The 233,963-nt window shown below is 46.1% G+C and overlaps 11 protein-coding genes, 1 long non-coding RNA gene, 1 other non-coding gene and 6 pseudogenes across 36 annotated transcripts in view; 7 read left to right on the forward strand and 12 right to left on the reverse strand.

The window, feature by feature from the left end:
- LOC108635632 overlaps positions 1-1,548 on the reverse strand; it is a 10,327-nt pseudogene extending 8,779 nt beyond the window's left edge. Inside the window, exon 1 of the transcript XR_001917894.1 lies at positions 1,462-1,548. The product of XR_001917894.1 is annotated as an intelectin-1-like (transcript). The remainder of the gene's footprint in view (positions 1-1,461) is intronic.
- Positions 4,321-14,725, reverse strand: LOC108635604 (intelectin-2-like). The gene is made up of 8 exons (XM_018046386.1): positions 14,568-14,725; positions 14,277-14,340; positions 13,567-13,677; positions 12,377-12,624; positions 11,893-12,051; positions 11,373-11,493; positions 9,993-10,096; positions 4,321-4,582 (listed from the first exon to the last, which is right to left on the reverse strand). Exons 1-8 carry the CDS (start codon positions 14,577-14,579, stop codon positions 4,439-4,441), a joined length of 963 nt encoding a protein of 320 aa, XP_017901875.1. The 5' UTR covers positions 14,580-14,725; the 3' UTR covers positions 4,321-4,438.
- Positions 28,863-32,051, forward strand: LOC108635633 (annotated as a pseudogene).
- LOC102179092 (intelectin-2-like) lies at positions 34,748-45,205 on the reverse strand. Its single transcript, XM_018046385.1, has 8 exons — positions 45,039-45,205; positions 44,748-44,811; positions 44,026-44,136; positions 42,838-43,085; positions 42,355-42,513; positions 41,833-41,953; positions 40,447-40,550; positions 34,748-35,019 (listed from the first exon to the last, which is right to left on the reverse strand). Exons 1-8 carry the CDS (start codon positions 45,048-45,050, stop codon positions 34,867-34,869), a joined length of 972 nt encoding a protein of 323 aa, XP_017901874.1. The 5' UTR covers positions 45,051-45,205; the 3' UTR covers positions 34,748-34,866.
- Positions 61,419-62,434, reverse strand: LOC102177112 (annotated as a pseudogene).
- Positions 77,268-77,869, forward strand: LOC106503695 (annotated as a pseudogene).
- Positions 83,207-84,689, forward strand: LOC102176838 (annotated as a pseudogene). The gene has a single exon (XR_001917919.1). The product of XR_001917919.1 is annotated as a cerebral cavernous malformations protein 2 homolog pseudogene (transcript).
- On the reverse strand, positions 108,876-132,647 carry F11R (F11 receptor). The gene is made up of 10 exons (XM_005677199.3): positions 132,474-132,647; positions 113,513-113,581; positions 113,255-113,362; positions 112,893-113,039; positions 112,392-112,594; positions 111,944-112,046; positions 111,699-111,806; positions 111,467-111,479; positions 111,114-111,162; positions 108,876-110,973 (listed from the first exon to the last, which is right to left on the reverse strand). The coding sequence occupies exons 1-10, from the start codon at positions 132,532-132,534 to the stop codon at positions 110,938-110,940; spliced, it is 897 nt and encodes a 298-aa protein (XP_005677256.1). The 5' UTR covers positions 132,535-132,647; the 3' UTR covers positions 108,876-110,937.
- Positions 121,900-123,431, forward strand: LOC102175729 (annotated as a pseudogene).
- On the reverse strand, positions 154,787-156,262 carry TSTD1 (thiosulfate sulfurtransferase like domain containing 1). Of its 2 annotated transcripts, XM_018046395.1 has the most exons (4): positions 156,111-156,262; positions 155,789-155,911; positions 155,069-155,228; positions 154,787-154,981 (listed from the first exon to the last, which is right to left on the reverse strand). In XM_018046395.1, exons 1-4 carry the CDS (start codon positions 156,184-156,186, stop codon positions 154,930-154,932), a joined length of 411 nt encoding a protein of 136 aa, XP_017901884.1. In that variant the 5' UTR covers positions 156,187-156,262; the 3' UTR covers positions 154,787-154,929. The 2 variants fall into 2 exon arrangements, with proteins under 2 accessions (XP_017901884.1, XP_017901885.1); XM_018046396.1 differs by lacking the exon at positions 155,789-155,911 and having other exon boundaries at positions 156,111-156,210.
- On the reverse strand, positions 154,787-162,241 carry USF1 (upstream transcription factor 1). Of its 6 annotated transcripts, none has more exons than XM_018046393.1 (14): positions 162,110-162,241; positions 160,157-160,249; positions 159,733-159,782; positions 159,504-159,588; positions 159,042-159,143; positions 158,611-158,806; positions 158,275-158,362; positions 158,078-158,136; positions 157,839-157,933; positions 157,459-157,587; positions 156,111-157,250; positions 155,789-155,911; positions 155,069-155,228; positions 154,787-154,981 (listed from the first exon to the last, which is right to left on the reverse strand). In XM_018046393.1, the coding sequence occupies exons 5-11, from the start codon at positions 159,138-159,140 to the stop codon at positions 157,161-157,163; spliced, it is 756 nt and encodes a 251-aa protein (XP_017901882.1). In that variant the 5' UTR covers positions 159,141-159,143; positions 159,504-159,588; positions 159,733-159,782; positions 160,157-160,249; positions 162,110-162,241; the 3' UTR covers positions 154,787-154,981; positions 155,069-155,228; positions 155,789-155,911; positions 156,111-157,160. The 6 variants fall into 6 exon arrangements, with proteins under 6 accessions (XP_017901882.1, XP_017901883.1, XP_017901876.1 ...); XM_018046394.1 differs by having other exon boundaries at positions 158,794-158,806; positions 159,473-159,588; XM_018046387.1 differs by having other exon boundaries at positions 159,473-159,588.
- ARHGAP30 (Rho GTPase activating protein 30) lies at positions 163,856-178,331 on the reverse strand. Of its 2 annotated transcripts, none has more exons than XM_018046398.1 (12): positions 177,913-178,331; positions 173,297-173,399; positions 171,501-171,645; positions 170,264-170,346; positions 170,037-170,144; positions 169,146-169,273; positions 168,804-168,975; positions 168,621-168,724; positions 168,465-168,542; positions 167,800-168,189; positions 166,484-166,578; positions 163,856-166,220 (listed from the first exon to the last, which is right to left on the reverse strand). In XM_018046398.1, the coding sequence occupies exons 1-12, from the start codon at positions 178,007-178,009 to the stop codon at positions 164,613-164,615; spliced, it is 3,111 nt and encodes a 1,036-aa protein (XP_017901887.1). In that variant the 5' UTR covers positions 178,010-178,331; the 3' UTR covers positions 163,856-164,612. The 2 variants fall into 2 exon arrangements, with proteins under 2 accessions (XP_017901887.1, XP_017901886.1); XM_018046397.1 differs by having other exon boundaries at positions 166,313-166,578; positions 177,913-178,282.
- Positions 179,071-195,433, reverse strand: NECTIN4 (nectin cell adhesion molecule 4). Of its 9 annotated transcripts, none has more exons than XM_005677185.3 (9): positions 195,073-195,433; positions 186,161-186,520; positions 184,650-184,940; positions 183,478-183,598; positions 182,407-182,555; positions 182,023-182,179; positions 181,513-181,588; positions 181,140-181,214; positions 179,071-180,804 (listed from the first exon to the last, which is right to left on the reverse strand). In XM_005677185.3, the coding sequence occupies exons 1-9, from the start codon at positions 195,146-195,148 to the stop codon at positions 180,580-180,582; spliced, it is 1,530 nt and encodes a 509-aa protein (XP_005677242.1). In that variant the 5' UTR covers positions 195,149-195,433; the 3' UTR covers positions 179,071-180,579. The 9 variants fall into 9 exon arrangements, with proteins under 9 accessions (XP_005677242.1, XP_005677241.1, XP_005677237.1 ...); XM_005677184.3 differs by having other exon boundaries at positions 182,023-182,182; XM_005677180.3 differs by lacking the exon at positions 195,073-195,433 and adding an exon at positions 190,178-190,904 and having other exon boundaries at positions 182,023-182,182.
- Positions 197,387-199,363, forward strand: LOC102171288. Its single transcript, XR_309844.2, has 3 exons — positions 197,387-197,656; positions 198,597-198,671; positions 199,151-199,363. It is a non-coding gene; the product is annotated as an uncharacterized LOC102171288 (long non-coding RNA).
- Positions 205,221-207,694, forward strand: KLHDC9 (kelch domain containing 9). Of its 3 annotated transcripts, none has more exons than XM_018046401.1 (4): positions 205,221-206,174; positions 206,432-206,606; positions 206,698-206,896; positions 207,161-207,694. In XM_018046401.1, exons 1-4 carry the CDS (start codon positions 205,654-205,656, stop codon positions 207,325-207,327), a joined length of 1,062 nt encoding a protein of 353 aa, XP_017901890.1. In that variant the 5' UTR covers positions 205,221-205,653; the 3' UTR covers positions 207,328-207,694. The 3 variants fall into 3 exon arrangements, with proteins under 3 accessions (XP_017901890.1, XP_005677259.3, XP_017901891.1); XM_005677202.3 differs by having other exon boundaries at positions 206,447-206,606; XM_018046402.1 differs by having other exon boundaries at positions 206,447-206,607; positions 206,680-207,266.
- On the reverse strand, positions 207,638-219,510 carry PFDN2 (prefoldin subunit 2). The gene is made up of 4 exons (XM_005677179.3): positions 219,383-219,510; positions 208,770-208,858; positions 208,545-208,668; positions 207,638-207,939 (listed from the first exon to the last, which is right to left on the reverse strand). The coding sequence occupies exons 1-4, from the start codon at positions 219,455-219,457 to the stop codon at positions 207,763-207,765; spliced, it is 465 nt and encodes a 154-aa protein (XP_005677236.1). The 5' UTR covers positions 219,458-219,510; the 3' UTR covers positions 207,638-207,762.
- TRNAE-UUC lies at positions 215,730-215,801 on the reverse strand. The gene has a single exon. It is a non-coding gene; the product is annotated as a tRNA-Glu (tRNA).
- Positions 219,511-222,835, forward strand: NIT1 (nitrilase 1). 2 transcript variants are annotated; one of them, XM_005677175.2, is made up of 7 exons: positions 219,511-219,611; positions 220,171-220,269; positions 220,534-220,785; positions 220,897-221,000; positions 221,208-221,341; positions 221,771-221,896; positions 222,162-222,835. In XM_005677175.2, coding segments are annotated over exons 1-7 (984 nt in total). In that variant the 5' UTR covers positions 219,511-219,609; the 3' UTR covers positions 222,429-222,835. The 2 variants fall into 2 exon arrangements, with proteins under 2 accessions (XP_005677232.1, XP_005677233.1); XM_005677176.3 differs by lacking the exons at positions 219,511-219,611; positions 220,171-220,269 and adding an exon at positions 219,641-219,960.
- Positions 222,986-233,470, reverse strand: DEDD (death effector domain containing). Of its 4 annotated transcripts, XM_018046406.1 has the most exons (7): positions 233,338-233,469; positions 231,584-231,616; positions 226,417-226,536; positions 225,659-226,047; positions 225,351-225,458; positions 224,910-225,056; positions 222,986-224,170 (listed from the first exon to the last, which is right to left on the reverse strand). In XM_018046406.1, the coding sequence occupies exons 4-7, from the start codon at positions 225,981-225,983 to the stop codon at positions 223,794-223,796; spliced, it is 957 nt and encodes a 318-aa protein (XP_017901895.1). In that variant the 5' UTR covers positions 225,984-226,047; positions 226,417-226,536; positions 231,584-231,616; positions 233,338-233,469; the 3' UTR covers positions 222,986-223,793. The 4 variants fall into 4 exon arrangements, with proteins under 4 accessions (XP_017901895.1, XP_017901892.1, XP_017901893.1 ...); XM_018046403.1 differs by lacking the exon at positions 226,417-226,536 and having other exon boundaries at positions 233,338-233,470; XM_018046404.1 differs by lacking the exons at positions 226,417-226,536; positions 233,338-233,469 and adding an exon at positions 233,178-233,265.

Consider the following 233,963-nt stretch of genomic DNA (forward strand, 5'->3'; position numbering starts at 1 on the left):
TTAGCGCAAGAGCAACCACAAGGTTTTCACTTCACCCTCCAGCGAGGACAGCTGCTGCCCAGCCCATAACAGCCTATGGCCTCAGCTGTGGCTGAAGCTTCCCCTCAGTAGACCACGACTTCTCACAGTCTTGCCATTGAGACCTACACGCTGAGCTGTGTGTAAACAATGTGTATTCCTCTGTCGTGAGGTGACATTGGAAAATCTGTCAGAACATTTTCAAGGAGGACTGGTTTGGGGTTGTCTGGATGTGGAAACAAAATCACACACTGCCCACGACATTCTCAACATTTGGATCATCTAACACAGACACGGGCCACATGCCCAGCAGCTAGAGCCAGTATCCATCCTGCATGACCCATCACAGAGCGTGCAACACTGATGGCACTCTGAGAGCAGAATCCAAGTAAAATGAAGACCAGATTTGTCAAGGCCTGGATCTGAGTTTGGTACTACCTTCTCTCACTAACACAGTAAAGAAAAAGGGCAAAATCAAATCTTCTTACAAGACAGAGTCAATAAACCTTGGTTGTGATATTAACTTGGATTTTGCTGGACCTGCGATCCATGGTTCAGCTCTCCTTGACTGTGAGGGCTGTTTTGACTGTGAGGGCTGGCTTGCTGGGTTCCAGCCCATGACCTGGTACAGTGCCAAATGCAACCTGACAAGGAATAACTTTGCAATGCAGTGAAGGACTGGGGATTTCCAGCTGCATGCTACGGAGTGATTCGGGGACAGAATTTGGAGGATCAGTTTCACAAAAGGAATACGAAGATCTTGACAGTCAAGTGAATGTTGCTTGCATACTAGGTATCAGCTGCACTCATGTGGGCATTCCAGCTAAATATCAGTTGATCCCATTACTTCTGTTTCTGCAAAAGTCAACAATTCTGGTTCACATGAATGAGCTACATTTAGATGGTGTGTCTGGTGTGAAGCTGACGTGTCTTCTGGTAAACAGGAAGAGCATTACTGTTGGAGGCCATAAACTTGGAGTTTCTCTGGGTGGAAGGTTTATCTAAATGTAGAAACCTCTAGGAAGAGATATCAGAAGAGGGGTCTTGATACAATTTCCCTGTGACCAGTAGGCTTCGTTTCCCATCTCCTGATCCCCAGTCATCAAAACAAAGGATAATCTACAAAAGAACTGTATTTTTAAAGTGTGGACAATTTTAAGTAAAACGGCTATCTAGCTAAATAGAAATTACCTATCTAGTTATCAAGGCTGCAGTCCTCCAGTCACCTATGCATTATTTAGTCAGTGAAAAATTAATCAGATGATCTATGAAAGAAATGGAGATTTATTCAAGCTAAACTGAGGATGGTAACCCAGGAACAGCCTCTCAAAAAGCTCCAGAAACTGTTCTACCAGTTTTAGGTCCACGCCTGGTTGCACAGGTTTCTCTTTTCATTTATTTACTTATTCTGGCTGTGCTGGGCCTTGGTTGCTGCTCACAGGCCTTCTCTTGCTGCAGCGGCCAGTGGGGGCTGCCATCTAGTGGTGTGCACAGGCTCTCACTGTGGTGGCCGCTCGGGTTGTGGAGCATGGGCGCTGGAGCATGCGGGCTTCGGTAGTTCGCAGCTCTCAGGCTCAGAAGGCGCAGCTCCCAGGATCCAGAGCTTAGGCTCGGTAGTTGTGGCACATGGCTTAATTGGCCCATAGCAAGTGAAATCTTCCTGGAGAGCAGGATCAAACCCATGTCCTCTGCATTGGCAGGCAGATTCTTTACCACTGGCCCACCAAGGAAGTCCTATATAGGTTTATGAGACAGACGGCTGTACATTAAACGATGTAGAGAGTTTGCAAACTCCTGATCTCTAAGTGCAAAGTGATGGGGCATGGTGACCCCTTACGAGTTCAAGAAGGAATGTTGCCTATTAAGGAGTTGCCTTGGTGCTAGGAGAATGACTGAGCAAGTATTTCTTGCTCAGAGGTTTGGTGGATGCTTAAGGCAGATAAACAATGCACAGTAGAGAGACCCAGAGGCCAAGGGGTGGAGAAAGTTTTATGCTTAAATGTTCTTGAATTCTCTTAGAATATGAATTTCTATTTCATCAATTTAAATGCATAAAATTATTAAATACTTGGGGCAATAATGAAATAGATTTTTGTGAAATTTTAAACACATTTTCTTACATTTTCTTTTTGCCCTCAGCTACAAATGTTCCAGTACTTTGGCCACCTCACACGAAGAGTTGACTCATTGGAAAAAGACTCTGATGCTGAGAGGGATTGAGGGCAGGAGGAGAAGGGGATAACAGAGGATGAGATGGCTGGATGGCATCACTGACTCAATGGACGTGAGTCTGAGTGAACTTCGGGAGTTGTGATGGACAGAGAGGCCTGGCATGTTGCGATTCATGGGTCACAGAGTCGGACATGACTGAGCGACAGAACTGAAGAAATGTTCAGAAACTCAGAATATCAATACTCTACAAATAAAGCAAGTCCTGTGTCCAGGGTTCTCAAACACACTGCTGACATTTCAGATCACATCACTCTCCATTTGAGGGAGGGGTCCTGTGCAATGAATGCTGTTTCACAGCAGCCATGGCCTCTATCCAGTGGCACTCCAGCCCCACAACATCACCTCCCAGTCAAGAAAATGTCTCCAAATGTTCCAGGTGTTCGCTGGGGGTAGGGTCTCCAGGTAAATATTGTGGGAGACACATTTACACTAAAAACATTATTCATTATTTATCTCAAATTAAGTATAGGTGAGTCTCCTTATATTTTTATTTGCTAAAATCTGGCAGTCCTCCTGAGGCACAACAGCACCTTCATCTCCTCCATCTCCCACCCTATTTGAGAATCACTGCTCTAATCCACAAGGAGCAATGGAGAAAGAGTACAGTGATGGAGGTGAGGAAAGTTATGATCAGATTTGCGTTTTGAACAAAACAGAATAAAATACTGCACTCGGCTCATAGCCAGAACTGCTGTCATCGAATTCACATTGTACAGATGCTGCTACTGCTGCTGCTGCTAAGTCGCTTCAGTCGTATTCGACTCTATGTGACCCCATGGACAGCAGCCCACCAGGCTCCCCCCATCCCTAGGATTCTCATGCAGAGACCTGATTCAATGTGTGGCTCTGCTGTTGAGTAAGCAACTGAAGACGGGAGCCCAGATCCTGCCATTCACATCCTTGGGGAGTGTGATACTGATTTACCCTAAGTATCAATTTTGTTTTCATTGTGTTTCTGGCACTGAGTTCCTAAAACTCTTGGATTTCTTAAGTGATCAGAGCAAAATGGCAAAAAAACAAAACAAAAAAGAAAGGTTTCTTGTGTTATGTGAATGAAGGAACTTTTGGATCACACCTAAGGAGGTAGGCTGGTTGCCAGGTGACTAACCACACGATTAAAGGGTTAGAACTATCAGTACACAAACCTGACCCTCCTGGAGGGAAAAGGGCTGGAGATGGAAACAATTGACCTGGTAAATGATTAAATCAATCATGCCTATGTAATGAAGACTTTGTTAAAAAAGAAAAGAAACCCAAAGAAGTGTGTTCAGAGGGTTCTGGATTGGAGAACAGATAGGAGAATCGGGATTGGTGATGCACTGAGAGGGCATGGCATTACACTGTCGCCATACTGCACCCTGAGCATCTCTTACATAGGCAGCTCCCAATTTTTATCTTTTTATAATACACCAGTCACCAGTAGTTTCTGAGTTCTGTGAGCCACTCTAACAAATTAGTGGAACCAAAGAAGGGATTCAATGGACCCTCAAATATATAGCCGGTCCTTCCGGACTTGCAACTGGTGTCTGAAGTGGGGGATCCAGGGGGCAGATCCAAGGACTGAGCCATTCACACGTGGGATCTGAGGACTTCTCATAGCAGACTGGGTCAACACTGAGTGGAATTGTACGACCTCCACCTAGCTGTCAGTGCATTTCTTGGAGCTGAGACAACCCTCCCCAACACACACACATTGCAATTCATACTAGAATCATTTTAGGGACAATGTCTTAACTGTCAAAGATAGAGAAATAAAGGAAATGGGTACTCTCAACTATCCAAGTTTTTTCCTACAGAATCTAAATAATATTCATCTTTTCTTCATTGTGTTTCCTTTGAGAGCTTGATTTGACTGGCCAATAACCATATGGCAGGAAAAATGAATGAGAAAAACTTTGCCTTGCTCCTCAGTCTTGCTCAGGATTTGCCTAGAAAGACGGGCAAACTTGTGTTCTGGGACCTGAGGAGTTCCAACTCAGAAAGTCTAAATCAAAAGTCACCAGAATAAGAGGCATTATTTTAATACAACTTCCACGGGTCAGTCAGTTTGTAAAAAGAATTCAAAAAATCTTAAGAGTCACAAATGATGTAATTTATTCTCCTTTCCTTGTTGGAGAAAATGGAAGCATTTTTTCACCTCTGAGTGTCTGGGCTAGGAGCTGGGTTCCACGTCTCATACACTCAGGTCTCAGCGGTAGAACAGGAGCGCAGCTGCCTCAGTGATCTCCCGGCTGGAGCTGGAACCCCGGTGAGTGCCGTATCCATCCCAGTCAAAGGCCCCCACCCCTGTGAGGATTGCCTCTGGGAAGAATCCTCCTCCACCGATGCAGTGCGGGGGCAGAGAGAGAAGACACAGTGAGGGGTTGGCTGTGGACACACGGAGACGGAACTCCTGCCTTACCACTCCCCTGCCAGAAATCCTCCCTCCAGTGGACTCTGAAATCATGTTCTTTCCTGAATCCCTTTCTACCTTCCTTCATATTTATTCTCAGGCCTTTTAGCTCACCCTTTTTCCTCAACTGATTCTCCCAAATGCTATTCCCACGGTTCTGGCCACACACAGTCTCCTGATGATGGCTCATCCTTTCCCATGACTTCTGTTAGTATCAGCATAATCATACATTGTCAAGAGATTCCTAAATCTCGGAAGTCAGGTCCATATTGTCTGTGCTTGAAACCCCACAGCAACTGCAGCCGCATGTCTCCATCTACATATCGCTAGATCTGACAGTCCAGTTGAGCAAAAACAAAGCTAATTCTCTCTCTTATTGGCCTTGAACACCCCTGGCTCAGGTCCTCAGCATTTCACATCTGCAGCTTTACACCTGCCTCATTGCCTCCCTGCCCCTAATTTCCCTGCTCTTGGATCCGTGTCCCTCCCACCTGGGCTATACATCATATTAGAAACATCAAAGCTGGTCCAGGTCACTCCTCCATTCAAAATCCTCCTATGAGTCACATCTTCTACCACATGAAATCTACACCCTGGACAGAATGGAAAAAGGCCCTGCTTACCCTGCCTCCTTGGACTTTTCCAGCTTCAGCTCCTGCTTCTAACTAATGCACAAGATGCTCCAAAAGCAAACGGCCACTCAAGGGCCCTTCAACACCCCCACGGTCCTCTCAAACACCAGTGATTCTGAAAACACTAGTCACTCATGCTAGACAGCCATCTTTCTGCCCTTGTTACTTGCTGAACTCTACACACAGCTTTTGAGATTCAACGAAAATGTCACCAACTTGAAGAATCAGCTCTGTGCCATCATTAGAGGTAGAAGCTCCTACATTTTCTGCCCCCAGGCCCCTTGTTTATGTTGCTGTCACAGGTGATACCACATTGGCAATCCTGCACTTATATCCCCATCTCATTCAGTCTGATTGCCTTCAAATGACTGTCAACTTTGCATGTCTAATATCAAGCACTTTGTGGGTACCCTATCATGTATGTTTATGGAATCAGTGCTTGCAAGGGTACATGCAAATGAGCACGAATGAACACGAAAAGGCCCCATGGAAGCCAATGTCGGGGGTGACACATCCCACCCCACTCCCAGGGCCCACACCTGCATTATCCTCAGAATCATAACCTAAGGGCTCTTTCATGAGGACACAGTTGCCTCACGTTGACTGACAAATGGGCAAACATATTTGAGGGGGAAATGAAGACGTCCTTCAGGGTCACATTTCTTAGACTGACAGGCATGAAAGGAAGAAGGCCTAAGTGAATGTTCTCCCCCCATACTTCTGACATCCTCTTCTTCTTTCCCCTCCAGTCACAAAATACCCATCAAAGATAGTCTCCAGCCTATGCACCTATGGTGCTCTCTTCTCCAAGACTGGAAAAATAACAAAAACAAAAAGCTTCTAGAATTTATTAAGAATATTTGAGAATGTCTTTATGACCTCAACAAACAGAAATACTTCTTAAACACAACATAAAAATGCTAATCATCTATGAGAATATACTTAAATTGAACTTCAATACAGTAAATTATGTCCAGTGGTCAAAAGGTATAAACTTTCAGTTCTTTTTTCCTGTTCATGCCACGCATGTTATGGGTCTCACTTCCCCAATTAGGGATCCAGTTGGGCCCCCTACAGCACGAAATTGATCTTCAAAGCATCAGGAATATAAATATGAAGATGCAGGCAGCGAATCAGCTCCACGGTAGACTCTTGTCTCCAGGGTGGCGGATTGGTTCCAGGGTGGCCAGCGGCAGTGGTGAAGCCTAGTGCCCCCTGCTCTGGGAGTCCTCCAGCATCAGCTCCAGCCTTCTCCGGACCCACTTCCCAACCACTTCAGCAGGGCCTTTGCCTCTACCCCCAGCCATGTACTGACCGACATTTGATAGCCCGTGAACGTTTAAACGTTCTGTGTGGACTAGCAGTAGCACAGCCAGGACACTGAGCATGTCATCCAGCTATGCTGAGCGGCTAAAGCGCATGTCCCTGCTAATTAGGGCCTGAGAAACGTAGTCCACTGGAGAAGGGAATGGCAAACCACTTCAGGATTCTTGCCTTGAGAACACCATGAGCAGTTTGAAAAGGCAAAAAGACATAACACTGAAAGATGAACCCCCCGGTCGGTAGCTGACCAATATACTATTGAGAAAATGGAGAAATAGCTCCAGAAAGAACGAAGAGGCTGAGCCAAAGCGGAAATGACGCCCAGTTGTGGTTGTATCTGGTGGTGAAGGCAAAGCTCAATGCTGTAAAGAACAATACTGCATAGGAAGCTCAAATGTTAGGTCCGTGTGGTCAAACAGGAGATGACAAGAGTGAACATGGACATTTTAGGAATCAGTGAACTAACATGGACGGGAATAGGAGAATTTAATTTAGACGACCATTATATCTACTACTGTGGGTAAGAATCCCTTAGGAGAAATGGAGTAGACCTCAGAGTAAATGAAAGAGTCTGAAATGCAGTACTTAGGTGCAATCTCACAAATGACAGAATGATCTCATTTCGTTTCCAAGGCAAATCATTCAGCATCACGGCAATCCAAGTCTATCTCCCAACCAATAATGCCAAAGAAGCTGAAGTTGAATGATTCTATGAAGACCTACAAGACTTCCTAAAACTAAAACCAAAAAAAGATGTCTTTTTCATCATGGGGACTGGAATGCAAATGTAGGAAGTCAAGAGATATCTGCAATAATACGCAAGTTTGGCTTTGGAGTACAAAATGAAGCAGGGCAAAGGCTAACAGACTTTTCCCAAGGGAGCACACTCATCATAGAAAACACTCTCTTCCAACAACACAAGAGACAACTCTGCTCATGGACATCACCCCATGGTCAGTACCAAAATCAGATTGATTATATTCTTTGCAGCCAAAGGTGGAGAAGCTCTATATAGTCAGCAAAACAAGACCTGGAGCTGATCATGATCAGATCATGAGCTCCTTATTGCAAAATTCAGGCTCAAATTGAAGAAGTAGGGAAAACCACTAGGCCATTCAGGTTTGGCCTAAATCAAGTCCTTTATGATTATACAGCAGAAGTGACAAACAAATTCAAGGAATTGGATCTGATAGAGTGCCTGAAGAACTATGGATGGAGGTTCGTAACATTTACCAGATGTGGTGACCAAAACCATCCCAAAGAAAAAGAAAGGCAAACGCAACATGGTTGCTGAGGAGCCCTTACAAACAGCTGAGAAAAGAAGAGAAGCAAAAGGCAAAGGAGAAAAGGAAAGAAAGACCCATCTGAATGCAGAGTTCCAAAGAATAGCAAGGAGAGATAAGAAAGGCTTAAGGGCCTTAGGAAGCATCACCACAGGCAAAGTTGGAGGTGATGGAATTCCTGCTGACCTATTTCATATCCTAAAAGATGATGCTGTTAAAATGCTGCACTCATTATGCCAGCAAATTTGGAAAATTCAGCAGTGGCCACAGGACTGAAAAGGTGAGTTTTCATTCCAATCCCAAAGAAAGGCAGTGCCAAAGAATGGTCCAATTACCCTACAATTACATTCATTTCACATGCCAGCAAGATATGCTCCAAATCCTTCAAGTTAGGCTTCAGCAGTATGAGAACTGAGAACTTCCAGAGATGTACAAGCTGGGTTTAGAGAAGGCAGAGGAACCAGAGATCAAATTGCCAACATAAAGCTGGATCATAGAAAGCAAGGCAATTTCAAAAAAACAAAAATCTATGCTGCTTCATTGACTCTGCTAAAGCCTTTGACTGTGTGGATCTCAACAAACAGTGAAATATTCTTAATGAAATGGGAATATCAGACCACCTTACCTGCCTCCTGAGAATATCAGACCACCTTACCTGTCCTGCATGCAGGAAAAACAGCCACAGTTAGAACTGGACATGGAACGATGGACTGGTTCAAAATTGGGAAAGGAGTACATCAAGCCTGTATGTTGTCAGCCTGCTTATTTAAGTTATACCCAGGGTACATCATGCAAAATGCAAGCCTGGATAAAGCACAAGATGGAATCAATATGGCCGGAAGAAATGTCAACATCCTCAGATATACAGATGATACGACTTTAATGGCAGAAAGTGAAGAGGAACTAAAGAGCCTCTTGATGAAGGGGAGAGAGGAGAGTGAAAAAACTGGCTTAAAACTCAACATTCAGAAAATAAAGATCATGGCATCTGATCCTACCACTTGATGGCAAATAGGTGGGGAAAATGTAGAAACAGCATCAGATTTCATTTTCTTGGACTCCATAATCACTACAGACAGTGACTGCAGCCACAAAATTAAAAGACACTTGCTCCTTGGAAGAAAACCTATGACAAACCTAGACAGTGTGTTAAAAAGCAAAGGGTCACTTTGCCGACAAAGGTCCCTGTAGTCAAAGCTGTGGTTTTTCCAGTAGTCATTTATGGATGTGAGAGTTGAGCTATAAAGAAGGCTGCAAAGCAAAGTATTGATGCTTTTGAACTGTGATGCTGGAGAAGACTTTTGAGAGTCCCTTGGACAGTAAGGAGAGCAAAGCACTCAGTTCTAAAGGAAACCAACCCTAAATTTTCATTGAAAGGATTGGTGCTGAAGCTGAAGCGCCAATACTTTGTCCACCTAATGCAAAGACCTGACTCACTGGGAAAGACCCTATGCTGGTAAAGATTGAGGGCAAGAGGAGAAGGGGACGACAGAGGATGAGATGGCTGGATGGCATTACTGACTCAATGGACATGAACTTGAGCAAACTCTGAGAGAGAGTAAAGGACAAGGAAGCCTGGCATGCTGCAGTTCATGGGCTCACAAGGAGAGGGACATGACTTAGTAAATGAACAACAACAACAGCAGAATTCCAGAGTCCTCATCACTGGACCATCAGTGATGTTCCAAACCTTCACGTATAAAATAAGTCCTGGGGGTGTAATGTACAGCATAGTGCCACTAGTCTAATACTATATTATATACTGAAAAGTTACTAAGAAGGTAGATGGTAAACCTTCTCATCACAAGAAAAAAGAATTTGCAGCTGCGAGTAGTGCTGGGTGTCGGCTAGACTTGTCACAGTAATCATTTCATAATATATAAAAATATAGAATCACTATGCTATATACCAGAAGCTAATATAATGTTATAGATCCATTGAATCTCAATTAAAAAAATAATAGCTACAATTTAAAAAGTATGTCTTCAAAATACCAGAAAAGAGTAAAAATTCAAGCCCCGTAAAACACCCCAGACAGGTACACACACACACACACAAACATACACACACACACACTCGCCCGCACAAGCCAGGGATCATCCACAGACTCACGTGCTCAGTGTTGCAGCCAGTGACTCTCACCCCAGCACACAGGGCATTCGCTGCTCTCTCGTTATTAAACACCCTGAACTGGACAAATCCTGCAACAAATTCTCCTGGAAAAGAAGAGGCAGAGAAAAGGCCAAGGACTCAAAGGACGAAATGGAAATATCTTCCCTTTGACCAGCCCCCCAATTCCCTAAATCAACAGGTCAGGTCACAGCCAACCTGTGGGCATAGAGCCCAGCACTTTTTGACAGTGGCGGCTGCATCCTGGCCTTGAAAAGGGAAAGAAGAGACCCTCCCTCCATCTGGGGCAAGAAGACCAAGGCTTGGGCTCACAAAAGTCACTTGTCTGTCTAAGGCTCATAGGAGAAATGAGAGTCCCCTGACAGATCAGCAAGAAGACCTCCAGAGGTTCAGCAGGAATAAGCAATGATCAGAAGTGGCCATCGGTCTCTGCTGGCACACTTCTCATCCAATTACTGTGACTTTAAAGTAAAATGACTCTTATTTTCCCACCAAAGACAAGTTCTGTGGCTTGATCATGCTTAAAAAGTCTTCTTACAATAACAGCTATCCATCATAACAAAAACAAATTTTTCTCATTACTTTGCAAGTTTGTTCTCACCTGTGCACATTAATTAGCTTTTAACTTTGTAAGAATCTTACAGTGACTGACGAAACTCAAACCAGGGCTCTGTGACATCCTAGAGGGGTAGAATGGGGTGGGAGGTTCAAGAGGGAGGGGACTGATGTATACCTATGGTTGATTCATGTTGATGTATGGCAGAAACCAACACAATATGGTGTTGGTTTAAAATAAATAAACTAAGGGGAAATTAAAAATAAGTCAACTATGGGGAAATAAAGAATCAAACCGGGTTATTAGTTAAGAGGCCAGAGCTTATAGTTTTTTCATGATGGCTACATAACAAAAATCCATGTCACATTCCTAGAACAAAGCTTGGCATATTTTACTTGTTTAATAAATGCTGAAGATCATAAGGGTTACAGGAGATCAGCCCTGGGATTTCTCTGGAAGGAATGATGCTAAAGCTGAAACTCCAGTACTTTGGCCACTTCATGCGAAGAGTTGACTCATTGGAAAAGACTCTGATGCTGGGAGGGATTGGGGGCAGGAGGAGAAAGGGAAGACAGAGGATGAGATGGCTGGATGGCATCACTGACTCAATGGACATGAGTTTGAGTGAACTCCGGGAGACGGTGATGGACAGGGAGGCCTCGCGTGCTGCGATTCATGGGGTCGCAAAGAGTCGGACACAATTGAACGACTGAACTGAGCTGAGGGATCATTAACTTTTCACATTTACACTTTCCCGGAGACTGCAGAGAAGGGTTGACGTCTGGGCTTTGGAAGCAGATACTCACCCTGACAATATGGTGAGTAATAAGATGCAGTTTTCTCAGCATCACCAAAGTCATAGTCAACAGGAATGGCTGGGCCATTGTCAGTCAAGCACTTCCCTGCTCCGTATTTCACTGGGTATTTCTGCAGGGACCCAAAATACAGTTTGTGGAAGACAATAGAGATACTGCCATTCTGGGCAGTAGAGGCTTTAATACCCTCATGTGGCATTATTCAGGAATCAGTACGAATAATACTGGTGTATTTCCCCCCCTGCCACCCATAGTTAGGACACTAACCAGCCTCAAGACCCCTGTCCTTTTCACTCTCTACCCGCCCCCAATCCTCTCCCCTAGGCTTCTTCCCCTGTCTGGCTCACAGTTCCTCTGGAAGAGGCAGCACACTATTTCATAGTGACCCAGAGGTAGACAAGCAGAGGCCCTTAGTGATATGGACAGAGCAGACTTACTCCCCATCCCAAACACTTGACTCTCTGCTCAACAAAGGTAGGGTCCCCAACCCCCAGCCAGCAGCCCCATGTACCTGGTAGAGTCCAAACAGATTATGCCCCAGACTCTGGAAGAAGCCCGTGTTGGTGTGGTACCTCAGCAGGGAGCTGTTCCTCCAGTGCTGCAGAGGGGACTTGTTGGGCACGTGCCAGATGCCCAGGTCCCGAGCTTGAATGTCGTAGTAGCCAGGGTTCTGCAGAGGGACACACACTCAGCCTGACCAGCCCAGGAGGTGCTACCAGCCAAAGACACACACACACAGTCCTCAGCAGAGCTGAGAGCTCAGGTCTGCAGGAACAGGTGCCCATCAGTGCCCAGACCCCCACTTCCCTCCAGCAGACAATGAGACCCCACCACACAAACAGCCTTGGTGGGAGGAATTTGTCATTCAAGACATGGACTTCTGTCTGTCATCTCCTCCAGCCCCACTTCCAGCTCCCCGTCTCCCACCCTCCCTTCCACATGCTCTGCTCCAGCCACACACAGCTCCCACCCTTTCCCACCTGGGTGCTCAGTACCTTGTAGTCATCACTGGTGGCAGCCTCTGCAGACCCAAATGTGTTGTAATTGGCCCAGTTGCCGTCCCCCTCTGGGTAGTCAGCCCTGTTGCCCTGCTGACTGGACCAGCGATCGCCCACCGTGCATTTCCCATGCATATTGTTCTCATGGACGCTGGCAACCAGGGTCCAGCCACCACCCCCAGAGGTCATGTCACAGAAGGTCTGGTAGACGACACCATTCTCAGTGCGGAGTTGATACAGGCCATCTGCAGAGGGAACCAGCCAGAGACCCCTGTCTGAGAGCACAGGGTCCATCTCAGACTCACAACCACAAAGACTCTGGGAAGTCAGAAATGAATCCTGAAGGCTCCCACACACATCCGCTTGTTGAGGACAGTTCTCTGTGGACACTGACTGCCTTTGTTCCATGCTACCTTTTCAAAGACTTTGGTGAGCAAACATCCTAGGAGACAGAGATCTATCTCCCTCGGGACAGAGCCTTCTTCTGGCCAGAAGAAGACAGAAATCACACCTGACCACATCTCAAGTCTACATCAGGATGTGGCCTCTGCAACTCAGAGGTAAGGGCAGGCATGGTTGCTGCCCATTATATGAGATTCAGATTCCCTAACTGCAGAGTTCTTTCTCGTACTCAGCCCCAGAGAAAATAAACTCTCTTATCCGAAAAGGCTTACATTTGCTTGATGAGCCCAATTTAGGAGCTGCTTGGCAAACAAACTACATGGGCAGAAATCTCCTGGCCCTTTTCACATCACTGGGATGGGACGAGACCCAGAACAGCAGCACAGGAAAAGGCTGATGCCCTGGCTACTTCTGTCATTGTGAGTAATCAAGCTCTGTGTCTCTGCCTCTGGAGGCTCGTATTTTCTACCAGAATCTATGACACTAGGGCAGAACTAACTTCTCAGCTTACAAGCAGGGAAAAATCTTACACTCACTGGAGCTATAGTCATCAGGCTAAGACTCACCAGAAACACCACATTCTCCTTGTGTTCAGAAGATCATGTCTCCAACAACTAGGTTGGACCCAAAAGCCTCCACATTCTCAATAGAAATCTCCTGGGCTGGAAGCTGGAGTAAGGGCAGACAGGAGCGGTAGGCACACCCCTTCTTGATCTCCATGACCAAGATCTGTTTAGCTAAAAAGTGGTTAAAAGGAAAGGATGCTGACTTGGGTTATTACTCACCACCTGCTTTATGGCATCTTTCTTTGATTTCCTTGCAGCTTCTTGGAAGGAATGACAGGTAAGGAGCACGGATTTCCTCCTCCCAGCTCTTCTCAACGGAAAGCATCCCTGCTAGAGGATGTGAGGATAATTCTGTTTCATGCCACTCACACCAGTCTTCTTGGCCATTGGCTCCTAGCCCCTTCCCACTTCACAGGCTCATCACTAGGCAGTGAGGCCCCAGGGGTCAGGAGACTCGCTGACCACAATCTACTACATACTCAACACTTGCATTCTTCTCCACAACCAATTAAACTCAAAAGCTCTCATTATGCCTACGGTGATCAACGGAATTGGGAGGATGAAGACTAGGGAAGGACGTTCCCTGAAAACAGCCCTGACACCAAGCACCCTCTAGGAACCCCAAGGCCAAGGCCACAGGAGCAGGAGCTGCTAGAAGGAAGCACAGTCTTCACCACCATGGCTCCCCTGAGCCCCCTCAGCCACACAGAGACACCGATGGAGCCCCAGGACAGGCCTTAGCTTCAGACCACACATCCAGAGAGACAGCAATCAACACTCTGGCCACAGCTCAATTTGGCTGCAAAGTGTGGCTTCTCTGCACCTCCACGACTCCCCCTCTAGGCCAGGACTTCAGCATCCAGCCTGGTTCTACTCTCTGCTCCACTGCACATCTGAGTTGATGAAACTGCTGCTCCTGAGTGACTTACCTGCACTCGGCCCTCGGTTGGCCACAAAGAGGAACAGCAGGAGGTAAAACCTGACTCCTGTCCCCTGAGTAGAAAGGAGATGCACACGGTCATTGGCTGGTTCATCCTTTCGCTCCCTTCCATCCTTTCTCTTTGAACTCCCTGAGTAAGGAGAACTCAAATGGAAAGTAATGGGACTCTGGGCACTCTGGAACCTCCTGGAATAGACCCCACCCCATCCAACCCTCAAATCCTTAAGGGGCCACAGGCTCCTTTCTCTGAAACTCCCCATCCCTAAGACCAAGACCAGACCTCAGCTGGCATTGTGGCTCCCCACACACTGGGATCCTGTCTCGGGCTCAGCACAGAGAGCTAGCTCTCTGCTTCCTTCCTCACAGATGCCAGGAGCTGAGAGCACCCAACCAGGAGCAGTCTCAGAGCTACTACCTCTGCAGGGAGGTCTGAGGTAGGGAAAGTGCTGAGCCTATGGGCCCTGCCCATCCCAGCCTACTTTGGGCTGCAGGCCCCGCCCTCAAGCATTCTTCCTTTGAAGGTTCCTGAGCCTCAGGCCCAGGCAATGAGAAGGAATTGTGACTGGCTCGAGGGGCAGGCGACACTCACACGGTGCTCCCTTCCATAGCAGCCTCTCGGGATGGACGGGACCTCATGGTTCTCCCCTGCAGCCTGTCCTGCTCCCGCCTCAGTCAGATGCTCCCAGGCCTCACACACCTCCGTCCAGTCGCTTCCTTCCATTCTCTCCTGAGACTTCTCCATGAAGCCATCCCTGACACCCCCACCCCCTGGAGAAGCTGATGGATACTCTCCTGTCCTACTAAGGCCTTTTTCCAACCCCTAATTATGTGATGTCACACTGTCATCTCATTCTTTTATTTGTTTGGGGTTAGAAATAATTGAAAATTTACAGAATGTTGTAAAAATAAAAATAGGTCATAAACACAAACATAGCTTTTACCTAGATCCACCTATTGTTTGTTTTTCCCCCATTTACTTCATCATATATACGCTCTCTCTGTATTCATACACAAACTTGCACTACACATTTTTTCTAAGCAAAGGCTCTTTCCCATAGATAAGTCTGTATTTTATTAATAGAGATATTCTTGTATATCACCACAGTGCAATTACCATTCACTCTTTTCAGTGGAGCAGTGTAACTTGCTAGGGTCCACCAGCCTGGGAGTTCCACTCAGCTCAACTAGCATCCATCGTAAACTGAAATTTCTCTGGCGTTCATTCCCTCCCAGTATTAGGAGATTTCTTGTCCACATTTGAAGCCCACAATCCCCAGGGTATGTTCTACACCTACTTACAATGTTCTACAGCCCCATTCCACACCCATGCCAGCCCAGCTCCTTTCAGCACTGTCCACTGCCCATACTCCAGCTGGCCGCTGACCCTATGATACCTCATTTCCACCACCTCCACTGCTGCGGCTACTCTGGGAGATCAGTTGCTGGTGTTCAGGACATTACTTCCTCTCATTCCTGGGCCTTCAGCAGCATCTCTCTTTGCTGTCCAAGACACAAGAGCCATCGCGCTTGTTCAGTGCCGAGGAAGGCAAATGCCTTACACATACAAACCACTATCTAATCCAAGGCCTGGTATGTTATTAATAACTTACACTTAGCCATGCACTCTACTATATCACAACCATCTGAATTTGTTTTCAGAGAGGACAGAGTTGAAGAGAGAGATGGAGAGAAGACTGATCTGTCTCCCATATATCTCTGCTGTTTGCTGCAGCCATAAGGAAATGACCACTAATGGCAGAGGGTGAAGAGGAACTAAAAAGCCTCTTAATGAAAATGAAAGTGGAGAGTGAAAAAGTTGGCCTAAAGCTCAACATTCAGAAAATGAAGATCATGGCATCCGGTCCCATCACTTCATGGGAAATAGATGGAGAAACAATGGAAACAGTGGCTGACTATTTTTCGGGGCTCCAAAATCACTTCAGATGGTGACTGCAGCCATGAAATTAAAGGACGCTTACTCCTTGGAAGAAAAGTTATGACCAACCTAGATAGCATATTGAAAAGCAGAGACATTACTTTGCTGACTAAGGTCCGTCTAGTCAAGGCTAGGGTTTTTCCAGTGGTCATCTATGGATATGAGAGTTGGACTGTGAAGAAGGCTGAGTGCCGAAGAATTGATGCGTTTGAACTGTGGAGCTGGAGAAGACTCTTGAGAGTCCCTTGGACTGCAAGGAGGTCCAACCAGTCCATTCTGAAGGAGATCAGCCCCAGGATTTCTTTGAAAGGAATGATGCTAAAGCTGAAATTCCAGTACTTTTGCCACCTCATGCGAAGAGTTGAAAAAGACTCTGATGCTGGGAGGGATTGAGGGCAGGAGGAGAAGAGGATGACAGAGGATGAGATGGCTGGATGGCATCACTGACTCGATGGATGTGAGTCTGAGTGAACTGCGGGGGATGGTGAAGGACAGGGAGGCCTGGCGTGCTGTGATTCATGGGGTCGCAAAGAGTCGCACACGACTGAGTGACTGAACTGACCTGAACCACTTAATCAGGGAATTTCTCAGGTAGTCATTTGGGCTGTTCACTGTGATTAATTCTCTTCTTTCTGGAGGCACAAGAAAGACAATGCCACTTCTCTATGAAGTTAAGTGGGCCATGGGACTTGTTCTAGCCAAATAATGTGAGCAGAAAGGGTCAGTTTCAGGCTGAAGCCTTTACCAGGCAGGGACAAGTCCATATCATCCTTTTTCCAGTCTCAGGAAATAATGCAAATATGGGGCCCTGGCTTGGTGGTACATTTATGTCTGATGAGGAAACTAATCTTCAGGGTTGGAAGGATGGCATTCTGTGTTCTGTTTTAGGGGAAATGCTAAATGTGTTGCCTGTGGTGTCTCAAGAGGTGTGAGATGTACAGACTGCACTGTGGCGTTAAAGGCAGACCTCAGGGAAACAATGTCAGCACTGCGTGGCACCTGCCTTGGTTCTGTATTACAAAACAGAGGGTCTGGGAGAAAAAAATGGTCTGTTTTGCAAGGGGAAATGAAAGGAATAACAGATTCTGGGTCTTCAGCAGGCAAATAGTGTGGAAAATTTTCTTCATAAATCATCTTCAACAAGGGCACACACACATGAACACACATAATAGCTCCCAAAACATGTTCCCATATGCACCTCAGTAACAAGCAAGTATTTTTCTATTTCGTATCCCATGTACAGGGCTTCCCTGGTGGCTCAGACAGTAAAGAATCTGTCTGCTGTGTGCGAGACCTGGGATCGATCCCTGAGTTGGAAAGATCCCCTGGAGGAGGATATGGCAACCCACTCCAGTATCCTTGCTTGGAGAATCCCCTTGGACAGAGAAGTCTGTGACACCTACAGTTCACCGTGTCACAAAGAGTCAGACACGACTGAGTGACTAAGCACACCATATTCCATGTAGAATAAGCTGACTAGTTACACAGACCCAGCCTAGCAGCTGAGAAATGTTGCTGCTACATGATATCAAACTTCTAAAATTTGACTCGTAAAATTTGAGGGAATAAAGTAACATATTTGGATTGAGTCACCTTCCAGATGTTCATTCTTTGGCATCAACACATGGTATCATCCTCTGCTGAATACTGTCTCTAACATGAGACAGTTGCAAATATGTGGCCAAAGGCATATTCAGTGACCTCTACCAAAAGGATATGTAACTACTAAATGACACCTTAGAAAGTCCGAAAACCTCAGCCAAGGAAGGAAGGGTTGTGTCTGTAACTGACATTCTGAAATACAGTGTGCCTAATATCAAAATCCTAATATTTGGGGTAATAACATGTATACAGTAATAACATGTATTACTGTCTTTTTAAAAACTATGAAATCGGATTTTAGGTAACAGTATATATCTTGAGGATCACTTTGCATTAAATTTTCAAACTGAATGATTCTACACACCTTTAAAAAAATGTTACCATATCTATTCTCACTTAAAAGCCCATCCTGATTTTATCCCAGTAAGTACACTAGCATTTCAACCTTACAGAATATCACAGTGTCGGAGAGTGTTTTGCCTAGGTTCTCCTCTAGGAGTTTTATAGTTTCTGGTCTTATGTTTAGATCTTTAATCCATTTTCAGTTTATTTTGTGTATGGTGTTAGAAAGCGATCTAGTTTCATTATTTTACAAGTGGTTGATCAGTTTTCCTACCACCACTTGTTAAAGAGATTGTCTTTAATCCATTGTATATCTTGCCTCCTTTGTCGAAGATAAGGTGTCCATAGGTGTGTGGGTTTATCTCTGGGCTTTCTATTTTGTTCCATTGATCTATATTTCTGTCTTTGTGCCAGGACCATACAGTCTTGATGACAGTGGCTTAGTAGTAGAGCCTGAAGTCAGGCAGGTTGATTCCTCCAGTTCCATTCTTCTTTCTCAAGATTGCTTTGGCTATTCGAGGTTTTTTGTATTTCCATACAAATCGTGAAATTATTTGTTCTAGCTCTGTGAAAAATACTGCTGGTAGCTTGATAGGGATTGCATTGAATCTGTAGATTGCTTTGGGTAGTATACTCATTTTCACTATATTGATTCTTCCGATCCATTAACATGGTATATTTCTCCATCTATTAGTGTCCTCTTTGATTTCTTTCATCAGTGTTTTATAGTTTTCGATATATAGGTCTTTAGTTCTTTAGGTAGATATATTCCTAAATATTTTATTCTTTTCGTTGCAATGGTGAATGGAATTGTTTCCTTAATTTCTTTTTCTACTTTCTCATTATTCGTGTATAGGAATGCAAGGGATTTCTGTGTGTTGATTTTATATCCTGCAGCTTTACTATATTCATTGATTAGCTCTAGTAATTTTCTGGTGGAGTCTTGAAGGTTTTCTATGTAGAGGATCATGTCATCTGCAAACAGTGAGAGTTTTACTTCTTCTTTTCCAATTTGGATTCCTTTTATTTCTTTTTCTGCTCTGATTGCTATGGCCAAAACTTCCAGAACTATGTTGAATAGTAGCAGTGAAAGTGGGCACCCTTGTCTTGTTCCTGACTTTAGGGGAAATGCTTTCAATTTTTCACCATTGAGGATAATGTTTGCTGTGGGTTTGTCATATATAGCTTTTATTATCTTGAGGTATGTTCCTTCTATTCCTGCTCTCTGGAGAGTTTTTATCATAAATGGATATTGAATTTTGTCAAAGGCCTTCTCTGCATCTATTGAGATAATCATATGGCTTTTATTTTTCAATTTGTTAATGTGGTGAATTACATTGATTGATTTGCAGATATTGAAGAGTCCTTGCAACCCTGGGATAAAGCCCACTTGGTCATGGTGTATGATCTTTTTAATATGTTGTTGGATTCTGATAGCTAGAATTTTGTTAAGGGCTTTTGCATCTATGTTCATCAGTGATAATGGCCTGTAGTTTTCTTTTTTTGTGGCATCTTTGTCAGGTTTTGGTATTAGGGTGATGGTGGCCTCATAGAATGAGTTTGGAAGTTTACCTTCCTCTGCAATTTTCTGGAAGAGTTCCAGTAGGATAGGTGTTAGCTCTTCTCTAAATTTTTGGTAGAATTCAGCTGTGAAGCCATCTGGACCTGGGCTTTTGTTTGCTGGAAGATTTCTGATTACAGTTTCAATTTCCATGCTTGTGATGGGTGGGTTAAGATTTTCTATTTCTTCCTGGTTCAGTTTTGGAAAGTTGTACTTTTCTGAGAATTTGTCCATTTCTTCCACGTTGTCCATTTTATTGGCATATAATTGCTGATAGTAATCTCTTATGATCCTTTGTATTTCTGTGTTGTCTGTTGTCATCTCTCCATTTTCATTTCTAATTTTATTGATTTTATTTTTCTCCCTTTGTTTCCTGATGAGCCTGGCTAATGGTTTATCAATTTTATTTATCCTTTCAAAGAACCACTTTTTGGCTTTGTTGATTGTTGCTATGGTCTCTTTTGTCCATCAGCAGATGAATGGATAAGAAAGCTGTGGTACATACACACAATGGAGTATTACTCAGCCATTAAAAAGAATACATTTGAATCAGTTCTAATGAGATGGATGAAACTGGAGCCTATTATACAGAGTGAAGTAAGCCAGAAAGAAAAACACCAATACAGTATACTAACACATATATATATGGAATTTAGAAAGATGGTAATGATAACCCTGTATGCAAGACAGCAAAAGAGACACAGCTGTACAGAACGGACTTTTGGACTCTGTGGGAGAGGGCGAGGGTGGGACGATTTGGGAGAATGGCATTGAAACATATAAACTATCATGTAAGAAATGAATCATCAGTCTATGTTCGATACAGGATACAGGATGCTTGGGGCTGGTGCACAGGGATGATCCAGAGAGATGATATGGGGTGGGAGGTGGGAGGGGGTTCAGGATTGGGAACTCATGTACACCCGTAGCTGATTCATGTCAATGTATGGCAAAACCAATACAGTATTGTAAAGCAAAATAAAGTAAAAATAAAAATTTTAAAAATAACTAAAATAAAATCACATTTCACAGGACACATATACACGAAAAACTAAAAAAAAAAAAAAGAATATCACAGTGTACTGGGATATTGAGAGCATGTTTTGTAAAGAAGGCTGAGTCAAAGAATTGATGCTTTAGAATAGTGTTGCTAGAAAAGACTTTTGAGAGTCCCTAGGACAGCAAGAAGATCACCAGTCAATCCTGAAGGAATTCAACCCTGAATGTTCATTGGAAGGACTGATGCTGAAGGTGCAGGTCCAATACTTTGGCCACTTGATGGGAACAGTGGACTCATTGGAAAAGACCCTGATGCTGAGAAAGATTAAAGGCAGAAGAAGAAGAGGGCAGCAGAGGCTGAGATGGTTGGATAGCATCACCAACCCAATGGACATGAGTTTGACCAAATTCTGGAAGATAGTGAGGGACAGGGGAGCATGGCTTGCTGTTGTCCATGGGGTTGCAAAGAGTCAGACACAACTTAGTGACTGAACAACAGCAACGATGGGTACTGAAAGCTTGTTTTGTAGTCACAACATCCTGGTGGCAGACCCAGGTTTTAGACCTTCATGTAGTTTATCCTTGTCTTTTTCTTTTGTTATTAATCTGTATCTGTTGAGTAATTCGTTTCCTTGACATTCTCAAATAATAAAATATTAGCTTACAGATATGGGAAGCCATCAACCCTTTCCTGGGAATTGCTATAAACGAAAAATAAATATTTGATTGCAATGTTATCAATTATATAATAAAGGCTTGCCTCGAAATTATGAAAATATATTGGAGGAAGTGGTTGATTCTGTCATGGGGAAAGACATGTCATGTCATGTCTCAAAGAAATCATTGACTCCAGTGTATGAATGATATCAAATATTTAGACTATAATGGCAATTTAAACTGAATCAAATATTAACAAAATGTCATCTAAAGATTGTGGCAGGTAATAATACTTCAATTGCTTGACATACAACATACAAAATTCTTTTCCCAAGGACTAGATATATTGAAGCTAAAGAAGTATATTTATTCTGTGGTTACGGCCTTTCCATTTTGTTAGTGTTAAAATTCTTTCCACTTTGCTGTACACCTAAACTAACATAACACTGTAGATCAACTATACTCCAATATAATTTTTTAATGTCTTTCATGTAAAATGATATGGATTATAGATGGTCAATTTTTGCTTCTTAGTCTTTAGCTGACAAATTCGGTAACTTTATATTGTTTCTTATGAAGTAAATGAATTTTATGGAAGTGGTAAGTTTATGATTCTGTGCTGAGCCTAATCTAGCCCTGAGAAAACCAAAGTCTTCATCTCTAATGAGCAAGTATTTGGGCAGGAGCACAACTAAACTGTCCTCCTAAATGACACAGAAGCAACCCTAGAGAATTTAGAAAACAAGCAAAATTCTCAGCTTTGCAGGGAACACTTCATTCCAAGAAGCTCATGGAAGGAGAGAAAGATAAGGGAAAGCTCCTTCACTCCTTACAAGGAAAATTCAGGGGCTGTTACAGTTTTGCAAAAAGTCTCCCATCCCTTTCCCTTTGGGGTTACATGCTTATTGTACAACTCTCTCTTCTTTCAGTGATGCCCATCTTTGCTTTATGTATTTTGAAAGTCTGTTGTTCATTGCATAAATGTTTATAATTGCTGTATCTTCTTGCCATATTGAACCATTGTTAAAAAATAACATACTTTGCCTCTTACAAATTTTTAAGTCTAATTTATCTGATGATAGGATACCATCCCTGCTCTCTTATTAATTGTCATTTTCATTGTTGTTCAGTTGCTCGGTCCTGTCCAACTCTTCTTTAAGACTCCATGAACTGCAGCAAGCCAGGCTTCCCTGTCCTTCACCATTTCTCAGAAATTGCTCAAACTCGTGTCCATTGAGTTAGTGATGACATGCAAACATCTTGCCCTCTGTCATTTCCTTCTCCTCCTGCTTTCAGTCTTTCCCAGCATCGGGGTCTTTTCCAATGAGTCAGTTCTTCCCATCAGGTGACCAAAGTATAGGAACTTCAGCTTCAGCATCAGTCCTTTCAATGAATATTTAGGATTGACTTCCTTTAGGATTCACTGGTTTGACCCCCTTGCAGTCCAAGGGACTCCCAAGAGTCTTCTCCAACACTATAGTTCAAAAGCATCAATTCTTAAATGCTCAGCTTTCTTTATGGTCCAACTCTCACATCCACACATGACTACGGGAAAAACCATAGCTTTGACTAGATGGACCTTCGTCTGCAAAGTAATGTCTTTGCTTTTTAATATGCTGTCTAGGTTTGTCATAGCTTTCTTTCTAAGATGCAAGCGTCTTTTAATTTCATGGCTGCAGTCACCATCTGCAGTGATTTGGGAGCCCAAGAAAATAAAGTCTTTCACGGTTTCCTTTGTTTCCCCATCTATTTGTCAAGAAGTGATGGAATGGATGCCATGATCTTTGTTTTTAGAATGGTGAGTTTAAAGCCAGCTTTTTCACTCTCCTCTCTTTTACTTTCATCAAGAGGCTCTTTAGTTTCTCTTTGCTTTCTGCCATAAGAGTGATGTCATCTGCATATCTGAGGTTATTGATATTTCTTCCAGCAGTCTTGATACCAGCTTGCACCTCATCCAGCCTGGCATTTTGCATGATGTACCCTGTATATAAGTTAAATAAGCAGGGTAACAATATACAGCTGTGATGTACACCTTTCCCAACTTTGAACTAGTCTGTTGTTCCATGTCCGGTTCTAACAGTTGCATCTTAACATGCAAACAGATTTCTCAGGAGGTAGGTAAGGTGGTCTGGTATTCCCATCTCTTTAAGAATTTTCCACAGTTTGTTTCATCCACATATTAAAGGCTTTAGCATAGTCAATTAAGCAGAAGTACATGTTTGTCTGTAATTCTCTTGCTTTTTCTATGATCCAACAGACGTTAGCTATTTAATCTCTACTTCCTAAATTGAACTTAATTGATATTTATAGAGCCACAAGTTGAGCCTTGGTAAATTTAAGAAAATCGAAATCATCTCAAGCATCTTTTCTGATGACAGGACTACGAGATTAGAAATAAACCACAAGAAAAAAACGCTGAGAATTACAAAGTTGTGGTGGCTAAACAACATGCTACTAAACAACCACTGGATCACTGAAGGAATGAAAAGATGCCTAGAGACAAATTAAAACAAAAGCTGAATGGTCCAAAACTCACAGGATGCAGCAAAAGCCATTCAAAGAAGGAGGTTTATAGCAATACAATCTTACGTCAAGAGAAATTTGAAATTAACAACTTAACCTCACACCTAAAACAACTAGAGAAAGAAGAACAAACAAAACCTAAAATTAGCAGAAGGAAGGAATCATCATTGTAGAAATAAATGAAACAGAGACAAAGAAAACAATTGCAAAGATCAATGAAACTAAAAGCTGGTTCTCTGAAAAGATAAACAAGACTGATAAACATTTAGCCAGACTCATCAAGAAAAAAAAAGGGGGAGGACTCAGATCAGTAAAATCAGAAATGAAAACGGTTAAGTTACAACCGACTCAATAGAAATACCAAGAATAAGAGACTACTGTGAACAACTGTATGCCAATAAAATGGACAACCTGGAAGAAATGGGCAAGTTCTTAGAAGGGTACAGTCTCCCAAGACTGGGCCAGTAAGAAACAGAAAATATATGAACAGACCAAGCACTGAAATTGAAAACTTCCCAACAAACAAAAGTCTAGGACCTGACGGCTTCACGGGTGAATTGTATCAAACATTTAGGGAAGAGTTATCAAACCTTTATCCCTCTGAAACTGTTCCAAAAAGTTGCAGAGAAAGGAAAACTTCCCAATTCATTTCATGAGGACACCGTCACCCTTATACCAAAACCAGACAAAGATACCACACAAAAAAAGAAAATTACAGACTTATATCACTGAAGAAGACAGATGTAAAAATCCTCCACAAAAGACTAGCAATCTTATCCAACAATACATTAAAAAGATCATACACCACGATCAAGTGGGATCATCCCAGGGATGCAAGGAACTTGCAACAACCACAAATCAGTCAATGTGATACACCGTATCAATAATTTGAATAATACCACATGATCATCTCAATAGATGCAGAAAAGGCAGTCAACAAAACTCAGCACCCATTTATGATAAAACTCTCCAGAAAGTGGGCCTAGAGGGTACATAGCTCAACATAATAAAGGTCATGTATGACAACCATACAGCTGGCATCATCAGTTCAGTTCAGTTCAGTCTCTGAGTCATGCCCAACTCTTTGCAACCCCATGGACTGCAGCGCGCCGAGCCCCCGTGTCCATCACCAACTCCCAGAGTTCACTCAAATTCATGTCCATTGAGTCAGTGATGCCATCCAACCATCTCATTCTTTGTCATCCCCTTCTCCTTCGGCCCTCAAACTTTCCCAGCATCACGGTCTTTTCCGAGGAGTCAGTTTGCATCAGGTGGCCAAAGTATTGGAGCTTCAGCTTCAGCATCAGTCCTTCCAATGAATATTCAGGACTGATCTTCTTTAGGATGGACTGGTTGAATCTCCTTGCAGTCCAAGGGACTCTCAAGAGTCTTCTCCAACACCACAGTTCAAAAGCATCAATTCTTCAGTGCTCAGCTTTCTTTATAGTCCAACTCTCACATCCATACATGACTACTGGAAAAACCAGAGCCTTGACTAGATGGACCTTTGTTGGCAAAGTAATGTCTCTGCTTTTGAATATCCTATCTAGGTTGGTCATAACTTTCCTTCCAAGGAGCAAGTGTCTTCTACTTTCATGGCGGCAGTCAGCATCTGCAGTGATTTGGAGGCCCAAAAAAATACAGTCTGACACTGTTTCCACTGTTTCTGCATCTATTTCCCTTGAAGTGATGGGACCAGATGCCATGATCTTCGTTTTCTGAATGTTGAGCTTTAAGCCAACTTTTTCACTCTCCTCTTTCACTTTCATCAAGAGGCTCTTTGGTTCTTCTTCACTTTCTGCCATGAGTGATGTCATCTGCATATTTGAGGTGATTGATATTTCTCCCAGCAATCGTGATTCTAGCTTGTGCTTCATCCAGCTCAGCATTTCTCATGATGTATTCTGCATATAAGTTAAATAAACAGGGTGACAATATGCAGCCTTGACATACGCTTTTTCCTATTTGGACCCAGTCTGTTGTTCCATGTCCAGTTCTAACTGTTGATTCCTGGCCTGTATACAGATTTCTCAAGAGGCAGGTCAGGTGGTCTGGTATTCCCATCTCTTTCAGAATTTTCCACAGTTTATTATTCCACACAGTCAAAGGCTTTGGCATAGTCAATAAAGCAGAAATAGATATTTTTCTGGAACTCTCTTGTTTTTTCCATGATCCAGCGGATGTTGGCAAATTGATCTCTGGTTCCTCTGCCTTTTCTAAATCCATCTTGAACATCTGGAAGTTCACGGTTCATGTATTGTTAAAGCTTGGCTTGGAGAATTTTGAGCATTACTCTACTAGTGTGTGAGATGGGTGCAATTGGGCAGTAGTCTGAGCATTCCTTGACATTGCCTTTCATTGGGATTAGGATGAAAACTGACCTTTTCCAGTCCTGTAGCCACTGCTGAGTTTTCCAAATTTGCTGGCATATTGTCAGCAGTTCCACAGCATCATCTTTCAGGATCTGAAATAGCTCAACTGGAATGCCATCACCTCCACTAGCTTTGTTCATAGTGATGCTTCCTAAGGCCCACTTGACTTCACATTCCAGGATGTCTGGGTCTAGGTGAGTGATCACACCATCATGGTAATCTGGGTCATGAAGATATTTTCTGTATACTTCTTCTGTGTATTCTTGCCACCTCTTCTTAATATCTTCTGCTTCTGTTAGGTCCATACCATTTCTGTCCTTTATCGAGCCCATCTTTGCATGAAATGTTCCCTTGGTATCCCTAAATTTCTTGAATTAGAACTAGCATCATACTCAGTGGTAAAAAGCTGAAAGCATTCCCTCTGAGATCAGGAACAAGACAATCAGGACAAGGATGTCCATTCTCACCACCTTTATTCAGCACAGTTTTGGAGGTTAGCTATAGCAATCAGAGAAGAAAAAGAAGTAATGGAATCCAAATTGGAAAAGAAGAAGTTGAACTGTCAATTTTTGCAGAGGACATGATACTCTACATAGAAGATCCTAAAGATGCTATCAGAAAACTACTAGAGCTCATCAATGAATTTGGTAATCTTTGCAGGCTACAAAATTAATACACAGAAATCTATTGTATTTTTATACACTAACAGAGAAAGATCAAAAAGCGAAATTCAAGAAGCAATTCCATTTACCATTGCATCAAAAAGAATAAAATACCTAGGAATAAATCTAACAAAGGAGACAAAAACCTGTGCTCCGAAAACTATAAGATGCTGATGAAAAAAAAATCAAAGAAGACATAAACAAATGGAAAGATACACCATGATCATGGATTGGGAGAATCAATATTCGCAAAATGACTATACTACCCAAGGAAATCTACAGATTCAAAGCAACCCCTATCAAATTACCAATGGCAGTTTTCACAGAACTAGAACCAAAAAAAGGTCTCAAAATTTATATGGAAACACATTTGACCCCAAATAGCCAAAGCAATCTTGAAAAAAGAAAAATGGAACTGTAGGAATCAAGCTCCCTGATTTCAGGCTATACTACAAAGCTACAGTCATCAAAACAGTGTGGTACTGGCACAAAAATAGAAATATAGCTCAATGGAACAAGATAGAAAACCCAGAAATAAGCTCATGCACCTATAGTCTAGCTAATTAATCAGATTAAATTAATCTATGATAAAGCAGCCAAGGCTACACAATGTTGGAAAGACATGGAAAAAACATAAATGTCCATCCACAGAGGAATGGATAAAGAAGATATATGTGATAGATAGATAGACACAGATATAGATAGATAGAGATAGAGATAGGATGTCATACATATATATATGTATACACACACACAATGGAATATTACTACTCAGCCACTAAAAAGAATGAAATAATGCCATTTTCAGCAACATGGATGGACCTAGAGAGTGTCATATTGAGTGAAGTAAGTCAGACAGAGAAGGAGAAATATCATAACCCTTATATGTGGAATCTAGGCAACATTGCATAGGAACCTGGAATGTTAGGTCCATGAACCAAGGCAAATTGGAAGTGGTCAAACAGGAAATGGCAAGAGTGAACAATGACATTCTAGGAATCAGCGAACTAAAATGGACTGAAATGGGTAAATTTAACTCAGATGACCATTACATCTAAGAATTGATACTTTTGAACTGTGGTGTTGGAGAAGACTCTTGAGAGTCCCTTGGACTGCAAGGAGATCCAACCAGTCCATTCTGAAGGAGGTCAGTCCTGCGTGTTCTTTGGAAGGAATGATCCTAAGCTGAAACTCCAGTACGATGGCCAGCTCACGTGAAGAGTTGACTCATTGGAAAAGACTCTGCTGCTGGGAGGGATTGGGGGCAGGAGGAGAAGGGGACGACAGAGGATGAGATGGTTGGATGGCATCACTGACTCGATGGACATGAGTTTGAGGAACTCCGGGAATTGGTGATAGACAGGGAGGCCTTGCATGCTGCAATTCATGGGGTCGCAAAGAGTCGGACACGACAGAGCAACTGAATTGAACTGAAAAAGAAATTATACAAATGAACTTATTTGCAAAATAGGAAGAGACAGACTTAGAAAATGAAATCATGGTTGCTGTCGCCTACAGTAAATGCTGCACTTTCCTTCACCACAACCATGTGTCAGTAGACAGGTTTTTCTGCACACAAGGCGTAAGACTCAATCTCGGTTCAGCAACACCTTGACATGAGGAGAGAGAAATAAGGCAAGAAATAACAAAAATAAGTAGAGAAAGGAAAAATAAATGAGCAGTAAGGAAAATCAGGAATGAGATAATAAGGAATAAAGATTTAATAAAGAGGTGAAAAAAAGAAGATACTAGGGAGGGAAATGCAATTGACCCTGGAACAAAGCAGGTTTGAACTAGACTGGTCCACTTACACATAGATTTTTTTTTCCAATATTAAATAATATAGACTACACAATTTGTGACCCATTGAATCTGCAGATGTTGGCCACAAACACAGAGGAACCTCAGATATGGAGGTACTATGGGTACAGATGATCAACTATAATTTATATGTAGATTTTAGATTGTGAGGAGAGTTGGCCCACAACCCACACATACTTCAAGGGTCAACTGTACATGATGGCAACCCACTCAAGTATTCTTGCCTGAAGAATCCCATGGACGGAGGAGCTTGGTGGGCTAGAGTCCATGGGTCGCAAAGAGTCGGACACGACTAAGCAACTTCACTTTTCAACTACCATTCAAATCAGGTTTAGCCAAGAGCAACCACAAGGCTTTCACTTCACCCTCCAGCGAGGACAGCTGCCGCCCAGCCCATAACAAGCCCATGGCCTCAGCTGTGGCTGCAGCTCCCCCTCAGTAGACACCAGACGACTTCTCACAGTCTTGCCATTGAGACCTACATGCTGAGCTGTGTGTAAACTGCCAGGGTCCAGCCCCAGCGGATCCAGGGAATTCAAGGGTGGGACGGCGTTGGCGTCTTTGGAAAAATACATATTTAATTACAGATGTAGAGAGAGATTAGAAACAGATAGTGTAGTGGAGAAAAGGAGGCTGAATCCAGATGGGAATTCAGCCAGAGAAATGGGAGCAAGAAGGAAGCGACATGGGGGAATCAGTCTTTTGGGAAACTGATCCGATTTCTTTATTTTGGGATTTGCTTATATACCTTTTGTTACACATAGGGATGAATACAGAGTCACGAGGGGGTCAGCAGTCCTGGCCTTTATCAAAATCAGGTGCTTCACATAGAAAGATCTTCTGGATTTTATGATCCTTTCTTTCTGATAACCAAAAAATTATTTTTTCCAAAGGTGTTTTTCCTTAAACCAGGCACCACCCTCCAAATAAAGTTACATTCCTATAGGGTGAGGTTGTAGTGAGTTACAATCAAGAAAGGAATTTATTCAACCCAAGGTTAACATGATTAATCTTACAGGTTAATGCTTATTTCTCCTATATGCTTAACGGTTAATAATTACTTCTTCCTATATGCTAGTTATATTCATTATAAGGGTAGGGAACATGGAGATTTAGCAGCAAACATCAGCCCAACAAATGAAAATCCTTCCACCAATGCTCCCCTTAAGATCTGTTTAGTCTTAAGATAGTGATAAAGTTACATTTTTACATAACAAGGACACAGTGATTTATAACAAAGCACAGTGATCTATTACAAAAGAGAAAATCCATTAACTCAAAAAGTCTAGTATTGCTAACCTTAAAAACTACCATATTTCCTTTTCTATAGTCCAAATACATTGATTAGTATATTCCCAGGTGCCTAAGGATATGGAGGCCTGGTGGCAATCATTGCCTCAACAAGAAGAAAAAGCTAATTAAGACTCTCAAATACTCCAAAACTCTCTGTGCTATTTATGGTTGAGAGATAGTAAACAATCATGTGCATAGTGGTAGGAGTATGGATAATCCTGTCACACAAGCTAGTCTGTTAGCAGAGAGGTTTGACCCAAGACATCCTTGTCCCACCCAGAGCAGGGAATTAGCAGCAATTATTGACACAACAAATGAAAAACCCTTCGCCAATATAATTCCTAAACAACCCACTATACTAATAATTTCCAACTCCCCAAAAGAACTTGCCTTTAGTAAGTCTAAAACATCTCATGCCTCTCAGATTGGAGGCTGTAAACAATCACATGTGGCCGGACGAACCAATACAGGTGGGCTAGATAACCTTCAGAGGAGTCTGTAAGCTGAAACACTCTTGTCACGCCCAGGAATTTTTATGGCCTTGGAGCTGCGCGTTTACTCCTTCTCCGAGAGAAATGGTTATGGGCGAGAGCCCCCCGTGAAGTCAGAGGTGTACGTGAGAGCATAAAACAGATTCTGGTTTTGGGGTAGATGCTCGGGAACAGGGGGTCTCCTGAGGCTTGATCACGCCTATGCGTATGCCAAGCCTCCTTCCTCATGACCTTTGCCATGGGCAGAGTTCCTCACGCTCTGTCGTGAGGTTGGAAAATCTGTCAGAGACATTTTCAAGGGAGGACTGGTTTGGGGTTGTCTGGATGTGGAAACAAAATCACGCACTGCCACGACATTCTCAACATTTGGATCATCTAACACAGACACGGGCCACGTGCCCGGCAGCTAGAGCCAGTATCCATCCTGCATGACCCATCACAGAGCTGTGCAACACTGATGGCACTCTGAGAGCAGAATCCAAGTAAAATGAAGACAGATTTGTCAAGGGCTGGATCTGAGTTTGGTACTACCTTCTCTCACTAACACAGTAAAGAAAAAGGGCAAAATCAAGTCTTCTTACAAGACAGAGTCAATAAACCTTGGTTGTGATATTAACTTGGATTTTGCTGGACCTGCGATCCATGGTTCAGCTCTCTTTGACTGTGAGGGCTCTTTTGACTGTGAGGGCTGGCTTGCTGGGTTCCAGCCCATGACCTGGTACAGTGCCAAATGCAACCTGACAAGGAATAACTTTGCAGTGCAGTACAGGACTGGGGATTTCCAGCTACATGCTATGAAGTGATTCGGGGGACAGAATTTGGAGGATCAGTTTCACAAAAAGAATACGAAGATCTTGACAGTCAAGTGAATGTTGCTTGCATACTAGGTATCAGCTGCTCTCATGTGGGCATTCCAGCTAAATATCAGTTGGATCCCATTACTTCTGTTTCTGCAAAAGTCAACAATTCTGGTTCACATGAAATGAGCTACATTTAGATGGTGTGTCTGGTGTGAGGCTGATGTGTCTTCTGGTAAACAGGAAGAGCATTACTGTTGGAGGCCATAAACTTGGAGTTTCTCTGGGGTGGGAGGTTTATCTAAATGTAGAAACCTCTAGGAAGAGATATCAGAAGAGGGGTCTTGATACAATTCCCCTGTGACCAGTAGGCTTCGTTTTCCCTCTCCTGATCTGCAGACATCAAACAAAGGATAATCTACAAAAGAACTGTATTTTTAAAGTGTGGACAATTTTAAGTAAAACGGCTATCTAGCTAAATAGAAATTACCTATCTAGTTATCAAGGCTGCAGTCCTCCAGTCACCTATGCATTATTTAGTCAGTGAAGAAATTAATCAGATGATCTATGAAAGAAATGGAGATTTATTCAAGCTAAACTGAGGATGGTAACCCAGGAACAGCCTCTCAAAAAGCTCCAGAAACTGTTCTACCAGTTTTAGGTCCACGCCTGGTTGTACAGGTTTTCTCTTTTCATTTATTTACTTATTCTGGCTGTGCTGGGCCTTCGTTGCTGCTCACAGGCCTTCTCTTGCTGCAGCGGCCAGTGGGGGCTGCCCTCTAGTGGTGGCTCACAGGCTTCGCACTGTGGTGGCCGCTCGGGTCGTGGAGCATGGGCGCTGGAGCATGCGGGCTTCGGTAGTTGCGGCTCTCACGCTCAGAAGGCGCAGCTCCCAGGCTCCAGAGCTTGGGCTCTATAGTTGTGGCACATGGCTTAATTGGCCCATAGCAAGTGAAATCTTCCTGGAGCAGGGATCAAACCCATGTCCTCTGCATTGGCAGGCAGATTCTTTACCACTGGCCCACCAAGGAAGTCCTATATAGGTTTATGAGATAGACGGCTGTACATTAAACGATGTAGAGAGTTTGCAAACTCCTGATCTCTAAGTGCAAAGTGATGGGGCATGGTGACCCCTTACGAGTTCAAGAAGGAATGTTGCCTATTAAGGAGTTGCCTTGGTGCTAGGAGAATGACTGAGCAAGTATTTCTGCCAAGACAGAGGTTTGGTGGATGCATAAGGCAGATAAACAATGCACAGTAGAGGAGACCAAGGAGACCAAGGGGTGGAGAAAGTATTATGCTTAAATGTTCTTGACTTCTCTTAGAATATGAATTTCCATTTCATCAACTTCAATGCAGAAAATTATTAAATTCTTGGGGCCAATAATGAAATAAATTTGGGGGAACTTTTTAAATTAAACACATTTTCTTAAATTTTTCTTTTTGCCCTCAGCTACAAATGTTCAGAAACTCAGAATGTCAATATTCTACAAATAAAGCAAGTCCTGTGTCCAGGGTTTCTCAAACACACTACTGACATTTCAGATCACATCACTCTCCATTTGAGGGAGGGGTCCTGTGCAATGAATTCTGTTTCACAGCAGCCATGGCCTCTATCCAGCAGCACTCCAGCCCCACAACATCACCTCCCAGTCAAGAAAATGTCTCCAAATGTTCCCAGGTGTTCGCTGGCGGTAGGGTCTGCAGGTAAATATTACGGGAGACACATTTATACTAAAAACATTATTCATTATTTATCTCAAATTAAGTATAGGTGAGTCTTCTATATTTTTATTTGCTAATTCTGGCAATCCTCCTGAGAGACAACAGCACCTTCATCTCCTCCATTTCCCACCCTATTTGAGAATCACTGCTCTAATCCACAAGGAGCAATGGAGAAAGAGTACAGTGATGGGAGGTGAGGAAAGTTATGATCAGTTTTGCGTTTTGAACAAAACAGAATAAAATACTGCACTCGGCTCATGGCCAGAACTGCTGTCACCGAATTCGCATTGTGCAGATGCTGCTGCAGCTGCTGCTGCTGCTAAGTCACTTTAGTCGTGTCCAACTCTATGTGGCCCCATGGACAGCAGCCCACCAGGCTCCCCCCATCCCTGGGATTCTCATGCACTGAGACCTGATTCAATGTGTGGCTCTGTTGTTGAGTAAGCAACTGAAGACGGGAGCCCAGATCCTGCCATTCACATCCTTAGGGAGTGCGATACTGATTTACCCTAAGTATCAATTTTGTTTTCATTGTGTTTCTGGCACTGAGTTCCTAAAACTCTTGGATTTCTTAAGTGATCAGAGCAAAAAGGCAAAAAAACAAAACAAAAAAAGAAAGGTTTGTTGTGTTATGTGAGTGAAGGAACTTTTGGATCACACCTAAGGAGGTAGGCTGGTTGCCAGATGACTAACCACATGATTAAAGGGTTAGAACTGTCAGTACCACAAACTCTGACCCTCCTGGAGGGAAGAAGGGCTGCAGATGGAAACAGTTGCCCTGGTAAATGATTAAATCAATCATGCCTATGTAATGAAGACTTTGTTAAAAAGAAAGAAAAAAAAAAAAAAAGAAACGCAAAGAAGTGGGTTCAGAGGGTTTCTGGACTGGAGAACAGATGGGAGAATCAGGATTGGTGATGCGCTGAGAGGGCATGGCATTACACTGTCCCATACTGCACCCTAAGCATCTCTTACATAGAGCAGCTCCCAATTTTTATCTTTTTATAATACACCAATCACCAGCTGTTTCTGAGTTCTGTGAGCCACTCTAACAAATTAGTGGAACCAAAGAAGGGATTCATTGGACCTTCAAATATATAGCCAGTCCTTCCGGACTTGCAACTGGTGTCTGAAGTGGGGGATCCAGGGGGCAGATCCAAGGACTGAGCCATTCACACGTGGGATCTGAGGACTTCTCATAGTAGACTGGGTCAACACTGAGTGGAATTGTATGACCTCCACCTAGCTGTCAGTGCATTTCTTGGAGCTGAGACAACCCTCCCCAACACACACACATTGCAATTCATACTAGAATCATTTTAGGGACAATATCTTAACTGTCAAAGCTAGAGAAATAAAGGAAATGGGTACTCTCAACTATCCAACTTTTTTCCTACAGAATCTAAATAATATTCATCTTTTCTTCATTATGTTTCCTTTGAGAGCTTGATTTAACTGGACAATAACCATATGGCAGGAAAAATTAATGAGAAAAACTTTGCCTTGCTCCTCAGTCTTGCTCAGGATTTGCCTAGAAAGACGGGCAAACTTGTGTTCTGGAACCTGAGACTAGGAGTTCCCAACTCAGAAAGTCTAATTCAAAAGTCACCAGAATAAGAGGCATTATTTTAATACAGCTTCCACGAGTCAGTCAATTTGTAAAAAGAATTCAAAAAATCTTAAGAGTCACAAATGATGTAACTTATTCTCCTTTCCTTGTTGGAGAAAATGGAAGCATTTTTCCATCTCTGAGTTTCTGGACTTAGGAGCTGGGTTCCCCGTCTCATAGACTCAGCTCTCAGCGGTAGAACAGAAGCGCAGCTGCCTCAGTGATCTCCCGGCTGGAGCTGGAACCCCGGTGAGTGCCGTATCCATCCCAGTCAAAGGCAGAGAAATCCCCACACTGTGAGGGATTGCGCTCTGGGAAGAATCCTCCTCCACCGATGCAGTGCTGGGGGGCAGAGAGAGAAGACACAGTGAGGGGTTGGCTGTGCACACCACGGAGATCTTAATCTTTAAACCCCCTGGAATCTTTGGTCCTCCTCCTACTTGGCCTTACCACTCCCCTGCCAGAAATCCTCCCTCCAGTGGACTCTGAAATCATGTTCTTTCCTGAATCCCTTTCTACCTTCCTTCATATTTATTCTCAGGCCTTTCAGCTCACCCTTTTCCCTCAACTGATTCTCCCAAATGCTATTCCCCACGGTTCTGGCCACACCACAGTCCCTGATGATGGCTCATCTTCTCCCATGACTTCTGCTAGTATCAGCATAATCATACAATGTCAAGAGACTCCTAAATCTCGGAAGTCAGGTCCATATTGTCTGTGCTTGAAACCCCACAGCAACTGCAGCCGCATGTCTCCATCTACATATCGCTAGATCTGACACTCCAGTTGAGCAAAACAAAGGTGATTCTCTCTCTTATTGGCCTTGAACACCCTGGCTCAGGTCCTCAGCATTTCACATCTGCAGCTTTACACCTGCCTCATTGCCTCCCTGCCCCTAATTCCCCTGCTCTTGGATCCATGTCCTCCACTTGGCTGGACATCATCATAGAATCATCAAAGGTGGTCAGGTCACTCCTCTGTCAAAATCCTCCTATGAGTCACATCTTCTACCACATGAAATCTACACCCTGGACAGAATGGAAAAAGGCCCTGCTTACCCTGCCTCCTTGGACTTTTCCAGCTTCAGCTCCTGCTTCTAAATAAATGCACAAGATGCTCCAAAAGCAAACGACCTCTCAAGGGCCCTTCAACACCCCCACGGTCTCTCAAACACCTGTGATTCTGAAAACACTAGTCACTCATGCTAGACAGGCATCTTTCTGCCCTTGTTACTTGCTGAACTCTACACACAGCTTTTGAGATTCAACGAAAATGTCACCAACTTGGAGAATCGGCTCTGTGCCCTCATTAGAGGTAGAAACTCCTACATTTTCTGCCCCGGGCCCCTTGTTTATGTTGCTGTCACAGGTGATACCACATTGCAATCGTGCACTTATGTCTCCATACCATTCACTCTGATTTCCTTAAAATGACTGTCAGCTTTGCATGTCTAATATCAAGCACTTTGTGGGTACTCTATCATGTATTTTTATGGAATCAGTGCTTGCAAGGGTACATGCAAATGAGCACGAATGAACACGATAAGGCACCATGGAAGCCAATGTCGGGGGTGACACATCCCACCCCACTCCCAGGGCCCACACCTGCATTATCCTCAGAATCATAACCTAAGGGCTCTTTCATGAGGACACAGTTGCCTCACTTTGACTGACAAATGGGCAAACATATTTGAGGGGGAAATGAAGACGTCTTTCAGGGTCACATTTCTTAGACTGACAGGCATGAAAGGAAGAAGGCCTAAGTGAATGTTCTCCCCCCATACTTCTGACATCCTCTTCTTCTTGCCCCTCCAGTCACAAAATACCCATCAAAGACAGTCTCCAGCCTATGCACCTATGGTGCTCTCTTCTCCAAGACTGGAAAAATAACAAAAACAAAAAGCTTCTAGAATTTACTAAGAATATGTGAGAATGTCTTTGTGACCTCAACAAACAGAAATACTTCTTAAACACAACATAAAAATGCTAATCATCTATGAGAATATACTTAAATTGAACTTCAATACAGTAAATTATGTCCAGTGGTCAAAAGGTATAAACTTTCAGTTCTTTTTTCTTGTTCATGCCACGCATGTTATGGATCTCGGTTCCCCAACTAGGGATCCAGTTGGGCCCCCTACAGTGCGAAATTGATCTTCAAAGCATCAGGAATATAAATATGAAGATGCAGGCAGCAGAACAGCTCCACAGTAGACTCTTGGCTCCAGGGTGGCGGACTGGTTCCAGGGTGCCCAGCGGCAGTGGTGAAGCCTAGTGCCCCCTGCTCCTGGGATTCCTCCAGCATCAGCTCCAGCCTTCTCTGGACCCACTTCCCAACCACTTCAGCAGGGCCTTTGCCTCAACCCCCAGCCATGTATTGACCGACATCTGATAGCCTGTGAAGGTTTAAACGTTCAGTGTGAACCAGCAGTAGGAGACCCAGGGCACTGAGCATCTCATCCAGCTATGCTGAGCGGCTAAAGCACATGTCCCTGCTAATTAGGGCCTGAGAAATGTAGTCCACTGGAGAAGGGAATGGCAAACCACTTCAGGATGCTTGCCTTGAGAACACCATGAGCAGTATGAAAAGGCAAAAAGACATAACACTGAAAGATGAACCCCCCCAGGTCGGTAGCTGACCAATATACTATTGAGAAAATGGAAAAATAGCTCCAGAAAGAACGAAGGGGCTGAGCCAAAGCGGAAATGATGCCCAGTTGTGGTTGTATCTGGTGGTCAAGGCAAAGCTCAATGCTGTAAAGAACAATACTGCATAGGAAGCTGAAATGTTAGGTCCATGTGGTCAAACAGGAGATGACAAGAGTGAACATGGACATTTTAGGAATCAATGAACTAAAATGGATGGGAATAGGAGAATTTAATTTAGACGACCATTATATCTACTACTTTGGGTAAGAATCCCTTAGAAGAAATGGAGTAGACCTCAGAGTAAATGAAAGAGTCTGAAATGCAGTACTTAGGTGCAATCTCACAAATGACAGAATGATCTCATTTCGTTTCCAAGGCAAATCATTCAGCATCACGGCAATCCAAGTCTATCTCCCAACCAATAATGCCAAAGAAGCTGAAGTTGAATGATTCTATGAAGACCTACAAGACTTCCTAAAACTAAAACCAAAAAAAGATGTCTTTTTCATCATGGGGACTGGAATGCAAATCTAGGAAGTCAAGAGATATCTGCAATAATACGCAAGTTTGGCTTTGGAGTACAAAATGAAGCAGGGCAAAGGCTAACAGACTTTTCCCAAGGGAGCACACTCATCATAGCAAACACTCTCTTCCAACAACACAAGAGACAACTCTGCACATGGACATCACCTGATGGTCAGTGCCAAAACCAGATTCATTATATTCTTTGCAGCCAAAGGTGGGGGAGCTCTGTACAGTCAGCAAAAACAAGACCTGGAGCTGATCATGATCAGATCATGAGCTCCTTATTGCAAACTTCAGGCTCAAATTGAAGAAGTAGGGAAAACCACTAGGCCATTCAGGTTTGACCTAAAGCAAATCCTTTATGATTATACAGCAGAAGTAACAAACAAATTCAAGGAATTGGATCTGATAGAGTGCCTGAAGAACTATGGATGGAGGTTCGTAACATTTACCAGAAGTGGTGACCAAAACCATCCCAAAGAAAAAGAAAGGCAAAGGCAACATGGTTGCTGAGGAGCCTTTACAAACAGCTGAGAAAAGAAGAGAAGCAAAAGGCAAAGGAGAAAAGGAAAGATAGACCCATCTGAATGCAGAGTTCCAAAGAATAGCAAGGAGAGATAAGAAAGCCTTAAAGCCTTAAGGGCCTTCGGAAGCATCAACACAGACAAAGCTGGAGGTGATGGAATTCCTGCTGACCTATTTCATATCCTAAAAGATGATGCTGTTAAAATGCTGCACTCATTATGCCAGCAAATTTGGAAAATGTGGCCACAGGACCGAAAAGGTGAGTTTTCATTCCAATCCCAAAGAAAGGCAGTGCCAAAGAATGGTCCAATTACCCTACAATTACATTCATTTCACATGCCAGCAAGATATGCTCCAAATCCTTCAAGTTAGGCTTCAGCAGTATGAGAACTGAGAACTTCCAGAGATGTACAAGCTGGGTTTAGAGAAGGCAGAGGGACCAGAGATCAAATTGCCGACATAACGCTGGATCATAGAAAGAAAGGCAATTTCAAAAAACAAAAATCTATGCTGCTTCATTGACTCTGCTAAAGCCTTTGACTGTGTGGATCACCACAAACTGTGAACTATTCTTAATGAAATGGGAATATCAGACCACCTTACCTGCCTCCTGAGAAACCTGCATGCAGGACAAAAAGCCACAGTTAGAACTGGACATGGAACGATGGACTGGTTCAAAATTGGGAAAGGAGTACATCAAGCCTGTATGTTGTCAGCCTGCTTATTTAAGTTATACCCAGAGTACATCATGCAAAATGCAAGCCTGGATAAAGCACAAGCCGGAATCAATATGGCCAGAAGAAATGTCAACAACCTCAGATATACAGATGACACGACTTTAATGGCAGAAAGTGAAGAGGAACTAAAGAGCCTCTTGACGAAGTGGTAAGAGGAGAGTAAAAAAACTGGCTTAAAACTCAACAGTCAGAAAACAAAGATCATGGCATCTGATCCTACCACTTGATGGCAAATAGGTGGGGAAAATGTGGGAACAGCATCAGATTTCATTTTCTTGGACTCCATAATCACTACAGACAGTGACTGCAGCCACAAAATTAAAAGACGCTTGCTCCTTGGAAGAAAACCTATGACAAACCTAGACAGTGTGTTAAAAAGCAAAGGGTCACTTTGCCGACAAAGGTCCCTGTAGTCAAAGCTGTGGTTTTTCCAGTAGTCATTTATGGATGTGAGAGTTGAACTATAAAGAAGGCTGCGAAGCAAAGAATTGATGCTTTTCAACTGTGATGCTGGAGAAGACTTTTGAGAGTCCCTTGGACAGTAAGGAGAGCAAAGCACTCAGTTCTAAAGGAAATCAACCCTGAATTTTCATTGAAAGGATTGTTGCTGAAGCTGAAGCTCCAATACTTTGGCCACCTAAAGCAAAGACCTGACTCATTGGGAAAGACCCTATGCTGGTAAAGATTGAGGGCAAGAGGAGAAGGGGACGACAGAGGATGAGATGGCTGGATGGCATCACTGACTCAATGGACATGAACTTGAGCAAACTCTGAGAGATAGTGAAGGACAGGGAAGCCTGGCATGCTGCAGTTCATGGGCTCACAAGGAGAGGGACATGACTTAGCAAATGAACACCAACAACAGTAGAATTCCAGAGTCCTAATCACTGGGCCATCAGTGATGTTCCAAACCTTCATGTATAAAATAAGTCCTGTGGGTGTAGTGTACAGCAGAGTGCCACTAGTCTAATACTATATTATACACTGAAAAGTTACTAAGAAGGTAGATGGTAAACCATCTCATCACAAGAAAAAAGAATTTGCAGCTGTGAGTAGTGGTGGGTGTCAGCTAGACTTGTTACAGTAATCATTTCATAATATATAAAAACATAGAATCACTATGCTATATACCAGAAACTAATATAATGTTATAGATCCATTGAATCTCAATTAAAAAAATAATAGCTACAATTTAAAAAGTATGTCTACAAAATGCCAGAAAAGAGTAAAAACGCAAGCCCCATGAAACATCCCAGACAAGTGCACACACACACACACAAATATACACACACACACACTCGCCCGCACAAGCCAGGGATCATCCCCAGACTCACGTGCTCAGTGTTGCAGCCAGTGACTCTCACCCCAGCACACAGGGCATTCGCTGCTCTCTCGTTATTAAACACCCTGAACTGGACAAATCCTGCAACAAATTCTCCTGGAAAAGAAGAAGCAGAGAAAAGGCCAAGGACTCAAAGGACGAACTGGAAATATCTTCCCTTTGACCAGCCCCCCAATTCCCTAAATCAACAGGTCATGTCACAGCCAATCTGTGGGCATAGAGCCCAGCACTTTTTGACAGTGGAGGCTGCATCCTGGCCTTGAAAAGGGAAAGAAGAGACCCTCCCTCCATCTGGGGCAAGAAGACAAAGGCTCGGGCTCACAAAAGTCACTTGTCTGTCTAAGGCTCATAGGAGAAATGGGAGTCCCCTGACAGATCCGCCAGAAGACCTCCAGAGGTTCAGCAGGAATAAGCAATGATCAGAAGTGGCCATCAGTCTCTGCTGGCACACTTCTCATCCAATTACTGTGACTTTAAAGTAAAATGACTCTCATTTTCCACCAAAGACAAGTTCTGTGGCTTGATCATGCTTAAAAAGGTCTTCTTACAATAACAGCTATCCATCATAACAAAAACAAATTTTCCTCATTACTTTGGAAGTTGTTCTCACCTGTGCACATTAATTAGCTTTTAACTTTGTAAGAATCTTACAGTGACTGAGGAAACTCAAACTAGGGCTCTGTGACATCCTAGAGGGGCAGAATGGGGTAGGAGGTTCAAGAGGGAGGGGACTTATGTATACCTATGGTTGATTCATGTTGATGTATGGCAGAAACCAACACAATATGGTATTGGTTTAAAATAAATAAACTAAGGGGAAATTAAAAATAAATAAACTAAGGAAAAAAAAGAATCAAACCGGGTTATTAGTTAAGAAGCCTGAGCTTATAGTTTTTTAATGATGGCTACATAAGAAAAATCCATGTCACACCTAGAACACAGCTTGGCATATTGTACTTGTTTAATAAATGCTGAGGATCATTAGGGTTACAGGAGATCAGCCCTGGGATTTCTCTGGAAGGAATGATGCTAAAGCTGAAACTCCAGTACTTTGGACACCTCATGCAAAGTGTTGACTCATTGGAAAAGACTCTGATGCTGGGAGGGACTGGAGGCAGAAGGAAAAGGGGATGACAGAGGATGAGATGGCTGGATGGCATCACTGACTCAATGGACGTGAGTTTGAGTGAACTCCGGGAGACGGTGATGGACATGGAGGCCTGGCCTGCTGCAATTCATGGGGTCGCAAACAGTCGGACACAACTGAACAACTGAACTGAACTGAACTGAACTGAAGGATCATTAACTTTTCTTATTTACACTTTCCTGGAGAGTGCAGAGAAGGGCTGACGAATGGGCTTTGGAAGCAGATACTCACGCTGACTATCCGGTGAGTAATAAGATGCAGTTTTCTCAGCATCACCAAAGTCATAGTCAACAGGAATGGCTGGGCCATTGTCAGTCCAGCACTTCCCTGCTCCATATTTCACTGGGTATTTCTGCAGGGACACAAAATACAGTTTGTGGAAGACAATAGAGATACTGCCATTCTGGGCAGTAGAGGCTTTAATAACCTCATGTGGCATTATTCAGGAATCAGCATGAATAATACTGGTGTATTTCCCCCCTGCCACACATAGCTAGGACCCTAACCAGCCTCAAGACCCCTGTCCTTTTCACTCTCTACCCACCTCCAATATTCTCCCCTAGGCTTCTTCCCCTGTCTGGCTCACATTTCCTCTGGAAGAGGCAGCACACTAGTTCATAGTGACCCTGAGGTAGTAGACAAGCAGAGGCCCTTAGTGATATGGACACAGCAGACTTACTCCCCATCCCAACCACGTGACTCTCTGCTCACCAAAGATAGGGTCCCTAACCCCCAGCCAGCAGCCCCATGTACCTGGTAGAGTCCAAACAGATTATGCCCCAGTCTCCGGAAGAAGCCCGTGTTGGTGTGGTACCTCAGCAGGGAGCTCTTCCTCCAGTGCTTCAGGGGGGACTTGTTGGGCACATGCCATATGCCCAGGTCACGGGCTTGAATGTCGTAGTAGCCAGGGTTCTGCAGAGGGACACACACTCAGCCTGACCAGCCCAGGAGGTGCTACCAGCCAAAGACATACACACACAGTCCTCTGCGGAGCTGAGAGCTCAGGTCTGCAGGAACAGGTGCCCATCAGTGCCCAGACCCCCTCTTCCCTCCAGCAGACATGAGACCCCACCACACAAACAGCCTTGGTGGGAGGAAGCTGTCATTCAAGACATGGGCTTCTGTCTGTCATCTTCTCCAGCCCCACTTCCAGCTCCCTATCTCCCACCCTCCCTTCCACATGCTCTACTCTGGCCGCACCCCACTCCCCGTCTGTCCCACCTGGGTGCTCAGTACCTTGTAGTCATCGCTGGTGGCGGCCTCTGCAGACCCAAATGTGTTGTAATTGGCCCAGTTGCCGTCCCCCTCTGGGTAGTCAGCCCTGTTGCCCTGCTGACTGGACCAGCGATCGCCCACTGTGCATTTCCCATGCATATTGTTCTCATGGACGCTGGCCACCAGGGTCCAGCCACCACCCCCAGAGGTCATGTCACAGAAGGTCTGGTAGACGACACCATTCTCAGTGCGGAGTTGATACAGGCCATCTGCAGAGGGAACCGACCAGAGACCCCCTGACTGAGAGCACAGGGTCCATCTCAGACTCACAACCACAAAGACTCTGGGAAGTCAGAAATGTATCCTGAAGGCTCCCACACACATCCGCTTGTTGAGGACAGTTCTCTGTGGACACTGACTGCCTTTGTTCCATGCTACCTTTTCAAAGACTTTGGTGAGCAAACATCCTAGGAGACAGAGATCTACCTCCCTCGGGACAGAGCCTTCTGGCCAGAAGAGGCCAGAAATCACACCTGACCACATCTCAAGTCTACATCAGGATGTGGCCTCTGCAACTCAGAGGTAAGGGCAGGCATGGTCGCTGCCCATTATATGAGATTCAGATTCCCTAACTGCAGAGTTCTTCCTTGTACTCAGCCCCAGAGAAAATAAACTCTCTTATCCGAAAAGGCTTACATTTGCTTGATGAACCCAATTTAGGAGCTGCTTGGCAAACAAACTACATGGCCAGATATCTCCTGGCCCTTTTCACATCACTGGGATGGGACGGGACCCAGAACATCACCACAGGAAAAGGCTGATGCCCTGGCTACTTCTGTCATTGTGAGTAATCAAGCTCTGTGTCTCTGCCTCTGGAGGCTCGTGTTTTCTACCAGAATCTATGACACTAGGGCAGAACTAACTTCTCACCTTACAAGCAGGGAAAAATCTTACACTCACTGGAGCTATAGTCATCAGGCTAAGACTCACCAGAAACATCACATTCTCCTTGTGTTCAGAAGATCATGTCTCCGACAACTAGGTTGGACCCAAAAGCCTCCACATTCTCAATAGAAATCTCCTGGGCTGGAAGCTTGAGTAAGGGCAGACAGGAGAGGTAGGCACACCCCTTCTTGATCTCCATGACCAAGATCTGTTTAGCTAAAAAGTGGTTAAAAGGAAAGGATGCTGACTTGGGTTATTACTCACCACCTGCTTTACGGCATCTTTCTTTGATTTCCTTGCAGCTTCTTGGAAGGAATGACAGGTAAGGATCACAGGTTTCCTCCTTCCGGAAATTGTCAACAGAAAGCGTCCCTGCTAGAGGATGTGAGGATAATTCTGTTTCATGCCGCTCACACTAGCCTTCTTGGCCATTGGCTCCTAGCCCCTTCCCACTTCACAGGCTCATCACTAGGCGGTGAGGCCCCAGGTGTCAGGATTCTGTCAGCTAAGACTAGCTGACCACAATCTACTGCGTACTCAACACTTGCATTCTTCTCCACAAACAATTAAACCCAAAAGCTCTCATTATGCCTACTGTGATCAATGGAATTGTGAGGATGAAGACTAGGGAAGGACGTTCCCTGAACACAGCCCTGACCACCAGGCACCCTCTGGGAACCCCAAGGCCAAAGCCATAGGAGCAGGAGCTGCTAGAAGGAAGCACAATTTCACCACCATGGCTCCCCTGAGCCCCCTCAGCCACACAGAGGCACAAATGGAGCCCAGGACAGGCCTTAGCCTCAGACCACACATCCAGAGAGACAGCAATCAACACTCTGGCCACAGCTCAATTTGGCTGCAAAGTGTGGCTTCTCTGCACCTCCATGACTCCCCCTCTAGGCCAGGACTTCAGCATCCAGCCTGGTTCTACTCTCTGCTCCACTGCACATCTGAGCTGATGAAACTGCTGCTCCTGAGTGACTTACCTGCACTCGGCCCTCTGGTGGCCACAGAGAGGAACAGCAGGAGGTAAAACCTGACTCCTGTCCCCTGAGTAGAAAGGAGATGCACACGGTCATTGGCTGGTTCATCCTTTCGCTCCCTTCCATCCTTTCTCTTTGAACTCCCTGAGTAAGGAGAACTCAAATGGAAAGTAATGGCATTCTGGGCACTCTGGAACCTCCTGGAATAGACCCCACCCCATCCAACCCTCAAATCCTTAAGAGGCTACAGGTTCCTTTCTCTGAAGCTCCCCATCCCTAAGACCAAGACCAGACCTCAGCTGGCATTGTGGCTCCCCACACACTGGGATCCTGTCTCGGGCTCAGCACAGAGAGCTAGCTCCCTGCTTCCTTCCTCACAGATGCCAGGAGCTGAGAGCACCCAACCAGGAGCAGTCTCAGAGCTACTGCCTCTGCAGGGAGGTCTGAGGTAGATAAAGTGCTGAGCATATGGGCCCTGCCCATCCCAGCCTCCTTTGGGCTGCAGGCCCCGCCCTCGAGCATTCTTCCTTTGAAGGTTCCTGAGCCTCAGGCCCAGGCAATGAGAAGGAATTGTGACTGGCTCGAGGGGCAGGAGGCAGCACTCTGGGTCACACAGGCGACACTCACACGGTGCTCCCTTCCATAGCAGCCTCTCGGGATGGACGGGACCTCACGGTTCTCCCCTGCAGCCTGTCCTCCTCCTGCCTCAGTCAGATGCTCCCGGGCCTCACACACCTCCGTCAGGTCGCATCCTTCCAGTCTCTCCTGAGACTTCTCCATGAAGCCCGCCCTGACACCCCCACCCCCTGGAGAAGCTGATGGATACTCTCCTGTCCTACTAAGGCCTTTTTCCAACCCCTAATTATGTGATGTCACACTGTCATCTCATTCTTTTATTTGTTTGGGGTTAGAAATAATTGAAAATTTACAGAATGTGGTAAAAATAAAAATAGTTCATAAACACAAATATAGCATTTACCTAGATCCACCTGTGGTTTACGTTATCATATATACCCTCTCTCTGTATTCATACGCAAACTTACACAACACTTTTTTTCTGAGCAAAGGCTCGTTCCCATAGGTAAGTCTGTATTTTATTAATAGAGATATTCTCTTATATCACCACAGTACAATTACCATTCACTCTTTTCAGTGTAGCAGTGTAACTTGCTAGGGTCCACCAGCCTGGGAGTTCCACTCAGCTCAACTAGCATCCATAGTAAACTGAAATTTCTCTGGCTTTCATTCCCTCCCAGTATTAGGAGATTTCTTGTCCACATTTGAAGCCCACAATCCCCAGGGTATGTTCTACACCTGCTTACAATGTTCTACAGCCCCATTCCACACCCATGCCAGCCCAATTCCTTTCAGCACTGTCCACTGCCCAGACTCTGGCTGACCACTGACCCTATGATACCTCATTTCTGCCACCTCTGCTGCTGCGGCTGCTCTGAGGGATCAGTTGCTGGTGTTCAGGACATTACTTCCTCTCATTCCTGGGCCTCCAGCCCCACATCTCTTTGCTGTCCAAGATACAGGAGCCATCATGTTTGTTCAGTGCCGAGGAAGGCAAATGCCTTACACATACAAACCCCTATCTAATCCAAGGCCTGGATTGTTATTAATAACTTACACTTAGCCATGCACTCTACTGTATCACAACCATCTGAATTTGTTTTCAGAGAGGACAGAGTTGAAGAGAGAGATGGAGAGAAGACTGATCTGTCTCCCATATATCTCTGCTGTGTGCTACAGCCATAGGGAAATGACCACTAATACCAATTATTCAGGGAATTTCTCAGGTAGTCATTTGGGTTGTTCACTGTGATTAATTCTCTTCTTTCTGGAGGCACCAGAAAGACGATGCCACTTCTCTATGAAGTTAAGTGGGCCATGGGACTTGTTCTAGCCAAATAATGTGAGCAGAAAGGGTCAGTTTCAGGCTGAAGCCTTTACCAGGCAGGGCACAAGTCCACATCATCCTTTTTCCAGCCTCAGGAAATAACGCAAATATGGGGCCCTGGCTTGGTGGTATGTTTATGTCTGATGAGGAAACTAATCTTTAAGGTTGAAAGGATGGCATTCTGTGTTCTTTTTTAGGGGAAATGCTAAATGCGTTGCCTGTGGTATCTCAAGAGGTGTGAGATGTACAGACTGCACTGGGGCATTAAAGGCAGACCTCAGGGAAACAACGTCAGCACTGCGAGAGTCGGCTGCCTTGGTTCTGTACTACAAAGGGCAGGGTCTGGGAGAAAAGGCGGTCATTTTGCAAGCAGGAGTTAAAAGAATAATTAATTCTGGGTCTTCAACAGGCAAGTGGTATGGAAAAATTTCCTTGATAAATTATCTTCTATCAGGACACACACACACAGAAGCACTGTGTGTGTGTGTGTGTGTGTGTGTGTGTGTGTGTGTTAGTCGTTCAGTCGTGTCCGACACTTTGTGACTCATAGACTATAGCCTCGGGGGCTCCTCTGTCCATGGAATTTTTCAGGTAAGAATACTGGAGTTGCGCCAGTCTATGTCTGATACAGGATACAGCATGCTTGGAGCTGGTGCATGGGGATGACCCAGAGAGATGTTATGGGGAGGGAGGTGGGAGGGGGGTTCATGTTTGGGAACGCATGTAAGAATTAAAGATTTTAAAATTAAAAAAATAAATAAATAAATAAATAAAAGAATACTGGAGTTGGTTGCCATTTCCTCCTCCAGACAGATAGATACAGATACATACCACTCCCAAAATCTTTGTCCCTGTTCTCTTTAGTCAAGAACAAGTATATACTATTTAGTATCTCACGCACAATATAGTAGTGAGTGAGTGAGTGAATGAAGTCACTCAGTCATGTCCGACTCTTTGCAACCCCATGGACTGTAGCCTACCAAGCTCCTCTGTCCATGGGATTTTCCAGGCAATAGTACTGGAGTGGACTGCCATTTCCTTCTTCAGGGGATCTTCATGACCCAGGGATTGAACCTGGGTCTCCCACATTATAGACAGACGCTTTACCGTCTGAGCCACCAGGGAAGTCCGCAGTATAGTAAGCAGTGGCAAAAACACAACCTAGCAACTGAGGGAGCTGAGAAATATTATTCCTGCACTACATATCAAACTTCTAAAATTTTACTAGTAAAATTTGGGAGAATAAAGCAATACCTTTTTAATTACGTTTAGACTGAGTATGTTTCCAGACATTCATTCATGTACTGACATTCTGAATTACTGTGCTCTCAAGTTCCAAAATACCAATATTTGGGGTATAATAATGAGAAACGCTGGACTGGAAGAAACACAAGCTGGAATCAAGATTGCTGGGAGAAATATCAATAACCTCAGATATGCAGATGACACCACCCTTATGGCAGAAAGTGAAGAGGAACTAAAAAGCCTCTTGATAAAAGGGAAAGTGGAGAGTGAAAAAGTTGGCCTAAAGCTCAACATTCAGAAAACGAAGACCATGACATCCAGTCCCATCACTTCATGGGAAATAGATGGAGAAATAGTGGAAACAGTGTCAGACTTTATTTTGGGGGCTCCAAAATCACTGCAGATGGTGACTGCAGCCATGAAATTAAAAGATGCTTACTCCTTGGAAGAAAAGTTATGACCAACTTAGATAGCATATTCCAAACCAGAGACATTACTTTGCCGACTAAGGTCCGTCTAGTCAAGGCTATGGTTTTTCCTGTGGTCATGTATGGATGTGAGAGTTGGACTGTGAAGAAGGCTGAGCGCCGAAGAATTGATGCTTTTGAAATGTGGTGTTGGAGAAGACTCTTGAGAGTCCCTTGGACTGCAAGGAGATCCAACCAGTTCATTCTGAAGGAGATCAGCCCTGGGATTTCCTTGGAAGGAATGATGCTAAAGCTGAAACTCCAGTACTTTGGCCACCTCATGCAAAGAGTTGACTCATTGGAAAAGACTCTGCTGCTGGGAGGGATTGAGGGCAGGAGGAGAAGGGGACGACAGAGGATGAGATGGCTGGATGGCATCACTGACTCGATGGACGTGAGTCTGAGTGAACTCCGGGAGTTGGTGATGAACAGGGAGGCCTGGCGTGCTGCGATTCATGGGGTCACAGAGAGTCGGACACGACTGAGCCACTGAACTGAACTGAACTGAACATATTTTAGTGTTTTTTAAGAATATGAAATCTGATTTTTACATCTTAATTTATATATTCAAAGGAACAATTTGCATTAAAATTTCAAATTAAAACTACACTCCTTTAAAAAATTGTCCCCATACCCATTGCTCACTTAAAACCCCATCTTGGTTTAACCCTACGCTAGAATTTCAGTCTTACAGAATATAACAGTGTATGGGGTACTGAAAGCTTGTTTTTTAGTCACTGCATCCTGGTGGCAGACCCAGGTTTTAGGCCTAGTTATGGTCTATTCTTGCAACTCTCTTAATTCTTACTCCTATACATCTGAGAACTCTTTTATGTTAGTTCACCCGGACTTATTGAGTAATTCATTTCCTTCATGTCCTCAAAACAGAAAATGTTAGCTTAGTAAACAAGGGAAACAACCAACTTTTTCTTAATAATTGCATACAAGATAAATAAATATTTGAAATGCAGTAAAATCAGGTACATAATAAAAGCTTATCTTAAAATTATGAAATTATATACAAGGAAGTAGTTGAGTTTGTTACTGGAAAAGGGAGATAAAAATTTGTTCTTGAAGAGCTCACTATCTCCAGAGTATGATTAATGTCACACTTTTTGATCATGAGAGGGGTTTGTACTAAACCAAAGATTCACAAATTGACATCTGAAGATTGGGGCAGGTCATGACAGTATTAGGTATACAACATAAAAAATATAAGAACAAAAATATAGGTTTTCTATGGAACTAGATATATTCAAGCTAAAAAACTACGTTTACTCTGTGACTATGGCCTTTCTATTTTGGTGTTGTTAAAATACCTTTCATGTAAAATAATACTGATGACATATGTTCTATTTTTGCTTTTTAATTTTTAATGAGAAAATTTTTTTTCAATTTTGTAACAACTTTTTCTTGTTTCCCATAGAAGGAAATAAACTTTGTGACAAGCCCTAAGTTATGATTCTGTGTTGAGCCTGGTCTAGTCCTGAGACAACCTGTTCTCATCTCCATGGGGCAAAATATGTGGTCAGAGGCACCGCTGGGTTTTCCTCCTAAAAGACCCAGCAGCAATCCCCAGGGACTTTATAAAACAAGGAAAGGATCCCAACTTAACAGGGAATAGGGAGAGATAAGGGAAAGTTCCTCTGCTCTTTGGAAGGAGAACTCAGGGGCTGTTCTGGTTTGTTATCAAGTTTCCCACCTCTTTCCCTTTGGGGCTGCATGCCTGCTGTAGAACTCTCTCTCAGTTATGTCCATCTCTGCTTTATATATTATAATGGTATGTTATTAGTTGTATCAATGTTTATAATTGCTGTATCATTTTGCTGTGCTGAACTTTATAAATGTATAATGTCCTTTGTCTCTTGCTACTTTTTTTTAAATCTATTTTGTCTGATATTAGTATTAATATTGGCATGGACTATCTTTTTCCTGCCGTTCACTTTTATTCACTTTCAGTCTCTTTGCATCTTCACATCTAAAATGAGTCTCTTGGAGACATCCTAGAGTTGGATCATGACCTTTTTTTAGCTTTCGGCTCTGCTGGGTCTTTGCTGCATGCACAGGCTTCCTCCAGGTGCAGCAAGCGAGGGTACTCTCCGCTTGTGGTGTGCGGGCTTCTCATTGCGGCGGCTGCTCTTGTGGAGCGAAGGCTCTACGTGTGTGGGCTTCCATAGGTGTGGCACACAGGCTTAGCTGCTCCATGGAATGTGGTGTCTTCCTGTACCAGGGGTCGAACCCATGTCCCCGGCACCAGCAGGCAGATTCTTGACCACTAGACCCCGGGGGAGCCCTGACCATGATGTTTAATTCGTTCTGCCATCTCTGTCTTTTTACTGGAAAATTTCACTCATTAATATTTAAAGTGATTGCTGACAAGGGGGGATTTACTTCTTTCATTTTCTATACACCTTACCAGTTTTCATTTCTCCATTGTTGTACAGCAGAATCCAACACAACGTTGTAAAGCAAATCTCCTCCAACTAAAAAGAAAAAAAGATTCTCCTTTCTCATCACCTGCATTACTATCTTCTTTTGTGTTCAGTTGGTAATTTTTGGTAGTGAGACATTTAAATTCTTTTCTCATGTTCTTTTGTGTATATTCTATACTATTTGTGCTCAACGTGAAGATTACATGTAACCTGCTAAAGTTATAAGGCCGTATTTGAATTTTAACAGCTTAACTCAATATTATACAACTCTGTTTCTTTATAGCTCTGTCCCCACCCCTTTCTGTTGCTGATGCCACAAAATTACATCTTCATACACTGTGTGTCCTAAAACTTAAACTAATAATGTTTTTAATGCATTAATCTCTTGGGTTGTGTAGGAAAAAAGTGTACTCATAGTGCTTGAATAATTTGCTTACATGTACGTCTCTCCCTGCCATTCCCTTGACTTCACCCTCCATCCCACTGTACTCTACAACCCAAGGAACATATTGTTTTCATCTGTTTCAGAGTTTACCACAATTCACAGTATAGTGATTATTCAGCAAAAGTGTCCCAAAATCTCTTTTTAATAATAGAGTAAAACAGAATTGAAGGAGACTTTTCAAAACTCTTAAGAATATAATAATAGTTAACAAGTATCAAGCAGTTATGACAATCCAGGCACTCTTTTAAGGGCTGTAATGCTATTTCATTTAATATTCATAAAAACAACAAGTGAGGACTTTACTATTATTATCTATACTTTATTAATGTCTGTATGACCTGTATTCAGTTTAAAAAAAAACTAAGACTCTGATATATTAATAAATTTCTAAGGGCCAGGTAAATTTCAGGAACCATGATTTGGACTAAATACACTTATGAACACTTTTTAATGTATTGTACACCTGGAACTTTCTGCCAGTTTTTCTTTCTACCTGTAGAGAATTAGAGGATCTATTTATTTCTCTTTTTTTAAGAGGCGTAATTGACATACTCTATTAGTTTTAGGTATACAACATAGCAATTCAAAAATTATGGTCTGCAATATCAACTGCAATATGGTCACCACAGTAAGTCTAGTTACCATCTGTCACCTTACAAAGTTAACAAATGCCCTACATTATATCCCCATGACTTACTTTTTTTTATAACTGGAAATTTATACATCTTAATCCCCTTTATCTGTTTCACTCTCCCACCCCACTCCTCCTCTGGCAACTACCATTCTGTCCTAAAAGAGTCCATTGTTTTTGTTTTTGTTTTTTTTCTTTTTCTTTTTTACTTCACTGTGTGGCTTGAAGGATCTTAGTTCCTTAACCAGGGAGAGAACCCATGCCCCCTGCAGTGGACGCATGATGTCCTAACCACTAGACCACCAGAGCATTCGACCACCAGAGAATTTCGTAAGAGTCCATTTCCTGAACCTCTTGTCAAAGATTATATTTGGCTGCAAATAATAGAAAAACCTATCACAGCAGCTTAAATAATTCAGTGGATTCATTTATCACAAAATAAAAATTCCAGGGGTAGGCAATGAAGGACTAGTGTGAGACTCAACTACTTTAAGAGGATACTTGACTTCTTTGATATTCCTACTTCACCTTCTAATGCACATAATTTTTTTTCAGCCTCCTGATCACAGAATGGTCACTGTCTCTCCAATCATCCTATCTGTTTCCAGGGATAAAGAAGAATAAAGGATGAACAAAGAACATTTAGACTTCTACTCACTGGCACTTGTATCATGGCAACTCTAGATACTAAGGAGTCTCAGAATTTTAACATTTTGTACTGACATTAGAAGAAAGGGGAAAAACTGGGATTGGAATGATGCGCTGAGTTCACTACTATGATTTATCATGTTTTTGTGAGTTTCCATTTTTTTTTAAAAAAGCAAACTTGTCATCTACATTTCTTTGATTATTAATGAAATTGAACAATGGTGACTTTGTGGAATCTTGATCTTAGTTTTACTAAACCTAGAAAATAATTTAGAAATAATGGTAATGTAATCACTTCTGCCTCCCCGGCCATGCCACATGGCTTGCAGGATCTTAGCTCCCCAACCCGGGCCCTTGACAGTGAAAACTTGGAGTCCTAACCACTGGACCACCAGAGAATTCCCAACCTTTAAATATGTAAACCCATGCTCAGCTCACTGGCCATAAAAAAACAGGTCATGGGCAATGGTTTGTCAACCCCTGATCTTGACAAGAATAAAGCATTAGTGTTATTCCCCTCTGTTTTCAAATCTACCTGCCTTCTTCTGGAATTTATCACGTGACTTGGTGCGCGTAAAATCTCAGTATATTATTATCAAATCAGTGAATCTGACCTCTGCTTGTGATTTAATTCTCTACCTCCCAAGACTAGTTATTCTACTTGGGCCCTCTTGATTGCAAAAAATAATTTTATGTTCTTTTGTGTTAAATATCTTCTTCATTAGTAATATTTCTGGGATGTATTATGAGAATTGCAAAATTCCCAGGAGGCACCCACACCTGCAGGGGTGGGCCATTCCTACTGGAAGTCTTATGGCTTTGTGTCTAACGGCTTGTGGGCTTGAGAGGAGAGAAGAGGGCTCAGATGACAACAGGATCTGGGGATGCCACCACTGCCCAAAACGTCCCTGCTTCCAGGGATCACCAGTTGGTCCTTAAGTTTTTAAAGTCAATGCCTACCCACACTATAAATTATCATGGTGGTGTACATTCAAATTTCAAGACATTTCTCTGGCAATACAACAAAATTTTAGCAGAACTAATTTTAAAGAGCTATTCTGCAATAGTAAATATTTCTAAAAACTAAAGTGATGGAGGAGATGATGGCAGAGGAGTAGGTGGACATGGACTACATCTCTCTCCAAGGAAACATCAGGAATACACCTTCAGACACAGAACTGCATACAGAACACCAGCTGAGAGTGGACACGCGTACCTGACTAGCGGAAAAGAATATATAGGACCACACAAAACTCAGTAGGATGAAGGAACCAGGGGGAGAAACAGGAGTGTTGGTAGGACTGGACCTGCCCTCGGAGGGCGGGGGAAGTGAAGCGGGCGTCCCATCCCCACATCGGGGCATCTGAGTCAGAGGAGAAACATTTAAGGCTGAGAATGAAACAGCTGATCTGTGGTAAAATCAGACAGTCCTTGCTGCAGCCATACATACCCCAGACAGGGACACAGGTCCCCTGGGAAGGCACAGCAGCTGGGAGCTGGAATTTAGGTATTCTGGAGCAATCCCAGGGCGAGGGCTGCTGTTGACTGCAGAGAGACAGATTGAGGGGATGTGGGGGAGGAGATTGTGGTGGGAAATGCCTGTGGAGAAAAGCCGGGCAACCATGGAAGCAAGATGATACTGCTGAGTCATGCATGGGGGTGGGGCCATCGCTATAGCCTCTCTCTCCCCAGACCCGCCATCAGCAGCTGAACAATAGAGAGGCTGGCCCGTCAAATGCCTGATGCACTGAACTTCAGAGTAGGACACCACCCAGGGTGCCCCTTTAAGTGACTAATGAGCCGATCTACAGAGCAGGACCCCAGCCAGGGGGACCACTCTATGTGCCTGATGCGCCAAACAACAGAGAAGGACCCCAGTCAAGGGAGCCCTCTAAGTGCCTGAACAAGCAGAGCTATGGAGAAAGACTGGCCAAAGAGCCCTTCTGATCGCCAGCTACAAAAGGCTTGAAAAAAGACTCTGATAGGGCCATAACTCCTGCGGCAGGGGCAGTCCATGTCCCTGCACACTTGGCGCCACCAGGGTCCCTGCAAGTCAAGCAGCTGCACCACCTTCATGCTCAACTCTCACTGGGGCAGAGCTGCCACAGGCAAAAAACACCTTGCGTCTATGCACACAGGGTGGCTTGGGTCATGTCCAGCTCTGTGACCCTGTGGACTGTGGCCTGCCAGGCTTCTCTGTCAGGGAGAGGTGTTCTCCAGGCAAGAATACTGGAGGGTATTGGCCATTACTGGTTGCCATGCCCTCCTAGAGCACTGTATTCCCTGCTGCCCTAGCCGCCAACCCCCCGGAGTACCTGGTGCTGCCAGAACCCCTGTGACCCAAGTAGCTGCACCACCTCCACACCTGGCCCTCACAGGGGCAAACTCAAGCCCTCCAGGGCAGCCTTAGGAGGAAACTCCAGTGGATGACCCACATGTAGAGGTGGAAATAAAACCACAACTGAAACTCAGGAGCAGTGTGGCTAAGGAAGAAGACCCAAAACCGTCCCGCCAGCTGTACAAGCTGCATATTAAATCCACACGATCAACTAGGCAGACTCTGTGTCTACGGAATGTACAAAAGGTCATTGAGAGCTCCCACAAAAGAAGTTCTGATAGCTATGGACACTGGAGGCAAGAACACACAGGAGTAGGACCAGATTAGAATCTGAGCTGCCCTCACAGCAGGTCTAGAGATCAGCACGCTGTTGGAGGGCATCCTAGGGAGGTGAGGTGGACTGTGACTCCCAGAGAGGGGAACGACTCTGACAGCAGTGACTCAAGAAAAGCATTTACTATTATTCTTATGTTTTGACTTGTTCTGTAGATTCTTTTGGATTTTCCCCCCTCTTTTTCCCTCTCTGTTGTAGTTGTTGGTTTTATTGGCATTATGAAATCTAATCAAGATTTGAGCTTTTTTTTCCTGAGTCACATTTTTTATCATTGCTATAAACCTCTGCCTCTACGTTGGGCTTTTGCTGTTCTGTGGAGTTTTCCTTTTTTTTCCCTCTCTCTCTCTTTTTAATTTTAATTTTTAAGTTTTCAAATCTATTATTTTTTCTACATTTATTCCTTTGTTTACTTTTCCTCCTGTTCTTTTCCCCTTGCAGTCAATCTTTCATGTATATAAATCTTATCTTCCTCTATTTGACGTTGTATATCCATTCTTTCTTTCCTTTCTTCTCAACATTTTTTAGTTTTATATTCACTGCTTTATTCCCCAGTTGGCACCTTGCTTTAGTTTGGTTTTCCAGTTTGTGCTTTAGTTAGTTTTGTTCTGATAGATATACTTTTTGGTTTCCTTTGTTATCCAGGTCAATCAATTGTACTTTACTTTTGTTGGACTGTTTTGATTTTACTTATGGGTATATATGTATATATGTACATTCAGTCACACTTTTTATTGTTGCTATAAACCTCTGCCTCTACGTTGGGCTTTTGCACTTCCGTGAAATTTTCCTTTTTTTTTTTTCTTTTTTCTTTCTTCTTCCTTTTTTTCATTTCTGTTTTTTATAATTTTAATTTTTAATTTTTTTAACCTATTAAACTTTTTCTATATTTATTCCTTTGTTTGCCTTTCCTACTGTTCTTTTCCCCTTGCAGTTAATCTTTAATGCATATAAATCTCCTTCATCTACCTCTATTTAACTTTGGATATCTGTTCTTTCTTTATTTTCTTTCTTTCCTTTCCTCTCAACGTATTTGTTAATTTTGTCTTCATTCTTTTATTCGCCACTTGGCACCTTGCTTTAGTTTTGTTTTCCAGTTTGTGCTTCGGTTAGTTTTCTTCTTAACTGGTAAATATGATCTTTTATTTCCTTTGTTTGCCAGGTCAATCTACTGTACATTTTTTATTGTTGTTGTTGGACTGTTTTGACCTTGCTTATGGGAGTATATGTATATGTGTATATTCCATTATTTTAATTATTACTTGTCTGATTTTGTAACTGCCATTTTCTGGGGTTCATCTTTGGTTTCTTGTTTTTGGATATTTGTTTTAATCTCACTTAACGCCATAACAAACCACTTGTGGAACATCATTCCTAACCAAAGATCCAGCCCTGAGACTTTGGAGTGGGAGCACTGACTCCAAGACCCTAGACTACCAGAGAACTAACCCTCAGTTCAGTTCAGTCACTCAGTCGTGCCCGACTCTTTGTGACCCCATGACTGCAGCACGCCAGGCCTCCCTGTGCATCACCAACTCCTGGAGTTTACCCAAACTCATGTCCACTGAGTCAGTAAAGCCATCCAGCCATCTCATCCTCTGTCGTCCCCTTCTCCTCCTGCCCCCAATCCCTCCCAGCATCAGGGTCTTTTCCAATGAGTCAACTCTTTGCATGAGGTGGCCAAAGTATTGGAGTTTCAGCTTCAGCATCAGTCCTTCCAATGAACACCCAGGACTGATCTTTAGAATGGACTGGTTGGATCTCCTTGTAGTCCAAGGGACTCTCAAGAGTCTTCTCCAACACCACAGTTCAAAAGCATCAATTCTTCGGTGCTCAGCCTTCTTCACAGTCCAACTCTCACATCCATACATGACCACTGGAAAAACCATAGCCTTGACTAGATGGACCTTTGTTGGCAAAGTCATGTCTCTGCTTTTCAATATGCAATCTAGGTTGATCATAACTTTCCTTCCAAGGAGTAAGCGTCTTTTAATTTCCTGGCTGCAATCACCATCTGCAGTGATTTTGGAGCCCCCCCAAAATAAAGTCTGACACTGTTTCCACTGTTTCCCCATCTATTACCCATGAAGCGATGGGACTGGATGCCATGATCTTAGTTTTCTGAATGTTGAGCTTTAAGCCAACTTTTTCGCTCTCCTCTTTCACTTTCACCTAGAGGCTTTTTAATTCCTCTTCACTTTCTGCCATAATGGTGGTGTCATCTGCATATCTGAGGTTATGGATGTTTCTCTCGGCAATCTTGATTCCAGCTTGTGCTTCTTCCAGCCCAGCGTTTCTCATGATGTACTCTGCATAGAAGTTAAATAAGCAGGGTGACAACCATAAGAGATGATAAACATTTTTTTCTTTGGTGATGTTCCTAACCAAAGAAATGGTGATGAATCAGACTTAGGAAACGAACTTATGGTTGCTGACAGCTGAAGAGATAGTCAGAGAGTTTGGGAAGGACACGTACACATTGCTATATTCAAAATGTATAACCAACAAGGACCTACTGCATAGCACATGCAACTACTCAAGCTTCTGTGCCAGCCTGGATGGGAGAGGGGTTTGAGGGAGAACAGATACATATATATGTATGGCTGAGTCCCTCCACTGTTCACCTGAAACTATCACAACATTGTTAATCAGCTATACCCCAATACAAAATACAAAGTTTAAAGTTTGGGGAAAAGAAGAAAAAAAAAACAAATGGTAATGAGTGATGTTCCTCTTAGAAGAAGGGCTAGAAATGCTGTACAGTCCTGTGTACAACCTACAGGCCTAATGATTGGCAGTATGCCTTCAGCCTGAGACTCTAGAATTCTGCCGTTTAAAGAAGGAGTCTGATCCTGATCTAATTAAAAGGAATGCTTAGTCCTGCAACAGAATATTGTCACATTTGGCTCTAGTGAACCTGAAGTGCCTAAATGCAGAGTGCTGTTACTTCACTGAACTCCAAAGAACAAGTTGTGTATTTGGTTTGCACCTCTTCCATAATGAATAATATGGTAGATTTCAGTTTGAGATTTGCTTTCCTTGTAATATATCAGTTCAGCAGGGGAGGCTGTGGAAAGGGAGACCCATAGCCTTCACTGCCTCAAATCAAGATCACTTACACCTGCCAAAAAGAACTTGACAACTGTGAACAACCAATTTGGCTTACGTCAGTTTACAAACACATCCTTGATGACTCATCATCTATAAATAATCTCAAACCATGGTTTTCTCTCAAGGGTGATATTTCAGACAGTCTTATTGGATAGATCCCTTTGACATCTCTATATAGTCATGAGTTGAAGAACACTCTAAGGTACCTGAGACCACATCTGTTTTTACCCACTATTCTAGCCTGTGTGTGCCATGTAGTAGGTGTTCAATAAAAACTATTAAATGTATGCTTTAATAAATGAATATGTAACACATTTTAGCCAGAATGTCCCCAAGTCCAAATCTTCCAACTTTCATTGGACAAAAAAAAAAAAAACAACCCAAAAAAAAAATCTGCTGACTCAATTTCCTGCACTACATACTCTGGAAAAACCGCATGCCCTCTCTGAGATTTCAAGAGATTCCCAGGGGCCTCTCATGGCTACCTCTGGCTCTGACTTCTTGTTCTTGCTGAATTCTCTCACGTCTCTCCTCCCATACAGTTCTCATCCTTACACTATATGTAGGACCAAGTATGAAGCCTCCCCTTTTATCTGCAAAACATCACCAATCCAAGGCAGTTGTTGAGATTGCTACTGAAGCAATCTACTGAAGGTTTTTGAATAATAGAGAGGAATTACTGCCAGCCCCCCAAAATAAATAAAAATTAGATATTAGACATCTCTGTTCTCATGTTCCTCAGCATCCCTGAAACAAGGAACTTCCTACTGCTGAATTTCCTTCTCAGAAGAGTGACCCTGCCTCTGGCTCCCAGAGCTATAACAGCCTCTCGCTAACCTTAGACATCAATCACTAACTTCCCAACATTGTCTTATACAGGGAAGCCTAACTCTTTTTGATGCACCATCTCCTGTCTAGGCTGAGTTTTTGCAAGCAAACTGGCCTGTTTAGATGTTTTATCTAACTCAGGAATTTATATCTCTCCCTCTAGGCCATGCTCTATACCAGAGCACTTACTGTATATATTCTATGAGCCAGGTGTCCTAATAGATGCCAGGATATAAAATGATTAAGAGCTTTCGTGGTGGCTCAGTGGTAAAGAATCCACCTGCCAATGTAGGAGACACAGAAGATGCGGGTTTGATCCCTGGGTTGGGAAGATCCCTTGGAGAAAGAAATGATAACCCACTCCAGTATTCTTGCCTGAGAAATCCCACGGACAGAGGAGCCTGGTGGGCTGAGATCTATGGGGTCACAAAAGAGTAGGACGACCTAGCAACTAAATAACAAAAAAAGATGAATAAAATATAGTTTCTAGGGAATTCCCTACCCGTCCAATGGTTAGGACTCTGAGCTTTCACAGCTGAGGGCCTGGGTTCAATCCCTGGTCAGGAAACTAAGATCCCACAAGCCACACAGTGCAGTCAAAAAAGAAATATACATATATAGTTTCTATATTAAAGAGACTCAGTTATCATTTCTTAATCTCAATATCTCATTTCCATGACCCAGCTGTCCGCTTACATTAAAATGAAGTAAAATGAAGTCAGTCTCCATCTTCAGCTTCAACATGTTGTACTTTGTTAATAGCAGTCAGATTGGTTATACATGTTAATCTCCAAACCTCCCTATCCCTTCCCTCCACCCTTCCCCGCTGGTAACCATAAATTTGTTCTTTAAGTCTGTGAGTCTATTTCTATTTTTGTATATAAGTATATTTGTATCATTTCTTTTTAGATTCTACATATAAGGGATATGGGATATCATACTTTCCTTTCTCTGTCTGACTTACTTCTCTGTCACTCAATATCACAATCTCTAGGTACATCCATGTTGTTGCAAATGGCATTACTTCATTGTTTTTAATGGCTGGGTAATACTCCACTGTATACATGTACCACTTCTTCCTTATCCATTTCTTTATCAATGGGCATTTAGGTTTCTTCCATGTCTTGGCTACTGTAAACGTATTGCGATAAACACTGGGGTGCATGCATCCTTCCAGACCATGTTTTCCTCCAGATGTATCCCCAGGAGTGGGATTGCAGAGTCATGTGGCAACTCTAGTTTTAGCTTTTTTAAGGAACCTCCATACTATTCTCCACAATAGCTATACCAACTTACATTCCCACCAATAGTGCAGGAGGGTTCTCTTCTCTCCACACCCTCTTCAGCACTTACTGTGTGAATTTTTTGATGATAACCACTTTACTGGTGTGAGCTGATATCTCATTGTAGTTTTGATTTGCATTTCTCTAATAGCTAGCAACGTTGGACATCTTTTCGTGTGTCTCTTGGCCGTCTATATGTATTCTTTGGAGAAATGTCTATTTTGGTCTTCTGCCCATTTTTTGATTGGATTGTTTGTTTTGATGATATTAAGCTTCATGAGCTGTTGGCAGATTTTGGAGACTAACCCCTCATCAGTCACATCATTTGCAAATATTTACTCCAAGTCTGTGGGTTGTCTTTTGTTTTGTTTCTGGATTTCTTTGCTGTGCCAAAGCTTTTAGGCTTAATTAAGTCCCAATTATTTCTTCTTGTTTCTTATTTCCATCATTCTGGAAAACAGATCAAAAAAGATACTGCTGCCATCTATGTTTGGAGTGCTCTGCCTATGTTTTCCTCTAGGAGTTTTGTAGTGTTTAGTCTCACCTTTAGGTCTTTAATCCATTGTGAGCTTATTTTTTGTATGGTATTACAGAATGATCTAATTTGATTTTTTTCCATGTTGTGGTCCAGTTTTCCCACCACCATCTGTTGAAGAGACTGTCTTTTCAAAATTGTGTAGTCATGCCTCCTCCATCATAGATTAATTGACCATGGGTGCATGGGTTTATTTCTGGGCTCCTGATCTTGTTCCATTGATCTATATTTCTATTTTTGTGAGAGTACCACACTGTTTTGATGACTATAGCTTTGTAGGATAGTCTGAAGTCAGGGAACCTGCTTCCTCTAGCTCCGTTTTTCCTTCCTCAAGACTGTTTTGGCTTTCCCTGAAGCATTTTCAGGAACGGAGGACAAGAGACCAAATGTTATCTAAGTGCTCTTATCACTCAATGAACTCCAAGGGTTTAGGGAGCTGTAAGACAGAAACTGTGGATGAAGACCAATATATATTTCTCATATATTCTGATTCTCACCTGAATGATCAGATACATTTTTATAAATCACAATATCATAGGTACTCTTCTGACTTCCATATCTTTCATCATAATATTTGGTTTGGGGTTCGACCCTGATGTCCACCATGATCCTAGTTCCACCTGGTCCACCAGCAGCAGCTCCCCTTCCTCCCGTTGCTATTGCTGCTTGTACATCTCTTTGGGTTGTGCTTTTTTTTTTTCTTAATTTACTCATCACATCCCACCGCTGCCAAGCGTTCCTTGGACTTCCCTGGTGGCTCAGATGGTAAAGCATCTGTCTACAATGTGGGAGACCTGGGTTTGAGCCCTGGGTTGGGAAGATCCCCTGGAGAAGGAAATGGCAATCCACTCCAGTACTATTGCCTAGAAAATCCCATGGACACAGGAGCCTGGCAGGCTGCAGTCTATGGGGTCGCAAAGAGTTGGACACGACTGAGTGACTTCACTTCATCACAGAACCAATTTAATAATAGGTGCTTTCTAACAATTTCTTTACTGGCTCTTCATCTGTATATGTGATAAAACAAATCCTCATTTTTTCATTTATTTTTGTATCCATGGGGAGTTCAATATGTCAACCCTTCCAAAATCTCCAAACTATTATTTAATTTGTTCTTCAGAAGTATCTGGGCTCAAGCTACCCACAAAAATCTTTTTAGGAGATTTCTTGCCTCTTAAAGCATTGACTTTTGGGGGTCTATCAATTTGCCATCTAGTTAGTGTTCTTTCACTTCCAAAATCTTATTAACACTAGCAGCATCTCTGAAAAGCACAAATCCAGGTCCTCTTCATCTTTGAGTAATCGGATCTGTTGTGATTATGCAGCCTACAGCTTACCAAGTGAGATAAGTATTCAGTCAGGTCTTTCTTGCTTATATACCAACTCAAGGCTCCAATAAACATTTTACTATCATCCTGCTGATCCTTACTGATGGTGATCTTGTAGCCCTCTGCAAATTCTTCTGGGTCATCATACTTATTTACATGCTGCATGGTGGGGGTGCAGCACCAGCTAAGCCTGAGTCCAGGCAGCAGCAATGATGGTGCATTTTATGGAGTTGAATTGAAAATGATGGCAGAAGGGCCCATTCCTTGAATCTTTCAATATTTTGACTTATTGGGGCCTTACTTGCCCTGGAAGAACTATCCCTGTCAGGGTTAGCTAATTCCTAAGGGTAGCAAACAACTTGCCTGTGAACTTTTCTGTCATGTACAAACCAACCAATACAGGGCTGGTACCCTCAGCCTCCTGTCTGTGAGGGTCTCACAGTCCAGGACACTATCAACCTGCCCCAGTCACCAAGGACCTGAAATCAGACAACTAGAGACAGCCCCTGTGCCCCAGAGCCCACTGAAATTATCAAACTAGCCAATCCTAAACCTGCTTATCCTGCTTTACCTCTTCCTGTGGAAACCACAATAAGGGCTCTTGCATAAGATTTCCCCTCACTATCGCTGCCTCCTGATTGACCCTGGTTTCTGCCCTTTGTGGCCCCCCCACCCTCATGCTGGGAAAGACTGAATGCAAAAGGAGAAGAGGGGATAACATCACCTACTCAAAGGACATGAATCTGAGCAAACTCTGGGAAATAGTGAAAGACAGGGAAGCCTGGCTTGCTGCAGTCCACGGGGTCACAGAGTCAGACATGACTTAGTGATCGAACAACTACAGCTTCTGGGACTGAGCACTTTACCTGTGGAATCTGATTCTATCTCTGGGCAGGCAGTGTCAAAATTGAGTCAAATGCTCAGACACCCTGTGGCATCCAAATATTGCTTGTTGGTTTGGGGAAGCCTATACACACACACAGGAACTGAGTCTCAGAACCTTGCTTAGTGCCTATAGTGCTGATCACAACTATAGTGGCTATGGGTGGCATGAAGATACTGCGTAGAACTATGGGAAATCTGGATATGGACTAGCATACGCAGATATTGGCAAACAAAGCACGTATGGCAATGCATCTCAAGCAGGAGACAACCACCAAAACAATTTCCAGCCGTACTAGTGGGGGCATCAGAGAAAACAAGAATAGTGCTAAACTATTAATGATTAGCCTTCTGTTGATTTAAAATGATTATTTTGTAAAAGATTTTCTACTGTACAAGACAAAACTATGTCCTACTGTTTATAACTGAAACAGGAGGAAAGGGGGCAAAGCACATTCTTTAAAAGAGTGGCAGAGCCTGAGGACATGACATAAGATAATAGAACCAAATAGGCCCAAGATGGAAGACAAGTTGACTTCCTTGAGCCTTCAGGATATGTTCATTGTAACAGATCAGCAAGCTAAATGACATACCTACCAGGGAAAACCACGAGACCATTCAGGTATGACCTAAATCAAATCCCTTATGATTACACAGTGGAAGTGACAAATAGATTCAAGGGAATAGATCTGACAGAGTGCTTGAAGAACTATGGACGGAGGTTCATAGCATTGTACATGAAGTGGTGATCAAAACCATCCCCAAGAAAAAGGAATCCAAGAAGGCAAAATGTTTGTCTGAGGAGGCCTTACAAATAGCTGAGAAAAGAAGAGAAGTGAAAGGCAAAGGACAAAAGTGGGAAAGATATACCCATCTGAATGCAGAGTTCCAAAGAACAGCAAGAAAAGATAAGACAGTCTTCTTCAGTGATCAATGCAAAGAAATAGAGGCAAACAACAGAATGGGAAAGACTAGAGATAGCTTCAAGAAAATTAGAGCTACCAAGGGAACATTTCATGCAAAGATGGGCTCAATAAAGGACAGAAATGGTACAGACCTAACAGAAGCAGAAGATATTAAGAAGAGGTAGCAAGAATACACGGAAAAACTGTACAAAAAAGATCTTAATGACCCAGATAACCATGATGGTTTGATCACTCACCGACAGCCAAACATTCCTGGAGTGAAAAGTCAAATGGACCTTGGGAAGCGTCACAAAGTTAGTGGAGGTGATGGAATTCTAGCTGAGCTATTTCAAATCCTAAAAGATGATGCTGTGAAAGTGCTGCACTCAATGTGCCAGCAAATTTGGAAAAGTCAGCAGTGGCCACAGGCCTGGAAAAAGTCGGTTTTCATTACAATACAAAAGAAAGGCAATGCGAAAATATGTTCAAACAACCTCACAATTGCACTCATCTCATATGCTAGCAAAGTAATGCTCAAAATTCTGCAAGCCAGGCTTCAACAGTACATGAACCATGAACTTCCAGATGTACAAGCTGGATTTAGAAAAGGCAGAGGAACCAGAGATCAAATTGCCAACGTCCATTGGATGATCAAAAAAGCAAGAGAGTTCCAGAAAAACATCTGCTTTATTGACTACACCAAAGCCTTTATGTGGATCACAACAAACTGTGGAAAATTCTTCAAGAGATGGGAATACCAGCCCACCTGACCTGCCTCTTGAGAAATCTGTATGCAGGTCAGGAAGCAATGTTAGAACTGGGCATGGAACAACAGACTAGTTCCAAATTGGATAAGGAATACATCAAGGCTGTTTATTGTCACCCCACTTATTTAACTTATATTCAGAGTACATCACGCAAAATGCCAGGCTGGATGAAGCACAAGCTGGACTCAAGTTGGCCGGGAGAAATATCAATAACTGCAGATATACAGATGACACCACCCTTATGTCAGAATGTGAAGAGAAACTAAAGAGTCTCTTGATAAAAGTGAAAGAGGAGAGTGAAAAAGTTGGCTTAAAACTCAACATTCAAAAAATGAAGATCACGGCATCTGGTCCCATCACTTCATGGGAAATAGATGGGGAAACAAAAGAAACAGTGAGAGATTTGATTTGGGGGAGCTCCAAAATCAATGCAGATGGTGACTGCAGCCATAAAATTAAAAGATGCTTGCTCCTTGGAAGAAAAGCTATGACCAACCTAGATAGCATATTAAGAAGCAGAGACGTTACTTTGCTAACAAAGGTCTGTCTAGTCAAAGCTATGGTTTTTCCAGTAGTCATGTATGGATGTGAGAGCTGGCCTATCAAGAAAGCTGAGTGCCAAAGAACTGATGCTTTTGAACTGTGGTGTTGGAGAAGACTTGAGGGTCCCTTGGACTGCAAGGAGATCCAACCAGTCAATCCTAAAGGAAATCAGTCCTGAATATTCATTGGAAGGACTGATGCTGAAGCTGAAGCTCCAATACTTTGGCCACCTGATGTGAAGAAATGACTCATTGGAAAAGACCCTGATGCTAGGAAAGATTGAAGGCGGGAGGAGAAGGGGATGACAGAGAATGAGATAGCTGGATGGCATCACCCTATCAATGTGAGTTTGAGCAAGCTATGTGAGTTGGGACATGACTGAGCAACTGAACTGACTGACTGACAGGTACCGTGACTATTCTGAGGTCAACCGTCAAAGGTCAAAAGGTGGGTGGTGGCCCAGTGCCTCAAAACAGTTGCAATAACTCTCCCACTCATAAGCTTATGAAACTACTCAGCCCATAAAACTAACCATGCCATATTTCGGGGCCTCTCACCTTCTGAGATAGCACAACCCTGTCGAGTATCTTTCTCTCTAAATAAAACCACTTCTTCCCTGTCACTTTGTTTCTCACTGAATTCTTTCTGCAATGAGGTATCAAGGAACTGGGCTTCATTAAATGCTGAAGCTAGGTGTATGATCTCAGTAGGAAGAGTGTGAGTTTTGGCTAGATTTGAGTCCCAGCCTTGTTGGTTCAAGTCCCAATTTCAGTTACACAGTTTCATAGTCACCAACTGATTTGCTTTGTTTTTACTTGTCATTTGATATCTGCCTTATGACTGAATGTGCATTTGTGTTTATATATATTTTATTTGTAAAATATCATGTTAAGCCTCAAATAAATGCTACTGTTGGGGAGGGAGAAACTTTCCCTCACCCTTCTCAAGTTATTTTGGCTGGTCTAGTAATTAAATTCTCACAAGACAAATCAACAAGAGGGGAAAAAAACAAATTTGTGTGCACAGAGATCCCAGGAATGGTACCTATGAAGCAGTTTTTTAGACTTTTTAGACAAACAATAAATTTGTGAGGAATTGATAAGACAAACATAGGCTTTGGGTGCTTAACTAATGAAGAATCTACAGAGTTTACTCAAGTAGCAAAGTTTATTTATACACACTTCTTGGCCCCAATATCACTAACCCTGTTGAAAAGGGTATCCTTATACCTCCAGGTGCAGGGAGGGGACCTTTCACGTGAGAAATTTATTTTCTACTTTCAAGGAGACAGAGAGGAAGGCCAGAGCATTCCTCTTGCATTGGGCTTTCCTTAAGTATCTCCCATTCAAAATAATCAATATACCATTTTGGCATATCTGGGGGCAGCCTGGCCTGAGTCCCAACACCTTCTTCTGTGAAAAAAGAAAACCAAAACGAAAGAAAAGAAACGGTTAGTATACCTCCACTCCCTTAGCCTGAGTTAGGTTGCACCCTAGATACACTTCTGTCATCAGATTTATTAAACTACATCATAATAATCATTTTGTTGGGTTCCGCCTATTAGACATAATTTCTTGTGGGTAAACATTCTGTCTCCTTCATCCCTGTGTTCTCAGCTTACAGGGCAGTGCATTGCCCAGAGTTTCCCAGCTCCTATAACTTAACACCTTTGTAGAGTGTAAACAGGTTACAGGCGTCCCAGGAGATCCTGAAGGCTGTAAACTTTTTATAGTGATACAAAAACCAAAACCATATTTCATAACCACTTAAATGTTCACTTCAATTAAAATTATATTTGAATATTATTTATATGGCCTTCCTATTTTCCGTTATTATCTTAGCAAAAGACTTTAGGTATAATGCCCACCACCAGAATGTCCTCTATTGGCAATACTAAGGAGCACCTCCCTCAGTAATGCCATGTAAATATCATCCTTGTTTGTGTGTGCCAGGATGTAAAGTTTTGGGAGCAGTGACCCACCTAGAAGGATTCTGAAAAGGGATTTGAATTAAATAAGATTGCATGAATGAACTGATGAATGTACTGGCTTTGCCTATTAGTAACTGCAAATCTCCAGCATCCCCAAACCTTGGTATTCCAGCCAAAAACAGAACAATGACTATCTTATAGAATTATGATGATTAATAATAACTGATCCAAATTCAGCTATAAAACATTATGTAATGTAAATTTAGTTACTGACTTTGGCAGTAACAGTTACACTACCATTTCCCTAACTGATCTCCCTTTCTTCAGCCTCACTCCTCTGCCATTAAGAATTCTGCACCAAAAAAAAAAAGAATTCTGCACCCAATTCTAGTAGAGGAGGGTTTCCCCACACTGCCAAGCATCACTAGCTGGGTGTCCTACAATTAAACACAATTCTGATGCTATCTAGTGAGAGGTTAAGGACTCAGACTCACAAGACTTCCCCCTCTGCCCACTTCAGACAATCAGTTGCAAGTCCAGAGTGTCATCTGTGCTTCTGACCTACTGGCTATAAGTGAGAGGTTCCATTGACTCCTTCCTTGGGTTCAAGGAATTTGCTAGAACAGCTTACAGAACTCAGAGAAACATTTTACTTACTAGATGATTAGTTTATTATGAAAGGATATAACTCAATAAGAGCCAGATAGAAGAAATACACAGAGCAAGGTATGGCAGAAAGGCTCAGAACTTCTACACCCTCTCTGAGAATGCTACTCTCAAATCTCCACATGTTCACCAACCCAGAAGCTCTGAACCCTGTCCTTTGGGGGGTTTTGGAGGCTTCATTACACAGGTTTTATTGACTAAATCATTGATCACTGGTTGATTCAACCTCCAATCCCTCTCCCCTCCCTAAGGGTCAAGAGAGGTGGGAGTGAGAGTTCCAACCCTCTAATCACAGGGTTGGTTCTCTGGGCAACCAGCCCCCATCCCTAGGTGGGGCTCAAATTTCACCTCATTTGCATAACAGACTATATCTGTATCCTTCTCATCACTTAGGAAACTCCAAGGGTCTTAGAGCTCTGTGCCAGAAATGGAAATGAAGACGAAATATATGTATTTTTTTTTTAATTATCAGTCACAAAGTCCGAGCCATATATCCTGCTCTTATAAGCAAATCATTCTTCAAGTCTTTTTCCCCAAATCACTCCTTAAATTAAAAATTTCTAGACAGCTCCCCTTTGCCTACAGTTTTTTGCAGTTAAGCCTAACTGAGGCCACGAGGACCTTCAATTTTTAACTTTGAGGCAGATCCCTCTCTTCGCTATGATCCTACAACAGGTCCAAGGGGGAAATCCAAGACCAATAAGCCAGGTACACCAGCCACTAAGGATGGGAGCTCCCAGAGTCAAGCTATATTAAACATGTTTATCCAGAGAAGTCATAAGCAACAGCATGAAGGCAGGCTCAGTAGATGAGGCGGGCAACAAGAAGTCAAAGCTGCAGCAGCAGCAGCGGTCTTGGGTTTAGAGGTGAGGTAAGGACATAAGCAATACGTTTTCATCAGAATTAGGTCCGTTATGTTCCCCTAGCAAACAGCCTCCAAATTAAGTGGCTTATCACAACACAGGTTTATTGCTTGTTAATGCAAAGTCTGCCCTCTGATATCCTCTTGCAACACCTACCATCTTACTTGAGTTTCTCTTACCTTGGGCATGGGGTATCTCCTCAGGGCTGCTCCAGGAACCACAGCCGCTGCTCCTTACCTTGGATGAGGGGTATCTCCTTCCGCCACCCTTCCAGACCTTCAATGTGGGATGGCTCCCCTAGGCCCTCCTGCCCCCTCACAGCCACCACTCCTTGGAGGTGGGGTTGCCCCTCCCGGCCGCCGCCCCTAGCCTTGGGCGTGGGGTTGCTGCTCCTGGTCGAGGCCCTGGACTCGGGCGTGGGGTGGCTCCTTCCTGCTGCCGCCCTTGGCCTCGGGCGGCGCCCCTGGCCTCGGACGCGGGCTGGCTCCTCTCGGGCTCCTCCCCTGGCCTCGAACGTGGGGTGGCTCCTCTCGGCCGTCGCCCCTGACCTCGGACACGGGGTGGTTCCTCCTGGCCACCTCCCCTGGCCTCAGACCCGAGGTAGCTCCTCCTGGCAATCAACCCCGACCTCGGACGCGGGGTAGCTCCCCTTGGCCGTTCCCGCGCCCTTGCAGCCTGGCACTCTAGGCCGCTGCCCCTGACCTCGGACATGAGGTAGCTCTCTACCGCGCTTACTGTGCCGGCCCGCCGCCGCCGCCACCTGCGCTTAGTGGATCACAATAAGCTGTGGAAAATTCTGAAAGAGATGGGAATACCAGACCACCAGACCTGCCTCTTGAGAAATCTGTATGCAGGCCAGGAAGCAACAGTCAGAACTGGACATGGAACAGACTGGTTCCAAATAGGAAAAGGAGTACATCAAGGCTGTATATTGTCACCCTGCTTATTGAACTTCTATGCAGAGTACATCATGAGAAACGCTGGACTGGAAGAAACACAAGCTGGAATCAAGATTGCCAGGAGAAATGTCAATAACCTCAGATATGCAGATGACACCAGCCTTATGGCAGAAAGTGAAGAGGAACTAAAAAGCCTCTTGATGAAAGTGAAAGAGGAGAGTGAAAAAGTCGGCTTAAAGCTCAACATTCAGAAAAGGAAGATCACGGCATCCGGTCCCATCACTCCATGGGAAATAGATGGAGAAATAGTGGAAACAGTGTCAGACTTTATTTTGGGAGGCTCCAAAATCACTGCAGATGGTGATTGCAGCCATGAAATTAAAAGACGCTTACTCCTTGGAAGAAAAGTTATGACCAACCTAGATAGCATATTCCAAACCAGAGACATTACTTTCCCGACTAAGGTCCGTCTAGTCAAGGCTATGGTTTTTCCAGTGGTCATGTATGGATGTGAGAGTTGGACTATGAAGAAGACTGAGCGCCGAAGAATTGATGCTTTTGAACTGTGGTGTTGGAGAAGACTCTTGAGAGTCCTTTGGACTGCAAGGAGATCCAACCAGTCCATTCTGAAGGAGATCAACCCTGGGATTTCTTTGGAAGGAATGATGCTAAAGCTGAAACTCCAGTACTTTGGCCACCTCATGCAAAGAGTTGACTCATTGGAGAAGACTCTGCTGCTGGGAGGGATTGGGGGCAGGAGGAAAAGGGGACGACCAAGGATGAGATGGCTGGATGGCATCACCGACTCGATGGACACAACTCTGAGTGAACTCCCGGAGTTGGTGATGGACAGGGAGGCCTGGCGTGCTGCGATTCATGGGGTCGCAAAGAGTCGGACACGACTGAGCGACTGAACTGAGCTGAACTGAATGCAAAGTCAGTTGCAGGTCTGGGAAACTGCAAAATAATTATCATCTGTGGAGCAAGTCACAGTAATTACACCATGAGGCCTTCTTTGTTGCAGAAGAAATAATACTTCTGGAGTGTCTTGCAGATTTTTCTTTGCTTTAGCCTGGCAATGAAATATGTCATTTTTGCCAACAGCCCATTGTCCACAAGTCAGATGGCCCCACCTAATTTTAAAATGACTGATAAATGTGGGTGTGGTAGCTAGAATCCAAATATGTAACCCATATACATTCCTTACCCATCGATTACACACATATCATCCCTCCCATCAAACAATGTAGCCTATTTTTCCTCTCTCTAAATCTAACATTGTCACCTCTTTGACCAGTAGAATGTGGCAGAAAATATGTAGGTGTAGCCTAGCCCTTAAGAAGTGGCATCTACTGTTTTCCCTCTCTTGGACCTCAGTCTCCATGGATAGGGAAGTCCAGGCTATCCTGTTGGAGAGACAGAGGTCATGGAGAGTGAGACACAACGTGGAGAGAGAGGCATGGAGGAGAATTAAGGAGCCCCTGCCAAATTCCCAGCTGAATGCAGCCCCATAATAGCTGGGAATATCCATAGTTCAGTCAACACAAAAAAATCAGAGGAATAACCTGAAAATCCATCAACTGGCAAGTGGATAAATACAATATAGTAAATTCATAAAACAATATTTTTGGTGATAGAAAAGAACTAAGTATTGATACATGCTACAAAGTAAATGAACCATTTATATGAAATATTAAGAATAATCAAATCCATAGAAAAAAATAGTGGCTACATAGGGCTGAGAGGGTTTGGGGAAATGGGGTGTGACTGCAACGGGTATGGGGTTTCTTTGGGGGTGATAAAAATGTCCTAAATTTGATTGTGATGATGATGACACAATTCTGTGAATATACTAAAAAAAACCATTCAACTATACATTTATGTATAGTTAAACTATATATTTAATTACACATTTATGGTATGTGGATTATATTTCAATAAAGCTGTTTTTAAAAATCAAGATTATTTATATACCCTCATAACTCTTGATAAAAATTATCTAAAACTCACAAATAAGGTGAAAGGATGACTGCCTGTAGTTTCAAGGTCATACACAAGCATGGTCCAAGAGGTTTTCCCAAGGATTATCTCACCCTTTCCTTCTAGGCTGTCCAATGCTCTAACCACAGCCACAGGTGTCTGCTGACCACCTAAAATGTAGCAAGCACGACCCAATGTTTAATTTTATTTAATTTTAATTAATTTAAATGTTAAAGCTAGAGTTATTGGAAAACTTTTAAATATATATATATATATACTTTTTTATAACAGAGGTCTTCGTCTTTATTTGTATCATAGGTAGGGTTTGGGGAAGTTGTTTGTTTTTGGCTGAGCCACACACCTTGTGGGATCTTATTGTTATTTTTTTCTAATCTTTTAATTGGAGAAAAATTGCTTTATAATGTGTTGGTTTCTGCCATACAACAACGTGAATCAACTATAATTATACATATATTCTCTTTCTTGAGCTTCCCTGCTCTCCCCACCACCACCACCACACCCTTCTAGGTCATCACAGAGTGCCAGGCTGTGTTCCTTGTGTTGATATAGCAACTTCTCACCAGCTATACATGCCAAACAATGCTCCAACTACCACACAATTGCACTCATTTCACATGCTAGCAAAGTAATGCTCAAAATTCTCCGAGCAAGGCTTCAACAGAACATGAACCGAGAACCCCCAAATGTTCAAGCTGAGTTTAGAAAAGGCAGAGGAACCAGAGATCAAATTGCCAACATCCTTTGGATCATAGAAAAAGCAGAGAATTCCAGAAAAACATCTGCTTCTGCTTCATTGACTATGCTAAAGCCTTTGAATTCGAGGAACACAACAAACTGTGGGAAATTCTTCAAGAGATGGGAATACCAGACCACGTTACCTGCCTCCTGCAAAACCCATAAACAGGTCAAGAAGCAACAGTTAGAAGCAGACAAGGAACAATGGACTGGTTCCAAACTGGGAAAGGAGTATGTCAAGACTATATATTGTCACCCTGCTAGTTTAACTTAAATGCAGAGTATGTCATGAGAAATGCCAGGCTGGATGAATGATAAGCTAGAATCAAGATTGCCAGAGAAATATCAATAACCTCAGATAAGCAAATGATATCACCCTTGTAGCAGAAAGTGAAGAGGAATCAAAGAGCCTCTTGATGAAGGTGAAAGAGGAGAGTGAAAAAACTGGCTTTAAAAAAAAAAAGAAAAGAAAAAAACTGGCTTAAAACTCAACATTCAAAAAATTAAGATCATCGCATCAGGTCCCATCACTTCATGCAAATAGATGGGGAAACTGGAAACAGTGAGAAACTTTATTTTGGGGGCTCCAAAATCACTGCAGATGGCGACTGCAGCCATGAAATTAAAAGATGCTTGTCCTTGGAAGAAAATCTATGACAAACCTAGACAGTGTATTAAAAAGCAGAGACATCACTTTGCCAACAAAGGTCCATGTAGTCAAAGCTACGGTTTTTTCAGAAGTCATGAATGGATTTGAGAGTTGGACCATAAGGAAGGCTGAACACTGAAGAATTGATGCTTTTGAACTGTGGTGTTGGAGAAGACTCTTGAGAGTATCATGGACCGCAAGGAGATTAAACTAGTCAATCCTAAAGGAAATCAACCGTGAATATTCACTGGAAGGATTAGGGCTGAAGCTGAAGCTCCATTATTTTGGCCACCTGATGGAAAGATGACTCCCAGGTAAAGACCCTGATGCTGGAAAAGACTGAGGGCAGGAGGAGAAGGGGACTGCAGAGGACAAGATGGTTGGATGGCATCACTGATTCAATGGACATGAGTTTGAGTAAGCTCTGGGAGATGATGAAGGACAGAGTAGCCTGGTGTGCTACAGTCCATGGGCTCACAAACAGTCAGACACGACTGATCAACTGAACATCAGCATCATCATCTCACAAGCTGTCTGTTTCACACATAATAGTGTGTATACATCAATGCTACTTTCCCGGTTCTTTCCACTCTCTCCTTTCCCCACTGTTTCCGTAAGTCCATTCTCGACATCTGTGTTTCCATTTGTTATTTTTTATTTACTTTTTATTATTTGGCCTTGCGGTGCAGCATGTGGAAACTTAGTTCCCTGACTAGAGACTGAATCCACACCAGCTGCTTTGGAAGCAAGGAGTCTAAACCACTGGACCACTAGGCAAGTCCTAGCTTTGCAGGATCTTAGTTCCTCAAACAGTGAAAATGTCAAGTCCTAACCACCGGGTCACCAGGGAGTTTCCAGTATATTTTTAACTAGACTTGGAACAACTCTTTTGACTGTAAATTTTATGAAACCTAAATGCAACATCAACAATTCTAATGAATATGTAGCATACAAATTGAGCGGAGCTTTATGTGAGTATTAGATACACAGTAGATTTTGAAGACTAAGCAAGAGAATAAATTTTTTACATTGACTACATATTGAAACGATAATATTTTGGCTACACACATATTAAAATTAATTTCACCTTCTCTTTTTACTTTTTTACAGAGTTAATAGAACAATTTAAATTACATATGCAGCTTGCATTATGCTTCTATTGGGCATTGCTGCTGTAAGGTATATACCTTTAATTTACTACTTAAAATTAATTAGGGCTTAAACTGAAGCTACACATTAATTTGTCAAGTTTTTGCCTGATAAAAGCATAAATGATTGAAGACTACCCCAAAGTTTTGTTGTCTAGTTTGTTTCTTGGTTGGCTTATTCCAGAGGGCTCCTCCTGACTACTACATAAATCTCTATTCCACAAATTCTCTTTGAATCAGCTCTACTATCCACTAGATTTCTCATTAATGAGTTAAATAAACATCTGACACATGTTCACTTTACAGTCATATGAATCATATTTTGAAATTTTTTTTAAATTACACTTTGGCAGAGCCCACTGGCAAGGTTCTACATGACAGATCACTTCTTTAATAGAAAAAACTATAATCTACTATGTCATTCAAATAAAATTTCTAAAAGGAAAAGCACTTTACAACCTTGCTACTTAAGAAAATCATTTTGATTCATCTAAATCATCTACCAACATTGCTTATAGGCAGTTTTCCACATAGATGTAATTATGATGGATGCTATTTTGTATTTTCAGTACATGTATGTGCAAAAATCATAAACATTTTTGTGTTTATACATGTGCTTTGTAATTATCATTTTTAATTGCTGCATACTATTTCATTGGCCTTTGTGTTTTAACTCAACAATTTGTTTATTGTTGAGAATTTGGCTTCTTTCCAGGTTTTTACTCTTATAAATCATGCTTACAATGGATATCTTTCACATATATGTATATATATTTATACAGGCTTTTGCTTCTGTTTAATTGCTTCCTTAAGGCAGATTCCCATGAAAGGGATTACTGAACTTCAGGGTGTGTTCAATTTTATAGCCACTGAAGTATGCTGCTATAATGCATCCAGAAAAGTCTGTAACCATTTCCACCACCATCAACAGTCCATTAACTTTTTAGTTTTCCAAAAATTCCCAGTCTTGGTGAAAGAATGTATTTTGAGGTTTCTTTGTTTATTTTGTTTTTACTATGAATTAATAGATGCAAAACAAGTCCTCAATTTAAATGCTTCTCATAGTTTCCTGTTTTCTTTCTTTTTTGATCAAAACAAAAACCGGCATTCTGGGGACACCTAACCTGAGAATGATTCTTAAAATGGACCTAACACATAGCCCTCAGCTGTGTGAAGCCAACTGAATGTATAACCAATTGAATGTGTAACCACACTCTGCTCGACCCATGACAGGCCAGTGAATACAAGAGATAAGGTGTTGAGGCAAGGAATACAACTTTATTGAGAAAGCTGGCTGACTGCAAGAAGATGGCAGACTAATGTCTCAAAGTAACCATCTTCTGGATGCCAGGTTCTTTTAAAGAGCCAGAGGGAGAGAAGCAATGAGGAACTAATGTCAAAAGGCAGCATAGGGACTTCCCTGGTGGTCTAGTGGCTAAAACTCTGTGCTCCCAATGCCAGGGGCCTAGGTTTGGTCCCTGGTCAGGGAACTGGATCCCACATGCTACAACTAAGAGTTTGTATGTATGCCACAACTAAGACCTGGTACAGCCAAATAAATAAATATTGAAAAATTGAAAGGCAGAATAGAGAGGGAGAGGCAATGAAAAAGTAAAGTAAAAAGGGTCTTCAGTCTTGCAAAACATCTCTGGGAAGGGCCAACCTTTGGAAGGGGTGTATTAATCTCTTCTTTTTTGCATCCATTCACAGGTGGGCACCATAAGATTATCTCTCTATGAGCTGAAAAAGCTAAAGGCAAAGTAGAAAAAGAAAGATATACCCATTTGAATGTAGAGTTCCAAAGAATAGCAAGGAGAGATAAGAACGCCATCTTAATGATCAATGCCAAGAAATAGAGTAAAACAATAGAATGGGAGAGACTAGAGATCTCTTCAAGAAAATTAGAGATACTAAGGGAACATTTCATGCGAAGATGGGCACAATAAAGGACAGAAACTGTATGGACCTAACAGAAGCAGAAGATATTAAGAAGAGGAGGCAAGAATACACAGAAGAACTATACAAAAAAATCTTAATGACCCAGGTAACATGATGGTTTTATCACTCACCTAGAGCCATATATCCTGGAGTGAGAAGTTAAGTGGACTTTGGGAAGCATCACTATGAACAAAGCTAATGGATGTGATAGAATTCTAGCAGAGCTATTTCAAATCCTAAAAGATGATGCTATGAAAGTGCTGCACTCAATATGCCAGCAAATTTGGAAAACTCAGCAGTAGCCACAGGACTGGAAAGGGTCAGTTTTCATTCCAGTACAAAAGAAAAGCAATGCCAAAGTATGTTCAAACTACCGCAAAACTGCATTCATTTCACATGCTAGCAAAGTAATGCTCAAAATTCTGCAAGCCAGGCTTCAACAGTACATGAACCTCAAACTTTAGATGTTCAAGCTGGATTTAGAAAAGCCAGAGAAACCAGAGATCAAATTGCCAACATCCATTGGATGATCAAGCAAGAGAGCTCCAGAAATACATCCACTTCTGCTTTATTGACTACACCAAAGCCTTTGACTGTGTGGATCACAACAAACTGTGGGAAATTCTTCAAGAGATGGGAATACCAGACCACCTGATCTGTCTCCTGAGAAATCTGTATGCAGGTTAAGAAGCAACAGTTAGAACTGGACATGGATCAATGGACTGGTTCCAAAACGGGAAAGGAGTCCATCAAAGCTGCATATTGTCACCCTGCTTATTTAGCTTATATGCAGAGTACATCATGCGAAATGCCAAGCTGGATGAAGTACAAGCTGGAATCAAGATTGCCGGAAGAACTCTTGACCCTGCTGCCAGCAAGCAGGAGGAGGAGCCGACATGCCAGAGACAGCCGGGGGGAGCTGAGGAGGTCACCCTACACGGTTGCCCCCTCCGTCTCCTGAGATGTCAGGAAGTTAGGAGGCCACCCGTGTCCCCAGCATGGGCCTCCTGGAACCAGGGGTCCCCAGCCCTGGAGCTCAGAGGTAAGGAGGTGCTGACAGGTGCTCAGCAATATGCTCCCCCACCCCTCAGGCTCCCTTCCCATCCTCCTATTTTTCCTCCTCCCCAGTGTCCCAGTGGAGCCCCACCCCCCACCCTCACCCTGACCCCATTTCCAGCACCTGAGTGAGACTTCTTGTCCCCCCACACACACCATGTAGCCCTATCCAAGGGTTCCCTCATTGGGCCCCCTCTGCTTTTTCTGCTAGAGTCCGAGGCCTCTGGGGAGCCCACCCGGAGCCCAGCTGACCGCAATCTGTGAGGGGTGAGCAAGACAGCACCAACCAGTTGCTGTGGAGGGCTGGCCTGTGTGATACCATCTGCAGCTGGTGACAGACCCCCGGACCGCTGGAGGAGGTGCCTGCAGCTGGCGGCAGTCCCCTGTGCCAGTACTTCTTTGAAACCCACTGTAAGGCTGCCAACACTGAGGAAGATGGCCCTGGTGGGGATGGAGGAGGCTGCTGGAATGTGGGCCAGAGGCACTGGGTGTCTGAGTATAAAGCCAAGAAGTCCTACCTGTGGGCATTGACCACTGATGCCCAGGGCTGGCTGGCGATGGATTTGAATTGATACCACCTATGTCTACCTGCTCCTAAGCTGGACTGGCCAGGCCTGAGACCCATGCCCTGGAACTGAGCAGATAGAGGAAGAGGAGCTGGATGCTGAAAAACCTCAGGAGTGACCTGGCTGCTCTGGGCCTCAGTCTAGGAACTTGTCAAATGGTCACAAAAATCGTTGAGAGTTCACTGTGGGCAAGACAGATGGTGAAACCAAATGGGGTTTTGAAGGATGAATAGGAGTTACCCTGAATGAACTTGAGGGTAAAAATGATGATGATGATAGCCCAAAAAAAAAAAAAAAAAAGAAGATTGCTGGAAAAAATGTCAATAACCTCAGATATGCAGATAACACCACCCTTATGGCAGAAAGAGCCTTTTGATGAAAGAGAAGAGTGAAAAAGCTGGCTTAAAATTCAACATTCAAAAAACAAACACCATGGCATCCTGTCCCATCACTTCATGGCAAATAGATGGGGAAACAATGGAAACAGTGGCAGACTTTATTTTCTGGGTCTCCAAAATCACTGCAGATGTGACTGCAGCCATGAGATTAAAAGACACTTGCTCCAAAAAAAAAAAAAAAAGACAGTTGCTCCTTGGAAAAAAATCCATGATCAACATAGACAGCATATGAAAAAGCAGAGATACCATTTTGCCAACAAAGATCTGTCTAGTCAAAGCTATGTTTTTCCAGTAGTCACGTATGGAGGTGAGAGTTGGCCTATCAAGAAAGCTGAGCATGGAAGAACTGATGCTTTTGAACTGTGGTAGTGGAGAAGAATTGAGAGTCCCTTGGACTGCAAGGAGATCCAACCAGTCCATCCTAAAGGAGATTAGTCCTGGGTATTCGTTGGAAGGACTGATGCTGAAGCTGAAGCTCCAGTACTTTGGCCACCTGATGCAAAGAGCTGACTCATTGGAAAAGACCTTGATGCTGGGAAAGATTGAAGGCAGGAGGAGAAAGGGACGACAGAGAATGAGATGGTTAGATGGCACCACCAACTTGATGCACATGAGTTTGAGCAAGCTCAGGGAATTGGTGATGGACAGGGAAGCTTGGTGTGCTGCAGTCCATGGGGTCACAAAGACTCAGACACGACTGAGCGACTGAACTGAACTGAACTAGTGACTTCATTTAATCATAATTGTTACTGAACTCAGGTTCAATGGTTCACCACTTGAAAGACAATATTTGAGAGACAAGTGCTGGTTAGAAAGGAAAGTTTACTTTATTCAGGAGGTCAGCAACGTAGGGAGAAGGTGGACTCCTATCCAAGAACCAACTCATAGATTCTGTTCAACCAGGAAAGTTTTTAAAGGAAGAGAGGGAAATCTTATCTCAGTTAATCATTTGGAAAGGGGTTCAGAGTGTTTGTTATTTTCCACTGTGTGCAGACTTTCTCCTGATTGGTTGGTAGGAAGGCAGCAAGGCAGTGTTCCAAGAATCTTTTACTCAGTCTGACGTTATCATCCTCCACCTGGGTGGGGACTTTAGTTCCTGCAGAAGAACTCAAAGATATTGTTGCATATGTCACCTGAGTAGAAACCAGGTCCCTGTTTTATCACTGCACTATAGTTTCTTGACCATTCTGAGGCAGGAGATAGATAGGTAAACCCCTGGGTAAGGTGATAGGAGATTCATTCTCTGAGGACTGAAACTCCAAGATGAGACTAGCAGGGCGTTTCAGAGAAGAGGCTAGGCCTTGCCCAGACCACGTATTTCTCATTCTCGAAGCCAGGAGATCTCCCTGACCATGCATGTCCTTGGAGGTCAAAAGGGAAGTGATGCCAACTGACGCCAGGCTACCCATAGGCCTCTGGCAGTAGAATCCGTGTTGGCTAAGAGATGCATGCACACATATGGGAGGATCCTGAGACATACCAAATATGGACTCTGAGCCAGGCAAATCAAAATGATAGGCTTAAGAAAAACCAGAGTGATGCTCCACAAAAGTGATTTAAACGACCACAAGGGCAAGACTCGGGGACTTTCTCTCTGAGCTCACCTTTGTATCTATCCACACAGATGAACTCTTTTTCCACCTAGTAAATACTTTACTTGCTTCACTACTTTCTGCCTTTATGGGAATTCTTTTCTGCAAAGCCAAAGAGCCAGGGCTTTGTCACTGACCACGGGTCTAGTGGGTAGGACTTGGTGTTTTCACTGCAGTAACCCACCTCACTCTCTGGCCAGGAAACCAAACGCCCACTTCAAGCTGCTTCAGGTTGAGGCTACCAAAGATCAGTTCCTCTTTTCATTCCCCATTGCCTCACTATTTTGATTAACAACTATTTGAATTTACCCTTTGATAATCAGGGAAGGTCTAGGAGGCTGAAGCTTCTTTCCTACATACAAGATACTGAGGACATGGAAAAGATTTGTACCAGGGGAGGTTCCGATAGGGTCCTGTTCAGTTTTATAATCACTTCTTTAAAGGCCTCATGCACAAATATAAACATAAACCATGTTTATGTTTGATTGACAACTTAGATGTCAAGTTCTAAACTGGGTTAGAACTTTGGTTTATGAATTGGATGGGCAGGTAGGGGCAGGCAGACACAGTTCTGCCTTTAATGGTAGTGATAGCAATATTTGTTACAATTTGCAGAAATAAAAGTTTCAAAACTGGTAACGTTAAAGCTCCTAGAAGGATGGTGTTTAAAAAAAAAAATCACAATTCAAATAAGCAATATAAGAGCAGAAAAAATTTCCCAGCCTCCTATTGCAGGAGAGTGGAGCACAGGAGGATGGTCACATCCCAGTTCTTCCGATAGCCACCAAGTGCGTGTTCTTGGTTTCATGAAACAAAGAATTCAAGAGCAAGAAATAGTAAAGTGAAAAAGGTTTACTTAGGGAGGAAACACACTTGGTTGACAGAGTGTGGGCCATCTCAGAAGGCAAAAGAAGCAAAAAAGGCACCAGAGTATGCTGCTGTTGCTGCTGCTAAGTCACTTCAGTCGTGTCCGACTCTGCGTGACCCCATAGACAGCAGCCCACCAGGCTCCCTCGTCCCTGTGATTCTCAAGGCAAGAACACTGGAGTGGGTTGCCATTTCCTTCTCCAGTGCATGAAAGTGAAGAGTGAAAGTGAAGTCGCTCAGTCACATCTGACTCTTAGCGACCCCATGGACTGCGGCCCACCAGGCTCCCCCATCCATGGGATTCCCCAGGCAAGAGTACTGGAGTGGGGTATGCTAACCTAATCCTAATCTGAGTTCAAGTCCTAATATGAGTTGTATGGTTTCAATAGTCCTGAATATGGGATTGCCAGTTTTTATAAGGGTGGGTAATTTCACAGGCTAACGAGTGGGAAGAGTATTCCATCTCTTTTGGGAAGGGGTGGGGATTTTCAGGAATTGAGCCACGGCCCACTTTTTGACCTTCACGGCACCCGTGGATGTGTCATTGAGCACGTTGATGTGCTACAATCAGCGTATACTGAGGCTCAAGATCTAGTAGATGACTCTTCTGCCATCTTAGGCCTAGTTGGTTCTAATCAGTTTAAGTCGTGTGTGTTCTCAGGCTATGTCATTCTTTTAAAGTTTGTGCCCTGCCCCCTTCCTGTCTCAGTTCTATGTTCTTTGACTGGTCTAATAATTAAACTATATAAAACAGATTAATAGAGGAAAAACAAACAAAATTACATACCTCCAGGAGCACGTGAAGATATGAAGAATCAAAGGCAGCCAGGTAACTGAAGCTTATATAATATACTCAGCTAAAAAAAAAGGGGTGGAGACCTAGAGATACAAAAGTATGAATGAGGAAGGACAAAAAAAGCATTGTTCACCACCCAGTTCTACGTTGTCATAACCCTCTATAGTTGCCCACCAACCGGGTGAAGAACAGAGTGAGACTCTCTGTGCTTTGGCCTAACAGCTCTTTATGAAACTGAGCAAGACCCTGTGGGGCTCCTGGTCTTGGAAGCCTTTGCGTGTCTCCTCGTCTTTGTAAGGAACAGACTCCAGCCTCCATGAGCTTCCCTGAGTTCCAAAGGACAGACTCAAACAGTTGCTAATCTGGGAAGGAGAGGATGTAGAGACACGAGGAACAGCCAAGAATCAACAGTGTAGCCTTGGGGCAGGGGCAGGTTCCGCCTCAAGGGATACACATAACAATATCTTTATGCTCTTTATAGAAATAAAAACACCAACAGATGAAAGATGTATGTATGCTTGACTGCATGTATTCCCTAGACAAAAAAAAAAAAAAAATGTATGTATACTGGTTCCTCCTCTACCACTTCTAAGTTCTGAGCTTCATTAATTCCTGAGATGAGGTGTATGATCTCAACAAAAGATTGTGTGTTCAAGTCCCAATATGAGTTGTACGATTTTCCTGTGGTCATGTATGGATGTGAGAGTTGGACTGTGAAGAAAGCAGAGCGCCAAAGAATTGATGCTTTCAAACTGTGGGAGAAGACTCTTGAGAGTCCCTTGGACTGCGAGGAGATCCAACCAGTCCATTCTGAAGATCAGCCCTGGGATTTCTTTGGAAGGAATGATGCTAAAGCTGAAACTCCAGTACATTGACCACCTCATGAGAAGAGTTGACTCATTGGAAAAGACTTTGATGCTGGGAGGGATTGGGGGCAGGAGGAGAAGGGGATTACAGAGGATGAGATGGCTGGATGGCATCACTGACTTGATGGACGCGAGTCTGAGTGAACTCCGGGAGTTGGTGATGGACAGGGAGGCCTGGCGTGCTGCAATTCATGGGGTCGCAAAGAGTCGGACACGCCTGAGCAACTGAACTGAACTGAACTGCCTGTCTCCTCGTTTACCAATACTCAGCCTACCAATCCTCTATCCAAATTACCTTTCTGAAACAGGAGGGAAGGGGTCAGGGTAGAGTCTTTAAAAAAATGACGTAGCCCAAGGACAAGACATAAACTGATTAGAACAAAATAGGTCAAGGTGGAAGATGCGTCAACCTCCACTAGACCTTGAGCCTCAGAGTAAGTTCATTGTAACACACCAGCAAACTAAGTGATACACCCACCAGTACCATGACAGTTTCAAGGCCAACCATCAAAAATCAGTGAACAGAGGGCGTGGACGGCCCCTGGCGGCCAAGGGCGGAGACTGCGGCCGAGCGAGTGGCGCAGGACCGGCGGTGGCCACGGGGCCAGGGCGAGCATGTAGCGGCAGCGGGCGGCGCGGCGCTCCCGGGATGGGCCAGGCCGCGGGGGGCCGCTCGCGGAGACATGGAGGAAGAGGGCAAGAAGGGCAAGAAGCGCAAGTGGGGCACGAAGGAGCCACGGCTTTCCGCCCCTTCCGGTCAGTGACTCTCCCGCAAACCTAGGCTCTCCACATGGCCTTCCTGGCGGTTGAGTGACCAGGGGCTACAGAGGAGCTGGCCCCGGTTATGGGCCAGAAAGTTTTCTAGGAGCCAGCTGTGTCCTTCAGTTGAAGATTACTCATCACAAGGGGCCCCATTTCAAACGGACAGGACTCATCGAGCTGCCAGAGAACCAATAGACCAGAGTGGATTTCATATAAAGTGCGCACCCTGGAATTGTGTTGCCGTTTAAACGAGTATTCCTAAAAGGTGAAAAGAGTAGAGATAAGAAAGCCCGTGAGAAGGTGACAGAGAGGCGCCCTTTGCACACTGTGGCGCTGTCCCTGCCCGAGCACGTCGAGCCCAACAGACTGCTGAGTGACTATATCGAGAAGGAGGTGAAGTATTTAGGTCAGTTAACGTCCATACCAGGATAACTGAATCCTTCCAGTAGGACCGAAATCCCGCATTTCACAGACAATGCAGAGAGCCCACCAGCTCCCCGGACACCTGACCCAGGAGCATGACGGTGTGATCAGTCTGTCTGCCTACAACGTCAAGCTGGCTGGGAGGGACGGGGAGGACACCATCCTCAGGGTCCCCATCCATGACATTGCCGCCGTGTCCTACGTGCAAGATGACGCCTCACACCTGGTGGTCCTGAAGACAGCCCAGGATCCCAGCATCTCCCCCAGCCAGAGTTTGTGTGCAGAAAGTTCCCGAGGCCTCACCATAGGCTCCCTGTCGGAGAGTGGAGTGGGGCCTGTGGAGGCATGCTGCCTGATGATCCTGGCCGCGGAGAGCAAGGTCGCCGTGGAAGAGCTGTGCTGCCTGCTTGGCCAGGTCTTCCAGATCGTGTACACGGAGTCCAGTATTGACTTCCTAGACAGAGCCATATTTGATGGGGCCTCGACACCCACCCACCACCTATCCCTTCACAGTGATGACTCTTCCACAAAGGTGGACATGAAGGAGCCATATGAGACGGAAGCCAGCACTTTCTCCTTCCCCGAGTGTGCACATGCAGGCGGCGTCTCGCCCTTGTCCTTCTGCATGCAGACGGCATCCCACGCCAAGACGGTCAGCGAGAGTGAGCTGAGCACCACGGCTGCAGAGCTTCTGCAGGACTACATGCTCACGCTGCGCACCAAGCTGTCGTCGCAGGACATCCAGCAGTTTGCAGCGCTGCTGCACAAGTACTGTGACGGCGCCTCGGTGCACAAGTTCTGCATCAACGTGCGACAACTCTATGGGGACAGCCGCAAGTTCCTGCTGCTTGGTCTGCGGCCCTTCATCCCTGAGAAAGACAGCCAGCACTTCGAGAACTTCTTGGAGACCATTGGGGTGAAGGATGGCCGTGGGATCATCATGGACAGCTTTGGCAGGTACCGCCGGGCCACGAGCTCCACCTCCGCCTCCACCTCCAAAGGGAACAGGGCCATGCGCAGCTCTGACGACCAGTCCACGCCCTCGAAGGGGAACAAGTGGGGCCGCACGATTTCGGACATCAGCAATGACATCAAGGCGCTGGGCTGCAGCATGGATCAGGACTTGGCCTGATGGCGCCGGGGCCCCTGCCAGTCGCCCTCCTGGGCCCCGGACATAGGTGTCTCTACTGTGAAGGAGGCACCCCCGTGCCAGGGCAGAAAGTCAAGCTGCACCCACATGCATGCCCACCTGCCTCGGGAGGCGGTCCTGTCAGCCAGACCCTGGACAGCTGTCATTTTGCCCACGATGTTTCTATTGAAACTCTCAGAGACCTTAAAAGAAGTTTACTGCAATGTGGAAAAAAAAAAAAAATCAGTGAACAGTGGCCTAATTCCTGGAAATCTCCACCCCTTCTCTAAAATAGTTGAAATAATCCTCCCACTCATTAGTCTATGAAATCACCCTACCCATAAAAACTAACCTCTCCATATTTGGGGCCCTCTTACCTTCTGAGATAGCTCACAGTATGTCAGTGAAGTGTGTTTCTACCAAATTTGTTCTTGCTTTTTGAGACATACCCCATCCTGTCTATGAAATATCTGTCTAAATAAATCCATTCTTTACCTATCATTTTGTTTCTCAGTAGACTTTTTTCTGCAACTAAGACAAAAAGGATCTGAGTTCACTGAATCCTGAGACCAGGTGTGTGATCTCAATTAAAAGACAGTAGATTGAAGTCTTAATATGAGTTGTACAGTTGCAAAAGTCCTAAGTAAGCCCCTGATTATGTAACCAAGCTGGATCATATGGGACCTTCTCAGTTCCCCCACAATTCTGTTTTTTCTCCCCTCTGAAGTATCTAGATAATGGTATCTAATGCATATTTCCTAAGTTTTTCAGCTGATAAAACTGCCACCAAAAGGATGAAATTAACCATTAATACTTGATGATCATGAGCAGGAGCTTGCTTCTAATGCCCAAGGATTGATCACCATCAACCAATCAGAGAATTGTGCAGGAGCTGATCACATACCCTAGGACACCTCTTCCTCCCCTTGCCTTTAAAAATGCTTTGCTGAAACCCTTCAGGGAGTTTGGAGTTTTTGAACACAAGCCCCTTGTTCTTGCTCAGCCCTCTTGTCAACTACAAATTGGCAGTTGATTGGGTGCTTGCCATCTGCCTCTACAAGGATTAAATCATATGCTACTACACCTGTTGATTTTCAACACCCTCTGAAAGGAGATCAGGGTAGAGAGCAGAAATTGTTGCAGGTAAGAGCCTTGACTCCATGCTGGATCTCTTTCTTTGACTTTAACCTTTATTTTTTTGTTTTGTTTTGTTTTTGTTATTATAAGCATACATAATGGCCTTCCTAAAAGGACCCCACCCTTCTGCTGGACTGTTAAATTAAAGTGCCTTTGCTCAGCACACAGAAATATAACCTGACTCTGCCCACCTGTTAATGGCTGCAAGAAACAAAGTATTAACATATCCCTTCCCTAATACTGGTCATTCCCAGAGATGATTTGCGACACTGATGGCCCTTTTTATTTTACTTCCTCATCCCATCTCTCTCTCATTCTATAAAAGAAAATGGCATCCAGACCATGATAAAATAGTTATTTCTAGACATTAGTCTGCCATCTTCCCAGTCAGCTGGCTTTCTTGAAGAAAGTCGTATTTCTTGCCTCAACATCTCATCTCTCAGCTAATTGGCCTGTCATGTGGCGAGCAGAGTGAGCTTGGATTCGGTAACAAAATGAGGCATTCTGTGCCTGGGGGGAGAAACTAATAAGACAGGGCTTCAGATAGTTAGATATTTTCAGGAGCCTTTTCTTTTTTTTTTTTTTTTGGTTGTGCTGCTTGATACACAGGGTTTTCTCTAGCTGCAGCGAGTGAGCTGCTCTCTAGCCGTGGTGTGATAGCTTCTCTTGGTAGCGGCCTCTCTCGTTGCAGAGCATGGACTCTACGGCTCTTGGCCTTCAGTAGTTGCAGCGCATGGGCTCAGCAGTTTCAGGTCCCAGACTCTAGAGCGCAGGCTCAGTGGTTACGGTGTACAGACTCAGTTGCTCCATGGCATGTGGGATCTTCCCAGATGAGGGATCAAACCCACGTCTCCTGCACTAGCAGGTGGACTCTGCCACTGAGCCTCCAGGGAAGCCCCAGAAGTCCATTTTTTGAGCCTAATTCTTGTGTCTCCTCTCTGGAAAAGTATTAAAATCCATGGTGACAACTCTTCCTGATGACTAGCAAAAGCTTCACAAGACTAGTAGAAACCTTCTGGGAAGTATGTGCTTGATTGATTCCCCCTTTACCAAAATTACATATATACTATTTTTCCCTCCTACACCTTGGGAATAGTTTCTCAGAGGTATCTGAGATGTCATCTCCCAGGCTGCAGTCCTCGTTTTGCCCCAAATAAAACTTGACTCACAACTCTCATATTGTGCTTTTTCTTAAGTTGACACCTCCAATAAACCTTTCTGTGCACTAAACTCATTTTTGTTTATTTGCCCTAGAGGTAGGAGATACATGGGCCCAGGCTCAACAGTTTCTCCCCTGTGGACAGAAATTTCATAAAACAGAAACTCTATAAAAACAGGATGATGGAGGAGGCTGGGCCCTGTAAAGATAAGAGATGGAAGACCACATTCCTCATTCTAAAGTTAAGGAGACCTCCCCAACTACACATGCACTGAAAGGCTCCTTGGAGGTTGAAAAGGGAGGGGGGATAACCTCAAAGAAAGTGATGTCAACTACCCATAAGCTTTACTAGAATCCATCTGGGCTAAAAGACGTGCACACACATGGGATGACCCTGAGCTATGCCAAATATGGCCTCTTTACCAGACAAAGCAAGATGATTGGTCCAAGTAAACTGGAAAGAAATGCCCCATAAAAGTGATTCAAACTACCACCAGGGTGCAGCTCTCCCTATGAGCCTGCCCCTGTATCCATCCACAGGCACTGTACTCTTTTTCCTCCTAATAAACACCACCTCTGTGGGAATTCCCTTCTGCAAAGCCAAAAGGCTAGGACCTTGTCACTGACCACTGGTCTATAAGACAACGGTGATGCAGGGACTCCAGCCACTCCCCACAGCAGATCCTGCGAAAGCAACTGAAATCACCGTGGGACCTCTTTAATGCGACAGGGTGAGAGCTCCATGACTGCAGCTAGGTAGGGTCTATGAGGCCCTGTCAGCCTGAAGAAGTTACAGAAAACAAACCTTTGCCTGTCATCTGCCCAGTAAAGATTTTGGGGGGGTTTATGTTTCTCAGAGGGTGTGATGCAGGAGGCAGATGGACTCCCAACATGGTAGAGCAATTGGAGATTCATTCCCTATGGACTGAAACTCCAAAACAAAAGCAGCAGGACAATTAAGGGAGGAGGCTGGGCCCTATCCAGGACACGTATTTCTCATTCTTGAAGTCAAGAGACCTCCCCAACCACACATGTGCAGAAAAGGCTCCTTTGAGGTCAAAGAGGGAGTTATGTCAAAGGATATTCTCTACCTATACACCTATTCATCTTGGCTAAAATCCAACTTGGCTAAGAGATGTGTACGAACATATAAGAGATCCTGAGATATACCAAATATGAATAGTGAACCAGGCAAATTAAAATGATTGGCCAAAGGAAACTCAGAAGAAATGCCCCATAAAAGTAATTCAAACTACCACAAGGGTGCAACTCAGCAGTTCAGACACTCTCTCTCTCTAGAGTTCACCCATTGGTCTATCCACACATGCTATACTCTGTTTTCCTCTGAATAAACATTTTATTTGTTTCCCTGTTTTCTATATTTGTGGGAATTCTTTTCTGCAAACCGAAAGAACCAGGCCCTGTCCCTGACCGTTGATCTAGTGGTTAGGATTTGGTGCTCACACTGCTGCAACACAGCCTCTGTCTCTGGCTGGGAACCCGAGCCCACTCCAAGCCATAGCAGGCTGAGGCCACCCAAGGTCAGCCTGACTGTGCACTGGGCTCACAAATTTGCATTCAGTAACAAACAAAATTTAAATTCGCAATTTCACCTTGTGTGGTTTTTCTTTATGCAGACAAAGGGGAAGAAAAATATTCACAGGAAGGCAGAGGTGTTTAGAAAACAAAAGGTGAATAAATTTCTTTAGGTATCTCAGGTAATAGCTCTCTTCCTGGTACAGGCCCCCTTTCCAAAGTAAATTTAAGCAGTTAAGGGAGAGATAAAGAGCTTTCCAGAATCTGTTAGATTTGATTACCTTTACCTTGAAATAGGTCCATACCATTTCTGTCCTTTATCGAGCCCACCTTTGCATGAAATTTTCCCTTGGTAGCTCTAATTTTCTTGAAGAGATCTCTAGTCTTTCCCATTCTGTTGTTTTCCTCTGTTTCTTTGCATTGATCACTGAAGAAGGCTTTCTTATCTTTTCTTGCTCTTCTTTGGAACTTCGCATTCAGATGCTTATATTCAGATGTTTATATTCAGATGCTTATATTATTCAGATCCTTTTCTCCTTTGCTTTTCGCTTCTCTTCTTTTCACAGCTATTTGTAAGGCCTCCCCAGACAGCCATTTTGCTTTTTTGCATTTCTTTTCCATGGGGATGATCTTGATCCCTGTCTCCTGTACAATGTCACGAACCTCATTCCATAGTTTATCAGGCACTCTATCTATCAGATCTAGGCCCTTAAATCTATTTCTCACTTCCACTGTATAATCATAAGGGATTTGATTTAGGTCATACCTGAATGGTCTAGCGGTTTTCCCTACTTTCTTCAATTTGAGTCAATTTGGTAATAAGGAGTTCATGATCTGAGCCACAGTCAGCTCCTGGTCTTGTTTTTGTTGACTGTATAGAGCGTCTCCATCTTTGGATGCAAAGAATATAATCAATCTGATTTCAGTGTTGACCATCTGGTGATGTCCATGTGTAGAGTCTTCTCTTGTGTTGTTGGAAGAGGGTGTTTGCTATGACCAGTGCATTTTCTTGGCAAAACTCTATTAGTCTTTGCCCTGCTTCATTCCGCATTCCAAGGCCAAATTTGTCTGTTACTCCAGGTGTTACTTGACTTCCTACTTTTGCACTCCAGTCCCCTATAATGAAAACGACATCTATTTTAGGTGTTAGTTCTAGAAGGTCTTGTATGTCTTCATAGAACCGTTCAACTTCAGTTTCTTCAGCATTACTGGTTGGGGCATAGACTTGGATAACTGTGATATTGAATGGTTTGCCTTGAAGACGAACACAGATCATTCTGTCGTTTTTGAGATTGCATCCAAGTACTGCATTTCGGACTCTTGTTGACCATGAACGCTACTCCATTTCTTCTGAGGGATTCCTGCCCACAATAGTAGATATAATGGTCATCTGAGTTAAATTCACCCATTCTAGTCCATTTTAGTTCACTGATTCCTAATGTCGATGTTCACCCTTGCCATCTCTTGTTTGACCACTTCCAGTTTGCCTTGATTCATGGACCTGACATTCCAGGTTCCTATGCAATATTGCTCTTTACAGCATCGGACCTTGCTTCTATCACCAGTCACATCCACAACTGGGTATTGTTTTTGCTTTGGCTGGTATGAACCTAATAGAAGCAGAAGATATTAAGAAGGGGTGGCAAGAATACACGGAAGAACTGTACAAAAAAGATCTTCATGACTCAGATAATCACGATGATGTGATCACTAACCTAGAGCCAGACATCTTAGAATATGAAGTCAAGTGGGCCACTACCAACAAGGCTAGTGGAGGTGATGGAATTCCAGTTGAGCTGTTTCAAATCCTGAAAGATAATACTGTGAAAGTGCTGCACTCAATATGCCAGCAAATTTGGAAAACTCAGCAGTGGCCACAGGACTGAAAAAGGTCAGTTTTCATTCAAATTCCAAAGAAAGGCTACGCCAAAGAATGCTCAAACTACCGCACAATTGCACTCATCTCACATGCTAGTAAAGTAATGCTCAAAATTCTCCAAGCAAGGCTTCAGCAATACGTGAACCGTGAACTCACTGATGTCCAAGCTGGCTTTAGAAAAGGCAGAGGGAAAAAAGAAAAAAAAAAAAAAAAAGGCAGAGGAGCCAGAGATCAAATTGCTAACATTCACTGGATCATGGAAAAAGCAAGAGAGTTCCAGAAAAACATCTATTTCTGCTTTACTGACTATGCCAAAGCCTCTGACTGTGTGGATCACAATAAACTGTGGAAAATTCTGAAAGAGATGGGAATACCAGACCACCTAACCTGCCCCTTGAGAAATCTGTATGCAGGTCAGGAAGCAACAGTTAGAACTGGACATGGAACAACAGACTGGTTCCAAATAGGAAAAGGAATACGTCAAGGCTGTATACTGTCACCCTGATTATTTAACTTATATGCAGAGTACATCATGAGAAACGCTGGAATGGAGGAAACACAAGCTGGAATCAAGATTGCCGGGAGAAATATCAATAACCTCAGATATGCAGATGACACCAGCCTTATGGCAGAAAGTGAAGAGGAACTAAAAAGCCTCTTGATGAAAGTGAAAGGGGAGAGTGAAAAAGTTGGCTTAAAGCTCAACATTCAGAAAATGAAGATCATGGCATCTGGTCCCATCACTTCATGGCAAATAGATGGGGAAACAGTGGAAACAGTGTCAGACTTTATTGTTTTGGGCTCCAAAATCACTGCAGATGGTGACTGCAGCCATGAAATTAAAAGACGCTTAATCCTTGGAAGAAAAATTATGACCAACCTAGATAGTATATTCAAAAGCAGAGACATTACTTTGCCAACTAAGGTCCGTCTAGTCAAGGCTATGGTTTTTCCTGTGGTCACGTATGGATGTGAGAGTTGGACTGTGAAGAAGGCAGAGTGCCGAAGAATTGATGCATTTGAACTGTGGTGTTGGAGAAGACTCTTGAGAGTCCCTTGGACTGCAAGGAGATCCAACCAGTCCATTCTGAAGGAGATCAGCCCTAGGATTTCTTTGGAAGGAATGATGCTAAAGCTGAAACTCCAGTACTTTGGCCACCTCATGCGAAGAGTTGACTCACTGGAAAAGACTCTGATTCTGGGAAGGATTGGGGGCAGGAGGAGAAGGGGACGACCGAGGATGAGATGGCTGGATGGCATCACGGACTCCATGGACGTGAGTCTGAGTGAACTCCGGGAGATGGTGATGGACAGGGAGGCCTGGCGTGCTGCGATACTTGGGGTCGCAAAGAGTCGGACATGACTGAGCGACTGAACTGAACTGAACTGAAATGAACCTTGAAATAACCCTCAGGCTGAAGAGGCATGTTTTGCGGTGAGAAATTCTGCTCCCCTTCAATACAAAATAATTTACATGGCCCCCCAAAGGACACTGAAAAAGGATAAATCCTTGGTCTTACTTAATAACTTTTCACAGAAAAGACCCTGGAAAAGACCTGATGCTGAGAAAGGTAGAAAGCAAGAAGAGAAGGGGACAACAGAGGACAAGACAATTAGGTGGCCTCACCAACTCAATGGACATGAGTCTGAGCAGCTCTGGGAAATGGTGAAGGACAGGGAAGCCTGGCGTGCTGCAGTCCATGGGGTTGCAAAGAGTTGGACATGACTGAGCAACTAAACAACAACTCTTTTCGCAATTCCCCTTCTCCCATCCCACTCACAACCCACAAAATACTGCTTTACACCCATAGTTCCCAGGTCTGCTTAGGGACCCTGACTCTTTGTAATGCAGATTTAGTAAACGCTGCTGTTAAAGTCTCACCCTTGCCTCTCCCTGACATTCCAGCTCAACCCCATCACAAAAGTTCAAAACCAGTCTGGCTGGGATTTGCTCTCCACAAATGGGAGGTGGGGCTGAGGGTGGGGTCAAGTGTCAAACACTGGAGGAAATCAAGTTACATCTTGTTGGAAAACTAGGTGACTGTTTTGTTGTTCTTTAGTCTCTAAGTCCTGTCCCACTCTTTTGCAACTCCATGGAGGTTACTGGAGGAGTGAGTAACAGTCATGCACTTGCACTCAGCCCCCACCTGCGTCTTTTCCGGAAGCCCAGGAGATGCTGGATGCCCCAGTGTGCAGCCCACTGCCTCTGCAGCCCTTTCCTACAGCCACTGCACAGATCCTGTCCGCATTTGAAAACACCTGCGGCCAGATTTCTCTATTCCCGCAAAGTCAGGAACTTTCCTAGGATCCGCACAACCTCACAACCTGCTCAACAGTTTCCTCCAAGATGACAGTCATCGGCACCCCAAGAATAACAAAACAAAGGGATAGGCAGCCACTAGATGGCCCCCTTTGCCTTATCCACAGCAATGCAGGGCTCAACTACCTCCCAAAGTTTGACGTTCATTTATCTCCAGCTGGGGACTGGTTTCCTCTTTGGAAACAAGTGTTAACTACAAATCGGCACTTGCCATCTCCCTCTACAAGGATTAAATCATGTGCTGCTGCAGCTGCTGACTTTCAACACCTACTGAAACAAGTTTAAGGTGGAGAGCAGAAATGAGCCCTTTTCGCTGAGGGGGAGGGATGGAGTGGGGGAACTGGCAGGAGAGGTCTTCATATATTTAGATATTTTTAGGCCCTGGTTTTATGTGCCCAATTCTTGTATCTCCTCATATCTAGAAAATCACTAAAGTTCTTTATGGTGACGACTGTTCCTCAGGACTAGCAAAAGCTTCAGGAGACTAGCAGAAACCTTCTAGAGAATGTGTGCTTGATTGCATGTATTCCCCCTTTGCCAAAATTACATATATAATGACCTTCCCCACCCCCCCCCACCGCCCCCCGCCGCCCCCCGCTTCTTTGAACCAGTTTCTCAGAGCTATCTGAAGTGAAGTGCTAACTCCTGGGCTGCAGTCCTCATTTTGCCCCCAATAAAACTTAACTCACAGCACTCAAGTTGTCCATTTTTTTAAGCTGAGACAAGTTAAGGGACAAGGTAAGGCTCCACAAGAGGTGGCCCTGGAGGAGGCTAAAGAATTCCCTGAATCCACCCTCAAGGACTTTACATGCAGATACTTATCTTTGGGGGATCAGCTTAGCCCTAGCATCACTCCCAGGTCCCCAGAGCGGGAAATGGGCATCAAACTTTGTGTTGTCTGCACCTTTCCAGGTTACCAGATTCCAGCGAAGGGAACAGAATCCCAGGGGGCTCTTCTGAGTACATTTCCTTTCTCTGTCTCCCATTTCATGTTTGTAGGAAACAGGATTCATTCAGCCTCCTAGACCATCCCTGAGTCCCAAAGGGCTGATTCAAATGGTTGGTAATCAGGAAAGGGTGAGAATACGAAAACAAAAGGGGAATGTTACCAAAAAATCGACTTCTCTATACTCCAGTGCTGAATCACATCCTGGAGACTGAAGTAGAAACGAACAGCTTTCTTGCTTTGCCAGGCAAAGGGAGACACACCAGGCTTCTGCCTTGAAAACCTATGTGTCTCAGTTTAGTTCAGTTCAGTCGCTCAGTCGTGTCCGACTCTTTGCGACCCCATGAATCGCAGCACGCCAGGCCTCCCTGTCCATCACCATCTCCTGGAGTTCACTCAGACTCACGTCCATCGAGTCCATGACGCCATCCAGCCATCTCATACTGGGTTGTCCCCTTCTCCTCCTACCCCCAATCTCTCCCAGCAGCAGAGTCTTTTCCAATGAGTCAACTCTAGCATGAGGTGGCCAAAGTACTGGAGCTTCAGCTTTAGCATCATTCTTTCCAAAGAAATCCCAGGGTTGATCTTCAGAATGGACTGGTTGGATCTCCTTGCAGTCCAAGGGACTCTCAAGAGTCTTCTCCAACACCACAGTTTAAACGCATCAATTCTTCGGCGCTCAGCCTTCTTCACAGTCCAACTCTCACATCCATACATGACCACAGGAAAAACCATAGCCTTGACTAGACGGACCTTAGTTGGCAAAATAATGTCTCTGCTTTTGAATATACTATCTAGGTTGGTCATAACTTTTCTTCCAAGGAGTAAGCGTCTTTTAATTTCATGGCTGCAGTCACCATCTGCAGTGATTTTGGAGCCCAAAACAATAAAGTCTGACACTGTTTCCACTGTTTCCCCATCTATTTCTCATGAAGTGATGGGACCAGATGCCATGATCTTCATTTTCTGAATGTTGAGCTTTAAGCCAACTTTTTCACTCTCCTCTTTCACTTTCATCAAGAGGCTTTTTATCTCCTCTTCACTTTCTGCCATAAGGCTGGTGTCATCTGCACATCTGAGGTTATTGATATTTCTCCCGGCAATCTTGATTCCAGCTTGTGTTTCTTCCAGTCCAGCATTTGTCATGATGTGCTCTGCATAGAAGTTAAATAAGCACGGTGACAATATACAGCCTTGACATACTTCTTTTCCTATTTGGAACCAGTCTGTTGTTCCATGTGTCTCACCCCAGAAAATTTGATGAGTGTTTTTACACCAGGTAGGGTCTGTCAAGACTAGGGTTTATGCAGGGTTTATATCACCATAATCCAAGTCTATGCCCCAACCAGTAATACTGAAGAAGCTGAAGTTGAACAGTTCTATGAAGACCTACAAGACCTTTTCATTATAGGGGACTGGAATGCAAAAATAGGAAGTCAAGAAACACCTGGAGTAACAGACAAATTTGGCCTTGGAATGCAGAATGAAGCAGGGCAAAGACTAAGAGTTTTGCCAAGAAAATGCACTGGTCATAGCAAACACCCTCTTCCAACAACACAAGAGAAGACTCTACACATGGACATCACCAGATGGTCAACACTGAAATCAGATTGATTATATTCTTTGCAGCCAAAGATGGAGAAGCTCTTTACAGTCAGCAAAAACATGGTTGGGAGCTAACTATGGTTCAGATCATGAACTTCTTATTGCAAAATTCAGACTTAAATTGAAGAAAGTAGGAAAAAACACTAGACCATTCAGGTATGACCTAAATCAAATCCCTTACGATTATACAGTAGAAGTGACAAACAGATTCAAGGGATTAGATCTGATAGAGTGCCTGAAGAACTATGGACAGAAGTTTGTGACATTGTGCAGGAGGCACTGATCAAGACCATCCCCAAGAAAAAGACATGCAAAAAGGCAAAATGGTTGACTGAGAAGGGCTTACAAAAGCTGAGAAAAGAAGAGAAGGAAAGGCAAAGGAGAAAAGGAAAGATATACCCATTTGAATGCAGAGTTCCAAAGAATAGCAAGAAGAGACAAGAAAGCCTTCCTCAGTGATCAATGCAAAGAAATAGAGGAAAACAATAGAATGGGAAAGACTAGAGATCTCTTCAAGAAAATTAGAGATACCAAGGGAAAGATGGGTACAATAAAGTACAGAAATGTTATTGACCTAACAGAAGCAGAAGACATTAAGAAGAGGTGGCAAGAATACACAGAAGAACTATACGAAAAAGATCAACATAACCCAGATAACCATAATGGTGTGATCACCCACCTAGAGCCAGACATCATGGAAAATCACATAGTGGTTTTTAAGTTTGCTTCTCACCCAGCACATTCAACAGGCCGTGTAAGTATCTTCTCTTAAAATGTGCAACCCTGACATGCTGTCTTTTCTATATGTCTTTTTAGTACTATTTCAATGCTGTCATAGCTCAAGCATAATCAACTCCCAATTCCTTTGTACTGTTATGGCAGTCTCTTTGGCAAGTTCTCCCATGAAATTCAAATTTTTTTCTTGTTGACTTTTTAAAATATGCAAAACATAGTTATAATTCCAAAATTCAAAACAATAGAAAGTGGTATACTCAGAGCCACACTCCATCATCTTTCTCTTTCACCTTTGTGTTACCCACCAATTGTTTCAATAATGAACAATTTCATTAGCTATTTTTCTTTCTGTGTTTGTTTCTGCAAAAATAAACATGATATGCTATCTTATTTCTCATCACTTTTTACCAAAAAGGAAGCCTTGCTTTTTCTTCATTTAAAAAACATATCCCGGGGATTTCCCTGGTGGTTCAGGGGTTAAGAATGCATCTTCAATGCAGGGGCTGCTGCTGCTGCTGCTGCTAAGTCACATCAGTCGTGTCCGACTGTGTGCGACCCCATAGACGGCAGCCCACCAGGCTCCCCCGTCCCTGGGATTCTCCAGGCAAGAACACTGGAGTGGGTTGCCATTTCCTTCTCCAATGCATGAAAGTGAAAAGTGAAAGTGAAGTTGCTCAGTCATGTCCAAATCTTCGCGACCCCATGGACTGCAGCCTACCAGGCTCCTCCGCTCATGGGATTTTCCAGGCAAGAGTACTGGAGTGGGTTGCCATTGCCTTCTCCATCCAGTGCAGGGGATGTGGATTCAATCCTTGGTCAGGGAACTAAGAATTCACAACTCATGGGGCACCTAGGCCTGTGAACCCCAACTGGAGAGCCCACATGCCATAGCAAGGACCTAGTGTACCCAAAGTAAAAAAATAATAATTTTCAAATTTTAAAAATTCAGTCTTTGAAGAATTTTATTAAAATGTATAGATATTTTAGATATATCATATATGTTAAATATATAAAACTATGTATTCAAACTGAGTTATAGAAATCTTTCTCTTTTTTTAATAATTGTGTAAAGAAAAAAATGTTGCCTGCCATTCCAGTTCCACAAGGATCAAGCCACTAGCCACTGCTGTCTTCCACTGAAAGGATATTCAGATATTCAGGGTCGAAAAAAAGCAGGAAACATTCTGTGTTTTGGCACTAGATGGCTAGGATCCATATCTAAGGAAAATTTTCAAAGGACTCCAGATTCTTGCATCTTCTCATCAACACAGAAGCACTAAAACCTTTAACTTGAGATGTCTGTTCTTTGTGATTAGCAGTAACATTTTGATGTTTGACTACATGATCTTCCTAGAAAAAGAAAAAGTTCATATATATCCCAGCTCCTCCCTTACCTGTTTAGAGAAGTTCTTCAGCGCTATCTGAGATGTTCTCTTGTGCTGTATAGCTACAGCTAAGTCACTTCAGTCGTGTCCGACTGTGTGCGACCCCATAGACGGCAGCCCACCAGGCTCCCCCGTCCCTGGGATTCTCCAGGCAAGAACACTGGAGTGGGTTGCCATTTCCTTCTCCAATGCATGAAAGTGAAAAGTGAAAGTGAAGTTGCTCAGTCGTGTCCAACCCTCAGCGACCCCATGGACTACAGCCTTCCAGGCTCCTCCATCCATGGGATTTTCCAGGCAAGAGTACTGGAGTGGGGTGCCATTGCCTTCTCCGTTGTGCTGTATAAGGTTCCCAAATAAAACTTAATTCCCAATTTCTTTTTTTAATTACCTATTTATGTATGTATTTATTTTTGCACCAGGTCTTCTTTGCTCCATGCGAGCTCTCTCTTTGTTGCAGTGTGCAGGCTTCTTACTACGGTGGTGTCTAGTTGCAGAGCACAGACTCTGGGCACACAGGTTTATGTTGTTGCAGCTCTCGGGCTCGAGGGTTCTAGAGCATGTGGGCTCCAGCAGTTGTGGCACAGAGACTTAGCTGCCCCAAAGCATGTGGAACCTTCCTGGACCATGGATCCAACCCGTGTCCCCGGCAATTGGCAGGCAGATTCCCAGCCACTGTACCACCAGGAAAGCCCAACTCACAACTTCTACACTGCGTTTTTCAGCTAACATTTGCATAGTATTTCATTGTGTGAATACACCATAGCTTATTGACCCTTTTTTTTTTTCCAGATTTTTTGGTTGTGATGAGCAGCAAGCATGATCTTACTTCCTCTACCAGGGATCAAACTGTCATCTTCACTTTCTTGCCCCATCCTTGTTCTGTCAGAGTTGAGAACTATCAGAGAAAAGGGGAGGGGCATTAAAAATGAGCAGGAACCTGCAAGCACTTCCCTGGTACAAAAGCTGCTCCATGTCCCTCGCTTATTTGGAGAAAAAAGTTTTAGTCTCCTAAGCCTTCTCTGAGTTCCAAAGAGCAGACTTAAGCAGTTACTAATTAGGGAAGTGAGGGCATGCACAAAAACAAGAAAAGCAATCAAGCAAGAAAAGTAATGATGGCTTAACAGTATTTCAGCCATAAAACAGAGCTGTAGTTTCTCCTCATGGAACACAGATTATAAATCATCTGATGCATATATTTGAGTTGTTTTGCAGAAACTAAGACCCCTACTCAGGTGGAGAGCTATGACTTCATGCTGACCACAAGTCCATAGACCCCAGACTGGCTGGAACCGGAAGGCTGATGATTAAGATTCCTGAAACATCAGGAATTTTCTAGCGGTTCAGTGGTTAGGACTCTGCACTTCCACTGCACAGGGCACAGATTAGATTCCCTGGCTGGGGAATTAGGATCCTGCAAGCCACTTGGTATGGCCCCCCAAAAAAGATTTCTGAAACATCAATAAATGCTGTCCTTTCCTTCACCACACCGTGTTATCAGTAGACTGGCTTTGCTGCATGGCAGGTGAGCAGACAAGCTTTGTTTGAGAACATGTTGGCCAGGTCATATTTTAAATGTATCTGTAGTTTTATTATGATATTGACAATGTCAACTAAAAAAACATGCACAGCGTGAGAATTAGAGTTGATTTTGATTTGGGGCAAAATAAGGACTGCAACTCAGGAGACAGCACCTCAGATAGCTGAGAAACGGCTCCAAAGAGACAGTGAAGGAAAGCCAGTATATATGATTTACGGGAAGGGGGCGTTCAAAACAATCAAGCACTTATCTTACAAAAGGTTTTCTACTAGTCACAAGGAGCTGATGTCATCATGAAGGGATTTAGTGCTTTTCTAGAAATGAGATGCAAGGACTGAGATCATGAAATCATTTCCTGAAAATATCTATCTAAAGACCTGTTCCACCAGTTTCCCTGGAGCGCAAAGTGCCTCTTATTCTCCACCCTGAACTGCCTCCGGGAGTGTTGAAGGTCAACAGCTGCAGCAGCACAGGATTCTGTCTTCACAGAAGCAGATGGCAAATGCCCTCCTTGTTGTTGTTGTTGCTCAGTTGCTGGCAAAAGCCCTTGGCAAGTGCCAATTTGCAGTCTACAACAAATTGCCCCCCTTTTATATTCACATCAGCAAAATATGTGTTTGTTTCCCCCACCCTTGATGATCAAGTGTATTATCAAGTGAAGGGGAGGAGAATATGCCACCCGAACATGTGCCCTTTTGGTATTGAGGAGGAAGAAATTTTCCTCTCCCCTTTTAGCTTTTTCTGGCTAGTTTAAGAAATAAATTGACATGAACCAGATTAACACGAGAAAAGCAAATTTAAATAATAACATGTATCCAGGGGAGAGATTCAGGAAACTGGGTAACTGACTCAGGAAACTGAGTAACTCAACAAAACGGCCAAACTCTTCACCTTAAATATCATCCTCAGCTAAAGACAAAAGAGAATGTTGAGAATGGGGGCAGTGCATTATGAGATGTTACCAGGAAAAGCACAGTAAAGAAGGGTAATTGTGATGCGGATTTAGGTCATCGCCTTCTCTGTTGATAAGTTTCCAGAGATTTGGTCATCTTCCTCTTAGAGGGACAGAGAAAGCACACCCTTCCAAATGGAGATTTCCCTCACGCATGTAATCATTTCTTACAGGAGGGCAACTCCCACTTGGTTCACAGAGCCCCAGTCGGAGAAGGGATAGACTACCCACTCCAGTATTCTTGGGCTTTTCTTTCGCTGGTAAAGAATCTGCCTGCAATATGGGAGACTTGGATTTGATCCCTGGGTTGGGACAATTCCCTGAAGAAGGGAAAGGCTACCCACTCCAGTATTCTGGCCTGGAGAATTCCATGGACTGTAGAGTCCATGGGGTCACAAAGCGCACTTCACCATGTCTGCTATTTCTCAGAGAATAACCAGCTTAAAACAATGAATATGCCAATGAGAGGGGCTTCCCTGGTAGCTCAGCTGGTAAAGAGTCTGCCTGCAATGCAAGAGACCCCAGCTTGATTCCTGGGTCTGGAAGATCCCCTGGAGAAGGGACAGGCTACTCACTGCAGCCTTCTTGCCTGGAGAATCCCCATGGACAGAGGAGCCTGGTGGGCTAAAGTCCACGGGGTCACAAAGAGTCGGACACGACTGAGCAACTAAGCATGCCAAAGAGACATTGTACAGTGGCAAATTCTGCTCCCCTACAAGTGAAAGAGGAGAGCGAAAAAGTTGGCTTAAAGCTCAACATTCAGAAAACGAAGATCATGGCATCTGGTCCCATCACTTCATGGGAAATAGATGGGGAAACAGTGGAAACAGTGTCAGACTTTATTTTGGGGGGCTCCAAAATCACTGCAGATGGTGACTGCAGCCATGAAATTAAAAGACGCTTACTCCTTGGAAGAAAAGCTATGACCAACCTAGAGAGCATATTCAAGAGCAGAGACATTACTTTGCTGACTAAGGTCCGTCTAGTCAAGTCTATGGTTTTTCCTGTGGTCATGTATGGATGTGAGAGTTGGATTGTGAAGAAGGCTGAGCGCCAAAGAATTGATAAGTTTGAACTGTGGTGTTGGAGAGGACTCTTGAGGGTCCCTTGAACTGCAAGGAGATCCAACCAGTCCATTCTGAAGGAGATCAGCCCTGGGATTTCTTTGGAAGGAATGATGCTAAAGCTGAAGCTCCAGTACTTTGGACACCTCATGCGAAGAGTTGACTCATTGGAAAACACTTTGATGCTGGGAGAGATTGGGGGCAGGAGGAGAAGGGGACGACAGAGGATGAGATGGCTGGATGGCATCACGGACTCGATGCACATGAGTTTGGGTGAACTCCGGGAGATGGTGATGGACAGGGAGGCCTGGCGTGCTGCGATTCATGGGGTCGCAAAGAGTCGGACACGACTGAGTGACTGAAGTGAACTGAACTGAACTGACGTTGACATAAGGATTATCTTGAGCTGATTACTTTTTAAAAGGAGCAAACAGATAAATAAATAAATAAAAACATAGGAAATGTTCTGAAAACCAAGTAGAAGTCAACCTTTCGAAGAGAAATTACAGGGTGTGTGGGGGGTGGGGGGCGGGGGGGGGGGGGGGTTGGGCGGAAGGGGAAAAAGGGGCAGTTCCTCAACCAAGAACTTAGAAGGGTGGATGCAAAATTCTTTTTCTTCCCCTGTACAAGATTTTAAAATTTTGCCAATCTGATAAGGGAATTTAGCCATTTTTAATTCCTCATATTTAACTCTATGTCCAGGAAATCATGCCTTTAACATAGCATCACGTTGAGACTAGCCATGACAGAAAGGTCTAGCGCCACCTAGTGGTAGCATGTCTAGCTGCAGGAAAGGTACTGTACCTTTTCTTCAGGACTATTTGTGCCTTGGTACATTTCCCTACCTCTGTCAACCACAAACTGGCACTCGCCATGGGTGCTTGCCATCTACCTCTACAAGGATTAAATCATGTACTGCTGCAACTTCTGACTTTCAACACCCCCTGAAAGGAGTTCAGGGCGGATAGCAAAAATGAGACTCTATTTGGGAAAAAACTGGCAGGACAGTTGTTCAGATAGTTAGCTATTTCACGAGCTGATTTAATGAGCGCAATTCTTGTATCTCTTCATATCTAGAAAAGCACTAAAATCTTTCAGGGTGATGACTGTTCCTCTTGACTAGCAAAAGCTTCACAAATCTAGTAGAAACATTATGGGAAAAAATATGTGCTTGATTGCAAGTATTTCCCCTTCACCAAAATCTCATATATCACCTTCCTCTTTGGAACAGTTTCTCAGAGCTATCTGAGTTGCTGTCTCCTGGGCTGCAGTCCTCATTTTGCCCCAAGTAAAATTTAACAGACATGGGGCTAGCCAATTAAAAATATGCATAAAGTGAGAGTTGCAAGTTAAGTATTATTTGGGGCAGCCTGGGAGACAGCACCTCAAATAGCTCTGAGAGGCTGCTCCAAAGAAGTAGTGGGGGGAGGTCAATATGTACGATTTTGGAGAAGGGGGATTTCAATGCAGTCAAGTGCTTTCTCCACAGGATTTTCTGCTAGTCAGGAGGAGCTGATGTGGCCATGAAGGGACTGAGTGCTTTTCTAGATATGAGGAGATGCAAGGACTGGGATCATGAAATCAGCTCCTGAAAATATCTATCTAAAGACCTGTTCCACCAGTTTTCCTGGAACACAGAGACTCACTCTCCACCCTGAATTCCCTTCAGGGAGTGTTGAAGGTCAGCAGCTGTAATAGCATGGCTAGAATGCAAACACGCCCTTCTTGTTGGTGTTCAGTTGCTGGCAAATGCCCTTGGCAAGTGCCAATTTGTAGTTGACAGGCTTAACCCTTTTACCAGCTTTATTTCACAAGTATACCTGCTGTCTTGTCCTTTCATCCATTTTAAAATATTAGAGGATCCCTTGGTTCATTTAGGCCACTATAACAAAATACTGTTGACTGGGTAGCTTATGAACAATGCTGATTTATTTCTTCAGTTTTGAAGGCTGGAAGTCTGAGATTAGGACGCCGCTATGGTTGGATGAGGGCTCTGTTCCAAATTACAGACTTCTCCTGGTATCCTCCCTGGTGGAAGGAGCTAGGGAGTGTTGTGGAGCTTCTTTTCTAAGTGCACCAATCCCATTAATGAAGGCCCCACCCTCATGACAAACTCTGCTAAAGACTCCACCTCCTAATACCATCACCTTTGAAGGTTAGAATTTCAGCATATGAATTTGGGTGGAACTCAAACATTCAGACAGTAGCAGAGGGCAATCTTTAGACCACCTGGACCTTAGGCTTTGTTCTAACGTTGAAGGCTAGAGGTTGTCATCACCTGCTTCCCACACTAGCCAACTTCTTTCCCCTCATTCTAATTTCTTCTTTTCTCCTTTTCCTTCTCTCTTCTACATGATCAAGGCCTAGGACTAAAAAAGTTTTCAGTATATAGGGAAATTTGACCTGCATCCATAAGAAATGCTTTCTTGAAATAGACCTCAGATCCAAGCCTGGATTCTGCAGGCACCACAGGGAGCTACAGGCAAGAGCCCCAGGTTGCATCCTCCTGGTATTGCTTACATTGAATTCCACAAGAGCAGCACCTCTGGCCTGCAGTGTCTCCCAACAAGGCATCTCATATTCTCGAATTTTCCAAAAAGCCTCTGGAGTTGTGTACAGAGTGACAGTGCTGGTGTGGTTTAGGGAAACTTTCCAGTAGCTCTTTTCCATATAGATAATTACATTTCTATAACCTTGGTAGAGGCAGAATAGTGAGTCTTTAGAATTTGGGCTCTGGAGTCTGTCCGTCTGGGTCTGCATTCTGGCTCCACTACTTACCCCTATATGACATTCGGCGAGGCACCTGCCTCAATTCCTCATCTGCAAATATGAATGGTAGAGTACCTTCCTTTTAGATGTGAGGATTAAATGAGCTAGTGCATTCAATGGTTTTAGAACAATGCCTGGCACTGAGGATTCCAGGCCAACTATCATCAGGTAAAGCACTAGAAAAGGCAATGGCACCCCACTCCAGTACTCTTGCCTGGAGAATCCCAGGGACAGGAGAGCCTGGTGGGCTGCAGTCCATGGGGTCGCTAAGAGTCGGACACGACAGAGCAACTTCACTTTCACTTTTCACTTTCATGCATTGGAGAAGGAAATGGCAACCCACTCCAGTGTTCTTGCCTGGAGAATCCCAGGGACGGGGGAGCCTGGTGGGCTGCCGTCTATGGGGTCACACAGAGTCAGACACGACTGAAGCGACTTAGCAGCAGCAGCAGGTACCTACAGCTTCAGGTCCTGCCCTCCAACCAGATTGCTGCTCCGTAGGGAACAACTTCTGGAGTAGGCAGTGGCAGCCCACTCGTGTTCTTGCCTGGAGAATCCCAAGGATGGCGGAGCCTGGTGGGCTGCCCTCTATGGGGTTGCACAGAGTTGGACACGACTGAAGCGACTTAGCAGCAGCAGCAGCAGGGAAAAATTTCAGCTGCATCAGCTCTCCTATGATTCCTAAATGTGTAAAAGCTCCATGAGGGAAAACATAAGGCTGTTTTTCACCTAAATCTGCTTATCTCAAACTCTAAAGAGTGCTCATCTTTCTCACACCTTTGTAAAAAAATGTGTGATGTTTCTGCCAACAGTGACATCCCTTTTCAGCATGGACATCTTTAAAAATTTTAACCTGTGTTTCTTGGAGATGCAGATGACACCACTCTAATGGCAGAAAGTGAAGAGGAACTGAAGAGCCTGTTAATGAAGGTGAAAGAGGAGAGTGAAAAAGCTGGCTCAACATTCAAAAAACTAAGATCATGGTATCCAGTTCCATGACTTCATGGCAAATAGGTGCGGAAAAAATGGAAAGTGACAGACTTTATTTACTTGCGCTTCAAAATCACTCCAGATGGTGACTGCAACCATGAACTTTGCTGACAAAGGTTCATATAGTCAAAGCTATGGTTTTTCCAGTAGTCATGTATGGATGTCAGAGTTGGACTGTAAAGAAAGCTGAGCCCTGAAGAATTGATGCTTTTGAATTGTAGTGTTCTAAAAGACTCTTGAGAGTCCCTTGGACAGCAGGGAGACCAAACCAGTTAATCCTAAAGAAAATCAACCTTGAATATTCGTTGGAAGGATTGATGCTGAAGCTAAAGCACCAATACTTTGGCCATCTACGCAAAGAGTTGACTCATTGGAAAAGACCCTGATGATGGGAAAGATTGAAGGCTGGAAGAGAAAGGGCAGAGGATGAGATGGTTGGATGGCATTATCAACTTAATGGACATAAGTTTGAGCAAACTCCAGGAGATAGTGAAGGACAGGGAGGCCTGACATGCTGCAGTTGATGGCATTGCAAAGAGTGAGACATGACTGAGCAACTGAACATCAACAACTCCCCTCCAAAAATAGATATTGATGGGTAGCAGAATATGCCATCCCACAATATGCCACTTTGGCATATTGATTATTTCAAGCTTAAGAGAATGAGTAAAAGAGGCTGAAGAAAACCCCTCTGCCCTTTCCCTATTTGCCTAAAAGCAGGACATAAATTTATTAAGGCGCCCCTCCACCTTTACCAGAAAGGACAGAAGTTAATCACCAGAGACAACTCTAGCCTTTAGCCCAGAGACGGTACAAGAAAAAATCTATATAACAAACCTAACATTCATGTCCCATTAGTTTCTCCCATATACTTGCTGCTGCTAAGTCGCTTCAGCCACGTCAGACTCTGTGCGACCCCATAGACGGCAGCCCACTAGACTCCTGTCTCTGGGATTCTCCAGGCAAGAACACTCGAATGGGTTGCCATTGCCTTCTCTGCTCCCATATACTTAGTTCCCTACAATTTGCCAATCCTGGAAAGTCTTCTTCCTTTTGTAGGGTCATTTCACTAAAACTTTATTATTCTTTTATTATGCTGTATACGCCCAAATTGTCTTTTGTTAGTCTAATGACAGGACCCCAACTGAAGAACCTAGGAGGGTAGTGGGGAAATGACTTTTCTTCCCCTACAAGGTAGACTTCAAGTGTTCTGTGTGTAAACAGACTTAGGTTACAAATCTCTTGGGAGTGTTGTCAAAATATTGTTGGGCAAAGGTGAGAGAGATACCTGAAGCCTTAGGGGTTGTCCCTGCTCCTTGTTTATCCCTCTGGCCACACTGCTGTTGCCAGGCTCCTTCCAGACCAGGATAAATGGACTTCATTCTCAGCATTCAAGGAAGGTTTGAATGTGCTCCTTCCTGGCCGCTTCAACACTTAAAACTGTGAGCTGGTCTCAAAGATAGGAAGAGCGCTGAAAACCCAGGAGCCCAGCCGCCTGGGAAGGACTCCACACACCAGAGCAACTGAATGAGGCTGCTCGTTGTCTTCTCAGCCCTGTACCCCGTTCCACGGTCTCTACTGCCCACACACCAAGAACAAAAGGCATGCGTCAAGGCCTGGGACCCTTTGTCCCCCATCGCTCTTCTGCTTATTTTCATTTGGCTAGCACTTAAAAATCAACAGAGAATGTTAGTGAAAGAGGACATACGTATACCTATGGCTGATTCTTGCTGAGGTTTGACAGAAAACAACAAAATTCCGTAAAACAATTATCCTTTAATAAAAAATAATTTTCTTAAAAAAGAATGTTGGTGAAAAATCTGGCTTAAAATTCAACATTTTAAAAAATCTGGCTCTCCATTCACTCCTTTGCTGCAGGCTCCGGGGATTTAGCCCTTATTCTAATCCAGATGTTCCCACTTATTCTATTGTCTGAGTTTCTTTCTCCACAGGGATGTCACAGACCTGGACCAAAGAAATGTTAAAAGTCTATGTTCAAAATCAAATGAGGTTAGGTGCTTTAGCTTCTTTTGATAGCTCAGTTGGTAAAGAATCCACCTGCAGTGAGGGAGATCCCGGTTTGCTTCCTATATCTGGAAGATCCGTTGGAGAAGAGATAGGCTACCCACTCCAGTATTCTGGCCTGGAGAATTCCATGGTCTGTATAGCCCGTGGGGGTCACAAAGAGTGAGACACAACTGAGTGACTTTCACTTTTATGAATAAAATAGGGCTTCTCTGGTGGCTCAGATGGTAAAGAATCTGGCTGCAATGCAAGAAGTTCAATCCCTGGGTCAAGAAGATCCCCTTTAAAAGGAAATGGCAACCCATTACCGCATCCTTGCCTGGAGAATCTCATGGACAGAGGAGCCTGGCGAGCTACAGTCCGTGGGGTCACACTATAAATTTCACTCTCTGGAGGTATCTTTGAGCTCACCGAGTAGACTCTATGAGCCAAGTTCACCTTTCTGATTTGTAAAACAAACAAACAAATGTATGGAAGAAAGTTATCACTGAAATTAAACCATGACAGACATGTCCAAAAAACTTTGCAGACATTTGGTCCCTTTGATTCTTGAGGTAGATGAATGTGTGGAGACGGCAACTAGTGGGCAACAGGACAGTATCAGAATGGGGTAATACGTTCGGCATCACGTTAGAAGACTTCCAGCGTTTGTTGCTGTGTTCACCACAGAAATCGATTGCTTCTTCACTTCCTCTCTCCAGCATGTTTTACTATGACATAAAAATCGGGTTGTGTATATTTTCTTCCCACTCCAGTATTCCCACCTGGAAAATCCCACAGGCAACGGAACCTGGCGGGCTACAGTCCATGGGGTCACAGAGTCGGACACGACTGAGCAGTCACAAGCACAAGCACACATTTTCCCCCCCACGCAACACCCCTTCCTTAAAGCGCTGAAGGGCACATTTTGAATTAGAACCAGTCTTCTTTCTTGGACATCATCCATTGATTCCAATTTTCTCCCTTGAGGCCATCCATCCCGTAATCTTCAAATATCTAACTTTATCTTGCATCTGTCTTTGATTCTTTGGGTTTGACATGGTTTTAGAAGTTTCCATATGAGTTTTAAGTCCCTTCACCATCCATATCACTTTCTATGAAGATATTCTATTTGTTTGCAATCATCTTAAAAAGTTTGCCACCTATAACAGAACTTCATATAGGGTCTTAGCACTGTCAGCAACGAGGACCTCTCTGCTTCCAGACACTCTACATTTTTCCAACTTTATACATGAAGAATTGGTTTTGCAAGTCCAAAGATACAATCTTACACTTACTACTACTGAACTTCTAAGATGAAGTTTATCATTCCTGCCCACTGAGATCTTTTTGTATTCTCATTTTGCCAACTAATGAAGTTGCTGTTCTCACTCGTTATCCACAAACACGATGTGCCTGGTTTGCCACTTGGGCCACAGGCAGTGACATTATCTTTCATTCCAGAAGGTGGCACTCACAAGCCCTACATTCTACCAAGAGCTTCATAATTGCTAGTCTCAATCTGTACTGTAGGTACTGTTGGGGTGTCACAATTCAGAGAAACCCCCAAGTGGCATTGCTCTCTCCTAATCCTCACATACACACCTCTAGAGGGAAAGTTAAATTCTGTCTTGAGCTCCTCCTGCTCTTTCTCATGGAGGGTCACTGTGAGAACATGCTACCCAGCCTCTTCTGAAGCTGTCCTGAATCCCAGATCTACACTTGCCTAGGTTCCTTAGCATTTCTGGGCCTCTTTTGCCCAATCTGTGAAATGGGGATAGTAGTAATACACAGTAACTTTATGAATGATAGTAATTATTCAACAAGCCACTGGGAAATTCCCTGGCGGTCCAGTGGTTAGGGCTCAGGCTTTCATTGCCATGGGCCGAGGGTTCAATCCCTGGGTGGGGAACTAAGATTCCACAAGCTCCAGTGTGGCCAAAAAAGGAAAAAAATTACAAATTCCTCTTCTTAGAAAAGTTCCATTTCATACTAGATTTTTACAGCTAGTACCAAGAAAGGGACAATAAATTGCAAGAGTTACAAAATCAGAGATTTTTAAAGTGCAAGTTGTACTCTCTTCATTCATCTCCTTTACTGATCTGTCCCATGCCCCAGCATGCAGAAACGGACCAATCCATTTCCCACTTTCCCCATCCCCACCTTGATCCGCAAATCCTATTAACACAGGGACAATAAACACATCCTTAATATTCAATCATTTTATCTCTAATCAGGTTGGGTCCATGTCTAAACACTAATCTCTACAGAATCACTCTGTTCTCCAACCCCAAGTCTCCTTTTAATATAGATTATATTCATTCACATTACCATTAAGTACAGTCTAACGGTAAGTTAAAGTGAAAATGAAGTGGCTCAGTCGTGTCTGACTCTCTGCAACCCCATGGACTATAGCCTGCCAGGCTCCTCCATCCATGGGATTTTCCAAGCAAGAATACTGGAGTGGGTTGCCATTTCCTTTTCCAATGGTAAGTTAAACTGAAATCCAACCACCAGATTCTGTAGAAGGATATCCCTGATCTCTTAAATAAAAGAATACAGGGAAGATTATTGAATGTCGAAGTCACTCTGGGAGTTCCAATTCTTAAAAGCTAGAACTTCAGGATTTAAACAAAATCAATGTGAAAAATAAACATTTATTAAAAAATTAGTTTTAACATTCTAAAATGAAAGCAGACGAGGTGTTTTCCAACTCAAAGGGGCTGTTGTTAGCTGGAGATGTGAATTCCAAGGCTGGTAATCACTGACTCATACTCCTCACAAGTGACCTAGGGAGTGAGGAACCATTTGCTCCAGACTCGCGAGAGCAATGATTCACCTCTGCCTCCCTGTGCCCTTTACTCCCTTTATTCCTACCCACCCTGTCTCCCAACCAGGAAACTGAAACATACGTTGAAATTTTCATTCTTACTGAACCGTTTCACAATCTCTACTTTTATTGCCTAATTAGATTTTATTTCCACCTGGAATGCTTATTTTTTGTTGGTGCGTGACAATATGATTTGTTTTTTGTTTTTCCTTCTGGACCCTGGACGAAAAGAAAGCTTAGTTCTGGGAGGGACTGTCAGATAAGGGTACAGAATACGGTGAAACGGTGCACAGTATCCTCCACAAAATTAGCAAAATCCTTATTTGCCCTCTTGCTAGTTAATAAATAGACTACTTGGGTAAAGGGAGAAATAGATTCAAGGGCAAAGAAGGGTCCAGATGGGATGAGGAAAGCAGGGACAGGCGTGTCTACCCCACTCACTCCTGTTCTCACTTACACCTATCCTCTAATTAAAGTAGTACTACTTTACTACTAAAGAAGTGGTTCTCCAGAGGATTTGAGAAATCCTCCTCAGGCTCTGGAGCAGCTTTTCCTGTAGCCTCTGGGAAGTGTACTAGCCATCTGGGTTGGCAGAGGTGGGAGGGTGGGCTTCTTTCCCTGGGTGAGTCAGATCACCTGGAACCTGGAGCACTTCAGCCAGGTGCTCTCCTCCCACCCCAAGAGGACTCTGAAACACTTGATTTCAACAGAGAGCCAAGACCACAAACACACACACTCACATGCTCAGCAGAACTGACTGCTACACAAATTTCCATAACCCTGCAGACATATCTTAAAAGGGCAGGTTGAGTTGTTCCAACCAAGAGAAGGGTGATAGTTTGAGCTATCCCCTCCAGCTTTCTTTTCTGCAGACCAGCGTCTTGTTTTCCCTTCAGACACAGTTGTCAGTCTGCTTGTGTTCAGGAAGAGGATGGTGCAGGAGGATCCCAGTGGCACTTCCCATGGAAGACAGAACACAGTGGCCTGCAGAGGTGGCAGAGACTCGACACCGTTTCCAAACAACCATTCCAGCTGCTCCAGTCTCCACTCAAGAAAGCTGCACAGCAGGAAGGAGTCAAGAAGCCAGGCTCCAGATTCCTATCTGAGAACCACGACATGCAGGGGCAGTGGGTGCCCCACTGCTCTTGTGGTCTACTTGTGGTCAGCAGGCATCAGTCAGGACTTCTCTCTGATCCCTTGCAGGGCTGGGACAAGAAGGCTTTAAACAAGTCGCAGGCCACTCAGCCAGTGGTGGGAAAGGAAGGGAGGCAGGAAGGTGCACATGGCTGAAATTATTACAAAACACAACCTAAGATAATAGTGGGGGCCCCTGAGGGGGCTCGAAGACAAATAAGGCATCCTGTGAAAGTACAGACATCAGGGGCCAGAGTCTGGTAGCACCTGAGTAAGGCAAGCACTGGAGAGAAGCCGGACCAGGGTCACACCAAGAATGACGAGGTCTGTCTGAACTCCCCCTGGAGAAATCAAACATCCAAGTCAGCTCTCGTCAGTGTTCTCTAGCTGCTAGATAATCCCCAGAGTGCATGTGAACACGGGCTGGAAACCCCCGCCTCCAGCCAGGGGGCCCTCCCCATCCCAGGGCAGGCATACTCACTTCACTTCGAGCACTGGGCTGGCTGTAAATTACCTTCTTACTGGAGGTCCTAAAGACAAGCCAGAAGATGGAGACACTCAGCACCCCCAGTCCCTCTCCTTAACCTCCGCTCACTAACGTTAGAGGGCAGGACTGAGAACTTCACCGGTGTACGGAGCTCTCGGTAGGGAGGTTTGGGTGGAGGGAGAAAGGACAAGCACAGGACCGCAGTGGATGATGGTACGAATCCAGATGTTCTCCCTACCAGGCTGGTTGCCTCCCCTCCAACCTCTTCCCCTGGGCACATCTCAGCTTCAAACCATACACAAACATGTTCTCAACCTCAGAGAGCCCCTGGACAGCAGCTCACTCACCCTTTCTTTGCTCCTGAAAGACAAGAAATGGGACCATGAGTGTCAGCAGAGTAGGAGACGGCATGGCACAGGAAGATGGGGACCCCAGTGTGTGGCCCTGAGCCCCAGGTGACCCATGCTTCCCGGGAGGCAACCCAGCACACAAAGGCTCAGTACCAGCTCGGCACTCAGGTGGCACTCAAGAATCAGGCCCTGAAGCAGGGAGGATCCACCTTTGAGGGCAAATACTCACTGTCAAAGTAGCCTCGGTTATAGGCGAACCAGATGCCAAAAATCAAGGCTCCCAGGAGAATGAGCGTTACGAGGACAGCTGCCACGATGCCCCCGACATTGAGCTCCACTATGGGACACAAATGAGAGGTCAGGAGCCTGAAAACGCCTTCGCGGCACTGACAGCACCACCAAAGCCAGGACGGAAAGCAGACCCCAATCTGCACCCCAGGTCTGAGAGCAAGCCCCAGCCACACCCTCACTCACCAGCATCCATGTGCACGGTGTCTGACTTCACGGGGGACTGATAGCCATTCCGTGCCTCACAGGTGAAATCTCCAGTATCAGAGGCCGACACAGGATCAAAGATCTAGAGGGCAGAAAATGAATTGGCTTCCTGCTTGAAGAAGCCACTTACCTCTCTTTTATGTCTCCTGACCCTCGTGCCAAAGTTCCCTTGTTGCTTGCTTTTCCCCCACCTTCAGAGCTTCTATCACACACACCTTTTACCCCAACCCCACTTGCACTGCCTGCGATGCAGGAGACCAAGGTTTGATCCCTGAGTCGGGAAGATCCCCTGGAGAGGGAAATGGCAATCCACTCCAGTATTCTTGCCTGGAGAATTCCACGGACAAAGGAGCCTGGCAGGCTACAGTTCATGGGGTCGCAAAGAATCGGACATGACTGAGCAACTAACACACACACACATCCGTACCAACTCCCCTGTCTTGAGGTTCAGGGTATAGGAAGAGTTGCGGAAGGCACGGTTGCTCTTGGGCTCCACAGGCATCTCCACCCCATCCTTGAACCACCTGTATTCAGATGGTGGGGAACCATCTTTCTCTGAGCAGGTCAGCACAGCTCGGGTTCCAATGGTAACAGAGGAGGGGACGTTGATTGTAGGCTTGGATGGAGGCACTGGGGAGGGAGAGAAGGTACTGGTCACAAGGGTGGGAGGGCTGCCTGCAGGCACAGTAGCATGACACCCCCATCCATCAGCTCTAGCCTTCCGCCCTTACTGTGCCCTTAGTTTCCCCCTAACCAGACTCTTATCACTCTCTGGCAGCACCAGGACTCTGAATACCCTCCCCCCTGCCCCACCGGCAACCTGCCATGAGCATGCTCACTATCCGTGAGCTCTGAAGCTTAGCAGAGCCTGTTAAGGGTTAGGGAAACAACTAACTGCAAACCCACACAGAAGACCTGCGGCACGTACCGAGCACGATGAGCTGGACGGTGACCTCCCCATAGGTGTTGCCGCCCTCATCAGAGACCATACAAGTATACATCCCCGTGTCTTTCCGGGTCACAGAATGGAAGGTGATGCCACTATCCGAGAAGGTAACTCGGTTCTCATAGGAAGCTGCCAGGAGAGAGGAAGCCGGGGCAGAGTGAGCTGGAGAGCTGAGAGAAGCTGATGACGGTAGCACCCAAGGCACAGGGGCTCTCTTCTTCCCACCAGCAAGGGCAATGCGAAGGCCCTGGAGACTTGAGCCCCAAGGTGTGCCCCTCCCCTGGAATCCAAGCACAGTCAATCCCTCTACAAGTAGGCGTCAGCAAGGAGATGGAGCGACTCACCTGTGATTTTGTTGTTATAGCAAACGAGACCTCTGATATCACCATGGGTAAACTTCCACTCCACACGGGGCGAGGAGAAGCCCGAGTAGGAGCAGGACAGCTTGGCAGCTGCAGGCAGAATCCAGGTGAGTTGGAGGAAGCAGCAGCAGTAAATGGACCCAAAGCACCACGTGGGTTGGATGTTCCCCAAAGGTCTGCCCCTACTCGCCTCCCTCTCACCCCAGCCCCCACCATCCCCCACAGCTCCTCCCAACTCACGGTTATTCTCAGGAACTTTGACTACCGGTTCATAGGTTTGCACTGCACCCCTGCCCAATGCCAGGAAGCCTGAGAAGAAGAGAGGTAGGTCCATCAGGAGTGGACAGAGAAATGCCATGGAGAGGGAAGAGCAGTCCCAGCTGATGGAGCATCTCAAACCGGAACCCTCTGTGCTGAGATCTCAAGGTCAAGGGATTCAAGAGATCCAAACTCCTCTCAGATTTCACATCCTCTCACCATCTTCTTCAAATGTTTTTTGCTAAACAGCAGGCCATTGTTTAATCAATGGAAATAAAACATTTATTTCTAAGGCAATGTCCTTCATTAAAAAAAAAAAAAAATTTTCCCTCTGTGACTACCAATAATCTAATTAGTTCCTACCAGTCCAAGCACAGTTTCCCAAATGACATTTCATGGTTCAGAGAAAGCTTCTCAGCAAATAATTGTTGTCACTTGTCAGACAATCCTGGCAGGAAGCCAGAAAGCTGGAGGCAAAGGAGGGAAGGAAAGGAAGGAGCAGTAATAGGGTCATAATACTCGGCATTTTGAGGGCATTTTGCTCTTTTTAAGGTGTTTTCACATACATTACTTCGTCTGATCCTTGAAACAAGCATGACAGATCAGCAGGACAAGTATTATCATCCCAGGTCTACATGAGGAACTAAAGTAAAGAAACACGTCTAAGATCACACAGCTGGTTCTGGACCAGAAGTGGGCTCGGATCACCTCAATAGAATCTCAGTCACTGGGTTGGGAAGATCCCCTGGAGAAAGAAATGGCAACCCACTCCAGTATTATTCCTTGGAAAATCCCATGGTCAGAGGACCCTGGTGGTCTACAGTCCATAGGGCTGCAAAGTCGGACACCACTGAGCAACTTCACTTTCACTTCGGCCCAAAGGAAAAGGGAAAGAAAAAGGTGGTGTGTGTGGTGGGGTTGAGAGAGGAGGTGAGAGATAGGCTAATTAAATAACATGGTGGGAGAGAGGCAGCAGGTTCACAGGAGGGGCCGACACTCCAAAACAAGCACCAGCACAGGACTCTGGGTTATCAACCTGCACTTGCAGAGTTACTCTCAGTTATGCTTTCCAAGCCCAAACTGATGAAGGATGCTTTAGTCAAAATCCTGTCTTTCTTAGATAAATGCAAGCACATCTGTTCAATGCAAGCATATTTTTCCTTTATTAAATTACTCATATAACTGAGTATGCAAAAGTAGGAAATCAAGAGATAACAGACAAGTTTGCCTTGGAGAACAAAATGAAGCAGGGCAAAGGCTAATAGAGTTTTGCCAAGAGAACACACTGGTTGTAGCAAACATCCTCTTCCAACAACACAAGAGAGGACTCTACACATGGATATTACCAAATCAGATTGATTATATTCTTTGCAGCCAAGGATGGAGAAGCTCTATACAGTCAGCAAAAACAAGGTTGGGAGCTGACTGTGGCTCAGATCATGAACTCCTTATTGCCAAATTCAGACTTCAATTGAAGAAAGTAGGGAAAACCACTAGGCTATTCAGGTATAACCTAAATCAAATCCCTTATGATTATACAGTGAAATTGACAAATAGATTCAAAAGATTAGATCTGATAGACAGACTGCCTGAAGAACTATGGATGGAGGTTCATGACATTGTACAGGAGGCAGGGATCAAGACCATCCCCAAGAAAAAGAAATGCAAGAAGGCAAAATGGTTGTCTGAGGAGGCCTTACAAATAGCTGAGAAAAGAAGAGAAGCTAAAGGCAAAGGAGAAAAGGAAAGATACACCCATTTGAATCCAGAGTTCCAAAGAATAGCAAGAAGAGATAAGAAAGCCTTCCTCAGTGATCAATGCAAAGAAATAGAGGAAAACAATAGAATGGGAAAGACTTAGAGATCTCTTCAGGAAAATTAGAGATACCAAGGGAACATTTCATGCAAAGATGGGCTTGATAAAGGACAGACATGGTATGGACCTAACAGAAGCTGAAGACATTAAGAAGAGGTGGCAAGAATACACAGAAGAACTATGCAAAAAAGATCTTCCTGACCTGACTCATTGTGCTTACACAATGGTGGGATCACTCACCTAGAGCCAGACATCCTAGAATGTGAAGTCAAGTAGGCCTTAGGAAACATCACTACAAACAAAGCTAGTGGAGGTGATGGAATTCCAGTTGAGCTATTTCAAATCCTGAATGATGACGCTGTGAAAGTGCCGCACTCAACATGCCAGCAAGTTTGGAAAACAGCAGCAGCCACAGAACTGGAAAAGGTCAGTTTTCATCCCAATCTCAAAGAAGGGCAATGCCAAAGTATGTTCAAACTATTGCACAATTGCACTTATCTCACACACTAGTAAAGTAATGCTCAACATTCTCCAAGCCAGGCTTCAACAGTACGTGAACAATGAACTTCCTGATGTTCAAGCTGGTTTTAGAAAAGGCAGAGGAACCAGAGATCAAATTCCCAACATCCGCTGGATCATAGAAAAAGCAAGAGTTCCAGAAAAACATCTATTTCTGCTTTATTGACTATGCCAAAGCCTTTGACTGTGTGGATCACAATAAACTGTGGAAAATTCTGAAAGAGATAGGACTACGAGACCACCTGACCTGCCTCTTGAGATATCTGTATGCAGGTCTGGAAGCAACAGTTAGATCCAGACATGGAACAACAGACTGGTTCCAAATCGAGAAAGGAGTACTTCAAGGCTGTATATTGTCACCCTGCTTATTTAGCTTATATGCAGAGTATATCACAAGAAATGCCAGACTGGCTGAAGCACAAGCTAAAATCAAGATTGCTGGGAGAAATGTCAATAACCTCAGATATGTAGATGACACCACCTTTATGGCAGAAAGCAAACAAGAAGGCTTAAAATGCAACATTCAGAAAGCTGAGATCATGGCATCTGGTCCCATCACCTCATGGCAAATAGATGGGGAAACAGTGGAAACAGTGAAAGACTTTATTTGGGGGGGGGCTCCAAAGTCACTGCAGATGGTGACTGCAGCCATGAAATTAAAAGACACATGCTCCTCAGAAGAAAAGCTAGGACCAACCTAGATAGCTTATTAAAAAGCAGAGACATTACTTTGCCAACAAAGGTCCGTCTAGTCAAACCTATGGTTTTTCCAGTAGTCATGTATGGATGCGAGAGTTGGATCTTAAAAGAAAGCTGAATGCTTGAAGAATTGATTCTTTTGAACTGTGGTGTTGGAGAAGACTCTTGAGAATCCCTTGGACTGCAAGGAGATCAAACCAGTCAATCCTAAAGGAATCAGTACTGAATATTCATTGGAAGGAACGAGGCTGAAGCTGAAACTCCAATACTTTGGCCACCTGATGTGAAGAACAGACTCATTGGAAAAGACCCTGATGCTGGGAAAGATTGAGGGCAGGAGGAGAAGGGGACGACAGAGGATGAGATGACTGGATGGCATCACCGACTCAATGGACATGGGTTTGGGTGGACTCTGGGAGTTGGTGATGGACAGGGAGGCCTGGTGTGCTACGGTTCATGGGGTCGCAAAGAGTGGGACACAACTGAGTGACTGAACTGAACTGATTACTGAATATAGTCTCTTGACCCCTGAGGCTCCCTTTTCTCATCTGAAACATGAAGGGTTTGAACTAGATATTCTCTGAAATCCTCTAGGTTCTTTTCCTTGTTTCTTTCTCTTTTTTTACAATAGATGTATTCATATTTGGTTGTGCTGGGTCTTTGTTGCTGCATGCGGATTTTTCTAATCGCTGTGAACTGGGGCTGCCCTTCACTGTCCAGCGCACAGGTTCCGGTTACATGGCTTCTCTCGGCGTGCAGCACGGGCTCTGGAGCGCAGGCTCAGCAGTTGGGGCACATGGGCTCAGTTGCTCCACCACATCTGGGATCTTTCCAGATCACGGGTCAAATCCACCTCCCCTCTCTTGCCAGGAGAATTCTTATCCATTGTACCACCAAGGAAGCCCCTCTCTTTCTTCCTTTCTTTTCTGGCTTAAATATTCAGAGAGGATTTTTACGTAATTTATTTCAATTTGATACAACACTGAATTAGCCAGGCTAAGTATTCTCTCTCCCATTTTATAGATGAAAAAAATTGAATGTCTAAAAGGTTAAGTGGAAGATCCCAGTTTTCATAGCTAGGAAATGACAGAGCTGTGATCAGCACACAGGTTACTCCTATCCCTGCTTTCCTCCCTTATTATACCATACTTTTATACATCAGGCTGCTTTTCAGAAAAGCCACTGGTTCAACGGAGGCAGTGCTTCCCAGGTAGCTCAGTGGTAAAGACAGAGGAGCCTGGAGGGCTACGGTCCGTGGGGTCTCAGAGTCAGACACGACTGAGCACACACGCCTTAATGCAGGCAAACTCTACTAAAATATGATTCTTTTAAAAGTCAGGTCCATTTTGTCTCCAAAGTACTTCTAATCATATTATTTTGTGTCTGTTTATTTGGCACTACATTTCAAAGTCAAACCTATAATCAATTGTAACAACAGACACAGAAATTAAAGCAAATAACCTTTACTAAATTGAAATCTGAGGACATGGAAGTTCTCTGATTCAGCTCTCATCAAGGATGCTGATAATGAAATGTTTTGATTTTTTGCCGAAGTCAACTTTCTCTGCTATCAAGATGGGAATTTTGTGTGTGTGGTTTTTTTTTTAAGATTCTTAAATTTTACAATTTGCTACCTGTGATGTGCACTGAGATACTCAAAACCAGATCTCTCTTCAGGAATGAAAGACTCATCCTGGCTGCTGGACTACTGCCAGAAGAAAGCCTGCAGCTGTCATCCCTCTCTGAGGGTAACAAGAACACTTGCCCAGGGATATGCCTTCTACCAGGCAGAACAGGGTCAAGGTACCAGCATCCAATGCCTGATCAAGAGGAGGGGGAGTTAATTATGGACTTTCACTGCTGTAGCTTGGATTCAATACATGACTGGGGAACTGAGATCCAGCCAGTCCTGTGGCCAAAAACAGAGAGAACCAGCAAGAACTGACTTTTGGGGACTTCCCTGGTGGTCCAGTAGTTAAGACACTGTGTTTCCAATGCAGGGGAGGCAGGTTCAATCCCTGGTCAGGGAACCAAGATCCCACATGCCATGTGATCCAAAATACGTGGGGTGTGGGGAGGACATATAAAGCCCCAGCTCTATCGTCCTACCTCCCCAACTTGGGGCAACAATGAAGGGCTATTCCTGCTTCAAAGTTCCCTGTGCAGAAGGCTGAGGCCTTGTTGGGACTACAGTGCAGCTCAACTTCTCCCTCTGCCCAGTCCTGCTTCCTTTCCATAGGTGTGGATCCCAAGAGCACTCCCTCATAAATGTCTTAGGACAGTAATTGACATCTCAGAGTCGGCTTCCCAAGAAGCCAACCTATGACACCACCCAAATAAAGAACAGCTTCTAATTAAGCTAAAAACTAGCCCTTGAAATAAAAGGCCACCTAAAAGAAGACAAATAAATAAATCACAGCATATGAATGTGATGATTATTTCTGCCTTACTTCTAACTTTAGCCAAAGTTCTTTACTGAGTCCTCTCAGATCATCAGATCTAGAGCGTGTTCAGGAATGACATGACCACATAGATTCCCAAATATACTGGACAACAGGCATCTTCCCCTTCTCATGAAATCTGACTGCTATTACCTAATCCAGGCTTCTCTTCTCTTATTTAAAATACAGGGCCCTTGGCCTCGTGGCCTTCCCACCTTCCTCTGATGCAGGCACTGCTGATGACTTCCCCATGACCTGACTGCAATGCTCAGAGTTCTACTGTGACTGCGTATTGCACCCTGAGTCAAGTCCAGCCACCGGGTCCTTCCTTCCTAGTGACTGCAGGACCCCCAGTCATCCTGATCCATGGTACCCTTCTCATTCCAGAACAAGCCTCTGGAACCAGCCTGCCTGCATTCAAATCCCAGCTCTGTTACTTATAATCTGTGTGACCCGGGCAAGCCACTTTGAACCTCAGTTTACTCATTTGTAAAATGGGGATAATAACAGTTTCAACATCAAAAGGCTGTTGTTGAGAGTTGAACAAATTACTACAAATAAAGGGCTTATAAGAGTGTCTGACCAACAGGAAGCACCCAATAGGTATGATGCCTTATTATCATTATCATCTGCGCATAGGTCCTTCTGTACACACTTCTTTTTCTGACTTCAAAATAAGGCATATAAGTAAATGTAAATACTTCTGAAAAAATGCTTATATTCCAGCCCACCAAACCATCTCTCCTCTATCACCATGACTTAGCCTTAGAAAGATGGACTCTTTTCTAGAACCACCATGCATAGACCAGCAGAGTTGAGGGAATGGATTTCCATATCCATTCTCCTCATCTATTTTATATTTTCCCTCACCTCATCACAACCTCCCTTTTGCGTTTAACCTTGGACCTATACTTGGCATACAGTATGCGTGTTAGTCACTCAGTCATGTCAACTCTCTGTGACCCCGTGGACTATGGCCTGCCAGGCTTCTCTGTCCATGGAATTTTCCAGACAAGAATATTGGAGTTAGCAGCCATTCCCTTCTCCAGGGGATCTTCCCAACCCAGGGATCAAATCTGGGTCTCCCACATTGCAGATCTATTACCATCTGAGTATACTTGGCATAATGTACATACATAAAAATGTCCTACTATTGATAATTAACATGGTAAACCAGAACAGAAGAAAAACTTCACCTTTTCCATTCTGATGTTTGACTTACCCTTAAGTTCACAACAAGAAAAGTTACAGAGCCAAAGCTATCAATAGATTTTTTGGTGCCTTCCTGTACAGAAAACCTTCACTTAATCTTGCACCCCTCTCTGGTTACAATTTTTTCCTCCCTTCTTCTCCAAACTTCTTAAAGAAGTAATCACACATACTGTTTGCAACCCAATATACATGTTCACTGCTCAGCCTACTTCAGTACATCTTTGGCTCTCAACCTGAAATTAAAATTGCTTTTACTAAGGGCACCAATCATTGTTTTCTTCAATTTTAAGATACCCTGATTATAAGATAAAACACTGATTTAGTAAAAACTTCTTGGGGGAAAATTAAATATATACAATAGACTTATATTGGCTGTAAGTCACATCCCAATCTCTAAAACATTAAACTAGTCTTAGAATTAAAATATCCAGTATTTGTTTTTTCAGTTACCTTCTGTGCTCTTGGTAAGATGTTTGATCCTGCTAACTACTCCACTTTTAAGTCATCACCATCTTTCCTTCATTCTGGTCAATCAAGCAACAAGCACTACAATGTCATCTCCCAAACCTCCCCAAATTTGGCCCCTCCGCCATTTTTTACTACCATCATCATCTGTTGCTCGTTGTTCAGTCACTAAGTTGTGTTCCGACTCTGCAATTCCATTGACGGCAGCACGCCAGGCTTCCCTGTCCTTCACTATCTCTTGGAGTTTGCTCAAACTCATGTCCATTGAGTTGATAATGCCATCAAATCATCTTACGCTCTGTTGCCCCCTTCTCCTTTTGCCCTCAATCCTTCCCAGCATCGGGGTCTTTTCCAGTGAGTCTGCTCTTTATATCAGGTGGCAAAGTACTGGAGCTTCAGCTTCGGCCCCAGTCCTTCCAGTGAATATTCAAGATTGATTACCTTTAGGATTGACTGGTTTGATCTCCTTGCAATCCAAGGGCCTCTCAAGAATCTTCTCCAGCACCAGAACTCAAAATCATCACCTGGAGAATTGCATTTAGTCTTTCAGTTGTTTTCTCTGCCTTGTTTAACCTTGGCCTACTCACATCCATCCTCCACCCCACTGCTGGAGAAAGTGTTAACATTTATTGAGCATTCACTATATGCCAGGCACTGCTATAAGCATATTACATGGACTACCATTTAATCCCTACAACAATCTTAGGAGCTGGATGATACTGTTATTATCATCTCTTTTCTACATGGGGAAACTGAGGCCCAGAGCTACAGATTCAAACCAAAGCAGTCCAGTTTCAGAGACTGGGCTACACTATACAGCCTTCTGGAAAGTCCAGATCTCACACCTGCTTCAAGCTTCCAGTGATTCCACATTGCCTGTAAGATAAAATCCAAATTTTTCAGCCAGGCAATAGTTCTAGCAAAACCCAACCTGATGATGTTTATCATCTTCATCACCCTCTCTACTCTTGCAATTTTCCCCCCAGCAATACAAAACTACTTAAAATTCCCAGCGAAGAGTTTCACAACCTCTGCTTTTGCTCATGCTACTCCGGCCATGCGAATACCCTTTCCCCTCTTTCTTCATCCGGCCAGCAGATATTCATCCACATTATTTTCTGGAAAAAGACTTACCCCACTCCCAATCCTTCCTCCGTCTCCTTCCTAGGCTTCCACTACACCATGCAGAACACTGTCAAAGCACTTCCCATATCATAATGACATCATCTATGTGCCTGTAGGTCTCCCCTATCAAGCAGTAAACTCCCAAAGGAGCAGGAACTATATGTTAATCTATCATTCTTTCTCATCACTTAGCATAAGTACAAATTTGTACAAACTGACATTGAACAACACAGAACCTTAACAAATCAGGTCAGAGCAAATCATTCACTATAACATCTACTTGTTAAGATAAGACCATTTTTCAAATTGACGGATGAGACACACACCCACCCTCCAAAAAAAAAAAAAAAAAAAAACTTGACTCAAAACACTAGCTTTAAAGCTGTAGCTATCTGCCTGCACAAGGGTAGAGGCTGGTTTCCCGCATGCAGAAGTGTGCAGAGCCAACAGTGGAAGAAGTGCCAGAAGGTTTTCTAATGCAAGGTCTAAAATGTGGGGAAATGGACAAAAGATGTGAATCCATTTAAACACCCCCAGCTCTTTGAGGAAAACTCAGCTGCTGCTGCAGCAGAGCCTGGAGTTACCTGCTTGCTTCCTGACTGTTTGGTCTCGCCAAGGAACTAGCCTACAGAAAGCTCCACAGCCACAGTCACGGCTTTTGAAGATACAGAAAGACTCCTGTGGAGCCAGAACTGACAATTCACAGGATTAGAATCGCCCTCACCAGCCGCAAAGTGAAATCTTTGGAGAAGGTATGTGCTGACCTGATCAGAGGCCCAGAGGGAAAGAATCTCAAAGTGTAAGGACGGGTTCAGACGCCTACCAAAACCCTGAGAATAACTACAAGGAAAACTCCTTGTGGTGAAAATTTTAATATTTGAGATTGATTCCAGGTGAGGATCCATACGCAACTCAATGACCTACACAGTCCTGAGATTGTCAAGCAGATCTCTTCCATCAGTACGGAGCTAAAAGTCAAGGTTGATGTCACCATCGCAGAAGCTTACATTAACATTTTCCTAAATATTGATAACCAGTTGTTCAACAAACAAAAAAACCTATTTCTTCCATGATCACAAGAGCAACCCAAGTAAGCCCAAGCCCAAGTCATCTGAGGAGACACCTGGCTAGATCATTGCTCTTTCTGCCAAATCTTCAAAATGGTTTCTGATGTTTAAGGATTGAATTGTATTCCCTCAAAATTCATATATGAAAGCCCTAACTTCAGAAAGTAACTGTATTTGGAGACAAGCCCTTTAAGGATGATACAATTGTTAAAATGAGGCCCTTAGGACGCGCACATGCCCTAATCCAATCCGACTGGCAGTGTTCTACAAAGAGACACTGAGTGCTCATGCCACAGAGGGAATGACCAGGTGAAGAGGCAGCAAGAGGGTGGCCACTGTAAGTCAAGGGGAGGTTTCAGAGGAAACCATCCCTACCAGCACCGTGATCCTGGATTTCTGGGCTCCAAAACTGTGAGAAAATAAATTAGTGTTGTTCAAGCTACCTAGTCTTTGGTATTTCGTTATGGTGTCCCAAGCAGACCAATACAAAGGTTCAAATTGGACGTCAGCAATGGGCATTCTGGTTGAATCTCCAGTCACTATGGCCTTGACTCAAGTATGCATGATGACATGAACAGTGAAAGAATCAACATGCTGCACAGCAAAGGAAACCACCAACAAAATGAAAAGGGTCTTGCCTGCAGTGTAAGACTCACGCTTCTAAGACAGGAGGTAAGGGTTTGATCCCTGATCCAGGAACTAAGATCCCATATACCACACAGCATGCCCAAATAAATAAATAAAATTTAAATTTGTTTTTAAAAAAATGCTAAAACCTAGAGAATGGGATAAAATATTTGCAACTCACTTAACTGGTAAGGGATTAATATCTAAAATGTATAAAGAATTCATACAAACCATAGTTAAAAAAAAACAAAACACACTTAACCAATCTATTTTAAAAACTGTCAGAGGATCTGCATAGACATTTTTCCAAGGAAGACAGGCATACAGATGGCCAACAGGTACATGAAAAGATGCTCAACATCATTAATTATCAGGGAATGTAAATAAAAAACCATAATGAGATAACACCTCACACTTGTTAGAATGGCTATTTTCAAAAAAGACAAGAAATAGGAGATTTACTGGTAGTCCAGTAGTTAGAGATCTTTGCTTCCACTGCATGGGGCATGGGTTTGATTCTTGATCAAAGAACTAAGATTCCACAAGCTGCACCAGCAAGCTCCCCAACCCCAGAAAAGACAAGGAACAGTGAATGCTGGTGAAGACACGGAGAAAAGGGAACCCTCATGCAAACCTCATGTTGGTGGGACTGTAAATTGATACAGTCACTATAGAAAACAGCATAGTGTTCTTCAAAAAGTTAAATGTAGAAGTATCATATGATCTGGGGCTCTCTCTAGCCAGGTGGCAAAGAAGAATCCGCCTGCAGGAGATGCAGAAGCAAGAGGCGCAGCTCTGACCCCTGGGTTGGGAAGATCCCCTGGAGCAGGAAACAGCAACCCACTCCAGTTGTTCTTGCTTAAGAATCCATGGACAGAGGAGCCTGATGGGCTACAGTCCATGGGGTCGCAAGAATCAGACATGACTTAGCGACTAACAAATCTAAGGAGAAACCAAGATGCAAGTTACCTTCCTGACAGTTGTTTTCCTCTCAGTCTCTGCCCCCAATTCCTGCCCAGTCCTACAAAGACTCAAAGGCTAAGGATCCCTTACCCTCCACACAACTCTGAGCTGGAATCTAGGCTCCCACACTCACAGACCTTGTCTGAGTCTCAGCGGCACGTGCTTCCAGTACAGACATCCCCCTTTTCCCTTCACACTGGGCCCAACAGAGTTAGCCGAGGCTTGAGCGCACGCATAATACACAATGGAATATCACTGAGTCATTAAAAAGAACGAAATCTTGCCATTTGTAACAATAGGGATGGACTTTAAGGGCATTATGTGAAGTGAATTAAGTCAATCAGAGAAAGTCCAAAGAGGCAAGGAGAGGGTGGGGGGGGGCAAAAATGAGTGAAGAGAATCAAAAGGCACTAACTTCCAGTTAGAAAATAACTAAGTCATGGGGATATGATGCACAACATGGTAACTATAGTGAATAATGCTGTACTGCATGTTTAGAAGTTGCTAAAAGAGTAAATCTTAAAAATTCTATCACAAGGAAAAAAAATTCCATAACTATATATGACAGACGTACATTTACTGTGGTGATCATTCTTCAATAAATATAACTGTTAAACTATTATTTTGTACATCTGAAATGAAAATAATGTATGCAAAATGTACCTCCGTAAAATAGTTTTTTTAAAAAACCAACAGAAATTTATTTTTGGAAGGGACCCTGGGGACCCTCTATCCCATCCTTTTCTAAATATCTAATCTTGTTGACTTTTGACTGTGCTGGGTCTTCATTACTGCACAGGCTGTTTTCTAGTCTCGGTGGGCAGGGGCCACTTTGCGGAGCGCAGGCTCGAGGGCTCAAGCCAGCAGCTATGGCCCCTGGGTTTAGCTGCCCCATGGCATGTAGGATCTTCCCAGACCAGGGGTCAAAGCTGGGTCTCCTGCACTGCCAGGTGGATTCTTTACTATTGAGTCACCAGGGAAGCCCAACAAAACTAAACAAGACCTCCGCAAGGTTTGTCCTCTGAAAGATTTAATTAATTATGTCCAAATTCTAGACACATGTTACTGAGCATGACCAAATAAATAAAAAAACAGCATGAATAATAAGATAATAGCAGCTAATATTTCTTGAATACTATGTACCAGATACTCTTCTGAGCCCTTTACAGGTTCCATTTAACCTTTGTAACAATGCTATGAAATAAATTTTATTATTGCTCCCACCTTACATATGCATTAATTGGAGCACAGAAATCAGTAATTTGCTCAAGGTCTCAAAGCTAGTAGGAGATAGAGCTAGGATTCTAACCAGGTAACCTGGCTCCAGGGTACAATAAATTATACAACTAAGTAAAAATAAAAACAAATAAAACTAACCATATTGCCATGCCAAAAGTTAAGGTAGATCGATTTATTCAGAAAAATAATCCTAGTATACACATAAAGGTATGTCTAAGAATAGACTCCAAATCCTTGACAGTGCATATTATCTGAGAGGTGAGAATACAGGCAACTTTTCTATGTTTCCATGTTTTCTACCTTTGTGTAATGGCCAAGTATGTATTAAATATTTTAAGTTAAAGAAAAAAGAGTGGGAAATGGGAGTTAAAAAGGAAAGAAAAAAAAATCAGATCACAAGAAGCAAAGAAAAATAAAACATAGCCAGAAAGGGGAGGCAAAAGCAAAGGCAAAAACAAAGGAAGAATGATCAAGAGTAACAAGAACACACCAGGAAGCACAGGATAATGAAATAAAACTTCAAAGGTGAAATGAAGTAACAGATGAGTAAGAAACAGGAGATTACAATCAAGATCCTGTATATGAGTCTGATAAATTTCAAGGAGAGAAAAAAGGCAGGAAGAACTGTGAGCACATGCATTGGATTGTCTCATTAAAAATGTTTCGAGGAGAAAGAAAACAACCCTGGAAAGCAAGTATTATTGTTATCATCATCCCACTTTATAGATGAGAATACCGAGGCTTTTTCATAGCTGCCCCAGTCACTCAGCTGCAAACGAGGTGGGAATCTTAACCCAAGCCTGCCTGATTCTGAGTCTCCAAAACTACTGCACTACAGTGTTTCCAGCAGAGAAGCCAGGAAACACCACTCATCCTTCAAAATTCTGGGCCAGTGTCCCTTAATCCATTATACCTTTCCCCAGTCAAAATTAATCTCTCTCCAACTTCTAGGAATATAACCTAAGAAATATAATATAATATAAGAAAATCAAAGGTAAGCTTAAAGATGTATATTCAAGAACAATTTAATGTTATACAGCAAAGAAAAAAAAATGCTCAGCAAAAAGTGAACAATTAAGTAAATTACAGGATAGTCATACAGTATAATACTATAGAACGGATTTTATTTAAAGCATTGTTTGCCAAAAAAAAAAAGGAAGAAAAAAATACATATATGGTCATGGTTTGCAATAATACACTCCCATCAGAGAACACAGAGAACATTTCTGTTCCTGTCCTGTCATGGAGGGAGTCACCCATTTCATTTAAAACTGATATTCAGTCATTAATAATCTAAATGAGAAGGGCTCTGTAACACAGTTTTCTTTTTTCCCACTAGAATTCCTACCTAATCTGACAAACTGGCCATAGCTCAAAGCAGTTTAGTACACAACTTGGCTTAAACACTGGTATGTATGGATTTGTTGAGCTGGTGTGACCTAAATGAGTATCTGCCCACAGGGCCAAGGCTTAAGGAAAAGTCAATGGCATCAAACAGCCACTTCATTTTTTTCCAATATATTTTGCACACGTCAGCTAAACCACGTGTTAATCATAGAGGAAAGATTAGAATAAAACCAGCAATCAGTGTTATCTCTAGATAACAGGATGGCTTGTGACTTTATTTTCTCTATATCCCTCTGTTTTCCGATTTTCTGCACTGCATATCTATCATTTCTTAATAAAGAATTTATCATTTTGAAAAGTCACCTTTTCTCTATGTTCCCCAAACATTCTGCACTTCGATGACAGCCCCTGACGCATGGTGCTCTGTATTCTACTTAGTAAACACATGTCTATAGTTCCTTAGAGAACGAGATACATTTGTATCCTCCCCTGTTCTTAGAGCTGTGCTTTGCCACCAAAGCAGTGCTGTGTTAATAAGGTGGTCACAGAGGGTGGAGGCATCCAGCTATCTGACAGAACCCACCAACCTGTCCCTATAAATATAGGTCAAACCCACAACAGAAAAGTTACTTCCTTATACTGCTTTATTAAGAAAACTTTGGTTTCCCTAAGCAATCCTGTTAATAATTAGAATTTTCCTTAAGGTGTTTTCATGCAATGAGTTTGTTTTGATCCATTTAAAAACAAACCAACAAAGGAAGGAAGGAAAAGGAGGGAAGCCAGGAAGCCAGCCAGCCAGTCTCTGGTTTTCTCTAAGAATTCATCCAAACTTCCCCTCTAGGCAGATGAGCCTCATAGGACCCACCAGCCTCAGAATAAGCCAAAGCCTCGGAAAGCCCCCAGATACAGCATGCTCACCTCAGCTGTTGGCTAATGGTTACAAATACCTGACTGCCCCCAGAGTTTCTTAATAGCAGAGGTTATTCATTTTTTAATCACTAATCTCAGCGCAGTGCTCAGAACATAGTAAACACCAATGCTTGCTGGATTAACAATTGAATCTGATATTACAGTGCAATTAGAACCTGGACCCAGGGCTTCCACCTCCGGTTTGCTCTTTCCTTCCGACCACTCGCCCTGTAGAGACTGAACTCACTCCTGGGGGTTGAGGTGGGACAGATAAGGAATGCGTGGGCAAGAGGAAGACTCTGTGAGCCAAAGACAGACTGGGCTAAGTCTAAACAATCAGGCTTGGCTGTACTTTCAGTGACGTGGGTCAACCGACACAGCCCTCTAAGTACAGCAGAAAGTGGTGATGGCTCTGTAGGACAGGAGAGCTTTCACTCCATTGCTCCCTCCAACCCTCTCTCAGCAGAATTTCCAGTTCTACCAGCTCGGCTCTCCTCCCCCACCCACCTACTCAATACACAGCAGGCTGTGCCTGCCTACCCAGGGCTCACTCCAAGGGCCTGACATCAGACTTCAGGCCAGCCAGCTGCTTCCTCCCATCTGACCCCCACACTGTAAAACGAATGACACCAGGCGGACTTTAGACAGAAACCCTGCTTATCAGGGAGTCCCAGGCAGATGAACTCTGAGTTTTCAATGCCTGGAAAACCCCAGTGTGTATCCACTCACTTTACTTCTCACAACCCTCTGACAACTCTGAAACCTCTTCCACAGTTACATTTGACAAGTGGCCATCCAGCTCTTTCCTGAACCTCTAGAGAGGAAGCTGGGCTGAATTTAGAGATCCCCAAGGTCTCCCCTCAATGCTAACAGAAGTGAAAAACAAGCCCAATTTTTTTCCTAATCTCTCACATAAAATGTACGTAGCTTTTAAATCTGTCCTTGAGCAGGAGTGTCAGCTCTTCTGAATCCACAGAACAGATACCGCTTAACCCAGAGGACTTGGGGAGGAGGTGGGGAGAGGAGTGGAATATTCTAACAGCCAAGGCCACACCAACAATATGAAAAGAAATAAACAAGATATAGGATGGAATAGAATGTACAGAGGGTGCCTCCTTTTGTGTAAGGAAAGGGAAAAGAAAGCAATATATATTTATATATACTGATAGCTGTATAAAAAAACACTGGAAAAATACACAGGAAACTAGGGGAGGTGTGAACCAGGTGGGAGCGATAACCCCACTCGTTTAATATTATTTTGATTCTCGAACCACATTAATGTATTAACCTCTTCTAAACAGACAAACATTGTTGTTTGTTTTTTTAATTATAGCAGCTCCACCCCAAGCCAAAACTAGGCTGGACGCCAGGCAAGCCCAGATCACAGGAAACTGAAGAGAAATGTCATACGGTAAAAGTGTTCTGGAGCAAGGGGAGCAAGGAGAGAAAAACTAATAAGACACTGGAATTCCACTACCACTCACTTCCTTGTTTCACCCTGTTGCGTCACTAGTCTCTAGGTTCCGGTTTCGAGGGAACAATTCTTTCATGGGAGAACCCACCACAGAGGGAGGGGAAAGGAGTGACTCACCAATCTACACTTTGAGTCTAACCCTGAATAGGAAAACTGGAAAGGCTTGAGTCCAAAATATCGATATGAAACAGCCAGACTCCCAGGCTGACCCAGACAGGCGCAGGGCAGCAGTTTCTCCCTGCTGGAATGCCTCAGTGCAGACACTTCATGAAGGGGTGTGTATGCAAACACCAGGCTTCCAACCAGGTTTCCACTTCCCCTGCAGTCACAGCAAAAGTCATCCTAGAAACACACCATCTTGCTAAACAGAAATGCCTCTTCCCGCCTAGGAGATGGCTGGAAAACTTTTTTAAGCACAGGCTCTCTAGGGGGAGGGAGGCTAGTATTCTTGGTCACCAGTTTTTCTTTTCCCAGGCCCAGCTCTCCCAGCGTTTACTCTCCAACCCTGTCCCAGCAGGTTCAGGCCTTCTTCTCCACTAGATTCCCTCGGCAGGAGGTGGGCCACTACTTGATCTTTTCCTCTCCCTCCCTGATGACAGAGTCCACGTGAGGAGCAAGGACATGCAGGCATCCTGTATAAGCTTCCAATATCCCAAGGGCAGAGGACAGGCTAGACAGGCAAGAAAGCCCCTACTTTTTCACTCTAGCCATTTGGAATCTAGCAGGGTCCCTCCCTGCTTTCTCTGACCTGCTCTACTATGGGCAGCATTCTTTCACCCTCACAAAATCCAAAGGAGGGTAATAGCTGCCCACTAATAATCGCTTTCATGTATGTCATGTAGCTATTATCCCAGTTGATCCTCAGGATGAGGTTAGGACAAGTATTATTACTCCTGTAATACTCTTGTATTACAGATGAAAAGACTGAGTTACTAGACTATGGTCACAAATAAGCCAGAAAGTCAAGCCAGAACGCAGGTTGGGGGTGGCCTCGTTGTTATTTCCATTCTCACTGTGCGAACCAAATAGCATCTCCCAGGTCTAGCCCTATTTACATGTGACAAGGTCAGTTCCTCCATCTCCTGGACATGTTACTTCCCAGGACCCACTGTCCTGTCAAGCTAATACAATATCATCTCACATTCCCTGTAAACCACTGTTTATTGATTCCCTGAGCAGACTAGAGGGTATTCCCAAGCTCAGAAGGGTGATATCACAAGGCTTTCAGTGTCAATCCGTGATAATATATTGTGGGGTTATTCTAGAAAATGAGGGGGAAAGAGGAAAAGGGAGAAGGAAGCAGTTCTAGGAGTCTTATAAGTCTGACAAATACTGTCACAAACACAGTTACTAACTCAGAAATTTCTAGGTTGGGAGGTGGGGGGATGAGTACAAGGGTTGACAGGGTTGTCAAAGTGTTTAGTACTGAGCACCACACCCAACAAGAAAATGACTATGGGTGTCACCAGCAGTTCTAAGATACAGACAGAAGTAAATGGAGAAGAATGGGAGGGAAACAATGGAAATTGAAGGAAGGGGGAAATGGAGGAGTAGAATGAAAGGGAGAAGTGAGAAAAGAAAGAATCTAGTGAGAAAGAAAAATTGAAAAAGGCAGGTGAGACAGTGGACTCTGGAGCAGTATCCCAACTGATGTTTTGATATGCTGGTTCCCGTGTCACAGGCTGCCTGAGACGGGCCCGGGGGTAGAAAACAGAGAAGTGAGTCAGGAGACTTTGGTTCCAGTCCCAGGTCTTTTGGTCAGTCTTATCAAGTCATTTCCCCTCTTTGTACCTGTTTCCTGATCTGCACAATAGGGGGAGGGAGGATCTGACTTGTTACTGGTCCAGTCCATCCCAAGGGTTAACGTTTTTGTGACAAGAAACAAAGGAGTCGTCAATTCATCTGTCTAAGGGCACCCTTCACGCTAAGCAAAATGAATTATCTTGTAACCAGCAATATTGGTCTTAATTGCTCATCTCTTCTACATTTCCTAAAAGAGCGATCTTGAGGAGGAAATGGAGATTCTTACCGACCCCCTGCCGACACAACTATTCACAGTAGCACACACAGACACTTAAGAATCAGATAAGGGTACAGAGGCTGACACAGGTAGACTAAGGCACAAACCATAAACTCAGTCAGGCGCAAGCACAACTATAGACCAGAGGCCTGCCCCAGCAAGTGAGCCTCATTGTTCCACAGGAAAGGGAGTTTACAAAGGAAACAAAAACTCTCAAACATGGCCAGGGGGGAGGGCAGAGTTCTGGCTCTGAGAAGGAACCAGCCAACCAAAAAACAGGACCTTCCCCTGGGAATGGTATCTCAGTCAACAACATTTACTAAGGATTCCTGAAGTAAGGTATGCTAGAAAGGAACTTGAATGCTGTGCTAAGAAATTTTAAATTTCAATTTTATGTATTTCCTTCCAAAAAAAGAAAAAAGGTTTTGCAACTGGACACTTTTCCTGGAGCAACCATGCAACCCAGAAATTCGGGAAAAGCTAAAAAGACCCTTCAGCAACAGCCAGGGAAAGGGACTTCCTCTCCAGTCGACCTCCATTAGATTTTCTCTGAGGACCCTTCAGGAGCAAAACATCCCAACAGAGTCAGGGGACAGGAGGCTCCCGACGGATTCCGGATGGTTCGCGGATGTTGGAGGGGCAGGATGGCCCTTCCCAGATGCGTGATCCTGGCTGGGCAGCGCCCCCGAGCCCACCAGCTCTCACCAGCAGGTGAAAATGGAGGAAAGGGGAACCAAGCTTTCCCCGTCATTTTTGGTAAAAGCGCGGAAGAGGCAGCTCCCTCCAGGTGGATATAAGAGGGGATCCTTATTCATAAGTGTGGGGGAGGGGAGCCGGCCACTCACCAGGGGAAGGGGGAAGGGAAAAAAGAGGGATGAGTCTAGGGTGGAAAAGAGGACTAGGAGGGTGAGGCGGACTGATTTCAGAACCCCTCCCTCTCGCGAGCCAGAGGTGTGAGGAGCGCCTCCCTCCAACCTCTGATCAGACGCACAGATTACTCCGAAAACTCCGGGAACTTACACAGGATCATCGACGTGAAGAGAAGCAACTCTGTACTGCCGACTTTCGCCTTCGTACCCATCACGATCAAGATCCCGATGCGACAGCAGTCACTGCGACACTAGAAACACACACAGCTTCGCCGCGCGGGGACTAAACTCCAGACGCCAGGTTGAGCCCAGCCCGGCCCTTCCCTTCACGCCCGATTGGTCAGCGCCGCTCCTCTGCACTTTCCGATTGGTGGAGGGAGCCGCCGCTCCTCTGAGTGATTCACCGTCGCCAGGTGCAGTCCCGCCCACTATTCCCCGTACGGCGGATTGGAGCCTTTCCAAGCCCGATCCGCCCCTGATTGGGCTAGGAGCCTGTCGCGTACGGAGACCCAGGCCTCACCTTCTGCAGGTGAGGACTCTCTGATTGGGCGGCGTTCCTGAAGTAGGGACTTTACGACTGGCTAGGTTCTGAACTGGAGCCGGAAGATTAGAGGAACACCTTGAAGAAGGTGGTCGGGAAGGTAGTTGTTCTGTGAGACGCGAGAGAGAGGCCTGCTTTTGTTTGTTCGTTGTAATGCTTTGTTTATTCGGAATGTAAGTTGCAGCTGCAGAAATCTTGGTCCAGTCCTTTATCAAGTGAAAACCACGTGTATTAATTAATATGTGAGGGTCGGGAGAGAAGGCCCTCAAAGTGTGTTCCTCTGTCCGCTCCTCTGGCAGGATTCAAGGCTGCGTTAGAGGAGGAAAGGGAAAGGAGAGGGGAATGAAGTGCTCAGTTCAGTAGTGGGAAGGGCAGAATCGAATCACCAAACACACCCAGATAATACAAACTGACCTACTGACGCTCTATAAACATCACTGTGAGTGACTGGGTATGTCCTTTACACATGTGTAATCAGTCAGCAGAGGTCTGCATTTCAGTAGTACCTATCTTCTCACTATGGATAATTGCATGCCTGCTAAACCCTCTTTCTATAGGCTATGTTGATACTGTTAATATTTATATTGTTACATCGTTTTTACTTGAAACCCATTCTCAACAGCTAATATTTTACAACAATTTTACATTGTGATCGTAATACTTTTTTTTTTTTTAACTTTTTGACTGCGCAAGCTGGATCTTACTTCCAGATCAGCAATTAAACCCACGCCCCCTGGGAAGTCCCTATTTTTTTCTTAGTATATCCAGGTTGCCCGTGGGAAAACTTCCTGAACTTTATCTCACTGCAAGTAAGAAGTCCATAGTGAAGTGAAGTCCTTCACTCGTGTCCGACTCTTTGCGACCCCATGGATTGTGGCCTACCAGGCTTCTCCGTCCTTATGATTTTCCAGGCAAGAGTACTGGAGTGGATTGCCATTTCCTTCTCCAGGGGATGTTCCCCACCCAGGGCTCAAGACCCGTCTCCAGCATTGTAGGCAGATGCTTTTACCGTCTGAGCCCCCAGGGAGGTCCATTACGTGAACATGAAGTCGCTCAGTCGTGTCCAACTCTTTTCGAGTCCCCATGGATTGTAGCCTACCAGGCTCCTCTGTCCATGGGATTTTCCAGGCAATAGTACTGGAGTGAATTGCCATTTCCTTCTCCAAGGGACCTTCCCAACCCAGGGATCGAACCCGGGTCTCCCGCATCGTAGACAGACGCTTTACCATCTGAGCCACCAGGGAAGTCCATACTTGTATCCAAAACAGTGTTATTTTTTGACCTTTTGCTCTGTCATCTTTGTCCCATTCCTTTGGGCCAAAAGTTCTCTTCACGTTTCAGCCAACTTAAAGCAGTGTTTATCAAGCACCTATTGGGTGCTGTGAGGGAATACAAATAAATATAAACCATAATCTGTGACTTCCAATGACTTACAGTTTACTTCCAATACAATACAGGAAACAGGACAATATGTATCCAAAAAAGAAGCTTCCTAAAGTTTCTAAAGAGAAACACTTGCAAAGCTCTGGTCTTTAGCCTCAAGGGAATTTAAAATCTTGGAGAGACATACACATCAAGTTAAATATGACAGTATAGAGAAGAGAGAAGAGCTTAGAGAAGGGACCAGGAACTCGGGACTGTGATTGTCAGAGAAAATCTGAAGATGGGCGAACTTAAGCAGGGATTTTATCTATTTACAAGTACACACTGTTTTGTTGTTGTTTAACCCCTGAGTTGTGTCCAGCTCTTTTGTGACCCCATGGACTATATATAGCCCATCAGGCTCCTCTGTCCATGGGATTTCCCAAGCAAGAATACTGGAGTGGGCTACCATTTCCTTTTCCAGGGGATTGTCCTGACGGAGGGATGGAAGCCGTGTCTCCTCTATTTGCAGGCAGATTCTTTACCACAGAGCCACCAGGGAAGCCCTCACAGTGCTTTATTTATTTATTTTTGGCTGTGCTGGGTCCTTGTTGCTGCACACAGGCTTTCTCTAGTTGCAAAGAAAAGGGGCTACTCTCTAGCTGCAGCCCGTGGGCTTCTCATTGCAGCAGCCTCTCCCGTCTTGGAGCACAGGCTCTAGGCACACAAGCTTCAGTTGTTGCAGCATGAGGGCTCTAGAGCCTGGGTTCAGTATTGTAGCTCAACCAGTTAGTTGCCCTGCGGCATGTGGAATCCTCCGTCACCAGGGATTGAACCTGTGTCCCCTGCATTGGCAAGCAGATTCGTAGCCACTGCGCAGAGGAGTCCCTCAAGCAGGGATTTAAAGGAACTCTGAGACTGATCAGTCTTAAAGGTCATTTAGGTCACTTTCTCACCCTTCTCAGGAAAGAATTCAGTGACAAAGTGATAGGTAGTGGATCTATTTAGGGAGAAACATACTCCACAGTATATAGGCCATCTCAGAAGAGGCCCTGAAATAAAATGTGGTTAGTTTTTATGGGCTGGGTAATTTCATAGGCTAATGACTGGGAGGAGTATTTCAATTATTTCAGGGAAGGGGCAGGGATTTCCAGAAATTAGGCCTCTATCCTCTTTTTTGGCCTTTGATGGTTAGCCTCAGAACCCTCATGGTGGGTGTGTCATTTAAATGCTAATATATTACAAAGGCTTCCCTGGTGGCTCAGACAGTCGAGTCTGCCTGCAATGCGGGAAACCAGGGTTCAATCCCTGGGTTGGTAAGATTCCCCTGGAGAAGGAAATGGCAACCCACTCCAGTATTCTTGCCTGGAAAACCCCATGGATGGAGGAGCCTGGCAGGCTACAGTCCACAGCGTTGCAAAGAGCTGGACACAACTGAGCGACTTCATTTCATATTACAAAGAGTGTATAATGGGGCTCAAGGGCTTCCCAGGTGGTGCTCAGTCAGTTCAGTTGCTCAGGCATGGCTGACTCTTTTCAACCCCATGGACTGCAGCATGCCAGGCCTCCATGTCCATCACCAACTCCTAGAGCTTGCTCAAACTCATGTCCGTCGAGTCGGTGATGCCACCCTGTTGTAGCCGCATGTTCTGGGAAACAGACTCACTCAGAAGGACAATACAGATAGTGGAGTGCAGTTTATTACACCGGCGGGCCCAAGGAAGAGTCTGCTCATAGTCAAGGACCCCAACCAGGTTTTGTGAAAACCTTCTATACCCTAAGCGTATGTGCCCAAACCCACCTCCCAAAATTCCCTGAAACTAGTCTGAACAAAGGAAAAAAAAAGATATAATCAAAGTTAACTGTGATTCATATGCCTTAAGCCTAGGTAGTTAACTGTGGACAATTATCAATAGGCTTGTGGTCACACCCCAATAAGCATAATAGAATGTATGATTCTATTCGGTTACACAGATAATTAGGGTATTCTTTTAGGCAATGGAGAGCCATGGGGCTCTTCCTTTGGGGGCCTGGTTTTCCAGTTGGTATGTCATTTCCATCGATATTGGGCATATAGCTCAAAGTCCACAGTCCGGCCCAACCTGGAGTCCTGCTTTCAAGATAGAGCCTGTTCTGTTTCCTCCTTCAATCTTATCCTCTGTCATCCCCTTCTGCCTTCAATTTTTCCCAGGTGGTGCTAGCAGTAAAGAATCCACCTGCCAATGAGGAGACACAAGAGATGCAAATTCCATCCCTGGGTCGGGAAGATCCCCTGGAGTAGAAAATGGCGCCCCACTCCAGAATTCTTGCCTGGGAAATTCCATGACCAGAGGAGCCTGGGGAACTACAGTCCATGAGGCCACAAAGAGTCGGAGATGACTGAATGACTGAGCACTGTCTATCTGTCTGTAATGGGGCTCAAGGTCCACTGGAAGTTGAATTTTCCATCTTGGACCTTGTGGGTCCTAATCAGTTTTTGTCAGGGCCGATGTCTATATCATTCTTTTAAAGGTTGTTCCCTGCCCTCTTCCCTCCTGTTTCATTTCAGGTAGTCTTCATATTGTTACCCCAAAACTGGGTTCTCCTCTTGGTATCACACCAATAGATGGCAAAGCCAATGATCAGGAGAAGGAAGAATTTATTATCACTAGCAGTAAGTAAGGAGAGCATCGGGGATTTTTCCCAAAGTAGCAAAGCAAAATTGGGGAACTTTTAAGCTAAAAGTACACATATATTCAGGAAGGGGCTTGAGGAGAGAACTTAGCATAAAATTGGGGCAAAGGTTGACAGACTCCAAACTTTAGCCGATTGGAGTCAAAAGGGTCAGCAGCATCATTCCGCCCTCCACCTGTGTGGAGGTGTTAGTTCCACACAGGACCTAGTATTCTGTATATCCCTTGAGGAGGAACTAGGACTCTGCTCTTTCATTGTACTATTATTTGCCTTTTCTCTGTTAGTGCATTCCTTTGTTCCTTAAGATGATTAATTACTGAGACCTGTTCAAGGGTAAGCATAGCTCCAGGCTTAGATCACAGAATGTCTTAGGCCAAAATGACTTCTCTGATAACAAGAAAGCCATTAATTGTTCTCTTTCTCCAGAGATTCCCCTAACTAATCTGCTTACAAAATGGCACAGATCCATATGCCCAATTAATCTCACTCCTCTGGATAACCCCTTGTTTATTATTTTACCAAGAACTGAACCAGGCGCTAGAGAAACTGTTTTTCTAAGGGATAGACAGATCTCAGTTAAAACCCAGTTCCCCAATCTAACTATCTGTCCTTGGCCACCTCACATTTCTCTGAAATTTTCTCCATTTAGAAGGCAGTTATGATGATGGCAATCTTGTCCTTTTTCTATTCTAACTACCTAACAATATGATTTACCTTAGGACAGGGAAGCTGGCATGCTGCAGGCCATGGGGTTGCAAAGAATCAGACCCAGCTGAGCAACTGAAAAGCAACAATGGCAAAATAAGAATTAAATAATATAATAGATGTACTGTGCTTACTTAGCACAGAGCCTGGTACATTTTAAGAACTGCAATGGTAGTTATTTTTCATCACTCTTATTTTCAGTCTAAGAATGCATTTGCAACCCCATACTTATGTCAGTTAATCTACAACAAAGGAGGCAAGAATACATGATGGAGAAAAGACAATCTCTTCAATAAATAGTATAGAAAAAACTGGACAGCTACACATAAAATTAGAACATTTCCTCACACCATATTCAAAAATAAACTAAAAATGGATTAAAGACCTAAACATTAGACCTAGAAGAGAACATAGGCAGAACACTTTTTGATGTAAATCATAGCAATATATTTTAGATCAGTCTCCTAAGGCAAAAGAAATAAAAACAAAAATAAACAAATGGGACCTAACTAAACTTAAAAGCCTTTGCACAGCAAAGTAAAAGATAATCTACTGAATGAGAGAAAATACTTGCTAATGATATGATCAATAAGGGGTTAATATCCAAAATATATAAACACCTCATATAACTTAATATCAATAAACAACCCATTTTTATTTTTTTTTTGTCTGCACTGGGAACCATGTAGGCTTAGTTGCCTCTAGCACATTGGGTCTTAGCTGCTCCACCAGGGACTGAACCCATGTCCCCTGCTTTGGAAGGCTGATTCTTAACCACTGGACCACGAAAAAAGTCCCTATTTTATTTATTTTTTAATTGGAGGGTAATTGCTTTAAAATGTTGTATTGGTTTCTGCCATACAACAATGTGAATCAGTCATAGGTATATATACATCCCCTCCCTCTTGAACCTCCCTCCCTAATCCACAATCCCACCCCTCTAGGTTGTCACAGAGCACCAGGTTGAGCTCCCTACAACTGGGTTTTAAAACAGCCCAGATAGACAACCTTCCAAAGAAGACATACACATGGCTAATAAGCACATGAGAAGATACTCAACGTCACTAAGTATTCAGTTCAGTTCAGTGGCTCAGTCCTGTCTGACTCTTTGCGACCCCATGAATCACAGCACACCAGGCCTCCCTGTCCATCACCATCTCCCGCAGTTCACTCAAACGAACGTCCATCGAGTCAGTGATGCCATCCAGCCATCTCATCCTCCGTTGTCCCTTTCTCCTCCTGCCCCCAATCCCTCCCAGCATCAGGGTCTTTTCCAATGAGTCAACTCTTCGCATAAGGTGGCCAAAGTACTGGAGTTTCAGCTTCAGCATCAGTCCTTCCAATGAACATCCAGGACTGATCTCCTTTAGGATGGACTGGTTGGATCTCCTTGCAGTCCAAGGGACTCTCAAGAGTCTTCTCCAACACCACACTTCAAAAGCATCAATTCTTCAGCACTCAGCCTTCTTCACAGTCCACTCTCACATCCATACATGACCACTGGAAAAACCATAGCCTTGACTAGACGGACCTTTGTTGGCAGAGTAATGTCTCTGCTTTTTAATATGCCATCTAGATTGGTCATAACTTTCCTTCCAAGGAGTAAGCGTCTTTTAATTTCATGGCTGCAATCACCATCTGCAATGATTTTGGAGCTCAAGAAAATAAAGTCTATCACTGTTTCCACTGTTTCCCCATCTATTTCTCATGAAGTGATGGGACCAGATGCCATGATCTTAGTATTCTGAATGTTGAGCTTTAAGCCAACTTTTTCACTCTCCTCTTTCACTTTCATCAAGAGGCTTTTTAGTTCTAATACTTCACTAAGTATTAGAGAGATGCAAATCAAAATCACAATGAGATCACCTCACACCTGTCATAATTATAATGTCTATATTATAATGTCTATAATGTCTATAAACAATCAATGTTGGCAAGGAAGTGCAGGGAAGGGAACCCTTGTATGCTGTTGGTGGTAATGTAAATTGGTGCAGCCAGTATGGAAGTTCCTCAAAAAACCAAAAGTAGAACTACCATATGATCCAACAGTTCTACTCCTGAGTGTTTAGCAAAAATATAAAAAATTAAATACTAATTTGAAAAGATACCTGCATCCCAATGTTCACAGTAGCATTATTTACAACAGCCAACATATGGAAGTAGTCTAAGCATCCACCAACAGGTGAGTGGATAAAGCAGATGTGACTGATACACACACACGCACACACACACGGGAAAAAGAATGAAATTAAATTTAAATTAAACCATGAAAAAGAATGAAATTCTGCCATTTGCAAGGTCTTGGTGGACACAGACATTAAGCTTAATGAAATAACTTAGAAAGACAAATACTGTATGTTATCATTCTATTGTTGTTCAGTTGTCCAGTCGTGTCCGACTCTTTGCAACCCATGGACTGCAGCATAACAGGCTTCCCTGTCCTTCACCATCTCCTGGAGCTTGCTCAAACTCATGTCCATTGAGTTGGTGATAACATTCAACCATCTCATGCTCTGTTGTCCCCTTCTCCTGCCTTCAATCTTTCCCAGCATCAGGGTCTTTTCCAGTGAGTTAGCTCTTCACACGAAGTGGCCAAAGTATCGGAGCTTCAGCCTCAGCATTAGTCCCTCCAAGGAATATTCAGGATTGACTTCCTTTAGAGTTAACAGTTTGATCTCATTATATATGGAATCTGAAAAAACAAATGCATGTAACAAAACATAAGGGCTTCCCTGGTGACAGCTGACGAAGAACCCAACTGTAATGCAGGAGACCCTGGTTCAGTTAATGGGTTGGGAAGATTCCCCTGGAGAAGGGATAGGCTACCCACTCCAGTATTCTTGGGCTTCCCTGGTGGCTCAGATGGTAAAGAATCTGCCTGCAATGTGGGAGACCTGGGTTCCTTCCCTGGATTGGGCAGATCCTCTGGAAGGGGGCATGGCAACCCACTCCAGTATTCTTACTAGAGAATCCCCATGGACAGAGGAGCCTGGCAGGCTGCAGTCCATGAGGTCACAAAGAGTTAGACACAACTGAGTGACTAAGCACATGTAACAAAAGAGACTCACAGATATAGAAAACAAACTAGTAGATACTAGTGGGGAGAGGGAAGAAGGTCACGATAAGGGGTATGGGATTAAGATATGCAAACTATTAAGAGATGCAAAGGATTATGTGCAAAATAGATAAGCAATAAAGATATATTGTGCAGCACAGGGAAATATATCCATTTTCTTATAATAACCTTAAATGGAGTATAATCTATAAAAATATTGAACACTATGCTGTACATCTAAAACTAATACAGTATTGTATATCAACTATACTTCAATTTTAAAAATGCATTTGCAAGTATAATATTTATTAATATTACAGACACCGAAGAATTGATGCTTTTGAACTATGGTATTGGAGAAGACTCTTGAGAGTCCCTTGGACTGCAAGGAGATCCAACCAGTCCATCCTAAAGGAGATCAGTCCTGGGTGTTCTTTGGAAGGAATGATGCTAAAGCTGAAACTCCAGTACTTTGGCCACCTCATGCGAAGAGTTGACACATTGGAAAAGACTGTGATGCTGGGAGGGATTGGGGGCAGGAGGAAAAGGGGACGACAGAGGATGAGATGGCTGGGTGGCATCACCCTCAATGGACGTGAGTTTGAGTGAACTCCGGGAGTTGGTGATGGACAGGGAGGCCTGGCATGCTGCAATTCATGGGGTCGAAAAGAGTCGGACACAACTGAGCGACTGAACTGAACTGACTGATTAACAAGTAATATTAATGTTATTATAAATACTAAGTAATTTATAGTCAATTTACAGCAAACTAAAACCCATACACCTCTTATTTTTTAATAATATTTATTTTTATTTATTTATTTGACTGCACCGGGTCTTAGTTGCAGCATGTGGGATCGAGTTCCCTGACCAGGGATCAAACCCAGGCCTCCTGCATTGGAAGCAAGGAGCCTTAGCCACTGGACCACCAGGGAAGTCCCAGCCTTTTATTTTTGCTTGAACTACTATTAAACGAGATCTCTCACATACTGTCTTTTTACAGTTGTGGGGTTTTGGCCACCCTGTGCAGCGTGCAGGGATGTTAGTTCCCCAGCCAGGGATCAAACCTGTGCCCAGTGCATTGGGAGCTCGGAGTCTAAAGCACTGGACCACCAGAGAAGTCCCTATACAATTTTTTTTAATATTTAAATTCATTTATTTGATTACATCAGATCTTGCTTGCGGCATGGGGGATCTAGTTCCCTAACGTGGGATGAATCTAGTTCCCTGACCTGGGCGCCCTGCATCGGGAACCTGAAGTCCTGCCACTGGAGCACCAGGGAAGTCCCCCTGTACAATTTTAACCAAAGTACATTTGCATTTATCCCTACTCAATTTTATATTTTTTTGTTTTGAAAATGAACTAATATACAGAAAAGTATACATGTAATAATGTTAATGATTAAAGTAAATACAGATAATGTACATTCCAGTTATTTCTATATAAAACAATTATGTGTATATTTACAAATCATAAAGGGGCTCTCCTGGTTTCTCAGTGGTAAAGAATTCACCTGAAAGGCAGGAGACTGCCTGCGATGCAGGAGATATGGGTTCTATCCCTGGGACAGGAAGAGGCCCTGGAGAAGAATATGGCAACCCACTCCAGTATTTATGCTTAGGAAATCCCATGAACAGAGGAAGCTGGAAGGCTACAGTCCACGGGGTCAAAAGAAGTTGGACACCACAGCAACTACACCACCACAAAGCATACAAGTAAATTTGGAGCGTCCAAATAATTGTTTTAATTATGTATTTATTTCTGGCTGTGGTGAGGCTTTGCTGCTGCTCACGGGATTTCTCTAGTTGTGGCAAGCGTGGGGGTACTCTCCAGTCTCAGTGCGCAGCCTTCTCACCGCGCTGGGTTCTCGTGCTGGAGCTCGGGCTCTAGTAGGGGTGGCACACGGACTGAGAAGTTGTGTCTCTTGGGTCCTACACTTGGGCTCAGTAGTAGTGGTGCGTGGGCTTAAGTTGCTCTCCAGCACGTGGCATCTTCCCAGACAGGGATGGAAACCATGTCCCCTGAATTGGTAGGCGACTTCTCATCCACTGAGCACCAGTTCAGTTCAGTTCAGTCACTCCGTCGTGTCCGACTCTTTGCGACCCCATGAACCGCAGTACACCAGGCCTCCATGTCCATTACCAACTCCCAGAGTCCACCCAAACCCATGTCCATTGAGTCGGTGATGCCATCCACCCATCTCATCCTCTGTCGTCCCCTTCTCCTCCTGCCCTCAATCTTTCCCAGCATCAGGGTCTTTTCAAATGAGTCAGCTCTTCGCAGCAGGTGGCCAAAGTATTGGCGTTTCAGCTTCAGCATCAGTCCTTCCAAAGAACACCCAGGACTGATCTCCTTTAGGATGGACTGGTTGGATCTCCTTGCAGTCCAAGGGACTTTCAAGAGTCTTCTCCAACACCACAGTTCAAAAGCATCAATGCTTCAGCACTCTGCCTTCTTCACAGTCCAACTCTCACATCCATACATGATCACAGGAAAAACCATAGCCTTGACAAGACAGACCTTTGTTGGCAAAGTAATGTCTCTGCTTTTCAATATGCTATCTAGGTTGGTCATAACGTTCCTTCCAATGAGGAAGCGTCTTTTAATTTCATGGCTGCAGTCAACATCTGCAGTGATTTTGGAGCCCAAAAAAATAAAGTCAGCCACTGTTTCCACAGTTTCCCCATCTACTTGCCATGAAGTGATGGGACCGGATGCCATGATCTTAGTTTTCCGAATGTTGAGTTTTAAGCCAACTTTTTCGCTCTCTTCTTTCACTTTCATCAAGAGCCTCTTTAGTTCTTCTTCACTTTCTGCCATAAGGGTGGTGTCATCTGTATATCTGAGATTATTGACATTTCTCCTGGCAATCTTGATTCCTGCTTGTGCTTCTTCCAGCCCAGCGTTTCTCATGATGTACTCTGCATAGAAGTTAAATAAGCAGGGTGACAATATACAGCCTTGACATACTCCTTTCCCAATTTGGAAGCAGTCTGTTGTTCCATGTCCAGTTCTAACTAATGCTTCCTGACCTGCATACAGGTTTCTCAAATGGCAGGTCAGGTGGTCTGGTAGTCCCATCTCTTGAAGAATTTTCCAGTTTATTGTGATCCACATAGTCAAAGGCTTTGGCATAGTCAATAAAGCAGACATAGATGTTTTTCTGGAACTCTCTTGCTTTTTCCATGATCCAGCGGATGTTGGCAATTTGATCTCTGGTTCCTCTGCCTTTTCTAAAACCAGCGTGAACATCTGGAAGTTCACAGTTCACATATTGCTGAAGCCTGGTTTGGAGAATTTTGAGCATTACTTTACTAGCGTGTGAGATGAGTGCAATTGTGCAGTAATTTGAACATTCTTTCGCGTTGCCTGTTTTTGGGATTGGAATGAAAACTGACCTCTTCCAGTCCTGTGGTCACTGCTGAGTTTTCCAAATTTGCTGACATATTTCACAGCATCATCTTTCAGGATTTGAAATAGCTCAACTGGAATTCCATCATCTCCACTAGCTTTGTTCGTAGTGATGCTTCCTAAGGCCCACTTGACTTCACATTCCAGGATGTCTGGCTCTAGGTGAGTGTGACTGATCACACCATCGTGATTATCTGGGTCGTGAGGATCTTTTTTGTACCGTTCTTCTGTGTATTCTTGCCACCTCTTCTTAATATCTTCTGCTTCTGTTAGGTCCATACCATTTCTGTCCTTTATTGAGCCTATCTTTGCAATAAATGTTTCCTTGGTATCTCTAATTTTCTTGAAGAGATCTCTAGTCTTTCCTATTCTATTGTTTTCCTCTATATCTTTGCACTGATCGCTGAGGGAGGATTTTTATCTTTCCTTGCTATTTGGAACTCTGCATTCAAATGGGTATCTTTCCCTTTCTCCTTTGCTTTTCACTTCTCTTCTTCTCTCAGCTATTTGTAAGGCCTCCTCAGACAGCCATTTTGCTTTTTTGCATTTCTTTTTCTTGGGGATGGTCTTGATTCCTGTCTCCTGTACAATGTCATGAACCTCTGTCCATAGTTCATCTGGCACTCTGTGTATCAGATCTAGTCCCTTAAATCTATTTCTCACTTCCACTGTATAGTCATAGAGGATTTGATTTAGGTCATACCTGAATGGTCTAGTGATTTTCCCCACTTTCTTCAATTTAAGTCTGAATTTGACCATAAGGAGTTCATGATCTGAGCCACAGTCAGCTCCCAACCTTGTTTTTGCTGACTATATAGAGCTTCTCCATCTTTGGATGCAAAGAATATAATTAATCTGATTTTGGTGTTGACCATCTGGTGATGTCCATGTGTAGAGTCTTCTCTTGTGCTGTTGGAAGAGGGTGTTTGCTATGACCAGTGCATTCTCTTGTCAAAACTCTATTAGCCTTTGCCCTGTTTAATTCCGCATTCCAAGGCCAAATTTGCCTGTTACTCCAGGTGTTTCTTGACTTCCCACTTTTGCATTCCAGTCCTCTATAATGAAAAGGACATCATTTTTGGGTGTTAGTTCTACAAGGTCTTGTAGGTCTTCATAGAACCATTCAACTTCAGCTTCTTCAGTGTTACCACCAGAGAAGTCCCAAATAATTTGATATTCACCAGGTTCTTTTTCCATTAAATTGATGAAATAAATAATAAATTTTAAAGTTTTGTTATCATTAACATTTATTTTCTGTAGTCTTTGAAGAAAAATAGATTTTGTAAACTTCAGATTGGTGAGGTTGTTTGCAAAGTGGAAAATTCCAGAAGAAAATATTAAATATAAATCTTGATTCTGTCATCCAGTTTATTAGCAGTTGAACCTGAATCTGCATTATATGCCAGTTTCATAAGCATGCTGTCTCTGACCCAGTTCAAAAAGGTTTTTTAAAAATATGGCCAAAGACAGAGGTGAAAACAGAATCCTTACGTGACCTCTTTCCAAGCTGGCAGAGTACACTGAGAGCACTCTGCTGCTGCTAAGTCACTTCAGCTGGTGATAGCGCTCTAACTATTGATATTTCCAGAGGTTCCTGTTGAAAAACGCTGTGCTTCTGTCACATACTGATTGCATAGATACCTTACATTCTACAGCTGATCTTGTTAGTCATTTTGCTTTAATCTCTAGGAAGAGCAAGCCCAAATTTGCAATCCAAATTTAAATATTGACATCCATTCCTCATTGACTTCATCTGACTATGTTATTCAGTTTTCTCTTTGCCCCGAGATTTCCTTCCCCTTCTATCCTTTTTAGAAAGTAGGGTTTTCTATACATACAAACATGCTGTAGTGGTGCTGTGATGTGCTAGTCAGACTCCTCTTCAGAAAGGAAGGATGATTTCCCCAGCTGTTGGCCTCTTTGGGAACTACTTCCACCTGAGAGAGTCACACAAAGGTGTGCCCCCTTCCCAGGGTGGTGGTGGTGGTGTAGTCTTGTCCAGCTCTTTCAACCCCAGGGACTGTAGCCCGCCAGGCTCCTCCGTCCATGGGATTTCCCAGGCAAGAATACTGGAGTGGGTTGCCATTTCTTTTTCCAGGGCATCTTCCCAACCCAGGGATGGAACCCAGGTCTCCTGCATAGCAAGTGGATTCTTTACCAACTGAGCCACCAAGGAAGCCTCTTCCCAGGGCAACCTATATCTACTCAAATTCCTGTATATTGTCCCTGGGTCACCTTGAAAGACGTTTCAACAGAGTAGTGGAATAGGCAATAAAACCTGTATGAAGTAGGCTGAGGAGAGAATGTAAACTGAGAAAATATAGGCTATGACCACAGACAGTTCAAGAGAGATGTTGCTGAGAAGGGCAGCGGAAAAGAGAAGCGGCAGCTGGAAGGGTGCTGGATGAAGGCAGAGTAGGTATTTTGTTTACATGGAAAGGATTGTTTGCTAATGGCAATGGTCCAGTAGAAAGAAATGCTGTATGAAAGGGGGGTAGTTGCAGTACTATGTTCTTGAGGAGAGAGGAGATGGAATCCACAAGCTGAGGCTCAAAAGAGAGCAGATATAACCACTATGACTAGCAGGAAGTGTATGGTACCACTGGAACATTTGTGGCGGGGAGATGATAAAACTTCAGTCTAACTTTTGTTCTCTGGACTATGAAGAAAAATCATTAGCCAAAAGTACAGAGGAAAAAGGAAAGTTTAGGAGATTGAAGAGTGGGGAGAAGTAGAGACAGAAACTGTATGTACTAGGGAAGTGTATTCGGACTGAGCAATAACATGTGCCTTCAAGATATTTTAGACATAAATCTGAAGTGAAATCAGTCAAGCTGGTGTGACTTTTACTCCAGCTCTTTGACTATAGAAAAACAGTAAGTGGTTAGTTGGATGTGACCACAGTTGGGATTTTCCTAAACAAATGGATGGAGAAAGCGTTAAGGATGTTAAAGTGGTATTTAAGGGAGTGGCAGTTTACTTAATTCTGTGTTTTCCCAGAGAGGTTTTTTTTTTTTTGGCTTTTGTTTGTTTTTGCTAGTATAAGCAAATATAAACATATATGTATATTATTTTACTTTTATTATTTTGCTTTTTTTTCTTTTTTACACAAAAGATAGCATACATTTTTTTTTTCCACCTGAAAATATGTCTTGGAGAGTGCACTTCTCAAATGAATTGTTTCCTCATTCTTTATTTACAGTTGTATAATATTCTGTTTGTAAGCTTCCCTGGTGGCTCAGACAGTGAAGAATCTGCTGCAATGCAGGAGACCCGGCTTTGATCCTTGGGTTGGGAAGATCCCCTGGAGAAGGAAATAGCAACCCACTCCAGTGTTCTTGCCTGGAGAATCCCATGGAAAGAGTTTGGCAGGCTCCAGTCCATGGGGTTGCAAAGAACCAGACACGACTGAGCAACTAACACTTTACACTTCTAAGGGCTCTTCATACAGTCCAGGAATTAGCCCTTTGCGTATGCTATGACTTCAGTTTTCCCTTTACTCTGTCTTTTGGCTTGTGTGATGTTTGTTTGTTTGGGGGGCTTTTTTCCTTTTGTTTTGCACTTTGTTTTTCTTTTTTGGCTGTGACACACAGCAGACAGGATCTGTTATGAGGCCAGGGATAGAAACTGCACCCCCTGCAGTCGACTAATGGGGAAGTCCCTATTTGTTTTTGCCACCCATAAGCTTGCTTGTTTTGTATTGTTTTTTATTTTATCAGTCTTTTCTTTCATGGGTTCTACACTTTGACTCAGAGTTAGAGATCTTCCTCACTTTTATTTATGCAATTTGCTTTCTTATAATGAAAACCTTTACTATGTATTCTCTCAGCAACTCTCACATACACAGTACAATATTATTAACTAAGAGTCACCACGCTGTATACTATGTTCTCATCACTTTCTTATATTTTTTTTTTTGGAATAGAGTTGTTTTACAATGTTGCAGATGGTGACTGCAGCCATGAAATTAAAAGACGCTTCCTCCTTGGAAGAAAAGTTATGACCAACCTAGACAGCATATTGAAAAGCAGAGACATTACTTTGCCAACAAAGGTCCGTCTAGTCAAGGCTATGGTTTTACCAGTGGTCATGTATGGATGTGAGAGTTGGACTGTGAAGAAGGCTGAGTGCTGAAGAATTGATGCTTTTGAAATGTGGTGTTGGAGAAGACTCTTGAGGGTCCCTTGGACTGCAAGGAGATCCACCCAGTCCATTCTGAAGATCAGCCCTGGGATTTCTTTGGAAGGAATGATGCTAAAGCTGAAACTCCAGTACTTTGGCCACCTCATGCAAAGAGTTGACTCATTGGAAAAGACTGTGATGCTGGGAGGGACTGGGGGCAGGAGAAGAAGGGGACGACCGAGGATTAGATGGCTGGATGGCATCACTGACTCGATGGACGTGAGTTTGAGTGAACTCCGGGAGTTGGTGATGGACAGGGAGGCCTGGCGTGCTGCGATTCATGGGGTCGCAAGAGTCGGACACGACTGAGCAACTGAACTGAACAATGTTGTGTTAGTTTCTGCTGTGCAGCAAAGTGAATCAGCTATCTATATACCTGTATCCTCTCTTTTTTAGGTTTCCTTCCCGTTTAGGTCACCAGAGAGCACTGCATGGTGTTCCCTGTGCTCTAAGTAGGTTCTCATTAGTTATCTATTTTATACATAGCAGTCTATATGTGTCAGTCCCGATCTCCCAGTTTGTCCCACCTCCCTCTCTCCCTTTGCTATCCATACATTTTTTCTCTACACCTGTGTCTCTATTTTCTGCTTTGCAGATAAATTCACCTGTACCATTTTTCTAGATTCCACATATAAGTGATATTCTATGATTTTTTTCTTTCTGCCTTACTTCACTCTGTATGACAGTCTGTAGGTCCATCCACATCTCGATAAATGGCACAATTTCATTCCCTTTTATGGCTGAGTAATATTCCATTGTATCTATTTGCCACATCTTTATCCATTCCTTTGTTGATGGACATTAGGTTACTTCCACGTCCTGACTATTGTAAAGTGTTGCAGTGAACATTGAGGTTCCCCACTTTTAGATAATGAAATAATTCTTCTTGATAGTTTCCATTTTTACTTTCAATTTTTGATCAATTTGAAGCTTATCTTGGTATAGATTGTGCATTTTGGAACCCATGTATCTAATTGCAAACAACCACCTTATTATACATTGTAATAGCTGGTTAAACTTGCTCTCACTCATGTTCTTTTTTTTTTTCCTGGCAATTCTTAATTTCAACTAAACTGATACATTTATGGAGTTGAGTCTTCCTATCCGAGAATCTTGTTTTTTCTTTCATACAGGTCTTCTTTTAAGGTTTTCATTTTCTTCAATACGTTTTTAATTTTCTTTGCAAGTTTAGTCCCAATTATGCAGAATAATGACGATAATAATAGACACACATGGGATCAACTGGATTAGGAGGAAAATAAGGGCATGAGGAAAATAATAGTGAAACTGAGGTAAGGTCTATTAATGAGAGGACTTGACAGGTTGAGGAATATGATTAGCCCTGGAAAAACTAGGGGAATGAATGAGCTGGAAGGACTTCCCACTGGGAAATACTATCAAGTGTAGGTTCTTTAGATTCTCAGCTTTCCTGACTCCTACTCTCCTTAGAGTCTTCAGCTATTTCACTGATATTTTTCTTTTAACTTAAAAAATTTGCTTCCCTATAGCCCATTTCTTGTGTCTACCTGTTCTTAGTGTTTTCTTCTTTGGTTAATATGACTTCCAGGAGACATGGCCTATTATTACCAGTAACTGAACATTAACTGAAACGAAGCTGGTATAGTTGTAATAACAGCAGATAAAATAGACTTTAAGGTAGAAAGCATCATCAGAGATAAAAAGGATGTAATAAGAAAAGGATCCATTCTGGAGGAAGCACAGCAATTCTAAATCTGGAACGTCTAATAACATCATCTCCAAATATATACATAAAAATGCCAGAAAAAAGAGAGAAAAGACAAATCCAAATCACGATGAAAGATTTAAATATATCTCTGTAAGCAGCTAATAGAATAAGCAGGCAAAAAAAAGAAAAATCAGCAGAAGCTATAGATCTGAACAAAATAACTAATAAACTGGGACTGAAATATTAATATATAGAACACTGCACCTCAAAACTGTAAAATAGATCTTTTCAAGTGTTCATGGAACATATGCAAAAATGAACCACACACTTGGCTATAAAGCAAGTTTCAACATGGTTTAAATGATTCAAATCTCAGTACATGTTTTCTGAGCAGAAGCAGTGATTAAATGAGTATGTGAAAAGTCATCAAGCTGCACATTTATTTTATCTGACTCTTGCATTAAATATATTAAAAAAAAAAAAACTTTTCCACTGGCAGTCATAAATTCCCTTCCATCAAGTTTCAGTTATATCTATGCTATTTTATTTACTTTCTTGTGTTTACTGACACATACATCTCTAAATCTACACATTTTGAATGGCAGGTACTTTTCATATGTTTACATATGCTATTCCAGTAAACTTTCAGAACCACCCAAACAGATGAGTCTTTTAACCCCCCTTTTATAGATGAGGAAAGTGAGAACTGGAAAGTAACGTACAGTGACCACTAAGTAGTGCTGAGTCAGAACTGGAACTTAGAACTCTGATTCATAGCCTTGGTTCTTTACATAACATGCTGTAATACCATTCGTGAGTATTATTCCCAACTTTCTCCCCTTGCATTTCCCTCCCTGGATTATTAAACACCTCAGTAAAAAATTCAGCATCTATTGAGTACCTCCTTTAGGCAGTTCTGGTCTCATTGTTGGCCATACAGAAATGGAATAAACAGTCCCTCCCCTTAAAAAGCTCATAGTTTCCATCTCTGCTCCAGGAAGATCCCACATGCCTCAGGGCAACTAAGCCTGTGCTCCACAACTACTGAACTTGTGAGCCCTAGAGACCAGGCTCTGCAGCAAGAGAAGCCCTTGAACCGCAACAAGAAAGCAGCCTCTGCTCACCCCAACTAGAAAAAGCCTGCACGCAGCAACAAAGACCCAGCATAGCCCAAAAAAAAAAAAAAAAAAAGAGCTAGGTCCAAGGGGAAGAACCACATAGATTATAATACAGTGTGATAACTGCTACATAGAAGCGTGTACCTTCACCATTCTTCTGATCCCTCTGACCTTCATGAATCAGTTACATAATTTTATCGGGTTATTTTTCTTCCTTTTCCTTCAGTTTAAAAGCCCTCTGGATGAAGACAGCAAGCATCCTGCCAAATACATTCTTCTAATTTTTGTGAAATTCAGAGTGGCACAGAAGAGGCTGGAAGCTTCCCAAACAGGGTAAATGGTGAGTAAAGGCCAGGGTCAGAAGGGAGGAGGATCTACTTAGGCCACTAAAGAAACTAGCCTGATGGGAGCTGGCACTGAAAGATGTGTTTGAAAAGTCAGGGTGCTGCCAGATCCAGACTAAAGACTGCTCGGAATGCCAGGTCAAGACACATGCTTGAGCCACTAGGCAACAAGGACTTATTGTAAATGATCAACTCCGACTGATAAGATTAAAATGTTATTTTAAGGTTGTTCAGGCAGCAACATTTCAGAAAGACTGAAATTAGGAGATTCTGAAAGTTGGGAGGATAGTAAAGCTTAGCAAACACCTACTGAGAACTTGAGTCCCACGCAGTGGAGATAAGGAAACGAAAGCCGGTTCCTGCCTTTGAGGAATTCATAATCAATTGAGAGAGAAACAAGCAAAATGTAATGCAATAGATACGATGACACACTCAGCACAAACCGAGGGTAGATAAAGCATGATGAGAGAGAGGAGTCTGATGTAGCATGGGGAGAGAAGGCAAGGGAAGACAGCTGGCACACTCAGCTCCTCAGCCTCACCTGGTGACATGGTTAACTATGAGGAGAGGGAAAGAGAACGTTAAAGGGCAAGGTTGGCACAGCCCAACAAGGTTACGACCCACATAGTTAATGATGGGGAAAGAGGAATGTTGTTTTAGCAATGATCAAGCCAGAGGGCATGGTCAGGTAGTGAGTCAGCTCAGATTACTTCCAGGATTCTCTCTAACCCTCACCAGCTGAACTGAAGAAAGCAAGTATTGTAGGTTGGCAGGCCAGGAAGGAAGCTAGAAAACTAGTTTAGGTGGCAGAAGATAGAAAATCGTTGCCTAAAAAGAGATTAAGGATGGAACTGACTGGTCCCAAAGAAATTTTGGAGATTTCAGTGGAGATATCTTGGTTAGGATGCTTGCTTCAAGTAAGTGTATAACTGTCAAAACTCAATGAAGTGAACACTTAAGAACACTGCATTTTAGGGAATGCCAGGGCAATCCAGTGGTTGGGACTCCATGCTTCTGCTGCAGAGAGCACAGTTTAGATCCCTAGTCGGGAAGCTAAAATCCCACGTGCCATGCCAAAAAAAAAAGAGCATTTTATTCTAAGTAAATTATGCTTCACTAAAAAAGAAATTATAATTTTATAATTATAATTTTATAATCAAATTATAAAATTTGAGAAGGGATAAAAGAAGACTAGAACAGCTGAGACTCAACAAGGGAAATTTGGGACTTCCCTGGTAGTCTAGTGGTTGAGAGTCTGCCTGCCAATGCAGGGTACACGGGTTTGATCCGGGAAGATCTCAGGCTTCCCAGGTGACACTAGTGGTAAAGAACCCACCTGCCAGTGCAGGAGACGTAAGAGACGCAGAGTCTATCCCTGGGCTGCGAAGATCCGCTTGAAGAGGGCACAGCAACCCACTCCAGTATTCTTGCCTGGAGAATCCCCACGGACAGAAGAGCCTGGTGGGCTACAGCCCATGGGGTCACAAAGAGTTGGACATTACAGGCGACTTAGCACCCACGCATGCTGGGAAGATCCCACATGCCAAAAGGCAACTGAGCCCACATGATGCAACTACTGAAACTCGAGCACCCCAGAGCCGGTGCTCTGCAAGAGAAGCTACCACCAAGAAAAGCCCAAACACTGCAAAAAAGAGTAGCCCCTGCTCACCGCAACTAAAGAAAGCCCCTGGAAAGCCATGAAGACCCAGCACAGCCAAAAATAAAAAAAATTTTTTTTAAAGAGGGAAATTAAAGCCCAGGAAAAATTTCCCAACCAGTTTGAGAACCAAAGGAATTTTGGTACTTGAGCAAAGAGTAACTGACATCTATTATTTGCCAGACCCTAGACTAGACTCTTTCACATATTCCAAGTTTATCTCCAAACCCAACAATGTCCAGCTAAACTCAGTACTGTGACTAGTCCAGGGAGATTGAGATAGGTTTGTGAAAGGAGGTGGAGAGCTCAGATGAATGGAAGATTTTATACAATGTGCAGTGTAGACTGTGAGGTAAAAGATGTATAAGGGCTGGGTACAGTCCCAAAAGCAAAAGGAGGAGAGGAAAAGGTGAGAGGAAGGCAAGGAAAACAGGAAATGCCTCCAAGGAATTTCTTCAGAAACTTGAAAAAGCAGAAAACTGGGTCCATCTCTAACTCAACCTTCTCTTCCACAAATTAAGTAAAATTTTCTATAATCAGACTTAACACATCAGAACTGAGGGACTTCCCTGGTGATTCAGTGGCTAAGACTCCTGGCTCCCAATGCAGGAGGTTTGGGTTTGATCCTTGGTTAGGGAACTAGATCCCACATGTACTAATTAAGAGTTTGCATGCTTCAATTAAAGATCCTGCATGCCTCAATAAAGATTCAGTACAGCCAAATAAATAAATTAAAAAAAAAAAAAACTCTGACATTGAAATATTTAATAGGTCTGGAAAGATATGCATTTTAAACCATGAACCATGACAGAGGGAAATTACACACCTACTGTATAGTGTTGCATTCTGCCTCAGTGAGTATGTGCTGTTTCTGTTTTTCTTTTAAACCAATTAGATTTTGTTAAATCTACTGTGGGATCAAGGAACTGTGCTGGTAAAAACTCGGACCTCTTTCTGGTGGCACAGGAGGAGCTCCTCATACCTGTGATCTATGCTTGGGATTAGGGGTGGCATCCATTCCTTCACCCAACTGCCTGGGAGAACCATTTCATTTCCTCAATCCAGTGACAAAGTCTGAGGGACGTGAGGTTGGGGCTGGGGACCTGAAGACCTAGAGCAAGGGTACACAAACTTTCTATAAAGGACTAGATACTTCAAAGAATATATAGTTTCTGTTGCAACTATTCTCCCATTTTGGCACAGAAGTAGTCACAGACAATGTGTAAACAAATGGTCATGGTAGCAAGACCAAGTGGGGCCATAGTTTACTGACCTCTGGTCTAGTTCTGGCTCCTGACCGCCTATTAGAATTACTTGCTGCTGCTGCTGCTAAGTCACTTTAGTTGTGTCTGACTCTGTGCGATCCCATAGACAGCAGCCCATCAGGCTCCCCCGTCCCTGGGATTCTCCAGGCAAGAACACTGGAGTGGGTTGCCATTTCCTTCTCCAATGCATGAAAGTGAAAAGTGAAAGTGAAGTCACTCAGTCGTGGACCTTGTAAAACCAGGTAAAAACCCACCAAATCTGAGATGAGGCCCAAGTTTTTTTGTTTTTTTTTTTAAGCTACCAGGTGATTCTGGATTATAGTCTTTCAGCAAACTTCTGGGTGTTTTGGTTTCGGTTGGGGGGGCAGATGAATGCTGGAAGAAGGACCTAGGGCTGAACTGAAGTCTAGATTATGATTAGAACTGTTTTCAGTTCACCTGACAAATTAAGGGCTTCCAATACTTTGATTAAATGCTCTTTATTTGCTGCTTTTCGTGCACAGCGCCATAAGAAGTTGCTCAACCCAACAAGTCAGCCCCTTCATCACTCTTAGTTAAGGCGGCCACCGTCAGCGGGGAGGGAGCATCCAGTATGCCACATTCTACCTAACCTTCTTTCTGGAGCCATTCTCTATAGGCCCCTTCATAGTTCCGAGCCCTGTGAAGAAAAATAGGGGTGAGGGAAGGTCAGAGCCCAGGAGGCAGCCCTAGTCACCACCGCCCCGCGCAGTTACCAAGCCCATACCCTTTGTATCCAAGTCTCTGGGCCAACTGCGTGGCCTGCAAGCCCCGCTTGCCTATCTGACAGAAGAAGATGAGATTCTCTTCCAGTTTCGGCTTCTCAGCGGAGTACAAAGCCTTGAAAGCAGCTGGCTCCATCTGCAGGGCGCTTTCCAACTCTGACACTGGGAGGAGTCAAGAGGATACAATGGAAAGCCGGCAGTTGGGCAATCTCAGGTTCAGCGGTTGGGTCTGGAAGGACCGGTCCTGTGGTCGAACATATCTCCAAGGGGCCCCAGAACAACACATGGTGAGAACTCCTTCCCCCGCCCCCATCCACTTCGAGGACAGGATACGTCCTACCTGCACTGGTCAGCCAAACCAACTCTGAATGGAAGCCACTTCCCTAGTTTGTGAGGAGGCGCGCGCGGGCAAACTCAGGCATCCAGCTTTGGGGAGGTCAAGTGTGTGAATCTGGCCTGCCCCTTCCTCATTGCCTGCTACCCCCTCAAACTGGAAGGGCCAGCTCCGTTGCCAGGATCCGCCTCCCATCAACCCTTCTTAAGGGAAGTTTGGGGGGCGGGAGCCACAGGAATACCGGACCCCTGTAACCAGTGCCTTCCCACATCATCCTAAATGAGGTCCTATTAGCTAAGACCCTCCTAAACTGTCTCCAGTCCACTACCAGGGCTTCCCCACCCCCCTACATCCCCTCACCCCCACCCCACCCCCCTCAATCCCGTACCCGGGATGTTGAGAGCCCCAGGGATGGTTCCAGCCGCCGCCTCCTCCCGGGATCTCACATCAAAGAGCCGAGCCCGGCCGGAGGCTAGAAGCGAACGGAGTTCAGGGAGCGAGACCGTAGGCTCTGAGGAAGGGGCACGCGAGCTTTGAGGGAAGCAGGACTGCCGCCAGCTCGCCTGCCGCCGGGGCCCCCTCACCTGGCAGCGCCCCTCCGCCACGCCCCTTCGCGCCTCCCTCCGCGTACTCCTCCACCCGGGCCGTTCCAAGAGCTCCTAAGGCCACAACTTGCCCTAGAGCGGATCCCAGGTCTCCCCTACAGGTACCTCCAGCCATGGTGCGCACCGCAAATGTGAGAATCAGGAACTTGGCCCCAGCCCGCCCCCTGGGAGCCGGCAGCATCTCCCCCGCCCTCCCGAAGCTGCAGCTGAGCTGAGACCGACCGGAACCGGAAGCAAAGGCACCGCCTCCCGCACAGCTCCCGCGGCACCTGCTCCCGGTGCTCCTAACGCGCTCGCTAGAGAAACCCTCGCGATTGTGGGCGTGGACGGCCAACGACACGTTGGCCTGGCCCAAGTACTAGGACTCATTGTCGTAACTATAGGAGCTCCGATACCTCACCCAACTTGACCCAACCCTTACTGGTCAAAGCAGTGTGTTCCCTCCCTCCCAGCCTGGAGCGCACAAAGGGAGGAAGACCCAGAGACAGTCATGGCTCTGAACATTTTATCTTACAAAAAAAGAAAAGAAAAGAAAAAAAAAAAAATACCGTCCCCACAATGGGGTAAGGCCCCCAGTGGGCCCTGCCTCCTGTTCTCCCTGGTGCCAGAAACCTGCATAGGCCTCAACTGCTTGCTGGCCAATCTCCTCTTCCTGGAGCAGCAGCCACTGCTAAGCCTCTGATCCCCACTTCCTGCTAAAGCCTGTTCCCCAGAGTCCTGAGGACCACATTCGAAATCCAGGGAAAGGAAGAACCAGTGGGAAGCGCCAGTCCTGGGGCAAGCCAGAACACTGCTTGTCAGCAGACCCTCTGCTGGCACTTTAAGCAAGCACGGGGCAAGCCCCCCAGTTTAGTGTCCAGTGTCCAGCATGGAGACAGCACATGCATTGTGCAAGAGGAGCACAAGGGCCCAGGGGCTGCATGGTAGGGCTGGTTGGGCGAGACTGTCGGTGCACACCCATGTGTGTGTTTCACACCACTGCAGGCTGCTAGATCACAGGGCCTTAATTCAAAGATATGCCTTCTGAACTCCCCCCAGTCCCATGCCAAATGTGGGCAGTGAAGGAAAGGGGCACGGGGTTATTAGCCTGTGGCTCCTGGGCTATCTGAAGTTCTTGGAAAGGGGCTGTAGAGCTTAGAGCCCAAGTCCCCAGAGTTAGTTGCTGTCACTCTTGATGACAACCTCTACTCCGTGGTGCCGCAGCTGAGCTCGTAGCAGCAGATTCTTGTTCTTAAGATCTTCTACCTGGACATGGGAAAGAGCAGCAAGGGAAATAGGTAGAAAAGTTAGCACATCCAAGTCTCTGAACTTAGGCAGACACCCACCAGTGACGAGGTAAAGATAAAGCTCTCTCTATGGAAAACAAAATAGGGAGTCCTGAGCTGGGTTGGTCGCTAGGGAGGTCGAGGACAGCTGTCCTGAGGCGGGGTGGGGCGGCGGGGGCGGGTCTGACCTGCTGTCGAAGCACATCGTTGTCCAGCTGTAGTTGGTCAAGCCCCTGCAGTTCTTCAGACAACCGGTGGTTACTCTGCCGAAGTTCCTGGATATAATCACAGGCTTTGGATAGAATTCCACCTTTACTCTGTTAAGAAAAAGCCAACAAAATAAGGACTAGGATATAAAAATACCTGGCTTGCTTTCCAAAAGCATGTTCACACTCTGGGCCTCATTTTCCCTTAAAGGATGGTGAAATAACATCTCCCAGGGATTCAGGAACCTCAGAGACAGACGGGAAAGAGCTACCGCCATGTGTGCCCACTGTCTACCATTTCTGGAAGCAACACCAGGAGACAGAATTCAGGCATCCTGCCACTACCAGGGTCTTTCCATGACCTGGCCAGACTTGGTGCTCTCCATGGAGCAGTCTGGGATGATCTTGGACAGCTGTACGATCCAGTTGTTAATCTTGTCTCGGCGGCGGCGCTCCACTGTGGGGCAAGTAGAGGACAAGGTGACTTGGGGAGAACTCACCAAAGGCCCCAGGGTAAAATCACCTAACCTCTCCCTTCAACATCAGAGAGGTCCCCAATCCCACCAGACAGCATCAAGCTTCACATGTGGATCGTGCCTACCTTCATTATGCTGAGCCCTGCGTTTCTCATCCCGAGTTGTCCGGGGAGCTTCTGACTTCCTAACAATAGAGCCCAGGGTGGCCAGAGTGAGGCAAGGTCAAAAACTGAGATTGGAGTCTGGGGTGAGGAACTGCACGAAATCTTTGGAAAGAATCAAGACTATTCCTGGTAACTGAGAAAAAACAAGGGTTACTCACGGGGAATAAGGGTGGGTCCTGGGGGCAATAGAGCGCTGGCTTCCTCCCTGCAACACTTCCTGTGGTGACATCATCACAAAGAACTGACCTGTGAAGATTCAAGGGAGGTTCCGTCAGGACACAGGACTAGGACCCTCACCAAGTTCTAAGGACAAGGCCCTGGGCTCCTCCTCTAAAACAAGACACACTGCCTCCTGCTGGAAGGGCAGCCCCAGACACTGCCTGCCCAGGTCTTAGTGATCATTAAGGGATCACAAGTAAAGGCCCACTGCCCACCAGCCATGTCCCACAGCCTATCCTAGCCCCTCCAGCCAGCATCCTCACATAATATCTCACCAGTGCCAGGAGGGGTCGCCTGCCCCAGTAGTGCCTCTGAGCCCTGGGTAGTAACAACAGCTGCTGTACTCCCCGATGTGGTACCCCCTGCCCCATCTCCCACTGCAGTGCTGGGGAAGTAAGTATAGTGCGTCTCAGCAGCTGTCCCCTCTGTGTCAACTGCATCATCACTCGTGAACGCACCCTGGATCACGGCCTGGGAAGGGGAGCAAGACAACAGAGACAAGTGACAGTCAGATACTTCCCATGAACTACTCTGCAGCTCTATCTCTTGTGAGGAGACAGGGAGAAACATCCAGAGAAGAGTCTAGTGCTTTGGGTCAAGGCAGCCCCAGATGTCACACTATCCCAAGCCATACCCATCCTATTAGTTCCCTTCTTCATCTTACTACTCAGAGCTCAAGTCCCCTCTGCAGCCCATACCCCTGTACCTGGGTCATGGATTGAGTGGCAGGGTAGCCACTGATGGCACCAGTCCCCTCAGTCTGGCCATCCAGCTGCCCTTCAGACACCTGGATCACCCTGTACATCACCTGGATTCAGAGAAGAAAGAAAGAACAAGAGAGTAAGTGCTAGGGACTCCAGAGCCCCTCATAAAGCTTCTCTTGGATAGGGCCCCCCAAAAAGAATCCTTCAGAGACATATACTTAGCCATTTCCCATCCTCTTCCCATATAGTGGTTTCAGCATAGCCCCCACCCCATACTGATCTCTACTGTAAATCTCACGTTCCAACTCCCACCCTCCAATTAGTCCACATCTTCACCTCATCCTCCAAACCAAGTCTCCCCATGACAGGTTCAATCACCTCCCTCAATCCCAACCCCAGGTAACACTTGCAGCCACCTGGCGCCCTCCCTTACCTGGCCCCCATTTTCAGTTCGGAAGACGTACTTGACGTTGGGGTCAGGGAAAGTGGCAGCTGACTGGATGCTAGCTATAGCCACACTGGTGGGGTCCTCCCCAGTTGCCACTGCACCTGAATTATAAGGAAAAAGTCTGTGAGTTACTGCTTTTCTCCCTCTGTTGCACTTGTGTGTCATTTAAAAGGAAAAGGGTACACAGGTGATAGGCCCATGGGTTGCGGGGCAAGACCACAATGGGCTGTTGGCCTCCCACTCACCTTCCTGAATCTGCACCGTCCCCTCTTCGGTTTCTGCTGTTTTCTGCTGCCTGTTTGTGAAGGGACAAGAGGAAGAATAAGGGAAAAAGTGAATGAAAAGCTCACTGGCCCAGTAACATATGGCTCCCAAACTCATTGGCATTCCCAACAGATGCTAGGGGAGGTTAGAATAACCAGAGCTGGTATTTACTTAGCACTGAGCCAAGCATTTAACAGGCAATATCTTATTTAGTACTAAGAACAGCAATTATGAGTAGGTAGCACTACTTGCATTTTATAAACAGAAAACCAGATCACATAGCTAGGTGATATAGCTGGGACCTAAACTGAGGTCTGCCTGACTCCAGAGCCAGTGCTCCTAGCCATTCCGCATTCTCCCAGGCCTCCCATCTCCCATTCCAGGCCCTACCTCTTCTTCACTCACCCCTTCATCTCTCTGTGAGGGGGCACATCCGAGGAACTGGTCCTTCTCTGGAAATCTTCGTATCTCCTGCCTCACAGGCCTGAGTGCTAAGTCCTGGTAGAAATCAGGGAGTCTAGTGAGTCTAGGAAACTGAAAGCTCTCCTATTTCTAGAACCTAGGCTCCATGAAGACACATCCAGGAACATAACCAATCTTCTGCAGGGGACAACCAGCTTTCTCCATTCGGATGCTGAAGGCTGCCTACAATGACTGAAAAAGCAATTCTACAAATAATGTTCCTTGCCTCTCCAATTCTCACTCCATCTTCTGATGGAGAGGGGATAATTATACTGAAAGACTGAAAAACAACATATTTCTGGATGGATCATTATGAAAGCTATTATGATCTGCCATATCGGGATTAGGAAGGGCCATGTTTAGACCACAGCTATCAAAAAATACAGGACCATAGACCCTGATGCTTATTCCAGTTTCTCAGGCACATATACTGAACACCAAGAAATTCCTGTCCTCAGATCTAGGAAAAGAAAACCTCCAGAACCATAAAGGCCAGACTTGGCCCTTGGGCCCCATTCTACTGATCTGGCTGTTGTTTGGGGAAGTCCAGATATAGGTCATTCATTAAAAAGACCTTAAAGCCCTAGTGTATCATCTTCAAGCCCCTACTATTTTATTCACCAAGCCTTCCTGTATAACAACATAGTTGCTCAAATGTTGCCATGACAACTCCAAATCAACTGAACCCAGCAAGAACGGAGAAAACTCTAGGGTTCGGAAAGAGGAGACAATGGGGGAGGAATCCATCAACAAGGTGCCTGCCTTAAGGCCCTAACGGGCGTGGGGGGGGTTTTGGGATGGGGGGACGGGCTAGGGGTGGGGGGAGACGGCTGGAGGGCGGCGGGAGGTGGGCAGGAAAAACAAAGGAAGGCGCCTCCAGAAGGAAACAGCTATACAGCGTAAAGCAATAAAATAATCTCGACAGGAAAGGGGTAAGGTTTTTGTAAATTCTCTACCCATAAGGTCCCCCAAACCTTTATCTTCAGCGGATGAGTCATGGAAAGCTTGTATCCAAAGTGTTAACCCCCAAAAAAGGAACTGAAAGTGAAACCGTCCAGAGGAAGTAGCGCTGCAAGAAGATCCCAGTCCCTAAGGGGGAAGTAGGACCAGAGTTTCAAGACCACCTACCGCTCCATCCTCAAACCTGCGGAGGAAATGCCCCTCTGAAGCTTGCAGCACTGACAGCAAAAGGAAGCAATCAAACAGAGGGCAGAGTACAAGAGGCGTCTCTATGCCACAGCTGTCAGCCAGGAGCAGCCTCTGAGGACAATCAGCAACGGGGTCAGGCTACCTATTCAAATCTTAGTTGGACATCCGGAAGCATTTCCTGAGCTTTAGGGGTATGCAACACGGAAAGTGAGCTAGGATGTTGTGGCGTGCACGCTCCGGGAAGGAGGGCCCTGAAAGAGCTTAGCTAAGTCTGGACACAAAGGGAAAAATCAAGTCCGCAAAGAAGTCAAGCACCTAGACCTCGCCTGAGAATGCGGCGTCTCCCTGCGGGCCCACCAACCAGCAGGCGTTCAGCAGCTGAGCTACGGCCAGGCGCGAGCCCAAGGGCCCGCGCGGTGACCCGGCTAGCCCTGCCGGGCTCACCCCCAGCCCGCGCTGCTCCTCAGAGGTAGGGAAGGACGCCGGGGGCTCCGCTAGCCCTGCGGTCTCCGGCCCAGCGGCCCGCGGCTGGCAGCGCAGGAGGGCGGGGATGTGCGCGCCCGGGGGCGGGGAGTGAGTTCGGCCCACAAAGCGGGTAGGAGATAAAGAACTGGGCACGGCCCCCTCCCTCAAAACAAAGACTTCCGCCCCAGGAGTTCCTGAACCTAAAAAACGGAAACAAAATCAAAGCTGCTATGCGTCGCCGGCTCACCCAGTCTCCAGACTCCCGCTATGTCCTGCACTCACCGGCCAAAGCCGCCGCAGCCGCCGATCTCCCCCGACCGTGTTCTCCCTCTCCGGACTCGGGTATCTCCAGGGACAGCTGATCATGCGCACTCCCGGCCCGCCGCCATGTTGGTGAGGGGCGGAAGTGTCTCTCTCGACCCACCCAGCCGTCTCTGCCTCCGAGCCGCCCGACTTCCGTTCCCTCCATGTTGCTGAGGGTTTGGATGCGGGCTCGTATAGGGCGGTGCTGGTACTGGGAAGAAACAACCCTTTGGGGTCCTGGGAGAAGGACACTGAAGTCCAAGTGGCTTTAGGCAAGAACGGGAGAAGGACGATTAACTTGGTGCTACCATTTATCTGTTGGCCAGGGCCTTTTTAGTTCCAGAAGTGAGCTTATATCAAAAGACGGACATCAGATGGAGGCAGAGGCGCTGTCTTTAAAAAGAGCTATTTGGGAGGGCATCTTGAATCAGGCCACCTATTTGAAGTTTCCTATTGGCTATAGACATACATAAATCTGGATATGCTCATGTGTATTAGTGTTAGCCGGGCTTCCCTAGTGGCTCAGCGGTAATGAATCCTCCAGTGCAGGAGACGTAAGTTCCATCCCATGGTTGAGAAAAATCCCCTGGAGAAGGAAATGGCAACCCACTCCAGTGTTCTTGCTTGGGAAGTCCCATGGACAGAGGAGCCTGGCAGGCTACAGGTCGTGGGGTCGCCAAGAGTTGACAGGACTTAGCGACTAAACAGCAACATTAGCCTTTGTAGTCACTCAAGACCCCGAAGGCGTCTAGTTTTTGTGTCTCAGTTTCTGTGAAAAGTGTCTTAATTCCCATTCTTTTCAGTCAGGACCTACCGTTAACGGATTTGAAGTAGTGTGGTGTAAGGGAATGAGTTCAGACCCTGAGCCAGACAATTTTGGGTCTCAGACCTACCTCTGCCACGTGTTCGTTCTGAGACCTTTGGCAAACATTTTGACCTGATTAACTTTTGTTTCCTCGCCTGCAAAATGAGATACTAGAGACTTCCCTGGTGGTCCAGTGGCTAACACTTTGTGCTCCCAATGCAGGGGATGCCAGGTTCCATCCTTGGTCAGAGAACTAGATCCCACATGCCACAAGGATGCATTCGCAGGCAGCAACAACAACAAAAAAAGCCCACATGCTGCAACTAAGATAGAAAATCCCACGTGCTTCAATTAAGACCCAGTGCAGCCAAATAAAACTTTCTTTTTTTTAACGGAGATACCAGTGCCAACCTTATAGAATTATTAGGTGGACTGAAAATTAAGAGCATAGATTCTATGCACATAAGATACCTAGCATTACTGGCATATAAAGAGTATTATGTAAATATAAGTTTCCCTTCCTCATTTCCTGACCACCATGAACCCAGCTCTAGTTTCTAGCTGTAGGTCTCCACCACGACAATTGAGGAAGAACACCCAGACAATAAAAACAGATTCGAACGCAATGTTTGACCAAACATGAAAATATAACTATGCGTGCCAAGTCACCTCAGTCATGTCTGACTTTGTGACCCTGTGGACTGTAGCCTGCCAGGCTTCTTAGTCTGTTGGATTCGCCAGGCAGAAATACTGGAGTGGTTTGCCATTTCCTCCTGCAGGGGATCTTCCAATCCAGGGATGGAACCCCCATCTCTTATGTATCTTGCATTGCCAGGTGGGTTCTTTAGTACTAGCACCACCTTGGAAGATATGGTATCTGTCATTCAAGACTTTAGTAAGAGGAAAAAGAAATCACACTATTTATCTGTAAAAATACAGCATTTATTCTGAGATATTGCCCCTTGGGACCTGTGGCCCCCACCTGTCCAGAGAAGCAATCCCAGAGCCTGAGTGACGCCATCCCTCTTCCCTAAAATAGGAAGTTATTCCCAAGGAGAAAGAGGCCAGAGAGATCTATATAAGACCTCGGTTCCTAGAGATCCAGGGAGGCAGAGGGTTGGGGAGCTAGGAAAGGAACTAGTCCCACCAACAAATACTGTGTATTCAAAGAGTTTCCTGGACATTTTTCTCCTAATCTGGAGTTAATAGGAGCAGGAGGTATCCAAGGGACCAAGAGTAGAACAAGGATAGGTAACCTCTAAAAGTGTTTGTGTGTAATAGGCTCCAATCTGGCCCTGACCCCGCTTCTACTCTGGACTTCCACGAAGAGTTCATTGCCTCAGAGGAAGGCAGGACCTCAGCTGGAGTTCCCCCTTCATTCTTCACTTTGAGAAACAGTTAGGTTTTCCACCTACTCTTTGTTCCCTTTGGCCAGTGACCCCTCTCTCTGGGGACAGGATCTTGGTGACTTTCTCAGGAATCTCCTAAGGGATAAGTGCTTTGTGTCTGAGACAAGCTCAGGTAAACAGACCAAGACAGTGCTTCCCACAGTCAAAAAGAGAAGCTGGAGGGCCAAAACCTATAGAGTTGGGCACTACAGCTGCTCAGGCTGCAGATGAAACAGTCCAAGACCCTGGAGGCAGCTACTGTCCCTTATGCCCAGTGCTCTTGTCCTAATTACAGTCCCTCACCTTTCCCAGAGTTAGCCTGTGTTTCGAATGCATACGATCGTCGCTGGGGGGACATAAGGGGTTCAGGAGGTTGGGGTTCTCTGGGGGGCAGGCTAAACCGACTCCGGGGTCCAGACCCATCTGTACCCTCAGCTGGGATCTCCAGGCAGCTAAGGGGCCGGGGAGTGTAGGCAGGGATCAAGCTATAGGGGGAGGTTTTGGGGATGAGGCTGTAGTCCCCAGCACCAGTACAAGTCTGGGTCCGCCGAACTGCCTGAGCTTCAGTCCTCTGGCGGTCCCGGGCCAGGGCCACAGCAGCATCAAAGGAAAGACTACCCCCATTCCTCCAAGAGGAGCGGGAGGCTCGGGAGCCCCAGGGCCTGTCCCCATCGAGCCGGCCAGGCTTTGGGCATGGGTTTGCTGGTGCCACGTGGATCTTGCCACACATTGCACTGGGCATCTTGGCAAACTGTGGTTTGGGGGGCACCACGGGCACAGAGCGGACCTGTTGGACCTGAACAAGGGTGGAAGCCAGGCGCATGCCCACACCACCAGCTGAGCCAAGGGGATTGGGCTGCCCCTCAGGATCCATCTCCTCTGGCCGAGGTGGCTGTGGGGCTGCCTGTTCTGTCTCAGAGGACTGGGAGTTGCCCTCTTTGGCACTGTCAACCTCCAGGGCCTCGACCTGTGGCCCTTCAGGGAGGGAACCCTCTTCTCCACGTTCACCTCCAGCTCTCTGGTCTCCCTCAGCTTCTCCGTGTCCACACTCCCCTCCCTTGCTGACCTCCCCTGCTCCTCCTTCAGCTGCTGCTTCTGGGATCCTGCTGTCTTCACCATCTCCTTGGTCTTCTCCTGCCTCTTGACCCTCATCTCCCCTTTGTCCTTTGACCTCATCTTCTCTGCCTCCTTCAGCCTCTTGTTTGTGTACAACTTCCCAGCTCTCTTCAGCAATTCGGTTTTCCTGGGCCTCATGCTCTGAGTCCTTTCCAGCTGCTCCCTGGGCTTCGTCTCCTTCCTCAGCACCTTCCTGTCTCTCCGTCTTTCCTTCCTTCCCCTTGTCTTCAGCCTGCTCTCCTCCAGTTTCTCCCACACCCTTAGCTTCCTCCGTTCTCTCACCCTCCTGCTGACCTTTGGACTCCTCTCCCGTGGCCTCTGTCTCCTCTATCTCTTCCCCACATCCTTCTTTCAAACTGTCAGTCACCTTCTGGCTCCCCTCAGCCTCTGCTCCTTCCTCAGTGGCCTCTCTGCCCTCCACGCCACTCTCTGGCCTCCCCTCAGCCTCCTCGCCGGTGTCCCGTCTGCTTCCAGGCTCCCCCTGGTCCTCTCCACCTTCACACGAGGCTTGCTCGCCCTCAGCCTGTCCTGAAGCCTCCTGTCTTCCAGACCCTGCCACCTTTTCCTCTTCACTGCCTGGACCTTCCCAGCTTGGGAGTTTGGGCTCCAGAAGGGGACTAAGGTCATCATAGGCACTCAGGAAGACTTCCTCCCCGCTTTCCTCCTCTGTTTCAGGCCTGGGGCCAGGAGAGTCCAGGGAACAGCAGCTGGGAGCCAGGACAAACTGTGCCTCATCCAGGGACAGGTCATCCAGGGGCGGCTCCACAGAGAACTCCTCCACCTGTAAATACAGCATCATGGCTTAGGACTCGGTGGCCCTGTCCACCCTCTGGGTTCCTTAACACCCCCAAACCCAGCACAGCGCCTCCTTACCTGAGGCCCAACTCCCAGGAGCTCCTCCAGGTAGCCCATCCCAGGGTCTTCCTCCCCAGGGGAGAAGGCTGCTCCTGCTGGTCCTGCCTTGGCCACCTCCCCGTCCTCCACCCCCACCCACTCAGGTTCTGAGCTGCTTGAGTCCTCTAGGAAGGAGAAGGAATCCTGCACCTCCTGGGACAGGCAGTCCTCCAGGGCAGGGGCCACGTCCACTGGGCACGAGTCAGCCGAGGGACCTGGGGCTGGACTTGCCTCCAACTTCTCATCTGTTGGGAGAGAGAGAGTCCCAGGAATACTAAGGTCAAGACCAGCTCTGACCATTTCCAAGGTCAGTCTTCCTAGCACTGCTTACAGTATGGGCCCAACATTCCCAGCATAGATGCTTCCTGTGGCTAGTCCTCTCTGACCAGTATCCCTAACTATTGGCTTATGGCCGCCTTTTAGAGCTCCTGCCAGGCGCCAAGCACTGTGCTGTATGTTTTATAACGCATTGCTTTGTTTTCTCCACAAGACAACTTTATAATGTCAGGTACGTATCCCCATTATATATATGAGGAAGTTGAGACTCAGAGAAATGTGTCCCAGGTCACACAAACAAGTGGCACAGCCCAGATTTGGACCCCAGTCTGCTTTACTCTGCAGTCAGTATCCTTACCCACTACCCAGTGCTGCCTCGGTACTTCTCATTATTGACACTTAGGAACTGGAGTCAGAGCACAGATCAGATTCCAGCTGTGCCACCTCCTACCAAACTGCTTAACATAAGTCTCAGGTTCCACTGCTGTAATGTAAGGACAATAACAATACCTGAGTCAACACTATGAGAAAATGAAACGAGCTAATGCCTTCAAAGTCCTTAACAAAGCATATTATAAGCTCTCAACTAATGTTAGCTATTCTTATTCATGTTGTTATTACTATTTTTGTGATGCACGGGCTTAGTTTCCCTGAGCATGTGGAATCTTTCTGGAGCAGGGATTGAACCCGTGTCGCCTGTTAATGTGTCTGTGCTCAGTCGTCCAACTCTGTGCAACCCAATGGACTGCAGCCTTCCAGGCTCCTCTGCCCATGGCATTTTCCCAACAAGAATACTGGAGTGGGTTGCCATTTCCTTCTCCAGAGGATCTTCCCAACCCAGGGATCAAACCCAGGTCTCTTGCGTCTCCTGCATTGGCAGGCAGATTCTTTTCCACTGAGCTACCTGGATAGCCAACTATTATATCTTCCTACTTTGTACTTAGTAATCCCTATTGTGTATATCTGACACAAATCCCCATTCTTGGGTGTGTCAGTGATCTAAGGCTGCCAGAGAGCCTTTCTACGTGAAGCTCATACAACCTAATAACATTACTGGATTCCCTCAATCTTGAATTTGAAAAGGCAGCTAAAGATAACTACCCACAGTCCAGGGCAGATTCCCAGCTTCAGAGCCTCAGCCTAGAGTTCTAGTCCCTTCTCCCAGCCCTGGGCAATCCTTGGGTCCTCACCTGGGGGGCCAGGGCCAAGGCCAGGGCCAGGACCGGGGCCACAGGCAGGGCTTGGCCGAGGCTGTGGGGCAGGGCGTTCAAGACCACGGGCAAGCCCCGCCAAGATGTTGTTTGAGGATATGTTGAGCATATTGCTGATGTGTGCTGGGAGGTTGACATCGTAGGGCTCTGAGATATGAACGCCAGCACGGCGCTCTGCATGGCTGCTGCCCCCAGCACGGACTGCTGACCGCCCAGGTCGTGGTGTGCCTGGCTCGGAGCTCGTGCCACCCAGCGCCTCTGGGTCGGGCTCCTGCTCACACTCTGCCGCTTCCATGGACTCATTCTCCAGGCTTTCCGTCAGCAGTGGGCCTGGCCGAGGACTGTTGGATCCGAGCAGCCCCTCTGGTTCTGTGGGGGAGAGAAAGGTAGGCCATAACCTCAGCCACAAGGGGCCTGGACACACCTCAGAAAGGCTCTGGAGAGTGCCCTCTGTTTTGTCTATAGCCTGGAAGGCACCAGGCGCAGCTTCCCTTAGCCACCACTGCCAACCCTTCACAACCAGATGAGCAGAGATCACCCCACCAACACATACTTAGGAACGCCCTCCCCTCCCTGGAGATGGAGTCACTGGCCATCCCTACCCATCCTCCCCCACACACATACGAGTGCACACCTATACTCACCATCACTAACCCCAGCCACAGCACTCAGTGAGTCCATGCTCTTGGCTGGCCGCAGAGTCCCCTTATCAGATTTGTCCTCTGCAAGACAGGCATGTGCATAGAGCCAGGACTTAGTGCACCCTCAGCAGAACTCCCCCTATACCTCCGCAGACTTACCCCTGTCCTCAGCCCCCCGTGGAAGTTTGCGTTTGGTCTCATGGCCAGAGCGACCCAGGTTGAAGATGGATCTCCACTTCCTGACCTTCAGAGACCCCTTCCTCCTGGAGGGAATGGAGAAATCACTGCAGGTGGAGCCTGACGTTCAATGCAGGGGAGAAGGGCCCAGGAAGAAGGCCTTACTTGTGCTCTGCAATCTCTATGATGGTGTGGTAGGGCCGCATCTGAGGGGGGCCGTCACCAGCCTGCAGGATGCTAGGCAGATTGTAGGGCAGGGACCGTGGCATAAGGTCCTCAGGGCTGCCTGACACCCGGGCCCCTGCAAGTGATCGCCATCCACTTTCCACTTCACTACCTAGGAAAAGAAAGAGGAATTGGCCAGCCCGGAACAGAAAGAGGGCTTCAGGTACCCACCTCCTCACTGCATCCTCCCACTCACTACCTACCAAGGTAGGGTAACTCTCTAACTCTGATGTGACTCCCCAGGCAGAGAGTGGTGATGTGAAGGGTGGGAAGGACACTGACCAGAGAGTGCAGCACCCCCAAAAAGCTGGTCCACATGCGTGAGGATGAACTCAACGACGATGGACTGCACACGCACCTCCATGAAGGCTGCCGTCCCATTGAAGCCTGAGGCCTCTATGTCCTTAGACCTGTGGAGGTGTGGAGTTATGCCCTGCAGCCCCACCGCATTTCCCCATTCAGATTCTCCCTAAAAATACCTTACACCCTTTCCTCTGAATGCCATTAAACCCATTCCATCTCTTAATCAACATGCGTGATTCAAGTCTCAAATGGCCATTTCCTCCGGGAAGCTTTCTTGGACACCCTCCTCAGGATATTAGTCTCTACCTCCTCTCCCCACCAGGGTGCCTGTGCATAACAAATCTCAGGACTTCTCATAGTCTACCGTGCACCACAGGGAGTGACATGCAGACCACTTCTCCAAGATATTTGCTCAACAAACATTTGACAAGGCCCATCGCACCCCCACCTCTCCCCAACCCCCACAGCTCCCACACTCTGCACTGCCCCATCTCCTGTCCTGCTCCAGCCCCTGAGCTAAATGACCACAGTATAAGAAAAGATAAAGGCCCAGAAATTCCCTGGTGCTCCTGTGGTTAGGATTCTACCCTTCCACTGCAGAGGGCACAGATTTGATCCCTGGATGGGGAACAAAGACCCTACATGCTACTCAGTGTGGCCAAAAATAAAACACAAAGGCCCCGTCCTTAGGGACTTTACTCAAGCTCAGAGAAAGGGCTCCCATAGGTGAGCTCCAGATCACACCGTGTAATCCTGAGCCTTCCTGTTCTCGCTGGGTGAGAGCCCTCTCCAGTACCACACAGCCACACTCCATCCTCAAGCGGCTCCCCAGAGGCTAGGCTCCGCCAGGATACCCACACACGCACCCACCTCAGCAGGTTGGGGGCCCACACGATGGCCAGGTTGCGCGCGTGCATGTTGGTCTGGGCGCTGAATGAGGCCATGTGCACCAAGTGCCTCATGAGGAACTCCAGGGTCCTGCAGAAAGGAGGCGTCATGGGGCAGAGCTCACACAGGGTGGGGGCCGGAAGAGAAGCGACGAGTCAAGGCCCCAGGTAAAGAGAGCGCCTGGGCTTAGTGGGGGGAGCCCCACACACCTGTAGTTGGGGACTGGAAGTTCTTGAAGCACCTCTAGGATCTTGACCAAGCGCTCAGGTTCCAGTTGTACTGCCACAGCCTCCTGGTTGGGAGCAAGGGGCAGGAGTCGGTGGCCCGGTGCTGCCCCAGCGGCCTCCCCAGAGCTCTGAGCCAAACTCTCAGAAACAGTCTGTGCTCAACCCCACACCGTGCCCCAACCCTGGATCTTCGAAGCACACTGGAGTAGCAGACAGAACTTGGGTCCCACAGAGAGCTGTCACTGCCTCTTGGCTATGCCACTTAGGGCTGTGTGACACTGAGCAGCTCCCTGTCACCTCTCTGCCTGAGTGCCCTCATCAGCAGTGTTCTGGTACTGGAAAACACTCGGGGTTTCATCCTGTGGGCGCGTCAGGGGCCATGGTTTATTTCAGGGCGTCTGGGAAGGCCTATGCCCGCTCAGCCTGGTCTATTTGGGCTGAATGGCATGCCCTGGCTGTTCAGGATCTCTACATGATGTCATGCTCAATAAAATGCAACTTAATTTAAAAGCGTTACTCAAGGCATTTCCCTGCAGTGGTTAGGAAGTTCTCACAGTCTAGGGCCCCGTTTCAATCACTGGTCGGAGAACTAAAATCCCATAAGCTAGAAGGTGCAACCAATAAATAAATAAATACTTTTAAAAATATAAGTAAAAATGTTACTCAGTTCAAGATAGCGCTTCTGCCATGTATTTTCTTTCCCTTTAAAACATTATTTATGTATTTGGCTGTGCCAGGTCTTAGCTGTGGCATGTGGGATCTAGTTCCTTGACCAGGGATTGAACCCTGGCCTCCTGCATTGGAAGCGGGAGCTCTAGCCACTGGCCCACCAGGGAAGTCCTGTCATGTATTTTTTTTATTCAAGAGATGTTCAACACACAAATCACAGTTCACAGAAGGGCACATTTGAAAAACATTTGGCTTCCTGAAACTGTTCTCATTCTCTGAAATGTAGGGAAGCTCTGGTCTAGGTGATTTCCAAGGGCTTTCCAGCGTCTGCTCTCCCCGTCTGCCCCTGCACTGTGTGGAGGCCTTGGGGAAAAGAGGGACGGGGGAGGGCGGAGACGGCAGGACCAGGAGACTTGTAGGGAAGGGTCTTGTCGTTTCCATGTGGTCTCCCTATTCCATGCGGGATCCCTAGGACTCTGTCTGGCATTAGACTCATCTGGGATGTCGCATCAGAGCGGCCACCCTCAGCCTTCTCTTCCATTCAACTCACAGCAAACTTGTCATAGAGCCGGTAAGTGAGCAGGGGGTCTGGCAGCTCCCTGAAGTAGGCCTTGCAGAGGGAGGAGACACAGTGAATGTCCTGAAGGTAAACATCTCGCCGCAGGTCTGGCTTCCGTTCAGCCTCAAATTCCTGCCTGGGGAGGTGCAGAGTAGTCAGGAGTGGCAGGGTCTGGGGCAATGTGGGGAGAGGGGGAGCTATAGAGATGGGCTCCAGGCAGGGTCGAGGGCCAGTGTGTATGAAACTTGGAAGGAAGAGCTTGGGGTGTGTAATGCGCATGAGGCAGCAAGCTTAAGGCATTGTTCTTGTCAACATGCAGAGTGGATGTGAGGTGGGTGAGTGGACCTATGCATGAACAGGGATACATGTCAGGATGTAGAGAAGGTGTGAGCGGCAGCATAGGGGTACGTAGGAGTCAGTAGAAGTGGAGGAATGAGCCTAAAATCTGTGTTTCTGGCTACGTGCCAAGATGGATGCGACTAAGTCTTAGAAGGAAACGTAAGTGTAAATCTTCATGACCTTGGACCTAGGCAACAGTTTCTTGGATATGACACCAAAAGCACAAGCAACCAAGGAAAAAAATAGATAAATTTAACATCAAAGTTACAAACTATTGTATGAGAAAGGACACTATCAAGAAAATGAAGAAAACCCACAGAACAGGAGAACATAGTTGCAAGTCATAGATTTAGTCAGTATCTAATATTCAGAATTCATAAAGAACTCCTACAACTCAAAACAGACAAATAACCTTTTTTTTTTAATGAACAAAGTTTAAGAATAGACATTTCTCCAAAAATATACAAATGACTAATAAGCACACAGAAAGTATTTGACATCATTAGCTATTAGGAATATGCAAATATAGATGAAATATCACTTCACACAGTAACAAATGTTGACAGGGATGTGGAGAAATTGGAACCCTCATACGCTGCTGGTAGGAATGTAAAATGATGCAACTACTGTGGAAAATAGTTTGACAGTTTCTTTAAAAGTTCAACATAGAGTTACCATACGACCTAGCAATTCTACTTTTAGGTATATACTCAAGAGAATTGAAACCATATGTCCACACAAATACTCGTTCACAAAACGTTTATAGCAGCATTAATCATAACAGCCAAAAGGGAGGAACAACCCAAATAGCCATCAACTGATAAATGGGTAAACAAGATGTGATAACACCACACAATGGAATATTTTTCAGCCATAAAAAGAAATGAAGTACTGGTGCATGCGACATGTATGAACCCTGAAAACATACTAAGTGAAAAAAAGCCAGCCATAGAAAGTTCCCATTATATGATCTCATTTATGTGTAATGTCCGGAATAGGCAACTCCATAGACAGAAAGTAGACTCGGGGCTGGGGGAGAAGGGACATGGGACTGTGGGTATAGGGTTTCTTTGGAGGTGATGCTCTGGAATTAGACAGTGGTGGAGGTTGCCCAGCCTTGTAAATATACTAAAAACCATTGGATTTTACGTTTTCAAATGGTAAATTTTATGGCCTGTGAATTATATCTAAAGCTGTCTTTAAAGCTGGGTGGGTACACGTGGGAGTGGAGGAGTGGGTATATGTGTGCCTGCGCGTGTGCACACACATGCGTCTGTGCAGGCTAGCCTGTGGGAAGTGTGGGGCATGGTGTCAGCCTTTCCTGAGGAGACTGGAGCTCCTCCCTTGGACAGTACCTATCACCTGTGTTTCCTTCTCCCCAGTTCCCCTCACCCCTCTGGCTTCCTGGCCTCATGGCCGCAGAGCCCTCCCCTCACTGCCTGACTCACCGGAGCTTCTGGATGTTGGAAGAGACCCCTGAGAGGCGGTAGATCCCGTCCACCACGCCATACTCCTCCACAAACTCTGCACAGCTCCTTAGCACCTGGGGCACTGGGGACACAGAAGGGGAGAGAAAAATCAGAAGGTCTGGGAGATCAGAGATCCCAGAGCGTCTGAGAAATGGACACACCAGGGAAGGGGGTTGGGGAGATAGAAGGCAAAACTCATGGAATAAACACTTGTCAGAAAGATTCTTGCAGGATATCAGCTCCAGCCTGCCAACCTGTTATAATCTCTCTGCCCATTGGTTCTAGAGTCTTGGCATAAATTCCCCCAGTGAGGGTGAGATCACTGCCTCCCCAGACTTCCCATTCCCATTAGAATGTTCTGCCTTTATTGACCTGAAATTTCTCTCTCTGTAATTACTAGTTGCTACTACAAAATTTTTAGAGGGACAGCAATGCAGTTGGAAGAGGTAAAAAACTGGGCTTCAAAGTGCATTTACTGACACTCTACAGAAGTGAAAGGAGCATTAATTCTTCCAACCAGGATGGAACAGAGCTGGTGGGCATTATTGTGAAGCACCTCCTCTGGTTAGTGAAATGTACGGATGTTAGGTCTGTCATAGGAAGGTACACAAAATTGTAACAGACCTTCAAATTGGTCCCTTCAGGAGAAAAGCACCTATGTGCCAAGCATTGTGCATTAGACATGGAAACAGAGGATCAAAGAAGTAATAAGTGCCCAGTATCAACCTGATAGAGCCAGAATTCAAATCCAAGAATGCAAAAAACTGTGTTATTTCCCCCTGCCTTGGAGCCTTCCCCAGTTACTGGACTGTAAGCCCCTTAAGGACAAGATCTAAGTGTGACCCATCTTGCTTTCCCTCATCTTATCTGTCATGGTGTCTCAATCATGGGAAAACCTCAAAAACCATGCATTGAATCTCATCTCCACAAGGCTCAAAGGTATTTTTCTAAAGCACTTCCATGCTTGAAATCCTTTGCTACATATAGACTCTGCTCCACCCCAATCTTCAATGCTTAGCTTACGAACACAGAATAAAATAAAAACTCCTCAACAGGTATACTGCATGAGACCCTTCACAAACCAGATCCAACTGCCATCCAGCCTTACCAGTTCCAGCCAGACCCCTCTCCGCCCGCCGCGCCCCCCCCCCCCCCCGCCCCCAGTAAATCCTATGGTCCAGCCCTTTGCTGTTCCTTGAACAAGCCTTGGTACCATCACTCATGTTTTCCCTTGCTTGGAATGCCTTCCTCTCTGTCTCTGCCTGGTGAATCCCTATGCATTCCTCAAAACACACCTCAGACATCACTTCCAGTTCTGAACACTTTGCTGATTATCTGTTTTCTAGTTCCCACGGTCCTTTGTTTATATCTGTACTATAGTACTTATTGTACTTTGTTATGATTAGTATATTTTGTATCTATACCTTCTGACAAATAGTAACATCCTCCCCAGCATCTAGCACAGTGTTGAAACAGAGCAGGTGCTCAACAGATGTTTATTAAATTACTCAATGAATTAGTCAATGAATTGGAGATTTAATAGAGAATATTGCCTAAGACAAAACACTGGGCCCAATTAACTGAGACTCAGCAGAGAAAATCCTGTCTTGTGTGTGTCAGAAAAAGATGTGCTTCTCCTAAGCCACCTATATTTTTCATGTGGGCGTTATGAATTTTATATCTGATTATGTTTACCTTTTTTTAAGTGTCAGGAAGCCCATATCTTGGAACCATATGGAACTACTTGAAATGCATTTCTGGGCACTGAGCTCACCCTTCTTGTTTTCCCTTCAACTTAATTCCTTCAGTCATTTATTCTTTTTATTTGGCGTTTTGGAAGTCATCCATCCCAAGCTCATTGTGGAATTAAGTAAGTTAGAAATACAGAAGAAAATAATAAATCCATCAAGCACTATTTTGAACCCTCCTTGTATGACCTGGTGTCCACACCCTTTACCCTCGTGCACCCCAGAATGAGGACTTGGGTAGGAGAAGGAAAGCACCAAGGCTGCACATTTTTTTTGAAGGCTGCAAAATTTAAGGAAGCACTCACTCTTAGGGTCATGCCAGAGCCAGCTGTGCACATAAATGATCTTGAGAGTGAATGCCTCCTTAAGAAAGAGGCACCTAGGGCACTTGCCTGGCCCTGAGCGTGAGAGCTTCCTTAAATTTTGTGCCCTAGTCACTTCTCTTGCCTCATCTTAGTCCTGGCCCTGCAGTTCGACATCCATCGCTTCAGGATCTGGGCTCATTTGCCAGGGTCTCCCAACCTCAGGTTCCTGAATGAGGGGCAGACCCTCCTCATTCAAGCTGTCGCTCTTCTCTAATGCTAGCCCAGCTCTTTTAGCCATCACTCTGTTAACTCATAAATCGTTTGCTGTCACCTAAATCCCAAGCTCTTTTCACATGAACTGCAACCAAGTCAGGTCTTCCCCATCCTTCTCTGTTGATTTTTGAACCTCCAGAGGAGGCCGTGAAAGAAGACGTTCGAGAGCCTCAGGAGCCAAAGCCATAGGGGAAATGGGTCAAGGAGATGGGGGAGGAGATAACAGGATCAGAGTGATGGGGGAGTCAGGGAGACAGAGATAAGAGAAATGGGGTCAGAGATGAAAGACTCAGAGTTGGGGTGGTAGAGTCAAAGAGAGTCAAAGGGTAGGTCAGGGAGGAGGGCCTTAAGCTTAGCAACCTGGAGAATCAGAAACCTGAGCGAGGTCTCAAAGAGTTAAAGTTTAGAAAAAGGAAGAACTCAACACACATAAGGGCTTAGGAAGGAAGAGACCTATCTGAGGCAAAGAGCTGGGAGAGGTTGCTGAAATGGAGCAGAGCAGCAAGGATTTGGGAACCCAAGATAATCAGGATAAATTAACCAGAAACACAGCTTTCCACTGGCCTGGACTTTCACTTTTGCTGGGTCTTAGCTTAAAGAGAGAAGCCGATTATGGCTTCTCTCTATCCTTCAACTTTCCACCGGTCTGCGCTAGGAGGAGCTGGAGGGATGGGGGAAGGCTGCGCTGCTGCCCTGCAGCCTAAGATTCTCCTCCACTCTTGGGTTCAGATGTGGCTTTGGTGAAGGGCAGGAGGTGCTTCTCTCTCTCTCTGTGTGGGATTCATTAGGATCTGGACCCAGCAACCTGTCTGTCCCTTTCAGAGAACATGCCCCGCACCATCTGAGGCCAGGAAGGTTACAGGAGTGGGATCTGGGTTGGCTGTGGGGTCAGCATTTCAACAGGAGGTTGGCAGCGGGTCCACAGGGAAGGACTGTGCCAGGATGAGGAGGCTGAACCGAGGGTTTGCAGAGAACTAGAAGAACATCAGACCCAGCTAAAGCATGTGGCCCTCGGCCAAGAGCCATCTTTCTCAAGATTGTGATTCCACTTGTTAGCCCTGCGCTGGCTGCTGGGCTCTGCCCCGTGAGAAGAGAAAGGTGCAGAGAAACCACTTCAGCTGTTGTACACCCTTCCTGGGGGCCCGGGTTTTCCCTTAAGTGAGGCCTGTGGGGATGGGGGCCTCTAGGGGAGGAGAAAAGGGGAAGGAGGCGTCTGGAGACACAGGGGCGGGCCTAAGAGCAGGAAATGAGCTGGGACCCACTGCAGGCACCACAGCCCAGAGCAGAGAGGAGGACAAAGAGGAAATGACAGATTGGGGTGGGGTTGGGGGGGGGGCGATAGAAATCGTGTCCTTCTTTGGGAGGAGCTCAAAGTACCAAAAAACAAGCTGGGCTGGGCAAGTCAGAATATATGCATTCAATTCCAAGTCAAATCCAGAAATGTTTCTGAGTGTCTACTCCACACCAAGCATAGTTGGGGGCCAGTGTTGTTCTGGCCCTGCTGGTTCCCAAGCCCCTCCTAGGCAATCCAGGGAGGGTGCTGTCCCCGGGCAGTCCTCATGCTCACCTTTCTTTGTACCCTCCACCCCCACCTTCAAACCAGGCTCAGGCCATCCCTCCTACTCTTCTGGTGTTCCGCATTTTAGCAGCTTCTCGCCTTACCCTCCACTTTGAACCTGCTTCTCCTTTACACAGGGAAAACCAGAGAATCACAGAGACTGGGGAGGGGACCACCCCTACCCCACATCTTCACCTGTGGCCCAGCAAGGCTGCAAAGAGACCAAAGGCCTGTAACCTCTTCTCCTCCAACCAGGAAATCCCCATCCTTCCCATGTACCGCCCGCACCCTCTCCAGGGGCCCTTCTACGCCTTCTTTCATTCAGACCCAAGGACTGTCCATGCTCCTCAGCCGCTCATTTTCTGACCCTGTCCCCTCAGCCTTCCCCTCCTGTCCCACAGCTGTCATCTTCTCCCCGCTACTTCTTCTCCCTCTCCCGGGTTTCCAGTCTTTCCACCTTCTCAAGTGTCCTCATTCTCATCCCCAGGCTCTTCACCCTAGGCGGCCCCACGGAAGACCTCCTCAGTCTTCTTCACCGAGCCACATTTCCGGCTCTGCCTGCGCATCAGCCTCCTGGGGGTGACCCCATGCCTCTGCCCCTTCTCCATGAGCTCCCGGAAAAACTGCTTCTGTACCCTCAAATTCGACCAGGCTGGAGAAGCCCCGTGCCTCTGCGTCCACCCAACAGCAGCTCCGGGCTGGCCTCCTTACCCTCCTGGCCTGAGTGCTGCAGGTGCTGCTGCAAGTCACACCCAAACACCCGCTCCTTTGAGCTGCCCTTCTTCTTTCCTTTCTGCCGAGACTTCATGGCCGGAGCCCCAGGGCCCTGGCCCAGCCACCTCGGTCCCCCAAGACCTTCGCCCTACTAGTCCCCCATGGGATCCCAAGCCAGCCTCTGGGCTTGGCCTGGCCCCAGGGGGGCAGGGCTCAGAACTGGGGGTGGAGGGTGGCCTGGGCAATGGGCAGCAGCTCCTGCCTCTGGGGCCCCGGCCACACGGAAGTAGCTGTGGAAGAGGAAGCTGCTAGGACCCCGGCAAGAAGCTGTGTCTCGTGGCGGAGACTGGCACTCGCCCTTCTCGCCCTGCTCAGCCCTGGGGCGGCAGGAAGCCGTGCAGCTCCTTAAACCCGCTTCCTGTTAGAGCATCTTTGCAACCACAGGGCTGGGGTGGGGGAGGTAGCTGACATTCACATCCTCACCCATTGCTGGGCCTCTGCTCATTGGTCAAGAGGAGGTGATGTCAGAGCCCTTGGGTGGGGTGGTAGCGCCTGGGGCACAAGCAGGTGACTGGCACTCCTAGAGACCAGAATCCTGGGGTCTGAGGTTGATACCCCAGAACTGCCTGGGAGCAGAGCAACGCAGGGCTGTGCAGGGCACACTAAGGAGGCAGGAGGCCCAGCCTCCGACTCCCACACGCCTGCAGTGTCATTCGAGCCACATCACCGTGCTAAACCTCGGTTTCCACACATGGGAAGAAATGAAGAGAAGACTAAGATGACCTGAAAATCCTTCCAACTCTAATATCCTGTGGAACCCATCTGAGTTTTGGGTTCTTTGACCATAAACATTTTACACTGCTGTTTACTTTCCAGGCCTGTTGTAGTAAGACTCCAATAAAAGATAGGATATAAAATACTGCCCAACTGAGTTACTGCCTATCCTGGAAGGGGTCTTCCCTTCCACTGTCCTACCTGGGGACTCTCAGAGATGGCTCAAGGTCTTGTGGAGACCATTTCTCTCCCCCTGTCCCTCCCAGTTCCAGGCATCCTAGCTCCTCCCCAACTTGGAACCACAGGGAGGGTGTCCTGAGACAGAAGACTATTGAGGTTCAGGATTTACACAGTTCAGGGAGCAAGACAGGAACCAGAAAGAACAGGTTTTATCTGTTTATTTAAAAACAGAATATCATTTATGTACAACTATACACATATTTACACAAAATGTACATGCTAGAATTCCATATCTTCAGGTTCCACATGCAAAGTCCTGGCTGGCTGCAGAGCAGGGGATGAGAGACCCTCCTTTGGTCAGAAATCCAGCAGAGTTCAGGCTGAGCAGGGTTTGGTACTAAATCTAGGTATCCTGGTTCAATGTATTTGGGTCAGGCAGGCAAAAATGGACCTCATCTAAGCCCAGCCCCCACCCAGCGAAACTGCTGAAAGAACCCCAAGTTAGTGACCCTGAGACCCCTGGGGAAAAGGGGATATTCTTGCTCCCAGTAGCTCCTTCACCTCACTTGAACTCTTACCCTCCCTGGTTCTATTATCACTATTCTCTCTCCCTTACACCATGACTAAACCAGCCTTGGCACCAAGTCCTAGTGACCCCCTCACCAAGGGACCACAAACACCCGTGCACGCAACTAAGAAAACATGAGCCTAGGGGAAGAGCCGAGGAACCGCGAGGCCAAGGACCTTACTTGTCCTCTTGTTACCAGTAACTGTGGGGCACACACGCCTCCTCCAGACTCCATCAGATCTTAGTCTGCTTCCCATGAGGCTTTCCAGATTAAGATGCCTCAGAAGGAGCACCTTGAACCACAGGAATTAGCCTCCTGGGGTCGGGCCCGAGCAAGGTCTAGCTTTGCTGGATTCCTGTGTAGGCTGATGACTCTTTAAGCAATCCTTGTAACGATAAACATCCAGATGAGTCCACAGTTTTTTGAAAAGTCTTTTCTCTTAATGAGTTTGGGGCAATATTCCTTAAACAAGCTCCCCTGTGCAGGCTTATTTACAGAAAGTATGTACATGCAGCAGGCCCAGAGGCCACCAGAGGGCAGTTTGAGCTTCTGGCGGACCCTGGCCCACCGCTTCACACTTGCCCCAGCGGGTCCCAAGTGGTGGGAGCCCTGCTCCCCAACTCAGGAGGCCAGATTCCAGCTCCAGCTATGCCCGCACACCTGGATCTGGCCCAAGTCTCCACCTCCCACCTCAAAGCTCTGCGTCATTAATACTGCTCTGGGGTCTGAGGAAAACACCTGCATTTTACAGGCAAAGGTCCCGCAGCTGCACCACACACAAGCACATCCCCGTGCCGCACACCCCACACTGCCGCCGAACCGGGTGACACACGCACCACAGTTCACTTGTGACAGCATGACGAGCACCACGGGCACAGTCACCCCTGCACGCACACTCAGCACACACTCAAACGAGCACGCACGCACACGCAGCGACCTGAACACACTGCGGGAGGGACTCAGCCAGCAGAGCCCTTCCGTTTCCCAACGGAAGGACTGGAAGGACTGGAGGTCAAGCAGTCAGTGGGGTGGGGAGCACCTTCCTCAAGAAAAGAGTGTATAGGGAGGCCCCCTGGGGATGAGCTGAAGGCTTCCCTGTCAGCAGAGGGAGCCAGGCTTAGGGGACGGAGGCAAGCCTGGGTCAGACCAGATGCCCCCGCCCGTTGATGTAGATGCCATTGCCCGTGGGCTTGGCCCGCAGGGTCCCGTTCTCCTGAACAAAATGGTTCATGGCCTGCTTGATGCCTTCATCCCGATCCTCCTCCTCCTCTGCCCGCCCAGGGCCTGGAGACAGCAGCTCGGTCTGCGTTTCAATCTCCCTCACTGTGGTCAGCGTGGAGTAACTGCGGCCCTCCGGCTCTTCACTCTGGAGACCAAGGGCAGGGGCTGAGTCAGGAGCCTGGGCAGGGCGGTCACGCTTGAAGGGGCTGGCTGGGGCACGGTGGGGCCAGAGGTCAGGCACAAGCAGGGGTTACGGTTGCTCAGCAGCTCAGCGATGGGCAGGAGTGAATGTTAGGTGTGGGGAAGGGGGGACTGGAGAACAAAGGCATAAGGGCATAGCTGGGGGTGTCAGGGGAGGCAGGCGGGCAGCGTGAGTCTCAGCAAGGGGGCTGGTGGAGGGGCTGCTGACGCACCACATCGGGGGCCGGGAGAGGGGCCTGAGCAGAGTGCTGGGGACACCAGTGGGGCCGGGGGCCTCACCATCACAGAGCAGCTACTGTTGTCCTTGAGACTATCAGGGTGGCCCTCGGCTCTCAGCCCTACACTCTCCTCCGGCTGCAGGGCCCGGACACGGGGAGGAGTCAGGACGGGGCTCAGGCGCCTCCCTAGTCACCTTCCCCCACCCCACAGACATCCTCATTCCCCCACCCTGACCTTGACCCCACCCTGAAACCAGTGCTAACCATGGCTTCCCCAAGCAACCTTGAGGCCAGCGATGAAGAGGGCTTTCTAAAGGAGCCAGCCCAAAGAAGCGCTGCCCACCCTGCCACCTTCCCCCAGTGCAACCCTCCTACGCTCCTGACCTGCAGAGGGGCCCCGGCCCCACGAACACCCCTGACCCTGGCGCACACACCTGGTTTCTGGGGTCCGAGTGATGGGAATGCAGCCTCCGGATGGAGTTCTCCCTGGTCAGGGTCAGCTCCTCCTCACTGGGAAGACACCCCCTCGTCAGGAGCTGAGGGTAGTGGTAGCCTCCCAAGGCCAACCTAGGCTGGCGGCGCCTCTATGAGCTGGGGCTGGAGGGTGTGGGCACTGGGCCGTCCCTGCAAGTGTGAGCACGTGGCTGCAGGTAGCAGTGTGACTGCAGAGTGTGTGTGCTTGGTGCCATGTATGTGCCCGTGCGTGTGACACCCTCGAATGTGGATCTGCCCTCACTCGGGCAGTGAGGCTCCCCTCACCCAGCTGTGGTCCAGGCCCCCAGGCCTTTCTCACCTCCCAGGAGACTCTGCCTACCTCTGGTCCACAAGCTCCTCAGACGTGGGGCCACCCAGCCTCCTCTCGCTCCTCAGACCTGGCCCACCTCCTGCTTGTCTCCTCTCTGCTCCCCGCTGACCTCACCCGCCCAGGAGGGGCCAGTACTCACTATTTCTGGGTCATCTGCTGGGCCTTGCGCCGATGGTATCGGGACATGAGCACCACGACCACCACCAGAAGGCAGAACAAGAGTGCAGCAATTACGCCCACCACTACCACGGAGGCCGACACGAGGTCCACCTGCTTCCCGGCGGCATCCTCGGGGTCTGCTGTGGGCAGGCCGAGGTCTAAGGCAGACGTCCAGATCTCTGACCCGCCCCACGCTGTCCTCTCAAAACATACCCCAAACCACCCCCTCAGCCTGACCCTCTGCAAAATACGTGCAGTCCCACCCCCTCCAAACAAACACTCTCCCAGTTCACTCCCTGTCTTGCTTCTCGTCGCCCCCTGCCAGGCCCCTGGCCCAGGCCCCAGCCTTTGCCCCAGTGCTTACCAAGAACATCCACCACCACTTGAGAATCCCTTGAGGAGAGTGCATTGCTAACACGGCAGACGTATGTGCCACTGTGCTCAGTGGTCAGTGTGGGGAAGCCCAGGGTGTCTCCTTCTGCTCGTACCCCACTGGGCAGAGGCCCGTCCAGCCTGGAGGACAGGGAAGCTGATGGGCGGGCTGAGGCTGCCACCATCCAACGTGCCCGGGCAGCTCTCCACCTCCCTCCCCCATGACGTCACCCAGAGCCACCGGCTGTTCCCACGGTGCCCCTCCCTCCTCTAGGCAGGTCTAGGCAGAGGCCCCTTCTCCCTGCCGCCCAGCCTGACCTGGGCACCCCAAAACGCACTCGGGGAAGATCCACACGCACAACATCTCACATGCTCCTGTGGGCATCACATCACTCAGCACTGAGCACCAGGTCCACATGGCATAAAGTCCGTACGACAGGACTTTGCATTCCTATTGGGCTCAGATGTACTTGGCAAACGTGACTGCATGCCCCAATACCCCTGACATTGCAAGGTAGGATTCATGAACAGAGCCCCAGGCACGAGGCCACATACATGGCTCATCTGCTCATATGTGAGAGCATGCCTGTCATGGGCTCACACACATGTGCCCCTGACCCCCTCCCTGACTCTCTGGACATCTCAGACCCTGGAAAAAAGCCAGGGAACTAGCAGAGACGGGAGGGTGCTTCTAAGGTGCTGGCGATGTGACAGCGGCTATAAAAGTGTTGCTTTAACAGCAGTCACAGTCAGCTGTATCCTTTTGTCTTATCCACTTCAGGCACTTACATAAAAAGTGTTAGCACTTAAATACCGTATTATATTTCATAATTTTAAAGTTAAGGGAAAAAGCCAAGCACTTATTAGCTAACTCTCTATGCATCGCCATGTATCCCACACTCCCTGGTATAAGCCAATAATAATGTTTGGTGACCATGCATCTTCTTATATTGGTCTGAACATGTGCCCCAATTTATTTGGGGCTCAGAGTATATTGTCCCATTTCATGATGAGTATATGTTGGTCCCGAGGGAAGGATCCCAGGCTCAAGCTTGGCCCTTACCGTGTCCAGTTGTACGAGGGTGGGGGCTGCCCTTCACTCAAGCACTTGAGCATAGCCCCTTCTCTGCCAACCTGCCACAGCTTTCGGTCTTCAAGGCCCCTCACAGAGGCTTCCGCAAGGACTGGAATGAAAGGTGGGAGGAGAGAGAATGGGAGTGATGCTCTTCCTTGAAGACCCCCAGTCCCAGGCCTCACCCTGCCTGGAATGGCCTCTCCCTGCCCTTCCCTGTCCTGCCCATCTGCAGCCCAACCTAGACCAGCCCCACTCTGCTGACAGCTCCGTCCCCTGCATTCAGAGTCCAGGCTGGTTTACCTCTGCAGCGAGCCTATATGTTCCTCTGCATAGCAGTGTGGCAACACCTTTTGAATCCCCTGTGGGCCCTAGCATAGTGCCAGCCAAAAAACAGGTGCTAAGCAAAACCCCTCTCTGATTCTTCAAAGGTTTAACCATCCTCCTAGTTCCTTGATTTCTTTTTTATTTTCCCTAACTGTGCAGCACGGCTTGTGGGGATCCCAGATCAGGGATCGAACCCACGTCCTCAGCAGGGAAATTGTGCAGTCCTAACCACTGGACAACCAGGGAATTTCCAGCTCGTTCATTTCTTTAACAAACATCTGTTGAGGACCTACTTTGTGCCGAATGCTGTGTTAGTATGAGTAGAAACCAGTGCCATCCCTCACAGAGGCATGAAGTCTAATGCCAGGAAAACAACATCTGCCATTGACCTGGTACCATCCATACACTAAGTGCCGTGTGAGAGGCTTTGCATTTGTCGTTTCTAATTCCCATCAGAACCCTGTAAAGTTGATATGATTACTCTCCTTCTGCTAATGAAGAAAATGAATCTTGACTGAATAACGGCTGGTAAACAGCAGAACTAGGGTGCATTCCAAGTCCACCTGTCTTCAAATCCTAAACTATTTCACAAAATCCTTTCAACTCCATATTTATATCTGACCTCCCTGAAACCTGAAAATCAGGGCAAGCTCCTTTGTAAGCAGGACTCTGAAGGTCAGGGAGTGGTTTGCCAAGGTCATCTGGGAGGGGCTCCAGGTCTTACACCCTGGACTAGTGTTCATGCGCTGTAGGATCCACACTGGTGGGCCTCAGGGTCTCTCAGGGTCGCACCCGTCTTCCTGGAGCCCGTGGGGGTGCCCTACCCAAGTACTCACAGGCCACCTGGAGGATGTGGGTGATCCTTTGGTCCTGCAGCAGGCCAGGGTGGGATACCACGCAGGTAAGTGGCTGTCCGTTCATGCTGCGGCTGGGCACCAGATGGAATTCTGAAGTGACGGCAGCTGAGCGGGAGTGTGTGAAGGAGCGGTGGGATGCTGTGCCCTTGACCTCTGTGTCCCAGGTAACGCTGGGGGCCGGGCTGCCCTCTGCAGTGCAGGAGGCTGCCAGTGTCAGGCCCTGGCCCTCTTCTAGCGCCGGACCAGGATTCAGCGAGGGCAAGGGAGGCACTGCAGATGAGGGGAGGCAGAGAGCACCATCTTCACAACCCCCGTTAGGAGGCCCCACCCCATCCCAGTTCAGTCTAGCTTTTTCTTCTTTTATACCATCAACAGAGATGTCAAATGAGTGGTAGAATTTCAACTGACTTTGTACCTTTCTCCACCTTTTGAATTATTTACAATGAGTATGGGTCATTTTTTAAATAAAAAATAATGAGGTAATTTAAAAACTAACCAGATAACATCTATATAATAATAATAATAGCCACTACTTTTAAAGCACTGACTATGTGGCCCAGTACTGTGCTCAACACTTTACAAACATTATTCCTTTTAATCCTGTCAACAAACATGAAGTAGGTATTATTATCCTTATTTCATAGCTGAAGAAACTGAAGCTCAAGGAGGTTAAATGACTCATTCCAGATCATTAGCTATGGGGTGGTGAAGCCAAGATTCACACTCAGGCTTCTCTACCATGGCTGGTATTACTAAATTCCATGTGGATAAAGGAAAACTATAAAGGTCTTTATTTTTATCTTCATAACATTAACAGTCCAAGCCCAGCATGGAAAAGACTGGACTTGACCATAAGTCCAGGGCATCCATTGACTGTGAGAGTCCACAGTGCCAAGAGGTGGTTTACAAGGCAACTGCGGCTCCCGACCGCATTCACTGAAGGTCTGGATCAGGGCAGGCATGAGCCCCACTGGTCATGCACAGCCACTCTGGGCAGAGCTGGGCCTGTGTGTCCATGTCTAGGCCCAGTATTTTAAATGGAGCCCAGGAGGATGAGGGAGGCTCTGAATGAGTGTGTCTGGTAGAACTGTTGCAGAAACTAGTAAATTTAGCTTGAAGGAGAGATTTGAGTGAGGCATGACAGAGCGTCACATCTAGTGGAGAGGCTGTTGTGCAGAACAGAGAAGGCTCACTGCAGACGGTGCGAGTTACCAACAGGGAGATGTCAGGTCCACAGAAGGAAGACCAGCCTAATAAATGGATTCTTCCCCAAGGCTGATCAAGCTGTATCAAGCTCTGGGGGTCACCTGAAAAGAATTTCTGGATTGGGGTGGGGGTTGGATGGGCTAAATGAAGCTCTCTCAGTTCCACAGGACCCCACCTCTTCCTGTTTCGACCCCACCCCATTCATCTCTGCATTCCCCTGCTTCTGGCTCTGCCTTCCAAGACCCAGGGCCTGAGGTTCTGGCGTCTCTTGCAACTGGCCTTACCCAGAACGCGGAGCCGCAGCCGCGCCTGGAAGCTTCCGGCAGGGAAGGTGCTGACGCGACACTCGTACTCGCCCTCGTCAGCCTGCACCGCATTGCGCAGCAGTACCGCACCATCCAGGGGGTTCCGTGGGGGTGGCGGCTGTTCCACGCGGCCCTCGTAGGCTGAGCTCACGTGCAGCCCGTATTTGGAGTTCAGCAGTGCCAGTTCCCGGCCGCCCTCGCCCGCATCCACGCGAGCCCATGCCACCTGCTCCACCTGCTCGCCCGGATCCCCTCGGTAGAAGCAGGGCAGCCTGGCATCCTGGCCCAGCACCACGGTCACCAGGTCCGAGGTCTCCAGCTCACCAGCAAGGCACTGACCTGCAGGGGGCAGACAGAAGCAGCCAGGACTAGGGGCGCTGCCAGAGCTGGGGAACACTTATTCATAATGATAATGTCAGCAAAGGCAGCCCAGAACTCCTGGAGCATTTTATGCTTGCAAAGCGCGTTCAGTCCATTACCTCATTAGATCCACAAACCATTCCCAAGAGGTAGGTGTTATTATCGCCCTTTAACAGATGAGGAAACTGAGACCCAGAGAGAGGAAGTAACTTGCCTAAGGCCACACAGATGGTGTATGGAAGTCACAACCCTCTCTCAGCCCTGGATCCTATCCTGAGCAATTGTAAGGTGGGCAGCTATAACAGGAGAAGAGACCCAGCCTCTGCCCTCTGGGAGCTCAGGGAAATGGATTTTATGCCACAAAGACCTGGAAGCCATGGACAGACTTTAACAGAAGGCTTAACCTACCAAGAGAGGGAAAGAGAATGCTTTCAGAAAGTGGTCTGGAGCCAAGGCAAGGGTCAAGAAGAGTTGGTGTCTGGGATGCGGCATGTGGTGTAGGAAGGGTCCATGCCAACAGGCCCTTTGGAACATTCTTTTCATGGTTTGAAGATAAGAGGATGAGAGACCTGGGTTCCCAGAGAGAAGAAGGTATGCTATGTGGGAGGAATGGCATGAACCAAGACTCAGAGACAGGAATGAGCAAGTCACTGAAGATAGAAAGGCCCAGGGTCAGAGGCCAAGAGAGGAGAGGTCAGGACAGATATATAACAGGGTTAGAACCATGAACCAGAAGCAGAGGACTGGAGGTGGGGACCAGTGTTGAAAGGTGAGTGCTATGTCCATTGATAAGGAACAGTATGAAGCCCTCAGGGAGATCTATCATGTAGCCTTATCAGCAAAGAAGGATGCATGTCCTGCACTTATAGAATCTGAGACCTTCTGGGAAAGAGATATGTATGGAAACATCTATGGAAATATGTGTGATGGTTTCTTATTTAGTGGTTACTGGTGTGCCGCTCGTTAGTTATGGGATAGGCTAGTCACAGTGGTCCTGATTCAGGTAGGAGGGCCTCATGCATGCAGTGGGTAGAATCAGGAGGGGGTGAGACCTGGAAAGGGATCCCAGGTAAGGGCCCAAGGTGGGCAAACCCCAGGGAGGTGGAGTCTGGCTGGTTCAGGAAGCCAAGAGGAGAGGACACAACTAAGGCAAGGGGTGTGTGTTGAGTGGGAGTGAGACATCTGGTCACAGCAAAATCATCCAGGACCTTCCACACCAGGCAAAGGAATTCAGATTTGGCCAGGGGAAATACGGAGTCACTAGAGCATTAAGCCAGTGGTCATGTGCCCTCTGACTGGAAAGCAGGGCCTGCGGCAGGAGACACACTAGGACCCTGCTGCCATCCTGCACTGTGCTGCCAAGAGGAGGGGACAGTTCCAGGGGAAGCTTGGCAGGACCTGGTCACCGACCAGAAAGAGGAAAGACTCAAAGACCACTCCTAGGTTTCTAGGATGAGTAACTTATGAGGGAGGCTGGGCTAGAGAAGCTCGAGGCTGAAAAGAAAGAGATTTGAAGTTGTGGAATAAACTGTATGAAACAGGGCTGGGGGCAGAGGGCTGCGGGCAGAATGAAGGCTCTCTGGAATGGTGAGAGCGCCTTGCCTGGGGATGCATGTCCAGTAATTCCCAAAAGTTCAAAGCTCCTACCTCTGGCCAGCATTTCACACACCCTGCTGGCCTTCACCTTGCTCATACTGTGATCCTGCCTGGAACGCCCTCCTCCCTATGTCTGGTAGCTCCTACTCATCACTGTCTGGGTAACTCCTACTCATCCTTAAAGACTCTGCTTAGACATCACTTCCTCCCGGAGTCCTCCCTTCCCCCACCCCCACCTGAGGCAGGGTGAGGTGCCCTTCCTCTGTTCTCCCTCTAGCATCCTGCGTTGACCCATCACAGACTGCATTTGTTGATACCACAGATTGTATTTGCTGTTTTCTCGTCTGCCTCTTCCACCAGACTGAGAACCTCAAGGGTATAAACTGGATCTCACATCACATATGCAAACATGGCTTCTGATTCAGTGCTCAGTGGTCTGCATTCCTGGCATATAACTGGTACTCAATTATTATTTATTGACTGACTGAATGAGTGAATGAGTGGGAATGAATGAATGTGAGAGACAGGCAGAAGAAGGAAAGGGTAGAGCGAGGAGGAATGTGCAGTCTTTGGTTGGGCTGGGCAGGGAGGGGGTTAGCATGGCAACCTTAGGGTGGAGACACAATAGGCTGGCTAGCTGGGTTCTCTGCCAAAGGGAGTACCTCCAGACTGGACCTAGGGTGAAAGTAGGGGGTGGAGGAAATCAGACGTGGGGGGAGAAAGTGAAGCCCCACTAGAGTGGCCAGAGGGCCCCAGTGAGGCAGAGCATGGGACAGAGGAAGGGGATCCCACGGCCCTGCAAACGGGAAGAGGAAGGGAGGACGCTGTTGGGAGCCGGGAGGGCCCGAATGGGACGGGACAGACCTGCAGGGCCAGATACCAGGGCCCTGACCTGCCCAAGCTGATGTTGGACCCACCCAGCCCAGCCAAGGAGTCCAGCTAACCACCTGTCACCCCTCCCAGGCACCTCTTCCTGGCACCAGAGGGAGCAGGGCTGCCAAGGGCTGAAGGTGGGCTTGAGATTGGGGCTTCCTGGTACTTCCTCTGCTTTTAATCCCAGTGTCCATGCAGGTCACAGGGAATCCAAGCCCTGCTCCACTGGGAGACACTCAAACCCTTCCAAAGCCTATTTCTGGAGCAATGTCAGATGGCATCCTCATTCCTGTACTTGTCAAGCAACTGGCCCTTCCCCACCACTAATCACATTTCCCCACCAAAAATACCTTCTTAGCGTACAACATGCATCGAGTTCCTAGCACATGTCTGAGTCCGATCCTCCACATCCCTACCTGTGGCTCCATGATCCCCATGACACCAAGTGATAAACCCAAACTTTGCAGGATGAGGAACCCAGTTAAACCGGAAAGTCCCTTCTGGGTCTCTCCCACATCTCCCCATTGTCCTAAATTCACTATTTACTGGGAGCATCTCAGCTTGAGCAACACCCTCCTTCACTTACACACACACACACACACACACACACACACACACACACACACACACACACACACACACACACACACACACACACACACAGGCTGCAAGAGAAGGAAAAGAGAACTTGGGCCCAGTAGGCAGACCCAGAAGCTGAGACTCCCAGGGTAGGGCAGACCAGGACTGCCTCCTCCTTCTCTCCCCCACCCAGTGCCCGCCCGGCGTCAGCATGATGATGTCACCAGAGCAAAGGAGACACACCGCCTGCCTGGTGAGGTCACCCTGCGGGCATGTAGTGGCCAGGCCAAGCCCACGGACCCTTCTGCTGCAGACTGGTTGCTGAGGCTGGTGGACTCTGCTGGCTGAGCGCCCCTCCCTCTGACCCTCCCCTCCCCTCCTCCTGGGAGCACCAGGACGCTGGTCAGGAACCTTGGTGATTCAGCTGCTGCTGCATAGCCAGCCTAGCCACAGCCGCCACCAGCCACCACCTTGCGCAAGGCAGAGAACAGGCCCGACTGGCCGGACGGGATCCCTGCCCTGGTCCTCCCCCACCCCTGGCCAGGCCCCCACGGGCCTCTTTGGGGCCCTGCCCTCTGTGTACCCCACCTGCTCCCAGACAGGCCCTCCGTTCCCGGCCTGGGCTGGCTGCCTTCTCCCTACCCTGTGCCCCAACTCTCCTCTCTGCACAAGGCCTGGCCTCTGATCTCCGGAGGGGAGACTGAGGCTGGCAGTGGCGGATGACGGCATCTCTCGGGCAGGAGGCTTTTCTTTCTGCGGAGCCTTTCTCCGTCAGCATCCACTGCTAGTGCTTCTAGGGGCACACAATGGGGTCCTGGAGGTGGGTCTCTGAGGAGGAGGAAGGGAGGCAGTATGAGCTCCGTGTGTCTGCGTGCCCGTCTTTGGGTGAGGGCCTGGTGTGGCTCAGCGCTGGCTCGCATGCAGGAGAGGCTGCCTCTTTGCATGAACCTGAGGGTGTTTCCCACATACATGTGTCCACTTTTTCTCTTCAGGAGTGCATGTGTGCATGTCAGCATCAGAGCAAGCCATGGAAAGGCATGTCTGTGAATGTACACACACAGTAAATATTTTGATATTGGTTTCTCTTAGCTTCCGCATAGTTATCTGTCTCAGCTGCCTTTGGTCAGTGCTGCGTGGCTCGGGGCCTCTGTCTCTGCACCCACTGGAGTGTCGCCCAGGCACCCCTCCCCTCCTCACCCCAGACTTGAGGCAGATTCATCTCAGGCAGAGGGACCCAGAGATGAGGTCACTGTCCCTCTGGGGTGATGGGAAATTGTCATCAAGGGCCACCCCACAGAACAAAACAAAAGCTTTCTCTACCCTTGCTCCTCAGGTTCCTACTGGAAGGACCCCCACCTTCCTCAGCCCCCCACCCCCACCCCCCGCCCCAAGTACCTCTGGCCCCTCAAGGAGGCCTCTCCCTGGGAATCTCTGTCGGGTCTCTGCCGCTGCCGCCACCAGAAAAACCAGCTCTCGCTGCAGGCCTGGGGTGAGGGTTGTCTGGTGGAAGTTTGCTGGGAAGGAGGAGGGGGATCCTACCTGAGGCTAGGGGGAGGGGGCTGAGCTGTCTAGGGTCTCATTCTCCTTTGTTAACTCTTGCCTCCCCTCAGCCCACAGCAGCAGCCTCCCCAAGAAAGAGCTGGAATGTGTGGGTGAGTTTGGGGTAAGAAAGGACCTGGGAAGGGACCCCTGAAGCCCCTTACTCAGGACAGGTGATATAAACAACCCAACTGTTTTTCTTTCCATCCGTTCCTCTCCCCCTGTAACCTTGGCCTTGGAGTGCTAAGGAACTTTGAAAACCAGCAGATTCTCTCTCTGCCTTCCTCCACCTCCCTCACTTACCCTCCATTGTCCTAAACCCCTCAGCTTAGTGAGAGCTTCCCAACCCGGGCAAAGCGCCCACCACAGATTAGTGTCTGGGGAGGGGGGCCACACCAATCACAAAGGGAGGTGAGAACAATGGGGGAGGACAGGCCTTGAGGCAGCCCCAGCTCCGGCCCAGACACGGCTCCCAGCACAGATAAGTCCCCTAAACCCCCCGGAGCCAGAGTCTGAGCCTGGCTGAGTCACCACAACAGCTACACTGTGGGTGGGAGACCCAGAATTCAACTTCTCCCAAACCCTTGGGATCCTAACCCCCTCCCCAATCCTGCCAGCCAGCCACCCCTCCCCAACCTCTGCAAGTGTGGCCAGCTCTGCCCCACCCCAAATCACAGCCTCAACCCAGCTCTCAGGACAGCCAACCAGTTTTAAAGGCAAAGGGGTGTGTGTGTGGGGGGGGTGGGGGGTGGCCTGAGAACTGTGGGGAAAGCGTCTGAAGCCTGAGGCTCCCGTCCAGTTAAAGAGTAATCTTGTCCCCTCCCCCTCAGGCAGAGCCCTCCTCCTCCAGCTCTGTGGCTGGACCCCAGTTCTGAGCTTGACCTTCTCAGTTTAGATTCTGATCCCAGATTCAGCCCCTAGGCTTCTCTCCTCCCTTCCCTCCTGACTCAGCTCCTCACCCCACCCCATCCCTTCTGTCTGCCTAGACTTTGGTCAGCAGAAGGGCAAGTTTGGGAATCCAGAAAGGCCAGGCATTCTCTCTTCACTAGGCTTGCTCCTACCGTGGCTGACCTCCCTTCACTTTGCCTGGAGGGCCCTAGGATCCCAAGGCTGAGGTCTAGAGGCTGGGACCGTGGACTCTACTATGAATTCCTTACTGCCATCTCTGTGGCTGGGGTCCCCTTGGCCCAGCTCCCTGAAACATTGGGGTTGGACTAAGGTCACTGGGGGCCACAGGGCTTCCCTGGGATCCTCCTAGCGCTCCCTACCTTGGGCAGGGATGCTTGCCTCCCTTTCTGGTCTTCCCGCAGGGTTTGGGTAGGTCCTTCAGAAAAGGGCCTGCCCCCACCTCTGTAAATAGGAGTAGAGACGCAGGGATGAGGTCCCTCCCTTTCTAAAAAACTAACTTTAGACAGAAAGCTAATCCTAACCCTCAGAGGCCAGACTTCAGAATTCAGAGAACCCCGTGTTCTCTGGGGTCCTGCAGGGCTCAGTTGGACGCAAAGATTAGGAACCAGGACCCTACTGGCAGGGTATCTACAGATATGGGTCCTTCAGCCCCAGGGCAGGAGATGGGAAGGAGAAGGGAGGAGACCTCACCCGGAAATTCATCCCATTAAGGAGAGACAAAGAGCTGTGATTGTTGGGGTGCCTCCCCAGCCTGGGCTCCTCTCCCTAACAGGGGTGGGGCAGGGCCCTGGGGCTCAGAGCACTAATGACCCAGGACTTGGTGGGGACACAAATCTGCAGCAGTGCAGGGGCAGAAGGCAGTATCTAGGGTAAAGCTACCCCTGGTCCCTGCTGAGAAAGGGGGTCAGGACCTTTCCCCCTTCTGTCGCCATAGCCAGATGGACTGTCTCTTCCAGCACCCAGCAACCTCCTTCAGTCAGGGGCTGGACGTTCAGGCAGCCACAGGCTCTCAGAGCTAGAAGGCCCATACAGATCATCTGGTCCTACTTCTTGGTCTCCTAAAGTCTAGATTCTTAGTTGCCCAAGGTCATGTAACAAATTAACTGCAGAAATGAGGCCAGAACCCCAAACTCCTGATTTCCCAAGGTTCCTGTCCAAGGCTTTCTCAGAGACAAGAACACTCCAGTTTCCTGGGGGCTGTTGAGGAGATGCCCACGGGAGCCAGAATGGGGGTGGCAGTTAGGTGGGCCCACATGTTCCTCGGGCTGGGAACCCGGGGTCTGACTTCTGGCCCTCCGAGCACTCTGTGCAGGTTATAGCAGCTGAGTGCGGCTCCCTGGGTGCCAGCTTCCCTGAAGCCAGGCTGCCTCCCTGGCCATGGCACCCGTCCATTAGGCACAGGACAAGGTGGGGGTGATGCCCTAACTAGAAGGGGTCTCCTCTCCCTGCCATGGGCTTCTCTGAGAAAGAACAGCTTTGTGTCCTGGAAAAAGAAGGCAGGGACTATGTCTTGCTAAGCGCTGCGTGTCCAGCATCCAGTGCCCTGGCTATCCCCAGTGAGCACTCAGAGGTGTTATGCTCCGATGAATTAGGGGTTGGAAGACCAAGACGCTAACCCCGATTATGCTTCTAACACTGAGTAATCTTGAGATCTCGCTGGCCTTTCTATTTCTTTCAGTTTTCCCTGGAAACTTCCCTGAGGGAGTTGGATCTCTTTGATCCCTTCCGAGTCCTGAGACATCATGGCTCCACTCTCTAGATGTGGGTAGATCCTTTAGGTGTGGGTAGATCCTACAGGAAAGTGACTGCCGAGTTCCCTGGCCCCAGCAACCAGGCCCCACCCTCTTGGCCTAAGCAAGTGAGAAGGGTTGTCTGGAAGATGGGAATTAAGATGGGGGTTGGGGGGGAGGAGGGAGAGATGGCAGGGCTCGGAACTCAGTATCCTGCAGCTGGAGGCTGGGCCAACGACCCTTCTATTAGAAGATCAGAGCAAGTCTGACTCTCCCTGACAGCTTTAGGTGGGGATGGAGGTTGGGGAAAATCACTGCTGGACAACTGCGGCTCCGTCACCACTGCTCCTGGGACTTGGAATCAAACTGTTGTATGTAGGTGAGGCCCTGTCTTTCTAAGGAGGAAGATATCTCAGTTGTCCATTACCTTGGGAACAGCCTAAGGAATCCTACCCTCGTCTCATTGTGCATAGGCACCCTTACAGACACACACACACACACACACACACACACACACTCTCTCTCTCTCTCTCTCTCTCTCCCCCACTCTGAAGATTACAAGTTCCTATAATTTCTAATCTTCTGTACACAGTGCTAGACGGGAGTGATACAAGACATCTAGTTGAGAAAATAGGACAAGGGATAAAGGAAAGAGGACCATGCCCTCTCTAGACCCCCCGCTCATGGAAGTAGCCATCTTACTTTGGAATAGCACCCCCCATAGCGTGCTCAGAGATGGGGGGCCAGAGTGAAAAGAGCTTCCAGCTCCCCGACAGTCCCCCAACGGGTGCCACAGAACTGGTATTCTAGGCCATCATGTGGAGAGGAGGTGAGAGAAAGACCCTGTCCATTCTCTGGACATCAGGCTTCCTACACCCTGATGACTGGGGAAACCAGCTCAGCCCTGAGTCAGCTGCAGCCCCAGTCAGCAATTCTGAAGCCCAGGGGGTAGGCGAGGGAATCTCTACGAAGGGGTGAAAGGGTCCCCACCAGTTCCACCTCCCTGGCCACCTGTACTGGATTACCACATCTCTTTCCCCAGAGGCAGCTCCAGCCTTTTGGCTAAGGTGGTCAGGGAGCCCAGACCTAGAGACCTGGCCTGGGGCTGGAAAGGGGCATGAAACAGAAGAGCTCTGGTGGCTCTCCTGAGGGCACTGTAGCAGCTGGAGATGCGAGAGGGAGGCCGATTCCTCAGCTCAGAGCACAGGAAAGGGAATGTGTATGTGTGCACGCGTGTGGATGCGTGTGTGTGTGTGTGCCTGGTCGGCTTGGGCTCAGGAACAAGGGTCCTGAAGCAAGTCCTACCTGTAAATGATGCCAGGAGCAGCAGCAGCAGCCAGGCCACAGGACCCCACATCTCGGCTCCCAGGGACAGAGGCATTGGTCGGGAGGCAGAGCTGCCCAGTGTTTCTGAAGCTCCACCGAGTTCTCCCTGGGAGCCGCTCGAGAGCTGGATAGGGATCGACCCAGACGGTAGGCAGCCACAGAGTCCTCGGGCAGGGACGCACCTGCCTGCCCCCCTGGGGTCTCCGCTAGCGGACCCAGCCCCCTTCCACCCACCCAGCTGTAGCTACCCCCGAGAAGCCGTGATCGGGAGCGCCGAGCTCCCGCAGAGCTGCTTCCCACGCCGTGGCCAACAACGAAGGCAGAAACTTGGGAACCTGCTCAGCAGGTCAGAACAGGTGCGTCTCCGGGGGCTGGGCCTGGCACGGAGACTAGGCAGCCGCCGCCCCCACGGCCCGGGCTGGCTAATGGGCGCCAGAGAGGGAGGGGATAAGGGAAGGACCTGGGGGGGTGTGGGATCCCATCATCAGCTGCAGCCTTTACCTGGCAGTGTGTGGAAGGGGCTGTGACGGGAGGGGCTGGGTGGGGGGAGGGGTAGGAAAGGCCCAGGGTGGCTCAAAGAGGGAGGCACCTGGCCAGGAGGAACCAGGGCAAGGCCCTTGTGGGTGGAAAGCAAGCCAGTAGTCCCGCACCCCGGCCGGTCTTGCTGCCTTCCCTTGGGTTTTGCTGAGTTCCCCAACTTCCCAGAGGGGCTCAGCTTTGGAGCCAGAATCAGAGAAGACCAGAACAGAGGACAGTACTGCCCAAATACCTCACCCACCAGATGAGAAAACAGAGGCCCAGAGTGGGGAAGGGGCTTGCTGGAAGACACAGCTCTGGTAGTATGAGACATCTCTACCTTTGAGGTAGGGAGTTAGATCAAAGGCAAGAATACTGGTAGCCATTCCCTACTTCAGGGGATCTTTCCACCTCAGGGATCAAACCCAGGTCTTCTGCATTGCAGGCAGTTCCCGTGTGAGCCACCAGGGAAGCCCCAGAGACCCCTCAGAAGGAACTTAAGTGACCCCCCTCCCCCAAGCCTCCTCCCTTGACATAGGAGAAGACAAGGGATTGACCAAAACATTAATCCCACAGATTGCTGGCCTCCCTAGCAGGACTCTCCATCAGCATCAACACCTTCTCACTACTGGTCAGGAGACCCCACACTGCACCAGCACCACCGAAGCGGAAAGGGGCTCCCTTCCACCATCTCTGTGGTTGCTTTAACCATTTACCCCATGGTTACTGAACAAAGCCACGTGTCTGGATTTCGCAAGGACAATCGATTTCAAATACTCTGTCCTTGTATTCCTATAAGTATACTCTTCCCGGTCAGACCGTCTATTTCCATGTTGCCTATAATGTAACTGCCAAGTTACATGAAACCTTACTGACCTATCTGGGATAGCCAGAGAAGGGGGCAAACTCAACTCCGGGAAAACAAAGGGAAGGGGAGGCACAAGGTCACTGACATACTGGAGCTAAAATATATATATACAGACAGACAGACAGGAGAGAGAAGGAAATATATACGGGTTAAAATCTTGCAGCAGGATCTTTTGTCTGGAGAGGGGCAGGCAGGAGGAGTCAAGGACAGCAAGGTGCAGGGTGGGGGTCATTTCATGCAGAGTATTTTACACACACATACACAAAGACACTCCTGATTCCACCTGTCAAAATGTTGCTCATCTTTCAAAGCTGACCTCAGATGCCACATTTTCCATGAAGCCTTCTCCGTTCCTCCCACCTAAAATTAATCTTTCTCCCTTCTGTTCTTCCTCAGCCTCTGCTAGTCCCTTTATTATAGCTTGCGTACTCATAATTTGTGCACATCTTATCTCCTTAACTAAATTGTAAGCTTCAATTCAAGAAGCATCGATTGAAGCCTGCTGTGTGCCAAGGATTCAGTAAATGTGTTAAATGAGGGACAGGATGAGAACTGTAGTCTGTGAACTCCTGGAAAGTCAGGCTTGTTTTGTAATCTTGCCTCAATCATCCATGCTAGCACAGTCCACAGCACTTAATGGGGACTGGATGCACTTTTGTTGAAGGCATGACATTATGGATAGAAAAGGTGGTCAGGTACGGAGTGGAGATCCTGACTCTCCTGAGCCTGATCAGCGACCCAGACTTTAACCCTGCCTCTGGACCATAAGCCCAACTCTGGACCATGAATCCAGGGGCTCTAGATCCCAAATCTCACAATGTTCATGGCAGTGACCTCTTCTTAGAGAACTGTTTCCCACGAGGACCAGGCTGAATGCCAAAGCTCCTGTTTCTCTCCACCTCTGCCAGAGTGAACCCCTTCCCCTCTTCTGGACTCACCTGTGCCAGGGGAGCAACCCCACCCCGATGTTGCTTTGAGATCCACAGTGGCAGGGGTGGGGTAAAGCCGGGGGGAATAAGAGGGAGGAGCACCCTGTGTTATAATTATAATTATCACACTTCGGATCCTATCGCACGATTTCAGAGGAGCTCCTTTCCTTCCCACGGATGCACCCCTCCTGGTCCAGGAAACCCCAGGAGAAACTGAGGCACAGTGGTGGGAAAGCAGGGTGATCACAAGGTGGGTACCCAGTCCCTATATCCCTTTGACCTTTTCCGTTCACAGTGCATCCACGATGTGGCCGGTCAAGATGTCTAGGACCCTCAATCACTCACCTGCAGTTCCAGTCAGATGGAACACTGGGCTCCCGCTGGACTTACCAGGGCTGTCAAGGCCAGGCTGTGCCACATATTTTTTCATGGGTATGTTGAGGTCCTAGTAAACACCAGAGGTGGCCTTGGAAGGAGGACTAAGGCTACCACTGGGCCTGAAAGGGAGCACTTGGGCCAGGAAGTCATTTCAGGCCTCTGCTGGAGGTAGGGATCTTTCTCCTCCAAGTCCCTCTTCCCGCTGTGCCCTCAGTCCTGTATATTTCACATAGGCCATGCTCTTGGGGAACATGCCCTCATTCTTAGGCCTTGCCTGCACTCTTCTGGGATGAAGCTTGCAACAGGCAAATTCCAGGATTAGGGCCAGAAGGAAATATTTTTTGGAGAAGACTTTGCAAACAAATGCGTGGTCTCTTGAGTTCTGTTCTCTCTCCCTCATTGAATCCCCATTCTCCTCGTGCCTCACTACCTACCCTCCTCCCACCCACATTCTGGGCCTTAAGAATGGGAATAATTCAAGTCAAGGTGGCCTCCTCAGGATGTGTATTGTTCTAGTGGCATCACTGCAGGCATGCCTGCATGCCTGAGTTCATTCAGCAGACATTTAGTGAGCACCTCCTCACGCCAGGCCACAGGCAGAGGATAGAAATGCATGATACGCATGGTCCCTGCCTCAAGGAGCCCTCAGTTAGGAGAGACAGATGCATAATAACATGCCAGATCCCTCCATCATGCGTTCCCTGCACGTCTCTGTATGTCCATGCCCAGAGCTTTTTCTGTGTGTCTAACTTCAGATGTTCATCATCTAATGCGTCCAAGCATCCGCTTGTAACCTGTGTCTGTCTCCACAGAAGGCTGCACACCTCAGCCAAACCGGTTGGAGTGGGTTGTGCTGAAATTTTTGTTTGTGTCAATGGGACTTGGAGGTGAGTCAGGGAAGACCAAGGCTGGGTGGGGTGGTGTGGGGGAGAAGAAGAGTGAGAGTGAGGGTCAGATTGAGTGAGCAGGGGAAGAAGGGACTGGGTCAGGATGGGAGGGGCTGGAGGTGCGGTATTAGGAGGATGGGTTGGGGGAAGGAGGAGATGAGAGAGCCTCTTAGTGAGTAATATCCTGTTTGTCTGAGGTGAGATCCCAGGTCAGAGTCAGAGGTTGGCAGGGAGACCCTTGGGCTTTGCGAGAGACAAAAGCAGATAATAAAGCCGAGCAGAACTAGTTGGAAGCATGGGGGTGGGCGAAATATCTACAAACCATTTCTATACAGCTTTGTTACTTTGTGTGATATTAAGCTATTCCTAATTAAGCTATTCACTGCCTTGGTTTCTGCGATTTGTACAGAGAAGTGTCAGGGGGTTAACTGAGGCTGTAGTGGAAGATTACTGATAGGGCACTTGATTCCATCCCTCAGGACCAAAGCTATTTCCAGTAGAAGCTTCAAGATCCCTCTTCCTGCTCCTCCCTGGGACTCTCTTCACCCACAGAAGGCTGGACAGTGACCCCGATACTCTGGCAGCTTTTCTTCCACTGAAAAGCAACTTTGCTCCCCTCCAGCTGAAGCTTCACTGTGCCCAGTATCAGGATGACGGCGTCCTGCTTCCTAAGAGGTTTCCTGTAAACATTGCCATGTGCTGTGCAGTTCCTATCTGGCTATCCTGCAAGTCCATTGATTCCCCAGCACCCAGCCCCATCCTTTCCTGTTGCCTAACAACAACCACGCTTTCCTGTTGCCCAACAACATCCCTTAGAGCTTAGGGGGCTGGATTTGCTTGTTCCTAAAAAGCCCTGAAGCTGAGTGAGGAAGTAGCTGAGCATAAGGCAAATTTGGGTCCTGTTTCTCAGTAGGACGATGTGTGCAGAGCCCCCTCCTCTTTGCATTCATCCCAGGACCTCCCCAAGCTTCTGTAAATACATAATCACAGAATCAAGGACCACGGTGTGGGTTAAGAGAGAGATCCTTCATTCTTTGACACTCTTTGGTCTCTGGGTGCTCCTGCCCAGTCGCTCAGTCATGTCTGACTCTTGTGACCCCATGGACTGTCGCCGGCCAGGCTCCCCTGTCCATAAGATTTTACAGGCAACAATACTGGAGTGGGTTGCCATTTCCTCCTCCAAGGCATTTTTCCTCACCCAGCGATCGAACCCACACCTCCTGCATTGGCAGGCGGGTTCTTTACTGTGGAGCCCCTGGGGAAGCCCTGGTCTCTGGGTGGGCTAGCACTTTTGGAAGGTTCTGGAAATAGGTCCTGACTGGCCAAGGACAAGAGTGGGAGCCCTTGTGGAAATCAGAGTCTTCCAAGTGCTGACAAGAGCAGGAAAAGATGGCAGTGCTTTAAAGGGCAAAGCTTAGGTGGAGACCAAAGAGTCTGGTGAGAGAATGGATTCTAGTGATGGCCCCAAACTGTGCTTCCCTGCATTTCCCCATCCCTGACCCCACCCCCGACCACAGAAAGAACCAGGCTCCTCCCAGGAAGCCCACCGGTTAGAAAACATGCAGGCAGCCCCCAGGGACCAGCCCCACCTGCAGAGCCTATACCACCAGGGCATCTTCAGGTAATACCTGGCCTCTTAGTTTCTCAAACTTGTCCCAGGTACCTAGCTTAGATACTGAGGGTGTGGCTCCTCTCTGCACCAAAGAGACTGCCACTTCCCAGCCATCAGCTTGCGTTTCTGACACCACCTAGCTTGGCTTCCCCAGAGGAAAGCCTTCTGAGGCCCTGAGATATAGCATCACCCTAGGACCAGGCCCTGGGGGTGGCAGGACAGCTGCAGAGCAGAATATGGGGCTGTGGATGGAGAAAAACATCATGAGACCCAGGAAGCCTGAAAGGCCTGGGAGATTGGAGGGAAGGGCCTAAGGGGAGAGGCCGGTTGTTAGAGGAGAGGGGCAGAAGCTAAGAGGACATGAGCAGGAGGTGGGAATCAGGGGAACTGGTAGGATCTGGGGATTCCTGCAATTGGAGGATGGATTTTAGGATGACATTTGTTAGCAGAGTCCTCCTTCCGTATGGTCCAGGAGTACTCACCTTTCTCTCACCTCAATTCGAATCCCCTCCTTCCCATGTGCGTGCTAAGTTACTGCAGTCATGTCCGACTCTTTGCAACCCTACGGACTGTAGCCCACCAGGTTCCTCTGTCCGCGGGGTTCTCCAGGCAAGAGTACTGGAGTGAGTTGCCATGCCCTCCTCCAGGGGATCTTCCCAACCCAGGGATGGAACCTATGACCCTTACATCCGGCATTGGCAGCTGGGTTCTTTACCACTAGTGCCACCTCGGGAGCCCTTTCTCTCCACACCAGGACCCAAAGTTACGTCACACCTGCAGCTCCACCTGTTTCCACCATCCATGCTCAGCACTCAGCAGGCAGGCAACGCTGCCCTGGTCAGAGGCCAGGATGCCGTGCAGCTGTGGAGAGGCCCTAGTCTAAGTGCCCTGGTTCTCGCCCGGCCTGGTCCTGGAAAGCAGGGACTGGGTCCTTCAGGTTCCAAGACACCCCAGAGCCCTACTGCACCAGGACTAGTTCTTGGTCTCACTCCCGCTGCACTCAGGGATTCGGGGCTGTCCTGCATCCGTCTTCAGTCCCAGAGATAGCCAGGTGGGGAGCTTTTGAGCTGAGGAAGGAGGAGGTAAGTCCCAGTGGCAGGAGAAGCAAGAGAGGAAGCCCAGGTAGACCATGCCCCTGACTCTCTCCTGAGCATCTTCCACCACACATTCCAAGTACTTAAGGCTGTCTGTGAAGAAATCCCTAGTTACTGCCCTCCAGCCTCATCTTAAAGCCCTCCTGCTGAACCTCAGCTCTTCCTTCAACTCTAGAAGTGGCAAAGAAGGGCTGGGGATCAAGAAAGAGAGCAAGACTCCCTTGCCCGGGATAACCAGTGAGACCAGGAGGCGCTGGGCCATGGGCTATATGGAGAGGCAGAGGAAGGACTAGAGTCTAATCTCCCCATTCTAGCCGGCTTCTCTCCCCGGGCCCAGGCCTCCACACTCGAAGGTCCTCTGTGGAGAAATACTACTCCCTGAACAGGCCCCATATACTGAAGCTCACTTAGGTCCTCGTCAGTGATCAACACCCTATGACTGTGTCCAGGGACCCCAGACTGCTTCCACATTTCTAGCATACAGCCAAAGGGGAGAAACCTGGTCCCTCCTAGAAGGTTCCAGAGCTCCTTGCAGAAAAGTCAGATGGTTGGCTCTGTTCAGCAGCAGAGAGAGGGCAGGGGGACAAAAGACAGAGATCCAGAGGGAAAAACACAAAGTAGAAATGGTGAGAGAGACCTCAAGGCACAGTGATAGAGGCTGAAACTTAGAGACAAAGAAACAGAGGGAGAAACACACAAGTTATCGAAGAGGGGTAATTCAAAGGGACAACAAGCGGAGACAAAATCTGAAACAGGCAGAAAGACCTAAAGAGACACTTACTGCTGGGATCACTCAGGTACTTCCCTCTTCCCCCCTCAATTTCCACCACTCAGTATGACCCACTGATACTTTCCTACTCAGGATCACCATGGCTCAGGTTCTTCTCCATCCTTACCCCACCGCTCCATCATTCTCTAACTCACCTGATGCTCACTCCCCTCCACCCCAAGTCTGCTTACAGTTCTGCTTTTCTCTCAAACTCCTTTCAGCTCACGTCTCAGTCATGACTCAAGATCTGGCCTCTTGAAGCCTCTTGTCCCGGTCGTTCCTCCGGCCTTCTGTCTGCCCATGTCCTTATTCTGGCTGAGCTGAGCCAGTGGGGCCAAGAAGGCATGGGGACAGGAAATCAACTAGCCAGAATTAACTGTGGGAAAAATGCAGAAAGGTCAGAGGACAAAAAAGGGAGAGCCAGAGAGACCGCCAGAAGGATAGGACAGCCTGGGAGATGTAGGTAGAGGAAATTGAGAGGATCCTGACAATGTGACTAAGACCTCTAGGGTCCAATTGTTGGCTTTCTGTGTGACCGGACAATACTGAGAACCAGGGATGGTTCCAGGGGCAGAAAATGGGGTTACGGAAAGGTGAAGATAGACTAAGAGTTTTGTGAAGGTTTGAGACAAGCGGGTGTAGATTTAAGGCTGGGACAGATATGAGACTAAAAAGCTGAGCTGCAGGGATTCCTTGCTTGCCAGAAATAGCCAGCTGAGGAGACTGAAGTCATAGGGTCACATCAGGATTCTGAGACTTTCAGGATGATCAGCCCCTCCCCCTACTCCTGGACAGAGGTTGTCCCTGCATATTATTAGCAGGTGGAAAGCAGGTCCAGAGAAGGAGAAGCCCTGGCAGCCCTTCTCCCTAATTTCTCATGATTCTCTCACAGGTGTGCCCTTCACTTTATCTTAATGCCCTTTCAGGTTTTTACCATTGATGGAGTCATTGATGCTGCCCTGGAGTGTCAAGTGTGTGTCAGACAAGTACAAATTGGTTTATTTTATTCCTCTCTTCTCTCCTTCTTCTTCCCCTCTTTTCCCCTCTCCAGGTTTTTTTTTTTTTTTTTCTTCCTCCAAAATACAGGCTTGATTCAGACTAACCAGGGGAGGAAGGAGTCCTCCCCCAGGTCTATGTTTGGAATGCCAATGGACATGTCAGACACCTCTGACTACTAGGTGGAAATGGAAGAGGTACAGAAGTGGCAGGGAACAGCTAAGGAGCACGTGAGGTTCAGGCTGCACGTTTAAGTGAGATGCCGACTGCTGGGGACCCAGAGTGGCAGCTGGGAGGAGAAGGAAAACAAAGCTGGGAGAGAGGAGCTGGAAAGGCCCCTGGGGTGGGGAGTTCCCTCTTCTGTCCAGCAGAGGCAGAAAATGAGTCTGGCAGAACCGCCACAGACTTAAGCAAAAGCAAGAGCCTAAAATGGGCATATAGGCCAGGACGGTTAAAGCAAAAAGACACCACCCCCAAGGCAGCTCCTCACTGAAATCTTAGGAGTCCTCAGTGAAATCTTAGGACAGATTTGAATTCAGCATTTGGGAGATTAGCCAGTTAGAAGCCTTAGGGAAAAGACTGACTTTCAGATTTCAGCCAAGGATGTTAGTAATGATTTTTTTTTCTTTAACCACGATCTGAAAAACTGAGGATCCCCTTTGCCAAAATCAGGGAAAGCTATAGTTGGGTGGGCAGGGACTTTCAAAGCTACTAATGGGTCTCAGCTTAAAGGTATAGGTAAGGAACAGGTCCTCATACTTTCCTGCCCATACCCTCCTTCATGCTATTTTCTCTAAGGACCACAAGTTAGGATCTGGAGTGGGAAAAGCCCTGCTGTGCTGTCCCTGAATGATACCTCCATCCCTACTGTAGCTCGAGTCACTCTCTAAGGCCTCAGTTTTGGGGACATGCTGGGGACCAACCAAGCTGATGCTATAGAAACCAAAGGCAAAAGTAAGCAGTCATCACTCCCATTTACAGCCCAGCCCCGGTGGACACAAGGCCTGTTTCTGTCCCACCTCAGCGATGCTGGAAGTAGAAATCTGCCTGCATTTTCACCTGTAGCTAAAATTAGTCAGTGTGGATCTGGGCCTCCTCATTCTTCACTGGGTCTTGCAGGGAGGAGTTAAGAAGCAACTCAGGGACGTGGCTTGAATAAAAGGCCGATACCAGGGAGGGGCAGGAGTCTGTTCTTCTCACTCCTCCCCCCCTTCCCCTCTATCCAGCTTCTAAGGCTGGGCAGCTTCTGCCCTGGATCTTATCAGGAGAAACTCCCTGCCCTTAATTCTGAGTTCCAGATGCCACAGTAACCTGTTTCCTTGTGCTGTATGAGTTCATGAGACAAGATGAAATCAGGAATTACTCTTCCTAGGACTCAATAGTGAAAAGTTCTCCAAAGTTCCAGGTCTCTTCCCTCACCCCAACCCAATCTCCCCTCTCGCCCTCGCCCCCTCCCCCGCGCCCCCCGCACAGTACCCTGAGACTGGGCTCTACTACCCTCTAGTGGCCAGAGAGGAAAGGGCTGTCCCACCCAGTCAAGACCTTCAGATCTTTGCCACAGATCTCTGGTTTGTAATACAACTAAGAGATTGGAGAAGGAAACGGCAACCCACTCCAGTATTCTTGCCTGGAGAATCCCACGGACGGAGGAGCTTGGTGGGCTACAGTCCACGGGTTGCAAAGAGTCGGACACGACTGAGCGACTTCACTTTTCACTTTAAGAGATTAGCCAGAGATGTTTTATAAATGAGAAAGAAGAGGCCTAGAGAAAAACAATCACCTTGAGAGTCAGGATATAGTTGGAACCAGAACCCAGGTCTCCTGACTCCCAGGTCGGTGCTTGGTCTACTTTCACTGTCTGCCCTCTAACTTTTGTCTCTTCTTCCTAACTCATGCCTGGGGAAATCAGAACCAATCAGGAAAATGCCAAAGCGAATTTCCCCGACTGCCCGGTGGTTAAGACGCCAGGCTTCCACTGCCTCGGGCGAACGTTGGATCCCTGTTGCGGATCCCTTTTGGAGAACTAAGATCCCGCATGCCTAGTAGCAGGCCTGTTCCCCCCACCCCCACCCCCAAAGTACGCTAAAGTCAAAAGGACATGGTTCCTCCTCAATCTTTGCTGAGCAACACCGGCACCTGAAACGTCGTAGCCCCAAGTGAATTCGCAGCTTAAACAACAGGGGTCTTTCTGAAGAACTGGCTCTCCTCGGGCTGAGTTCAACACTCATCATGTTCATGGACCTAGCACAGCTCCTGTTGCCATGGTGACCGCACTGCTTCCCGGTAGCTCCCCAGGTCTCCTGTCTCCACGGTAACCAGTGCTTTGCGACCTTCAATTTGCAGCGTCGTGCTGCAGCTGCGGCAGCGGTTGCTGGGTGACGGCGGAGAGAGCGGGTGCCTTGAGGTGGGGACCTGGAGGGGCTTCCGGTAGGGGCGGTTCCGGAGAAGCTTGGGCCCCCATATAGCTGGGCTCCGGGCCGCCGGCCCCGCAGCTCGGCTCTACCGAGTCCCATGGCGGGGGCTGCGGGCGAGGTGCGGGGCTTGGGCTGGACCTGGCGGCCGGTGGCGCGGGACCCGCTGCTGGCGCGGGCCTTCCATTCATGCACTGAACTGCGGGGACGGTTCTATCTGGTGGGGGGGCTCCTAGCTGGAGGAGCGAGAGAGCCGAGCAGCGAAACGGTGGTCTTCGATCCGGCTGGGGGCCAGGCCGTGCGGGCGGCAGCACTGGGCGGCCCGAGGCGCAGCCACCACGACGCGGCGCCGGTGGGCGGTCGCTGGCTCTGCGTGGTGGGCGGCTGGGACGGGTCGCGCCGCTCGGCCACTGTGACCGCTTTGGACACGGACCGCGGTGTGTGGGAGGAGTGGACCGCCGGCTCCGGCAGCTGCCCCCCCGCCGGCCTCAGTAGTCACACCTGTACCCGAATCTCCGACCGAGAGCTGCGGGTAGCAGGCCGGGAGGGCGGGACCCGCACTCAGCGTCGTTACGGAAGCGTCTACACGTTAAGGCTGGACCCTGGCGCCCGCACCTATTGGTATGACCTCCTCTGCCCTAAAATTTTCACCCTTCCTTCACCTGCACTCTGGAAAAACAGATTCGCAGGCAGCTTATCTAACATCCTCACCCTAGCACCATTCTTCCCTGGGAACCTTCCACGTCTGAGAGTTTAACTCCCTTTCATCTCAACTTAACCACATGTGGCCCTTTCCCATGTCTCCCTTCAATCGTTGGCGAGGGGAATGGGGAAAAGGCAGTATACAGCACTTACATTTTCCAAAAAACCCAACTCAGGCCTGAATTTCACAGCTATAAGGAAGAAGGCTGCCACACTGTTTCACGCTCGGGTCACTGTGCTGCTTTGCTCCAAAGTCCTGGGCCCCACCCAGGTCACCAGCTATTACTCTTTGGGGGCTGCAACTCAGCTGAACCAGAAGTAGCTGGGCATTGGAGTCATGGGAAGATTAAGGTATTGTCTACTCACATCTCGCTAAGGGTAGAACGCGACTAAACTTTGGATGCCCAAATCCCTCCAGTCCGTCCCTTCTTTCTCCCTCAAGGAGGAACCACCTGTTGCCCCCCATTTGATGGAAAAGCTTTCAAGGCTCCTGAGCAGCGGGCAGGGGTCCCAGCAGGGGCCTCGAGGCCTGCGCCATCACTCATGTTCTGTGGTTGGTCCTTTTGCTGTCCTGTTCGGTGGAGAAACTTTGAACAGAGCCAGAGACACCATCTGCAATGACCTCTACATCTATGATACCCGTAAGCCAGCTTAATGGTTGAGAAGGGGAAAAGGTGGGAAGACAGGAGAACCTGAAGACTACAGAGAGATTAAGGATGGAGTAAAGGGGTAGGGAGGAGGAAGAATTAGTCGACAACTGAAAGGAATACACAGAATATAAAATTTTGGAGAGGCGTGCAAATCACGGGAGGAGAAAAACAATGAGCAAGGCTTTGGTTTTCTCGAGCCCCATGGGGTCCAGAGTGCTGCTGCCTCAATAACCACCCTCTGCCCTTGCCTAACAGGAAAGTCTCCTCCTCTGTGGTTCCACTTCCCCTGTGCCGACCGTGGACTAAAACGCGTGGGCCATCGCACCTGCCTTTGGAATGATCAGCTCTACCTGGTTGGGGGTTTTGGTGAGGATGGCAGGACAGCTAGTCCACAGGTTTGCATTCTAGACATCTTTATCTAAAGAATAGTGCCAAGATACACTGCCAAGCCTCTGTTTTGTTGCAAACTCAAAGCATTATCACAGAGCTATCTTCATTTCAAATGCTGATTAAATTGCAACCTGAGAGTCAACACTGTCTCTGAATCTTTTGGTGGGGAGGGAAGTAAATAAGGAGATGCATCTTTATTTGCAAAGGAAAGGATAAAATATAAGACCTAGTCTGATACTGTGAGCCATTAACCTGATAGAACCAAAACCACAAATCATATGGTTATCCATGCCCCATGCAAATTCTACCCATCATATTGGGTTGAAAGGTTGAGGCTAGAGCTACGCATTCTGACCAAAACATTTAATTAACAAAAAAATATTACAATAGCAGAGAAAATAATAATAACAATAAGGAGAAATTAGAAGTGGGAATCAGGGTAGAAAACAAAGAGAAGCCTTTGGTTTCTAGGAGACCAACACGCCAGCAGAGCTGGCCTTAGCCCCAGCGCCTTCTGAGTTTTCCTTGGCTGCTGGCTTCTCGTCCTCCCCCATGAGACGAATGTTGTGCTTTTCCCGGAATTCATTTAGTTCTTTTCCCTTTGCCTGAAGCTGTTGTGTCAGTGTCTCAATGATCTTCTGTATCTAGAGGGCAAGCAACAGGGATTATGTAAGGATTTCAGGACTCCCTTCCCCCATCTGTTATAGACAGTGGTTGGGGGAAGTGAAGGACAGATGATACCTCTAACCTCATCTTTAACCAAATATTAACAGTAGAGCCCAGACACTAAAAGGAATCCTTTCTTTAAAACAATGGTTTAAAAACTTTAGTATACATAAGAATCACCTTGGCTGATTATTTTTAAAATGCTCTTCGTGGCTCCCATCCCCAGCAGTTTTGAATCAGTGGGTACAGGAGACGGTCTGGGAAGCTTCATTTTAAATTAGTCCTCCAGGTGATCTGGATGCAGGTGCCCATGGACTACCCTGTGAAAAACTCCACTCTAACCACCTTCCTTCTCCCAGCTCAGCCAGGTCACAGAGCCCATGGTGAGAGGCACAGTCAGCAACTCCTTTGTCTAAGGAGTTAAGACTTCGCATAACATAAAGAGCATAGGCCAACAGGCTATTTATGCTGTCTTCAATGTGAGTCCCTACCCACGCTTTCCTCCCCACATTCCCTAAAGCCCGAGCCTCCCCTTCCTTACGCCTTGGTTGCTCAGAGCATCTATATGGGGATTCTTGCTCACCTGCTCCTTGTTGTTCTCCAGGGCAGGCAGCACCTCTTTGACGGTCCGCTCCACCAGCACCCCTCCAACCATGCGGTAGCACTTGCGGGTTTCATCGACCTCCTTCAGAGTATCAATCACTAGGCTGAGGCAGGAGGACAAAGCAAGGTCTGAGAACTCAGTCCCACTCTGCTGCAACCCTCGTACAAAGCGGCCCTTCCAACCCTCCTACTGTTTGCTCCTCACCTGTGCTCATTCAATTCCATCTCCAGCTCAGCTGCTTTGGATGCCAGGCCCCGCTGTTCCTGCCTAAGACGGTTGAAGCCAGCAATTACCTAAGAAGATGAGAAAGACATAAGGTGAGAGAGGGGACAGTGGAAATGGCAGAGGGTCAACATACAACCGACTGACTGGAAAAGACCCTGACACTAGGAAAGATTGAAGGCAAAAGGAGAAGAGGACCGCAGTGGATGAGATGGTTAGACAGCATCACCAACTCAATGAAAATTAATCTGAGCAAACTCCAGGAAACACTAGAGGAGAGAGAAGCCCGGCACTCTGGAGTCCGTGGTGTCGCAAAGAGTTGGACACGACTTAGCCACTGAGAAACAACATACAACACAGCATGGCGGGCTTTACAAAGACGCAGTAGTAGGCACCTACCCGGCAAAAGGAATACAACGTGGTCTGCAATTTGTAACTTATGTCTGTCTGGAACTCCATTCAACCAACACTGAGTGCCAGCTAAGTGGCTAGGCCGACTTGCAACTTAGTTTGGTGAGGCCTAGGCATTTGTTAGCCTCTTGATGAAAGTGAAAGAGGAGAGTGAAAAAGTTGGCTTAAAGCTCAACATTCAGAAAACTAAGATCATAGCATCTGGTCCCATCACTTCATGGGAAATAGATGGGGAAACAGTAGAAACAGTGTCAGACTTTATTTTCTGGGGCTCCAAAATTACTGCAGATGGTAACTGCAGCCAGGAAATTTTTAATTTCTTACTCCTTGCAAGGAAAGTTATGACCAACCTAGATACCATATTAAAAAGCAGAGACATTACTTTGCCAACAAAGGTTCGTCTAGTCAAGGCTATGGTTTTTCCAGTGGTCATGTCTGGATGTGAGAGTTGGATGGAAGAAAGCTGAGTGCCGAAGAATTAATGCTTTTGAACTGTGGTGCTGGAGAAGACTCTTGTGAGTCCCTTGGACTGCAAGGAGATCCAACCAGTCCATCCTAAAGGAGACCAGTCCTGGGTGTTCACTGGAAGGACTGATGCTGAAGCTGAAACTCCAATAGTTTGACCACCTGATGCGAAGAGTTGACTCATTGGAAAAGACTCTGATGCTGGGAGGGATTGGGGGCAGGAGGAGAAGGGGACGACAGAGGATGAGATGGCTGGATGGCATCACCGACTCGATGCACATAAGTTTGGGTGAACTCTGGGAGATGGGGATAGACAGGGAGGCCTGGCGTGCTGCGATTCATGGGGTCGCAAAGAGTCGGACACGACTGAGCGACTGAACTGAACTGAGGCATTTGTTGTAAGAATGGAAATGGAGAGCTACTGGAACACCTACAGGGGAGCTTAAACTTGCAGGTAAAGGAAAGGCTTTGTAGTGAGTAGTTCTTGTTTGGGTCTGCCCAGCATCCCTCTCCTTAGGGATCTGCCCCTCCTAATTCACTGGGGTTCTTGTGGGGCTACTAATTACAGGACCCTTGCTCCTTGACCACAGGGACAGTAACCTATTCTATACTAGAGTCTCTCTGCAGGAGAAACAACAGGTACAAAATGCAGCTGGAGCTAAGACACCTATGTGAGTATTCAGTCACCTCTGATATTTTGCGACCTGATGGACTGTAGCCCAGCAGGCTCTTCTGTCTATGCGATTTTCCAGGCAAGAATACTGGAGTAAGTTGCCATTTCCTCCTCCAGGGAATCTTCCCGGCCCGGGTAACGAACCACCATTTCCTGTGTCTCCTGCATTGCAGACAAATTCTTTACCATCTGAGCCACCAGGGACGCCCCAACACTGACCGTTGTCCTGTAAAGATTATCCTCTATTCCTTTCCTGAAATCCCTGAAGCTGCCCTAGCTCTTGGACTTTGTGTGGCCTAGATGAGTAATGTGTCTTTTTACTATGTTCAAGTCTGTGTTCAGTTCTACCACCATCCTTCTAAAACAGTCCTTTAAAAAAATAAGTGGCCCAAAGCCCATATCTGCAGCCTGTAAATCCTAACTGATAATAGGTTTCTGGAGAGAGAATGCCTTAACTGAAGCCTGAAGAAATTGGGGGTGAGGGCGGGGTGGGTAGTGGTGCAAAAGAAGCATAATAACATACTTAAAGGCCCAGAGAAGTGATTATGACCAGCTGCTTCTTCCCCAGAAACTAAGCAGAGAATTAAAACAGACTGAAAGTCAGCCTGGGTACTAATACCACCGGCAGCAACACATCTAGTATAGCGCTCTGCTGACTGTATTTGGAAAGAAATATCAGATGAAAGGCAAAAGACTAGGTTTCAGGTTTTGTCTCTGTCACATATTGGTTCTAGGAACTGTGACAGTTTTAGCCCTATTCGTTTAACCCTGGCTACAAGTGAGGATCAGGGGACCAGTTTTAAAGCATGAATAGTGGAACCTCAGAGCAGCTACACAGCCACTGGGAGTGAGGCTCCGGCCTCAGTATTTCAGAGAAGATCTCCCATGAAATTCTGATGTGCAGCCAGAACTGAAAACCACTGGGTTAACCTCTCTGAGCCTAGTTTTCTTACCTGTGATATGCAGGTGATACCTACTTCACAGGGCTGTTCTATCACATGAATGAATGAATGTGGAACAGTTTTGTAAGCAGTGAAGTACATTAATTACCATCATGACCTCTCTCTGAACGGAATGTCCCTTGGACCCTCATGGTCAGCTGAGAGCAACAGGCCCACTCATTCAAACCATTACAAATCTCTCACGGTCCCTTCCATCATCTCCATGCTCACTGCCATCGATGACTAAGCACCTCATCTTTACTAGGATCCCTTCTTTCTAGCTCGCTCTCTGCAAGATTCATATGCAGCTAGTATCATGCTGTGTGTACCACCTGTGCACCCTTCTAAGGCCCAATAAATGAAGGAATAGATTTGGTGGGGAACTTGCCATTCCAGCAGCTTGTTTCCCTCTCCCAGCCACCATCCTTTCATCTCAATCTGCTTCATCCACTCACTTCAGCAGATGCGTCGGAAATCTCACTCATCTACAAGCTGTTTTTCCTTCACCTTCATTACCTATATCGAAACTATTCCATTTACAATTAGCATTTTCTCCACTGTCAATGTAACCTCAAAATACTTTCATCTAAGAAAATTTCACAACTAAGCTAGAGTCCAGATGCCCTCCTAGCATCTGAATGATATCCATTCTTCTGGATATATGTTGTATAATATTTTGTATTGTTGTATAACAATTGTTGTTTTTTTGTATTGTTTTTGTATTGTTGTATAATGTATAATATACATTAATGAAATCAGCTTAAATGTCTAAAATTTCTGAGACCTGAAATTATTTTCTTTAGTATAATAATTAGTAGGAATCTACTTTTCAACCGCCAGTTTAACACCACTAAAGGCAAAGAAATTTTTTTAAATTCCAACTTTTCTTCAAACATTCTTGCTGATTAACAACACTATATTTCAACCCTATACTTAACAACCCTAGAATAAGCAGAGATGGCCAGGCCACTGTTGACTCCCTCAGCCCTATTAAATCATCTCACACATAAACACTCCTCCTGAAAAGGAATCCAATCAAAATACCAACTCTTTTTCCTTTTTTTCGGCCGTGAGGGGTAGCAGGATGTTAGTTTCCTGATCAGGAATCTAACCCACAACCGCTGTAATGCAAAGGCAGAGTGCAAACCACTGGATCACCAGGGAAGTCCCTACTGTTCCTATTCTAAAGTAACTTCAAGCCTGACAACTATACAGAGCGCTCACATTCTCATAACTGGCATGTAGAAATAATTTTACAGGACATGATCATCTTTTTTTGTTTGTTAGTTTCCAGTTTTCTTCAAATATAATTGATAGGAGACTTCCCTGGTAAACCAGTGGTTAGGACTCAGCTTCCACTGCAGGGGTCCTGGGTTTGATCCCTGTTTGGGGAACTAAGCTCCCACAAGACACACAGTGCTCCCCAAAACAAAGATAATTCACACACAGCACTGTGTAAGTTTAAGGTATATAACATTATGATTTTATATATATATTTGGAAATGATTAGCACAATAATATTAGTTAAAATATCCATCACCTCACAGTTACTTCTGTGATGAGAACTTTTAAGATTTCTGCTCACAGCAACTTTCAAGTATACAACACAGTACTGTTAACCACAGTTGTCATGCTATACATTAGATCCCCAGAACTCATTCGTGTTATAACTCCAATTTTGTTACCTTTGGACCCCCCCCTTCACTCATTCCCCCTCTTCGCACTCCAAAGCACCAATCTATTCTGTTTCTATGAGTTCAATTTTGTGTTTTTTATTCCACATATAAATGAGATCATTAAGTACTTTTCTTTCTTTGACTTATTTTCACTGAACATAATACCTTCAGGGTTCATTCATTTTGTCACAAATAGCAGAATTTCCTTCTTTTTTATAAGTGAATAATATTCTCCTGTGTGTGTATATATGTGTGTGTGACATTTTATATATTCATCTACAGGACATGGTATTCTAATTTTTAAGGGCTATATAGCATTTAAACCTTATTGATAATTTCTTTTAATACATAAACCATCTAACTATTCTCTTGTTGGGACATTTAGGTTATTTCCAATTTTTCTGTAATAAATAGCACTAATTTTACATATCTGGACAAACAGTACAAAAACTTTACAGTCATTTCTCTTGAATCATACTCCCCTAAGTAAGACTGAGTCAAAAGGGTATTAACATTATTATAATTTCTACTGTATGCTGCTATAAACTTCTCCAAGATGACCAAATGACTTTACAGTGCTAACAGCAATGTCACGAGGTAGCTTATATTACCTATGTTAAGCCTTGGAATCACCCTCAACTCACTATCCACCCTCAATTAACTTCTAAATCATATCCAGCTACTGAATACCTCAAATCCATTCACTATCATCTCTCATCTGTACTACAGAGCCTCCTAGGTGAGTTCCACACTTGCCTCCTTCAATCCATTCCCCACACTTCAGCACAAGTAACCTTAAATTTAAATCTAACCATCCTATGCCTAAACCTTCAATTATTCCCACTGCTCACGGGATAAAACCCAAACTCCTGAAGACAGCAGAAAAAAAGTCCTACAGACCTGGTCCTTGCTACCTCTTGCAATCAGTCCTCTCACCTCTTAACACTCAGCCCTATCAGGTCTCCCGCACTGCAGGCAGATTCTTTACCCTGTGAGCCACCAGGGAAGCCCATGGCCCAGCAGAACCACTTGCAATTCCCCTATCATTTACCTTCAGGCATTTGCAGAGAATCCACACCCTACCTAGTTCAGTTCAGTTCAGTCGCTCAGTCGTGTCCGACTCTTTGCGACCCCATGAATCGCAGCACACCAGGCCTCCCTGTCCATCACCAACTCCCGGAGTTCACTCAGACTCACGTCCATCGAGTCAGTGATGCCACCCAGCCATCTCATCCTCTGTCGTCCCCTTCTCCCGCCCCCAATCCCTCCCAGCATCACAGTCTTTTCCAATGAGTCAACTCTTCGCATGAGGTGGCCAAAGTACTGGAGCTTCAGCTTTAGCATCATTCCTTCCAAAGAAATCCCAGGGCTGATCTCCTTCAGAATGGACTGGTTGGATCTCCTTGCAGTCCAAGGGACCCTCAAGAGTCTTCTCCAACACCACAGTTCAAAAGCATCAATTCTTCGGCGCTCAGCCTTCTTCACAGTCCAACTCTCACATCCATACATGACCACAGGAAAAACCCTAGCCTTGACTAGACGGGCCTTAGTCAGCAAAGTAATGTCTCTGCTTTTGAATATGCTATCTAGGTTGGTCATAACTTTTCTTCCAAGGAGTACACTTACCCAAACCTTTCTCATTGCATTTGTCTCTGCCTAACTCTAATTCGTTCTTCACGTTTCAACACAGATTCTTCTAGGAAACAGTTCTTGCCACCCCCTCACCCCATAACAACTGCTTGTATGTACTCACATATAAGCACCTATCAATTTCTTACACTTTTTGATAGAAAACTTTTTCTATTTTCACATACTATGTTCTTTATTTTCCATCATACTGGCTACCTCTAAACTTTATTGTTATCTTCTTTGAAAATTTAAAATATGTAAATATAACTTCTTTTAAAACACCTGTGTTTTTTATAGCCCTACAATAACCTGCCTTCCTTCCACCACAGTTTGCACAGTAAGGGTGCATTATTATGTGCCAGGCACTTTGCTGGACTCTTTATTTCATTTAATTCTAAAACAAACAACAAAAGCAACAAAAAACATTATAAGACATGTACCTTCATTATAAGACATTTTACCTTCTGTAAAATACAGATCATGAAACCAAGGCTGGTGGAATGTGGGGGTGGATAAAATAACACAGTGGACTGCAGGACTGCTACTTTTAGTACGGTCTAACTCTAAGAATTCATTTTCTATTAATGTATTATTTCTGGCTTGTAACATAATCTCTTAATGAGTCAAACTATTTCCATTTATTTTTGTTTTCTTTCTTTTTTGTTTGATACCATATAGTTTTGATAAGTATGGGGAAAATCTATAATCATTATATTTATCACCAAGGTCTTATCTACATGATATTTACTCTTACTGGGTTTAATGGAATAATAAAAGAGGTAGAGAATTATGACTGGATGCATCTGGAAAAGCATTTTCTGGGCTGTCACTGCACTTAGTATCTTCTTTTTATTTCAGTGCCCCCTTTTGTGACTAACATGTGCTGTGTGCTTAGTTGCACAGTCACGTCTGACTCTTGTGATTCCCTGGACTATAGCCTGCCAGGTGCCTCTGTCCATGGGGATTCTCCAGGCAAACATATTCAACTCTAAAAATTTTTCTGAGCTTATCAAATGATGATTCTCATCCTTTCTCTTCATCAAAGTTTTTAGGACCAGTCTATACTCACTGCCTCCACTTCCTCACCTCCTAATTCACTTTATTTATTTAAATGTTTGGCTATGCCATGAGGCTTGTGGAATCTTAGTTCCCTGACCAGGGATCGAACCTGGGCCATGGCAGGGAAAGCACCAAGTCCTAACCACTGGACCATCAGAGAATTCCCAAGTCATGTCTTTTTTGAATCTAAGTTTTTTCACCAAAAAATGAGAGGTATCTATCTCATGCAATGTTGTGCTGCTGCTGCTGCTGCTGCTGCTAAGTCGCTTCAGTCGTGTCTGACTCTGTGCAACTCCATAGACGGCAGCCCACCAGCTCCCCTGTCCCTGGGATTCTCCAGGCAAGAACACTGGAGTGGGTTGCCATTTCCTTCTCCAATGCATGAAAGTGAAAAGTGAAAGGGAAGTCGCTCAGTCGTGTCCGACCCTCAGGGAGCCCATGGACTGCAACCTACCAGGCTCCTCCGTCCATGGGATTTTCCAGGCAAGAGTACTGGAGTGGGGTGCCATTGCCTTCAGAGGATTCATTAATTACATCCAGGACTTAGGACATTACCCAACATACAACAGATTCTCAATAAACAGTACCTGCTATTATAAAACAGCCCCACCTAAATGTCCTATAGATACCTTAAACTCAGGTCATTTAAAGCTGAACTTCCTTTTACTCCTTTTTTTTTTTCCCCTTTTTCTGGCAACTCAAACAGGGGGATCCTAGTTCCCTGACCATGGTTCAGACCCGCACGCCCTGCACTGGAAGCTCAGAGTCTTAACCCCTGGACCACCAGGGAGAAGTCCTTTTACTCCATTTTAAACTGCTCTTCTTGTCTCCCTCTTTCTGCTAATGACACAACTCTAGCCTGGTAGGAAACCCTGGTTTCATTTTCTAACACTCTTATCCCATCAACTGCCAAATTAATTGCCTCTACCTCAGCAATTTTTCTTAGACTTACTGACATTGATCATGCCAATTTAAGGCCTCATTACCTCTTGTCTGAGGTACTGCAACAGTCTTTTAGATTATCTCCCCATTTTTGGACTCTCCAAATCCATCCTGTACATTGTTGCTAATTTAATTCTTCTAGTACTTGGATGACACAGAAAAATATTCATGATATAGTATTAAGCTTAAAAGCAGATTATGCAATAGCAAATAACTATATTTAGAATACTACATAAAATTAAAGATGTAAATGTGTAAAATACACATGTACAAAAACATAAACAAGGGGGAAAAACCTCTCAAAGGATACATTTCAAAATGGTAAGAACAGTTATCTCTGGATAGTAGGGCCATGGGTAATTTATTTATCTTGTACTTTTTCTTGTGTTTTCTACAATGAATGTGTATTATTTTATGTAATAATAAAAAAAATCAATGGTATAACATTTATCCTTCTATGAGTTCTTCACTGCTTACATTAAAAAGTCCTGAATTCTTTGCCATGCAAAGACTCAGTATACTTTAAGGATTATATCTTTATAACTTATAACTCATGATTTAGCTAAACAAAGTAGTCACTGCACTTCATGTCAATCTATACTTTCTCTAAATCTCCTCTTACCTATTCTCTATATTCTGTTTCTACTGCCATCTGTTCAAATTTATCCAATCCTTCAGGCTCAGCTCAAATATCTCTAATAGGATCATGGTATAAGAAGGAAAAAATAGGTCTGTCTGATTCTCAAGTCCCTCAATTAAAAACTCTCCCAGTCTGAGTAAGTTAAAGCCTCCGAAACTCAAACATTCTGAGGACAACACTGCTACTTCAAATGGCAGTAATTAAGTAACAGAAGATAAAACAAGTAAAGCGTCCAGCACAATGTGCCACTTGCCTCCATCCTGTCTACATGGCTCAGATTTGAAGCAGTGATAAATACTGTTTACCCAGTGTTCTGTATGGAACACAAACAAAGGTCAGAGAATGTTAAGCAAGGACAGCCTCAGAACTCAGTTACCACAATTCTTCAGTCCGTTCTGACAGCCTCTTTTTCTCTATCATCCCTTAAAACTGGTTTCACTGTATTCTACTCCTTTTTTCACTTTCTGTACAAACCTTAGGTGATTTCACCCACAACCATGGCTTTATCTACCATTCATAAATGTGTAATTCTCTGTATCTCCAATTCAGATTTCTTTCTGTAACCTGACATTATGAATCAAACTATCTACTATATGTCTCTACCTGTATGTCCCACAAGAAACTCAAATTCAAACTTATTTCCCCCCCAAACCTGTACATCTTCCTACATTCCCTAAAGGCACCATCCAAGGCAGAAACCTGAAGGACATCCAAGATTCCTCTTTTGTCCCCTTTTCTCCACTTTCAAGTCTTGCAGTAATCCATTCTAAGTCCATCTGCATCCCAAACAGATCAGGAAGTTTCATGCCACAGTGTTTTTAAACACATTATTCCCTCTACCTAGAAAATCCTCCAGTTTCTTCTTTGCTTGACTAACTTCTCTCATCCTTTAGAACTGAGCTGAAAGATGATCTTTTTTACAAAACAAAATAATTAACATTTATTATGCACATCAGGTACTTTGGCCACCTGATGCGAAGAGCTGACTCATTTGAAAAGGCCCTGATGCTGGGAAAGATTGAAGGCAGGAGGAGAAGGGGGACGACAGAGGATGACATGGCTGGATGGCATCACCGACTCAATGGACAGGAGTTTGAGTAAACTCTGGGAGTTGGTAATGGACAGGGTGGCCTGGCATGCTGCAGTCCATGGGGTTGCAAAGTGTCACACGACTGAGCGACTGAACTGAAACACATAGTATATTTTGTTTTATATCACTGTTGAAAACACTGTATACATTGTCTAAAAACTGTTCTCCCCTCCCCCCAAATTCCATAACATTTCATATCTCTCATACATATACTTCTGCCTCATATTAGCATTTTCTGTATGTCTTATTTTTCTCACCAGACTAAAAGCTCTTTGATTGCAGAAGTCAGTTTTTAAAATCTTTATGCAGAATACCTCTGCCTACAGTAACTGTTCAACAAATAACTGATAGACAAACCTATAATAAAAAGAGCTATTGTTTTAATTACGTTTTCCTATTACACGAATTTCTTTCCACCCGTTAACAAACACTAGCCCCACTATCAGCAAACCACGGTTCCCAAGCCACAAACGGCCTTCTGATTAACTTATCAAACGTTTCCCGGTGCTAGGCACTGGGAGAAATGCGCGCTCGAATTTTTAGTAAAGGATTTCTGGTGTCTAAATTCAATCCAGTAATGACTCTCAAAACAGTATGAAACACTAGACTGTTCGAGTATGAGAGTCACGTGGCTCTGCAGTGACGACGATTTTCAGCGTGGCTTCAGGGTCAAGTAACAGACTCCACTATCCGTCCGTCGACTAACCCCCTAGGATTCGTCATGAGCTACCTCACCTAGCTATATCCTGTTCCAAGGTGCGGAGGCAAAGTGGGAAAAGTGGCCACCCATTTTTCCTCAGACCTGCGCATCCTCCCAGCCCCTGCTACCCCGAGACGTTCTCTCGCCTAGGCTCACCCAACCCTCCGAGGGGGCGTGGCTCTCACCCACCAATCCGCCTACTCTCTCCCCGGGGGCTCGGCTAGCTTCTCGAAGGACCCTCCCCTCTCTGGGTGGCCACGCAAATGGGGGACTGAGTAAAGGTCTGCACAGCCACAGGCTTTCCCCCCTCCTCTCACAACGACTCTGGACCCAGCCAGCTCGCCCTACTTCACGTTCCCTGGTCCTCACCTGCTCTGCAGACACCGCCCCCTTCCCCGTGCCGCTCCCGCTGCTCTTGCCGGCGCGACCGCCGTTCTCCGCCATCTTCACCGCTTGCTAGGCTTCCGGCCTTCGCGGCTCAGCCCCCTGCCCTGCGTCACGTCCGGTCTCGGAGTTACCGCCCACTCGCCCCTGGCACTTCCACCTCCAGGCCGCAGTTTTGTTCGGTTCCCGCGGATGATTTTGGCCATATCTTAATGTAGGACCTACTACCTATCCCGCCCACCCCGATGAATTCCACCTGTGGTGCTTTAACTTGTGCAAGAGACGCTGCCCCTGGGAGGCGCGGGAAAGAAAGGGTTAACTGGAAAGTGGGGCGCTAGTTGAAATCTGGGTGCCAGTGCCCCCTTGCCCACCACTGGGTGGTGAGAAACGAGGGAGGGTGAACTTCCCTCAGAGATTTTTGTGGGGAAATATGCTTTGCGTCAATAAAACTGACTGTGCAGCTGCACAGTCAAGAAGAGAAGCTGGGAAGACCAAGGAAGTATCTCGGAGATGGCTTTTGAATTGCGGAAATATTTGTCTGAGGAAAAAGGCTTTAATTTAATGTGAGATCAAAGACCTTTCCTCCATCTTCCCACTTTATGATCTCTTCCGGTAGCCCATAATTACCTATGATAAAGAATGTTTTGACGATTTGAGAGGTTTTACAGGGAGGGTCCTGATTCAGCCTCACAGTATGAAGAGAGAACTCAGGGGATCTTAGAAATGTATTGCTTGAGAAAGGGGTTGGTGTCCTGATTTCTCACTTTCTTCAGGCTGGGCTTCATCATCAGGCCTCCTCACCAACTCCTGTCCCTTCTTTCGTGTCCTGGACTCCGGATACCTCGATTTTCAGTACTTTGTGCTCCACTCAGGTAACATGTTTTGTGCTCAGTTGCCTGGCACATAATAGATACTCAGTAAATGTTTGTTAAATGTATGGATGGTGGGAAACACTGGGGCACCAACCATCCACAGAAATATCTGATTAGTGGGTCATTATGCCATGGGTCATTGTGCCCTTTAAGAGTAAAATTAAAGGAAAGGCCAGCTTTCCTGTCTCCCTATTTTAGCCTCTTATCCTTAAACTTAGGCTTCCCCATGCTAGTCAGTCTGAGGCCTGCCTATACCATTCACAGACTCAGAACTATGGCCGTCTCATCTTCCTGGGAACTGCCCCTGGTGGCTGTGTGCCAGGTAACATCGACCCCAGACAAGGAGCAGAACTTTAAAACATGTGCTGAGCTGATTCGGGAGGCTGCCAGGCTGGGCGCTTGCCTGGCTTTCCTGCCTGAGGCATTTGACTTCATTGCACGGGACCCTGAAGAGACACAACGCCTGTCTGAGCCACTGGGTGGGAACCTTTTGGAAGAATATACCCAGCTTGCCAGGTATCAAGGAAAGGGGGAGGGAAAGGTAGTTTCTTTCTGAGTAATGTCCTAGGATTGCCAGATATGAGGGTAGAACCTTGAGAAGAGTTGCCAGTGTCCCCTCCCCCTCAGGGAATGTGGACTCTGGCTGTCCTTGGGTGGTTTCCATGAGCGTGGCCAGGACTGGGAGCAGACTCAGAAAATCTACAACTGTCATGTGATTCTGAACAACAAGGGTGAGACTCTTTAGCCTGCCTCCTCAGGCAATTATACCTAAGATTCTCCAGAATTCTATTTTCTCAACTGTTTCCTTGGCCAGGGGTTTTTGGGGGTATTTGTACTTCTGTTCCTAGCCTGTAAGCTATCTCCTCTTTGGGAGGAGAGGATCTAAGCTGGCTTTCTAGGGCACTAGCACTGAGTATTCTTTTTCCCTCTTACTCTAGGGTCAGTAGTGGCCACCTACAGGAAGACGCATCTGTGTGATGTAGAGATTCCAGGACAGGGGCCTATGCGTGAAAGCAACTCTACCATACCTGGGCCCAGTCTTGAGTCTCCTATCAGCACACCAGCAGGCAAGGTGGGTACTGTGAAAGGATGAGGGTAGGAGAGGAACAAGAGGGAAGAGAACAGGAATCCTTGAAAGCGGTGATAGAGGACAGAAAGCCCTAAGGAGTTGGGTAGCAGAGTTATGACCAAATGCTGTGACGTAAGGGCTGCTGCTGCTGCTGCTAAGTCACTTCAGTTGTGTCCGACTCTGCGACCCCATAGATGGCAGCCCACCAGGCTCCCCCGTCCCTGGGATTCTCCAGGCAAGAGCACTGGAGTGGGTTGCCATTTCTTTCTCCAATGCATGAAAGTGAAAAGTGCAACTGAAGTCGCTCAGTCATGCCTGACTCCTAGCGACCCCATGGACTGCAGCCTACCAGGCTCCTCCGTCCATGGGATTTTCCAGGCAAGAGTACTGGAGTGGGGCGAGTGGGGCTAAATAGGTTGTTTTTCATTCCAGATTGGTCTAGCTATCTGCTACGACATGCGGTTCCCTGAACTCTCTCTGGCATTGGTTCAGGCAGGAGCAGAAATACTTACCTACCCTTCGGCTTTTGGATCTGTTACAGGCCCAGCCCACTGGGAGGTAAGAGAATACTTCTTCAGAACGTAAGGGCCTTTCTTACTTCATTCTCCTTCCTTGGTTCTACCAGTTAAAAGATTTTTCTTTCCTTCCCACCTAATGGGAAAATTCACTTCCCCAGATTGTTGCCTCTCAGAGTAGTAAATCATTCACAGGCAATTATCAGGATGGTCACAATGGGTAGATTGGGCTGTAATGTCCATGGCTTATCACTTCCCTACCAGCTGCTACATGTACTTAAGTGAACAGCCATCTCCTCCATCCCTAGGTGTTGTTGCGGGCCCGTGCCATTGAAACACAGTGCTACGTAGTGGCGGCAGCACAGTGTGGACGCCACCATGAGAAGAGAGCAAGTTATGGACATAGCATGGTGGTAGATCCCTGGGGAACAGTGGTGGCCCGCTGCTCCGAAGGACCAGGCCTTTGCCTTGCCCGAATTGACCTCAACTATCTGCAGCAGTTACGCAAACAACTGCCCGTGTTCCAGCACCGCAGGCCTGACCTCTACGGCAATCTGGGTCACCCACTGTCTTAAGACTTTTGACTTCTGTCCACTGAGACCTCCATCGTGAGCTGGTGGTGTTGTGACTTGTAGGCAGGACCCAGGCGCAGCTCCCCTCACTTGGAGAACCTTGTCTCTTAATGGAACACAGGCTCAGCTTCTTGGAAAAGAAGAAACTTGCACCTGAGCTCAGATTTCAGTTTCAGAAAGGTGGAATTTAATATAGTCACTGTTTATTTCATGAAAACTGAAGTTATGCTGAGGGCTGAGCAGCACTGGCATTGAAAAATATATATATAATCATCATAAAGTCTGTGTCTGAATATCTCTTTTGGGAACTGAAAGGGGAGGTGGTATTGTACCAGCTGGACTAGGCTCCAGTTCTAGGCCTCCTGGCTTATTCAACATGCCTCCCTACCTAAAGAAAAGTGCAACACTCAGTGCATGTCCCAGCCCCATGCTCCCAAGCTTGGGAGTGGGAGGGTAGAGGATGGGGAAAGAAAAAGAAGAAAGGCATTGCTACCGCATCACTTCATTCTCACCTATGATGGCCTTTGCCCAAGCCAGAAGAAAGCAAAAGGGGAAAGGGCTGCAGGGTACATTATTTATTTTCACTTGAACATGGAAAGAAAGTGTCACACTCCCCCTTCCCCTTTCCAGGGGGAGTGTATTTTAACCAGCAACCGCTTCTCCATCCACCCTGTGTGTGTGTGTGGGTACACACACACCACAGTTGGGACTGACTAGGCTGACCTAGTCCTCTTACCTATTATTCCTTTGAAGAGGGTTTGACAGAGAGGGAAAAGGAAGGAGCCACACCAGGCAGAGGTTTCAAGCCATGGAATGGAGGAAACAAGGCAGAGAGGAGCAGCACCAGAGGCCAGGAGAGAGTGGAAAGGGCCACAGCTTCTTTTTTAAAAATTCTATAATTTGGGAGAGGGTGGTGATTAATTTCCAAAATACAGTTCAGAGTCCCACCTTCCACACAGCTCCCTACTGACAGCCCTTTGGTTTTTCAGACAAAGTTTAAGAGCCCTCATAAAGCCAGAAGTACTGATAACCCCTCAATGCACCCAAAAGCAGTGATCACTTCAATCCCTTACAAAGACTATGACCTATAGACTTTGCTTCTCCCTACACATTTGTCTTACGGCTCAGTGGCAAGGTGACTGTAGAGACACACATGAGGGGGTAAGTGGAAAAGGGGAACAAAGGGAAGCCAGGCACATGGGTGCAGGGAGGGGTGGGGGACACCACTTCCATTTTTGTCTTTTCCTTTAAAAAAAAAAAAGGCAGGGGTGTGATCGGTTGGAAGGGTAGAGAACAAACCCCAGAACAGTATGTAAGCTCCAGAGGTGGGTGGTGAGAAGTCCCCAGAGAAGTGAGAAGGGGAAAAGGTCAGGGCAATGCTTGCAGCATCAAGTTCCTCAGGAGTTTCTGTCGGCCCAGCTCATAGTCCTCCTCGTCCACATTCACCAGCAGCTTGATGGCTTCATGGCCCACAGCCTGCTTGAGGGAGTCTGTGATAAAGACACCTTTAAGTGCCTCTAGTAACGAGCCGTTGATGTAGTCGCGCCAGAATGCATCGAGGTAGGTGAGCTCAGAGAACTTGATGTCACAGATGATGGAGCCCAGGTCCCGGGACTTGAGGATGGTGTTGGCCTGGTTAAAGCGCTCAAACTGGCGCTCGAGTGGGTCCTGCTTGTTGGAGAAGACGTTGCCCTGCAGAGCGCTCTCGTGCTGGCAGTACTCAGCCCGGACCCGCAGCCTGATGTCTGTGGGGAAAGACGACGCACAGGAGAGATTGCGTGAGAGCTGAGCTTACACCCAGGTTCTGAAAAGTTGAGAAGGGCAGAGGAACACAGCTGGGAACAGCACCTGACAGCTTCTCTACCTCTTCCCAGGACTCGCTCTTTTCTATGAAGCTCTGAAATCCTTGCCTCAATTCAAGAGGTTCCCTTAAATGGGACATGCCCAGGTCAGATTATTTCCATCACTCCCAACTAGCACCTTGATTCTAAGAGATATTTTCCTAATTAACAGAAGTTCACTTTAATATTCTATCATGACTTGAGTCATACTACAATAAGGATGTCATAACAGCATCCCTTTCATCTAGTTATTACTTAGAAAGAGTTGCCACAAAGAGTTACTCTGCCACAAAGACAGAGTTCTCCACCCAGAGACTGTAACATTCAACCTCACTGTGCAACAGCAATCAAAGTGAGCCTCGCTCTAAATAGCGTAAGCTGCCCATGTTCTGAGGCTTCCCAGGTGGCGCTGGGGGGTAAGAACCCACCTGCCACTGCAGGAGACACTAAGAGACAGGGATTGGGAAGATCCCCTGGAGAAGGAAATGGAAACCCACTCCAGTATCCTTGCCTGGAGAATCCCATGGACAGAGGAGCTTGCAAGGAGTCAGATGCGACTAAAGCAACTCAACATGCCCAGTATTCCAGCAGTTCTATTTCCCCTCCGGTGTACTCCGCCTCTAGAGCCCCTGAACTTCCTCACCGCATGTCTGCTTTTCCTTGGGATCTGGTGTCACTGACTTCCGGCGTTTCCGCTGGCTCCCAAGTGTGGCTCTCCCTCGAGCTGGCCGCTTGCTACACATCTGAGGGCCCGAAGTAGGGCAGCACACCACAGGATAGTGGGGAGGCACTGACCAGAGGGAAAAAGGGAGGCACAGCAGGGGAAAAGCAGAAATGGAGACAATTCACTTGGAATGTGGAGGAATCATTCAGACTCAGCACTACAGCAGTATCAATAATGGGACTTGAAAGGTAGACACAATATGGGGACCATTATAGGACCTAGATGAAGCATTAACACCTCATCTGATTTGGAAGGAGGGGCAGATACGGGAGGGACAGTGTCCTTTCATTTAGGCTGGCAAAAGATGGGTCCAGCGTCCTCTTTCTTGATTATGGAAATTAGGGAGAGTTAACATCTCACCTGTTTTAGGGGGGTGGGGAGGCCTCGGTTCTGGGTCGCTGAGGGCTCTGGGTGTCACATAGCGAACTGATGTCTCCTCCAGGTATTTGTCTACAAGATCAGGGCACACTGTAGGGGGAGAGGGACTCACTCAGGAAAAGATACACCCTTCCCTTCTCCTGGTCCAATCCTCCAATGCACCTCAAAAGGTTCTTCTCAGGACTCGCCAGAGTCAGTGCCTGCTTCTGCCTGGACGCCTGCGCTGCTGACTCAGGGCCGCCCACAGCTCTCCCCTGACCCCAGGGTCCCAGCCCCAAGTGCACCCTCACCAGCCCGTCTCCGCTTGAGAGTGACGTAGGGCAGCAGGTCATGGCGAGTGATGATGCGCAGCAGCTGCAGCACCTGGCGGAAGTTACTCTCATCACAACGGCCCTGGCGCTCCAGCGCCAGCAGGAAGTCACGTCCATTTCGGATGAGGCCACGCTCGTGGTCATCAATGACGTCAACAAAGAGAAAGGAAAGAACGCGCACGTCTCTGTGTGTCAGGTGGGTGCCCACGATGTCAAACATGCGGTGCAGGCTGTACAGCCCGTGCTCCTGCTCACCGTGCTCTTCGGGCCACGCCTGGCTTGCCCTCCGCTTTAGGCCCGCCATGCTGGGGGCTCAGGTACACACTGCTTTCCAGAATCCCTGCTCAGCAGCTGCAATCCCCACTATACTGTAAGGACAAGGAAAGAACCTGTGAACCACTCAATGTTAGGAACTAGTCTTAGCCGATCCTATATTCTCAGAGCCTAACACAATGCCTGGCGCTGTGTAGTGCTTAATAAGCATTTACTAACTTTTACAAAGTTGTTGATTTTTTTGGCTCGCTGTGCAGCACATGGGATCTTACTTCCCTTGATCAGGGATCGAACCCGCATCCCTTGCATTGGAAGCATGGACCCTTAACCACTGGACTGCGAGGGAAGTGCCTATAAAATATTTATTTAAAAATAAAGCATAGAGCTCTCTATATTCAGCAGATGCTGCCCTAAGTCCAGATCTTACTAGAGAAAGATAGTCACATCCGCTAAGGAAGACTCACTGATTTGCAAGTTTAGTGCTACGTATTCAGCAGACATTGTCCTGATTTTTCCTCCGGCCTCCGAAATACTGCTTTTGGTCCTGTGTGCTCTCCCTGACAGTGTCCCCAATCAGTTCATCCCTTAAATGAAAGCAAAGTGAAGAGAAGTAGAAAATTCACTCTAAATTCTAACACAGAAGCTTTTTCAGATAAACTTAGGGGCTGACAGCAGGGAAACTGAAAGTCTGAACTAGTTTTAATTCTGCCCATATTGTCAACAAACTGTAGCTACGTGACCTTAAGTAAGTCACTTAACCTGAAAGCCTCAATGTCCCCATCTTCAAAACAAGGAGGAAAAAAACTACTCCTCGGAGTTATTAAGAATCCAGTGAGAAAATGCACATGAAATCACTGTAAAACTTTTCTAACTGGTTAGGAGATTTCAAAGAGACAAGCATCCTTGGCCTCTACAGCCCAGACTCATCCCTCCACAGACCTATCCTCATTTCTCCTACAATCAAACCAAGTCCAGGAGAATCACTGCTGAGAAAGTTACTCAAATTTCCACCGAAACTCATGGATTTAAATCGACAAACGTCACTAAGCTCCTACACTGAGCATTCGAGGAGTTCTCCTGCGCCACCTGTGCTCTCTGATGGTCACACACCATTTGGATCTATGCCGCTTTCTAACCTTTCCTCACGGTTGTCGTTTACCAATCCTCTGTCAATGACCAAGCACAGTCCTACGTTTATTATGTGTTTTGGCATTTGATTCACAAATTTCCTCCATCATTGTGGGTAATGTCAGTGACCCAGCTAATAACCAATCCTCAAATCAAACAGCTTTCATCTCCTCTCCAGCCACTCATATTTACTATGCTGCCAAGTACCACCCAATACTACTACATACTCTGACCACAACCTCCAATCACCCAAACAAGTATAAATTCCTGTTGATACTACTTTCTATTTCTTAAATTTGCCTCACCTTTCCACCCCCTACTACCACCACGCTGGCTCAGGTCCCAATAATCTCTCACCTGGATTACTGCAGAAGCCTCTTGAAGGCTCTCCTTACAACCAATCTTAACCTGTCTAAACCCATCCCCTACATCCAGCTGAATTATCTAAAATGCACAACTGACCACATCACTTTTCATCTTAACACCTCTCCACAATTCTCTCCTTGAGTTTCCCAGGCAGTGCTAGTGGTAAAGAACCCACCTGCCAATGCAGGAGACATAAGAGATGTGGGTTTGCTCTCTGGAGCAGGAAGATCCCCTGGAGTAGGGCACAGCAACCCACTCCAGTATTCTTGCCTGGAGAATCCCATGGACAGAGGAGCCCGGTGGGCTACAGTCCACAGGGTTACAAAGAGTCAGACATGACTGAAGTGAATTCGCATGCACAATCCTCTCCTTACCAATAAGAACACTCCAGATTCCTTACCCAACACACCAAACCATCCAAGATCAGGCCTTTGTCACTTTTTATTTCTCTAACATTAATCATTTGTCTACAGTTCACATACATCACACAATTCACTTCTCTATAACTATCTTTAGACTATTCTCTTTGCCCGAATGGCCCCTCCCTTCTTTTCCATATGCCCCATTACACCTTTTTTCAGATGGCTAACTCCTACTCATCCTTTAAGAATCAGTTCAGGGACTTCCCTGGTGGTCCCATGGTTAAGAATCTGCCTTCCAAAGCTGGGGACACAGGTTCAATCCCTGGTGGAGAACCAAGATCCCACATGCCACAGGGCAAGTAAGCCCATGTACCACAACAGAGGATCCTGTGTGCCTCAGCTAAGACCCCATGCAGCCAAAAATGAAATAAATAAATACTAAAAAAAATACTAATAAATAAATAGTTAAAAAAAAAAAAATCAGTCCAGATGCTATCTTCAAATTCATTCTCCACACCCCTTCTTGGGTTTAAGTAGTCCTCTTCTGTGCTCTTATGGAACACTGTACATATATTTCCCTTAAACCATTTATCAGAGGGTACTAAAATTACCTGTACACCTATCATATCTTAAGCAACTCAATAGAGGGACCAGGTCATATTCATCTTTATATCTATAGTACCGAGCAACAGACGGGGGTTGGCATATACTAGGAGCAACCTGCTGTTGAACTGAACTGAACCTTCAAGAGACCACCACAAGCAATACCAATTAAGAATAAATTCACATAAGTCCAAGAGTGAGAGGACCCCATTAAGAGTACATGCAGCTCAGGTAACATGCATATTCTCTAGCGTTCCCCATACTGTAAAACTACCCCTACCATAGCAACCTACTCAACAACAATACAGGCTGTTCTGTCCATTTTATACAGCAAGAAACTGAGGCTATGTTAAAAGGAAGAATCAAATGATAAACTACTACAGAAGAGTCAAGCAACTGGGGACTCAGAAAACTGAAGAGCAAGTAGGACCTGATCTTCTCTTTTAATCCTGAAACGAATGCACAGAGAGACTCATACCCTTAAGAAAACAGGAGGTCCAACCTGGAATTACCTAGCCCCATAACAAGGGTTCAGAATGTGGACAGGAAACATAGCCCATATCTAGTTATAAGAGCCAGATATCCCACCCAAAGCACGGGAAACAACTGGGATTATAGCTACTCAACTACTGACTGGTTTTCCTCGTCTCTTCCTCTCTTGTTTCACCTGCTACAGTCACTGGCTACAAATAGAGGGGACTGAAGGAAAACAACTTCTTGCTCATAACAGCCACATGAGAAAACTGAGAGCCCCTACAACTTCGCCTTGTTCCTATCCCACCTGTTCCCCTTGGCCAGCTGTCCATTATGTGGATCCCAGAAAAAAAACAGATGGGCAGGTTTCACATTCAACCAATCAGAAGAGTAGGTTGCTCCAAAGTTCCCTAATTCAAAGTGTCTTGACTATAAACCCCAAGAAATTAGGAAGTACTGTCCTCACATACCTGGTCCCTGGAAAATGAAGCACAATACAGGAAAGCACTGTGGTCCTAACTATGTATCAATGGATGCAGTTCTACGATAGGCCTCTATTCTGAGGGTTACATCCCTAGATCTGAGGGGGAAACAGCCACCATTAAGTCATAGATCCTAGGCTGGGTCAAAGTGACAGGACTTATCAGAGCTTCTAGGTCAGTGGTTCTCAATCAGGGCAATTTTGCCCAGCAGGGGACATTCAGCAGTATCTGGAGGCTTTTTAGATTGTCGTGACTGGGGCGTGGGAAGTGAGGGTGGTAACGGAAGGCGCTACTGGCATGCAATGAGTAAATGCAATGGATAATGCTAGACATCCTATAAAGCACAGGACGACCTCTTACAACAAAGAATTATCTGATCCAAAATATCAATAATGCTAAAGATGAGAAATCCCGTTCTAGCTGGAACATGATGAAGGGTCACAAGAAGAGACAGCACTGTCACTTGCCATCTTTTATATGGAGAAGGAAGTCATCTGGCCCCTCCAACCAAAACCCATCAAACAATATTCCAAAAGAAGAGCCAGTCAGACAAAGACTTGTTTAACTTGACTAAGGAGTTTCATCCTGCTCCAGCTTTGGCTTCTCTCTCACCTGCTGCTGCCATTTAGGTGAACAGCAGGGACAGGGCTGCACTCCTTCCACCCCATCCCAGGAGGTATAATCTGACCTAATTCAATCTAAATTGCTGTGAAGATTAGAGAAATGCCATCCTCTGAAAGACAGAAAGGATCCTGCACTGAAACCTTGCAACCATCTTTAACGTCCCAAAAGGACACCAAGAGCAGACCCTTTACAGCACTTATGCAATAAAGCAAAACGTAGAAGAGGCAGAAGTTTCCCAAGGCCATGCTTGTCCTTGGGAGAAATGTCAAGAGGCTGGCATGCAGGCTAATAGGCAGCCCTCCCCACTTAATTATCATCTATGATGGCAAGTTCACTCATTCAGCAATTCACATGCGGGTTCCAAGAACCTAACTTCAGCACTGAAAGAACGTGGCCAACTTCCTCTTAAACCAAAATATATTCAGCTTACTGTGGCAGTGAATCGAGGGAACTACCCAGAAATTATACAGAGATTCTAGATGAAAGGTATCAGAGCAGTGAGGAGAATGTACACCCTCCAAACAGAAGATGAGAAAGAACTTCAGAATCTTGGTGCCTGAAATATTGCCAGACACCAAGAGACAACACTCCAGTAAACAAGAGTCCTGATCCTGCAGGCTGGCTTGGGTCTATCTGAGAGCCTAGCATGTAGATCACCCCTAAGGGGTTCCCAAGACTAATCCTGTATTCTGATTAACTGCTGCATTTCCTGGCACTGTAGGAGTTTTTACTGTTTGTTTTCTTTAGGTAGGCACAAGCCAGCCAAGGGCCAACGTCTATATGTATCCACAGGCCTTCCTCTCGATGAATTGTTGTCTGGTAGGTTTCTACTAAAGCCTAGTCTCATTCCAACCAGGAATGAGAGCTGTAGTTTTTGAGGTATTTGATTCTCTCAGAAGCCCTTGGAAGTCATGTGGAAGAAATTAAAGAGAGTGATGTCTTAAAATGAAAACAACAGTATAGTTTCATCCCAACAGAACTGGAGGTGTCTGACTCTCTCACAAGCCCTTTTGAGAGGGAAAATCTGAAAAGGGGTGATGTCTTAAAACTTGAAATGTAAAGGATATGGAAAACCTTAAAAAATGACTAAGACTACATAAAGAAAGAGCTTTCTTGCTGGTAGGACCCAGAAAATGTAACCAAATATCTGGAAGTCAGAATTACAAAGTATGTTTTCAAAATGAAACTTCCAGAACAACTAGGAGAAAGAGTAAGCTGGAAGAAAAGCCTGCCCGCAGCAGCCCGCAGCGGGTGTCTCAGGGATCCTCCAAGGGCAACATTTGGGAGACATTGTTCTAGAGTACAAAATTCCACATGTTTACAAATGTTTCTCTCAGAGCTGACCAAGATGACTAGACAGTAACAAAACAGGGCTGGAGGCTTGTCCTAAGACACCTAATTTCTGTTCTCTTTTCCCTCCGATCAGTTTCCAGTGACCTAAGAGACAATGACTGTAACAAATCTTATGTACGTGGTTGGGTGACTGAAAACCCATTTTCCCTGTCATCTACTCCATTACTACACTCAACCCTCAATATGTCATTTCCATTCCCTTTCATTGTTTGAAAACAAACAAAAAGTTCCAGACTTACCTCTGCAGGAAACTTAATTTCCCAGGTCTCTTCCTAGCACAAGGTTCAAAGCCAGCAGCAAAACAAAAACAAATAAGGGGGGAAAGTGTCAATTTTCAAGCTTTACTTTGACACCTCAAAGGCCCAAAGAGTCAATCTCAGCTGCAAAAATATACAGACAAGCCTAAGGCTATTTCAACTGTAATGATACACTCTAAGCTAAATGGGAGAACTCACTTCCAACAAAGTCCCCAGGTTTCGCTAACCTTCTATTACCCAATTCACTAAACAAAACCAACTCTGAGAATGTCCCGTCTCAGTGGCTTTATGGCAAAAAAGTCCCAAATTTAACAACTTGCCAGGGGGAACCAATTATTCTCTGACACCTCACTCCTCAATCTCTTGTGAGGCCCACCTACTTTGTTACACTATCAACAATGACTTCATCTTTAGATGAACCAGGAGGAAAGTGGTTACAGCGAAAGAAGGCACCTTCTTTTCATCACTTCACTTGAGAGACCGTAGCTATCCTCCAAATTCTGTCTTCACTCTTTCCCTTACATAGTACACAGTGAGAACGAAATATCCACTGGGGCAGCATCTACTCAAACATCTACATTTCACTGGAAACATTTTTTTTATACACGGGTACTGACCCTCCCTCCAGCAAAATAAAGAGTCTGGAAACTAAAGCGCTCATTTAATTAGCCTAGATGCCGTCCTGAGTTTTCTGCTCCCTTTCTCAGACTTCAGAGCCTTGACTTCAGCATACAGAACACAGCATGCATGTTTCCCCATTCCGACATTGATAATTACTTAAAACTAGGCAAGTCCTTTACTCCTTCCACACAACAGCGATCCCAGGGTCCTCCTTTCCCCTTCTTTTCGTAACCAGGAAAAACAAGAGTGCTTTTGGAAATCCAGTTGAACCCTCATCAACCCCAATTCTCTAAACCCACAAGACCATTCCCTTCTGCCCGTCCCACCCTAGGAAAAGCTAAAAGGCCTGGCAATTAGAATTGGCTGCAACTGATGCTGCTTAACTCTGCTCTCTTCCTTTCCACAGGGGAAAGGGAAACCCCTGAACCTCTATCATTCGTGCAGCTCCACTGTCCTATCTCCCATCCCATTCCCCTTCCTCCCAAACTTTCCTCCTAGTCTCTCACTTTCTCCATTACCTCGCTACACCGACACGCTCTCCAGTCCCCAAACCTCCGTTTTCTCCTTTTCCACCCAAATTCTCCCCTAGGCCCTTCCCCCTCGCACCTCCAATTTAACACTTTCAGAACCTCCCCCTAAATGTCTCAAACCCAATCCTCACCGCTCGCCTCTCCACTACAGCCCTTACGTGAGTCCAGTTCTCCCCACCACTTGCCCCAAGCCCCCTTCTCCTTCACTCCTTCACACCCTCACCCCCCGCCCTCCCGCTCCCACCCCCGTGGCCCGGCGGGCCCGCAGCCCCACTCCCCACCTCGGCCTCTCTAACACCCCCAGCCCGGCCCGGCCTCGGCCCTTGTTTACGCCCCTCCCCTGCCCCACTCCTCCGCCTGGACCCTGCCTTCCCGCACAGTTGCCACCTCCCCCGCACGCCCCCTGGGCTGCTCCCCTCCCCCACCTCGCAGCGTCCCGTCACCTCCCTCTCCTGAGGTTCTCAAGCTGGACGTCGCCACCGCCTCCCCCTCCACTTTCCTTCCCCAAGCCCTTCGCGGCCCCGCCCGGCCCCGCCCCGTCCCGCTCGACTCCCCCTCCCCACCCCGGCCGCCCCGCCGCCTCACTCTGGGCTCAGGTTCGGCGCCGCCATGTTGGATCCATCCGCGCCGCGCTCCCGGGCCTGTCTCACGGCGCCGCATCCGGGCTCCAGCCGCCGCCGCCGCCGCCGCCACCGCGGGCGTGGGGGAGGGGAGAGGCGGGCGGGGGTGGCTGCATCCCGAACACCGCCTCCCGGAACCTGGCCGGTTAGTGGCGGCTTCGAGACCATAGTGAGGCATGAGCCGGAGTAGCCATGCTAGGTGAGGGCAGCCTGGCAGCGGCATTAAACAGGGAGTGGATAGCTTCACTTTGGTACCGGAGACTGGAGATTGGCAGCCATCTTGCTTTGGGGCAAGCTGGCAACGCACGTTTTTCTTCTGTACGGCTTTAGGGCGGTAGTAAGGCCTGTGAGAGGTTGCAGTCTCTAGTGTGGAAGCGTTGGTGGGACCCGAGCTGGCTGGTGTCGACTTCAAGATCCACTGACAGACTGCGACAGGCAGCCATGACGCAGAAGGGCGGACTATTACGAGGGTCCGATTCCCCTACGAACTTGGGGGAAGGTTCACGATCTGGGTTTGACCTTTGCCCTGAGCTTCCTGGTAACCCGGACGTTCCGTAAACTTGGGTCCGGAACAGAAATCCCTGGTCAGTT

The sequence above is a fragment of the Capra hircus genome, chromosome 3 (genome assembly GCF_001704415.2).
Source record: "Capra hircus breed San Clemente chromosome 3, ASM170441v1, whole genome shotgun sequence".
Lineage (NCBI taxonomy): Eukaryota > Metazoa > Chordata > Mammalia > Artiodactyla > Bovidae > Capra > Capra hircus.

What these genes read in the sequence shown, in the direction of transcription:
- LOC102179092 (XM_018046385.1), bottom strand. An exon ending in CCACCAGCGATGACTACAAG is followed by an intron (nt 42,514 to 42,837) that starts GTACTGAGCACC and finishes GTCCCTCTGCAG; the next exon opens with AACCCTGGCTACTACGACAT. An exon ending in CTGGCTGCAACACTGAGCAC is followed by an intron (nt 35,020 to 40,446) that starts GTGAGTCTGGGG and finishes TCTGCCCCCCAG; the next exon opens with CACTGCATCGGTGGAGGAGG.
- ARHGAP30 (XM_018046397.1), bottom strand. Translation starts at nt 178,009, where the DNA reads ATGAAGTCTCGGCAGAAAGGAAAGAAGAAGGGCAGCTCAAAGGAGCGG. An exon ending in GGCTCTATGACAAGTTTGCT is followed by an intron (nt 170,347 to 171,500) that starts GTGAGTTGAATG and finishes GCTCCCAACCAG; the next exon opens with GAGGCTGTGGCAGTACAACT. An exon ending in CTTCCAGTCCCCAACTACAG is followed by an intron (nt 170,145 to 170,263) that starts GTGTGTGGGGCT and finishes TCCTTTCTGCAG; the next exon opens with GACCCTGGAGTTCCTCATGA.
- USF1 (XM_018046387.1), bottom strand. An exon ending in CCACTCAATCCATGACCCAG is followed by an intron (nt 158,807 to 159,041) that starts GTACAGGGGTAT and finishes TCCCCTTCCCAG; the next exon opens with GCCGTGATCCAGGGTGCGTT. An exon ending in AGGACCCACCCTTATTCCCC is followed by an intron (nt 158,137 to 158,274) that starts GTGAGTAACCCT and finishes CTCTATTGTTAG; the next exon opens with GAAGTCAGAAGCTCCCCGGA.
- DEDD (XM_018046405.1), bottom strand. Translation starts at nt 225,983, where the DNA reads ATGGCGGGCCTAAAGCGGAGGGCAAGCCAGGCGTGGCCCGAAGAGCAC. An exon ending in TCTCAAGCGGAGACGGGCTG is followed by an intron (nt 225,459 to 225,658) that starts GTGAGGGTGCAC and finishes CTCCCCCTACAG; the next exon opens with TGTGCCCTGATCTTGTAGAC. An exon ending in CAAGGAAAAGCAGACATGCG is followed by an intron (nt 224,171 to 224,909) that starts GTGAGGAAGTTC and finishes CTTTCCCCACAG; the next exon opens with ACATCAGGCTGCGGGTCCGG.
- PFDN2 (XM_005677179.3), bottom strand. Translation starts at nt 219,457, where the DNA reads ATGGCGGAGAACGGCGGTCGCGCCGGCAAGAGCAGCGGGAGCGGCACG. An exon ending in GGGCGGTGTCTGCAGAGCAG is followed by an intron (nt 208,859 to 219,382) that starts GTGAGGACCAGG and finishes TCATCTTCTTAG; the next exon opens with GTAATTGCTGGCTTCAACCG. An exon ending in TGGAGAACAACAAGGAGCAG is followed by an intron (nt 207,940 to 208,544) that starts GTGAGCAAGAAT and finishes CTTGCCCTCTAG; the next exon opens with ATACAGAAGATCATTGAGAC.
- TSTD1 (XM_018046395.1), bottom strand. Translation starts at nt 156,186, where the DNA reads ATGCTGCCGGCTCCCAGGGGGCGGGCTGGGGCCAAGTTCCTGATTCTC. An exon ending in TGGGGCTCTCAACATCCCGG is followed by an intron (nt 155,229 to 155,788) that starts GTACGGGATTGA and finishes GACTCCTCCCAG; the next exon opens with TGTCAGAGTTGGAAAGCGCC. An exon ending in CAGAGACTTGGATACAAAGG is followed by an intron (nt 154,982 to 155,068) that starts GTATGGGCTTGG and finishes TTTTCTTCACAG; the next exon opens with GGCTCGGAACTATGAAGGGG.
- F11R (XM_005677199.3), bottom strand. Translation starts at nt 132,534, where the DNA reads ATGGGTACGAAGGCGAAAGTCGGCAGTACAGAGTTGCTTCTCTTCACG. An exon ending in CAAAGTTCCTGAGAATAACC is followed by an intron (nt 113,363 to 113,512) that starts GTGAGTTGGGAG and finishes TTCTGCCTGCAG; the next exon opens with CTGCCAAGCTGTCCTGCTCC. An exon ending in AGCCCAGTGCTCGAAGTGAA is followed by an intron (nt 110,974 to 111,113) that starts GTGAGTATGCCT and finishes TGATTTCTCCAG; the next exon opens with GGGGAGTTCAGACAGACCTC.
- NECTIN4 (XM_005677180.3), bottom strand. Translation starts at nt 190,367, where the DNA reads ATGCTGACGGAGAAAGGCTCCGCAGAAAGAAAAGCCTCCTGCCCGAGA. An exon ending in AGTGGTGGTGGATGTTCTTG is followed by an intron (nt 182,183 to 182,406) that starts GTAAGCACTGGG and finishes GCCTGCCCACAG; the next exon opens with CAGACCCCGAGGATGCCGCC. An exon ending in ACAGTAGCTGCTCTGTGATG is followed by an intron (nt 180,805 to 181,139) that starts GTGAGGCCCCCG and finishes CTTGGTCTCCAG; the next exon opens with AGTGAAGAGCCGGAGGGCCG.
- KLHDC9 (XM_018046401.1), top strand. Translation starts at nt 205,654, where the DNA reads ATGGCGGGGGCTGCGGGCGAGGTGCGGGGCTTGGGCTGGACCTGGCGG. An exon ending in CCTGGCGCCCGCACCTATTG is followed by an intron (nt 206,175 to 206,431) that starts GTATGACCTCCT and finishes AACCCAACTCAG; the next exon opens with GCCTGAATTTCACAGCTATA. An exon ending in CCTCTACATCTATGATACCC is followed by an intron (nt 206,897 to 207,160) that starts GTAAGCCAGCTT and finishes CTTGCCTAACAG; the next exon opens with GAAAGTCTCCTCCTCTGTGG.
- LOC108635604 (XM_018046386.1), bottom strand. An exon ending in CCACCAGTGATGACTACAAG is followed by an intron (nt 12,052 to 12,376) that starts GTACTGAGCACC and finishes GTCCCTCTGCAG; the next exon opens with AACCCTGGCTACTACGACAT. An exon ending in ATCTGTTTGGACTCTACCAG is followed by an intron (nt 11,494 to 11,892) that starts GTACATGGGGCT and finishes GGGTCCCTGCAG; the next exon opens with AAATACCCAGTGAAATACGG.
- NIT1 (XM_005677175.2), top strand. An exon ending in GTACTTTGTGCTCCACTCAG is followed by an intron (nt 220,270 to 220,533) that starts GTAACATGTTTT and finishes TACCATTCACAG; the next exon opens with ACTCAGAACTATGGCCGTCT. An exon ending in CAGGCCCAGCCCACTGGGAG is followed by an intron (nt 221,897 to 222,161) that starts GTAAGAGAATAC and finishes CTCCATCCCTAG; the next exon opens with GTGTTGTTGCGGGCCCGTGC.